Below are 288,358 nucleotides of genomic sequence, written 5' to 3'. Positions count from 1 at the left end.
TGTAAGAATATTTCCAGATTGAGATAGGAAGTAGAACACTGATTGACAAATCACCGGAACCTTTGGGGTATTTAAATGAGCATTTGAGCAGCACACAGTATCTTGATAAAGCCCCAACCTAAAGGGGTGAAACACGTAGAAGGACTGTGCAAAAAAGGAATTGTGAGGTCATTATACCTGGCAAACCCTGCTTTTACAAGTAACCCTGGATCGCCGGTCCTCAGTAAAGGAAAGCCCGAACTCTGCGTACGTTTGCTAACGGACTCTCAAGTGCAAATGCTTTGTTACAAAAGTATCGAATAACAAGCTACAAAGACTCAGTACATATAAAAAATAGAGACACTTGAATATACAGATCGTTATCAATTTCACAAGTGAAACGCTGGGATAAAGATCTTATATAAGATTATAAAATCATATTATCAATTGAAATACAGTGATTATTGGAACAAAAGAAAAATTGTCTGGGCACCAATTGTATTTTCTCAAGAGTGACTGTTATGGCTATAATCTCTGGAAACAGTTAAAATCATAATCTGTTGAAACATTTTAAGAGGCGAGGTCATACAGCTTTGGAAAAGATTGTTTTTGTTTATACCCATAAGGATCGAGTCTGTAAAGACAGCATATAGAGCGATCCATTTTAAAATAGATATTTAGTATTGTAAAATCAAAGCGCAGAGGTTTTATTTAGAAAGTCATTATATACAGATTAGTGTTTTTTTAATGAATTGGCACGGAATGAATGTGAAGAGTATTATTAGATTGTGTATTTTTTAAAGAGAAGTTAGCTCTAAAGATTTTTGAGGTGACTTCATTGTACTATTAGTAATAAAAGATCAAATTGATAGATGAAATTATATTTTTAAGATTTGAGTATTCTGGAATTAATTCTTAAGGAACCCCTTTTAACAGAGATTTAACTAAGATAGATTTGTGGTATAGCATTACAGTTTAAACAGAGACCTACAGCTGGAATAAGGATAAGGTTTTAATTATTCACTTTTTATTTTAGAATCCCACAGCTTTTTAGCGCCATCTGAATTCAATTAACTTAATTTTGTACTAACATTTACTGCTTGGGAAGGAGACACTTACATTAGATTGGCTTGGTGGGGAAAGTCTAGCGCTTCACATCACAGTATTTACAAAATTGTTCCTTTTTTCTTCCAAGAGTGATAGAAGCAAGACTAATAGACAATGGATATCTTCTCTTATAGAGATAAATTACTTTCAGATCTATCTAAAAAAGAGTTTCAAAAACCAAATGAGGGGATAAAGCAAGTAGATATTTTGAAATGGGTATGGGATTTAGAAAATGTTTTGAATAAGGAATTGAGACAAAAGATGGAGTTAATCTTTCTTGATCGATATTTAGATCAAAATATTATACCCTAGAGGTTTAAAATTAAAGAAAAAATGTACATTTGAATTGAGTGACACTCTGCAAATAGAATGGGATGGGATCTTAAGTGAAGCCTCAAAAGGATTAATTAAAATTATTAAGAAATGAGAGTCTGGAACAGATTAATAATGAGATTCTGGAAATTAAAGAAAAGTTAGAGGTTGTAAAAGAGGACCAAGTATTCAAAGATAAACAGAAGGTAATAATTAAGAGATTGGAAAATGTTAAAAAAGATATTATAGATATATCAGGACTTCCGGCTGTAGGCGGAGCACACAGGTAGCTCAGGTGTGCGCTCCCGCTCTAAGCACAGGTTGCTTGGAGATTACCACTTTCAGCGTGTTGCAGCTTTCCTTGGCCGAGAGGACATCCACCGGCCCGGATTCAGGATCTGCGGATCCCGCAACAGAAGTCCCGCAGGTGCAGCATATTTGTGGTTGGTGGCTGAAGCACTGTGCTTATTGTCTGTTCTGGTTCCCCAGACCTACGCTGCTTAAATTCCAGCATGCAGCTCTAAGTTGAGTATACTGACTTTGGCAGCGGTTATTTAAAAACACAATCAAGTATCGGTAATATTCAGGAAAATTTGACCGTACCTACTGCCAATAACAGAAGCCATTCAGATTTTCAGGGCCTGGTCCCTGCAGGAATTACAAGTCGCAGAAGCCCCTTATTACTTACCTCTTTGTTTGGCTGCTGTCTTCCCGGCCCTGGTGCTGGAACGCCGACCCCCAAGAGTGGTCGGGTGCCTTCGGAGGAAATTCTGAGGCGGGTTGGGGTGCCAGCCGGGCTCCTGAGTCGGGGTCTTGGTCGCGAAGAGTGGGAGCGGAGGAGGCAGTAAAGTGTTCACACGTATCTACACCTGGAACCGGCCCTCGGCAGGTAACGCTAGGCTGTGGAAGGGGGGGTGCCTGCAGGGTTTTCTCACACACAGCGGGTTTCGCTGAAATGCCACAGACCTGAATCAACACAGAGGATTCCAGGTGCCCGGTCACTAATCTCACGACTCTCAGCCTGGTTTGTGAAGGATTTCCTGAGCGTAGGTCACGGCTCCTGGTTTTGCTGTCCCGGGCTTCACTGCAAGATCCGCTACTGGAGTTCGACTGGGGCTGAGTGAGCTCATACAGGTACTATCGTTTTTGTGCATAAGTCTAAGATTACCTGCTGGTCCTTGAACAGGGCTGTAGGGGCCCATATAGATATTGCCGCTTTGTTGTACATTTCAAAGGCTAGAGACGGCCAGGCTGGGACTGGGGGCGCTTCTACACAAGCCGGATCAGATAAAGCATTTCTGCTGCTGGACTTGAGAACTGTTCCATGACGATAAATAGAACCTATATGTATATTTAATTTTAGGTCATCAAAAGGCCCAGTACATGATTGACTAAATATAAAAACTGCGGTTCTGGGACTTCATCAAAGAACTTTTGTAAGGGCTCCCGCGGGGGATTCTTACAATATGAAATAATATACTGTTCATTATATTTAAGGGGCTTGTTTCATGTAAACAAGAGTGATAGCATCATAAAGGAAAAGTAAGGGCTTAATGGCCCTGGATATTTTGAATTGTTGCAATGATATGAGATAGAGAATAAGTTGGTGTGGTTTTGTGGTAAAAATACTGTTTTTCTGCTTAGACTAAAATAATATCTGTCTGGATAGTAAACATATAGTGTGGTCTGTCCAGACAATACAGGATACCATACTTTTAGCGTAGTTACCAACATTGCTCTTTACATGCTCTCTTCGGTATTGGAATCCCAGAAATCATTGTGCCCTACAAATATAAGGTATAGGGCATAGACCCTATAGATTTATTGTGGGTATTAATTGAGACAGATAAATGTAAGAGCATGCCACACTTTATATAAAACTTCTGGACTCTGGTTAAATCTTGGGTTAAACTGATTTGTTATTAGATTGAATATAATATACGGCGATCAAGAGCAGAAATAAATGATACTTCGCCTTTATTTAATTTTTGTACACAACACGTTTTAGTAAACTATCTCAGATTTATGGATTAGCTGATAGTTACTACTTCTACATAGACCTGGAACAGGCCAAAATTGAGGTACTATCAGATTAAATTTGGCATAGGGCAATAAAGTTAAAGAATAGGGGTTATTTTGCCCTTGTTCATTTTTTTCCATAATAAGTTATTTAGAGACATACGTGAGTGTTTAGAATAGATATTATATTGTTACCCATAGGTTCTACGAGTTATTGAAAGCTTAGAAAATTGTTGGGCTAAGTAAAAAGCATTGTACCTCAATACCACAGTATTAGACGTAGTATATTTGAACTGTCTTTCTTATAAACTTAAGGTACAGAGCCCATAGATCCCTTGTGCATTATATGGTAGCCGGATAATACAAAGACTAGATAAGACATTCCCTTATTCTATATAGGACTTTAGGAGTTTTTTGTTAATACACAGTGAGTTCCTCTTTTTTTGTTGTTGTTGTTGTTTTTTTTTTTTTTTTTTCTTCTCCACTAGATCCAATATATTTCACGGCGTTTAGGTGAAGGTATAATTGATACTTCGCCCTTGTCTGAATTTTGTGCACAACACACGCTAGAAATCCACACAAGAGCACAGTTCAAGGAAAGAGGCAATATTGATTTAATTTTACACGTAATATATATAAGAAAGGGCGTTCATTTTGAGTTTATTTTGGGAATTAATTGACATACCTTATCTTTGCACAGTTCCTGGTGCAAGTAAAAATTGAGGCCCTAGTATATTAAAGATAATATAGGGCAATCTGTTTAAAGTATATCTGTTACTCAGATTTCTCACACAATAGACTACTCTGATACATATTGAACAGCACAAGTGTGTAAGACAGTTTGAGTTAGGTCTAGGGATCATATATAGATCATTCGGTGAGTACCTAAGGGCACAGGCCAGTATAATTGTAGAGTCTGGTCCAGAATATAATTGCACCACTATTAGATTTAATAAATACAGGGTGACTAAGTTAGACATTAGTTGTTGTTTTTCACCCTAGCTTTTTAATAAAAGTCTTCAGTTGGGAAATTAATCAAAATTTTTTTTTTTTTTTTAAGATAGAAAGTTTATGGATAGATTTATGCACCAAAAAAGCTCCCCCACCACTATGCCTCCTAAATCTAAAGATAAGAAGGGGGGCAGCAGGACATTGGATTCTAGTATTGAAGTGGTTTTAGAAAAAACCGTCCCCCCCTTGCCTGGGAGTAGTCTGGTAGATTTTGCCGCAGAAGTTGCTAAAATATTGACCCCCCCAATTTGAGTCTATCAAAACCGAAATTAAAAGTGAAATCTCAAATCTTACTATGGAAGTCAGACAATTTTCCTCAAGACTTGAGGAAGCCGAAAACAGAATTTCGGATATAGAAGATAGACTGAATATGCAAGAACCTAGTATAGAATCCCACAGTAAATTGATTACATCTCTGCAGGCTAAGATCGAAGACCTTGAGGATCGCTCACGACGAAATAATTTGAAAGTCATAGGTCTTCCAGAAACTCCAGAGTTCCAAGACCTGATGGCTTTTGTTTCTATAACCCTCCCTCAGGCGTTACAGATTCCTGCTCCTGCTGCCCCTTTTCAGATAGAAAGAGTACACAGGATAGGGGTACGCCGTGAGAACAATGAAGGTAATAGACCTAGACCTGTTATTTTCAAGTTTATTAATTTCCAAGATAAGATGTTATATCGTAAGTATTACAGAAAATGTAATCCCTTTGTATTTGACGCGCATAGACTGCTAATCTTTCAGGATTTTTCTGCAGAAACCCTGGCCAAGAGAAGAGACATGTCCTTCTTTTATGGCAGATTGCAGAAGGGGAATTTCAATATTAAACTGATTTATCCTGCAAGACTGGTAGTGATGAGAGATGGCAAATCCCTCACATTAAACAATGTGGTGGAAGCAGAGGCTTTTTGTAGAGATGAGGTAGTGCCATAAAGCTGCGTCCCATTGATGGTGGGCAAATGGGGATGATGCCTTATTGGTTTAGAATGTCATATTCGTGGTTATACAAACAGAATAGTAAGGGGTGGGCGGGTTTTTTTTTTTTTTTTCTTTTTCTCTCTCTTTTTTCTTTTTATTTCTTCTCTTCCCCTCTCTCTTCCCCTCTTCCCCTTCCCCTCTCTCCCTCCCATGTACTTATGCCTCAATCCACTCTTCAACCGATTCATATCTTAAAACCTGATGGGTATTAAGTTAAAGTTACTATCATGGAATGTAGGAGGAATAACTTCCCCAATCAAGCGCAAATCGATAATCAAACATTTGTCACAGGAAAGTCACAGCCAGATATTGTCCTGCTTCAGGAGTTACACCTAAAACCCCACGAGTTTCCTAGACTTAAGTTTAAATGGGTCGGGGATGTGGTGGCAGCGCCATCCCCGTCTAGAAAGAGGGGGGTCGCAATATTATTAAGTAAGAATTTGGATTACCATTTTGGTAATATTGATGTGGACCCAGAGGGTCGATACATAATACTGGAAATTGAAATCAATAAGATACATTACACATTATTTAACATCTATGGACCCAATCAAATAGACAATGAGTTTTGGACAGGTCTAACGGTTAAATTACATAAATTTATAGGCCACAATTTAATTATTGGCGGTGATTTTAAAATGGTGGCAGACGTGACGTTAGATAATCTAAAGAATAGGTCACTTAATGCCAGATGTAGGAAGGTTCGGATCTTTCATAAATTTTGCGCTCAGCTGGGTCTTGTAGATATATGGCGGTCACAGAACCCAGATAGCCGTACGTTTACATGCATGTCACAAGCTCAGCATACACTGTCAAGGATAGATTATTTCCTCATCTCAGACTCGTTGCTTAATTGGAACTGGTCTTCAGATATAGCAGACATTATTATTTCCGATCATGCGGTCATTTCACTGGTCTGCAATCACAAAGAAAACAAGGGGGTAATTATATCCTCTTCCCCAAATTCTTAAGTAACAATCAGAATTTTCAAAACTGGTTACGTCTGAAGTGGACAGACTATTTCACAAATAATAGGAGCTGTTTAGACAAAACCGAGGTGTTTTGGGAGGCTTCTAAGGCTGTGCTTCGGGGGGATATAAAATCTTATATGATCTCCTGGAAAAAGAAATGTACTCAGACCGGCAGGCAGTTGGCTAATCAAGTCAAGAATTCTTACAAAGCCTATATCAGCAATCCCTCCAAACAGCAGTGGGAAGCATATGTAAATGCCAAAACTGTTCGAGACATACACATAAAACAAAACACTGTCCAGGAGGAGATTCGATTAAAATCTATATATGGTGGTCATAAAGGGAGATCGGCAAAGTTTTTGGCTAGATTGACTAAATCTTCCCCACGGTACGCTATTTCGGCAATTAAACAGGGCTCATCTCGATACACAAACCACTCTGATATCGAAAAGGTTTTCTTCGAGTTTTTTCAGGATTTGTATAAACAAGAGTCACCCAATTTAAGTAAGAAAAGAGAATTTTGGCAGCGGATTAAGGTCCCGAAATTATCTGAGGATATGAGAAACTCTATAAATACTACTATATCTGAAGAAGAAATAATACTTGCAATTAAACATGCAAAACCAAATAAGGCAGCTGGACAAGATTCTTTCCCTGTTGAATTTTACAGAATCTTAGAATCTCAGGTGGTACCAGTACTGCATAAACTGTATAATCAATATTTTTCTGGGAGCCTTAAATGTTCCCAATATTTTGCGGTGGCAAACATTTCACTAATCTTGAAAAAGGGGAAGGATCCCGAGCTTCCTAATTCTTATAGACCCATATCAGTCCTGAACACGGACTATAAACTGCTGGCTACCATTTGAGCCAATCGTCTGAAACCATGTATTGGAACCATAATTCATGAGAACCAATCAGGCTTTATGCCAGGCCGAAACCCGGTGCGGAATATGCGGAAACTATTAATAGTAATCGAGTCTCTCTGGAATAAATATGAAATTTCAAATTACCATAGAACTACAGACAAAGCTATACTGTCAGTAGACGCGGAGAAGGCATTCGATCGGGTTAATTGGGATCATCTGTTCTTCTCCCTAGACCAGTTTGGTATATCAGGCCAATTTAAGGACTATATTCAATTAATATATAGTGCTCCCACATCCGCGGTGCTTGTTAATAATGTTTTGTCCCAGCGATTTGTTATGCACAGAGGTACTAGGCAGGGCTGCCCACTCTCTCCTCTTTTATTTAATATCAGCCTAGAGCCTCTGGCTATATTAATGCGTCAGGAGCTTTCGGGTATCTCATTGGCGGGGGAGAAACTGGTTTACTGTTGTATGCGGATGATCTGCTTGTATTCATATCTAACTTCAGGGCCTCATTACCAATCCTACAAGGCATCATTACAGATTTTGGTATGATCTCCGGGTATAAGATAAATAGTTCAAAATCAGAGCTATTGTGGCTACATAAGATACCCTCATTTAGCATGAAGCATCCGTTCTTGGAAGTTCACCAGATTTCATACTTAGGTTTATTATTATCTAGAAATCCGGGCGATTGGTACAAGGTGAACCACGCAGATTGCTTGATACATTGTTGTAAATTATTGAAGGATTGGACAGCTTTGCCTATATCCTTGTCGGCTCGTGTGATGTTGATCAAGACAGTTATTTTCCCCAAAATACTATATATTTTACAGAATATCCCGTTATTTCTGCACAAAAAAGACATTGTCAAATATAATTAAGCCTGTTCGAGATTTCTATGGAAAGACTCTAAACCTAGAATTACATGTCAGCGTCTGATGAATAATAAGTTGGTAGCAGGGCTTGCTTTGCCCAATATTCAGGCTTATAATCTTGCATGTATCTCTCGGCTTGCAATAGACTGGTTATCGGAAAAAGAACAAATGTCTGCGTACCTGTGGGAGTCTAGTTTGGTTGCCCCCTTTGATTTGAAAGCTTTATTGCATTGCCCGTTGACATCTCTGCCTTCAAATATCTTTTATCTAGTTATGATCAAGAACGTCATAGTGGCATGGCAGAAACTGTGTAGTAGCCTAGAGTGTCCAGTACATGTGTCGAAGTATTTACCTATTCGTGGTAACCCTAATTTTACACCAGGTCTGTCAAATAGGATTTTTATGGAGTGGGAAACAAAAGGTTTGAAATATATGGTGCAGATTTTGGGAAATACAGGACACCCAATAACATTTGCAGAATTAGCAGGGAGTTTTGATTTAGGGGCTCGAGAGTTCTACGCCTATCTACAAATTAGACACTATCTTCAGGAGTTATTGAATGGGTATGGGACCAATTGGTTATTAGGGGATATTCAGGACAGGATAACAAGCTACGCATCTGGAATCTATGCTATCTCTTCATTGTACTTACTTATAATGCAAAAATCATCAAATAGTCAGATTACTGATATAGCAGCAAAATGGTTTTTATACTTTCCTGACATAGATGAGCAGATTATTACTTCTAGTTTTAAAATAGTACAACAAAGCGGGTTTCCAACTTTATGGAGAGAATCTCAAATTAAAATAGGTATACAGCGATATCTGACACCGGGCTTGTTATCTAAATGGTATAAAACAGATATCTTCTGCTCCAGATGCTCCGCAATAAAGGCGGATTTACAGTTAGCGCATGAACTTAAACCTATTAAAGTTTTTTTTCTTGTAAAGTACTACGGCACAAGCAAAAATTATAGTCTCATAAATACAATTGTTTTAGTCACTCGTAGTCTTATCTTTCAAATGTGGAAGGCGCGAGACGCCCCCAACATATCTCACTTTAAAAAAGCTTTATTAAACCAATTAACAACAGAACAATTTCATATATCTCACCCACAAGAGGATCAATTACCTACTTTTTTCAAGAAATGGGAAATCTTTATGAGGTCCCTGCCTATGGCATGTCAAATAAAAGTGATAAAACCATTTCGCAAATCAGAATTCATGATGACTAATATATATGCGGGTCACTTTCCTAGGCACTGGAGTGAGGACAGTGAGTGAGGTTGGCAGGAGGACAGGACTTGGGAGGTTGGGTATGAGGGGTAGAGGGGACTGGTGGGGAGAGGATGAGGGGAATATCTTTTTCCCTTTTTATTTATTTTTTTTTCTTCCGGTTTGGTTTGGGTTTTATTGGGTGAACTATGTTTCATTGCGTAATGATTTATTAAGACTCGGGGTTGTATGTTGTTAAGTTAAGGCCAGCAGTAATTAAGTACAGTAGGCCTGTGGAAAATTCACATGTACTTAAGATAGCTTAAGTGAATATTTGGTGCTTTGGACACAATTGGAATGTATAACCTGTAAGATATCAGAAATGTTCAGATGTGGAATTGTTTCATAGAATGTATTTTGAGGTAGTACACAAAAGTACAAACAAGTTTTTTTTTCTGTTTGTCTATTTTGAAATTTTGTATTGTGTCTTTTCTGTTCAATAAAAGAAAAAATTTTAGGAAAAAAAAAAGATATTATAATAACTAAATGCAAGAAATTAGAAAGAGATACTAATGAGTCCTCTAGTGTTCATACAGAGGATGTAGAGGTAAACAACATAAGAAACCCAGATACACAGACTGGGGGAAATAGAGTTTGGGAACGGAAGGATAGGAGACAAAATTTTTACAACATATCATATAGTCATAAAGAAGAGAGGTATGGTAATCACCAAAACAATTACTATGAAAATAGGAACCCAAATAGGGGCTATTACAATCAAGGGAGAGGTTATAATCAAGGGAGAGGATATAATCAAGGGAGAGGTTATTATCAAAATGGTAGAAGAGAGAATTACAATTGGAATGGAAAACAGAATCCTAATTCATATAGAAATGAAGGAAATTTCAGAAGAAATGATAGAGAGGGTGCCTACCAAGAAAGGAGTTATCAACAGAACAACAGGGAGGAGAAGAGGTGGGAAAATAAACAATGGACAGTACCAACTCACAATAAATTTACACCACTAGGGAATGTGAATGAGGAACAGATACAAGGGAGGGACCATCTTTAAAAAATATGAAAGGACAGGGAAAAGAAGTAAAACACCAAGACTGGGAAAAAGACAAATAGAGGAATTAGAGGAGGACGGAGAAAAAATGGAAGCCAAAATACAGAGGTAGAAGGCAGTAAGAAAGGTATTTTCAACTTGAGTACTAAGGAGTTAAGTAAAGAAGAAGAAAGGGTCTTAAAGTTGGGTTTATCCTTTGCCCCATCAAAACCAATGAACAAATTTGAAACGCACATCAATGTAAGGAAGTTTGTGAGAAATTTAACCTTAAAAATATTTTTTCTAAAGAATCCCCTGGAGAGATATGTAAAAATTGATAATGGAAATAAAAGTGAGGATAAGTATGAGCATACTACCATATAATTAAGGTCTAATCTTTACCCAAAGAATGATAAATGAAGTAATCTTGAGACCTTTGAGAAAATGGTTTTAGCAGATCTAAGAAAGAGTGAATGTCAAGGCAAGGGATCTAAGAAAAATTTAACTAAAAAAGAAAGAGACATATTAAAAGAACTTCAAAATAATGAAGATGTAACTATAAAAATGGCTGATAAGGGAGGAGGAGTGGTAATTATGGATAGTGACAAATACAGACTAGAAGCTGAGAGACTATTAAATGATAAGAAGACATATAAAAAAACTAGAACTAGATCCAACAAATAAATATTTGACAAAACTTGTAAGGATACTAGATAAAGGGAAAGATAAAGGTATCCTGACAGAGAAAGAGTATATGTATATAAAGCCACAATTTCCAAAAATACCAATTTTCTACTTGTTAACAAAAGTGCATAAGAATCTGACAAATCCTCCAGGTAGGTCAATAGTCTCAGGGATAGGGTCCCTCACGGCAAACTTGTACGTAGACAAATTTTTGCAAAAATACGTAGTGAAATTTAATTCATATTTGAAAGATTCCACAAGTGTATTAAGGCTTCTAAAGGATATTAAATGGGAAGATGGTTATATGATAGCCACTTGTGACGTTATGTCACTTTATACCAATATAAATCACAATTTGGGGATAGAATCAGTTGAAGGCTTTTTACAAAGAGATAATGATGTACCTAAGGAACAAAAGGATTTCCTAATAGAAAGTATACGCTTTATTCTTGAGCACAATTATTTTTCATTTGATAGCAAGTATTATTTGCAAATTGAGGGGACTGCAATGGGCACGAGATTCGCACCGAGCTATGCAAATCTTTTCATGGGGGACTGGGAACATTGATTCCTTCAGTACGCTGAGCTCGGTGCGAATCTCGTGCTATTTAAAAGATATATAGATGACATCATTATTATCTGGAGGGGAAGTGAGGATGACTTAAAGGGCCACTGTAAGTAAATATTTTCTATGCCTGTTACTAACTAACTACCCCAAATACGCTTTTTATCAATAGCATTTAATTAACATATCTCTACCGTATATAAGAAATCTTGTCTGCAAATTTAATTGTTTTCCAAACCCACTCCGTGGGTATCCTTTGCTCTGCACCAATCCGTTTACAATACCTAGGTTTCAAAATGGCGCTTTAAACACAAAGTTATTGGTTTAAGTATTTTGAACACTCAGTGCTGAAAATAGTGGGCAGGATAACGTGACATCATCGGCGAATAAAATATATAACTTTTAGAACGTTATGAAACTTCGTTTTGGAGAAAATATAGGTCCGTAGGTTTTAATTAATGTTTATTAACTTTAATATGTTAGTTGTTTAGCTTAAAAAATTATAACAGAAAGTAATCCTTTAAAGGAATTATTTTGTATAATGAATAACAATGATAGAGGCCTGACATTCACATATCAGATTAGTAGGGAGAGTATCACATTTTTAGATCTAGATATAAAAACAGAGAGTGGAGGGCTTATTACCAAAACACACTTCAAACCCACACTCTCAAATAACTATATACATGCGACAAGTTGCCATTTTTCTAAATGGAAAAAGAATATACCAATGGGACAATGCCTTAGAATTAGGAAGAATTGCACAAAAATTAGTTACTTTGAAGAACAAATGATTCTGTTGGAAGGAAAATTTAAAGGAAGGGGATATAAGGAAGATAATGTTAGGAATGCGATAATAAAAGCAAGAAATACCGAGAGAGATTCGCTGCTAAACTACAGAATAAAAAATACCCAAACTAAAGATGAATATGATGTGCCTTTTATAACGGAATATAATGATAATCATAATACAATAAGAAAGATTCTAAAGAAGCATTGGCACATTATAAAGAATGATCCCATAATAGGAGATAAACTCCCCCCCCCATCCAAGGATGGTCTACAAAAATACCAACAATTTGAAATCACTGCTGGCACCTAGTGAGTTCAAAAGGAAGAAAGTGAATCATAAAAATAAGGATAAGGATCTATAGGGTAAGGAAGTGAGTGGTTTTTACCCATGCATTACGTGCAAATCCTGCAAATATAGCACAAAAAAGAAAAAAATAATAATTCCAGGCACAAATATAGAATACAAGATAAGGGATACCATTAGGTGTAATAGTAAGGGTGTCGTATATATATATTACAATGTTCTTGCAACCTAATCTATGTAGGAGAAATGACTAGGATGCTCAGGGACAGGATACGTGAGCACATCTGGAATATAGAAAAAGGGAAATTAGAAATTCACCTATATCAGCATTTTAGGGATATCCATAAGAATAATCGAAATGATTTCAAATATTGGGGCCTGTGTAAGGTAAAATGAGATTGGAGAGGGGGATTATGAAAACAAACTTTTAAAGAAAGAAGCCGAGGTAATTTATAATTTTAATACACTTCATCCAAACGGGCTTAACTCGGAGTTGGAAATTGGTCCTTTTTTAATGTGATATGTAGTAACATAAAAACAAAGTAGATAAGGTTGAAAAAAGACTGAAGTTCATCGAGTTCAACCTATACAAAACTAAAATACTTACAAAAAGCTCCAATTAAGCTTAAAAAACCCCATTAAAAGGTGACCCATTTAATACTAGCAATCATATCCATGAATTTTGTTTATATACAGAAATTTATCCAGACTATTTTTAAATGTATCTATGGTATTGGCATTCACTACCTCCTTTGGTAATGAGTGCCACAATGTTATTGCTCTTACAGTGAAAAAACGTTTCCGTTGCAGGAGGTTAAATCTCCTTTCCTCTAACCTTAAATTATGACCTCTTGTCAGAAACAATTTTCTTGGAATAAACAGAGCTTCTGCCATCTCTGTATATGGGCCTTGAATATATTTATATAAAGTAATCATGTCAATTCTCAAGCGCCTATTTTCTAAAGAAAACAGACCCAGTTTGGCTAGCCTCTCCTCATAGGTTAATTTCTCCAAGACTGTCTGTTACCTATACTGCCTGTCTGCATCTATTTTTAATTTTTGGATTTCAATAAAGTGTTATACTGTTTTTACAACACTTGCGGTTGGAGTAGTGCCTGCCAATTATTTTCCTTGTACTAATTTCTCCAATCCCCTTTTTAGCTTTGTGGCCCTTCTCTGAACTTTTTCTAGTTCTGCAATATCTTTTTTAGCAATCGGTCCCCAGAACTGCACTCCAAACTCAAGGTGAGGTCTTACCAGGGCTTTATATAATGACAGAATTATGCTTTCCTCCCTTGAATCAATGCCTCTTTTAATACATGCTAGTATCTTATTAGCCTTTGAAGCCGCTGCCCTGCATTGTACACCCATCTTTAGCTTGTTATCTATTACTACTCCCAAATCCCTTTCCTCCTGTGTTTGGCTAAGTCTTGTCCCATTTAAAAAATACGTAGCCTGCTTATTTTTACTTCCAAAATGTAGAACCTTGCATTTTTCCGTATTAAATCTAATTTTCCATTCACTTGCCCATTGTTCTAATTTTAGCAAATCCCTTTGTAATGAGAGTTCGTCCTGCTCTGACCTAATGACCTTACTTAACTTAGTATCATCTGCAAAAATGATGTCGCTATTTAATCCTTGCTCCAAGTCATTTATAAAAATATTAAAAACAACAGGGCCCAGTACTGATCCCTGGGGGACGCCACTGATTACCTTTGTCCAATCTGAGTATGATCTATTTACTACTACTCGTTGCTTCCTATCTTTTATCCAGTTATTTATCCATGAGCTAACATTTTCAGCTATTCCCAGTCCCTTAATTTTGTGCATTAATCTCTCATGTGGCACTGTATCAAATGCCTTTGCAAAATCTAAGTATATCACATCAACTGATTCCCCTTTATCTATATTTTTACTTACTTCCTCGTAGAATCTAATTAGATTAGTTTGACATGATCTATTTCTCCTAAAGCCATGCTGATTAGAACTCATAATCTTGTTTACACGAATATGTTCATCAATATAATCCCTTATAATCCCTTCAAATATCTTCCCCACTATTGATGTCAGACTAACTTGTCTATAGCTTCCTGGATCATCTCTGCTTCCCTTTTTGAAGAGTGGCACCACATCAGCTTTACGCCAATCCTGGGGTACCATGCCTGAGGATAATGAGTCTTGAAAAATTAAGAGTAGAGGTTTGTCTATAACTGTGCTAAGTTCCCTTAACACCCTTGGGTGTATTCCATCTGGGCCTGGAGTTTTATTTACCTTAATATTTTCCATTTTTTTCCTGATATCCTCTAAACATAACACAGTTAGTGGTATGGACTGGCATGTTCTATTTTGTTCCAAAGTATCATCCAATGGTTCCTCTCTTGTGTATACTGAAGAAAAAAACTGGTTTAGTACCTCAGCCTTCTCCCTGTCATTATTTATCATGCTTCCCTCCACGCATTTTAATGTACCTATATTATCCTTCTTAGATTTTTTGCTATTTATGTACTTAAAGAACCTTTTAGGGTTAGTCTTAGAATCCTTGGCAATTAATTTCAATTTTGGCTAATTTGATTGCTTTTTTGCATGCTTTGTTACATTCCTTATATATATATATATATTGTATGTTGAGTCTGTACTATTTTCTTTTAATAATTTAAATGCCCTACGTTTTTTCCTAATTTCTCTTAACACATTTTTATTTAGCCATAACGGTTTGATTTTTTATTTTGATTTTTATAACCATATGGTATGTGTTGATATGTATATTTATTTAACACATTTTTAAATATTATCCATTTATCCTCAGTATTTTTATTAGAGAATACATTGTCCCAATTTATATTATTTAATGATTTCCTTAAATCGTTAAATTTTGCTTTCATGAAATTAAAAGTCTTAGTTAAACCTTTAAGACACTGCATATGAAAAGAGATTTCAAATGTGACCATGTTATGATCACTGTTACCCAAATGTTCTTTAACTTGTTAAACTATGTTTGATATTATATCTGTATTGTTTGATAGCACTAAATCCAATATAGTTTTACTCCTAGTTGGCTCCTCTATTAATTGTGACAAGAAGTTATCCCTGAGAACATTTAAAAATCTATCCCCCTTAGCTGACTTACTAGTTTCATTGGCCCAGTTTATATCAGGGTAGTTAAAATCTCCCATAATTACAGCACTGTTATTAGCAGCCTTACCTATTTGTATAAGTAGTTGAGTTTCCTCCGGGTCACTAATGTTGGGGGGCTTGTAGCATGGTTCCTAGTAATATATTTTTAGGATTTTTTCTCCCACTCTTTATTTCAACCCACAGGGTCTCTACATTGTCACTTGTATCATAAATATCTTCCCTTATTGTAGGTTTAAGGTTAGGTTTAATATACATGCAGATTTCTCCACCCCTTTTATTATTCCTGTCCCTCCTAAATAAAGTATACCCCTATAAGTTAACTGCCCAGTCATGTGAATCACCCCACCAAGTTTCAGTTATACTGATAACATCATAGTCCTCTTCTGCAACTAAGAGCGTCAGCTCCCCCATTTTACCTGTCATGCTTCTAGTGATAGTAATGAGTTAAGACAGGAACCATTTCAGAAGTATATTATATTATGTATATTCCAATTACGTGGGCAGGATAATAAACTAACTTTTAGAATGTGTAATTTCGTCCTAGACCTCCATGAATTTTTTATGTATGAATTTTTTATATATGAATGCTTTCATATGTGGAGTTTTTATGTATGATTTTTTTGTATATGGACTAATATATATGTTTATCAACTATGACCCCTCTCTAGATTTTTAGATAGTTTTAGATTTTTCAGGAAAGACTTTTAGAAATGTTTTTAGAATTGTTTTAATTTTTTAGAGTGTTTAGATTTGTTGGCTTTATGTTATATTGTGTAATTTCCAAGCACCAATTTATTGTACGATTATCATTGTATTACAATATATGTTCAGATATTGCTTAAAAAAAGGTGCTCTAGATGAATAAACAAGACAATTTTAAGTTTATTGGGAAAGGAGAATAACATGAGGATCCCTCCATTTGTAAGATTATTTCCAGATTGAGATAGGAAGTAGAACACCGATTGACAAATCACCGGAACCTTTGGGGTATTTAAATGAGCATTTGAGCAGCACACAGTATCTTGATAAAGCCCCAACCTAAAGGGGTGAAACGCGTAGAAGGACTGTGCAAAAAAGGAATTGTGAGGTCATTATACCTGGGAATCGCCGGTCCTCAGTAAAGGAAAGCCCGAACTCTGCGTACATAGTACTAAAGTGCAGAGGGAGCGATACCTGGGACGGCAGAAAAAGGTAGTTACCATTTGAATACTTGCGCAAGTAACACGGGTACAACGGATACCCGGTGACGTCAGACACGCAGTGAGTAGCGTGGTTGACCCCGGTGAAACACAGCTCGAAGGAACTTTCAGGAGAAGCAGGTGAGAGTAACACAATACAAGCGAGAGCTCATTACCCCTGTGCGGTTAAGAGAGAGGTAAGAAATCCTCAAGACACTGGAGTTTGCTAACGGACTCTCAAGTGCAAATGCTTTGTTACAAAAGTATCGGATAACACGCTACAAAGACTCAGTACATATAAAAAATAGAGACACTTGAATATACAGATCGTTATCAATTTCACAAGTGAAACGCTGGGATAAGGATCTTATATAAGATTATAAAATCATATCAATTGAAATACAGTGATTATTGGAACGAAAGAAAAATTGTCTTGGCACCAATTGTATTTTCTCAAGAGTGACTGTTATGGCTATAATCTCTGGAAACAGTTAAAATCATAATCTGTTCTTGAAACATTTTAAGAGGCGAGGTCATACAGCTTTGGAAAATATTGTTTTTGTTTATACCCATAAGGATCGAGTCTGTAAAGACAGCATATAGAGCGATCCATGTTAAGATAGATATTTAGTATTGTAAAATCAAAGCGTAGAGGTTTTATTTAGAAAGTCATTATATACAGATGAGTGTTTTTTGAATGAATTGGCACGGAATGAATGTGAAGAGTATTATTAGATTGTGCATTTTTTAAAGAGAAGTTAGCTCTAAAGATTTTTGAGGTGACTTCATTGTACTATTTGTAATAAAAGATCAAATTGATAGATGAAATTATATTTTTAAGATTTGAGTATTCTGGAATTATTTCTTAAGGAACCCCTTTTAACAGAGATTTAACTAAGATAGATTTGTGGTATAGCATTACGGTTTAAACAGAGACCTACAGCTGGAATAAGGATAAGGTTTTAATTATTCACTTTTTATTTTAGAATCCCACAGCTTTTTAGCGCCATCTGAATTCAATTAACTTAATTTTGTACTAACATTTACTGCTTGGGAAGGAGGCAGTTACATTAGATTGGCTAGGTGGGGAAAGTCTAGCGCTTCACATCACAGTATTTACAAAATTGTCTATAGATTCTGCCACTTACAATTACTATTAATACTATCAGTGGTATGCTGAGTAACTGTTTGTTTATGTACCAAACTACATATCCAGCTTCTGGCACCTCTGACACAACTGTGTTCCTGTTAACCATCTCCTGCCAAGCTTTATAAAGTGACTGTAATTACATTTGTGCGTTTATATCTTTGTCTAACAGCAGCTTCTGCATTTACCTACAGTTACCCTATCGCACATCATCCTGAAGTATTTCCTTATTCTGCTAAATGCATATAAACTGTACTTGACTATACTTCTGCTAAAACAATTATCTTACTACTATTGTGTCAAAAAGGCCAAAAAAATAAATAATATATATATTCAAGCAGACTTGAAGTAAAAAGGTGTGTCATTGTGAACCTCATTTGCATATCTTACCCAGAATCATTTGCTGCATTGGAAACAATGTAATTCAGAGGTTTTCTGTGGGAAAAACAAGCCTTCTGGTCTGTCTAGATTTGTTAATGAACTACACAATGAGTTATTTTCTCTCTCTCTCTCTTTCTCTATCTCTCTCTCTCTCTATATATATATATATATAGACAGTCCCCAGGTTACGAAAAAGATAGGTTCTGTAGGTTTGTTCTTAAGTTGAATTTTTATGTAAGTTGGAACAGGCACTTTTTTAGGTGAAACTCTAGCCAAACAGTTTTAAAATTTTGGATAGCATAGGGAAAAGTTTGTTTTGCTATCTGTGCCCCTGTTCAGAAAATTTGCCATCACTTTCTGTCCTTGTGACAATTGGATTTTGAGTATTTTGGGTTATCCTGGAAAGAAGCATTGGCGATAAAGCTCTATTGTCTTCATTTGTAAGTATGAGTTGTACTTAAGTCGGATGTCTGTAACCTGGGGACTGCCTGTAGATATATATATATATATATATATATAAGGAACAAAAGCAAACACTGCTCAGGCGACCAAGGTGCTGGTGTTAACAATTGCGTTTATTCATCCAGAAAGGACATAGTCAGAAAAAAAGAACACCTGACATGTTTCGCGCAGGCATATATGTGTTCCATCTTTTGAAGTTGATGTTTACGTATATGTTAATACCATATACTTTCCTTATACATGCACCCATCCCGGGTTTACCCTCTATGTGGAGTGTCTAGGGGTAATCCATCCTTGGGTCACCAGCGGTACATTACTGTGTATATACAGTGCTTGGTTATCTGGCCTGGATACCTATAACATATGTTTTCCATCAGTTTCTCCCTGTTAGTTGCCACATAGTGTCCTTTTTTTTTATAGACAATACACTCAGGAGCTGGCTGTGGTCTAATTATATCAGCCTGACCTGTATCAGCGTGACCATTTTTTTGAGTTTTTATCTATATTTTTTTTGGAGGTTGTAGCTCTGTAGTTCTGGTCTGTATTTTATGCTATTAGTTGTCTCTTGTATATGATGTAAATGATGTGAGTGTTTGATCCACCCTTCTGAGACTTAGTTTTAGTAACCTTGGGTCTGTGAACCATTGGGCTCAATCTAGATACTTTTATGTACAATGCATATTTGTAGTGGGGCCTGCCCTATTGGGCCAATCAAATTTATCTACTGGGGCTGAGCGCAAACACCACTTACGTAGCAACTGATTTTTTCTTTTCCCTTTTTTTTGGGGTCGTTTAAGTATGACTGCTATACGTTGGATCACCTAGTGATCTGAGCTACAGACCTGCACTTAAGTTTATGGGTCCTTGATTATGACAGTGGGTTATATATAGTGCTGTTTGTGGTTTAACAAGTGGGTGTTCAAATTTCTGGCCGCACACATTAGGCTCACTGTCCCCGCTACGGTTCCGTTATACTAGCCTATTGCCCACACTACTGGTTGCTCTGATATATGCTTGGGTTATGGATACAGGGTCTCTACCGTGTCAATCAACCTGCCTTCCCTTAGACGCTACATCTTGCCCAGTATTTATATTTTTTTCAACACTTTTGTAACAACATCATCGACACCTGTGTAGGGGCTTGTCTCTTACAGCCTATTAGAATCCTCGCTGTGTTCAATGGGGGCGGACAGCTCCGGGCTGATACGCATGCGCACAATCCATGATATTACGCTGTGGACACTGTAAGCTGTAAGCGCAAATGCGGTCCGGGGCCAGACACAAACACACGGTATGACACGGCTTTAGTAGGCTTTTACACTAATGCTCCTGTATTACATACACGTCTTATGGGTCATTTCAGACTTAGCCTGTGGTGTACATATGTATATTGAGGATCCCTACATTAGGGGATTAGGTCCTCAGTTGTTAGGACTATTACAATGTTGTCCCTAATTTGTGTGATTTTTGACAGTAGATATATACATGGATGGTGCGGACGGTATATCACAATGAAATACTTAGATAACATGCTTTGAATTACGATAGTAAGTGCATCTCATAGTAGCTAGCTGCGGAGTTTCACTTGTACTGTTTTTTTTAGGTTTGCTTATTATTTTTTGATGTTTTTCTTTCAATGCTCTGTATATGATACATTGTTACTAGGTATTTGACTGGATGCTCTGATATACAGTATATGAACCAAATATTGTGGTTAAGTGTTTATCTGCTAATTAATCATGAACTAATTAATCATGAATAGATTCTTAATTGGGTTCTTTGATGTGATTGTTGCTTTGTTCACATTATTTACTTTGTATTGTATGTTTGGTTGCCATGGCAACCGATTTTTGGCGGTTTTTGCACAAAGGGGAGGGGTTTATGTATGTTTAAATGTTTGACTCACTTGTATGTTGTTGGTCTGATGAAGGGGAGCATTCCCCGAAACGTTACCGATTAAACTATTTGTTTAAAACTTAAGTCCAGAGAGTGCTGTTTCCTATTTTGCTATATATATATATATATATATATATACTGTATATATATATATATATATATATATATATATAAATATATATATATATATATATATATAGGCAGTGGAGGGACAAGCATGGGACTGAAACAAGCTAAGGCTTAATGCTGGAGGGAGTGCGATAGGAGAAGAGTGCAGTCTTGGGCCTAGCTGCAACAATGTTGCTAGTGTAGGGAGGAGCTCCCTTACCTTAAAAGTAATCAGCACAGCTTCTTGGCCCTCTTCTTCCTGGATCCTGGAGCAGAGACGTTTTCTATAGATCCTGCAGTGAATTTAAACTTCTACATGCAGCGTCCAAGAAGAACCAGACTTCCTCCAAAGCGATTCTAGGCCCTGAATTTCTTAAAACCTGGAAATGAAAAGCAGATAAGTGATATGGATAATATTGAGGAGTTAGATGATTTTGTCCCAGCAACACAATACACATATTTAGTGGATGCAACACATGACACTATTCACCGATCAGATACAACAGTGGCTGATGTCCATGCGGTCAGCGACTGCACTGGTTCGGCCTATGCCACCGAGGCAATGGTCAGGCCTTCTAGTGAGGAGACCTTTAGTGCACATGGGGGCCTAGCGAGTGCATCAGGGGTAGCTCAAGGGCTTCAGGTGGTTGGCCAAATAGAGCCTCAATCCCCGGTATTGTTTGGTAGTATGGCAGATACAGATACCCCATTAGCTAGGCTGCGACCTACTTCAAAAACAGCGTCGGTTGGCGCGGGTTACCCTACCCCCTACATCAGTGCTTTCCAAACTGTGTGTCGGGACACACTAGCGTGTCGGCAGCAGTGTGTAGGTGTGTCCCTGCTTCAGCACTAATTTTTTAAAATTTAATTTTTTTAAACATTTTTTTTTTTGGTTTCTGACTTTCTGTCTGCCTGCTACGCATATCACATGGTTGACACGTGATTGATACCTAGGGGGTCACAGATCATCTTAACCTATTGGCGCAGATCAGTGGGAACTGAAACTATTGCCATTGGTGGCTTTGGCGGCACATTGGCTCCTGACTGCATGTGTAGTCTCCTTAATTGGCTCGTGACTGCATGTGTAGTCAGTGAGTGGGACAGCAGTGTGTTTGCAGCACAGGCAGTAGTCATTCGGACTCACCAAGCTCTGAGGGCGGCAGCTTAAACGCTGAGCTGAAGTCAGTGGGGGTTTTTTTGCAACTAGCTCCCAGTAGTGCATTGCTGCTCCTGCTCTTGATATATGGATAGGAAGGGGAAGCTTAAAAAATGCTTAATGATGAAATGCGAATGTCTTTATCTAATATTCCACCAAATATTCAGAAATTGTGTCCATCCTATCAATCTTATACATCCTATTAAAATAGTAAGTAGCTTTTGGTGATATTAAACTTTTGTTTAATTCTTGAACATACTTACTGTTACTTGTAAATACATTTTGTTATTATATAATTTATGTATGTCTCCGTATCTCTTAAAACAAGTTAGTTTAACTTCCTGTTTGCCAGTACAACTGAATTACTGTGTCGCAAAATGATGTAGGTCTAAAAACTGTGTCACCAACATGAAAAGTTTGGAAAGCTCTGCCCTACATAGTTAATGACTCCCCTGGCCCTTCTTACTCTAGAGGAGATAAGGGCCAAAATATTGGTGGTGCAGTGGGTGCCCCGCAAAATCAAACTCCTCGTCAGCATGGCCCAGTAATTACGGCTGTGATGGTGGCGTCGGGTGTAGGGCCTAGTCATGTGGTGCCTACCTTAGTCCCTGTTAACTTACCTGCGGCGTCAGGTGTAGGGCATAGTCACGTGGTGCCTACCTTAGCCCCCGTTAACTTACCTGCGGAGTCCGTGTTATCACTGTTCTCCGCAATCCCTCCGTCGGCAGCCTCAACGGTTTCCTCCTTCCTCGCGCCAGCCATGGCTCCTCCCAGCATTCCCCTCCAATCGGCGTCCTTGTCGGCATTTCCGGAAGTGGGCGAAGGAAGCTCCGCCCCTTTCGGTGACATCATACGGCCTTATTCGCGCCCCGGATACGGAAGGAGATGGAGGCAATCGACCGGGTCCTCTCATACACACTGCAGGTAAGCACCATGAGAGGACACCGGTAGAGGAACGATTGCCAAACTCCTTGGGGGCAATTAGAGGGGCAAAAAGCTTTCAAAAAAGGGGCAATACAAGAGTTGCGATACGGAGGGGCGGGGCCTCAAGAGGTAGCGCAGCAAATAAGAAAGGTGCTGGGATAAATGTGTCATGGGAAACTGGAGGTGCCACCAGCTATAAGGTGTCAAAAGGGGTACTTTCTAGAGGTGGTTGAGGGGCTTATACTCAGTTATATAAGGCTAGGATTCATCAAAAGGAGAAAGGGAATGAATGTTATGCGCCTAATAAGAGTGACGCAGTTTGCAACTGCGTTGTAGCTGGCGAGTCATATGAATGCAGTTATACTTCGGGGGGCCTTTCTAACCCTGTTTTGTCACATAGTGTGAGGAACGTAAGTGTAACTACTAGGGCATCACCACAGACAGACATAAATGTTCCGGTTATGAATGAGGTGGCGAATGTATCTTTCAACACTGCACCTGATAGTGTGAATGGGCAACACAATATTATCACATTAGCCAGTGCATCAGGGACTAATGGTATTGATGGGATGATTGTCCAGAACCCTCCCATTAACGTTAGGGACAGTATCTCACTATCTACTATGGATAATGTTAGGGAGGGGCAGAATAATCCCATGCCACAGTTGCAGGGTGTGTCAGGGTGCAATACAAGGTCACATACTAGTACAACTGGGAATGAGGCTGTGAGAATAAGGAGCGCTAATCCTTCCACCACTAGAGTTCGTTGTGCTCTCGAAATTGTATCTATTTTGCAGGGTGCGACTCAAGCTGATTCCGTTTCGTCTGCAGTCCCTGGTCCGGCAAGTATTCCGCACCAGGCACCTAACCCAGTAGGAACGCAGGATGATCCAGGACCAGCGGCAGCAACTCACCAGACAGCAGGTAGTGAACCAGGGAGAGACAACCCAGCGGTGGGCACAAGTCAGGCAGCGGCATCATCTGCGGATGTAAGACTGGGGCATTTATACATGACCGACCTGACATGTCAGAATTATCACTAACAGAATCAGACTCTGACAGTGACACTTCATTGGGGCTTAAAACTAAAGGGCAGAAACGTATCTTTTCAATGGTTAAAAGAATGTGGCAGGAATTCCAAGGGGGTACTTGAAAGAGCAGCTCAGCAGCAGCAGCAATTAGCATTAGTGGAACATTCCCCCGGAGGTTTCAGGCCAAATAGTTGAGCGCCCTTTACCTAGCCTCATTCCAGAGCGAAAGGTTGCCTTACACGGTTGATTCATTGCCTGCTTACACCCCTTCCTTGCATGGACACTTGAAACCTAAAACAGTCAAGAAAATTCAGCAAGGAAAATATGTTAATGTCTTCGAGATTTCAGCAGTAGCTTATAGACAGAAAGAGAGGAGTTCTGATGGCACATTTGACGAATGGCTGGTTCGTTTCAGGGTGTACACGTCATGCTACTTAGAAAAATACTCCAATCAGTGCCATGCTATCTTGAAATATACAGATAACATACACTGGATACAGAGGAGGTATGGTGATGGTGCGTGGAGGGATTATAATTCGGAGTTCAAGCAGAAGATGGCTGGTAACCCGGTGCTCACGTTTGACACCACAGATATCTATCTCTGGCAGCGCCTGGGCTCTCATGCTCCCTCCTACACATCCACCAGTGCTCCTGGGCAGTCCTATTGTTTGTTCCCCAAAGGGCAAATGTAAAGGGGGTGTCTGTTGGGCATTTCAAGAGAGCAAATGCGATAGGGGTAGCTCCTGCACCTTTTGTCATTCCTGTAAGTTCTGCGGGGGCTCACACCCCGGCAACGAATGCCCAAAGAAAAAGGACCTTCCAATGGGTAGAGTCACAAACAGATTTGCTCCTGTAACGAAGGGCACCAACTCCAGTGAGGGTTCACGCCCTTGAGCCTTGGCTGCGCCATTACTCAGACCGTCAAGCCGCAAGGTTGTTGTTAGACGGTTTCACCCATGGCTTTCATATTCCCATAATTCAGGGTATTAAGGGGGCCTCTTGCCTTTGAAACTTGAAATCTGCTTATCAGTTTCCACAAGCTGTTAGGTCTAAACTGACGAAAGAAATCAGTTTGGGAAGGATCGTGGGCCCTTTCCCTTCCATCCCCCTGCCAAATTTAGTGGTGTCACCTTTGGGGGTGGTCCCAAAGAATGAAGCCGGTAAATTTTGTTTAATCCAGCATCTTTCGCACCCCAGGGGCAGTTCCGTTAATGATGCCATTAACCCAGATCTAAGCTCAGTGAAGTACCAATAGTTTGATAGTGCTCTTGAGTTGGTAAGGTTGGCTGGTAGAGGGGCCTTGCTTGCAAAATTAGACATTGAGGCTGCCTTCCGTTTGTTGCTGCTAAATCGAGCAGCCTTTCACATTATGGGAATTAAGTTTGAGGGTGGTTACTATGTCGATCGTTGCCTTCCTATGGGTTGTGCCCTTTCATGTGCTCTGTTTAAAACATTCAGTACTTTCCTGCACTGGGCAGTTAACCAGCTGGTGGGTGGTGATTTCATAGAGCACTACCTTGACAACTTTCTCCTAGTTGGAAGAAGGGCTTCATAGGATTGCAAGCTACTCATGCAGACAATGAGAGATCTTATGTCGCAATTTGGGGTCCCCCTTGCCGAAGATAAGTCCGAGGGTCCTTGCACTTGTCTCACATTTTCGGGTATTCAAATTGACATGGAGGCGATGTTGTGCAGGTAACCTCCAGAGAAAGTACAATCCATGTAACTAGCAGTCCGACCAACTTCTGCCAGTTGTTTCATTGCCCTCCGCCAACTTCAATCTTTGCTAGGCCTCCTTAATTTTGCGGGTAGAGTTATTCCCATGGGGAGGGTTTATAACAGAAGGTTGGAAAGTAAATTAAAGGGCCCTTCCACACCTTCAAAGAGAATCGGAATCACTGATGGCATGAGGGCTGATTTGCGGGTATGGGAAAACTTCTTGAAAAATTTTAATGGCATTTGTCTTTGGCGTTCACTCCCTATATCCAGCCAATCTTTACATTTATTTACAGATGCAGCCGGGTCTAGGGAATATGGGGCTTACTTTCAAAGGCTATGGTCTGCAGGTCCTTGGCCTTCAGACTGGAAAGAGAGGGGTTTGACTCGGAACCTCACCCTACTAGAAGGGCATGCTTTGCAAATAGGACGTGGTTTTCTGGACAGACAACCTCAGTGTTGTTCACGCGGTAAACAATCTATCGGCAACATCTGCTGTGGTGGTTTGCCTGCTGAGACACCTGGTGTTGCGCTGTTTGGAACTTAACGTTCATTTTCAAGCTCAGCATGTCCCCGGGGTTAATAATGTCCTAGCTGATGCTTTGTGGCAATTTGATTGGGTGACTTTCAGACGTCTTGCACCTAATGCTGCTCCACAGGGTTTACTGTGGCCTGATTTTCTTTGGCAGCTTCTAATTCATGGATATCCCTGCTCCCTTTAGTCCGAGCTTCTCTAGCCCCATCCACCTGGCGCTCCTATGTTAGCTTGTGGGACGAATGGGAACGATTCTGTCAAGACCGGAATTTGGAGACTGTGGAGGCATCACAGGTCACACTGTGTGACTGGCTGGTGAGTCTTAGACAGTTGGGGGCTCGTCATGGAGCTATTCACTCTCGGCTGGCTGCATTGTCGTTCTTCTTTCGCACAATAGGCATGCCTGACCCGACTAGTTCCTTTTTTGTATGGCAGGTAGTGAAAGGGTGGGGAAGGTCGCAACCCCACATAAAGACCCTAAAGAGCCCATTACCTTAGCCCGGCTTGAGTGGCTGGTCGAGGCATTAAGGTAGGTTTGCACTACGCAATACAAGTTTTTGTTATTTCGTGCAGCTTTCGTCCTTGCTTATTTCACAGCTCTTAGAGTAGGCGAATTAGTATCCCCTTCTAAAACACAGGTTGACAAGGGCTTGCTAGCTGATCATTTAGTTTTCAGCGGATTCTCTGTTGTTGTATCAGCAGGGTAAAGGGGTGTGGATTTCTATGCCCAAGACATCGGGGTCATGTTGCCCAGTCTCTGCCCTTACCCAATTCTGGGAATGTAGGCCCGCAAAACCGGGGTCTCTATTAATGCATGCTAATGGGTACGCGTCAGCCGTCTACCAGTTCCGCAAGGTCTTAGCAAAGGCGGCGGTGGTAGCAGGTTTAGATATAACTAGGATAGCTTCCCACTCCTTTCGCATAGGGGCTGCGACTAATGCTGTGCTGACAGGCTCCTCGGCGGAAGCCATTCGCCATTTGGGTAGATGGTGTTCTAATAGGTACTGGGGTTATGTTCGCCCAGTTGTTTAATGTCAATGCATTTGCTTTTTTTGTGTTTTTACACTGTTTGTCATTGCAGGAGCATCCCAAGGCGCCAAGAGAGTGTGGATCGTGGGGCACTCGTATGTGCATTTGGCCTGCATCCGTTGCTTATCCCTGCCCGGGGGGCAATCCCTGGGGTTCCCTTCCCATAAGGCATCAGTTAGATGGTTGGGGGAAAGGGGTATCTGTTGGCCTAGGTTAGCCCCCCTTATATCTGAGGCCCTAGTATGCTGGGGTAAACCTCACATATCGATTATCCACCTTGGGGGTAACAATGTGGGCGCCATTCCAGTATTAGAATTGATAAAAATCATGCAGGTCGGGATTGGATCGATAAGGACTAGAATCCCGAATGTTAAGATAGGGTGGTCCAATATTATTCCCAGACTGGAATGGCGACACATGGCTAGTTACAGTGCAGCCTATAGGGTTCTGAAAAAATGCCTCAGTAGGCAAGACCGTCACGGGGGTGGGAGGATTCGTTGTCAAGCACGATTCCATCACGGCCGACAAGCTGCAGTACTATAAGAGGGATAGGGTTCACCTAGAGAATGTAGCCCTAGATATCTTTATTACTGATATTAAGAATTCTATAGTAACCCACCTATAAGCAGGTTGTGGTTGGTTAGGATGGCGGCAAGTGTATAATTTTCATGCTATCTTGTGGTGGGAGGTAGCAGCCCTGTTGAGTAGGAAAGGGCGTAAAGGGGTGAGCGATGACCGATCTGAAAGTGAGAGAGGTGGACGTCCCCAAGTGCACATGGGGTGCCCCTCCTTCCCCTTGTGGGTGGTTCACAAGAGCTCGATACCCCTCAGTAGCATTTCCATGAGCAGAGACCCTCTCTGCTGCAGTTTCTGTTTTGGGCCGTTTACCTCCAGCAGTGCTGGGTTATGGTTAGTGATAAGTTCTTGCCGCCATCTTGCCTGTCGGTTCAGTTACAGAAGTTATTCAGTTAATAAATGTTTTGAAACGTGGCGGTCATTTTTTTTTACCCACAATCAGTTTCTGTGTCTTATTTATTTCTTAGAGTTGTTATTTAAAGGTTAATTTATGTTATGTCCCTCTCTGCTGGTAACAACTGATAGGCATTTAATCCCTTAATATAAACAATATTTTCTATGTTTTTTCAATGAATTATTCATGGTGGTTTTATAACACATAGATGTAAAAAAATGTGTCAAATGTATCTGTAAAGCATGGCACCTAATTGATTCAATATTTAAGTGAATGTGATTTAAAGCATGTTTTTTTCAATTATCAAATAACACAAACTTATTACATGTGCTATTAACAATTAACATTTTAAAACATCCATTTTATGATCATAAATAAGCAATCTGATGTCTGTATTTTAATTATGTACACATTGCATTTGTTAAGTTTGATTTGAGCTAAATACATGAAACTTTTATCTTTTATTAACATGTGACCTTAAAATGATTAAAAAGAAAAACTTGCACAAACGCACATGATTGGAATACTGCTGTACATTCTCAGTGCAAAATTCTGTCAGTGTTTGGTGGTGAAAAGCATTATAAAGAAGCTGTACCCAGGTGGTAAATCACAAGTTATTGAGGTGTTTTTTTGTTCCTAGAGTGTGCTTCTCTTTCTGTATATATTTAGTCTTCTTAAGGGGAAAAGGGGAAACCAGACGTGGATTGTTTGCTGTGTTCTTAGAGGAATATGGCTGCACCTCAATGACTAGGCCAAATGAAGGCCGTAACTGTTGTCTGGGGTTACAATGTTCTTTATTCAGAGTGGGATTGCCTGGCATTTCAGGGCTGGACTGACTTTGTTAGGCAGGATCAGAATGATATACTTCAGGAAAGTTCTTCTCTGTGAAAAGCATTATTGGGCTAAAAGAAGCTGCACCCAGGTGGAAAATCGCCATAGAACAACAAGTTATTGAGCTGGTGTTTGCTCATGAGAATTTGCTTCTCTTTCAGTATGTATTTAGTCTTCCTAAGAGTTTGATGGTGCACAGTCACACACTAACTAGGTTTAGCAATAGCTAACTTTCCAATATTCTTCCACAATCAAAACATGCCCTTTATTTTTTATATGCACACTTTCTGAGGCTCCAGCTTCTTCTGAGCATGTGCAAAAGTGCACAGTATATATGTATATATGCATTTTGGAATTAGTTGATGGCTGTCACATGATCCATGGGGAGGAAATATTGCATTAACTTTGAATTTTGCCAGAAAATATTTTACTGCTCATTTCAAATTCAAAGTAAGTACTAATGCATTGTCTTTATATAGTGTATCTGACAATTATTCAATTTCACTGCATTTATTGGTCCTTTAAGGTCTACAACCATCACTGACATCTGAATACGATACACTGATAGCATTATTGTCTTTAGGGAGAAAATTGTAGATGAGTTACAAACAATTTAAAAAAATGAATTTGAACATAAATATATATCTAAAATAAATAGATTTTTAGATTAGAAAGGAATACGATCACACAATGACTATTGATATAAAAAAAATTGTCACAGATTGGGGACCCCAAAGTGCTTGAATGAAGGAAAAATATAACTTCCATGCTGGTGTTTACAATGTGTGCTTTAGAAAATTATACAAATAATTCACCTTTTTTGCTTTCTGGATACTGTCTTTTTGACATTTAGATGAGCTAAAGCTATTTGATATGTCAAAAAACACATAAAAAAACCAATAACATTGATGTTTAAATGCAATGGATGCAAAAGACTTAAATCTGCTTAGGCACAGTTGTGAAATGACTCAGCAGTGGAAGCGTCTCGCTCTATTGTTAGAGTCAGACTGTCATGTTAAATGCAGCATTACCATTCTTAGGGCTAGATTACGAGTGGTGCACTATTTTGCGCTCCCGCTCACAAGTTAACTTCTCTAGAAAGAGGGTTTTGGGCTCACGTCCCGGTTTTGCTTGTATTACAAGTTGAGACTGACCAGCTCCCATTGGTTATATAGAGTAAAAGCAGGAATGATTCAGCCCTCTGAGGCAAAGGACTGTAGTGTTAGGACCAGTCTATATTGGGGCACCTTGTAAGTTGGTGACTGGCTAAGCAGAATATGGCCATGTTTTGTGACTAAGATCCCAATTTTATTTAAAAAGAAAAGTTGTCTCTTGATGATTTTTGCAGGCAATTTTTTTGCAGCAGTTCAAAAAATATGTTGTGCTTTTGAAAATGGATGAGCGCTAATACCTTTTTGTTTGTGTATTGACTAGGTCAGATTGGCAGCACTCCCAAAGATGTGTATATACACTTTTTGTAAGGTGTGCTAAACCAAATTTTGGAATTGTACTAAAACATAATCAGAGAGACTGACCAGCTCCCATTGGTTAAAGCACCCCACCCTAGCTCCGGTGTGCTCATAACAGTGTAAAAGAGTTGTGAATATTAAGCCCGGGAGACTCATTCTATTATGAAGAGTAAAAGCAGGAATGATTCAGCCCTCTGAGGCAAAGGACTGTAGTGTTAGGACCAGTCTATATTGGGGCACCATGTAAGTTGGTGACTGGCTAAGCAGAATATGGCCATATTTTGTGACTAAGATCCCAATTTTATTTAAAAAGAATAGTTGTCTCTTGATGATTTTTGCAGGCAATTTTTTGCAGCAGTTCAAAAAATATGTTGTGCTTTTGAAAATGGATGTGCGCTAATACCTTTTTGTTTGTGTGTGTGTATATACAGTATATATATATATATATATATATATATATATACAAAAATTTATAAGAGATAGGTTCATAAGAACCAGCAAGTCTATTATAGCCAGCACTGATTATAAAGCAAAAATTATAATGACCCAATGCAGGGCTGAGAGACAACTAGGGGCACACATAAATTAAAAAAACTGCACCCCAAGTCATTAAACTAGTGCGTTCATTTATTTAAAATACCATAAACCCCAGTTAAAGTGTAATCGACACTAGGTGACCAGTTATAATAACACAGATACCCCTAAATTATGAACAAAGTACCATCCCGGGAGGTATAAGGATTCCACATTAGTCCAGACAAAAGTGTGCACACTTGTAACAGTCTTTGGAAATATGTTGATTTGGTTATAGTGTAAATTAAAACAAATTAAATGAATGCACTAGTTTAATGACTTGGGGTGCGGTTTTTTGAATTTATGTGTCCCCCTAGGTGTCTCTCAGCCCTGCATTGGGTCATTATAATTTTGGCTATGCTGACTATAATAGACTTGCTGGTTCTTATGAACCTATCTCTTATAATTTTTTGTATTATTATAGACTCTATTGCATGGCACCCCTAGTCTGCTATATACTTAATATTGCAGATTGGGGTTGATTTTTGCTCTACTAACATTTGGTGCTGTGAGTGGCTCCTCTTTATTAATATATTCTCTAATCCTGAATATGATAGGGATTTTTCTTCACCCACGAGCACATTTGATACTCCCAATTGGGGCGTCTGACATTTGGGGAGATACATTGATTTGCAAGTGATGGCGGGTTTCAAAGAAACTGAATGGGAATTTGATATAAATTATACTTTCTCTATTCCTTCAAAAGAGGGTGCGAGTAATGACACCCAGACAGGACGAAATAGTAATTATAATAATATATATACATGCTTTAAAGACTACAAACAAAAATTAATTAATGAACAAAAACTAAAATGGAACATTTCTAGTCTTGAAAAATACTTAGAAAATAAAGTGATCCCTAGGGGCTTGTGGATTAAAAAGAAACCGGGAGTGAATTTAAATGATCCCTTGACAGAAAATTTTAAAACAAAATGGGAGTAGTTTGCCAGTACATGCTCCCTAGGGTGGATGAACTTTATGTTAGATGAAATAAAATTGAGGAACGACAAGATTAAGGAGGAATTAGTTCAGCTAGAGAAAAAATTAAAAATATGGGAAAATAAAGAGGAACATACTAGGTTAATGGATTTAACAAAAATGGTGATTAGGAAGATACATGAGAACATAAAATATAGGAAAAAATGCAAATTTCAGCGTGATTGGGGTGATTACCAAGAGGGTAAAATATATGACTATTCACTAAGATTAAAGGGATATTATGGACTCATATTTTCTTCCATGTATTCGATTCAGCTAATTATGTGTATTTATTCTACCCCTCCTGACCTTTATAAACCTAAAAGGAAAAGAAGATATTAGCATGTCAACCCTATAACATTAGTAATACTTACCAAGCCCAGACCGTAACTTTGAATACGTTCAGCCGCTTCTGGTATGCGCGCTCCTGTGGGGATCTGTTGTACAGCGCATGCGTGCCATTGTCTGTGACGTCACCTTGTCTTCAGCATGGGATCGCGCTCTGATATGCAAGCTTCCGCGACCCCATGCTTCTCATTGGTAGTGATGTCAGTTATTTTTTGAGTAGCGTAATCAAATGCTCCTGACAGTAGAACTGTCAGTAGGAATTTTTTTTTTTATATACGAAGCCTATCGTCAGGATTTCTGCAACAACAGGATCTAGCTTCGATATTTACAAAAGGTTAGTAATGGCTAATTTCTAAAGGTCCTTATTAAGTTTGTTTGGCACTAATTACATAAATGTTTCTTTATTGTGGGTATTGTATCTATATGAAGGTGCCCCATCCCAGGCTCCAATATAAACATTTTGTAGATTCTGTCCCCACCACCTCTTATTTATCAATATATTTCTTACAATGTAGGAATTCTGATCAATACTCCCATTAAAGCCAAAGATTGTCAACCAACATTAACTAGTACACCTCAAAGTAGTGTACCTCTCATTTCAACGTTTCCTAGCCCCATTACAAGGGTAATTGACCATGATTTGGAATTAGATATGAATTGTACTGTTTCTGGAATTTCAATGATTCAAGATAAAACAATGGAAACCATGGTTAATACTTATATTCCACTAGAGTCATCTTTGTCCAAAGCGGATGTCACCATGGAATCTACAGATGGCAGGGAAGATCTTGTGCATGAAAGAAAATTTATTGTTTTTGAATAATGCTTAGATGATTTGCTTCAAAAGTTGAACTGCAATCATAATGGAGGTTGCAAAGCTCCAGTGATACAGATCGAGAAAAAAATTCTCGGTTGCCAACTCATGGTTTACGGAGAATGCCTTAGTGGACACCGTACAAAACTGTGGCAGAGTCAGCCAATGAATGGTAGAGTACCAGTTGGAAATGCAATGGCAAGTGCTGCGATTCTATTCACTGGGAATAACTTCCAAAAAATAAAGGATTTCTGTAATCTATTGGGTGTCCCCTTCATTAATGCCAGTACTTTTTAAAAATACCAAAGAACATTACTTTTTCCTGCTATAGACTACACATATCAAGTTGACAGAAATCGGATGATAACTGCTTTTAAGGATGTACCACTATGTCTGATATGTGACGGTCAATGTGACAGTCCTGGATTCATTGCTAAATATTGCACTTATACTTTGATGGAGGACACCACTAAATGGAAGGTATGGCATTTCGCAGAACTTTAGATAATGTTATTAAAGATGGTTTGCAAGTGATGTATGTTGCTACCGATCAACATGTCTCGATCCGTAAAATATTAACGAGAGGAATACTCACTTATAACCCATCAATTTGATTTATGGCATTATGCAAAGAGCTTGCGTAAGAAACTTGTGGCTCTCTCAAATTATAAGTGTAACAAAGCACTGAATCACTGGGTTAACTCGATCATAAACCATCTGTGGTACTCCAGTGCATTTTGTAAAGGTGATGTTGAACTGTTGACCAAACAGTGGAAATTCACATTGTTTCATATTACTAACCAACACTCCTGGGACAATGGTGTACTTATTTCTGGCTGTCAACATGATGCAATCACAGAAGAGAAGTCAAAGACTTATCCTTGGATTAAAAAAAATTCAGAGACAATGATGCAGTTCTCTGCTTTAGTACTGGACAAAACCCTACTAAAAGACTTATTTCACTTGAAGGAATTTTGTCATACCGGAAAACTGGAAGTGTTCCATAGTATGGCCTTAAAATACAGAACCAAAAGAGTCCACTTCCAAATGGATGCCATGGATGCACGAACCAAATTGGCCATACTCGCACATAATGCTAATGTACAAAGAGTACAAGCAGTGATTCGAAGGCAAACTGGAAGAAGTGGACCAAAGGGAGAACGGCGGCACAAGCCTTTTTTCTCAAAAATGAAAAAAAAAAATGGCAGATGAAAACAATATTCGAAAACATGTGTTATGAACATGTCTTTGAGATGGTGGATGTCGTTCTCAAGTTAATTGCTGATGAAATAAAATATGAATGGCATTCACGTAATACAACTATGCCAAATAACATTGCTAAATGTGAAAGACCCTCCACTTCTTCACTAGTTGATGTTCATCGATCAAAAATGAAGCCTTCTAGAATTTCATTTGATTTGTAAAAAATTGAGTGTACAAAACACAATCATTATACTTTGCAGGCACCATTCTATGTATTGTTAATATTTTTATTTGCTAAATTTTACATGTTATTTGTAGTAAGAAAATTTTTAATTAACTTTTTGGTGTCCTCATTTTTGTACAATTGATGGTGCTTAATGTTTTTCAATTGGTTGACAAATAAGAAACTCAATGACACTTTTATTGGTTACACTTTGCATGTTGTTGGTAGATGTTAAATTTTAAGTTTGCGAATAACACTGCCGGTCGAAATTAAATATTCTAAACAATATTCTAAAAATTTAAATAAATTATTATTTGTACGTAGAAATATTTGAGCAATGGCCCCTTATAGCCAGAAAATGGTGGATAAAAAATTGAAGAAGCAAGTTGAACTTTTGGTGAGTTTTTATAAAAAAAAATTCTCATACATGTTTTCATTTTTATCTTTGGTGTATATATAGACCCTTTTTTCTTTATTTGTTCATAGTTATTTATTCCATTTATTCCATATGTGCATGTTTTAAAGCCCGTAATAGTATATCTTGTTATCTATACCCATAAAACAAATTTGATTGTAGTTTAACATAATGATTGCGCTTTGTAATATATATCTCTTTTATTTAATAGAGAAAAACATTGGATGAACAAAGGCATAATAGGCCGTTGCCCATTCCACCTGGCAGAAGAAACATGTGGGATCCAATTATAATTGAAACTAGTGTTAGCGAAAACCAACTAGATGAAGAAGAATCATTAAACAGAGCAGGAAAATTGGACTGGTGTACATGTCATCAGTGCATTATCATGCCAACGCATGTAGAATCGATATGCTGCCATGAAATTGTCAAAATTTCACCCCTGCGTGAAGGCATACACGAGTGTGCTTGCGACGGAGATTATGTGAAAAATTATCTTCACAATCGTAGAAACCTTAAATACTTACATTTGTACAGCTACGGTTACAAACTGCTGCACTTGAAGAATGTTGAAGATTTAATTGAGAGGTAACGTGTTCTTGATATCATATTTTTTTTGGTCAATAAATGTTAAAATATACAAACAATGGTATTCTGCTTGAAAAGATTTGTAACACTTCTGTATTTTAATTTCCAGAGACTATTGTCGCATTGCGTATCGGGCGTTTACTATGGTGGTACACGGTATTCTGGGACCGAAAAATAGACGACCAATACCGGCTTGTGTAGTAAACACTATACGATGTGCATACCCTGCACCTGATCATATGTACACCGGATTCCACTATGCGGACAATTATGGCCCGGCGTCTGAAATGTTCTATGACTAGCTAATGCTGTTTATTACATTTCTATGTAGTTGTTTACTTATTTTAATTGATGTTTCACACGTTATTGCACTGTTTTTTATTTTTATTTTATGACAAATTGCACGTTATTTAAAATGCACTAAATACTTTGACCATAATTTATCATATATATATATTTATATATATATATAAAATACTATTACGGCATAAGGCCGAAACATGTCAGCCTGTTGCTTACGTGTGTTTTCTTTTGAAGTGCTTATGGTGCTTCCATGTCATTTTACCACAAGTGGATTGTAATAAAGGATTTCAAGATTTTACTTTGCTCTGGATACTTTCATTATTTCAAGCTTACATATTTCCAGGACTTCCGTGAGCGAAGGTAAGCTTGCACAATCTAAACTCTGTGCCCCGCTAAAGAACTTTCTACCCTGGTTTGTAATCGCCCTGTTGTGTTCGAGACGGGCGCTGATTGGCTGCTGGATACCACGTGGGCGGACGCGCCTCCAAGCGTCTTGTGGATTGCCACTGACGGAACGGACGGACAAGTAATCCCAGTGTAATCGAGTCCCTGGAGACACGAAGGTAGCGGTGAGTGGGCGCAGCTAAGGCTGTGTTGGGCACGGGTTGTCCTGCACCGTCCCATTCTGATACCGCATAATCTTTATAAGACACCGGTGACAATGGCTAAGATCTGAGCAAGTCTATCAGTGGTTATCTACCAGCATTTATGGGACTTAGTGGAAATAGCAGGGGCCAGAGGTGTCAAATTTAGAATGTTTTGCTTTATCGTTTAGCTGCTGTGTGAACTTTTCACTTCTTTGACTATATATATATATATATATATATATATATATATATACAAGAGTGCAGAATTATTAGGCAAGTTGTATTTTTGAGGATTAATTTTATTATTGAACAACAACCATGTTCTCAATGAACCCAAAAAACTCATTAATATCAAAGCTGAATAGTTTTGGAAGTAGTTTTTAGTTTGTTTTTAGTTATAGCTATTTTAGGGGGATATCTGTGTGTGCAGGTGACTATTACTGTGCATAATTATTAGGCAACTTAACAAAAAACAAATATATACCCATTTCAATTATTTATTTTTACCAGTGAAACCAATATAACATCTCAACATTCACAAATATACATTTCTGACATTCAAAAACAAAGCAAAAACAAATCGGTGACCAATATAGCCACCTTTCTTTGCAAGGACACTCAAAAGCCTGCCATCCATGGATTCTGTCAGTGTTTTGATCTGTTCACCATCAACATTGCGTGCAGCAGCAACCACAGCCTCCCAGACACTGTTCAGAGAGGTGTACTGTTTTCCCTCCTTGTAAATCTCACATTTGATGATGGACCACAGGTTCTCAATGGGGTTCAGATCAGGTGAACAAGGAGGCCATGTCATTAGATTTTCTTCTTTTATACCCTTTCTTGCCAGCCACGCTGTGGAGTACTTGGACGCGTGTGATGGAGCATTGTCCTGCATGAAAATCATGTTTTTCTTGAAGGATGCAGACATCTTCCTGTACCACTGCTTGAAGAAGGTGTCTTCCAGAAACTGGCAGTAGGACTGGGAGTTGAGCTTGAATCCATCCTCAACCCGAAAAGGCCCCACAAGCTCATCTTTGATGATACCAGCCCAAACCAGTACTCCACCTCCACCTTGCTGGCGTCTGAGTCGGACTGGAGCTCTCTGCCCTTTACCAATCCAGCCACGGGCCCATCCATCTGGCCCATCAAGACTCACTCTCATTTCATCAGTCCATAAAACCTTAGAAAAATCAGTCTTGAGATATTTCTTGGCCCAGTCTTGACGTTTCAGCTTGTGTGTCTTGTTCAGTGGTGGTCGTCTTTCAGCCTTTCTTACCTTGGCCATGTCTCTGAGTATTGCACACCTTGTGCTTTTGGGCACTCCAGTGATGTTGCAGCTCTGAAATATGGCCAAACTGGTGGCAAGTGGCATCTTGGCAGCTGCACGCTTGACTTTTCTCAGTTCATGGGCAGTTATTTTGCGCCTTGGTTTTTCCACACGCTTCTTGCGACCCTGTTGACTATTTTGAATGAAACACTTGATTGTTCGATGATCACGCTTCAGAAACTTTGCAATTTTAAGAGTGCTGCATCCCTCTGCAAGATATCTCACTATTTTTGACTTTTCTGAGCCTGTCAAGTCCTTCTTTTGACCCATTTTGCCAAAGGAAAGGAAGTTGCCTAATAATTATGCACACCTGATATAGGGTGTTGATGTCATTAGACCACACCCCTTCTCATTACAGAGATGCACATCACCTAATATGCTTAATTGGTAGTAGGCTTTCGAGCCTATACAGCTTGGAGTAAGACAACATGCATAAAGAGGATGATGTGGTCAAAATACTCATTTGCCTAATAATTCTGCACTCCCTGTATATATATATAATAATGCATAGGATAAAGCACTCTCTGGACTTCAGACTTCAAGCGTGATAAAATTTATTTAATGTGACGTTTCGGGACTTCAAACGTCCCTTCCACTGACAAATGAAAACTACAAACAGACTTATGAAGGCATACATAACCCTCCCCCAAGTGAAACTCCAATCACTGGAGATCCTGTGCAAAATTCTTGGTCAAAACCAATTAGTGTAAATATGTGCTCATTATATATTTATAATATAAGAATCCTTATTCAAAAGATAATAGTGAAATATAAATGAACTGGTTACCCAGCTTCAATAATAAAAATTGAGTAAATTTATAGTGAATGTTTAAAAAGCTTTAACAATGCCACTTGTCATAATCACAAACCACATAACAAACCGCATTACACCCCTATGCTGAAAAGTGGACTCTCCCGAGTGACACACCACACTCACGTCATAATGGGCAATTCCCCACCAAATAATTAGTAAAAGTAATACACTGTTCAAGGCACTGATGTAACATGTAATAAAGAACTGGCCACTTCACTTCAGATACCCATAACTTATCGCAATTGGATATACCAATATTCTAAATGGATTGCTGCCAGTTACGTTATATACTTTCAGTTCCGAAGTGTACTATTACTACGGCGCTCAAACACGCCCCCTTTGATTCAGCCCTCTCTCTCTCTATTGGACAAACACTCACGTTGCCTCAGCAACATGGAAACATAACAGCACCTTCAAATGTCAGCGTTGTGTATACACAATTACAAGCTGACGGAGGCCCATATACACGCCCCCTCCGGGCGCACCTACTCTCCCATAGGCTAGACGCGTCTGTGGTCATGGCAATGTGTGTAAACACTAGATCATAGACGCCCATCTAAGAGACATCGTAACTGTTAGAAAAAACACAAAAAATGGCAATTTACACAAGACTTGATGTTAATATTCTAGTCGCTCATCATATATTATCATGAGCCCCACAAGTGAGGCTAACAAAGAATATAATTATGACCAACAGCACCGTGTTCAGTCTCGTGGGTCCAGATAACACTATAATATGAAAGACCTCACCTCACTTCTGACTATGTGTGTGGCCAGTAGTGAGACTGTGGACTATTTAGATGTTAGAATATTCAAATCCTCAGGCACCATTGGCACTACGTTGTTCCGAAAAAACACTGATAGGAACACGATTCTTCATTCAAAAAGTTGCCATCAGCCGTCCCTTATCAAGAACATACCTAAGGCCCAATTCCAAAGGGTAATAGATAACAACACCGACCCTGAACGTTGCCGTGAACAATTGGTTGAGATGACTGATAGATTTGTCCAGAGAGGATATAAGAAGAAGGAACTTATGAGAATGTGTAATCAGGTGGTTCATGAGACTGGGAACAACAAGGTTGAGGGTGAAAACAAGAAACAAATAACCTTTGTGACAACTTATTCCCCTGACCAATATCGGATCTCTAGAGCAGTCAAAGACGAATGGAAGCTGATTGAAACAGATGCCGCTTTGCCATTTACACAGTGGGAAGCACCACGTCTGGCATATCGCAGGGGTAGAAGCCTCAGGGATTCTCTTATGAAGACCGACATCTCGCCCTTAACTGACAAGCAAACATGGTTGAGGAAAAAGAATGGGTGCTTCAAATGTCGTGGTTGCGTCACGTGCAACAGCATGCATGCGGGAAACATCTTTCAGCATCCAGAAAAGAAGAGGAAGTATAGGATTAATTACAAGAGAGAGTACAAGATCGCATTTATTTTGAGGCTATATATACTCTTTTAGCCTCACATACTACCGGTTATATGGGTGGTATTCTCCTTTTCTTTTCTTTCCTTCTTTTTTCTTTCTTCTTTTTTCTTTCATTCTTCTCTGGCTTTCAGGCTTTCCTTTTTCCTTCCCTTTCCCTCCCTCTTTCTTCCCCCCCTCCCCCTCCCCTTCCCCCCCCCTCCCCTCCCTTTCCCTCCCTCTTTCTTCCCCCCCTCCCCCTCCCCTTCCCTCCCCTCCTTTGCTGAGCGGATTGTGGAGCAGGACTTTCGGCTCCATTTCTACACTGAAGTCATCGAAAGGCAAGAGGCCGATTTGCCACGGCCATATCTCGAGTGGTGGAGACCATCGGGTCTAACGGCTACTAGCCGTCGACGGGGCCACTGCGTCTTAAAAGGTCATCGAGAGAAGCCACCTCGAGCAGAGCTTATCTATTTGATGTGAGGTACTTGCCTCACTACCAAGCCTTAAAATTTCTCCTAGAACGGAGCCCGGTACTCGATTACCTGAGCGGTGGGCGCAACTTGTTTTTGCTGAAGCGGCTGTTCCGCCGGAGTGTAAAGCCTCCGGGTCAGAAGCGGAGAAAAGTTACTCTTGGTCCCGCCTGTTGATGCAAGTTTTATCCGACCGGTCTCACGGTTGAATCCGCATGCTGTACACCACCGGGCTGAAACAGCTATCTATATCGGCAACAGATTCTGCCCCTGGTGGCAGGTAAAGATCTCAAAATGACCGTCGAGTCAACCGCAGTTTTTTTTCCCTGCCTAATCTCTACAAGGAGTCTGAAAAACTTCTCTTTGAGTGGTCTTATCCAGTGCTTTAGTCAAGTACTTTTTCTTTCTTATTCGTGGGACTTGGCATTGCTGCACGTTTATCACTACTGGTATATCTTTAGTGAAGGAGAAAGGAAAGTCCAGAGGCTGTAGCCTCCGCTGTATGGCTCTGGGGAAATTTTTTGATTGCAAGTAGCAGCAGACCTGTATCTGATTTAAAGCCAGCAGAGCAAGTTGCTTGAATTATTTGATCCATGGACTGACCCCTAAGAATTGCTGGAGAGTTAAATTAAGAGCAATATCCAAAGAAGATGCCTCTTGTATCTCTTTTGGCTGAACGCAAGTATCTGGGCCAATTTGGCTTTTTCTCTTTTTTGCTCATTTGTATTTTTTTTTTGCTGTTTATATCCCAATCTGGTTCCGAATTTCTGGACTATGACCCATTATATGTAGCAAGATCAGGACTGTTTATAATTTTTCTGCTTCCAGCTGGGCTCATTTTTTGTTTATGTATGTTGCAGAGAAAATGTATTTCTATCTATGAAAGGAGTTGCAATGTCTGAAAAAAACAAATTTTTTGCACAAGAATATTTGTAAATAATATGCTGAACAAATTATAATTGAAAGAGTGCTATAGTTAATCAGCTCCTCCACCTCTCTAAAAAGAGAGCTCTACTGCTCTCAGGTGTTTATGGTACATAGTTTCAGAGGAGCACTAAACTCAATCAGATAGAGTCAAGTTAAAGATCATTTGTTTTGGTTTATTCTGGTCATTGTAGGCACTAGTCTCACCACACACACACACACATTAAAAAAAAAAAAAAAAAAAAAAAAACTCACTTTATTCCACAGATTTTTTTTTTTTCTCTCTCTTTTTCTTTGGTTATAAATTGTGCACGCACCCTCCTCACAGGTCCCTACTGGACCATTATTTTGTTTTTTACTTTTCCTACATATTTTCACAATAAATGTGTTTGTAAGATTAAAGCTATTCACAATACTGTACTGGTATAACTATATCCATTTTGATGGAAAGATTCGTCACTCAGGTGAAACAAAATTCACCCATAATGCCTGCTAAATCAAAAGATAGAAAAAGTAAATTAAGTGAAATTAATACTGATTTGTTACCAGAAGTTATGGCTAGCCCCTCTGATACTCAATCATTAATAACACAGATAAGTCAGTTGTTATTACCCCAATTTGAATCTATCAAAAAGGATCTATCAAGCATTACCTCTAGGATCTGATCTCAGCTGAAGTTAAACAGTTTGCCACAAGAATCTCTGAAGCAGAATCTAGAATCTCTGATATAGAGGATCTAATTAATACACAAGAAAACATATCACAAAAACAAGGAGATAAAATGGCCAATTTACAGAGTCGCCTGGAGGATCTGGAAGATCGCTCCAGGCGCAACAATATTAGAATTGTTGGTTTGCCTGATACCCCAGAGTATGAGGATTTAATACAGTTTACGTCCACTGTCCTTCCACAAGCTTTAGGATACCCTGCCCACTTACTTCCTCTCTCAATTGAGAGAGCTCATCGAATAGGCCCTAAGAGGTTTAACCAAGATGGCACTCCTAGAAATAGATTATGTATCTTTAAACTCCTCAGATTTCAAGATAAAACTCAAATACTAAAATTGTTTAAGAAAGCTGATACTTTTACTATAGCAAACAAAAAAATCTTATTATTTCAGGATTTTTCAAACGAAACGGCCCTGAAGAGAAAAAGTATGGCCCCTTTTTGTACACAGATGATCAATAAAGGGGAAAATACCCGCATGCTTTACCCAGCCAGAATAATAATAATGAAGGAAGGCAATAGGATTACACTCAGTTCTGTAGAAGAAGCCCAAAAATATATATCTGATAGCTCCTAAGGTAGAAGGGAATAAGATAATATTTATTTCTTTAGAAAAAGCTCAAAAATACATCTCTGATGGCTCTTAATGTTAGTTTTAATTTTTTTTTTGTTTTTTTTGTTTTTTCTCTCTCTCTCCCTCTCTCTTTTTCTTTCTATTTCCTCATTCTCTCTCTCCCTCTCCCCATCCCTCATATCGTTTTTAAATAGATCTCTTTATCGTAAAATAAATAACCTTGTAAGATTAAGTTAGCAGAAGAGTTTAAACTTGTATCCTGGAATATTGGAGGGATTACTGCAACAATAAAACGTAAATCTGTTATCCAAAGACTGGGAAAATTAAATCCCTCTGTTGTTTTTTTACAGGAAACACATCTTAAAGATTCTGAAATTTCCAAATTACATTCTAAATGGGTAGGAGAAGTAATAGCTACCCCCTGTATCACCAGAAAAAAGGGTGTTGCAATTTTAATTAATAAAAATTTATCTTACAAGATTATAAATGTAGAAAAAGATTTGGAAGCAAGGTTTATATTATTACAAATTCAAATCCAAGACATTAATCTGCTATTATGTAATATATATTCCCCCGAATAAATTTTCTCCTAAATTTTGGAGAATAATCCAGTCTAAAACTTTTCCCTATATTAACCAACACATGATAATTGCCGGTGACTTTAATATGTCCTTGTCCACAGAATTGGATAGATTTGATAGTAGGAACAAGAAAGAATATGACAGACAAGCTAAATTCTTTAAATCTTTTTGTTATGGGATGAAAATTATTGACATTTGGAGAATAAAAAACCCAGAATCCCGGGTGTTTACGTGTGAATCTAAAACTTACAAAACTTTCTCTAGAATCGACAATATATTAATTTCTGAATCATTATCTATCTTTAATGTAGTCCCCCAGATCAATGACATTATTCTATCAGACCATGCTAGCACCTCCATATTGTTGCCTTCCATACAATCGAGAAAGTATAATAATCAGACATTTTATTTTCCTAGATATTTTTATTATAACGTTAAATCTTCTCTTTGGCTGAGACAGGTTTGGAGAAATTATTGTACTAATAATATAGCTCATTTTAATAAAATTGAAATATTTTGGGAAACGGCGAAGGCCGTATTAAGGGGAGAGGTTAAAGCCTACATGTGTGCGTCAAAAAAGAAGGCTACTGAACAAGAGAGAACCTTAGCCAATCAAGTTAAAAGTGCCTATAAAATCTATAATATTGATCGTAACGACCAAAACTGGAATCTATATATAGCAGCTAGACAGGAAAGAGATATAGCAATTAAGCAAAAAATACAAGAGGAAGAAATAAAGAATAATCTCCATTATAAAAGCTTCCATGGCTGTTCAGCTAAATTCTTAGCCAAATTAACAAGCAATAGGAAAACAATTTTTATATCTTATCTTTGAGAGACGGCGATAAAAAATATTCAGACCCCCAAGAAATCAGTAATTTTTTCCATTCCTATTATCAGCAATTTTATTCTACAATTGAACCAGATATAGCACAGGAAGAGCTGTTCTGGTCGAGGATCCAGTCCCCAAAAATGCTTGATACAGATTTAGGCATATTAAATGCTCCCATATCGCGAGATGAAATCCGGAAAGCTATAGAAAAAAACAAATTAAATAAGGCGGCTGGCCCTGATGGTCTTCCCGCAGAATTTTTTAAGATTCTGCTAGAAGAAATTCTAGAGAACCTGGAAAAACTTTTTAATAACTATTATAATAACGGGCAACAGATGTCGAAATATTTTGCAGCAGCCAATATTTCTTTAATTCTTAAAAAAGACAAAGACCCAAAGGATCCTGCGTCTTATAGACCTATTTCTGTTCTTAATACAGATTATAAAATTTTAACCTCTATCTTAGCTTCCAGGCTTTCAACTTCTTTTGATAAGATAATTCATCCGGATCAAACGGGTTTTATGTGCTCTAGAAATTCTTCAAAAATATTCGCAAGGTTCTAACCTGCATAGATTATATCCATAATAATTCTCAAACTTATCAGAGACAATCTTTGCAAGATACAGCTTTGATTAGTTTGGATGCCGAAAAAGCTTTTGATGCAATAATATGGAAGCATCTGTTCAGAGCTCTTGAAGAATTTGGTTTTAGGAATCAATTTACCCGATTTATTCACAATATTTATAGAAACACTATTTCATTTCTTCTAGTTAATTCTAACTTATCTGCGCCGTTGATATTAGGCAGGGGCGCCAGACAGGGTTGTCCCCTGTCTCCCTTTTTATTTAACATCGCTTTAGAACCGTTGGCCATCTGGCTAAGGGACGTAATTAATGGTATTAGCTTTGGAACACAGAATCTAAAACTACTAATATATGCAGATGATTTATTACTATTTTTGGGGAATTTGGGCCAGGAAATTCCTATAGTTTTGGACAGTCTAAAAATGTTTAGTTCTTTCTCCGGCTATAAAATTAACTCCAAGAAAAGCGAATTAATGTGGATAAATAAGGTAAGCTCTTTCAAGTATAACTTTCCTTTTAAATCAACAGAAACATTCAAATACCTAGGTATTTATATGCACCCTAATCCAAAGCAATGGTATAAATTAAATATTCCTCCTCTTATTCAGAAAATTGAAAATTATTTAGAATCCTGGATCTCGCTGCCTTTGTCAATCTCTGCTCGTGTTAGTCTTATTAAAACTATCATATTCCCTCGTTTGTTATATCCCTTACAGAACCTACCACTTTTTATTTCAACTTGGGATCAACGCAAATTATACTCAATTTTTTCCAGATTTATCTGGAAAAACAAAAACCTCCTATCGCGCTGAGAAAATTAATGCATGCTCTCCATTCAGCTGGTCTGGCGTTGCCTAATATTCAATTCTATAATATTGTATGTCTAGCTAAAATTGCTATAGACTGGTTAGCCGATACCAATATTTTCTCTACCTCAGAGATGGAAAATTTTATGGTATCACCATTTTCTTTCAAAGCCAGTCTACATTGTGCTCTTAAGGACTTACCTTATAATATTAAAAGTTTCTTAACTATTCATAATATTATTAAAGCTTGGCAAAAACTCTGCACTTTTATAGGAATTGACTATTCCTTTTCTAATGCTCTTCCTATAATAGGAATAATAGATTTCCCCCAAGGTTACTCTCAGTTAGTCTTTAAGAAATGGGCAGATAAAGGACTTACTAATATACATCAAATTTTTCAGCATAATGGTCATATCTGCTCCTTTGAATCTCTTGTTTCACAATTTGGTCTTCCTAGACAGGATATGTATGCTTATTTTCAGTTAAGACATTATGTTAGTAGCCATAACTGGGAACCCAAGCAAAGCTTAGCATGGTCTGATATTAAAAAATGTATATTGAAGTTTCAAGCAGGACTCTCTTCAATCTCTCTCATGTATGATATAATGCTCAATAAACAGAACTTACTTAATATTTATGATATTTGTATTTCATGGTCTCGGGACTGTCCAAATTTGGAGGATGATGAAATAAAAGCTAGTTGTATTATAGTTAATAAATGTTGAATTCCCTCGAGCTGGAAAGAATCACATTTTAAAATTATAAATAGATCTTATTTAACCCCTTTAAAGTTGTCAAAGATATATAGTTTTCAGTCAGCTGCTTGTCCCCGGTGCTTATATCCCAAAGCAGATCTATTACATATGTATTATTATTGCCCTAAACTAAGACAACTATGGAATAAAGTATCTTTCTGGTTAAAAAAGTTTTACGGCGTTAATATAGCATTTACTCCAGACAATATTTTTTTTTCAATTTTCATTTTATTAACTCTAAATTGCGGTTAAAAACGCTTGTGCCTATCATTTTGTCAATTAGACATCTCATAGCAAAAAATTGGAAATCTAAATCGGTGCCCCCCTTTTCTCTAGTTATCCAGGAAATACAAAATCAAATAATTTTTGAATCCTACCATCTTAAGTCCACTAAAGAAAAAAAAATAAAGAAATTTATCTTAGACTGGTTACCTATTAACAAATCTTATACACTTAATATTCAAAAACATATTTTGTCACCATTCTTAAGTTCAGATAGTTTTGCCGAATTTGTACTCTATGATGAATTTCCAGCAGCCTGGATCTCTTGCTACTGAGAACAAGGTTCTTAATGAATATAGTCTAGATTCTCTTGACATTATAAGGTCGGGACGGGGTTGAGGGCGAGAGGGATTTGTTCCTTTTTTTTTTTTTTTCTTCTTTCTCTTTTCTATTTTCCTCATTTTATTATTAGAAAAGAAAAGTATGAGTCAGCTATAGACATTGCTATATTAATTATATGTAAAAAAAATAAAAATAAAGATAAGAAAAGAATATAATAAATAACACAAAAAACAAATTCTTAAAGAACGCCTAAAAAATGAGTTGATGACTTAATGATTGTCTTAAATCCGTTTTTAGGTTTCAACTGTCAATGTATATAAGATAGCAGGTTTATGATTTTTGTATTCTGCCCTGCGTGGCAGATATTATTTACTATATTAATTTTTCCTTTTTATTGTACTAATCTGTTTATACGGCTACTGCTATTGCCCTGCGCGGCATATACAATTTGAGTTGTGATTGTTTATATATGCTGACTCTATCAAATAAAAAGTTAAAAAAAAATAAAAAAATATTTAAAATAAAAACTTTTTTGACTGTGAATCATCAGCCTGCTAGTGCAATTGAATTGCAGTTGCCTGCCTGCCAGCGTGTGTGCCAGGCTCACTTGCCAACTAGTGCCATCAATCATATTTGTTATAACAGTAGTGTAAATATTAAAAAAAAAAAAATTTGACTGTGAAAGATCAGTCTGCTAGTGTAATCTAATTGCAGTTGCCTGCCTGCCAGCGTGTGTGCCAGGCCCACTTGCTGCCAACTATTGCCACCAATCATATTTGTTATAACAGTATTGTAAATATTTAAAATAAATAATTTTTTGCCTGTGAATCATCAGTCTGCTAGTGCCATTGAATTGCAGTTGCCTGCCTGCCAGCGTGTGTGCCAGGCCACTTGCCAACTAGTTACACCAATCATATTTGTTCTAACAGTATTGTAAATATTTAAAATAAAAAATTCTTAGATTGTGAATCATCAGTCTGCTAGGGCAATTGAATTGCAGTTTCCTGCCTGCCCGCGTGTGTGCCAGGCCCACTAGCCAACTAGTGTGTAACATTATACCCCTTTAAGGGGCGGTTACCTCAGGTGCATATAAATTACACTGGATACATCACACCAATGCTTGGTATTGATGTATCCAGCCTGGATTAACTTCCTGTGAGCTAATCCCTTTTGCACCTGTGAAGCTAGTTTCTCTCCTGTGGATTCTGGGGAAATTTGCCTGCTTCTCTCTCTCCCTGGATCCGGAGTCCTGCTACTCTCACCTGCTCTGTAGTGGACTTTCAGTTCCAGCTGACTACCGGGTGACGTCACTCCCACGAGCCACATCCACTGTGTCTCTCACACGCTGCTCTCAACCTCTGCTGCAGCGTCTCTGCCTTGTGCTCTCTCTCCCACAAGCCTCATCAGCTGTGTCTCACACACCCTGCTTCCAGCAGCTGCTGCAGCGTCTCTGCTTAGTGCTCTCTCTCCCAAGCAGGACTGTGCCTCTCTGACTGTGAGCTTTTTCTTCAATATTCCTCTGCTTGTTACTCAAATCTCGGTAAGCTGAGTATTTATTTTTTCCAGTTCATATTTTCTAAGCTTTAGCTGCTTATTTTGTTTATTCATTGCAATGAAGGTATTTGTTATTTTTAAAGACATGTCTGACTAAATTTGAACTACCATATGTTGCCAGGGGTAAATAGTTCTATATATTTTCATGACAACTGACTAGTATATTAAAATCATAATAAAATATATGTAAAACCCTAAGCCATGAGTTATTACATATATTTAAAAATGAAACACTCACTCAAGTTTTTATTTGGTAACCATACTTTTAATATATTGGAAAATCTATTCATGAATTATGCTCACAAAAGACTTGTTGAAAGCAGTGTTACTAATAAACTGTCACACACCTGTTACAGAATACCAAGCCAAACTTATCCAGCTGACTTAACTACAATGATGAACCCAGGTGACATAAACGCTCACTTCCAGGAATTATCCAACAAAGTTGACCTTTTAAGTCAGGGACTTAGAGAACTTCAGGTAGAAAACCTGACACTTAGGAATATTATTAAAGAAGGGTTAAGTGCAGCTAAACCCCCTGACACTAACACTCCTGACTCCCCAATTCCACCTCCTGAATAATTCTCTGGAGATAGGAAATCATTTAGGCAGTTTCATAATGTCTGTAAATATTTCTCACACTTAAGCCAAAAACATTTCCTAATGACCGTATAAAAGTACTAACTGTCATTTCTTTCCTAAGAGGTGAGCCCAGACAATGGGCAGATTTATTCTTAGAAAATAACGACCCTATTCTAAATTCAATTGATGATTTCTTCAAGGCCATGTCGGATTTATATGAGGACCCCAACAGGCAACTCACAGCATATTTTAAGTTGCGTAACTTAAAGCAACATAAGAGGCCTGTAGAGGAATATATCTCTGAATTTAAGATTTGGCAAAGGGATTCCCAATGGAATCAGGTTTCCCTAAAAAATCAATTTAGAATAGGGTTGTCTGAAAATATTAAGGATGAGCTTGCTAGACTAGATCTCCCAGAAACACTTGACTCACTTATGTCTTTAACTATAAAAATAGACAGAAGAATTAGGGAAAGGAAACAGGAAAGATATTCCCCAGACTCCTATACCAAGGTTACCACCCCTAAAGCTTATACACCCTCTCATAAGAGTCAGGATGAAGCCATGGAGATAGGGTTCATTAGAGGACCCCTGTCCCCTGAGGAAAAGTCACGCAGAAAAGAACTGGGACTCTGCCTCTATTGTGCCGCAAAGGAGCATTCTGTTTCTGACTGTCCTTCTTTAAAGATACAAAGATCAGGTAAGACAAATTTTACCTCAGATCATTTACTATCTTTAACAGTACAAAATCCTGCATATTTCATTATTACTATATCTTTACAGTGGGGACAAAACCAACACAGTCTTAAGGCCGTTTTGGATTCGGGAGCCTACGCTAGTTATATAGATATAAAAGTTGTACAAGAAAATAAAATACCTATTATTGCAAAGAAAAAAACTGTTTCTGTACAATTAATTGATGGAAGACAGTTAGAGTCAGGACCCATCACACACCAAACAATTCCCTTATTAGTCACTACTCATGACATACACCAAGAGTTCATTTCTTTTGACGTTATTCCTTCACCCATTTTTCCTGTTGTATTAGGTCTACACTGGTTGAATAAACATCAGCCCCTCGTACATTGGTCAGAAAAAACACTTGAATTTAATTCACAATATTGTACCACCACATGTTACCCTATACAACCTCTTCTATCTGTCTTGGAAACTAACATCCCTCCTGTTTATTCAGATTTAAAACAAGTATTTGACAAACAGGAGGCAGAAACCTTGCCACCCCATCGGGAGTATGATTGCCCCATAGTTCTAATCCCTGGGTCAAATATGGACACAAATTCCCACTTTCTAAACCTGAGCTTGATATGTTAAAAGAATATATCAATGAGAATCTAAGGAAGGGATTCATTAGACCCTCCACCTCCCCTGCACCTGTGAAGCTAGTTTCTCTCCTGTGGATTCTGGGGAAATTTGCCTGCTTCTCTCTCTCCCTGGATCCGGAGCCCTGCTACTCTCACCTGCTCTGTAGTGGACTTTCAGTTCCAGCTGACTACCGGGTGACGTCACTCCCACGAGCCACATCCAATATGGACACAAATTCCCACTTTCTAAACCTGAGCTTGATACGTTAAAAGAATATATCAATGAGAATCTCAGGAAGGGATTCATTAGACCCTCCACCTCCCCTGCAGGGGCAGGAATATTTTTCGTAACCAATAAAGATAAAACCATACGGCCAATCGTTGACTACCGCAAATTGAATAAAATAACAAAAAAAGATCATTATCCTCTTCCACTCATCCCTGAATTAATTGAAAGATTACATGGCTCATCCATTTACACTAAGCTTGATCTAAGAGGAGCTTATAATTTAATAAGAGTGCGTTCTGGGGATGAGTGGTTGACTGCTTTCCGTACTAGGTACGGGTTATATGAATATACCGTAATGCCCTTTGGATTGTGCAATGCACCCGCCACATTCCAGAGGTTCATCAACGATGTGTTCCGTGATCTCCTTGACACTTTCCTAGTTATCTACTTGGATGACATCCTTATATTTTCAGATAATGAAACAGAACATATAAAACATGTTAGGATAGTCCTCTCAAGGCTGTTAGCTCATCACCTGTATGTGAAACCTGAAAAGTGTACCTTTCATTCCCCTGAAATCACTTTCCTTGGGTATCATATATCATCTAAAGGGATATATATGGAGAAAACAAAGATCCAAACCATTCTTGATTGGCCTATACCAAAGACCAGAAAACATATACAAAAGTTTTTGGGATTTTCTAACTTCTATAGAAAATTTATTAAAAACTTTTCAGCAATAGTTAAACCCCTAACTAACTTGACAAAAGACAATGTTCCTTTTGAATGGAACAAAGACGCAAATCACTCCTTCAATGTTCTAAAAAATTCCTTTACTACAGCACCTATTCTAGCATACCCTGATCCACAAAAACAGTACATACTAGAGGTTGATGCCTCATTCTACGCTATAGGAGCCGTATTGTCCCAAAAGAATCCCAAAACAAATAGGACTCACCCTGTAGCATATTATTCAAGAGTGTTAACAACCTCTGAAATAAATTACCATATCAGTGAAAAAGAGCTCTTGGCTGTTAAAAGCTCTCTTGAAACTTGGAGACACCTTTTAGAAGGTACAATAGAGCCTATAATTATTTTCACTGATCATCGCAACTTAGAGTACCTAAAAACATCTCGCACGTTAACATCTAGACAAGTGAGGTGGAGTTTGTTTTCCTCAAGATTTAATTACATCATAACCTATAGATCGGCTTTGAAGAATACCAAGGCCGACATACTTTCTAGGCTTCCTTCTCCTCCTCCTAAGATTCAGATGTGTAAACCCCTAGTTCCATTAGATAACATAGTGGGGACTTTAGCTATATCAACCACTGAATTAAAAGAGAAGCAACTAACTGATACTACTAAAGTGCTATACAACTTAACACAAGGAGAGAATGGGTTATACTACCATGACACAAAACTCTATGTACCCCCTTCACTAAGGGAACAAGTTCTCTCCTCTTGTCATGAATCTCCCCTTTCAGGTCACCCTGGTATGAACAAAACTTATGACTTAGTTACAAGATCCTACTGGTGGCCCCACATAAACACAGAAATAAGAAACTACATAAAATCATGTTCAGTTTGCACAACCTGTAAAACCGATAGGAATAAACCCACAGGGTTTCTTCTCTCCCTACCAGTTCCAGACAGACCGTGGAAAGACATTGCTATAGATTATATTGTTGATCTACCTGTATCTGAAAAGAATAACACAATAATCGTTATCGTTGATCTCTTCACTAAAATGGCACACTTTGTGCCTTATTATAAGTTACCAACCGCCCTGGAAACTGTAAATATCCTTATAAAACATGTCATCTGCCTACACGGCTTACCGAACACTATAACATCTGACAGAGGTTCACAATTTACCTCTAAGGTTTGGAAACAATTATGTTCATCCCTTAACATTGAACAACGGCTTTCTACCGCATTCCATCCCCAAACCAATGGACAAACGGAGCGCACAAACCATTGGTTGGAGGAATATATAAGATGTTACACCAACCAACAACAAAATAACTGGACAAACTTACTTCCCCTTGCAGAATTCGCACATAATAATACTTACCATTCAACAATAAAAGCTACTCCTTTCTTTGCTAATTATGGCTACCATCCGAGCTTTCATCTACACCCCGAAGTCACCACTGACTGCCCAGTCATTGATGATCTTACTAACACTATGCTTGAAACATTCTCTCAACTTTATGACACTATAAAAATTGCCCAACAGAGGCAAAAGAAATACTACGACCTCAGGCATCGTCCTCCTCCTTCATATGTTCTTGGAGATCTTGTTTGGCTCTCTACGAGGAACTTACGGATCTCCGTGCCCAGCAAGAAGTTTCATAAACTTTTTATTGGTCCTTTCCCCATCATTAAAATAGTAAATGAGAATGCTGTTACTCTCCAATTGCCCCCTCTCTTAAAGTACACCCCACGTTTCACGTCTCACTCCTCAAACCCTACAGTTCACTTCGGAATCCTTTGGACCCTTCTGTTCCTGTGTTGCCTATAGCTCCGGATGTGGAATATGAGGTTGCTGCCATCCTTGACTCCAGGAAGGTTTCTGGTCGTCTTCAGTACCTGGTACATTGGAAGGGGTACCCTTCTGAGGAGGATTCTTGGGAACCTTCGGTTAATCTCTCCGCACCCAGGTTGGTCTCTCTTTTCCACAGAAGATTCCCGGATCGTCCCAGACCTTGACCCACGGAGTGGTTGCTTTTAAGGGGGGGGGGTCCTGTAACATTATACCCCTTTAAGGGGCGGTTACCTCAGGTGCATATAAATTACACTGGATACATCACACCAATGCTTGGTATTGATGTATCCAGCCTGGATTAACTTCCTGTGAGCTAAGACTTGTTGAAAGCAGTGTTACTAATAAACTGTCACACACCTGTTACATAGTGCCACCAATCATATTTGTTGTAACAGTATTGAAAATATTTTAAATCAAAACTTTTTTGACAGTGAATCATCAGTCTGCTACTAGTGCCATTGAATTGCAGTTGCCTGCCTGCCTGCCAGCGTGTGTGCCAGGCCCACTTGCCAACTAGTTACACCAATCATATTTGTTCTAACAGTATTGTAAATATTTAAAATAAAAAATTCTTAGACTGTGAATCATCAGTCTGCTAGTGCAATTGAATTGCAGTTTCCTGCCTGCCAGCGTGTGTGCCAGGCCCACTAGCCAACTAGTGCCACCAATCATATTTGTTGTAACAGTATTGAAAATATTTTAAATCATAATTTTTTTGACTGTGAATCATCTGCCTGCCAGCATGTGTGCCAGGCCCACTAGCCAACTAGTGCCACCAATCATATTTGTTGTAACAGTATTGAAAATATTTTAAATCACAACTTTTTTGACTGTGAATCATCAGTCTCCAAGTGCCATTGAATTGCAGTTGCCTGCCTGCCAGCGTGTGTGCCAGGCCCACTTGCCTTTTACAAATAGTGCCACCAATCATATTTGTTCTAACAGTATTGTCAATTTAAAAAAAAAAAAAAAAATTGGACTGTGAAGCATCACTCAGCTAGTGTAATTTAATTGCAGTTGCCTTCCTCCCAGCGTGTGTGCCAGCCAGGCCCACTTGCCAACTAGTGCCACCAATCATATTTGTTGTCACAGTACTTTTAATATTTAAAAAATAAACATTTTTTACTTTGAAACATCAGTCTTTTTTTTGTTGTCATGCTCACAGTGTATACTGTGCCCACTTGCCCAGTGCCACCATTCATAATTTGTTTAATAGTATTTTAAGTGTACATTTTAAAAAAAATGACAGGAAGAGGCAGGCCACCCCGCAGGTGCCGTCGTGGTCGTGGTGCTGTGATTCCTTTAGACCCTACAAATATGCACATTGTTCAGACGCCAGGTGCCAGGGGGGACGCGAAAATTTTTGAGGAGGACCTAGTTGAATGGCTAACACAGGACACCCAATCTTCTACAGCTTCCGCTTCTAGTCCTCCTAACCTTGACGCACCATCCACGTCCAGCTGTGCTTTGGGCACCTCTCAAGTGACCAGTGCCACTCGCCCGCCTTTCGCCACCACCAACACTAGCACCACAGCCGCTTCACTTGATCTGTCACAGGAGTTATTGACACATCAGTTGGAAGAAATGAGTGATGCGCAACCATCATTGACAGAGGATGTAGATAACAGTGATATGTCTCAGTCAGGCAGCATTACAGACATGGAGGTACGGTGTGATGATGATGATGTTGTACCCGCTGAAGCTTCCTTTCTTGATGTGTCAGATACAAGTGAAGCTGTTGATGTTGATGTGTCGGTGGATGTCACATGGGTGCCTGCTAGAAGAGAAGAAGAAGAGGGGGAAAGTTCAGATGGGGGAGACAGAGAGGAGGAGGAGGAGACTAGTTGGAAGCAGGGGGAGGTCGTCTCAAGGAGCTAGTGGCACAGTCAGACAGCATGCATCGGCACCCGGGGTCAGCCAGACAGCACGCCAATGACCATCAACGCATGCTGTTGTCACCACCAGAATGCCGTCATCGCAGAGCTCAGCAGTGTGGCATTTTTTTGGTGTGTCTGCCTCTGACAACAGTGATACCATTTGCAACCTGTGCCAAAAGAAACTGAGTCGTGGGAAGTCCAACACCCACCTAGGTACAACTGCTTTGCGAAGGAACATGATCTCACATCACAAACGCCGATGGGAAGAACACATGAATCGAAGCAGCACACAAACTCAAAGCCACCCTCCTCCTCCTGCTCCAGCATCTTCAGCCACGTCAACCACTGCTGTCCTCCTTGCCCCCTCTCAACCATCCTCCACTGAGTCTCTCTTACGTAGCAGTTCCTGGTCATCTGCCCACAGTCAGGTGTCTGTCAAGGACATGTTTGAGCATAAGAAGCCAATTTCTCAAAGTCACCCCCTTGCCCGGCGTCTGACAGCTGGCTTGTCTGAACTCTTAGCCCGCCAGCTTTTACCATACAAGCTGGTGGAGTCTGATGACTTAAAAAAATTTGTATCTATTGGGACACCGCAGAGGAAGGTACCTGGCAGAAATTTCTTTTCACAAAAGGCAATCCCAAACCTGTACTCGATTGTGTGAAAGGAAGTAATGGCATGTCTGGCACACAGCGTTGGAGCAAGGGTCCATATGACCACTGATAGCTGGTCTGCAAAGCATGGTCAGGACAGGTATATCACCAACACTGCGCATTGGGAAAACCTGCTGACGTCTGACAAGCATGGAATGCGTGGCTCTGCAGAAGAGTTGGTGACACCGCCACAACTTGCAGGCAGGCTTGCTGCTACCTCCTCTACTCCATCCTCTTCCATAACCTCTTCCTCGGCTGAGTCCTCTTCTGCTTCTGCGTCTTGCTCCACATAAACGGCACCCCCCCTGCTCCCCAGGTACTATTCAACATCCCGGATACGGCAGTGTTACGCCATCTTGGGGTTGACTTGCCTGAAAGCGGAGAGTCACACCGCACCAGCACTCCTGAACGCACAGGTGGATCAGTGTCTGACTCCGCAGCAACTGGAGATTGGCAAGGTTGTTTCTGACAATGGAAGTAATTTGGTGGCGGCATTGAAATTGGGCAAGTTGACACATGTGCCGTGCATGGCACATGTGTGTAATCTGATTGTACAATGTTTTGTGCATAAGTACCCAGGCTTACAGGACGTCCTGAAGCAGGCCAGGAAGGTGTGCGGCCATTTCAGGCGTTCCTACATGGCCATGGCGCACTTGTCCGATATACAGCGTCGAAACAACCTGCCAGTGAGGCGCTTGATTTGCGACAGCCCGACACGGTGGAATTCAACACTCCTAATGTTCGACCGCCTGCTCCAACAAGAAAAAGCTGTTAATGAGTATTTGTATGACCAGGGTGCTAGGACAGCCTCTGGGGAGCTGGGGATTTTTTTGCCAAATTACTGGACGCTCATGCGCAATGCCTGTAGGCTCATGCGTCCTTTTGAGAAGGTGACAAACCTTGTCAGTCGCACCGAAGGCACCATCAGCGACATCATACCATTTGTTTTCTTCCTGAAGCATGCCCTGCAAAGAGTCCTGGATCAGGCCGTAGATGAGCGTGAAGAGGAAGAGTTGTGGTGTCCATCACCACCAGAAACAGCCTTATCAGCATCGCTTGCTGGACCTGCGGCAATACAGGAAGAGGATTGTGAGGAAGAGGAGTCAGAGGAGGAATGTGGCTTTGAGGAGGAGGAGGAGGAGGAGGAAGACCAAGCACAACAGGCATCCCAGGGTGCTCGTTGTTGTCACCTCTCTGGTACCCGTGGTGTTGTACGTGGCTGGGGGGAAGAAGATACCCTCAGTGACATCAGTGAGGACGAGGAACGGGACATGATTAGCTCGGCATCCAACCTTGTGCAAATGGAGTCTTTCATGCTGTCGTGCCTGTTGAGGGACCCTCGTATAAAAAAGCTGAAGGAGAACGACCTGTACTGGGTGTCCACGCTACTAGACCCCCGGTATAAGCATAAAGTGCCTGAAATGTTACCAAATTCCCGCAAGTTGGAAAGGATGGAGCATTTTAAAAATAAATTAAAAACTATGCTTTACACAGCGTATAAGGGTGATGTCACAGCACAACGGGAATCTAACAGGGGAAGAGATGAAAGTAATCCTCCTCCTCCCACGACCACGGCGGCAAGGACAGGACGCTTTTCTGACGTCTTGTTGATGGAGGACATGCGGACCTTTTTAACTCCTATGCATCGCCAGAGCCTTTCGGGATCCAGCCTTAGAGAAAGACTCAACCGACAGGTAGCAGACTACCTAGCATTAACTGCGGATCTCGACACTCTGAGGAGCGATGGACCCCTTGACTACTGGGTGTGCAGGCTTGACCTGTGGCCTGAGCTATCCCAATTTGCAATTGAACTTCTGGCCTGCCCTGCTTCAAGTGTCCTGTCCGAAAGGACCTTCAGTGCAGCAAGAGGTTTTGTCACTGAGAAGAGAAGTCACCTAGGTCAAAAAAGTCTTGACTATATCACCTTTATTAAAATGAATGAGGGATGGATCCCGAAGGGACTGACATTGGGCGATACATTTGAGTAAAAAAAGCCTGATGATGAGATGAGCTGCCTTGGGCTACAAATGGTACACACGCTGGCTTTTTTTTTCTTATAATGCAGGATGACTTGTGTGACTTATCCGCCAACAACTAGTGTTCAAGCCGCACGGTTTTAGGGCACTTTCTAACTGTTTTACAAACACCAATTTTTCTGGCCGCTGCCACAGCAGCGGCTGCAACAATACCGAATTTTTCAGGCATTTGTACATGCCTAATTTTTCTGGCCTCTGCTGCTGCTCTGTGGCTACAAAACTCAAAGCAAAAAAAAAGGCACATAACAGTGATTAAACTGTTAAGAATAGTACTACTTAACACACCACTCATATCTGGTGGCATAGTACATTGCACGCGCAGTGCCCCAAATTTGAAGTAGGAGGACCGACCAATCATCTTTTTCCATCTCTTGGTTCCTCTAAATTATCTCTGGGTTCCATCTATGCCATACCTGTACTCTATTGTGCAAAAGGATGCCATATGTGGTGTTTCATGCTGTTGTGCCTGTTGAGGGTCGTGGCCCATCGTATAAAAAGGCTGAAGGAGAACGACCTGTACTGGGTGTCCAAGCACATTTTTTGTTCAATATTCCCGGTTCCTCTAAATTATCTCCGGGTTCCTCAAATCAATGCCATACCTGTACTCGATTGTGCAAAAGGGTGGCATATGTGGTGTTTCATGCTGTTGTGCCTGTTTTGGGTCGTGGGCCATCGTATAAAAAGGCTGAAGGAGAACGACCTGTACTGGGTGTCCAAGCACGTTTTTTGTTCAATTTCACGGTTCCTCTAAATTATCTCTGGGTTCCTCAAATCAATGCCATACCTGTACTCTATTGTGCAAAAGGATGGCATATGTGGTGTTTCATGCTGTTGTGGCTGTTCAGGGTCATGGGCCATCTTATAAAAAGGCTGAAGGAGAACGACCTGTACTGGGTGTCCAAGCACGTTTTTTGTTCAATATTCCCGGTTCCTCTAAATTATCTCCGGGTTCCTCAAATGAATGCCATACCTGTACTCGATTGTGCAAAAGGGTGGCATATGTGGTGTTTGATGCTGTTGTGCCTGTTGAGGGTTGTGGCCCGTCGTATAAAAAGGTTGAAGGAGAATGACCTGTACTGGGTGTCCAAGCACATTTTTGGTTCAATATTCCCGGTTCCTCTAAATGATCTCCGAGTTCCTCAAATCAATGCCATACCTGTACTCGATTGTGCAAAAGAGTGGCATATGTGGTGTTTCATGCTGTTGTGCCTGTTGAGGGTTGTGGCCCATCGTATAAAAAGGCTGAAGGAGAACGACCTGTACTGGGTGTCCAAGAACGTTTTTTAATCAATATTCCAGGTTCTTCTAAATTATCTCCGGGTTCCTCAAATCAATGCCATATCTGTAATCTATTGTGCAAAAGGATGGCATATGTGGTGTTTCCTGCTGTTGTTTCTGTTGAGGGTCCGGGACCCTCGTCTAAAAAGGCTGAAGGAGAACAAAGTGTACTGGTTGTCCAAGCATCTTTTTCCATCTACCGGTTCCTAAAAATTATCTCCGGGTTTCTAAAATGGATGCCATACCTGTACTCTATTGTGCAAAAGGATGGCATATGTGGTGTTTCCTGCTGTTGTTTCTGTTGAGGGTCCTGGACCCTCTTATAAAAAGGCTGAAGGAGAACGACCTGTACTGTACTGGGTGTCCAAGCATGGTTTTTTGTTCAATTTCCCGGTTCCTAAAAATTATCTCCTGGTTTCTAAAAACAATGCCATACCTGTACTCTATTGTTCTAAAGGATGGCATATGTGGTGTTTCCTGCTGTTGTTTCTGTTGAGGGTCCTGGACCCTCTTATAAAAAGGCTGAAGGAGAACAAAGTGTACTGGGTGTCCAATCATTTTTTTTGTTCAATTTCCCGGTTCCTAAAAATTATCTCCGGGTTTCTAAAATCAATGCCGTACCTGTACTCTATTGTTCAAAAGGATGGCATATGTCCTCTTTCCTGCTGTTGTTTCTGTTGAGGGTCCTGGACCCTCTTATAAAAAGGCTGAAGGAGAACGACGTTTACTGGGTGTCCAATGATTTTTTTTGTTCAATTTCCCGGTTCCTAAAAATAATCTCCGGGTTTCTAAAATCAATGCCATACCTGTATTCTATTGTTCAAAAGGATGGCATATGTGCTCTTTCCTGCTGTTGTTTCTGTTGAGGGTCCTGGACCCTCTTATAAAAAGGCTGAAGGAGAACGATGTGTAATGGGTGTCCAATCATTTTTTTTTGTTCAATTTCCCGGTTCCTAACAATTATCACCGGGTTTCTAAAATCAATGCCATACCTGTACTCTATTGTTCAAAAGGATGGCATATGTGCTCTTTCCTGCTGTTGTTTCTGTTGAGGGTCCGGGACCCTTGCATAAAAAGGCTGAAGGAGAACGAAGTGTACTGGGTGTCCAATCATGTTTCTTTTTAAATATCCCTGTTACTAAAAATTATCTCTGTGTTCCTAAAATCGATGACATACCTGTACTCTATTGTTCAAAAGGATGGCATAGGTGGTGTTTCCTGCTGTTGTGGCTGTTCAGGGTCATGGGCCATCTTATAAAAAGGCTGAAGGAGAACGACCTGTACTGGGTGTCCAAGCACGTTTTTTGTTCAATATTCCCGGTTCCTCTAAATTATCTCCGGGTTCCTCAAATGAATGCCATACCTGTACTCGATTGTGCAAAAGGGTGGCATATGTGGTGTTTGATGCTGTTGTGCCTGTTGAGGGTTGTGGCCCGTCGTATAAAAAGGTTGAAGGAGAATGACCTGTACTGGGTGTCCAAGCACATTTTTGGTTCAATATTCCCGGTTCCTCTAAATGATCTCCGAGTTCCTCAAATCAATGCCATACCTGTACTCGATTGTGCAAAAGAGTGGCATATGTGGTGTTTCATGCTGTTGTGCCTGTTGAGGGTTGTGGCCCATCGTATAAAAAGGCTGAAGGAGAACGACCTGTACTGGGTGTCCAAGAACGTTTTTTAATCAATATTCCAGGTTCTTCTAAATTATCTCCGGGTTCCTCAAATCAATGCCATATCTGTAATCTATTGTGCAAAAGGATGGTATATGTGGTGTTTCCTGCTGTTGTTTCTGTTGAGGGTCCGGGACCCTCGTCTAAAAAGGCTGAAGGAGAACAAAGTGTACTGGTTGTCCAAGCATCTTTTTCCATCTACCGGTTCCTAAAAATTATCTCCGGGTTTCTAAAATGGATGCCATACCTGTACTCTATTGTGCAAAAGGATGGCATATGTGGTGTTTCCTGCTGTTGTTTCTGTTGAGGGTCCTGGACCCTCTTATAAAAAGGCTGAAGGAGAACGACCTGTACTGTACTGGGTGTCCAAGCATGGTTTTTTGTTCAATTTCCCGGTTCCTAAAAATTATCTCCTGGTTTCTAAAAACAATGCCATACCTGTACTCTATTGTTCTAAAGGATGGCATATGTGGTGTTTCCTGCTGTTGTTTCTGTTGAGGGTCCTGGACCCTCTTATAAAAAGGCTGAAGGAGAACAAAGTGTACTGGGTGTCCAATCATTTTTTTTGTTCAATTTCCCGGTTCCTAAAAATTATCTCCGGGTTTCTAAAATCAATGCCGTACCTGTACTCTATTGTTCAAAAGGATGGCATATGTCCTCTTTCCTGCTGTTGTTTCTGTTGAGGGTCCTGGACCCTCTTATAAAAAGGCTGAAGGAGAACGACGTTTACTGGGTGTCCAATGATTTTTTTTGTTCAATTTCCCGGTTCCTAAAAATAATCTCCGGGTTTCTAAAATCAATGCCATACCTGTACTCTATTGTTCAAAAGGATGGCATATGTGCTCTTTCCTGCTGTTGTTTCTGTTGAGGGTCCTGGACCCTCTTATAAAAAGGCTGAAGGAGAACGATGTGTAATGGGTGTCCAATCATTTTTTTTTGTTCAATTTCCCGGTTCCTAACAATTATCACCGGGTTTCTAAAATCAATGCCATACCTGTACTCTATTGTTCAAAAGGATGGCATATGTGCTCTTTCCTGCTGTTGTTTCTGTTGAGGGTCCGGGACCCTTGCATAAAAAGGCTGAAGGAGAACGAAGTGTACTGGGTGTCCAATCATGTTTCTTTTTAAATATCCCTGTTACTAAAAATTATCTCTGTGTTCCTAAAATCGATGACATACCTGTACTCTATTGTTCAAAAGGATGGCATAGGTGGTGTTTCCTGCTGTTGTGTCTGTGGAGGGTCCTGGACCCTCGTCTACAAAGGTGGAAGGAGAACGACCTGTACTGGGTGTCCAAGCACGTTTTTTGTTCAATATTCCCGGTTCCTCTAAATTATCTCCGGGTTCCGCAAATCAATGCCATACCTGTACTCTATTGTGCAAAAGGATGGCATATGTGGTGTTTCATGCTGTTGTGGCTGTTGAGGGTCGTGGGCCATCGTATAAAACGGCTGAAGGAGAACGACCTGTACTGCCTTGCTGCTCCTTTTAGGCAGGCCAGCTCTTTGCATACATGCCCACAGACTCTGTAACAGATGTCTCTTTTAGGGAGAGGTGCAGCCATAATGCAGGGTCAGAACCTCTGTCTGCAACTGGTATACTTAATTATGCAAAAGGAAGTAACCTTACCATGGTTTCCTGACCGCACGTCTTGTTGTTATATTTTGGGGAGGGTAATCATGCAGGCCATATAGACCTCCCCCGATAGGGGGAGTAACAGGGATGAAAGTGCTAATAATAGTACTACTTTACACAACCAAGTTAGCCATGGGTCCCAGTCCAAGACCGCATGTCTTGTTGTTTTATTTGGTGCGGCTAATCATGCAGGCCATATAGACCTCCCACCATTAGGGGTTGTAACAGGTATTAAACTAATAAGAACAGTACTACTAACACAACCTAGTTACCATGGGTCCCAGACCACATGTTTTGTTGTTGCACTTTGTTAGGCTAATCATGATGGCCATGTAGACCTCCGCTGAGAGGTGGCAGTAACAGGGATGAAAGTGCTAAGAATAGTACTACTTTACACAACCTAGTTAGCCATGGGTCCCAGTCCAAGACTGCATGTCTTGTTGTTTTATTTGGTGCGGCTAATCATGCAGGCCATATAGACCTCCCTCCATTAGGGGTTGTAACAGGTATTAAACTAATAAGAACAGTACAACTTAACTTAACACAACCTAGTTACCATGGGTCCCAGACTGCATGTTTTGTTGTTGTACTTTGTTAGGCTAATCATGATGGCCATGATGTAGACCTCCCCCGAGAGGTGGCAGTAACAGGGATGAAAGTGCTAAGAATAGTACTATTTTACACAACTGAGTTAGCCATGGGTCCCAGTCCAAGACCGCATGTCTTGTTGTTTTATTTGGTGCGGCTAATCATGCAGGCCATATAGACCTCCCACCATTAGGGATTGTAACAGGTATTAAACTAATAAGAACAGTACTACTTAACACAACCTAGTTACCATGGGTCCCAGACCGCATGTTTTGTTTTTGTACTTTGTTAGGCTAATCATGATGGCCATGTAGACCTCCCCCGAGAGATGTCAGTAACAGGGATGAAAGTGCTAAGAATAGTACTACTTTACACAACCGAGTTAGCCATGGGTCCCAGTCCGAGACCGCATGTCTTGTTGTTTAATTTGGTGCGGCTAATCATGCAGGCCATATAGACCTCCAACCATTAGGGGTTGTAACAGGTATTAAACTAATAAGAACAGTACTACTTAACACAACCTAGTTACCATGGGTCCCAGACCGCATGTTTTGTGCTTGTACTTTGTTAGGCTAATCATGATGGCCATGATGTAGACCTCCCCCGAGAGGTGGCAGTAACAGGGATGAAAGTGCTAAAAATAGTACTACTTTACACAACCGAGTTAGCCATGGGTCCCAGTCCAAGACCGCATGTCTTGTTGTTTTATTTCATGCGGCTAATCATGCAGGCCATATAGAACTCCCACCATTAGGGGTTGTAACAGGTATTAAACTAATAAGAACAGTACTACTTAAAACAACATAGTTACCATGGGTCCCAGACCGCATGTTTTGTTGTTGTACTTTGTTAGGCTAATCATGATGGCCATGATGTAGACCTCCCCCGAGAGGTGGCAGTAACAGGGATGAAAGTGCTAAGAATAGTACTACTTTACACAACCGAGTTAGCCATGGGTCCCAGTCCAAGACCGCATGTCTTGTTGTTTTATTTGGTGCAGCTAATCATGCAGGCCATATAGACCTCCCTCCATTAGGGGTTGTAACAGGTATTAAACTAATAAGAACAGTACTACTAACACAACCTAGTAACCATGGGTCCCAGACCGCATGTTTTGTTGTTGTACTTTGTTAGGCTAATCATGATGGCCATGTAGACCTCCCCCGAGAGGTGGCAGTAACAGGGATGAAAGTGCTAAGAATAGTACTACTTTACACAACCTAGTTAGCCATGGGTCCCAGTCCAAGACCGCATGTCTTGTTGTTTTATTTGGTGCGGCTAATCATGCAGGCCATATAGACCTCCCACCATTAGGGGTTGTAACAGGTATTAAACTAATAAGAACAGTACTACTTAACACAACCTAGTTACCATGGGTCCCAGACCGCATGTTTTGTTGTTGTACTTTGTTAGGCTAATCATGATGGCCATGATGTAGACCTCCCCCGAGAGGTGGCAGTAACAGGGATGAAAGTGCTAAGAATAGTACTACTTTACACAACCGAGTTAGCCATGGGTCCCAGTCCAAGACCGCATGTCTTGTTGTTTTATTTGGTGCAGCTAATCATGCAGGCCATATAGACCTCCCACCATTAGGGGTTGTAACAGGTATTAAACTAAAAAGAACAGTACTACTTAACACTACCTAGTTACCATGGGTCCCAGACCGCATGTTTTGTTGTTGTACTTTGTTAGGCTAATCATGATGGCCATGATGTAGACCTCCCCCGAGAGGTGGCAGTAACAGGGATGAAAGTGCTAAGAATAGTACTACTTTACACAACCGAGTTAGCCATGGGTCCCAGTCCAAGACCGCATGTCTTGTTGTTTTATTTGGTGCGGCTAATCATGCAGGCCATATAGACCTCCCACCATTAGGGGTTGTAACAGGTATTAAACTAATAAGAACAGTACTACTTAACACAACCTAGTTACCATGGGTCCCAGACCGCATGTTTTGTTTTTGTACTTTGTTAGGCTAATCATGATAGCCATGTAGACCTCCCCCGAGAGGTGGCAGTAACAGGGATGAAAGTGCTAAGAATAGTACTACTTTACAAAACCGAGTTAGCCATGGGTCCCAGTCCGAGACCGCATGTCTTGTTGTTTAATTTGGTGCGACTAATCAAGCAGGCCATATAGACCTCCAACCATTAGGGGTTGTAACAGGTATTAAACTAATAAGAACAGTACTACTTAACACAACCTAGTTACCATGGGTCCCAGACCGCATGTTTTGTGCTTGTACTTTTTAGGCTAATCATGATGGCCATGATGTAGACCTCCCCCGAGAGGTGGCAGTAACAGGGATGAAAGTGCTAAAAATAGTACTACTTTACACAACCGAGTTAGCCATGGGTCCCAGTCCAAGACCGCATGTCTTGTTGTTTTATTTCATGCGGCTAATCATGCAGGCCATATAGAACTCCCACCATTAGGGGTTGTAACAGGTATTAAACTAATAAGAACAGTACTACTTAACACAACATAGTTACCATGGGTCCCAGACCGCATGTTTTGTTGTTGTACTTTGTTAGGCTAATCATGATGGCCATGATGTAGACCTCCCCCGAGAGGTGGCAGTAACAGGGATGAAAGTGCTAAGAATAGTACTACTTTACACAACCGAGTTAGCCATGGGTCCCAGTCCAAGACCGCATGTCTTGTTGTTTTATTTGGTGCAGCTAATCATGCAGGCCATATAGACCTCCAACCATTAGGGGTTGTAACAGGTATTAAACTAATAAGAACAGTACTACTTAACACAACCTAGTTACCATGGGTCCCAGACAGCATGTTTTGTTGTTGTACTTTGTTAGGCTAATCATGATGGCCATGTAGACCTCCCCCGAGAGGTGGCAGTAACAGGGATGAAAGTGCTAAGAATAGTACTACTTTACACAACCGAGTTAGCCATGGGTCCCAGTCCAAGACCACATGTCTTGTTGTTTTATTTGGTGCGGCTAATCATGCAGGCCATATAGACCTTCCACCATTAGGGGTTGTAACAGATATTAAACTAATAAGAACAGTACTACTTAACACAACCTCTTTCCCATGGGTCCCAGTCCGCATGTTTTGTTGTTGTACTTTGTTAGGCTAATCATGATGGCCATGTAGACCTCCCCCGAGAGGTGGCAGTAACAGGGATGAAAGTGCTAAGAATAGTACTACTTTACACAACCTAGTTAGCCATGGGTCCCAGTCCAAGACCGCATGTCTTGTTGTTTTGTTTGGTCCGGCTAATCATGCAGGCCATATAGACCTCCCACCATTAGGGGTTGTAACAGGTATTAAAGTAATAAGAACAGTACTACTTAACACAACCTAGTTACCATGGGTCCCAGACCGCATGTTTTGTTATTATACTTTGTCAGGGTAATCATGCAGGCCATATAGACCTCCCTTGATAGGGGGAGTAACAGGGATTAAAGTGCTAAGAATAGTACAACTTAACACAACCTAGTTAACAGTGGTTCCCAGACCGCATGTCTTGTTGTTATATTTTGTCAGGATAATCAGGCAGGCCATATAGACCTCCCCTGATAGGTGGAGTAACAGGGATTAAAGTGCTAAGAATAGTACTACTTAACACAACCTAGTTACCATGGGTCCCAGGCCACATGTTTTGTTATTATACTTTGTCAGGGTAATCATGTAGGCCATATAGACCTCCCTTGATGGGGGGAGTAACAGGGATTAAAGTTCTAAGAATAGTACTACTTAACACAACCTAGTTACCATGGGTCCCACACCGCATGTTTTGTTGTTATACTTTGTAAGGGTAATCATGCAGGCCATATAGACCTCCCCCGATAGGGGGAGTAACAGAAATTAAAGTGCTAAGAATAGTACTACTTAACACAACCTAGTTACCATGGGTCCCAGACCGCATGTTTTGTTGTTATACTTTGTCAGGGTAATCATGCAGCCTATATAGACCTCCCCCAATAGGAGGAGTAAGAGGGATTAAACTGCTAAGAACAGTACTACTTAACACAACCTAGTTACCATGGGTCCCAGACCGCGTGTCTTGTTGTTATACTTTGTCATGGTAATCATGCAGGCCATATAGACCTCCCCCGATAGGGGGAGTTACAGGGATGAAAGTGCTAAGAATAGTACTACTTAACACAACCTAGTTACTATGGGTCCCAGACAGCATGTTTAATTATTAAACTTTGTCAGGGTAATTATATATCTATCAAATCTATCTATTTATCTTCTATCGATTCTATCTAACTATCAATCTATGCATATCTATCTATCAAGTCTATCTATCTGTTTCCGGACTGTTTTGAGACAGCCACTTGTGTTTTTGACAAATTTGGGACAAGTAGGAGGACAGACCAATCATCTTCTTCCATCTCCCTGTTCCAAAAATGCAGGCCATATAGACCTCCCACCATTAGGGGTTGTAACAGGTATTAAACTAATAAGAACAGTACTACTTAACACAACCTATTTCCCATGGGTCCCAAACCGCATGTTTTGTTGTTGTACTTTGTTAGGCTAATCATAATGGCCATGTAGACCTCCCCTGAGAGGTAGCAGTAACAGGGATGAAAGTGCTAAGAATAGTACTACTTTACACAACCTAGTTAGCCATGGGTCCCAGTCCAAGACCGCATGTCTTGTTGTTTTATTTGGTGCGGCTAATCATGCAGGCCATATAGATCTCTCACCATTAGGGGTTGTAACAGGTATTAAACTAATAAGAACAGTACTACCGAAATAAACCTACTTAACATGGTTTCAAGAGCCCAGGTTTTATTGTTGTACTTTGTTAGGCTAATCATGATGGCCATGTAGACCTCCCCCGATAGGTGGCAGTAACAGGGATGAAAGTGCTAAGAATAGTACTACTTTACACAACCAAGTTAGCCATGGGTCTGAGTCCAAGACCGCATGTCTTGTTGTTTTATTTGGTGCGGCTAATCATGCAGGCCATATAGACCTCCCACCATTAGGAGTTGTAACAGGTATTAAACTAATAAGAACAGTACTACCGAAATAAATATACTTAACATGGTTTCAAGAGCCCAGGTTTTATTGTTGTACTTTGTTAGGCTAATCATGATGGCCATGTAGACCTCCCCGAGAGGTGGCAGTAACAGGGATGAAAGTGCTAAGAATAGTACTACTTTACACAACAGAGTTAGCCATGGGTCCCAGCATGTCTTGTTGTTTTATTTGGTGCGACTAATCATGCAGGCCATATAGACCTCCCACCATTAGGGGTTGTAACAGGTATTAAACTAATAAGAACAGTACTACCGAAATAAACCTACTTACCATGGTTCCAAGAGCGTAGGTTTTATTGTTGTACTTTGTTAGGCTAATCATGATGGCCATGTAGAGCTCCCCCGAGAGGTCTGGAAGTAACAGGGATGAAAGTGCTAAGAATAGTACTACTTTACACAACCTAGTTAGCCATGGGTCCCAGTCCAAGACCGCATGTCTTGTTGTTTTGTTTGGTCCGGCTAATCATGCAGGCCATATAGGCCTCCCACCATTAGGGGTTGTAACAGGTATTAAACTAATAAGAACAGTACTACTTAACACAACCTAGTTACCATGGGTCCCAGACCGCATATTTTGTTATTATACTTTGTCAGGGTAATCATGCAGGCCATAGAGACCTCCCTTGATAGGGGGAGTAACAGGGATAAAAGTGCTAAGAATAGTACAAATTAACACAACCTAGTTAACAGTGGTTCCCAGACCGCATGTCTTGTTGTTATATTTTGTCAGGATAATCAGGCAGGTCATATAGACCTCCCCCGATAGGGGGAGTTACAGGGATGAAAGTGCTAAGAATAGTACTACTTAACACAACCTAGTTACTATGGGTCCCAGACCGCATGTTTAATTATTATACTTTGTCAGGGTAATTATATATCTATCAAATCTATCTATTTATCTTCTATCGATTCTATCTAACTATCAATCTATGTATATCTATCTATCAAGTCTATCTATATCGTGTCCGGACTGTTTTGAGACAGCCACTTGTGTTTTTAACAAATTTGAAGTAGGAGGACAGACTAATCATCTTCTTCCATCTCCTTGTTCCAAAAATGCAGGCCATATAGACCTCCCACCATTAGGGGTTGTAACAGGTATTAAACTAATAAGAACAGTACTACTTAACACAACCTCTTTCCCATGGGTCCCAGTCCGCATGTTTTGTTGTTGTACTTTGTTAGGCTAATCATGATGGCCATGTAGACCTCCCCTGAGAGGTGGCAGTAACAGGGATGAAAGTGCTAAGAATAGTACTACTTTACACAACCTAGTTAGCCATGGGTCCCAGTCCAAGACCGCATGTCTTGTTGTTTTATTTGGTGCGGCTAATCATGCAGGCCATATAGACCTCTCACCATTAGGGGTTGTAACAGGTATTAAACTAATAAGAACAGTACTACCGAAATAAACCTACTTACCATAGTTCCAAGAGCGCAGGTTTTATTGTTGTACTTTGTTAGGCTAATCATGATGGCCATGTAGAGCTCCCCTTAGAGGTCTGGAAGTAACAGGGATGAAAGTGCTAAGAATAGTACTACTTTACACAACCTAGTTAGCCATGGGTCCCACTCCAAGACCGCATGTCTTGTTGTTTTGTTTGGTCCGGCTAATCATGCAGGCCATATAGACCTCCCACCATTAGGGGTTGTAACAGGTATTAATCTAATAAGAACAGTACTACTTAACACAACCTAGTTACCATGGGTCCCAGACCGCATGTTTTGTTATTATACTTTGTCAGGGTAATCATGCAGGCCATATATACCTCCCTTGATAGGGGGAGTAACAGGGATTAAAGTGCTAAGAATAGTACAACTTAACACAACCTAGTTAACAGTGGTTCCCAGACCGCATGTCTTGTTGTTATATTTTGTCAGGATAATCAGGCAGGCCATATAGACCTCCCCCGATAGGGGGAGTAACAGGGATTAAAAAGTTCTAAGAATAGTACTACTTAACACAACCTAGTTACCATGGGTCCCACACCGCATGTTTTGTTGTTATACTTTGTAAGGGTAATCATGCAGGCCATATAGACCTCCCCCGATAGGGGGAGTAACAGAAATTAAAGTGCTAAGAATAGTACTACTTAACACAACCTAGTTACCATGGATCCCAGACCGCATGTTTTGTTGTTATACTTTATCAGGGTAATCATGCAGGCCATATAGACCTCCCCCGATAGGGGGAGTAAGAGGGATTAAACTGCTAAGAACAGTACTACTTAACACAACCTAGTTACCATGGGTCCCAGACCGCATGTCTTGTTGTTATACTTTGTCATGGTAATCATGCAGGCCATATAGACCTCCCCCGATAGGGGGAGTTACAGGGATGAAAGTGCTAAGAATAGTACTACTTAACACAACCTAGTTACTATGGGTCCCAGACCGCATGTTTAATTATTATACTTTGTCAGGGTAATTATATATCTATCAAATGTATCTATTTATGTTGTATCGATTCTATCTAACTATTAATCTATGTATATCTATCTATCAAGTCTATCTATCTCGTGTCCGGACTGTTTTGAGACAGCCACTTGTGTTTTTGACAAATTTGAAGTAGGAGGACAGACCAATCATCTTCTTCCATCTCCCTGTTCCAAAAATGCAGGCCATATAGACCTCCCACCATTAGGGGTTGTAACAGGTATTAAACTAATAAGAACAGTTCTACTTAACACAACCTCTTTCCCATGGGTCCCAGTCCGCATGTTTTGTTGTTGTACTTTGTTAGGCTAATCATGATGGCCATGTAGACCTCCCCTGAGAGGTGGCAGTAACAGGGATGAAAGTGCTAAGAATAGTACTACTTTACACAACCTAGTTAGCCATGGGTCCCAGTCCAAGACCGCATGTCTTGTTGTTTTATTTGGTGCGGCTAATCATGCAGGCCATATAGATCTCTCACCATAAGGGTTGTAACAGGTATTAAACTAATAAGAACAATACTACCGAAATAAACCTACTTAACATGGTTTCAAGAGCCCAGGTTTTATTGTTGTACTTTGTTAGGCTAATCATGATGGCCATGTAGACCTCCTCCGAGAGGTGGCAGTAACAGGGATGAAAGTGCTAAGAATAGTACTACTTAACACAACCTAGTTACCATGGGTCCCAGACCGCATGTTTTGTTATTATACTTTGTCAGGGTAATCATGCAGGCCGTATAGACCTCCCTTGATAGGGGGAGTAACAGGGATTAAAGTTCTAAGAATAGTACTACTTAACACAACCTAGTTACCATGGGTCCCAAACCGCATGTTTTGTTGTTATACTTTGTCAGGGTAATCATGCAGGCCATATAGACCTCCCCCGATAGGGGGAGTAAGAGGGATGAAACTGCTAAGAACAGTACTACTTAACACAACCTAGTTACCATGGGTCCCAGACCGAATGTTTAATTGTTATACTTTGTCAGGGTAATTATATATCTAACAAATCTATCTATCTTCTATCGATTCTATCTAACTATCAATCTATGTATATCTAACTATCCTATCTATCTATCTATCTATCTATCTATCTATCTATCTTGTGTCCGGACTGTTTTGAGACAGCCACTTGTGTTTTTGACAAATTTGAAGTAGGAGGACAGACCAATCACAGGGATTAAACTGCTAAGAATAGTAATACTTAAGAAAACCTAGTTATACCAGTACCACCATGGGTCCCAGACCGCATGTTTTGTTATTATACTTTGTCAGGGTAATCATGCAGGCCATATAGACCTCCCTTGTTAGGGGGAGTAACAGGGATTAAAGTGCTAAGAATAGTACAACTTAACACAACCTAGTTAACAGTGGTTCCCAGACCGCATGTCTTGTTGTTATATTTTGTCAGGATAATCAGGCAGGCAAAATAGAACTCCCCCGATAGGGGGAGTAACAGGGATTAAAGTGCTAAGAATAGTACTACTTAACACAACCTAGTTACCATGGGTCCCAGACCGCATGTTTTGTTATTATACTTTGTCAGGGTAATCATGCAGGCCATATAGACCTCCCTTGATAGGGGGAGTAACAGGTATTAAAGTTCTAAGAATAGTACTACTTAACACAACCTAGTTACCATGGGTCCCACACCGCATGTGTTGTTGTTATACTTTGTAAGGGTAATCATGCAGGCCATATAGACCTCCCCCGATAGGGGGAGTAACAGGGATTAAAGTGCTAAGAATAGTACTACTTAACACAACCTAGTTACCATGGGTCCCAGACCGCATGTTTTGTTATTATACTTTGTCAGGGTAATCATGCAGGCCATATAGACCTCCCCCGATAGGGGGAGTAACAGGGATTAAAGTTCTAAGAATAGTACTACTTAACACAACCTAGTTACCATGGGTCCCACACCGCATGTTTTGTTGTTATACTTTGTCAGGGTAATCATGCAGGCCATATAGACCTCCCCCGATAGGGGGAGTAAGAGGGATTAAACTGCTAAGAACATTACTACTTAACACAACCTAGTTACCATGGGTCCCAGACCACGTGTCTTGTTGTTATACTTTGTCATGGTAATCATGCAGGCAATATAGACCGCCCCCGATAGAAGGGGTTACAGGGATGAAAGTGCTAAGAATAGTACTACTTAACACAACCTAGTTACTATGGGTCCCAGACCGCATGTTTAATTATTATACTTTGTCAGGGTAATTATATATCTATCAAATCTATCTATTTATCTTCTATTGATTCTATCTAACTATCAATCTATGTATATCTATCTATCTCGTGTCCGGACTGTTTTGAGACAGCCACTTGTGTTTTTGAGAAATTTGAAGTAGGAGGACAGACCAATCATCTTCTTCCATCTCCCTGTTCCAAAAATGCAGGCCATATAGACCTCCCCCGATAGGGGGAGTAACAGGTAGTAGTAAACTGCTAAGAATAGTACTACTTAACACACCACGGGTCCCAGACCGCATGTCTTATTGTTGTACTCTGTCAGGGAAATTATATATCTTTCAAATCTATCTATTTATCTATCAAATCTATCTAACTATCAATCGTATCTATCAAATGTATATTGCATCTATTGAACGATGTAATTCGCATCTATCAAATGTATATTGCATCTTTTGATCGATGTAATTCGTATCTATCAAATGTATATTGCATCTTTTGATCGATAACATTCGTATCTATCAAATGGATATTGCATCTATTGATCTATGTAATTCGTATCTATCAAATGTATATTGCATCTATTGATCTATGTAATTTGTATCGATCATATGTATATTGCATCGATTGAGCTATATAATCTATGTATCTATCTATCAAATCTATCTCGTGGTTGTGCAAATGGACTGTTTGCGGTTGTTTGCGGTGCGTTACACTTGGAGTTTGGTCTGTCACTGTGAAGCGGGCGTAACCCTTACACTACCTGATTGATACGACATCATAACTGATGTTTTAAAGCACGTTATTGCAAACAATTTATTAATGTTAGGTGATTTAGGCCCTTTATGGGTTAAAAGCAGACTCTGCATCAACTATGTAACTTTCCATGGGAGTTTTGACATGGATCCCCCTCCAGCATGCCACAGTCCAGGTGTTAGTACCCTTGAAACAACTTTTCCATCACTATTGTGGCCAGAAAGAGTCCTTGTGGGTTTTAAAGTTCGCCTGCCTATTGAAGTCAATGGCGGTTCGCGAACAATAGAGGAAGTTCGAGTCCGCCGTTCGCAAACCAAAATTTTTAAGTTTGCGACATCACTACTTATGACACCAAGAAAAGCCCCAAATATAAAAGATAGATTAGTTTCTAGCCACTACATTAGGCAGGAAGGACAAAATTGGCTTAAAAATTTTTCCCAAAAAGATGGTAATGTGAAATGCAGACGATGTTCAGTCTGCAAAAATATTCAACAAAGTTCATATTTTGCGGACAAAAGGGGTTTAACCCACAATATTATTGGTAAAATGAATTGTAGATCTGAAGGTATAGTGTACATAGTATTCTGCAATTGTTCCATGTATTATATAGGTAAAACCTATAGAGAGTTGAAAGAACATATTAAAGAACACAAGAGAGATATAGATAATGAAATGGCAACTAGCAGTGTGGCACGACATTTCCAAGCCTTTCATCAAAGTAATAAAGATGAATAAAAATCTATGGGTCTGGAAAGGTGGATCTTAAAGGTAGAGGTGGCGACATAGATACATTCTTATTGCAAAAAGAATGCAAGTGGATTTTTCATTTAAAGCATTAACCCCTAGTGGCCTAAATGAGGAGATAAACTATGCTCCTTTTTGCAGACTATACTATTACTATTTAATTTGTTGACAAATGTCAGTATGTTTTAGTTTTTTATTATTAGTTTTTTCCTTACTATATACAGTATATATTTTTATGTTTTGGATTTATCTAATGCTGCTAGATGGAATCCTATATAAGATAAGTTTTTGGAAACTTTTGGTGTATATGATAAAGATAATATATAAATATCATCAGTTTTTTGATTCCAGTAATAAATCCTCTATATCTGCTAGTTTGTGTTGCTTATATGTTTATAGCAATGGAATACAAATATAAACATAAATGAGTTAGTATTAGCTAATATTATGGGATATGTATATTCTTAAATAATTGATTATAACCTATTGGGACCCGCCATCACTATTGTACAAACAAATAAATGTATTGATTAAAATGGTGACTTAATTTTGTTATGGCGTAAAAGTAAGTAAAGTTTGCCATTCACACTTTATGCATATTAATGATTCCTTTTGGTAAATAAATCACAAGTATAATATAGTTAATTAATATTTAGGCAACACATGTTGCAATCCTTAATCTAATATGGATGCCACGGTTACATTGTTACTATTTCACCCCTGACGTCACAGGAGCTGACGTAAATAAAAAGGCATTAACCAATCCTAACAAGAGATACACGGCCTGATGAAGCCTGATTCAAATTCATTAAATGCGGGTGAAACGTGCGTAGCAGAAGTTATATTGCAACAGGGGGTAGCAGCTGAACCCCTTTATTTTGATCTGACGACCTTTGTTTGTGAACCGGTAAAGAGGTTGAGACTATTGTTGACCCCTGTACACCTATTTAATCTACAACGGAATCCGGTGATCGTAAGGGTGAGTGAATGTATGTTTTACAGCAGGACACGCTTAAATGAAACCAGCGATCATTGACAGCACAAAGGGAAAGCAAGGACCATCCAAGGATGGGTGAGGTATGTTAACAAGCCTGATACAAGTATCCGTATACCTTTGTAAATCTAGTTTCTGGGATTTTGTCTACCCCACCCACACAATCTGGATTAATTTATCACTATCAACTACCAGGGTATTATTTTCATACTCGGATGCCAATACTAGACTCTTCTATATACAGGGGTCTTATGAAGATAAATAGCTCCCTCTAAATCACCACATATCCTGTATGCAAGTATATAATATCCATCCCCTAAGGAGGACTTTGTTTCAATTTACACTTTAACCAAATCAACATATTTCCAGAGACTGTTACAAGTGTGCACACTTTTGTCTGAACTAATGTGGAATCCTTATACCTCCCGGGATGGTACTTTGTTCATAATTTAGGGGTATCTGTGTTATTATAACTGGTCACCTAGTGTCGATTACACTTTAACTGTGGTTTATGGTATTTTAAATAAATGAATGCACTAGTTTAATGACTTGGGGTGCAGTTTTTTTAATTTATGTGTACCCCTAGGTGTCTCTCATCCCTGCATTGGGTCTTTATAATTTTGGCTTTATAATCAGTGCTGGCTATAATAGACTCGCTGGTTCTTATGAACCTATCTCTTATACATTTTTGTATTATTATAGACTCTATTGCCTGGCACCCCTAGTCTGCTATACAGTGGGGAAAAAAGTATTTAGTCAGCCACCAATTGTGCAAGTTCTCCCACTTAAGAAGATGAGAGTGGCCTGTAATTTTCATCATAGGTATACCTCAACTATGAGATACAAAATGTGGAAACAAATCCAGGCAATCACATTGTCTGATTTGGAAAGAATGTATTTGCAAATTATGGTGGAAAATAAGTATTTGGTCAATATAAAAAGTTCATCTCAATACTTTGTTATATTTCCTTTGTTGGCAATGACAGAGGTCAAACGTTTTCTGTAAGTCTTCACAAGGTTGTCACACACTGTTGCTGGTATGTTGGCCCATTCCTGCATGCAGATCTCCTCTAGAGCAGTGATGTTTTGGGGCTGTTGCTGGGCAACACAGACTTTCAACTCCCTCCAAAGGTTTTCTATGGGGTTGAGATCTGGAGACTGGCTAGGCCACTCCAGGACCTTGAAATGCTTCTTACGAAGCCCCTCCGTTGCCCAGGCGGTGTGTTTGGGACCATTGTCATGCTGAAAGACCCAGCCACGTTTCATCTTCAATGCCCTTGCTGATGGAAGGAGGTTTACACTCAAAATCTCACGATACATGGCCCCATTCATTCTTTCATGTAGACGGATCAGTTGTCCTGTTCCCTTTGCAGAGAAACAGCCCCAAAGCATGATGTTGCCACCCCCATGCTTCACAGTAAATATGGTGTTCTTTGGTTGCAACTCAGCATTCTCTCTCCTCCAAACACGACAAGTTGTGTTTCTACCAAACAATTCTACTTTGGTTTCATCTGACCATATGGCATTCTCCCAATCCGCTTCTGGATCATCCAAATGCTCTCTAGCATACTTCAGACGGGCCCGGACATGTACTGGCTTAAGCAGGGGGACACATCTGGCACTGCAGGATCTGAGTCCCTGGAGGCGTAGTATGTTACTGATGGTAGCCTTTGTTACGTTGGTACCAGCTCTCTGCAGGTCATTCACTAGGTCCCCTCGTGTGGTTCTTGGATGTTTGCTCACCGTTCTTGAGATCATTTTGACCCCACGGGGTGAGATCTTGCATGGAGCCCGAGATCAAGAGATATTATCAGTGGTCTTGTATGTCTTTCATTTTCTAATTATTGCTCCCACAGTTGATTTCTTCACACCAAGCTGCTTGCCTATTGCAGATTCAGTCTTCCCAGCCTGGTGCAGGTCTACAATTTTGTTTCTGGTGTCCTTCGACAGCTCTTTGGTCTTCACCATAGTGGAGTTTGGAGTGTGACTGTTTGAGGTTGTGGACAGGTGTATTTTATACTGATAACAAGTTCAAACAGGTGCTATTAATACAGGTAATGAGTGGAGGACAGAGGAGCCTGTTAAAGAAGAAGATAAAGGTCTGTGAGAGGCAGAAATATTGCTTGTTAGTAGGTGACCAAATACTTATTTTCCACCATAATTTGCAAATAAATTCTTTCCAAATCAGACAATGTGATTGTCTGGATTTGTTTCCACATTTTGTCTCTCATAGTTGAGGTATACCTATGATGAAAATGACAGGCCTCTCTCATCTTCTTAAGTGGGAGAACTTGCACAATTGGTGGCTGACTAAATACTTTTTTTCCCCACCGTATACTTAAGATTGCAGATTGGGGTTGATTTTTGCTCAACTAACATTTGGTGCTGTGAGTGGTTCCTCTTTATTAATATATTTTTATATATATATATATATATATATATATATATATATATATATATATATATATATACAGGGAGTGCAGAATTATTAGGCAAGTTGTATTTTTGAGGATTAATTTTATTATTGAACAACAACCATGTTCTCAATGAACCCAAAAAACTAATTAATACAAAGCTGAATAGTTTTGGAAGTAGTTTTTAGTTTGTTTTTAGTTATAGCTATTTTAGGGGGATATCTGTGTGTGCAGGTGACTATTACTGTGCATAATTATTAGGCAACTTAACAAAAAACAAATATATACCCATTTCAATTATTTATTTTTACCAGTGAAACCAATATAACATCTCAACATTCACAAATATACATTTCTGACATTCAAAAACAAAACAAAAACAAATCAGTGACCAATATAGCCACCTTTCTTTGCAAGGACACTCAAAAGCCTGCCATCCATGGATTCTGTCAGTGTTTTGATCTGTTCACCATCAACATTGTGTGCAGCAGCAACCGCAGCCTCCCAGACACTGTTCAGAGAGGTGTACTGTTTTCCCTCCTTGTAAATCTCACATTTGATGATGGACCACAGGTTCTCAATGGGGTTCAGATCAGGTGAACAAGGAGGCTATGTCATTAGATTTTCTTCTTTTATACCCTTTCTTGCCAGCCACGCTGTGGAGTACTTGGACGCGTGTGATGGAGCATTGTCCTGCATGAAAATCATATTTTTCTTGAAGGATGCAGACTTCTTCCTGTACCACTGCTTGAAGAAGGTGTCTTCCAGAAACTGGCAGTAGGACTGAGAGTTGAGCTTGACTCCATCCTCAACCCGAAAAAGCCCCACAAGCTAATCTTTGATGATACCAGCCCAAACCAGTACTCCACCTCTACCTTGCTGGTGTCTGAGTCGGACTGGAGCTCTCTGCCCTTTACCAATCCAGCCACGGGCCCATCCATCTGGCCCATCAAGACTCACTCTCATTTCATCAGTCCATAAAACCTTAGAAAAATCAGTCTTGAGATATTTCTTGGCCCAGTCTTGACGTTTCAGCTTGTGTGTCTTGTTCAGTGATGGTCGTCTTTCAGCCTTTCTTACCTTGGCCATGTCTCTGAGTATTGCACACCTTGTGCTTTTGGGCACTCCAGTGATGTTGCAGCTCTGAAATATGGCCAAACTGGTGGCAAGTGGCATCTTGGCAGCTGCACACTTGACTTTTCTCAGTTCATGGGCAGTTATTTTGCGCCTTGGTTTTTCCACACGCTTCTTGCGACCCTGTTGACTATTTTGAATGAAACGCTTGATTGTTCGATGATCACGCTTCAGAAGCTTTGCAATTTTAAGAGTGCTGCATCCCTCTGCAAGATATCTCACTATTTTTTTGACTTTTCTGAGCCTGTCAAGTCCTTCTTTTGACCCATTTTGTCAAAGGAAAGGAAGTTGCCTAATAATTATGCACACCTGATATAGGGTGTTGATGTCATTAGACCACATCCCTTCTCATTACAGAGATGCACATCACCTAATATGCTTAATTGGTAGTAGGCTTTCGAGCCTATACAGCTTGGAGTAAGACAACATGCATAAAGAGGATGATGTGGTCAAAATACTAATTTGCCTAATAATTCTGCACTCCCTGTATATATATATATATATATATATATATATATATATATATACATACACATATTTAGACATGTGTATGTATGCATATACAGTATAAGTTAAAGCCCTTTGCAGCCCTTTTTCCCAAACATCTTATACCATCTATCTTTGAGCCCTTATAACTTTTTAAATAACTTTTTTTTTTTAAATATTTTTTTTTATCAGGCAGAGTTTATATGTATATCTGTAATTGTACATGTATTTATGTTGTGTTTAATGCAACATTTTTCTTCTCCTAACCTTTACGCAAGCTCTGAAGTTGTGCTTACCCAACGAGCGTTAAATTAGATTGCTCTCGATCAAACACATTTACTTTCAACTTGTAATACGCACACTATTTCCGTTGCATGCAAAAATTTAAAAATTAAAAAAACATATTGCTCGCACTCTACAGTTAGCGCACCACTCATAATCTAACCCTTAATCTGTTAAGCGCCAAGCTCTCAAATGGAAAAATATTCTAGCACTAATTATACTGAGGACGTTCAGTGTCAATACCTATGGTTACTGTTGCAGTTAAAAGCAATGCTTTGCAGCTTTCACGGCATTCAAGAGTTAAAGATGAATTTGTACCCCAGTCAGTAATATAGAGATAGGGTTAAGGATAGGGTTAACCAACTGGATACTAGAGAGGTATGCAACTATATTATACTTGGAACATACAGTATCAACCTCAGGAAAAAGATTATAGATTGTAATAAACATTTTATTTTTCAAAAACAGATTTGTTATGAAATCTGCTGCAAATAAAGCTATAGTTTTTGGTGCAACGGTTTTGTCAGACCATAGTCTTATGTTTCTGAACGTTCTAGAATATAATTAAAGGCTGCATATGTCTTGGGGAATTAATTATCTTTAATAGCAGGAAGAAGTACAAAAAGAGTGTTTTAATAAATAATAATTTAATATCAGTATCAAACGTTTGGTGCACATTTGAAGGATTTTATGATGTGATATTTTATCAAACTTGCCTCCAACACAAAGAGACAGAAAGTACACGTGGGTCATATAGATAACACTGTGTTCAGGCACAGGGGGTTATTTAAGATTTAGCACAAAACAATGCTAAATGCAAGATAATAGATAATAAACACAGTCATGTGATCAGGGGGCTGGAAGAAGGTTCCTAGATACAAGGTAATCACAGAGGTAAAAAGTATATTTAATATAACTGTGTTGGTTATGCAAAACTGGGGAATGGGTAATAAAAGGATTATCTATCATTTAAAACAATAACAATTCTATGGTAGACTGTCCCTTTAAATCACTAGCTACTTTTTCTGCGCCAGAAGGCCTTATCTGTCTGGTTTTTCTTTGACAGGTGGCAGATGTTGGATTTCACTTCTTCCATTAGTGAAAGTTTTTCTCGCCACTTCTACTTGACAAGCATACCCAAAATATTGGATGGATTGGTAGTATTTCTGCAACAGGAAATAAGACTTAGTACTCTGCATCACAGATAGCAATTTTGTTATGGTTGTCTCACCTTAGAGACAGAGTGCGTAAGGGAATTTTATTACAAGAACAGAGACTCCTATTTTGCATAACCTTTCAATTTACTACTCAGGCAGCATTTAAAAGTAAAACATTTGAATATTAACAGAAAAAATATGATAACAGAGAGGACATATAAGAGACCAACGAGAACAGTCCTTTAGTGGTCAGGGATAGTAAGGACCAATCATATGCATCATAGTATCCATATAGTGACCAGAAAGCAGCAAAACCTCCTCTTTTCTCTTTGCTGCTCAGGAGTTAAGTACAAACTTATTTATAAACAAATAATTTTTACCTTATATATATATTTATTGTTTGGTCTATTTATCATGTTATTTATTCTATTATTATTATTCATTCTACTGTTTATTTTGTTATCTTTTGTTTGTTTTATTTATTGTTTATTATGTTTTATTTCCGTTTTTTGTATTTATCCCCTTAGTTAATCCTTAACATAGTTCAGTTTTGCTTTCCCCCTCTATCCGTTTTTGCCTAATAAATTGCATTCCTACCCAGTTGTGTTTGCTTAATTTACCTAGTTCACAGTGATATCCTTTGTTTGTTTTTCCCCTGGAGCATCTGAGCTCCGTGCAGTTCTGTCCTCCATCTTGTCTCTGCTGGTCTGTTTTGGCCACGCCTCCATTTTACACCTCACTAAGCAGTCAGTTTCACTTCACACCTCACTAGATACTTAATCTGCTGTGCCTGTTAGACAAGTATCGCTTTGACTGCTCTTTACTTTGCAACACATTTATTGAAACAAAGTTATTGTTATTATAATATATATTAACTTACACTAATTTATATTGTTTAGCTTATTTAAAATTTGCCTAACATTTATTATATCAGCAATCGTTTTGCATTGTTTGGCACCAAGTTTCTCAGATTATATTCACAAATTATATATAATCTTTGCTTGAAAAAACTCTTTGTTTTTGGTTAACTTTTTCCTCATAAGTATATTTAGATTAATTATTTAAATAATTTTTGTATTTTTATTACATTTTAAGAGGTGTTTTACTTCACATATATATTTTAAAATGTCTGAAGATCCTAAACAAATGTCAGAAAAGTTTGTGCAAAATCTCATTAACAATTCTTTTGAACCTTTAAAGTAACAGATGGACCAGCTCCAATCTGTTATCAGTAAATTTAATGAATTACAAGGTCATATTTATAAAAAGGCTTCAAGCAAGTTTAAACACACAAACTCTGAGGGAAAACTTTCATCAGAAAGGAAAGGTAATAGAGATATGTCACGTCAGCTGTGACATTTCCATACCTGCTCATAAATGCAGAAGTGAAAATACATCTGGCTATGATGCGGAATCAGATATAATTATACCGAAAAGAAATAAAATCTCCCGCAAAAGGAAATTTAAAATTGATTCCTCAGACAATAATAATGATGATGATAATTTTAAAATGGATGTTAATAATATGGAATCTGATAATGATTCATTTGAATCATACAAATCTAATACCACTCTATTAAATGCATTTTCTTTTTCCTCTGATGAGTCCCCCAAACCCAAGAAAAGGAAAAAAGTTTTAAAAAATAAAAAACCTTTTCTGGTTGATAATATGGGTCTTCTATATACAGATCCTAATGACCTACATCATCCCAGATCCTCACAATAGAGACCTTCAAAAAGGGTTTCTAAGTTTATTGATTTTTACATCAGAAGACCCTTATCCAAAAAGACTAAAAATACCCTAAAAGCTGAGTGTCCTAGGCCCGAATTACCCAATAACACTCACTTGACCCCAGAGATTGACCAAAATCTTTAAAAATTTATTGGGACAAAGAAGTCCAATCTTAGATCTGGTCCAGACAGGTTCCTCAAATCCTGCCAGGATAAACTTTTAGACACCCTAGGACCTGTAACTAAGTTATTTGAACTATCTGAAAATGCCATTTCAGAAAATTATTTATTAGATCCTATCACGGTAAGAGAGTGGTTACAAAGAACAGTCTATTTTTTAGGAGATGCTAATACCTCCTTAGCCTCCCAACGTAGAAGATTAGTTTTACGTTGTATAGACCCCAAAATAACAGATTTTGCCTCTACAGAAATGGGCCCTGAGGCAGATGGCCTATTGTTTGGTGACTCTGGTCTCAAACAACTCAGTAATTATGTTAATACTTTTAATTCTTTGAACAAAATTAAAAATAATACAAGAATTTTTTTTTACCAAAATCAACCTCAAAGAGTTTTTTCAAGGGCTGGAAAAGGCAGAGACCGCTTTTCCAGCCGCTATTCAGCCTTATCAAGGTCTCATTTCCACAACTCAGCTACACCCTCTACCTCCCACCAAAACTTTTTTCCCTCACGCTCAAGACAGAGATTTACCAGGGGTTTCAGATCCAGGATCAACAGAAGACCCTTCCAAGGTAAGTTCAACCACCTTTTCTTCCATTCCTTTTTTCCAACAAAAAATAGGAGGCAGGTTAGCCTTTTTCCTTTCAGAATGGCAAAAAATATCCTCAGACCAATGGGTTTTACAGACGGTTACAGGTCTTCATTTAGAATTCTTAGAAATTCCCTTCCAAATTTCTTTACCCAATCCAATAAAGTTTTGTCAGAAAGATCTATTACTTCTAGACAAAGAAATCTCAGACCTAATATAAAAAAATGCAGTAGAACCTGCTCACAATACAACAAATTCATTCATATGCAACATGTTTCTAGTACAAAAGAAAGAAGGCAGTTTCCGTCCTGTTATAAATTTAAGAGATCTAAATTATTTTCTGGTTTACAATCACTTCAAAATGGAAGGGATTCATATCCTCAGAGACTGCCTTTACAACAACGACTGGTTGGTAAGATTAGATCTGAAAGATGCTTACCTTACAATTCCAATTCATCTAAATTTCAGAAATTATCTCAGATTCCTTTGGAAAGACACTTTATGGCAATTTACATGTCTTCCTTTTGGCCTTTCCTCTGCCCCTTGGGCTTTCACAAAGATTTTAAAACCTGTAATAGCCTGGCTTCGGAAGAGAGGAATTCGTCTAATCATTTACTTGGACGATATTCTGCTTATCCACCAGTCTCCCTCTATTTTACGAGAACATCTTTCTCTAACTATCTCTCTACTTCAGAATTTAGGTTTCATTATCAATTTCGAGAAATCAGCCTTATCTCCATCTCAGAATCTAATTTTCTTAGGCTTCAACATAGATACCATCTCAGCCTCTTTAAGTCTTCCTTTAGATAAAATAAAAAGGATAAAGAAAGAGATTTCTTATGCATTGAACAAGAAATACTTTCCACTTCGTCTTTTGGCCAGAATTATTGGTCTCCTTTCTTCTTCTATCCAGGCAATCTTTCCAGCTCTTTTACACTACAGAGCTCTACAGAGGTTAAAACATTTTTACCTCAGGAAAGGTTATTCTTATCAACATACAATTCATCTATCAGAAGAAGCTATAGAGGAATTGAACTGGTGGCTTATCAACATAGAAGCTTGGAATGGCAAAGCCATTTTTGGAAGCTCACCAGACATAATTATAGAATCAGACGCAAGCAATTCTGGTTGGGGAGCAATATGTGGTTCCCAAATTTCAGGAGGAAAATGGTCTGCTATGGAGAAAAATCTTCATATAAATTGTCGGGAACTTTTGGCAGGAGCTTTTGCTGTCAGGAGTTTCATCAAACATTTTCATCCTATTACAGTCCTTCTTCGGATGGACAATATATCGGCTGTGCGATATATCAATCGTTTAGGTGGAACCACTTCAAAAATGTTATCGACTCTAACAAAAGATTTTATTCATTTTTTTCTCTCCCAAAACATATCTATTCAAGCAGAATACCTTCCTGGTCTCAACAATCAAATGGCAGACTAGGGTTCGAGATACCTTATGGATTTCAGCGACTGGATGTTGAAACCTTCTCTCTTTCAACAAATTATGCAGATCAGAGGTCCATTTGTAATAGATCTATTTGCCTCTCGACTGAATCGTCAGATTCTTCCTTTTTTCAGTTGGAAACCAGATCCAGAAGCTCTAGCAATAGATGCTTTTCTACAACAATGGCCTCCTCAAGGAGCTTATGCGTTTCCTCAGTTTTCAATGATCCTCCGGACTCTTCTTTTTGTCAAGAGGCATCAGATTTCCCTTCTGATCATGACTCCTTTGTGGCCGAATCAAGTTTGGTACCCATATCTTCTGGAAATGTCCTTCCTTCCTCCAATTCTTCTTCCCAATATTCCAGATCTTCTTACAGATCCAGGAGGAGAATATCACACTTTAGTGCTTCAAGGCAACCTCCAGCTAGTAGCTTGGATGATTTCAGGGGATCCTGGTCTTGCAACGGACTTTCGGAGCACGCTAAACTCCTCCTTCAAGACTCGTGGGCTCCTGGAACCAAAAAGTGTTATATTTCCGCTTGGATTAAGTGGTCTAGCTGGTGCTGTAACAAACACTTGGATCCCGTTTCAGCTCCTTTAAATGAAATGATCAATTATTTATCCTCTCTTTTTATGGAGGGTCTAGCTTATAGATCCATTAATGTTGCTAGATCAGCCATTTCAGCTAGCCATGAATTTTTTGATAATCTACCCGTTGGCCAAAATCCTGTTATTTGCAGATTATTAAAATCTATTCGTCTTAAAAGACCTCCTACCTCTAAATACTCTTCCTTTTGGGATGTAGATTTAGTAATTTCTCTTTTTCAAAAATGGCCAGACAATGATAAACTATCACTAAAACAACTTTATTTCAAACTTGCAACTCTTTTATGTTTATTATCTTGTAAAAGAGTTTCAGATGTTAGGGCCATTGATTATAATTCAAAAATGTCCTCACCTCAAGGTGTAATTTTTACTCTGACTCGTAGAACTAAAACTCTTTCTTCTACTATTTTTTATCCTTATTTCTTTGAACAACCAAAACTATGTATAGCTCTTTGTCTCAAAGAATACGAATCAAGAACTTCTTATCTTAGATCTCCCTCATCTAAGCAACTTTTAATTTCTTTTGTTTCTCCTCATTTACCAGTTTCTTCACCCACTATTAGTAGATGGGTCAAAACTATTATGTCAGAAGCTGGTGTGGATAATGTTTTTTCTTCACATTCCATCCGTGGAGCTTCAGCTTCTAAAGCTTTTTCTAAATCTGTTTCTTTACAGGATATATTGAATGCCGCTGATTGGTCTGATGATAAAACTTTCAGACAATTTTATTTTAAACCAATTAATTCTATTCCTCAACAGTTAGTATTGTAATTTATTTGTTATGTTAGTATTTTGATTATTTTATTATTTTGCTTTAAACTTGCAAAATAGGAGTCTCTGTTCTTGTAATAAAATTCCGATTATCCTATTTTATGACGGAATAATCTAGATTTTATTAAAGAGACAGAGACGAGTATTTTCCCACCTCTGTTTTATGTGTTTCCCTCCCTAGGTATATTTAATCAAGTCCCTTATGTTATTCTAATGACTTTTTATTTGTCTTTCAGTTCCAAATCCTTCCTCTACAGGATTCTAAAAATTCGTCTAGAATATTGAACTCATCGAATTGTTCTCTTCAATCAAATTTGACGGTATCTTCTAGCAAGTTTTCTGCTACTTCATTCCGGAAGAATGTGACAAGTTTCTGCAATCAACTCTTTGGTCCATCAAAATTTCTGTTTCCTCTATGGATGGTTATTTGTGGACTGTTCCTGTTTCTTTACCTGTCTAATGGTTTATGTTTCCTTCGCTTCAGTGAGAAAAGAGGAGATTTTGCTGCTTTCTGGTCACTATATGGATACTACGATGCATATGATTGGTCCTTACTATCCCTGACCACTAAAGGACTGTTCTCATTGGTCTCTTATATGTCCTCTCTGTTATCATATTTTTTATGTTAATATTCAAATGTTTTACTTTTAAATACTGCCTGAGTAGTAAATTGAAAGGTTATGCAAAATACTCGTCTCTGTCTCTTTAATAAAATCTAGATTATTCCGTCATAAAATAGGATAATCGGAATTATTCATTCACGCTTAGCAGAAGTTTCCTTTTTCTGCACATTGTGTAATTTCCCTGATTACATGGTGAGTTTCTGTTTAGTCAAATTGTTAAAGGTTGGGAGTATTTGCAACCCAGATGTAAATATACCATTGATAGGCTTACCTGTTTACCAATGGCATTGGAGACAGTTTGCTACATGAGACAAAGTTATTTCAAGTATTATTTGTGTTAGCCCTCTTTCTTTGATGATCCATGCATTAGTGAATTGCTTCCAGCATCGGAGGATAGGATCTCAGGGGTTATGTTTCATCATATTTCTGTTGACTGTGGTGTCATTATATTGCATGAAAACAAACTAGGCTGGCAATGGCAGTCGAAAGCTTCTTGTTGCCCTCTGTTAGATCTCTCAAACTTCTTCAAAATAAGGTTTGAGGTTGGGGTACACTTTCTTGTTCATACATATGGTACCCCCTTTATCAAGATTCCAATTTAGGCACGTAAGAAACTTGGCAGCATTTTAGCTGCCAATTAGCTCCTCACTTTATTTGCATTGGCGCGGCCACCAGTGCAGCTAAGATTAGTAAATCGGTAGAACATATTCGGCACATGGGTAGATGTCCCTCAGATAGGTATTGCCTATATGTACGGTAGTCTTGATCACGATGAAAGTTTTTATTGAATAACTAAATTGTTAATAATACTTTGTTATCGTGTCCAAGCTTCTCCAGAGATACTTTAGGCTACGCTTTCATTCACTGGGCAGCCATTAGAGCATTATCCAGGCTATGCAGCCAGCAACTTAATTTTCCACCCGACAAAGCATCTATCAGGTGGTTGGGAAGTAGGGGGATGAGCTAGAAGGAGTTGCCTAGTCAAGTGCAGGATGCCCATAGGATGTAAGGTAAACCCAATATTGTCATCTTGCATTTTGGGGTCAATGATCCTCTCTCTCTCAGTGTCAGATCTCATCAAAATTATCCTATCAGCTGGTTACAGGCTTGGGTCCCAGAAGTAGTTTTAGGGTGGTCCAACATAGCGAGGTTCAACTGGAGATACATAGGTCCAGCAAGGACTGCCTATCGCATGCATAAAAAGAATAACAGCGTGTTTAGAAAGGCCATTGCTAGTGCAGGTGGCTTTGTAATCCACCACAATAACATAACAGCTGTCAAGAAACATTTATATAGATAAGGAAGTGTTACCTCACATCCTAAATTATTTTTTTTATCTGTCTTTACCTAAATTTACTGGTTGCAGCAAGTTATTCTTTGCAGAAAGTTATGGCCTTTTTCCAGCATGAAAAAGATGTGGAGTGGGGGCCAGTTAGCAAGGGAGGGGAACGGAATATTGCAGATAATCACCAAAGTGCCCCTCCTTTTTGTGGCAGAGTGAATTGTACAGCTTCCTCTGGGTTGCTGAGTTTCTAGTCATGGCAGGGATATGGTTAACTGAGTTAGTCTGTGTAAGCCCATGGTTTTAATTTACAGCTGCCCTTGTTTATTAGCCGATTTTATGGCCTGGTGACAGAGAGGCTCCTTATAAGGTGGAGATCCCTCTGCACTCTAGCTATGGGAGGCTATGGACTGTTTCCAACATAAAAGTGAGGTTGAGGTGGAGTGAGATCCAGTTAGCAAGGGGGGGGCAGAATGCTTTAGGAATGCTTACCAAAGCACCCCTCTTTTTTGTGTGGTGAGGCCTGCTCCCCTTTACCTCTTGCACCACACCCCTTCAGGGCAAATATGAGTCCATCCAGCCCCTTTCATGGTGCCCCCATAAATAAGACCGGTGGGCCCCAGCCAAAAAAGTCCTTACTTCCATGTTCGCTGTAACGAATCATGTCCGTCCGACATCACTAAATGCCAAAAGCATACGCTGTCGGCATTTAACATTGCACAAGAATTTCGTCCGCCAGCAGGGGGTGTCAATCATCCCGATCGTATTGGGATGATTGCAGTCTGCCACCTAATCTTATGTTTACGGCGAGCCGGGAACTTTCAGGGGTAGAAAGCAGCATCTGCTGCATTTTTAAATCTAGACCTATATCTTATAGAAGTCCTGGTAAAATTGATGAAAAACTTACCTCCTCCAAATGATTAACCATGCCCCACACATTTTAAAGCATTTAATTTATATACACATGGCTTTTCAATGCCATGCTTAATTTCTACTCTTTCTACTCAATGCCATGCTTAATTTCTACCCTTTAATGTTTTGCTTCCATATCTACTTAGGAAAATTAGGTGACTAAGGATCAAATGATATAAAGCTTTCCACTGGTGAAATTATCTAAAAGGTCTCACTTTGCATTCAGGTAAGTTTTTGATCATCAGACCATAAACTGAAAATGATATATTATTCTAAACTTCAAATGCTGAATTTTTTTTTTTTTTTAGATAACAATGTATAGAATATGTATTGATAAATAGTAAATGTATTTATTAATGTGGTGTTAATAATTTTTAGAAAACAATTTGCAAATGCTGAGTGTCAAAGGGCCTAATGATCATAAGATTGTGAAAACCGTGCTATATTCGAAATCAAAAGTAAGAATGATTGAATCTCTGGTTTTGATAGATTATCAGGTACGAGGTCACTTTCAATGTTATGACTTTCCAAGTCAAATAATTCCACAGGCATGTGCTGAACAACTGCAATGGTATGCATTATGCTGCAAACAGTTACAATATCTGCTGCCTTAGATGGAACATACTTTAGAGTTCCTCCAGTCTTGTCTAAGCATCTATATCTACTTTTCAGTATACCAAATGTACGCTCAATGGCCTCTATTTATCAATACTTCAACTAAGAATACGCTTGTATTTCTCGTTAAATTAGACGCAAAGTTGATACACCGTATTTAATAAAGTTTCAACATCGTTAACTGTTGGAATGTTCGACATAATATACACTCCCGTGAGATTAATTCGACGTATCTCGATGCTTGCGGTCTTCGATCGTAATATAGATGATCCGCCTTCTTATTTTCCGAAATCGTAGCGTAATCTGATGATCCGCCTTCACATTCCATCCTATTCGAACCTCTACAAAATGTATCAAATATGTTTTAATTTCCATCGCTAACAGATAATCTACATTATAAATTTGCGCAACATTTTGGTCTGTGAAGGATGATGAATGAACTATCAGAATCATGAATTATACTTAAAAATATTAATGTGCCTTTTATTGTAAAAATATCTTTTGTGATAAATATATATGTATATAAATATATATATAAATGTAGACAAAGTGCACTCCAAACCTCTCTATAAACAGCCTTGGGTGCAGCAAACAATATTGTTTTCCTGTCTGTCTGTCTGTCTGAGGACGAGCTAGTTTAGCTCGAAAACGTTCACGCAATAAAGTGGATCTTCAAGTAAGCCCTTAGGAGTGAGGAGTAAGCCCTTTCTTCCTTTGAACTATATATATATATATATATATATATTAATATATAAAAAATCTCTATACTTTGTCACTTATAACACCCAAATAATTACTCAAATTACATCAATCAATATATAACAGCACATAAAGCTTGGTGTATGCATTGTTATTCTCAAGATGGAGATGGTCAATATATTTTGCTTTGCTATCCAAACAAGACGCAGGAGAAGGAGATTGTTGGAACTAATTCAGCGTCATGGATGACAGAAGAGACCAGGGCTATTTTTACCCAGAATAGGCCTACATGCCTTGAGTGACAGGGAGATTGTCCTTAGGTTCGGTTTGAATAGAGTTTCAATTGAGAGGCTCTTTCTTGAGATCAAAGACTCCCTTGAACCTATAACATACAGGACAAGGGCAATCCCTGGAATGTTAAAACTGCTTGCTGTACTCTATTTCCTGGCCACAGGATTATTTCAAGCAGTAACAAGTTTTGCTGTGGGGATGAACAAGGCTACTTTTTCAAGGCATCTATCTGTTGTTCTAAATGCCTTGCACCAACAGCAAGTGCATTATGTGCATTTTCCACAAACACCAGAGGATTGACATCATGTGAAGGTCCAGTTCTACACGATTGCCGGATGACAAACATCTTGGGTGCAATTGACTGTACCCATGTGTTAGTGCGGCCTCCAAAGGGAATAGAAGAGCCCTATCGTGACCGCAAGCATAATCACTCGTTAAATATACAGGTGATCTCTAATGCCAAATTGAGGATTATGAGAATCCGGTCAGGATTCCCAGGTTCAACACATGATTCCTTTACCCGGAGGAATTCGACCATTTACGACATGTTTCAGGATAGACAAATGCAGGAGGGAATTATTCTAGGTAAATATCTATTACAAGTTTTCAAATATGTATACAGTATTATAATTTTATTTTTTTCATATTTCTAAAATATATTGTCTATTTCTTGCACGCAGGAAATTCAGGCTATTTATGTCTCCCATGGCTTTTCACTCCTGTGCTGAACCCCACAACTCCTGAGTGTGATAGCACATTTAGTGTTTTGAAGAGCAGGTTTTGTTGTTTAGACCTCTCTGGGGGAGTACTTCAATACACCCCAAAGAAAGTATCCCTGACATTTTTTATGTGTTGCATGCTCCACAACATAGCATTACACATGCCAGATGCGGATATATCTATTTTGGAAGTAGAGTATGATGTCAATGTTGAACCTTTAGAGCAAATAGATGCAAGAGGAGTACAAGCCCGATCCAATTACATCCATGCTCTATTTGACCAATGATCATGTAAATATATTGTACATATGTTCATTTATTTTATCATATTTTTATTTTTCCATTCATCCAAAAAAAAAATGATTTTGGGTGTCTTCTTTTTTTAAAAAAAAAATATGTATTAAAATAAATGTTCTTTATTTCACACCTGACTCTTTTTTAATATTTAAACTGAATACTCAATAGATTATAAATGATAGTCCATGTTATCATAGGGCTCTCAGAATATGCTTACATACAAGGTAATGATATTAAAAAAAGTATTTTATAGGTACATGAAACACAAACATCTTCTTTCATGATTTAGTTAGAAGGGAATTTTTTAATTATATTCTCAAATTTTGTCATCATTCTTTTTTTATAATTTGTTGAATGAGCAGCAATGCACTACAGGTTTCACACCTGAACTTGGGTGGTGTACTTTAACCAATGGCAGATGGTCAGCCTCCCAGATTATGTGAAAATAAAAAAATCATATTTTTTAAATAACTAAAAAATATAATAAACCAATTTTGTTAATATTATATGTGTTGATACATAATTAAAATTTCTCAAAAAGAAAATTTGGCCTACATATAGCACATAAATGGCTGCCCTAAAATACGGGAGTTAGTTCCACAAAACACCCAAATAAAGTTGATAAAGGAAAGTTATGGAGCGCTAAAAAGCTGATATATACAAGGTGAAAGGTAAAAGTTAATGTACCTATTACAACTATGTAAAAAAGGCAGTAATAAATATCTTATGAAACTAATGGCAGTGAAAAAACCTGAGTGTACAAATGAATGAACAATATTTAATGATCAAAAAAATATATATAATTGTACATAAAATAGAACCACCGGTGGTTTAATAAATTTATAAAAAACATAAAAATTCAAGAAATAAAATATCCAAAATTAAAGTTCATATAGAATGAGTCCACATGTAAAATGTGCAAAAAGGTATGTATCCTTTATAAATTCATAGACAGTTAATGAAACAGTTCCAATGTTGAAGACGGATGCTTCAAAAATGTAGAGCAATGTAAGAAGGTAATTACGTTGTTGGAGCTGAAAAGAGTTGAATCTAATAGATAAAACAAAGAGGGATGATCCTGTGGCAAAGTAAACGGTCACAGTACTTAGTGTAAAATGCTTATAGCGTGGCTTTTTCAGTTCTGTGGTTTAAAAAGAAAAGTACTTGTTTGTCAGACACTGGCGTAACATACGACTCACCCAGAATATGAAGCTGATGTGAAGAGTGCTTCTCCGTGTTATATTGGAATGAGGATTTGTACCTTTTCAACAGATTACCTTGTCGGTGTGTTTGGAAAACGCCCAAGTGAAACTTCCGCTGGTACTTGTTCCTTGGCGTGTGTATTTGGATTACGCCCAAGTATTAACTTCACTGGCGATCGGTCCTCAGCGTGTGTAGGGTCACGTGGCTAATCTTCAGCCAATCAGAGTCACGGATTGCCGGGTGGTCTGCGCCTCAGACAAAGTATGCAAATCCAGGTTGCAACAATTTAGGCAAAGTAGAAATAGTGATCCGTTACTATGTAAAAGTGAAAAACAGGCTGGTTCACGATCCACAAGTAGCATAACAGAGCGCTCTGTATAAAAAACTTCAATCTGGCCTTCTGCCAACAGCCCATATGTTAGAATCAGTTCTTCAACGCGTTTCAGCTTATACAGGGAGTGCAGAATTATTAGGCAAATTAGTATTTTGACCACATCATCCTCTTTATGCATGTTGTCTTACTCCAAGCTGTATAGGCTCGAAAGCCTACTACCAATTAAGCATATTAGGTGATGTGCATCTCTGTAATGAGAAGGGGTGTGGTCTAATGACATCAACACCCTATATCAGGTGTGCATAATTATTAGGCAACTTCCTTTCCTTTGGCAAAATGGGTCAAAAGAAGGACTTGACAGGCTCAGAAAAGTCAAAAATAGTGAGATATCTTGCAGAGGGATGCAGCACTCTTAAAATTGCAAAGCTTCTGAAGCGTGATCATCGAACAATCAAGCGTTTCATTCAAAATAGTCAACAGGGTCGCAAGAAGCGTGTGGAAAAACCAAGGCGCAAAATAACTGCCCATGAACTGAGAAAAGTCAAGCGTGCAGCTGCCAAGAAGCCACTTGCCACCAGTTTGGCCATATTTCAGAGCTGCAACATCACTGGAGTGCCCAAAAGCACAAGGTGTGCAATACTCAGAGACATGGCCAAGGTAAGAAAGGCTGAAAGACGACCATCACTGAACAAGACACACAAGCTGAAACGTCAAGACTGGGCCAAGAAATATCTCAAGACTGATTTTTCTAAGGTTTTATGGACTGATGAAATGAGAGTGAGTCTTGATGGGCCAGATGGATGGGCCCGTGGCTGGATTGGTAAAGGGCAGAGAGCTCCAGTCCGACTCAGACACCAGCAAGGTGGAGGTGGAGTACTGGTTTGGGCTGGTATCATCAAAGATGAGCTTGTGGGGCCTTTTCGGGTTGAGGATGGAGTCAAGCTCAACTCCCAGTCCTACTGCCAGTTTCTGGAAGACACCTTCTTCAAGCAGTGGTACAGGAAGAAGTCTGCATCCTTCAAGAAAAATATGATTTTCATGCAGGACAATGCTCCATCACACGCGTCCAAGTACTCCACAGCGTGGCTGGCAAGAAAGGGTATAAAAGAAGAAAATCTAATGACATGGCCTCCTTGTTCACCTGATCTGAACCCCATTGAGAACCTGTGGTCCATCATCAAATGTGAGATTTACAAGGAGGGAAAACAGTACACCTCTCTGAACAGTGTCTGGGAGGCTGCGGTTGCTGCTGCACACAATGTTGATGGTGAACAGATCAAAACACTGACAGAATCCATGGATGGCAGGCTTTTGAGTGTCCTTGCAAAGAAAGGTGGCTATATTGGTCACTGATTTGTTTTTGTTTTGTTTTTGAATGTCAGAAATGTATATTTGTGAATGTTGAGATGTTATATTGGATTCACTGGTAAAAATAAATAATTGAAATGGGTATATATTTGTTTTTTGTTAAGTTGCCTAATAATTATGCACAGTAATAGTCACCTGCACACACAGATATCCCCCTAAAATAGCTATAACTAAAAACAAACTAAAAAGTACTTCCAAAACTATTCAGCTTTGTATTAATTAGTTTTTTGGGTTCATTGAGAACATGGTTGTTGTTCAATAATAAAATTAATCCTCAAAAATACAACTTGCCTAATAATTCTGCACTCCCTGTACAGCTTTATAAGCTGAAACGCGTTGAAGAACTGTAGTGTATATAAGATTTTTGTTATGGACAAAATAATTGTCCATAACATTTATGGATAAATAATTGTCCATAACATTGGTTATTACCTGCTCATGAGCTTACATACATACAGCTTTGATCAATGGAGAACAAGAGAATGAATCAAATTATATAATTAAAGTTGATTATAAAAGCTTTTAAAATAACATGCTATTTTATAACCTCGAAATTCATTTTTATTGTATTTATGTCCCTTTAGTATAGTTGTGTTGGTTATGCATAACAGGTCAATGTTTTGTTTATTTGTTTGTTAAAGATAAAATACTCTGGTGTACATTGTCCCTTTAATAAACTAATCAAACTATATATGGCCAATGCATAGTACTTAAAAACCTTGATTTATTTAAATAAAAATAAAAAAAAAGATAAATAATCAACTAAATATATTTATTGATGAAATTAAAATAAGCATTTCTTCATGCATAATACAAACACATTTTTTTATATATACAGTATATAGATCTATCTATATATATACACACACACACACATTTTTTTTAAATATACAAAAAAAAAAACCAATCTCTAGACCGCTTAGAGGCAGTGGGAGATTGTAGAGGTGATCTTTCGCTTCTTGAAGATATTAATTCAGAAAGGGACCCCTGCATCAATAGAAATAGATTTTGATTGAAACTTCTAGTATCTTCATTAGCCCTCTCCCTTCAATCCAACTCCCTCTCCTCTATGGCTACCCTGCAACGATATATCGCTAACCTCTCCCTTTCCAATTCCATAGCCATCTCCACCTGATGTTCCTGTTGCTGTATATAGACCCCCAATGTCCTAATCAACTCCTGTTGATTCTCACTATACTGCCTCCCCAGATTCACCATATCCTGCATTGCTCCATCATCAGCAGGGCCAGGGGTGGCAGCAGGGGCTGCAGGGCCAATGGTAGAAGGAGCTGAAACTTCCAGAGAGCTTTCCATCTTCTCAGCATCCTGAGAAAGGATGCTACAAATCAATTCCTGGGATTCATCAAATAGAGTGTCTTGGATCTACCTAACAACAATTGTTGGCTCCTCCGACAGTTGATGACACCGTTCTGTACCTAATGTAATTGTGAAATAATAATATTATAATCAAAATTAATGAAAGTTGCATGATTCTGCAATTATAATGATTTTAATACACCTTTAGATACAATAATATTTTGAATATAGATTTCTTCTCTTGGTATCTTCTTTTGAATTATAAATATGCACATATCCAACACTAGGGTTAGATATATTATGGTTGTTGCCTGCATAGATTTGCCTGTTGTGATTTTCATCAATATAAGTGCACAGCCATCTGCCAGGAATGCACTCCTTTTCATTCCTCAAAGTATAATAATATATTGCAATTGACATTTCACACACACCTATCTCCTGATAAATGCTTTTTTTTTATTTATTTATCCTTTTTTGAAAAACATAAAGTTATATTCATATATTTAATTAATTTTAAAAAAGATGCCTCGTGTGATTTTATCACACATGTGCATTATTATTTCTAACAAAAATAACTATTAATTCTAAATCAAACAGATAATATAATTAAGTTTTCATGTTTTTATAAATTTTCATCTCCATTAGAAAAATGCAAGAATTTTTTTTTGTGTTACATGCACCTTTAAAGGGAAATTCAACACCAGATTTTGATTTGTTTAAACAGGTAGATAATCCCTTTATGACCCATTCCCCAGTTTTGCATAACTAACACAGTCATATTAATAAATTAACTAACGTCCTCTAGCGTTGATAAAATGTCAAAATGCTTTCAGATTAGAGGCGGCCTTCAAGGTCTAAGAAATTAGCATATGAAACTCCTAGGTTTAGCTTTTAACTAAGAATATCAAAAGAACGAGGGGTGCAGCAGGCCATGAACAGAGATGGCTGCATCAAGTTAGCGCTCTGGTACACACTCTGGGGTAACAAGCCTTAACGGAGTCAATCCTGAAAATAAACCCCTCAACTATTTCTCCATGAGACACGGAATGCCCGTGAATCCGATGATACATCTTGAGTGCTCACCCGCACATCCGGTCTGCCAAACCAAGTTTACTAAGCTGCGGCCTTGAATTGTGATGCATGAACAATTAAGGGACAGAAGCATATGAAGAGAGCATGTCAGCCCCTGCATAAGGTAACGGACCTGTCGATCTGCAGCTCAATTAAATCATCAAATACTGTTCACATGTCACTAATACTTTGTGGGGCATCTCCTTGGGATTAAAATATACTACGCAACAAGCTGAATCCCCTCATTAAAGACTTTTCTTTTCTTCTTTTTTGGCGAATGTTATAAGCAACACAAGCCACGTGAGTACTCATTAACTCACTAACACACAGTTGGTACGCTAACATGCGTGCCCACTACAACAGGGATAAAACGGTTTTAAAAATATGTTGTAATGAAACAACACGTTAAAGTCTAAGCACAAGGCAGCTATATAGGTGGCTGATCGTACATAAATCCACACAAGGGTGGCCTTACTGGCGGTTTGATATATAGTGGGCCAGGGCCCTTAAGCATCACCCATCTAATAAAGGAATAAAGTCACATATATACTCAATAGCCTATACCTCCCTTTTTGTTGTCACATCCTGCTGAATATGTATACTAATCTGCCTACTTAAAGGAGGACATCATAGGGTTCAAGCTATCAGTTTGACACCTGGTCTTTTCTCAGATTGTTGTAGACACTATAAACCTGCTTGGTGACCACGTTATTTGTCTTGCACAGGAATTTTAGAACATACGTTTTCAATACAAAATAGCTATCTGAAGGACACTTAGAGCACAGTTCCAGAATCGAAATCAATCCCTTTAAGATGTCTTCCCGCAGGGTGTCTAAACTAGACAAGACGACTAAAAGCTGTGTCTCTTCATGGGTTAAAATGGACTCATACTTTAAAGCCATTGAAGCATCAATTTCATCACCCCTATCAACAATCTTTATTGATCCAGATGAGGTCAGTGTGGAGGCGACAGCCTAATCAACAGATAGTCCACTTACTAAGGCAGACTTACTGCTACTTCCCTCGAAAGAAGATTTCAAAACATTCATGACACAAGTGAGTCAGATTATAAAAGATAGCCTTTCGGAGGTGAAGAAAGAGATATCAGAACTCGGTCAGAGGGTAATGCAGGTTGAAGAACAGACAGAGGAACTAACCACAGAATCAAACTCAATGGCGGATACCATAAACCAACAAAATGCCGCAATCCTTCAATTGCAGACCCAGATGGAAGATCTGGATAATAGAAATCGGCGGCAGAACTTAAGAGTTAGAGGAGTGCCTGAAACTGTAGCACCTTCCCAAATAAATTCTTATCTCCAAAAACTCTTTGAATACCTACTCAAATCTAATGAATCTGCACCTATCCTGCTTGATAGAGCCCATAGAGCTCTTAGACCACAACTATCTCCAAAAGACCCACCAAGGGACATCATCATTAAATTTCACAAATTCACAGATAAGGAAATGATACTCTCAGCATCCAGGAAACAATCACCAATTAACTTTGAAGTAAACACCATTCATGTTTATGCCGACCTCAGCCAAACCACGCTTTTTAAGAGGAAGGAGGCCAGATATTTAACCTTACACCTTAAGGATCTTGGCATCCCCTATCGTTGGGGCTTTCCCTTCTCCCTAAAAGTGGTTAAAGATAACAAAACTTTTACCATAAGAGACCCTGATGACATAGAAAACTTTTGTTCTGCCCTTGATATTCCTATGCCCTCCTTTTCTTCTCTATCAGAGGGCAAGACCCCAGATGAAACAATAATGCCTAGACCACGTCGCCTGGATTGGATAACCATATCCAAGAAAAGAAAAGGCCACCCACCCAGCAAAGCAAGCGCCGTCTCTAGCAATAGAGACAAGCCACCATGACTGTACCTGAAGTTTGGAAAATGTATACATCTCCATGTATCATTCACCATATAGGGTCTGAAATAACCAATTGAATATATTTTTCTTTTTCTGTCTACAGGCATTAAAGTACTATATGATTCATGCAACTGTTAGCTAGGATTCTCCTAGTTTGAAATTCACTTGTAGCTTGAATTCCCCCCAGAGTAGAAACATCTTTTGATGTTCACCCCCCGCCCCCCCTTACTTAAGCAAGTCAAATTCCCTTCCCTTAGAGGGGAACAATCACTTGTTTGTTGCTGTTCTTTTTGTTACTTGTTATGTTTTAATTTTTACTTGTTCACACAGATTCCACGCAGATGACTATGAGCTATGCTATGAGTATGGTATACTGATAAATTGTTTTCTTTTCCCCCTTTCTCTTGGAGGAGGGAGATCACCACAGTTCCACTCATCAGAACGGCTGGGTAAGAGAACTCATATCACTATACGCTTCCACTTTCCAAGCCACTATGTCACATAGATTGTTGAAATTTCTCTCACATAATGTAAAAGGGCTAAATTCCCCCATGAAACAATCTGTAGCTTTAAAAGAGTTTGATAAACACAAAAACTCTGTGATATTTATTCAGGAAACTTGATTCTGCAGAACCCAAATTTACATCCAAATACCATAATATGGGTTTCTTTAGCTCCGCAAGCAAAAAGAAAAATAACGGAGTAGGTATAATCTTTTATAAAGATATTGCATTCCATTTACTTAACAAAATATCCGACAGAGAGGGCAGGATTCTAATTTTAGTAGGCTTGATATTTCAACCCCTGGTCACTCTGGTGAACGTGTATGCTCCAAATTCGAAACGAGTCCCCTTTTTAAAAAAAATAATATCATTAATAAGCATAGAAAAGGGGCACTGATTGTAGGCGGGGACTGTAATGTCACTCTTGACCCTAAACTGGACTCCACGTCAACTAGAACCCATCTTCTAGACCTCCAAATATTGTTTTCGATTTTCTCAAATGGACAGGGGTGGTAGACATTTGGAGAATACAACATCCCACACAGCGCAATTACACTTTCTATTCTAACCCTTGGTCACAATATACTGTCAGGGTTTTTTCCCTGTTGTGTTTGCCATGTGCTGCTGGCAGCCATTTTACTCACATCTCTTCCTGACTATGGTGCATTGTGGGGGATGCTGCTCACTTCCTGCACTTCCTTTTATGGCCAGACTGGTGTGCATCATCCATGTGAGACAGGATGCAGTCTCAGAATTGTGATGTCATCACTTATTATTTAAAGGGCCTCTGTTCAGTATGCTTTGCCTTTGCGTTGTCTCAGACCTGTTTGTGAGAGTTCCTGTGTATTACCTGGCTGCCTGACGTCCGTCCTGGTTCCTGATCCCTGGCTTGTTCCTGACTCTGCTGTTTTCCTTGTTCCTGATTCCGGCTCGTGTGACTATTCGCTTTGGCTCCTGACTCGGCTTGTCTGACTACCAGCTCTGGTTTTGACTCCTGGCTTGTTATTTGACTTGTGGACTTTTTATTATTTTTTGCTATTAATAAAGGTGTGATTATTTTTGCACTTCTCATCTCAGTCTGATTCCTAGCACCCTGACATTACGCAAAGGCCATGAATCCTGATGGTGCTAATAATCCACCTTTATCTGCCATCATTTCCAGGATGGATGAACAGGATCACAGCTTGTATCAATTTGCACTAGCCCTGCAAACCCTGCTGACTCGCACTGCACATTTGGACCAAAGTGTTCCGCAAGTTATGGCTGCTCCTGTTTCCGCTGCTGCACCTATGCCTACCAGGAGCATGTCCGGTTCTGCACCTCTACCTCAGCGATATGGAGGCGATCCTATTCAGTGTAGAGGGTTTCTGAACCAGGTGGGCATTTACTTTGAGATGTTACCTCAGGTGTTTCCCTCTGACAGAGCTAAGGTGGGATTTCTCATCTCGTTACTCTCTGACACAGCTGTTGCCTGGGCTAATCCCTTGTGGGAGACTAATAAACCTGTGATTTCAAATTACCCTGAACTTATGGCCTACTTTCGAAGGGTATTTGATGTTCCGGCTCGCTCCTTCTCTGCTGCTGCTAAACGACTCATGTCCATTCAGCAAGGTACAAGATCTGTTGCTCAGTATTAAATTGAGTTCCGTACGCTTATGCAGAGGTAGGTTGGAACAATGAAGCCCTTGTTGCCACCTTCTTTCATGGGCTCTATGATGACATTAAAGATGAAGTTGCTGCCAGAGATTTACCAGAGGATCTCGAGGCATTGGTGTCTTTTTCGATCCTAATTGACATCAGACTCAGAGAGAGGCCCTCTTTCAAGGAGCGCTTGCGGAAGCCTCCTGTTCCGTTGTCTCCTACGTGTTCGTTCCTGGTCCCGAGTCACCAGGTACTGCTGAGCCAATGCAGCTGGGATTCACACGTCTCTCCGCGGCGGAGAGGGCCTTTAGGAGGAGGGAGGGGCTCTGCCTCTATTGTGGGTTACAGGGTCACCTTTTGAAGTCTTGTCCTACACGGCCGGGAAACGCTCACACCTAAGGTCCTGTCAGGGGCAGACCTTGGGTGGTTTATCCTCGTCCACGGAACCGCTTAAGGAGAAACCTTTGGTCACGGTTGTCCTTTCCTGGGTGGACTCCTCCATAGTCACTCAGGCTCTTGTTGACTCCGATGCTGCGGGCTATTTCATTGACAGTGCTTTTGTATCAAAGCACTCCATTCCTGTTTTGCCTCGGTCCGTACCGCTTGCTATTGAGGCCATTGATGGCATGCCCCTTCAGCCCACACTCGTTACTCACGAAACTGCTCCGTTGTCCATGGCTGTTGGGGCTCTCCAGTTCCAGGTGATAAACTCTCCGCATTTTCCGGTTGTTCTGGGTTATCCCTGGCTCCAAAAGCACAATCCCAGTCTCAAATGGCGCAGGTCCGAAATTTTGTCGTGGTCCCGCAATGTATTTCCACTTGTCTTCGGAAACCAGTTAAAGTCTTGTGCACTTCTTCGGTATCTCAATTGCCAGAGGAGTACCGAAAATTCCTAGACGTGTCTTACAAGGTGTATGCCGGTACATTGCCTCCTCACCGGTCTTACGATTGTGCCATAGACCTGCAACCCGGAGCCATTCCTCCTCGGGGCCGGGTGTACCCTCTCTCTGTTGCAGAAAATTGTGCTATGCAGGAGTATGTTGCCGATGCTCTGTCGCGGGGGCTCATCGTTCTGATGTTACACGGGTTCTTCAGAGACTACGTGAGAACGGCCTGTTTTGTAAACTCGAGAAATGTGAGTTCCATCAGACTCAAGTAACCTTCCTAGGTTATGTTATCTCCGTTGCAGTGTTCTCCATGGATCCTGACAAGTTATCTGCTGTTCTGCAGTGGCCTCGCCCAGTTGGTCTTCGGTCTATTCAATGTTTTTTGGGGTTCGCCAATTACTATAGAAAGTTTATTAAAAACTTTTCATCCTTGGTCAAATCTATCACAGACATGACCCGTAAAGATAATGATCCACTCCACTGGTCACCTACTGCCATTAAGGCCTTTGATAGTCTTAAGACTGCCTTTGCTGCCGCTCCAGTTCTGGCTCATCCTAACCCTGTCCTGCATTTCATTCTTGAGGTCAATGCGTCTGAGACTGGAGTAGGTGCCCTCTTGTCTCAACGTCCCACGCCTGATGGTTCCTTGCATCCGTGTGGTTTCTTCTCTAAGAAATTGTCTCCAGCGGAGTGCAATTATGAAATTGGCGACAGGGAATTACTGGCCATAATTTTGGCACTTAAGGAATGGAGGCATCTTCTCGAGGGTACTAGAGTGCCAGTGCTCATTCTTACTAACCACAAGAATTTAACTTATCTATCTGAAGCAAAACGTTTGTCGCCCCGACAGGCTAGATGGGCGCTATTTTTGTCTCGGTTTAATTATGTGGTCTCCTACCTGCCTGGTAGTAAGAATGTTAGGGCTGATGCCCTCTCTCGACAATTTTCGCCTCTGTCCAAGGAGGAGTCTGTACCTACTCCTGTTATACCTCCTGACCATATTTTGGCTACCATACGTACTAATTTGACTTCTCCCTTGGGGGAGGAGATCCTGGCTGCACAAACCAATGTACCTCCTGAGAAACCTAGTGGTAAGTGTTTTGTTCCTGAGAATCTTCGAACTAAACTTTTGCACACTTACCACTATCCTAAAGCCGCAGGTCACCCAGGCAAGAACCAAATGATTTGGTCTGTCACTAGGCAATTCTGGTGGCCAGGTCTTCGTTCTGATGTTGCTGCATATGTTGCCTCCTGCTCAGTTTGTGCACAGAATAAGACTCCTCAACGTCTTCCTGTGGGTCTTCTTCAACCTATTGCTAATGCTGAGCGTCCTTGGACACATCTTTCCATGGACTTCATTGTGGATCTCCCTGTTTCCAATGGCAATACTGTTATCCTTATGGTGGTTGACCGTTTTTCTAAAATGTCACATTGCATTCCCTTGATGAAGCTGCCTACAGCTCAGGAGCTTGCTTCAATTTTTGCCCGGGAGGTCTTCCGTTTACATGGGTTACCCAAGGAGATAGTGTCGGACCGGGGTAGCAAGTTTGTCTCCAGATTTTGGCGTTCCTTTTGTGCTCAAATGGGGATCCAGCTTTCCTTCTCCTCGGCATATCACCTTCAATCCACTGGGGCTGTGGAATGGTCTAATCAAGCTCTGGAACAGTTCATCCATTGCTATGTCTCAGATCACCACAATAATTGGTCTGAACTGTTACCTTGGGCAGAGTTTGCTTGTAATAGTGCTATTAATGCTTCCTCCAAGTTATCCCCGTTCATGGCGAATTATGGGTTTCAACCATCCTTGTTGCCTGATTCATTCATGTCTCAGGGTATTCCGGCTTTGGAGGAGCATCTCCGGCAACTCTGTTCCACGTGGGTGCAGATTCAGTATTGCCTTCATCGTTCTATGCAGCTCCAAAAGTTTCAGGCTGATCGTAGGCGTCTGCCCGCACCTTCCTACCAGGTTGGTGAGAGAGTTTGGCTGTCCTCCCGCAACTTGAACCTTCATGTGCTTCCAAATAAATTGGCTCCCCGTTATGTTGGTCCTTTTCGAATACTCCAATGGGTTAATCATGTGGCCTACGCTCTTGACCTTCCTCCTGCTAATCGCATCTCCAATGTTTTTCATGTCTCCCTCTTGAAACCATTGGTTTGTAATCAGTTTACCACTGTGTTGCCTCGTCCCCGTCCTATCTTTCTTGACAACCATAAGGAGTATGAGCTCAGCAGCATTATTGACTCTCGTATGTCCAGGGGCCGTGTACAGTATTTAGTTCACTGGAGGGGCTATGGTCCGGAGGAGCGTTCTTGGGTTCCCTCCTCTGATGTTCATGCTCCCGCCCTCCTCCATGCCTTTAAATGCCTGTTTCCCCAATAAGCCTTTTGTCCTCCCACGGGGGAGAGGTCGTTGAGGGGAGGGTACTGTCAGGGTTTTTTCCCTGTTGTGTTTGCCATGTGCTGCTGGCAGCCATTTTACTCACCTCTCTTCCGGACTATGGTGCATTGTGGGGGATGCTGCTCACTTCCTTTTATGGTGTGCATCATCCATGTGAGACAGGATGCAGTCTCAGAATTGTGATGTCATCACTTATTATTTAAAAGGCCAATGTTCAGTATGCTTTGCCTTTGCATTGTCTCAGACCTGTTTGTGAGAGTTCCTGTGTATTACCTGGCTGCCTGTCGTCCTTCCTGGTTCCTGATTCCTGGCTTGTTCCTGACTCTGCTGTTTTCCTTGTTCCTGATTCCGGCTCATCTGACTATTCGCTTTGGCTCCTGACTCGGCTTGTCTGACTACCAGCTCTGGTTTTGACTCCTGGCTTGTTATTTTACTTGTGGACTTTTTATTATTTTTTGCTATTAATAAAGGTGTGATTATTTTTGCACTTCTCGTCTCAGTCTGATTCCTGGCACCCTGGCATATACACTCATTGACTACCTGTTTGTTGACCAGCTTCATAGGAGTCAGGTGAAGGATTCTGACAGTTCTACAGCATGGTCCGACCACTCACTCATCACCTTATCTACAAACTGGCTAGAAGAACCCTTAACCCAATACATTTGGAAACTAGATGAATCACCTTTGAAACACACTCCCACTCACCTTAAAATCTTTAAAACTCTCCAAGAATATTTTCAACACAATACTTTACCTGAAATGTCACCCCTCACATTGTGGGACGCACACAAAGCTGTAATTAGAGATGAATATATCAAACAGAGGGCAAAAATGAGAAAACACTTTAACCAAACCATGCGACAGAATACAACTAAATTAAAAAACCTCGAACTACAACACAAACTAAATCCTAGAGACCCTGAAAGTCAGATTAAGCTAAACAAAGTCAGAAAATAAATCAATTGCATGCTGACTAGGGAGGCCCAGAGAAAAGCCCTATACCTTAGAAAGGTGTTCTTTCATGAGGGCAACCGTGCGGGCTCGTTCCTGGCAAGGGCCCTCAGAGAAAAGACAATCAAAACCCATATCCATAGAATAAGGACAGGGGAAGGGGGTCTGGAACAAGACAGTAAGAAAATAGCTAACCAATTTAACTCTTACTACAAGCAGCTTTATAATCTTCCTAAGGATAACTCCCCGAATCATATCGCCCATATGGAAGAATACATTAAGGGGGCCCAGTTGAATACACTGAGTCCTGCCCAGAAGGATAAATTGGAAGACCCAATCTCCTTAACAGAGATAACAAATGTCATCAAGGATCTACCACTAAAGAAAACCCTGGTCCAGATGGCCTCACAAATTTGTATTATAAGCAATATAGTGCTATTCTAGCACCCCATTTACTTAAACTCTTACAGTCTATAGATAACATGGCCACATTGTCTGCTACTTTGCAGGAAGCACAAAAAGCAGTAATAGTAAAACACAGGAAGAACCCAGAGGACACTAGCAGTTATAGACCAATCTCGCTCTTAAACTCAGATCTAAAGATATTAGGCAAAATATTATCCAAGAGACTAAGCACCATAATTCAAGACCTGATTCATGCAGATCAGGTCGGGTTTGTTCCGGGCCAAGAGGCACGAGACAATTCCATAAGAGCATTGCAAATGGCCTCATATGCCAAATATCACAAAATCGGGTTGGTCTTTATAACTATTGACGCGGGAAAGGCCTTTGACCGCATAAGTTGGGGCTTTCTCAGAGCCACGTTAGAATCCTTTGGCCTCGGGGAAAAAATGATAGCAAGAATCTTTAGTCTATACACCACTCCCTCTGCCAGAGTCAAAGTAAATAACACCCTATCAGACACCTTCCACAGTAGTAATGGCACCGGCCAGGGATGCCCGTTGTCCCCAATCTTGTTTGTATTATCAATGGAGGTAATGGCCTTCCATATTAGATTGAATCAGAACATTAAGAGAATCCCAATCGGCCCTCATGACCTTAAAATTGCCCTATTCGCGGATGACCTCCTCTTCTCGATCACTTCACCAAACAAAACTATATCAATCTTGTTAGAAGAACTTTGTGTATTCATTAATTTCTCTAATTTTGCAATTAACTTGCAGAAGTCGGAAATTTTGAATATATCAATGCCACCCGGCGACTTCAATTAAATAAAATTAGTCCCCTTAAGTTACAAAGAGACTGGGTTAAATACTTGGGTATTGCCCTATCATCAGACTCATCAATCCTCTTTAAAATGAACTATAAAACCCTTCTTCATAATGTACAAAAAGATTTGTTAAACTGGTCTTCCAAACCGTTGTCTTGGTGGGACAGGATTCAGTCCATCAAAATGACTACCCTTCCTAAAATCCTATACTTGTTACAAGCTGTTCCAATCCACTTACCTAACTGGTATTTGTCCCAGTTACAAGCCACAATAAATACTTTTATATGGGGCAAACACAAACCTTGCACAAACAAACACTCTATAGACATTGTGAGATGGGTGGACTGGGTTTGCCGAACATAAAAGACTACTATGTAGCAGTTACATTGCAGAGAGTACTAGACTGGCACGGTTCCCTGGACAAGAAAGCCTGGGTTTCCTTAGACTCACACCTGTTAAGAATTCAGAATATTGGGGCGATCTGCTGGGTCCCACGAGACCTGAGACCATCCCAGTGTACATTTTTAGATATACATCATCATTTCTTTCACATGTGGGACGTGATAGTTTCTATCAAAAACAATATAACAAACACCCGCTTACCGCTCTTCCCGATACCCCTTAACGCAGAACTGGTGGGAGGGATAGACAATAAATTCCAAAGAGCACAAGAATGGGATCACATCCTACTACTAGCTAAATGTATTGACAATGGGAAGCTGGTAGATATAAACAAATTCATATCCTGCTGTGAAAACAGGCCTGGAAGTTGGCTAAAACATGCCCAACTCTCTCACTACATTGCATCCTGTACCCACAGGTTAGACTTACTTAGACCCCTAACTCCTTTCGAGAAACTATGTTTAAATGGGAAAACAGTCCATCACCTGCTCTCTTTGTCCCATAAACTACTTCAGGCTTTAGAGGTACACTCACTACCAAACTATACAATTAAATGGCACCAGGACTCTTGTTATAGACAAAGCAGGCTGGGAGAAAATCTTTCGCAACACAAGCCAATCCTCCATCTCCCCGCAAATCCTAGAGCTTAATTATAAGGTTCTTATAAGGTAGTATCTGACTCCTGCTCGCTTACACTCCATCTACCAGGAGGCCTTTAGCCTGTGCTGGAGGGGATGTGGGGAGCATGGCTCACTGATACATGTATGGTGGCAGTGTCCTGGACTGGTCCCATTCTGGAAGGCAATCAATTCTCACCTCCAGAAAATCCTATCACCAGATATTACACTTATAGTCTTGATAAAGGCCTAAGGAAGGGCCGAAACGCGTTGACATTTATGGTAAGTTTCATTACGATTATTCTAACAATATTTTAGCATTATTGCACCATGTTATATCTTGTTCATCCACAATCCGGATCTTCTCTCCAACTGTATTTCCCAGCTTATAGGGACCACACTTTGAGGATTTATCACCAAGAAGGAATATCACATTATCAAGTTCACTTTTTTGTTTTCACTGACATATATATCATTTCTAATACAAACATTTTTTTAAAAAAAAATTTGTCATCACTAATTTCACAGTTTTTTACTGAATCTTTTTTTTCACATATTTTTAATTTTTCCATGATTTTTTCTCACAATTTTTTCACAAATGTTTTGTTTATCCCACTAACTCTGGGAAGAAACTCACCATCCCTCAAGAATTCTTTGTCCTCTTATCTATACCTATTCATTGGATTAGGAAGACATTCCCAATTGGTTAATTCAACTTGCAGTTTGCACATTCAGAACTTTATATTTTATTGTTTTAACTTGATATCAACTGACACTGTTATAAGGAATTTCAGATGTTGTTTTAAGGTATTTTAAGAAAATTGAAGGAACTTAAAGTCTTAAGATATTAACTAATATCATAATATCATATTACCGGTAATAATCAAGGTTTATGTACATGGATCCATGCTTTTAACTGTATCTATTTGTTGTTTTTATTGTTGGTAAATAAATGTAAAAAATGTTTACGTATATAGCCTTATACTATAGGCGCTCCTTGGATCTTGATTATTACACTTACCCCCAGGATTGCTTTGCTTAATGATCTCCCAAATATTCAATGTAAAATAAGACTAGGCCTTATACAAATTTGCCTTAATGCAGCCAAATCTCTGATAACCAGGCATTGGAAGTCCCCCATAAGACTCTCCATCACATCATGGTTAGATAGAGTGGAGGATCTTTTGGAGCTTGAGGAACATGGTCACTTGAAGAATAACTCCAATATCTCTTTTACGGAGATTACATTTTTGTGGGAAGAATCTCTCTATTCCCCATAATACTTAAACACTGCCCGGTCAACCAGGCTTCCAAGATGGATCCAGTGGACTGATCACCCTCCTCCACCGCCTTCTTTTCCCCTTCCCCATTAGCTCCTCTCCCTTCCTCCCTCTTCTATTTCTTTCACAATTATGCCTCCTTGTTGTACCAGGGCAGAATGTCCTTGGTTTTGGTCTCCATCTTAATAGGGCACATATATCACAGAACGTAAATGAATGGAGCCTCAGGGCCAACGTAAGGACACCTGTAAGATTCTTCTGCTTTACAAAGAGGAGGTAAAATATGTATCACTTGAACTCATAGTCACTGCACATTTAGCCTTAAATATGTAAACTAAGTTATTGTTTATAGTTTATTGTTATTGTTTACTGAAAACTTAAAACTACAAAATATGGGAATGTAACTAGCCTCTGAGTGTATCAAGCTGACTCTGTCTAATGAATGTTGTTGACATATGACTCTTTCTTATAATTGTTGTATGCTATCTTCCCTCAATATATATAAAAGAATTTCAAAAGAACAAAGCAAAATTGGTAATAATACCAAACTGGAAAGTTGTTGAAAATTACATGCCATATTTAAAACTTTTTTTTTTACTTGACTGTCCCTTTAAAAAAATATTACATCCAAAATAGTAAAGCATATGGATGTATTACATGTTGTAATATAAAAATAGGTTAGTATACATGTATTAGCAACAATGCTTTTAATCAAAAGTAAAGCATTTTATAAAAAGTGTAGTTAAATAAGCACTGTGTAGCAGCATTTTAAACACAGCACTCGTTGCTTGAGCCTGAGGTGCTTGTACCATCTTGTAATGAATTAATTTGTTATTTGTTCACATGATACTATCACCTCTTCTGCACTGAAGAGATGCAGTGTTTAATATGCTGTGGCACTAATAATCTCTAGATAAACTTTTTCATTACATGCTGCTTCACAAGATAAAGTATGTCACATGTTCTATTGTTTTCTCGTTTTCTAAATCTCAACAATGTAATCCACTATGCTATCAGACAATCTTTAAATGAAAAAAATCAAATAATATTCTTTAATACTGTGATTTCATAGTCAGACTAATTAATGATTATGGCATTCAGTGTCTGTTTAAAAGGACATAATACTCATATGCTAAATCACTTGAAACTGATGCAGTATAACTGTAAAAAGCTGACAGAAAAATATCACCTGAGCATCTCTATGTAAAAAAGGAAGATATTTTACCTCACAATCTCCTCAGCAGAGTAAGTTCTGTGTAAAAAGTTATACTCAGCTGCTCCCAGCTGCAGGTAAAAAAAAAAAAAAAAATGAAGAAATGAACAGCAGCCAATCAGCATCAGCAGTGCTGAGGTCATGAACTCTTTTACTGTGATCTCATTAGATTTGACTTAACTCTCATGAGATTTCATAGTAAGCTTCCTTTACCTGATTGTTGAAATAATATGAGAGTTCACGAGGCTCATCCTTTCAGCTGTCCCAGGACAGACACACTAAAATGCTGCTTAGAAATCCTTTACAATGGGATGTGGCTACTGAGGAACTTTTGAGGTAAAATATCTTTCTTTTTTACATAGAGATGCTCAGGTGATATTTTCTAGTCAGCTTTTTACAGCTATACTGCATCACTTTCAAGTGTTTAAACATTTGGGTATTATGGCCCTTTAAGTTAGAACATTTACAACATTCAGGTGTTGGATTAATGTTATTACCTGAGGAGGAGGAGGAGGAGGAGATGGAAGAGGTTGGAGCTGGCCCCATAGCCCTTCTAACATCCACTACAATTAAAAAAAAGTATACTAAATTAAAAGTTAATATTAAATATAAAATATAAATAAAATCTCAAATCAGATTTATATTAAACAACAGCTAACATTAACTGACATACCTGTTATTTGTCAAACACCTGGGTCAGGGGTGCCGCACATAATATCTGACAGTGTTGTCGCTGAGGAGAAACTGTGACTGTAGTCTGTATCAATCAGCACCGGATCAACAACAGGTAATGGCTGAGTGGCAACAGCAGAAGCCGCACTAGTAGATGCTGTAATACATTAATGTTATAATTAAAATCAAGTAATTAGCAGCATTCATTACATCGGCGTCAAGAGTGACACAATAATATAGAACTTTACCTGCCAACGCGTCAGTGTCGTGTTCAAAATCTTCAAGGCCCTGCACCAGATTGTCTCCCAACCTTTCCATGAGCATATTTTCATATGTCGACAGTTCTGCAACATATGCAGTGCCACCGCCTGTTTCTTGTGTCACCTTTTTTTCTCTGGCCAACTTGGATTTCAAAATTCTCTTTATATCTGAAAATCTTTTCTTACAATGCTCTACCATTTTCCTAAGGTTCCCCTCAGCAGAAACATTATCAGCAATTGTTCTCCAGATTTAATTTTTCCTTGAGGAAGTTGTCTTCTGTGCTTTAGCACTATATAAGAAGTCATAATGCTGCAGAACCAGAGTTACAAGAACCTGGTTCTGATGAAAATTAAACTGTATATTACAGCCTGATTTTGTTTTTCCAGACTCCAGATTAAATTATAATAAAACTAAATATATCTCTGTTTCAAGAATCTTTACAAATACCAAGCTCAAAACTACTGCTCAAAAGACAATTCAAGCTCCTGAACAATCCACATTCTTTTTAATTATCTATCAATATTTATGGGGAATTGATGAATCATGATCATTTAAATCAGCCGATCAGGATGCTATTGGAAGCAATTTAATCAATCACCAATTATCAAAATCTTCATATAAGTTCCTATACTTTGTGCGCCATTGGCAACGCAAGTTTTTTCACAGAATGACTTTTTAGGAGCCTGGATTTGAACACACGACAGGTATGTCTGTTTGTTTGTTTTTTTGTTTAAATATTAATAATATTATACATATATTTTCTATTAAATTATTGAAATATGTCATGCAATATACCGTTTATGAATTTGGAAGTCAAAAGGCCTATGGGGCCTCTTTGTTTTTAAATCCCTTTTATTTATTTATTAATCAGCAAAATACTAATAACTAATATACATGTAATATAAATAATAAAAATCATTTTATTTTTTTTAACATAGTTAAAAAATAGGTTATTTTGTGACGCAGATATAAAAATGTATTATTGTTTTCAAATATTCGATAAAATTTGTGACACAGGCATAATTCTGATTTGGATGACGCTTATCATATGATTATTGATTCGCTGCTACATACAACATGATTATTTTCCTCCAATCAAACAGCCAAAGCAAAATTGATATTTTCAAGAACCAATCAGATAGCTCTGTACTTTGTATTTTTTGTGTTGCATGAACAAAAAATTTCAGTGTGTTCTGAGTTTCTGAGGTTAAAGAATGATGCTGCCACCAATTTTTTCATATGGGGAGTTGGTGATACTTTTGTATGCAATGGACAGGTACTTCCCCAGGAGAATAGTGGGAGTGCGAGGAGTAATACACAAACGGAAGGATCAGATAGTGTATGAAATGATGCGCAGGATGAGGCACGTGTCAGGGATCCTGAGAACGAGCCGCCAGTGTCTCCGGAGGTTTAGCGACCTTAGGCGCAGAGAACTGGAGCGCTATAAAGCCATAAGGTCGCTGATTAGGAGATGTAAGTGTAATTTATCCAGTGTATTATACTTAGAAATCTACTGAAGTGGAATCTTGCATTGTCGACAAACATGACGCACCGAAAAAATATATGCAAGCGTTAAACGTGAGAAACTTGAACAGTGATATGCTTCCAAAGGTGAGAATGGAGGAGAAGACCTTGTGCCAATATGCTGTCTCTTCTATGACAGCTGGCAATAATGAATACGCCCAAGCGGCCATGTCTCCAGCAACTCCACCAGAAGAGGAGCTTGCTGATACAGAATGTAAGAATTTATCATATCATCTTTTTTCACTTCTACATTAATTGTGAATTTGGAGACCGTAGTTTGTTTTTCTTTTTAGAACAATGTGGAGTATAATCTAGGCCTTGACACCTATTCAACATCCATAACAATTTTTTTGCTTTGTGCTTCTTCTCTGACAGCTGACAATGAGGAATGTGAATATGCGGCCACAGCGGATGAGGTGGCAGCAACAGAAAGTACGAATTTAGCATATGATGTTTTATAAATGACATCTTTAAAGTGAATTGTTGTTACATATTTTATTTTGTGGTTTTATTACAGCAGTTGATCAGGGAACCCAAAGCGAGCCATTTGTTCCAATTTTATTTCAGCGGCTGACACAGACTAAAATTAGTCATATGAAAAAATGAAATATGAATGTCAATGTTTCCGTATTAAAACATTAATATTTTGAGGAACATGTTAGAAAGTTTAAAAAATGGACATAACAAATATTTTTATATACAAATATACATTTTATATCTAGATAAATATATATATATTGTTAGATATATACATAAATATATATATTTTTAAGATATAGATATATACATATCTATATTTAATATATATATATTTATATAATATATTGCTCTCTCTTTATCAATATATATATATATATATATATATATATATTTATATACATAGATATAGATATTGCTTTATATATATATATATATATATATATATATATATACAGGGCTCAAAAATTGCACTCGCCAACTCGAGTGTGTAGTATTTACATTCACTGACTCACTATCAAACTCTTGCAGCATATAGCAGTGTTGACCAGTGCTGAAGCGGTGAAGCGGTCTCACTATTAAAGTGTTGAAGCAGGTTTTAAAGGGACACTCAATCAAAATTAAACTTTCATTATTCAGATAGAGCATGCAATTTTAAACAACTTTCTAACTTACTTCCATTAGCTAAATGTGCACAGTCTTTTTATATTTAAACTTTTTGTGTCACCAGTTCCTACTGAGCATGTGCAAGAATAAGTGTGTATGATTGCTGTCATATGGTACGTGTATGCATTTGTGATTGGCTGATGGCTATCACATGGTACAGGGGGAGTGGAAAAAGACAACTTTTAAAATTGTCAGAAGAGTATGTGTTTTGTATTGGTGTGTGTGTGGTATGAGAGTATGTGTTTTGTATTAGTGTGTGTGTGTGTGTGTGTGTGTGTGGTATGAGAGTATGTGTTTTGTATGAGTGTGTGTGTGTGTGTGGTATGAGAGTATGTGTTTTATATTAGTGTGTGTGTGGTATGAGAGTATGCGTTTTGTGTTAGTGTGTGTGTGTGGTATGAGAGTATGCGTCTTGTATTAGTGTGTGTGATGTGTGTGTATCACTAACAGCAAAATTAATGCTTCTATACCTTTGATATTTTTAGAATATGTTTCCAGTATTAGGGTATATTGTTCCCATGCAACACACAGATATAGATCCATATTTTTGAAACTAGAAATTAATTGATCTCCTAAGAGAAAAATTACAGATGTCATGTCATCTGATAAATAAAATAAATTTGTGTTCATAAATTAGGCCTAAACAGCTTGAGTAGCTCCAAGAAATCTCCCATTCAGCTGAAAATATTGAACTAATTTCCCTCTCTGTCTTGTTTTACCTAGAAGCACACTTTCAATTTCAATATTTTTAAAAACTCATCAGTATACCATTTAGACGACTATAAAATATATAAATAGTGGAGGCAGAGCTAGCCTAGAAGCCAAGCGGTCGTACTTTTCTACAGCTCCTGAGTTACACATTTATAACCTTCTCTATTCAACCGCTCGGCTCGATATGCTACCAGCACCTAACATATTGAGGTGACAGGGGAGTTCTGCCAACTAACTATGACTTTGGAGAAGCCCCAATGAGGGAACGAGAGCTTCAATATCTTTGCTCTGCTCTTGGCAGTGAGGACACGGTAGCGGCCATCTTTGGAAACGTGTAAACATAGCGGATCCAGAATTAAGGAGCTGACTTAAGGACCTGACTGCCGTACAGAGAGGATAACATTACCCCAGGTAGCTGCATGGAGCCGGCTATTCTGGCAGCACAATCACACCTGAACAGGCTGTAGGTTCGGACACTTGCGCTGGACACTATAAAGTTTTCTGAGTTGGGCCTATATCCTAGATCCTGCCGGAGGGGAGACACTAAAGCTATGGCACATCACTCGTCAGACCACACTTACATTTGGGGACATCCGCTATTCTGCGACACAGTACTTAAACCGCATAGACCTTCTATGGAACTAGGAATTTCCCTCCTGGGAGTCATGTGCGATCGGCTTGATGGATACCAGGCGTACCTAGTATACACGCTACGAAGCACAGCCGCCCCCTCCTCCGCTGCCACTCACATTGCAGTCCCACAAGCTATACGCTCCAATGCCTTGCCTGTAGTTCTAGATGAGCTCTGCTGTGGACCACTTACCGGGAGTTGCATAACCTCAGCTAAGTATACTCCGCAAAGAAGATATGACTCTAATGACACCCTGGAGTACTTGAGGCAAGAAATAATAGAGAGCCAGCAACCTGAGCACATTGTTTTACCCAGCATATGTGAGATGCGGCACCAGATTACAAGACCCTACAACCCTCAAAAACCTCTCATAAATAGCAGCAGAAGCCTATCTTCCAAAAAGAAGAGAGTCAACCGGAAGGTTATACGGCACAAACTACCACATAGAAGACAGCCACTATCCCTCCATGCTCGGAACCCGGCAATTACCGATCTGAAACCATACCTTTTTGGGACACACAGTGAGACATACCACACAAAGAGGAACACTGATTGCTGGTATTCTCAAGTCCCTGTGGAGACACGCACCGATGTCAGGAGGGTAGGAATTGGGTAAAACAGCATGTTCTTACACACGGTTACCGGCAGCTTCTCAAACTTAGTGATGGACTGCAACCCTTTCTCAGAGGACTGGTGACCTGATCATACCACATTATGCTTATTTGAACTGTACCCGGAGGTCTGTTTAATTTAATTTAACAAGTGTTCTGTCTGTTTATATATTTCTGATTGAGTGCATTCGTCCCTCAGAGTTGTGAGAGATATCCCTCCTTTTAAAATCTCCTGCATGAGTGTTAATATTTTGTATTGACGACTATTATGCCTGAAGTTTGAGGTTCTATTTGATATGCTATACCTAGTTAAAACTAAAGTTTGACATAATGCTTAACGTCACTTGTTTTACCACTTGCAACCCCTCTGTCGGCGGCTGAGACGGTGGGGACTATTGTGACTAGCTTATAGCAATCATAGGCAAACGGAAATCCACTTATCCCTAGATATCGGCACATAGTCTATTTAGTAGTGTAAAGGGCTCATTATTGAGGGAAGTTACTATTATAATAGTTTTGAATGCCCGCCATAGGTTTTAATTTTGTATAAATTGCTCAGGGTGTCTTTGCCTCTGAGATCTCCACATATTATATAACACTTTTCTGTACCCAATATAGGGAGTAGTTGCCCATTTCTAGTATACTGAACATCTCAGGAAGATGGAAGATATACAGAGGGCGACTCCTAGTGCAGATCAGTTAGTATTGAATTCTCCCACTAACAACTCCCCTTAGAAGGATACTCACACAGTGGGAAGCACACTATAGTGCTAATGCCGGCTGCTGGGTATATTGCAGTGGCCCAGCGCTCATATACACTCTGGCAATGAACTGTTCCAAGGTATTTTTTGTGATGTTCCAATTAAACAATAGGAGACTTCAGTGGATAAAAAGAACTTTATAAAAATCAATGTATCATATATAAAATAAGTCAGTAAAACACGCTACGCGTTTCTCAGAGTTAACCACTCTGTTTCCTCAGGCAAGTAATACTGATCAATAGCTGAAGTCTCCTATTTATATAACTTAGAACCAATTAGGGTATGAGTTACACCCAGTACACACCCTTTCTCTATTCTCACAGGTGTATTTGTCTTTCTAATCTAGAACAGCATTACTTCACTATAATATGAGAAGTGCATGTACACAAAATTATACAATGTATAAAAAAACAAAAAGATATGTACACATAAGCACGTATAAACATGATACAACATATCAAACAACATTGTTTGTAAACCAAATAATTTATATATGTATACATACATTTTAAACTGATAGTTTCTTAGGTAATAGAAATCCGTTGCCAAAATCCCATTGTCATCTGAAATCATCTTGTATTGCCATTAATCCATATCATGGAGACTGTGTTTGTTGTAAAAAACAACTAACCGAAACCATCATGTGATGTATAATGACTAGTAGCCGTGCATAATTATATATTTGTTTAACGCCAGAACTTATAACTCTATCTTTATCCCTGTTTATTTTAACTTTACTTTTGAAAGCAACAGTCTATTTTTATTTCCCTTGGAATTGGTTGAAAACCGGCATATGCGTTTGTGTATAATGATCTAACCTGTTTTTTTTTGCAAATTTAGATCCGCATCTGTCATTAGCCATGTAGCAAGATGTATAGCCAATCAGATTACTAGATGAGCCTAGGGGTGTGTGGAGCTTGCCCAATAGCTATGTGTATAAAGTTTTTTGAAAACTATCAATGTAAGCCTCCTAACTCTTAGCCGCTGTAGCTACAATAATGCAGAGTGTAGTAAACAAACTGTGCGCGATCCGAACGATACACAGTAGCTGTTCATGCTTACAAAGTTTGTCACACATCATAATATATACTCAGCTCCTCTATGTCTGAACTATAAGTCCTATGATTCTCGTATTGCTAGGATCTTATTTGATTCGATATATAAAGGTGTGTCCGTATTAGCCAATGAAAAATAGGAAGCGCCCTTTCTTCTTGTATCATCTCAGGAAGATACAGTTTGTAGCATTTATAATATAAGGGTTCACTCTACATAATGCTATATTTTATGCAGTACTTAACCAATATACTCTTGACTGTTCCTACCATCCCCCTTTTGAACAACACATTGTCCAGAGATAACTGTACTACCCGCTGGTCTCCCTAAACATGGACATAAACTATATAAGTAAGATCCAATTGATAAATTATGTCCAGCCCATAGCTATAGAGACACCTAAAGTGTGCCTATTTCTGAGCGGAAGGAGACCCCCTATTAGTCCTGATATCGCAACCTTGAGGGAATATATATTATATGGTTTATTGCTCACCACATCACACATTGTGCCAACTGTATCTTGGTCGTTAGGTCCAAGAATGCCACCCTCACATATTACCCCTCCTCCTTCAGTTGACGTAATTCTCTAGGTTAGGTCCAGGAGAGACCTCCCATGTTGATAGAGGGGACTATAGCATACTGTTACACAAACTAGAAGTCACGGAGGTCTATCTATTATAAACCATAGTTTTAACCTATCTGGTGCCTATAGCTAACCTTAAATTCAAACCTTGTGGCTGTGCATTGTGCTCTAAACGTTAATGTAACAAATGTCAGGATACCCAATCTTCAGATCTGTGCTATCATTGCACTTAATAACCTACATTGCTCTCGCTTTGATGGGAAGTATAATACTTATAATGCATCATAAAGGCTTAATATACTTGACTCACAGTCCTCTGCCTTCCCGCAACCACTTAACTTAGGGTGAAACTACTCCTCTATCTCCATCACATGCCCCCCCCCCCCCCCTTCACTACCTTTATTACTGTGTTTGGTTACTCTGGACAGCTCCGCCTCCCCCCTTTCCCCCTCACTAATAAGAGCGGATCTGGCCCGCTGTTTTCCATTTCCCCTCTATATCCTATAGCCAAAGAGTGGCCAAGTCATAAGCTCCCTCCCCACGTAACGTTCCTATTGGATTACATGGGCCCAAGAGTGGCCCCCTGGTATTGTTAGGAGCATCTGGTATGTTGCATAATATTTAAAAAAAAAAAAAAAAGAAGTCCAAATTTACTTAATCTAGACCTGTTTATCATAAGGCAACTAAACTTTGCTTAATGATCTCACTTTTACATGCCTATCTCATTTGGTAGACCTTAATACTCTTTCTCCGATCCGTACTACACTAGATATAGCCCCACATGCTATGGAGTTGGTTCATAACTCATCTAGATAAATCATTTTACTTAATATCGGGAGCTACAGCTTATACTATTGTCTGTAATGTTAATGTGATACCAATGTATATCCTGCTTATATATCATTATAGTCTATGGACGAATCTTGCCTGTAACATTGTTCTATGACTTCAATAAAAATAAAAAAATAAAATCACCATTGTTTTGCCATCACAATCCGTTAGAAAAATGTTTCAATAAAAATCCCCATTGAAGTAAAAAATATAAATAGTAAGGCTTCTATGGTTTAAACAATACTTAGCATCTGGGACAAAATTATTGTAGCTCTTCTTTTGCCTTTTAGATCTAGAGTCATAAATGCCAGTCTAAATAAAATTTTAAAAGCCAAGGAATGTGTACACCTGTTTTTAAAGTACAATGTATTCTAATGCTTGGGTCTGTTTCTGATCCCATTCTGGACTAATTAACTGGATGTCATAAACCGTGCGCTAGTATATATGCCTTAAGCTCACTGATCCCATTCTGGCCCTGCTCATTGCCATAAGTAAAACAATACTGTATGTAACATTATTTAATTTGTTATAGTATAAGATAAAAACAAAAAAAAAATGTTGCAAGAAAGTGTTTTGCAATGGATACACATATGCAAAGATGGGGTCGGTGTGGTGTGGATGGGCAGTGGGTATGGTATGGCTGGATGATGGGTGGGATCAGAAGTGGCGAGTAACATTTTGGCCTGGCTAGTAGCTTAGGACTTGAAATTTTGAGCCCTGATTTATATGTATCTCTATCTATATCAAATCTATCTATATCCAGAAGTATATTATCAGAGATATGTACAATGAATACAGTTGCAATAAGAAGAATAAAAAGTATGCATATGATATACATGCAAGGTTAAAAATGATATAAATAAGGCTATTCACGACATCAAATACTCTTATTTAACAAAAGTCCAATGCTCATTGCGTCTTAACAAAAGTCCGATGCTCATCACGCCGTACTTGACACGCCTGTTTTCAAAATAGTTTATAGTAAATAGGACCATTGTATGTAGATCCGCAACAGCGATGTCTGGCGAGCATATTGACACCGGCGAATGCACTGAGATTGACGCTTTGATAAATAGACCCCAATGACTGATCTAGCTCTTTTTTTTATATATATAATTTTTATTGAGATTTTCAATATAAAACATGACATTCACATATAAAAATGTGCATATCAAGAATACAGAGTGTGATACAATAAGTATCAATACAGTTGTGATTGATAATATGCAGACAATATAAAACATAACATTCATATACAGAAAAGTATATATCAAAATATAATAGAAAAATTATTCTTTATTTAAGAAATAATAAACCTCAAATGTTTCAGTAATTTTGTATTTAATTAAGCCCAAAAATAGAAGAACATATTAATGAAATATTTTACCCGAATGAGAACTAGTGGTCTCTAATGGACCACTAAATACATGGATGAGGAATAAATTAGATATTTAAGGTCAAAATTTATAACCTGAAGCATCTCAATATAAAGTTGGTTACTTTTTTCAAAGGATGACAATACTAAAATGAGATAAAGGTTTAGCTCTAAAATTAAAATTGGGGTCTAGGAAAAAAAAAAACCCACATAAATACCAGATGTTACACTGACATTATACAGATATATAACATTATTTAAACCAGTTAATTATATCACAGTTTCAATTTTCTATATCGTTCAGGGAATGTGATATTAAAACAAAAAATTATCTTATACCTAATTCGAACAAAATATAGCATTTAGATAGGTTGTGTCACCATAATTCCCATTCTTATATATTGCTCTATTTATTATTGAAATTAAAATTACGTCTGTCTTGAAGTATTTTACTATTACACCTGCACCTAAATAGTATGAGCTAGCGGAGCTAAAGTTTGATTTTTTACATGGGGTTCCAGTGTGTTTATAAAGTCCCCCCATTTTTAAAAAAAACTCTTTGTCTGGTTTCTTTATCATATAGTACATCAATTATTTCTATATTCATTTGATCTAAAAGTACAGCATGGAACGCATGCATATTATGTCCTTCCTTCAACAACCATTTTTTAATTATACACTTTCTTGCTACCAAAATTATCATTGTCATCAATCTATCGTTATCATGTTTTATTTGATTTTCAGCGAGCAACATGTTCAAAAAGCTTAAATTCACCTTCATTTTATACACTTTCGAAACCCAATAACTGACTTTTGCCCAGAATTTAATAATTTTAGGGCATTCCCATAGGAGATGCTTCAAATTAGGGTCATAATAATTACATTTAATACATCTCCTCTCACAATTCGACCACCTAGCTGAATTTTTTGGTGTTATGTAGAATTTATGTAACAATTTAATCTGTGATTCCCTAAAATATGAGTCTTGTGTAGTTTTCATAATCTTTATTATACTTTTTTGCGTCTCTTTAGTATCTAATAGCATTGATGCTTCTCGCTGCCATCCATGTATAATTTTACCCATTATCTCACTCGACTTTACTATCAGTAAAGCCCTATAAAGTGCAGAGTAAGAAAATATTCCTTTATAAAAGCCTTCTATCATACCCTGTAATGGATGAGGGTCCCAAAAAGAGGAGGTGGTGACTCTTATAATACTCTTTATATATTGTGATATTTGAATATATGCATAAAAGTGTGATTCAGGTAATTCAAATCTATATTGGAGTTCCGAAAATATAAACAATTTATTCACTGGATCTATCAAATCTCCTATCTTATAAATCCCCAATCTCTCCCATTCTTTAAATATATATGATTCCAAGCTAAACTTTGGATTTCCTCTAATTGGTAAGTAAACTGAGCCATATTTTGGACATTTTAATATCCTGTTAATCTGAAACCATGCTTTCAAAATTCCCTTATACATAATATTATTTTTCCCTGAGAATTGAAACTCATTCATTTCTGTATGTAAGGCAAATTACATTTTCACTCCTTTTAGAGAAATGTTTTCCAAAGAATTCACAAAAAAAGGCTCTGTTCCAGCTGACCAATCTATGGCTATGCTTGTAAATGATGCAAGATTATACAAGTGAATGTTTGGTACCCCAATACCCCCTCCCAATATCGGTTGTTTCATTTTATCTAAATTTATCCTGGTTTTCTTTTTTCCCCCAAAGAAACCTATTAAAAATTATGTTTAATCTCTCAATATCTTTCCTTGGGAAATGTATATTGCATCTATTGATCTATATAATTCGTATCTATCAAATGTATATTGCATCTATTGATCTATGTAATTCGTATCTATCAAATGTACAGGGAGTGCAGAATTATTAGGCAAGTTGTATTTTTGAGGATTAATTTTATTATTGAACAACAACCATGTTCTCAATGAACCCAAAAAACTCATTAATATCAAAGCTGAATAGTTTTGGAAGTAGTTTTTAGTTTGTTTTTAGTTATAGCTATTTTAGGGGGATATCTGTGCGTGCAGGTGACTATTACTGTGCATAATTATTAGGCAACTTAACAAAAAACAAATATATACCCATTTCAATTATTTATTTTTACCAGTGAAACCAATATAACATCTCAACATTCACAAATATACATTTCTGACATTCAAAAACAAAACAAAAACAAATCAGTGACCAATATAGCCACCTTTCTTTGCAAGGACACTCAAAAGCCTGCCATCCATGGATTCTCTCAGTGTTTTGATCTGTTCAACATCAACATTGCGTGCAGCAGCAACCACAGCCTCCCAGACACTGTTCAGAGAGGTGTACTGTTTTCCCTCCTTGTAAATCTCACATTTGATGATGGACCACAGGTTCTCAATGAGGTTCAGATCAGGTGAACAAGGAGGCCATGTCATTAGATTTTCTTCTTTTATACCCTTTCTTGCCAGCCACGCTGTGGAGTACTTGGACGCGTATGATGGAGCATTGTCCTGCATGAAAATCATGTTTTTCTTGAAGGATGCAGACTTCTTCCTGTACCACTGCTTGAAGAAGGTGTCTTCCAGAAACTGGCAGTGGGACTGGGAGTTGAGCTTGACTCCATCCTCAACCCGAAAAGGCCCCACAAGCTCATCTTTGATGATACCAGCCCAAACCAGTACTCCACCTCCACCTTGCTGGCGCCTGAGTCAGACTGGAGCTCTCTGCCCTTTACCAATCCAGCCACGGGCCCATCCATCTGGCCCATCAAGACTCACTCTCATTTCATCAGTCCATAAAACCTTAGAAAAATCAGTCTTGAGATATTTCTTGGCCCAGTCTTGACGTTTCAGCTTGTGTGTCTTGTTCAGTGGTGGTCGTCTTTCAGCCTTTCTTACCTTGGCCATGTCTCTGAGTATTGCACACCTTGTGCTTTTGGGCACTCCAGTGATGTTGCAGCTCTGAAATATGGCCAAACTGGTGGCAAGTGGCATCTTGGCAGCTGCACGCTTGACTTTTCTCAGTTCATGGGCAGTTATTTTGCGCCTTGGTTTTTCCACACGCTTCTTGCGACCCTGTTGACTATTTTGAATGAAACGCTTGATTGTTCGATGATCGCACTTCAGAAGCTTTGCAATTTTAAGAGTGCTGCATCCCTCTGCAAGATATCTCACAATTTTTTTACTTTTCTGAGCCTGTCAAGTCCTTCTTTTGACCCATTTTGCCAAAGGAAAGGAAGTTGCCTAATAATTATGCACACCTGATATAGGGTGTTGATGTCATTAGACCACACCCCTTCTCATTACAGAGATGCACATCACCTAATATGCTTAATTGGTAGTAGGCTTTCGAGCCTATACAGCTTGGAGTAAGACAACATGCATAAAGAGGATGATGTGGTCAAAATACTCATTTGCCTAATAATTCTGCACTCCCTGTATATTGCATCTATTGATCTATGTAATTTGTATCTATCAAATGTATATTGCATCTATTGATCTATGTAATCTATGTATCTATCTATCTATCAAATCTATCTTGTGGTTGTGCAAATGGACTGTTTGTGGTTGTTTGCGGTGCGTTACACAGGGAGTTTGGTCTGTCACTGTGAAGTGGGCGTAACCCTTACACTACCTGATCGATACAACATCATACCTGATGTTTTAAAGCACGTTATTCCAAACAATTTAGGAATGTTAGGTGATTTATGCCCTTTATGGATTAAAACCAGACTCTGCATCAACTATGTAATTTTCCGTGGGAGTTTTGCCATGGATCCCCCTCTGGCATGCCACAGTCCAGGTGTTAGTCCCCTTGAAACAACTTTTCCATCACTATTGTGGCCAGAAAGAGTCCCTGTGGGTTTTAAAGTTCACCTGCCTATTGAAGTCAATGGCGGTTCGCCCGGTTCGCGAACAGTTGCGGAAGATCGAATCCGCCGTTCGCGAACCGAAATTTTTAGAATCACGACATCACTACTGAAAATATTGAACTAATTTCCCTCTCTGTCTTGTTTTACCTAGAAGCACACTTTCAATTTCAATATTTTTAAAAACTCATCAGTATACCATTTAGACGGCTATAAAATATATAAATAGTGGAGGCGGAGCTAGCCTAGAAGCCAAGCGGTCGTACTTTTCTACAGCTCCTGAGTTACACATTTATAACCTTCTCTATTCGACCGCTCGGCTCGATATGCTACCAGCACCTAACATATTGAGGTGACAGGGGAGTTCTGCCAACTAACTATGACTTTGGAGAAGCCCCAATGAGGGAACGAGAGCTTCAATATCTTTGCTCTGCTCTTGGCAGTGAGGACACGGTAGCGGCCATCTTTGGAAATGTGTAAACATAGCGGATCCAGAATTAAGGAGCTGACTTAAGGACCTGACTGCCGTACAGAGAGGATAACATTACCCCAGGTAGCTACATGGAGCCGGTTATTCTGGCAGCACAATCACACCTGAACAGGCTGTAGGTTTGGACACTTGCGCTGGACACTATAAAGTTTTCTGAGTTGGGCCTATATTCTAGATCCTGCCGGAGGGGAGACACTAAAGCTACGGCACCTCACTCGTCAGACCACACTTACATTTGGGGACATCCGCTAATCTGCGACACAGTACTTAAACCGCATAGACCTTCTATGGAACTAGGAATTTCCCTCCTGGGAGTCATGTGCGCTCGGCTTGATGGATACCAGGAGTACCTAGTATACACGCTACGAAGCACAGCCGCCCCCTCCTCCGCTGCCACTCACATTGCAGTCCCACAAGCTATACGCTCCAATGCCTTGCCTGTAGTTCTAGATGAGTTCTGCTATGGACCACTTACCGGGAGTTGCATAACATCAGCTAAGTATACTCTGCAAAGAAGATATGACTCTAATGACACCCTGGAGTACTTGAGGCAAGAAATAATAGAGAGCCAGCAACCTGAGCACATTGTTTTACCCAGCATATGTGAGATGCGGCACCAGATTACAAGACCCTACAACCCTCAAAAACCTCTCATAAATAGCAGCAGAAGCCTATCTTCCAAGAAGAAGAGAGTCAACCGGAAGGTTATACGGCACAAACTAGCACATAGAAGACAGCCACTATCCCTCCATGCTCGGAACCCAGCAATTACAGATCTGAAACCATACCTTTTTGGGACACACAGTGAGACATACCACACAAAGAGGAACACTGATTGCTGGTATTCTCAAGTCCCCGTGGAGACACGCACCGATGTCAGGAGGGTAGGAATTGGGTAAAACAGCATGTTCTTACACACGGTTACCGGCAGCTTCTCAAACTTAGTGATGGACTGCAACCCTTTCTCAGAGGACTGGTGACCTGATCATACCACATTATGCTTATGTGAACTGTACCCGGGGGTCTGTTTAATTTAATTTATCAAGTGTTCTGTCTGTTTATATATTTCTGATTGAGTGCATTCGTCCCTCAGAGTTGTGAGAGATATCCCTCCTTTTAAAATCTCCTGTATGAGTGTTAATATTTTGTATTGACGACTATTATGCCTGAAGCTTGAGGTTCTATTTGATATGCTATACCTAGTTAAAACTAAAGTTTGACATAATGCTTAACGTCACTTGTTTTGCCACTTGCAACCCCTCTGTCGGCGGCTGAGATGGTGGGGACTATTGTGACTAGCTTATAGCAATCATAGGCAAACGGAAATCCACTTATCCCTAGATATCGGCACATAGTCTATTTAGTAGTGTAAAGGGCTCATTATTGAGGGAAGTTACTAGTATAATAGTTTTGAATGCCCGCCATAGGTTTTCATTTTGTATAAATTGCTCAGGGTGTCTTTGCCTCTGAGATCTCCACATATTATATAACACTTTTCTGTACCCAATATAGGGAGTAGTTGCCCATTTCTAGTATACTGAACATCTCAGGAAGATACAGTTTGTAGCATTTATAATATAAGGGTTCACTCTACATAATGCTATATTTTATGCAGTACCCAACCAATATACTCTTGACTGTTCCTACCATCCCCCTTTTGAACAACACATTGTCCAGAGATAACTGTACTACCTGCTGGTCTCCCTAAACATGGACATAAACTATATAAGTAAGATCCGATTGATAAATTATGTCCAGCCCATAGCTATAGAGACACCTAAAGTGTGCCTATTTCTGAGCGGAAGGAGACCCCCTATTAGTCCTGATATCGCAACCTTGAGGGAATATATATTATATGGTGTACTACTCACCACATCACACATTGTGCCAACTGTATCTTGGTCGTTAGGTCCAAGAATGCCACCCTCACATATTATCCCTCCTTCAGTTGACATAATTCTCTAGGTTAGGTCCAGGAGAGACCTCCCATGTTGATAGAGGGGACTATAGCATACTGTTACACAAACTAGAAGTCACGGAGGTCTATCTATTATAAACCATAGTTTTAACCTATCTGGTGCCTATAGCTAACCTTAAATTCAAACCTCGTGGCTGTGTATTGTGCTCTAAACGTTAATGTAACAAATGTCAGGATACCCAATCTTCAGATCTGTGCTATCATTGCACTTAATAACCTGCATTGCTCTCGCTTTGATGGGAAGTATAATACTTATAATGCATCATAAAGGCTTAATATACTCACAGTCCTCTGCCTTCCCGCAACCACTTAACTTAGGGTGAAACTACTCCTCTACCTCCATCACATGCCCCCCCCCTTCACTACCTTTATTACTGTGTTTGGTTACTCTGGACAGCTCCGCCTCCCCCTTTTCCCCCTCACTAATAAGAGCGGATCTGGCCCGCTGTATTTCCCCTCTATATCCTATGGCCAAAGAGTGGCCAAGTCATAAGCTCCCTCCCCACGTAACGTTCCTATTGGATTACATGGGCCCAAGAGTGTTCCCCTGGTATTGGTGGGAGCATCTGGTATGTTGCATAATATTTAAAAAAAAAGAAGTCCAATTTTACTTAGTCTAGACCTGTTTGTCATAAGGCAACTAAACTTTGCTTAATGATCTCACTTTTACATGCCTATCTCATTTGGTAGACCTTAATACTCTTTCTCTGATCCGTACTACACTAGATATAGCCCCACATGCTATGGAGTTGGTTCATAACTCATCTAGATAAATCATTTTACTTAATATCGGGAGCTACAGCTTATACTATTGTCTGTAATGTTAATGTGATACCAATGTATATTCTGCTTATATATCATTATGGTCTATGGACGAATCTTGCCTGTAACATTGTTTTATGACTTCAATAAAATTAAAAAAAATAAATCACCATTGTTTTGCCTCTTAGCTAATTATGGGGTCCATCACAATCCGTTAGAAAAATGTATCTAATGGTTTCAATAAAAATCCCCATTAAAGTAAAAAATATAAATAGTAAGGCTTCTATGGTTTAAACAATACTTAGCATCTGGGACAAAATTATTGTAGCTCTTCATTTGCCTTTTAGATCTAGAGTCATAAATGTCAGTCTAAATAAAATTTTAAAAGCCAAGGAATGTGTACACCTGTTTTTAAAGTACTCTGTATTCTAATGTTTGGGCCTGTTTCTGATCCCATTCTGGACTAATTAACTGGATGTCCTAAACCGTGCGCTAGTATATATGCCTTAAGCTCACTGATCCCATTCTGTAACATTATTTAATTTGTTATAGTATAAGATAAAGACAAAAAAAAATGTTGCACAAGAAAGTATTTTGCAATGGATACACATATGCAAAGATGGGGTCGGCGTGGTGTGGATGGGCAGTGGGTATGGTATGGCTGGGTGATGGGTGGGATCAGAAGTGGCGAGTAACATTTTGGCCTGGCTAGTAGCTTAGGACTTTAAATTGTGAGCCCTGATTTATATCTATCTCTATCTATATCAAATCTATCTATATCCAGAAGTATATTATCAGAGATATGTACAATGGTATGAATACAGTTGCAATAAGAAGAATAAAAAGTATGCATATGATATACATGCAAGGTTAAAAATGATATAAATAAGGCTATTCACGACATCGAATACTCTTATTTAACAAAAGTCCAATGCTCATTGCGTCTTAACAAAAGTCCGATGCTCATCACGTCGTACTTGACGCGCCTGTTTTCGAAATAGTTTATAGTAAATAGGATCATTGTATGTAGATCTGCAACAGTGATGTCTGGCGAGCGTATTGACGCTGGCGAATGCACTGAGATTGACGCTTTGATAAATAGACCCCAATGACTGATCTAGCTCTTTTTTTTTATATATATAATTTTTATTGAGATTTTCAATATAAAATATGACATTCACATATAAAAATTGGCATATCAAGAATACAGAGTGTAATACAATAAGTATCAATACAGTTGTGATTGATAATATGCAGACAATATAAAACATAACATTCATATACAGAAAAGTATATATCAAAATACAATAGAAAAATTATTCTTTATTTAAGAAATAATAAACCTCAAATGTTTCAGTAATTTTGTATTTAATTAAGCCCAAAAATAGAAGAACATATTAATGAAATATTTTACCCGAATGAGAACTAGTGGTCTCTAATGGACCACTAAATACATGGATGAGGAATAAATTAGATATTTAAGGTCAGAATGTATAACCTGAAGCATCTCAATATAAAGTTGGTTACTTTTTTCAAAGGATGACAATACTAAAATGAGATAAAGGTTTAGCTCTAAAATTAAAATTGGGGTCTAGGAAAGAAAAAAAAAAAACCACATAAATACCAGATGTTACACTGACATTATACAGATATATAACATTATTTAAACCAGTTAATTATATCAATTTTCTATATCGTTCAGGGAATGTGATATTAAAACAAAAATTATCTTATGCCTAATTCGAACAAAATATAGCATTTAGATAAGTTGTGTCACCATAATTCCCATTCTTATATATTGCTCTATTTATTATTGAAATTAAAATTACGTCAGTCTTGAGGTATTTTACTATTACACCTGTACCTAAATATGATGAGCTAGCGGAGCTAAAGTTTGATTTTTTACATGGGGTTCCAGTGTGTTTATAAAGTCCCCCCATTTTTATAAAAAACTATTTAAGTCTGGTTTCTTTATCATATAGTACATCAATTATTTCTATATTCATTTGATCTAAAAGTACAGCATTGAAAGCATGCATATTATGTCCTTCCTTCAACAACCATTTTTTAATTATACACTTTCTTGCTACCAAAATTATCATTGTCATCAATCTATCGTTATCATGTTTTATTTGATTTTCAGCGAGCAACATGTTCAAAAAGCTTAAATTCACCTTCATTTTATACACTTTCGAAACCCAATAACTGACTTTTGCCCAGAATTGAATAATTTTAGGGCATTCCCATAGGAGATGCTTCAAATTAGGGTCATAATAATTACATTTAATACATCTCCTCTCACAATTCGACCACCTAGCTGCATTTTTTGGTGTTATGTAGAATTTATGTAATAATTTAATCTGTGATTCCCTAAAATATGAGTCTAGTGTAGTTTCATAATCTTTATTATACTTTTTTGCGTCTCTTTAGTATCTAATAGCATTGATGCTTCTCGCTGCCATCCATCTATAATTTTACCCATTATCTCACTTGACTTTACTATCAGTAAAGCCCTATAAAGTGCAGAGTAAGAAAATATTCCTTTATAAAATCCTTCTATCATACCCTGTAATGGATGAGGGTCCCAAAAAGAGGAGGTGGTGACTCTTATAATACTCTTTATATATTGTGATATTTGAATATATGCATAAAAGTGTGATTCAGGTAATTCAAATCTATATTGGAGTTCCGAAAATATAAATAATTTATTCACTGGATCTATCAAATCTCCTATCTTATAAATCCCCAATCTCTCCCATTCTTTAAATATATATAATTCCAAGCCGGGGCTAAACTTTGGATTTCCTCTAATTGGTAAGTAAACTGAGCCATATTTTGGACATTTTAATATCCTGTTAATCTGAAACCATGCTTTCAAAATTCCCTTATACATAATATTATTTTTCCTTGAGAATTGAAACTCATTCATTTCTGTGTGTAAGGCAAATGACATTTTCACTGCTTTTAGAGAAATGTTTTCCAAAGAATTCACAAAAAAAGGCTCTGTTCCAGCTGACCAATCTATGGCTATTCTTGCTAATGATGCAAGATTATACAAGTGAATGTTTGGTACCCCAATACCCCCTCCCAATATCGGTTGTTTCATTTTATCTAAATTTATCCTGGTTTTCTTTTTTCCCCCAAAGAAACCTATTACAAATTCTGTTTAATCTCTCAATATCTTTCCTTGGGATCAGTAATGGTAGCATATTTAGGGGATATAAGGATTTTAGGCAAAATCATCATTTTAATTAAATGTACTTTCCCCAACAATGATAAGGGAAATGAACCAATCGCCCTGGAGATATCTCTAGCTGTGTACAAAGGCCGCCTAGCCGGCCAAAGGAAGAAGAATTTGGTGGTGTAATGTACAAAGCGCCTAAATGAAAGGCCAAGGTGATCATGAATGAGAATGTACCTAATGAGATGTGTGTAAGAAGTTTAATCCTAACAAAGACACATAAAAGCATACAATAAAAACAGTGATAATAAAATTGTACAGTAAAATTATACAATAAAAATTAGCATGGATCCATGTAAACTGTACAGTGATTACAAATGACAGGTAAATTACAGTAATTGCATATGAGAGGTAAGGTTGATGATGTGTGCAATAATTACAAGTGACAGGTGGAGTACATAAAATTAGGGTAATTACCAAATATGGAGCTAGTGAGCAACTGTAGGTAGCAAAAGCAAAAATTAAAGTCCATCAACAAATGAAATGCAAATGTCCAAAAGTCAATCGTGTCAATTGGTCCTATGTGAAGAAAAAGATCAAATTGATTCCTCAGTGAAGTGAAGCAAGTGGAAAAATCCAAAAAGTGAAAAAAAAAAGTGAAAAAATGTCTACAATCAAAAAATGATGAAAAAATTTGAAATGTGGGGATAAAAATAAAACCAAATGCAATTAGTAAATGTGATGCAGTAATCCTCAATGAGAAAACCAAAGGTGGGGTGCTATATACTTCTTGTATTTCATATATAGTTCTGCAAGTCCCTGTAAAAAAATAAAAATAATAGTGTAGATGGTACAGGTCTATTAAATAATATTGAAATAGCTCTTACCAGTTTTCGACACGTTTCGGCCTTTTTCAAGACAGTAATCAATCACTGTCTTGAAAAAGGCCTTAACAATGAGATAGGCATGATATACAATCTTTTAAGAGTTGTATATAGTGTAAATTTATTATTATTCTGAGCATGACTATTTGCGAATATAGCATGTCATCAGGGTATCATATGTATTTATTTGCAATCAATAGATATTTTAAGAGCTGGGACAGTTTTCTCTCTGTACCTGTGTAACCCCTCCTGATTGCAATCTAGTTTTAAAAACCACACCTACACAGGTGTTATAAAATGGGCTGGCATATAAGATGACATTTCTTACTGAAAAAGAAATTCAAGAGAAGGAAGAGATACACTGAAATTAGCATGACAGTAAAGAGGTGATTTGAATTACTGCTGTAACTGAATAATGACAGTTTAATGTTAGGTGGGCTATCTATTTGAGCTATCATTTTAAGATTATAGTGAATCAAACATCAATCGATTTTTAAAATCATTGTCTAAAATATTACACTATGTGACCTAATGTCAGCATCAATGTTTATCTTTAATACTAATTTCACATATACATACTTTCAAAGTACTGTATAATACACAATGTAACAAATGGCACTTACAAGTTCTGATGAGTGATCAATGACACAAGTATCGAGCAATTTGATTCGTTAGTGATAGTTTAAAATGTATATTTGAATCAGATTGGCTGATGTCATAAATCATGTGATTATGCATATTCCAATCAAAAGTGGTTGAAAAATTCACTAGTGTGTGGGTTGTTTAGGAGTTTGTGTCATAATTTGTACAAAAAGTGTTGCGTCAAAATTGGTGCAAAGTGGAGAGTGAGACTTGAATTACATGGCTTAAAAATGGTGCAAATAGATTTTTCACAAAAAATAAAAAGGAAGTTAGCTATATTATGTTGTGTATTTATTTAATTGTTATCTCTATATCTATTAGTGCGACAAGTTTTTCAACAAATTTGGAGAAATATTGCCCCCTTGCTTTGTAATGAGAGACAAATTTGTAGCAAAATCTATAAGTAGTAATGTATTTTTCATTTTTATCCCTATATCTACTAGTGCACCAAATGTGGAGCAATAATATTGTTTGATTTAAAAAGGGTATACAATTGTAATAGAGTTTCTAATTTACTTTTATTATGTAATATACTTCATTGTCTTGCAGCATCGAATATAAGCTTTCTGTTTTCAGACTCCCATTGTTTTCTATGGCATCCTCGGCCTCAAGGGTGGTGAATTGAAAACTAGGTACTCGGCATCGGAATAGACGCAATGCTAAACATGTTAAATGTTTGATAAATTGGGAAAATGGTCAAATAGAGTCGAATGTGACTTCGAAATATCGGTAATGACGCAAGCATCGATCTGCATTGGATTGAGATCGCGGGAGCGTATATTACGTCACGAATGTAAACATTTGACGATCTTGACGCTTTTATAATTACAGAGGATCAATCTCGAGACAAATACAACGCGGAACTCAAGCGTATTTTCAGTTAACGCTTTGATAAATATGCCTCTTAGTGTAAATTTAGTTTAGTAATATTTTCACTAAACCCTCCCAAAATGCACTATTAGTTTAGTTTGGTCCATATACATTGCACAAAGTCACCAATTCACCATTAATAATTATTTGTACTATAATATATCTGCCTTTAAAATTATATATTGTTTTTTTAATCTCATATTCAAATTTTTTGTTAAATAAGATTGCCAAACCCCTACTAGACTTCTTATATGATAGAAATATAACTTATTTTACCCAATCCCTCTACATGCAATATTTAATATTCTCATAATGTATTAGAAAAGCATCTTAATTTTATTCATTCATTCTCATTAGGTGTGTATATTACTGTTATATAATTCCCCCCTTTATTTTTTTAATTATTATTATCCATTTTTCCCTACCTTTAATGGAAAACAGGTCTCAAAATAAAAATGTTCAATATTACAACATGGAATGTAGGAGGGATTAACTCTCCTTATAAAAGGAAAGCCATACTTAATAATTTAAAGAAAACATGTAAAACAGATATAATTCTTCTGCAAGAAACACGTTTATTAGATAAAGAACATCACAAACTGATCTAGCTCTTAAATGCACTTTGTGCTGAGGTTTCTGGATTTCCAGTGGGTGTAGGCAACCAATTATAACAGGGATATCCTGCATCTCGTGTAAAAATAATAATAAAAAAATAAGAGTAGAAGAAAACACCATGAAAATGTTGATAATTATCTGTTGTGTATACTAAATTTTTCAAAATCACTGAATACTTTTTGAAACCTTTTTAAAATTACATTTAAATAACATTGCCAATAGCTATACTCCAAACATATACATCATTGCCTTTAAAAAATCTTGTCCCTTGCTTCATGCTATTAGTCAGGAGCAATCAATACATATAATACAGATCTAAAAATAGATGATCTTCTAACTAAATGTGCCTTTAAACATTTATAAAATTTTCACAATAGACTTGCATATGTAATCTTAAAAATAAAGAGAAAATCATGCAACAGCAGCTTCTCCTTAGGAACAATTAGTTCCAATGTAGACAGGGCATCCACCAATACCCTCAAAATGCATATGCAAATATATAAGTCCACAGCACATATTCAGTGAAACATATCTTTTCTTTATTGAGCCATAAACATGGCACAGTATGCAACATTTTGAGACAAGCTCTTAATCTTGCAAGATTAAGAGCTTGTCTCGAAACGTTGCATACTGTGCCAGTTTTATGGATCAATAAAGAAAAGATATGTTTCATTGAATATGTGCTGTGGACTTACATATTTGCATAATCTTAAAAATAAATGAGTCATGTGTGCTTCCAGGATATGCAGATAAATGTAATTCTGCTTTTATAATCACAAACCTCTTGAATGTTTATTGAATGCCAACCTTTACAATTGACATACCTTTTTGGATTTTCTTTAGGAGCACAAATAGCCACATGTGTGCAATAAATGCAACCAATTATGGGCTACATTACAAATGGCGTGTTAAAGTTAGCGCTGGTCGCAATAAGCAATATCGCAACTGCGCTAACTTGTGCACATATTACAAATTAAAATTTTGTAGGGCAAGTGTGAGTAAAGAGCTCGCATAAAGTGTAAGGGTTAAAAAAAAGCTGAACTAAGCACAACATGCAGTGCCCCTCCACTTATATTAAACTAAATATAAGCAAAGAAGTCTGTGAAAAATTGTCTGTATTGTTTAACCTTTTGATCTTTTGTTCAAAAAATACACAAAAATACTCTGCTTTCATGAATATCAATTGCAAACATAACACAGGTTTATAAAAAAAAAATAATCTTTGTTAAATATATGAGTGGCACAATTATTGGAACCCTTTTAGTCAATACTTGGAGATGTTATCTTAGCAAAGAGAGACAGCACAGAGTCTTGTCCTGTAATGCCTGATGAGGTTGGAGAATACATGGCAAGGGATCTGAGACCATTCCTCCATACAGAATCTCTCCAAATTCTTCAACTTTTGAGGTTGACGGCGGTGGACTCTCCTCTTCAGTTGACCCCACAGGTTTTCTATGGGGTTCAAGTCAGGGGACTGGGATGGCCATGGCTGGACCTTGATTTTGTGGTCAGAAAACAATTTTTGTGTTACATTTGATGTATGTTTTGGATCATTATCCTGTTGGAAGATCCAACCACGGGCCATTTTAAGCTTTCTGGCAGAGGCAGTCAGGTGTTTATATAAATTAAACTTTCATTATTCAGATAGGACTTTTAATTTTAATCAACTTTCCAATTTGCTTTTTTCATCAAATTTGCTTTTTTCTCTTGGTATTCTTAGTTTAAATTAAACATTGGTAGGCTCATATGCTAATTTCTAAGCCTTTGAGGGCTGCCTCTTATCACATGCTTTTTAAATCTCTTTTCAACACAAAGAGACAGAAAGTACACGTGGGCCATATAGATAACACTGTGTTCAGGCACAGGGGGTTATTTAAGATTTAGCACAAAACAATGCTAAATTTAAGATAATAGATAATAACAGTCACAGTCATGTGATCAGGGGGCTGGAAGAAGGTTCCTAGATACAAGTGTTAATCACAGAGGTAAAAAGTATATTAATAAAACTGTGTTGGTTATGCAAAACTGGAGAATGGGTAATAAAGGGATTATCTATCTTTTAAAACAATAACAATTCTATGGTAGACTGTCCCTTTAATATCTCTTGATATTTGAAAGAGTCTATGATGCCATGTATCCTAACAAAATGTCCAGGTCCTCTGGCAGAAAAACAGCCCCAAAACATTAAAGATCCACCACCATATTTAACCGTGGGCATGAGGAACTTTTCCATATTGCTACCTCTCTGTGAGCACCAAACCCACCTCTGGTGTTTATTGCCAAAAAACTCTATTTTGGTTTCATCTGATCATAGAACCCAATCCTATTTGAAGTTCCAGTAGTATCTGGCAAACTAAAGACGCTTAAGTTTGTCTTTGGATGATAGTAGAGGCTTTTTTCTTGAAACCCTTCCAAATAACTTGTGGGGATGTAGGTGATGTCAGATTGTAGTTTTGGAGACTTTCTGACCCCAAGACGTAGCTAACTTCTGTAGTTCTCCAGCTGTGATCCTTGGAGAATTTTTGGCCACTCAAACCATACTCTTCACAGTGCATTGAGACAATATATACACACATCCTCTTCCAGGTTGATTCATAACATTTCCAGTTGACTAGAACTTCTTATTTATTGCCCTGATGGTAGAAAATGGCATTTTCAATGCTTTTGCTATTTTCTTATAGCTACTTCCCATTTTGTGAAGCTCAGCAACCTTTTGCCGCACATAACAGCTATATTCCTTTGTCTTACCCATTGTGATGGATGACTAAGGGAATTTGGCCTATGTGTTATCTCATATTTTTACCCCTGTGAAATAGGAAGTCGTGGTTGAACAATGCCCCGTTCCTAGTCACCCAGGTGTACTAAGAAATGTAAAATATCAATGGGAATATACTTCAAATATATATTTCTCATATGATATCACAGGGGTGACAATAATTGCAGAAATGGTCAGAGGACATTGGTAAATTAACATCAGACCTTAAAAACAAAAACACCCAAGAAGGGGAAATTGTGGGGGAATGGTTACAGCCACTTAGAGATTTAAAGAAAACTAGGAAGAAACAAATTAGAGGGCAATGGAATCTGGGAATGTATGACTTCTACCAAAAGAATAACGTCATACCCAGGGGCCTTCGCTTAAAAATGTTTCCATCCTTTTATAATCTCAAACCTGAGCTAATGTCTAAATGGGAACAAGCACTTACTGAGTGTTCACTCAAGTTAATTGGTTATCTTATTGAACACGAAACTGACAAACTAAACACAGTAACACAAGAGATTAACAAATTAAGTGAAGAATTAAAGCTCTATGAAACCTTAGAGGATTTTCAAAAATCTTACAATAAAATCAAGAATGAGGTGGAAAGATTTGCTAAGTTTGTGTCAGATAAGAAAGAAAAAAAGATAGATAGGGATCTGAACGATTATGCTCAGGGACAAGTATACAATTGGAAAAAAAGTGTCAATCAATATTCTGATTCTGAGTGTACTGATATAGAATATGATTCAACAGATGCAGAGATATCAGAACCTGAGACACAACCTAGGTCCATACTTGTTTCTACTAATAATCAAAACAAGAAAAAAACTAAACCACACATTAACTTGAGAACTACCCCTTTAGACGTAGGACCAGAAGAGGCAGAGGGCATACAACCTCGAACCAGACGTCAGGTCCGGTTCAACCAAAGACCACAAGCACACAAAACCCAAACCCACAACAAAAACAACAAAAAGAAGTAATTACAAATAATGATGATGTTAAGTTAAATATCATTAACCTATCTGACAGGGTATTAACCCCAGCACATTTCTCCGCCCTTGAAAAAGGTTTATCTTTTGTACCTTCCAACCACATTGATAAATTCGAGGCTATAAAAGACACCCACCTATTTGTTAGGAAGATCTTATTAAGGAAATATTTCATACCCAATGATGACCCTACCCTTGCTTCTCAACCTGACATCATAGCACTGAACAACCTTATAGCATTATTAGATGAGAATGAGGATGTGTCGGACCAATTGAGCAACACGCCAAACACTGATAACTGGCGTAAGATTCTTAAAATACAGTCACAATTCACTCCTCCAGGTCACATCTCCCCCCAAGCAATCACTTTTCTAAATCTAGTATGTAATGACATCATATCTATGCAAAATACTAAATTTTATGGAGCAAACATGACCAAATTAGAATTTGAGGCCATGAAAGAAATGACCACATGGACAGATGTCCAATTTAAAAATAGTGATAAGGGGGGTAATATTGTTATATGGCCTACTTCCATGTATGTAGAAGAAGCAATGAAACAACTTCTTAACACGAAAAACTACAAAAAACTATTGGGTAATCCTACTGATAATTTCCTAGAGAATTACAAAAAATTGATTGATGGGGCTTTCTCTGAGAAAGTCATTGATGCAAAAGAACATAAGTTCCTCACAGTTACCAAACCCAAAATCGCAACGATGTACCTGTTACCCAAAATCCACAAAAATATTGCTTGTCCACCGGGGAGGCCCATAGTCTCGGGCATGGGCTCCCTTACGGAACAAGCTAGTAAATATGTGGATGCCAGACTGAGGTGTTTTGTGGATATGTTACCATCACATACTAAGGATACCATGCATATCCTCAATAAGTTACAAAACACAGAAGTCACAGAACACTCTATACTGGTAACATGCGACGTCGAATCGCTATATACCAGTATAAGCCCAGAATGGGGTATCAAATCGGTTGCCCATTTCCTAAAAAAAGATCAGAACATAGAAGTGAATACCAAAGATTTCATCATCAGACTGTTAAAATTTGTTCTCAAACACAATTATTTCGTCTTTGATGAAAAGTTCTTTTTACAAATATGTGGCACCGCCATGGGCACCTCGTGTGCACCCACTTATGCCAATTTGTACCTGGGCTGGTGGGAAGAGATGATAGTGTTCAATGAGAACATGAACCAATATACCCGCTACATCTCCCACTGGTCCAGGTACATAGATGACATCTTTATTATTTGGGAAGGCACAATTGAAAATTTACAAAAATTCATAGAATGCTTAAACACTAATCCCTTTGGCCTATATCTGACATACAACACAAGTATGGATAAGGTGGAATTTCTAGATTTGACTATTGTAAAACAAAATAACAAACTAGAAACACAATCTTACAGAAAACCCACTGCCACTAACAACATACTTCATGCCAGTAGCCATCATCACCCTTCTACAATTCGTAGCCTCCCATATGGCGAATACTTACGACTTAGAAGGAACAGTTCTAGCATCAATGCTTTCAAACAAGCAGCAGGTGAACTAAGAGAAAGACTTTTGGAACGAGGGTATACCAAAAAGTCACTAGCAAGGGCCTATCGTAAAGCACTATCTAAAGATAGGTCAGACCTGCTTAGACCAAATAATACTACATCATCTGACACAAATACAATAAGGTTTATATCCACCTACAATAGCCAAAGTGATGAAGTATCTAATATTATAAAAAAACACTGGCACATTCTAAAAAGTGACGATAAACTAAATATGGTGTTACCTACTAATCCGTCTTTCACCTTTAGACGTGCAAGTAATCTAAATGACCATCTTACTAACAGTCATTTTAATAGAAATCGACACAAGAAACCAATTCATCAGGGATCGGTACCTTGTGGTCATTGTAATACCTGCCAGTACATGGTGAAAAAAGATACTATGGTAGACAGATTCTGTAAAACCTGGAGAATTAAAAGCCATATCAATTGCCAGAGCGAAAACGTTATTTATTGCCTATCATGCTCATGTGACAAAATCTACACAGGTATGACTACCCGTAAGTTAAACATTAGAATGACAGAACACCTTAGCAACATCCGCAATGCACAGAAAGATTCAGAAAAGGGCAAAAAAATAACGAGTGTGGCAAAACATTTTCTACAGTGTCACTCAGGCAAAACTGCCTCGTTTAAATGTTGGGGTCTGGAACAAATCAAACCTGGAATTAGAGGGGGTAACTGTGAAAATACCCTACTCCAAAAGGAGACAGGTTGTATTTTCAGATTAAATTCAATTATACCCAATGGAATGAACGAGGCCAATAACTATTGGGTATTTCTTTAAAAACCATTTTGAATGTTGATGATATTTTATGAGATAACCCTTAGCCATTAAGCTTTTTCCATCAATCTATTTTATTACATTTTACTTTATTTTATTCGATCTTCGCATTGTTCTATCACAAAAAGTACTAATTATGTATTATATTTACTGAATTATACCCAACTGACTTCAGACTAACAACCTCCACTCCAATATCCTATATTACAAGTCCAAGTTGGATGTAATTAGATATAGGGAAGTTACATAAGAGAGGTAGTAAGTTTCTAAAAAGGAGTATCTACTCGATATATAATATCATATTAGTTTTGTGGAACAACCAACAAATTTGAATGGTGTATAATGGCCGCCCATAGCACTTCGTATACCATTAGCCTATTCTTAAGTATATTCTAATAACTTTATATGCAAATTACATGATCTGCGTTATGCAATGATCACTAGATAAATGTACAATATATAAATGACATCTGCCTAATATTGCATAATACCAATATGTGTTTTCACACTAAGACAGTAAGGTGCTCTCACAGGCAATATGATGTTAGATTAACTGTACACTCTACGTTTGTTCTTTGCTATACCCACTATTAGAAGTCTCTAACACATACACAGCCTTACATTTATATCTGACAAACCTCTCATAACTGCGAACCTAAAGTTTAATAACAAGTATCTGAAGAGCTTACAGATCAACATTATGTGTGAACAAGTACTTTGGAACCCACATAAATTTCCCCTATGGTATTAATCCATCCATGACAACACATAACAATTTTGGAACATGCCATGGCTATGTGTACCGTTTACTGCGGTAAAGGATTTTAAGGAACATACTCTGTTTGAGTAAAATGTCATATGTTTGAGGGTGATCTTTGTTCATATATGTAACAATGTCACAATATGATACGAGCGCATGCGATGCAAATATTGGAGGGTAATCTGCCTCCTATATTTATAATTAATGCATTATTTTGAGTTTTAATATATAGGATACAAATGGTAATCCAATCAGCGACAAGCTCGTACAAACTCCCTAATCCTGCGTTACATTGGAATAGATCCGTACCGCTTTTACATTTTGACATTAGCTTCTGACATCAGCTTTACTTACACAGGGAATAGAATGATACCAATACCCCTGAGTTAAGGTAATCTGCTTGATCAATAACAGAGAAATAGCTTGTTTGGCTGTATTGTGCAGTGATGTTCCGGTGCGGTTATGTTTTGTTTACTCACGGAGGAATGTTTATCCGATTGGATAACGTCAAATAGGGGTAAGTCTGTGTGGACCAATGAAATTGGCTCCCTTACGTGAGTGCTTTTCTCAATTTCAGAGCCGTATGTGGATTAACACCTAACACGAATCGAAAGCACAACAATCGATAATACACAGTGGAGAACACATAATAGAATTTAAACTAAATACATACAACATTGTGTTATGTGCCACTTTTCTAACATGTTAATATCTGTTGGGCTTTTAAGTCATGCTCGTCAGAATACTGAAACTAACAGGGATTGGTTGATGAGTAGGAGTAACATCACAGGAATCAATGATAGGCTGATAGGTTTGAACTTTGTGCTATATAAAGGGGTGGCACCCGGGCCTCGGTTTGTCCATAGCATTGAGAAAGGCTGATAGTACAGCCGAAACTAGTTTGCTGCCAACATTTTGTGCATTCATTTGCACGTGGGTTAATGTTGTTGTTTTTAAATTTGAGTCCAAGTGTCCCTGTCACCTGAAGCCGAGGGAGCTGCTATCGGCCAGGAAACAGGGGGACATTTGAGACTTAGTTTTAATTTGGTACACTTGGTATTTAGGCCGGTATTAAATTTACTTATTAAAAGTTAATTTTTAATTACGTTAGATAGGAATGAGTGCTAGTCTAAACCACCTGCTTTCTTTGAGGTTCTCTTACCTCTTTTTCTTCCCTATGTGACAATGATTGTACCAGATAAACCTGTTGTGATTGCAATTGTTTGACATCCATGAGAGCAGAGTATTTTTTTTTATTTTTTGAACAAAAGATCAAAAGGTTAAAACAATAAAGACAAATTTTCACAGCCTTCTTTGCTCATATTTACCAAGGGTGCCAATATTAGCGGAGGTCATTGTAAGTACATTAAAGGGACATTCTACACCAGAATATTTATTGTTTTAAAAGATAGATAATCCCTTTATTACCCATTCCCTATTTTTGCATAACCAACACACATATATTAATACATTTGTAACCTCTGTGATTATCTTGTATCTAAGCCTCTGCAAACTGCCCCTTATTTCAGTTATTTTGACAGACATGCATTTTAGCCAATCAGTGCTGGCTCCTAGGAACTCCACGTGCATGAGCACAGTGTTATCTATATTAAACACATGAACTAACACCCTCTAATGGTGAAAAACTGTCAAAGTGCCCTGAGATGAGAGGCAGCCTTCAAGGGCTTAGAAATTAGCATATGAACCTCTTAGGTTTAGCTTTCAACTAAGAATACCAAGAGAACAAAGTAAAATTGGTGATAGATGCAAATTTGAAAATTGTTTAAAATGACATGCCCTATCTGAATAATGATATTTTGTTTTGGACTAGACTGTCCCTTTAAAATGTTACGAGAGGCGGAGCTTGGAGCTGAATAGAGACAGACGTGTAATCTCCTAGCTTCGTGCTGCTAGCTGACAAAAAACAGTTTTCACTAGCAATCCATCCTGGACCCTACACATGTAGCCTAAGGGAAGACTCCTGGCCTTGATCTAGCCAAGAATTGCCGGTCTCGGCGCAGTAATGAAGTTGGAAGGGGAACAGTAACACGAACCGACCGCCATCACAACGATGACTTAGCAAAACCAATGCCGAAACGCTCAATGTGTCGATGCTCCTGACAGCTGATGAAGGCTAATTAATATCATCGGACAAAAGGGTGAGGTGCAAGTGAAGCTACTATAGTTTGCTGGTAAGACATCTTGAAAATTTATACACGAAAAACAGAACTTTCAAATTGGGGCCTATCACGAAATAAATCAGCTCTTAGAGCACTTACCCACCGCTAAAGCTGACCTAGGGTACATAATTTATTAAGAGTGTTAACCACCTTGTCCACACAGAATACCAGCAGGCCTCAGCCCTACGCAGGCTCACATATCAGTCCTCTACTACTTTACACTGGGCCAAGGTCACAGCATGGCGCTAACGTTAAGCACCCACCTCTTTCCACTCTATCCCTGACAAAAGATACAACAGGCAGATAAACATTGGGTTTGATGTGAATATACGCAGAAGGTACCTATGGATATTACCCTCAACTGACTTATGAAACTTATTCTCAAGTAAATATATTACAGGGGAACACTAACTACAAAACGCTAAGAGAGCCACACCCATGGCCTGACATTATTTGGTCATCCTTCTGATATCAATCCGCGATTAGAACCACGCATAAGCTGTATACTGGTCAGGGGTGACCAGGATATTTACTATACAAAACTCTGATATATACATCTTGCCTACACTCAAAGTACTTCTGGCTCCAATAAATAACTATGTCAGCTAGGAAACAAAATAAGCCTATAGTGCAGCAAACAAGACCTCAGCAGCCGCATTATTCTTCAAATCTTCAAAAGGCCTCAGATACCCAGAGCACAACACTTGAAGAAGATTAAGAACCTGATACAGATTCTCAGACCGCTATGGAAGATGCAATACCCGCTACAAAAGCAGATCTCAAACTCTTGGTCTCCAAACAGGATATCTCAGTTAACTTCGACAAATTATGGGAGAAATTTGACACTCTACAAAACACAGTCACTAACAGCCTGGCTGATCTCAAACAAGATATGAACGACCTTGGGTCTAGAGTAGCCACTTTAGAGGATGCAGAATCGGCCACAGTAGACGAAATATCCACTCTGTCTCAACAAGTTTCCTCCCAACAACAAATAATCAATGAAATCCAATACAAAATGGAAGACTTGGAGAATTGCGGCCGTAGAAATAATTTGAGACTAAAAGGAATACCAGAATCAGTCACTCATGATGAGCTAAATAATTATCTCTTACAGCTCTTTCAAGCCATATCAGGAGTAGTAGACGAAAAAGTAGACGAAAATGGAAAGGGCTCATTGCGCACTCCATGCGAAACCTAAAGAAAATGCCCCACCACAGGATGTAATAGTCAGGTGTAACACCTTCGCCTTAACTAACTTACAGAATTTCACCTTTTATATTTTTTCCTTCCTGTACCTTTAAGAGATTCATTTCCTTTCCTGGCATAGCTATTTAAGCCTCTCCCCCACCTGCATAATTGCTTGGTATTGTTTTTCATTCCTATATGGAGTAGGTGAAATTCTAAGCTGATCTACACTTGCTACTAAACAACTTTCAAGTTAAAGTTTCTACCTTTCTGTGTCAACTAATTCTAGAGGAGCAGTTTGTCACTTTCAGATCATATTCCTGTGATTCCTGGGACTTTTACAACTAACTGCCTCTGTTCATCTGAGACTGCAGCAGATTCAAACAAGCTGTGTCTTACCGGTAAGGCAATGAACTGTTTCTTGCATGCACATATTAACTTAAATAATATTTCATTCCTATGCATGTTAACAACCACCTGCATGTTTACTTTTTTGCTATAGGTCTAATTTAACTTGCAAAGGGAGACTAAATGCTCAAAGTTACAGTGTTAAAGCAGATATCTTAACACTGCAACTATGTATGGAACTTACATTTCATTCTGAGCTACAATATATAAACTTGATTCATGTTAAATCAAAGCCAATGTTTGATTCATGTGTATACTATTTTGTCAGGTTTATATCAGCAGTTGTGATTCTCTGTTATCTTTTAACACAGATTCCTAAACAGTAATTAAGGTGTAACATAATACCAAGCCTCTGTTATGAATCCAGGTGATATACCAACACATGTAATCAACCTTTCCCAGAGGTTAGATGTGATTACTTCTCATGTAAGGGAATTGCAACAGGAGAATGAGCAACTGAAAAAATATATCAATGAACATTTAAAACCCTCTGCACCAGAACCCACAGTGGGTTTACCTGATAAATTTAACGGAAACAGGTCTCTCTATAGAGATTTCAAGAATTCATGCAATTTATTGTTTGCTTTGAAGCCTAAAACATACGCAACAGATTGCACAAAGGTTCTTACTACAATTTAATTCCTCCAGGGAGAGCCTAGGGTGTGGGCAAATTTATTTTTTGAGACCAACCATACTATTCTCATTTCTTATACACAATTCATGGAAGCCATGTCCCTGTTATATGAAGATCCCAACAAACAGGCAACAGCTAAATCTGCTATAAGATCTTTGAAGCAATGGACAAGACCTGTTGAAGACTACATAGCGGATTTTAAACGCTGGAGCCAAGATACACTTTGGAATGAATCTGCTTTAAAAAATCAATTTTGTATTTGACTGTCAGAGTCTGTCAAGGATGAATTGGCAAGAGTAGAGATGCCTGAAAGCCTAGGAGACCTAATGTCATTCTCTACTTCGGTGGACAGAAGAATCAGGGAACGTTGAAAGGAAATGTTTTCATCTGACACCCCATTAAAAAAATAGGTACCTCCCAAGCTACTTCATTTCTTACCAAAGGACAAGACAAACCTATGGAAATAGGATTTGTTAAGGGACCCATATCCCAAGAGGAAAGGCAAAGAAGAAGATTACTAAAACTATGCATGTACTGTGCAGCTAGCTCACACTCCATAAAAAATTGTCCACTTCAAAAAATGAATAAGGGTAAGAGAGAAAGTATAACCTTTTGAATACCATTAACTCAGCAAAACAACATTCCCCTTATATACTTCTTTCTCTCTCATTACAGTGGCAACAACAAGTGGTGACATGTGACACAGTCATAGATTCCGGTGCCTTCACAAGTTATATTGATTTGTCTTTTGTTCGACTTAATAAAATACCCTGCAAAGAAAAGTTTGACCCTCTTATTGCTAGGGTGATTGATGGAAACGAAATAAGCTCTGTTCCTATAACACACAATATTGTACCTATTAATGTAACCTATTTACAACATAGCGAAAATCTTAAATTTGACATCATAGCGTCTCCTATTTTCCCTATAGTATTTGGGTTAGATTGGCTTAGGAAACACCAACCTGATATTGATTGGCTAAACTCCACAGTCAAATTCAATTCCCAATTTTGTAATACTAATTGTCTGGTACATTCTGCCTTAGTTCATGCCTCTAATAGTCAGCTACCTACAATATATAATGACTTTAAAGACGTGTTTGATCCGAAAGAAGCTACTACTTTACCCCCTCACAGGAAATATGATTGCCCAATAGAATTATTAACAGGCGCTATAGTATTCCGGTAGGGCATGTGTACCCCTTATCTAAAGCAGAATTACGACACTTAAGGCAATATCTAGACAAAAATCTTAACAAGGGATTTATTAAGCATTCTACCTCACCAGCAGGGGCTGGAATGTTTTTTGTCCGAAACAAGGCCTATTATTGACTATAGGGAGTTAAACATCAGAACAAGGAAAAATAGGTATCCACTACCCTTGATACCTGAGCTTATAGAGAGGTTACAAGGTGCTAAAATTTATACAAAATTGGATCTCCGAGGAGTATACAACCTCGTGAGAATCAAAGAAGGGGATAAATGGCTGACAGCCTTCCGTACCCGATACGGGTTGTTTGAATACAACGTGATGCCGTTTGGTCTTTCAAACGCCCCTGCCACCTTCCAATACTTCTTGAATGACATATTTAAGGATTTATTGGATCTTTATGTTGTGATATATTTGTATGATATTTTAATATATTCCACAAATTATTCTGACCACCTATCTCATGTAAAAACCGTATTAACACGTTTAAGGCAACATGCCAAGCTTGAAAAATGTGTTTTTCATACTGACTCCATTACTTTCCTTGGTTATAACATCACTCCTAATGGTATTGAGATGGAATACGAAAAAATCAAAGCAGTCAACAATTGGAAAGTCCCAACTTCCAAAAAGAATGTGCAACAATTCCTAGGGTTTGCTAACTTCTATAGAAAATTTATAAAGAACTTTGCAGAAGTTAGCAAGTCCTTAACAGAATTGACCAAAAACTCAAAACACCCTTTTAAATGGACTGACCAAGCAGATAAAGCTTTTAACATTTTAAAAAGTCGTTTCACATCCGTCCCTATTTTGCAATTTCCTGATCCCAACCTCCAATACATACTGGAGGTGGACGCATCAGATTTCGCTATAGGGGCAGTTCTTTCCCAAAGGAAGAGTTTACTCCAGCCCATTCACCCAGTAGCTTTTTATTCAAGGGTTATGAATTCGGCAGAACTAAATTACCCAATTGGAGAAAAAGAGCTTTTAGCTATCAAGGCCGCCTTCTCCAATTGGAGACATTTACTTGAAGGTACTGAAACTCCTATTTTAATTTACTCCGATCATAAGAACTTACAATATTTGAAATCCTTTAAAACACTGACCTCAAGACAGATTCGTTGGAGTCTGTTCTTTTCACGTTTTAACTTCCTAATCTCTTACAGACCTGGATGTAAAAATGGAAAAGCAGATGCTTTATCCAGATTACCTGATAAACCCCAACAACACCAAACATCCACTAACATCATACCAGCACACCAATTCGTAATATCTTTTATAACATCTATTCCTTCCTTTATTCGCATACAGGAACTAGATTCTGATGTATCCAAACACTTACTATGTAAACTCCCAAACGGCTTATACACATTCCAAGAACACATATACGTTCCAAAGGTGTTACGCCAAGAAGTTTTAGCTACCTTACATGATGCACTTTTAGTTGGGCATGTGGGTAAGCAAAAGACACTTCAATTAGTAAAAAAACAATACTGGTGGCCCACTCTGAAATCATGCTGTGTTTGCACTGTAAATAAAACGGAAAAAGCATCACCTTATAGTATGTTGTTGTCACTGCCAATACCCACTCGACCATGGAGAGAGAGAGTAGAAAATATTGAGGTACTTATTTATCGGTGCTACCCTTAAAATACAATTTAGACTTACATAAGGAAGATAAGGTATTAGGACATATATAAATATGCTAAAAAAGCAAGGGAAAAATTCCAGCACACGAAAAGTATTTATGAAAAAATTCAAATATTTTATTTATCCCTAAACACAATCAAGTGATCCATCCGTCTGTGCTGAACTACAGCAAATAAAGTGAAGACTTAAAACTTTAAAACAAAAAGTATACAAGAAGCTAGAGAACCCACCCAGTCCCTATGCATACGTATGCAGGTCTAAATAGTCCTCAACCTATAGGATAAGACTCATAGCAAAAACAGATGCGGTATTGAACATAGGATAAATACAAATGCAATATTATACACAGCAAATTTAAACTTGCAGATATTCCCAAACAAAAGGGTATATACACTCTCCATATACCCCAGTGTCCGTGCCCAAACTGGTAGTTTATTCTCAGCTATTGATAGCTATTGGTTGTAAGTTACGGATAAGTCATCGGTAGGTAAATATGACCGCAGCAATTCCTGCTGCACACTAGGTCGATCCGGTATAAAACTTTTAATATTAGGGCAAACAAGAGAACCACACTAATCTTAAAACAGTGGATGTGAAGTCTCAGTCAGCCTGTATGCTGTTACAATTCTTCGGCGTGTGACGAATCCCCCAGTGGGAGTGGCAAATCGTTACCACGGCTGTGAATGGCTCCCAGCAAAAAGACCAGTTCCTATAGGTCCGGGAATGTCCACTAGAAACAGTAGGCAGCCACAGTACCGTACACCCTTTGCAAGGGTTATAATAAGGATACTAAGATGTACCGTCTTGTATAGAGTGGATTTCCTTTATGTAAAGTAGAATATCACCACATCTGTTTATCTCACTTGAGCATTACATTTACTCACAGTCTTACGGGATGCGCTATCATGTCAGCGCATATATACACAGTCCACAGGTATATCCTGCTCCGTTAGATTCCCATAATTAGTGAATGCAAGCTGATAGACTGGGATAGAACCTCAGCATCTTGTCATACCATTAGTACCCCAGAAGAATGTTGACTACCTTCTGAGGCAAATTACACATAGTGCCAACACACGTTTCACCCCCACTTCCAACATGTGTCCCAGGGGTTCATCAGGGCATCATAGGATTTCATAGTAGAATTACCTAAGTCTGATAATCATACCACGATATTAGTGGTGGTCGACATCCTCACTAAAATGGCACATTTCATACCCTTTAGTAAGTTACCGTCAGCATCTCTATTTCTGCAAAACATTGTTAAATTACATGGTCTCCCCCAGAGTATTACATCCGATAGGGGAACCCAATTCACATCCAAGTTCTGGAAAGATCTCTGTAGAACTTTGGGCATCCAACAAAGGATGTCTACCTCTTACCATCCTCAGACCAATGGGCAGACGGAACGAAGCAATCAGTGGTTGGAGCAATATCTTAGATGTTTCTGTTCTGTCCAACAAGACAACTGGTCATCGCTCCTAGCCACAGCTGAATTTGCCTATAATAACTCATCCAATTCCTCCTCCAAATATTCTCCATTTTACGCAAATTATGCGTATCATCCGACATTCCATCATTTACCTGTTCCATCATTTACCTGTTCTCTTTACCTGTTTAGTGACTCTTCACTAAAGTATACAACAGCTACAGAGTGTTAACTACCTGAGAATACCTCCTGGAGAGTGATTGACAGTTGTGGGCAGAGTCTGTGAGCGACCGGTTGTGACGTCAGACGCCGGCTTCACAAGACAGATACTAGCCGCGGAACATCGGAGGAGATTGAGTAAGTCTTACGGTCCTGGATACCGAAGCTGAAAGGTATGTTACCACGGGAAGATTAATAATTATTACCTACTAACATTTTAAACGCAGGGCGCATACATAATACCCTGCAACCAAAGACTGTTACTTCTAAAGGCACTATCGAATTAGTAACTGTGTCATCAAACTTTCACAGCACCGATTCAATACTATAACGCTTCAATACTATAACGTAACAACAGCCACAAATATATCCTTAAAGCTGGAAACACATAAGATTGAAGCAAAGTTTAGCATTTATTGTTTTTATTCTAAAAGTATTGTTAAAGTTGTTAAAAGATTGATACATTTTATCTACTATACATTTTTTAGAATGAGATATTGGTTACGTATTTCTGCTTAATGTTGGTCATGTTGGTTGGATCCTCAATATTATAGCTTAATATAGTGACGTCTCTATTAATTGTTTTATATATTTAGAAAAGCCAATTGTAATAATTTTTATCATTAAATAATTTTTTAAATACCCACAAAGAGTGTTTGTGTAGAATTACCCGAAACCAATCCGTTAGCACTTGAATGCACATAAGGTTTTTAAATAATATTGCATATTTATGAGTATCACTATTAAACACATTAACACTTTAGAGATCTTTAGCTTTTAGCGCCCTTACTACCCCCCTTTTTTATTATACCTCTTACCATCCTCAGACCAATGGGCAGACGGAACGAATCAATCAGTGGTTGGAGCAATATCTTAGATGTTTCTGTTCTGCCCAACAAGACAACTGGTCATCACTCCTAGCCACAGCTGAATTTGCCTATAATAACTCATCCAATTCCTCCTCCAAATATTCTCCATTTTACGCAAATTATGCGTATCATCCGACATTCCATCATTTACCTGTTCAAAGCCCATCTACATCTTCTGTTGATGAACTTATAACTACATTAAATCTTAACTTCAATATTCTCAGAGAAAACATCAAATTAGCTCAAGAGAGGCAAAAATCATACTACAATTTAAGGAGGCGACAAGCTCATCAATACCAAATTGGGGACTTGGTGTGGTTATCAGCTAAAAATGTAAAGTTGTCCACACCGGCACGGAAATTAAGTGCGAAATTCATTGGACCTTTTTCAATATCTAGAGTAGTGAACATTAACGCTGTTACGTTGAATTTACCCTCTAAATATTGTTTCCATCCTACCTTCCATGTTTCGTTAGTGAAACCTTACCACCCAGTTAGGAAACCTGCATCATCTCTTCCTGATTGTATAAATTCTTCTCTGAGGGAAACTTAGCGGGCAACTTCAATATCTCGTTAAATGGAAGGGTTATAGCTCTGACGAGGATTCCTGGGAACCAGCTTCACATATATCCGCTCCCAGACTTATCTCACGTTTTCACCAACGTCACCCTGATCGCCCTAGACCATGAACCCCAGGGTGGTTCATTTGGGAGGGGATTCTGTAACACCTTCGCCTTAACTAACTTACAGAATTTCACCTTTTATATTTTTCTTTCCTGTACCTTTAAGAGATTTATTTACTTTCCTGACATAGCTAATTAAGCCTCTCCCCCACCTGCATCATTGCCTGTGTTAACTAATTCTAGAGGAGCAGTTTGTCACTTTCAGATCATATTCCTGTGATTCCTGGGACTTTTACAACTAACTGCCTCTGTTCATCTGAGACTGCAGCAGATTCAAACAAGCTGTGTCTTATCGGTAAGGCAATGAACTGTTTCTTGCATGCGTATATTAACTTAAATAATATTTCATTCCTATGCATGTTAACAACCACCTGCATGTTTACTTGTTTGCTATAGGTCTAATTTAACTTGCAAAGGGCGACTAAATGCTCAAACAAAGTTACAGTGTTAAAGCAGATATCGTAACACTGCAACTATGTATGTAACTTACATTTCATTCTGAGCTACAATATATAAACTTTATTCATGATAAATCAAAGCCAATGTTTGATTCATGTGTATACTATTTTGTCAGGTTTAAATCAGCAGTTGTGATTCTCTGTTATCTTTTAACACAGATTCCTAAACAGTAATTAAGGTGTAACATCAGGATGCTTTGCTTTCCAGACAGAGTAACACTCCTTTCTGCAGCGAGGAAGAACAAACTTTTAAGTTCCAAGGTTCCATCATCCAATTTTATCAAGATCTATGTTTAAGAACGTTACAAAAAAGGAGTACATTGCGCCCACTCGCATCTCTTCTAAGGAAACACCAGATTAATTACAGATGGGGTTTCCCTTTCGCACTCCAAATTTTCCATTAAGGCAGAGTCCTTAGCCTCAGGGACGTAGCGGACATTCCAGAAATCTGCAAATATCTTCAGCTTGATCCACCTACCCTCCCATCTCCAGAACATGCCGGGACAGAAGACCAAACACTAACCCATCCAAACCAACCCCAGAGACAAAGATGGACCAGAATTACAAAGAAAAAGTCTAAGACCTGAAGGATAACATTATTAAAAGATCCTCCTAATATATTGCCATCAAATAAATTCAACCTTTCCCGAATGGTTGGAAAAGGATAAAGATGTTAGAGTCGCCCTAGACCTCTAACAAGAAACAACAGAAGAAAAAGATATTAAGATAAGTTTAACTTTCTCTAATAATGACACTCTTCTCTTTTCCACAGTTGTCCCATAGGTCCCAATCAGTGTTCCCTCTAAGGCCAGTTTTGTGAGCAGCCCAGCAGTGAAACAGTTAATTAAAACAATTAGCAAACACAACACAATGCAGACTGCAAGGTGTGGTTCCCTTATTAACTGTTTCACTGCTGGGTCGCCTCACAAAACTGGCCTTAGAGGGAACACTGGTCCCAATCACTTTAAAGTCTTAAAGGACCAGTCAATACAGTAGATTTGCATAATCAACAAATGCATGATAAGAAGACAATGCAATAGCACTTAGTCTGTACTTCAAATGAGTAGTAGATTTTTTTAAATAAATTGCAAAGTTATGTCTATTTCCACTCCCCCTGTATCATGTGACAGCCATCAGCTAATCACAAATTCATATACGCATATGCTGTGAACTCTTGCACATGCTCAGTAGGAGCTGGTGACTCAAAAGGTGTAAATATTAAAAGACTGTGCACATTTTGTTAATGGAAGTAAATTGGAAAGTTGTTTAAAATCGCATGCTGTATCTGAATCATGAAGTTTAATTTTGACTTGAGTGTCCCTTTAAGCTTAGACTCAGTACAGGACACTTATGTAACTTGTAAAGTCACACTTCAATAACCAACCTTTCATCTGTTAGAAGCTTAGTAGAGACTCATGTTATCATATTACAACCTGTTTAGTTTATCAAAATATAAAAAAAGCTTAACACCAGATACTAGGAACAGAAAAATACATGCTTGTCAAACCACCCTTCTTTTATAGGTGATCACCAACTCTGATTCCTTAAGCAACACACTAGATACCCCTATTTGAAACTTTTATATGTGGACTAAAAGTGTGTTTATAATATTATTGTGTTTTCTTTTTTGTTCAAAGTTGAGGTTTGTATTGTTTGTTTAAACTGTGATGATACGAGAATTGAAACTAATCTGTTGTCTTGGGAAGGCCGGGAAGGCAGAACTTGGATTACCATATGTATAGGTAGTATTAGTGAACTTAAAGAGAGAGATAGCACTGTAATACATAGATAATGGCACCAAACATTAAACTCATCTCCCACAATATTCGTGGCCTTAACTCTGACCTAAAACGAAAAACAGTCTTGACCCAATACTCTATAAGCTTAAAGCTATTATAATATTTCTCCAAGAAACACTTCACACAACATTTGATACCCAAGAGCTGGTCTAGGCAGTTTCCCCATCATTTCTACTCCACCAAAGACAGAAAGAAAAGGGGAGTTTTCCTACTAATACATAATTCGCTTGATTTTGCCTTAGAAGAAGTTATCAAAGACACGGAAGGTAGATATTTGCTAGTTAGGGGTAGACTTCAAGGAATAGATATAACTTTATGCAACGTATATGCCACTAACGAAAAACAAGACTCCTTCTTTAGACAAGTGTCAATGTTACTAACCAACTAGTCACAATCTAGGATTTTCCTAGGTGGAGACTTTAATATTACCATGGTTCCCAACACCGTAATAGGCTCTGCAAAACTAACACATAAACAACAACGACACAATACAGTAATAAAATCAATCAAGGACTCACTACACTCTCATAACATTCTAGACTCCTGGGACACACTATATGGTAGGACGTCAGAATATACCTTTTACTCGCACGCCCACAAATCATACTCAAAACTAGACTATATATATTTAAGCCAACTTCTTATTCCTGATTTAATATCTTCCTCAATACAAACATGTGTATGGTCAGACCACTCCATAGTTCAAATATAAATATCAGATATTCATGGGCACCACAGACTAAGATCTTGGACTTTCGATCCTAAAACCCTCAAAAACCCTGAGACACAGGACTCTATCTTTAAAGTGATGATGGAGTACTGGGAGATTAATGAAGGCACTACTAAGAATCCTTTGCTTACATGGGAAGCTCACAAACCATACATTTTGGGACTCCTCATAAGAGAAAAGGCCATTCACATAAAATTATATCGAGCCAAAACAGATACACTACAAAAAGAAATCGACAAACTAACGAAACAACACCCAACAGACCTTATCCCAAAATACATTTAAATCACTACAACACAGAAGGCAGGAATTAGCAAAACTTTTAAACGAAGACTCCATCAGAGCAACTCAGAGACTCAAAGCCCAATACTTTGTTTTCTCCAACAAGCCAGACACACACCTTGCCCATAAACTCCGAGATCTGAATCCACTCCTTTGCCATCCCCCAGATACAAAAAACAGATGGCTCCTACACCTCCAATCCTCAGGAGATTACAAATAGCTTTGCTGAATACTACGAACAACTCTATGACGGTAAAAAAAAACACTCCTTCCACTCAGACACAAACTCTATTACGACAATTTTTCAAAAAGCCCAACTACAGACTCTAGATTAAGAAGCGGCAGAAGACTTAAGTTCCGAGGTCACTGCAGGGGAGATATTGACTGCCATTAAAGTCTTAAAACCAGGGAAGGCGGTTGGTCCAGACGGGTTCCCAGGGGAATACTACCAACTTTTTAAACAAGTTTTAGTCCCACACCTATTGAAATTTTGTAACCATATATTGCAGGGTCTAGAGAGACCTCCGATATCCTACAAATCAAGATAGCGGTGATCCTCAAAGCAGGAAAAAATCCCAAACTCTGCCAAAGCTACCGACCAATATCCCTGATTAATCAGAATATAAAAATATTTACTAAGATCTTGGCCAATCGACTCAATAAATATCTCCCCTCCCTGATACATCCAGATCAGGTAGGCTTTATAGCGAATCACGAAGCACCTGACAATGTACAGCGAACAATCTCCTTAATCGATTATTTAGGGTCAACGGGAACGCCTTCTCTGCTCCTTTCTCTGGATGCAGAGAAGGCGTTTGACAGTGTGGACTGGACCTATATGTTATAAACACTTATACAGATGGGATTCCAGGGAAAGTTCCTATAAGCGATCAGAAGAATATACTCATGTCCGACGGTGACTATTAAAACTGCAGGGTATCAATCAAGATCTATCCCCATTCTAAATGGTACTCGACAAGGAAGCCCCCTGCTGTTCACCATCTGTATCGAGCCCCTGGCCGCTATAATTAGAAACTCCCCAGACATACACATAATACAGTTAAACCACAAGACATACAAACTGACATTGTTCGCAGACGACCTTCTCCTCACCCTGACAAAACTACTAATTTCCTTACCTAATTTGCATCAGGCCCTGAGAGAATTCTCTGAAATTTCAGGTTATAAAATTAACCCTGACAAGTGCGAGGCCCTTCCGCTAGCCCTCCCATCTCATCCAAAAAAACTTATAGAAACTAATTTCAAATTTATTTGGGCAAAAGACTCAATTAAATATCTAGGAGTAAATCTCTCACATAAATACACTGACCTATATAAACTAAATTATATTCCCCTATATAAAACAATCAGAAGAGATCTACGTAAGTGGAGGGGTGTTAACTTCTCATGGTATGGCCGCCTATCTGCCATTAAGATGAATGTCCTCCCTAGACTACTCTACCTATTTAGAGTGTTACCAATTAAAATACCCCGTATAGACCTTGATAATCTACAAAAGGACCTAATTTGCTTTCTAAGAAGTAACAAAAAGGCAAGAATACAGTCCAGAACACTACTTATACACAGACAACTGGGTGGAGTGGGGATGCCAAATCTGAGGGAATACTACCAAGCAGCTAGATTGGCGCAATGCGCTTTCTTAAGCAAAAATCCCACAGATATCACTTGGATTGAAATAGAAGCTAATATAAGGGGTTACGAGAAACCAGCGGACATACTATGGGGCACAACATCTACATTACACACTAAAACCAATAAATCCCCTATAACATTAGATACTATCCATATCTGGTCTGGTCTGACCAAATCCTTAAGGTTGCTCCCAACCAACTCCAGAGTCAGACCGATTAAAACTATCCTCCCAGCAGACCTACACATACCACTAAGTAAATGGGAAAACAAAGGGCTATACAGAGTAGTTGATGTTTTAGACAAAGGTAAAGTTTCTTCATTCACACAGGTCCAGGACAGAATCTCTCCCATAAAGCTACATTGGTTTTTGTACCTTCAAGTGTCATCAGTGATTTCCAAACATTTCCCCCACCCCAATACTCAACAACTCACCACACCAGAAACAATGTGTGCCTCAGGGGATAGGAATACAAAAATGATTTCCAAAATTTACCTAGCTATACAAAAGGCTAAATATGACTCCAAGTCACTTGGACACTATTAGAAAAATGGGAACAGGATATAGGTAAAGAATATGAGATCATATCTTCCTACACTCTAGTAAGGGACTAATCAGCGCAGACTTTAGGGAGAACTGTATAAAAACCACATAGATGGTACCTAACTCCCATAAAGAACACACACTATGCCACACAAAATAGTAAAAATTGCTACAGGGGGTGCACAACACAAGGTACCTATATTCACATGTGGTGGGAATGTCCTGAGGTACAATATATCTGGACCAAACTCTCCACGTTGATCAGTACAATACTATCAGAAAGTATCACCCTTACAATACGAATATATAAAACCTTACAACTTCTCAATTAATACTTTTATAAGAATTCTATGTACAGCCACAAGAATCTCTATAGCTAGATTTTGGAAAACGGGGCTCCTTTGTGGGATGAGGTTATGACAATCAAGAACACATACATCATGTCAGAACAAGCTTCTTGGGCTCAGGGTACTAGCACTCAATTTAAAAAAAAACTGGTTCTAGTGGATTCTAAAAGAGAGAGATCTAGATAAAATATAAGTGTGTAGTTCCTGCCCAATTCACACCCCTTAGAGAGTGAAAAAGATAGACAGTGCCAACTCCAATCTTATCCTCAGAAAATAGAATTGAAATGCTAAAATTACCCTGACCTCTTCCCTGCTCAGAATAACGCCACACACTCTCACGGTATCAACAGATTTTTATTTATAATTATGTTCAGTTTTATATATGTGTTATCAAGTATATTTTTCATGTTTTATTGACAGTTTTATTTTACAATATGTAAGTGTTAAACAGCCATTTCTAAGCAATACTTTAAATTCGGAACCTAAAAACCCCATGGTTTAGAGGAAGAAATAACTTCCGGCTTCAAGGGTAAAGGCTAAACCAAGTAACAAAATTTCCCTAAAAGACTTTCTTGTTCTTGAATGCCTTTGACCCCTTCTACCCTCTTGTGAAAGGGGACAGACAACAATCTCTCTTGGGACATTGAAATGCCTATCAAGATAAATGGTTTCTATACAATAAGCAGAATGTATAACATATTGTTGTTTGACATGCGCTGTTTATTTTGTGACAAAATAATAAAAATATTTCAAAAAAAATAATATGTGCTGGGGGGGGGGGGGGGTCTAGACAGTGGCCAAGATAGTCTGTAATATCTGAGGCTCCTGATGTGATCTGCTAAATCTGCCAAATATTAAAGCAGGTTTTCAGCATCTATCAAAATAAACCTCAGCTTTAGTTCCAGTAACATCTACTGATCTATTAGATACCAAAGTTGCTGAATTTATGATCGCAGAGCCTGGATGTGGACCGCTAGGAACTCAGGCGGCGGCCTACTATGAGGACTCAGCACCCTTGGGTTACAGTCAAGACTAGACTGTTTTTGCTATTATGCAAAATTACCCAATTACATGTACACAGTCATCAGAAGGGACAGAGTATTTTTTGTGTCAAACATACCTGTACTATCATGGACGCTCTAGATAGAATGGAATTCAAGGTGATCCGACTAATGCGTGGCCACTTCCGGAGCTTGCAGCAAGAAATAAGTAAAATATTGATTGGACTGTAAGCATGAAACAGAGAATGGCAAGAAACCAAAGACAACATAAGATTAAGTACTCTCATGAGCCTGAATCAGCCATGATGAATATTGAGGGATAAAAGTCCTCTTACTCCTACAATATGCAGTGCTGCACAGATCCTACTCAACAACTCAGTCTAACCGCCCTCTTGAGTCACTTTAGCAGCATGCAAGGACTAAGAGGAGTGGTACTGACCGAAAGCATGCTATTAAGTTGAGCCAAAATAATAGGAGGTGCTTAGTTGGTGATGCAGGCCTTAGTTGGTGATGCAGAGCTTCAAGCTAGTCAGAATGGGAGGGTAGATAGAAACAGATATTGATGGCAGATAAGAGCCATAGGCTCAGCAAGTCTCCCCAATATTCCTAATTGTAAAAACGTATCTAGCTCGTAGGATAGCCTTATGCTTATCCCAGGAATTCTAAAAGTCCCCCACAGTGTTTGTCATTACTACCTCTTGTGGAAGTTTATTCCATGAATCAATCACCCTTTCTGTAAAGAAGTGCTTCCTCAAATTACTCCTGAATTACTACCCTTCAGCTTGAGATCATGACCCCTTGTTCTTGATTTTTTCTATTTCTGTAAAATACTCACAGCCTCAGCTTTACTAAGTCCTTTAATATACTTAAAATTTCTATCATATCACCTATTTCCCTTCTCTCCTCTAAGCTATACATATTTAGGTAATTGAGCCTCTCCTGATACGTTTTATTTTTTAGACCTTGTACCATTTTGTTAGCCCTCCTTTGCACAGATTCAAGTTTGTTTATTTCCTTCTGAAGATATGGCCTCCAGAATGGCTCACAATACTCAAGATAAGGCCTAACTATTCTGTTAAGTGGCATAAGAACCTTAGTACTTCTGCCGCAAATTCCTCTACCAATACATCCAAGCGTTCTGCTGCCCTTTCTCACTGCAGTACTACCTTGTTTACTAAATTTTAAATAATCTCAAATAATAATTCCCAAGTCCCGTTTCTCATTTGTAACAGCCAGTAAAGTGTCATTGAGTCTGTAATTAACATTTGGATTTTTCTTCCCTAAATGCATAATTTTACATTTTGCAGTGTTAAACTTTACATCCCAGTCATTTCTCCAATTGTTGTATATCACTTCTCATTTTGTCTACCCCCGTTACATCTTCTCTATTACAAATTGTTGTATCATCTGCAAACAGACAAACTTTCCCCTGTAGCCCTTTGCTGGTATTTCTAATAAATGTTAAACAAAACAGGCCCCAGAACTGACCCCTGTGGAACACCACTAGTAACAGCCCCCTCTGCTGAATGTACTCCAAGACACTCTGTTTTCTATCCTTAAGCCAGCACTCTACCCAGTTCACAATTTTTGAGTCTACACCAAGGAGATACAATTTGTGAATTATTTTGTTGTGTGGGATTGTGTCAAATACTTAGCTGAAATCTAAATATGCTACATCAACTGCTCCACTCTGGTCTAATAATTTGTTACATAATCAAATACATTAATTAATACATCAACCATTAATCTCTTTGTACACCATAACAAAGATAGTATAAATGTTACTAGTGGTATATTTTCCAGTTCCAAATATATATATATGCCCATTCCCAAAATGGACGAAATAGATCTTTCAATGTAGCTCCAAATTATATCAATAACGTTAATCATACTAAAGACACAAAGCAATAGAATTACAAGACAGTTTTTTCAATAATAAGTACATATATGTAGGTTTTTAATTTTTGAGTGTATAAATATGAGATGGATTTTGATTCGCTCTCAAAACACACCTCCCTTCACTGATAGGCTAAGCAGCCTTTAAATAGCTTGTATTGTCCCAGCTGGTATAGTCTTGATAAAGGTCTCGTAGTAGGCTGAAACGCGTTGACCCTCCGCATCTATCCGACATACCAGCCCGAGTGATTCTTTTGTTAACGGTGAGCGCATTACCTCTAGGAGCCATCTTTTTAAAACTGTTTGTGTAGTAGTTTTTTTCTTTCCCACACAGGTTTTTCTCTATCAGGAATTGCTTAGAGCCGACGCCCGGTCTCCGTCTGGATTCACCCTAAAGAACCGGATATCTACCTGAACGGTCTGGAATCTAATTTTACCTAAATACTTTGAGTTCACTATCACCTGGAAATAACTGTGACTATCTTTTTGATATATTTTTTCCTCCTTTTTTTCAGTACTGAATTTTTATCAGATTGTCCAAATCTGTTTTCTGTGCTTATTTTTTCTGATTTTTACATCTGGTTCTCAGCTAGCTGTTGGTCGCTTACTTGTTTTTACTGGTTGCTAATTTGTTTTTATTTGTCGCATTATACAACTTATTAATTGCTATATAATAAATGTACATTTTTAATTGTATTAACTAGAATTTATTTTTCACTCTAATATCCGAATAATTTTTCAAATTTTATATACAAATTTATATCCCTTTGAGCACAATATATTTTCATTGGATATATCACGCTACTTGGTTTCACCCAACACTTTATGAGAGATAGTCTTTTTTCCTACAGACCTTTTCTCATCAGTATACTGATATTTTTCCGCATTTGAACCCAATTCCTTTTCTTACCCATTGTTGTATCATTCACACCCTCATTATATCCTTTTGTTATTCAATAGATCATTTGATGCACAGTCTATTTGAATTTTACACTATATATATATATATATATGAATTAAATAACCTTTATGTTACACCATTGATAACCTCCTCCGTTCTATATACTATACACTTAAACATCACCTTATCACAGGTTATACACTATTATATATACATTAACTTATCTAATTTTATCTTTAAAGATACTCCATATAATATCTATCTCTCACTTTATTACACACAACACCCTTTTTCTTCAGAATTATTCTTAATTTATCCTTCCATTAGGTTGGGATATATATATATATATATATATTCTAATTACTTTTCACCTGTCTTGCTAGTGATACAAACAGCAAGTGTGACATCGTTATTTAGTGTGTCTTTTTTCTATCATTCCTATTTCCTCAGTATATTTAAGCCTCCCCTGGGGCGCTCCTTCAGAATATCATATTTTCTCGTATACCCATCAGTACAATTTTGTTAGGCGACTGTCCAAACAGAAGTGAGCTTATATACATTTCCATAACCTTGGCACTGTCCCCCTATTACTGTATTAATATTTGTATTTAATTAGTGTAACAGTAGAGGGAATAGCTGCCTTATTTAGATATTTAAATACACACCAGTGTACTTAGTGTTTTGGATTTATCCTTTCCTATTGTCAAATACCATGGAAGAGACCACTTCCACTTTAAGAAACTTTAGAAAAGATATACATTTAGATATTTCTTCAGCCTTAAAGCAAGACAACATCGACATTGACTCACAATTATTAGATATCAATATAGTATCGAATTCTCTTGAAAAATTGCTAACAAAAGAAATTAAACTTAATGCTGAAGTTTCTTTTTTAAAGAAATACATTGAAATAAATATTATTCCAAAGGCACTCATGTTACATAAAGAATGTGCCTTTCCTCTCACAGCGTTAGACTTTTCTAACCAATGGGATAATGTTACCCACGAGGCATCTATTAAGTTGATGAAAATAATCATCAAATATAGAGAATATCTTATCTAAGAACTAGATAAGGAAATTGCCTTAGTAGAGTCTAAATTTGAATCCTTTAAGTCATCTAAATCATACAAAGAAAAACTAGATAATCTCTATAGTAAAGTTAATTCCTTCAAAGATGGAATTATGTCCAAAAAAACTAAAATACTGAATAGAGATGTGTCAGCTAAAACAATATAGAAGACACCTCTACCCATATGGGGGCAGTCCCCAATGACAATCAAGAAAGAAATGTACCTAGAACTAACATAGATCGAGATCTGAAAACAAATTATGGCAATAATTATACTAATAATAATTACACACACCCCAGAGATCTCAAGTATTTGTCCAAAAGACCGTACAACCAGAGACACACTAGAACATACCACACCCCCAATCTATGATTTCACCAAAATTATCAAAATGATTACCAATACGACTATCAAAATGAATACCATCATAATCATTACTATGACAAATTTGCTCCCCCCAATCGGGTACGTGAGCATTATAATAGAACTCATGATGCTCGCCAAAATCAAAGGCGAAGACATTATTATAATACATATGAAAATCAGACCTTAGATCACTCTAAGTATCAAAATTCCTTTAATCCCAATGAGAATTGGGATGAATACAATACAATGAATAGCCATACTCCTTTTGATACATATAACACAAATTGGAATAATGAAAGCATTCCTTTGTATAATCCTAATTGGAGACAAGACCAGATATAGATACCCAAACCGAAGGGATAGCTATATACCACAAAATAGACCTAATCCTCCAAAAGTGATTCCTAATAACAACACTTTAAGAATGGACACTATAGATGTCAATATTCCCTCTAGAAATTATTTTTTAGGCGAAGTTCCAAATTTAAATCGTGTTGTACAAACAGCCAAAAGAAAAGGAGTACCGTTGGAAAACACAGACACTCCAAAAAGACGCCTCATAGAGGGAGACGAGGAGGAAGAAGAGTCAATCCATCTAAGATAGATTCTGTAAATACCTCCAACAAAGATAAGTCTATAAATTTTTGTGAGCCTCTAAAGTCAAATCAAGCCTCTAATTCGAAAGACATATGTTCTTATATATCTACTCCTTTTTTTTTTTTTTTTTAAATATTTATTTATAGACCAACATTGAGTACAAAACATAAAGTAGAAAACGCCACACAGGGCTTAATATCGTAATACATATAATACATAGAACAATTATCATAGCAGAATAAATAACAAAAATACATATCTTTGTTGATACGTCAATACAATATGTGCTCAATGATGTTTTTTTTTTTTTTTATACATACATTCTAATCCAAAACTAAAAAAAACAGAAAAAGAAAAGGGGAAAGGAAAAAAAAAAAAAAAAAAAAAAAAGAGATAAGGAATGAAAAATAAAACTCTCCCCCCCAGTCTTGTCCCCGCACAGATGTCTAGCCAAAATTTCCACTATTTATCCCACTTCCCAGGTGCCTATATCTATCTGTTAGAAGTAGCTGCTGGAATAGTAAAGAATCCTGTAGATGCAATACAACCTGTTTTTTAATATTCTCAGATAGATGAGCTATTACCAAGTCCCATTTTGCCAAAAATAACTTAATTTGATTGTCCTTAGGTATCATGGGGTCTTTGCTATCTACTATAAGTTGCGTAACCATATTACCTGAGAACGTGTTAAAACTTGGCGCACTTTTCCCTTTCCAGTTACATAGGATCAGCTGTATAGCAACTAATATGTCAGTATTTATTAAATGTTTATTGGTCCTGTCTTTATCAGATACCAGAAATAAGATGTCCTCTATCTTAAACTTAATGCTGGGTGTTAAAAACCTGTTGATCCAAAACTCCACTTTACACCAATATTGTTTTATCTTTGGACATTCATAGAAAAGGTGTTGCAAATCTGCCTTCACGGCATTACATCTTAAACATTTACCAGTTTCTAGTCTTTTCCATCTAGAGATCCACCAAGGAGTCAAGTAGGCTCTGTTTAATAGTTTTATATGGGACTCTCTAAATGATATCACACGTGTGTACTCCAAAATACGTGAAAAACTTCCTTTAAAGCGATCATATGTTAAGTTTCCCAGATCCCTATTCCATTTAGTAAACAGGCCTGCTATTTTCCCCTGTGCCTCAATAGTGATTAACTTTTGATATAGAAAGGAGATAGAATATTTCCCTGCTTGATATAACTTAATACATGATTCCAGGGAGTCTGAGATAGAAGCTTTTGGATCCAATAATTTATTTGTATCAATAAAATGACGCACTTGCAAGTATGCAAAAAAGTGTGTTCTATTAAGGTTGAATTCACTTACTAAGGAGTTGAAAGTCTTGACAGTTTTAGATTGTCTATTAGTTGAATAATTTTAGTTAGTCCTTTCTTATTCCACTCATTAAAAGCAGATGTCTCTAGTTTGATGGGGGCGGAGCCAGCTGCCTAGAGGAGCAGAGGTGTTAGCTGTCAGCTCTCTGCTACATCAAACATATAAACGGTTATAACTTTGCCAAAACAGGCTTAAATTCGATCTTAAGGAGACTAACTTTGTGGTCAAGGTGCAAGCTTACCTAGGCTAGACACTTGAAACTTGCAGAGTGACCTTAGCCTGCCACCGGACCGGCATCTGCTGCAGGCGGAGAGGGAAGGATAGCCTCGGGAGCCTGTTGTGCCGCGGCTGCGGGGTCTAGGACCTGCCATAAGACCAGCTAAGCTCCGGAGGGTCGGGGATCCGCTCCGGAGCTGAAGACTTCACACCAAGGGCTAGCGGTTGTCGGCGCCAAGTAAGTTTGCGGAGGACCGGCCCTGAGCAGAGGCGCTGAGGCCCGATATACCAAAACCTGAAGAGGACAACGGACTTGCCATTTACCTTTAGGGTCGATGGTCACACAGCACCACTAGAGATCAGCTGGTCCGGAGGCTGCGGCTACTCTTTTTTCTATATACAGAGGCCCCCACACAAGTATCTTGGATATTGCCCTGCATCTCTGCACTTTGTGGCGCGAACGGCCGCCATCTTTACTGGGCCTAACCAGACGGCAGTGACCGCACATCACCCCGCATCAAGAACATTATAAAGGAGGGTAAGAATCTTTACATTGGGGGGCATTTTACCCAGCTCATTATTGTCCCCTGTGCATGGAGGGATAAGGAGGCTGAACACTGTACCCTAGCGCTGCAGATATCAGCTGCAGTGCTATTTACCATACAGCTAAAGAAAGCAGAAATCAGGCCTCATCTGACCGGGCTATTTAGCAAAGACTTCCCAAATCAGTTTATGGTTAAGCTATACTGTTATAGCGGGAGATAGTCTGAGGTGCATAGGACAGGTACAAGCATCATAAGTCACGCTGCTATATACTATCAGAAGCTGAGGCCCCTTAGCTTGCAGTAAAAGACACAGGCCCACAGATATAATACATTTGGGGATAGGAGTGCATCATCTTGTGCTGTGAACGGTAGCAGGGGAGACCCCCTCCTAAAGAACTTTGGGTGTATCCCACAGGTGGAACTAACGATCACCAAGCCCTGAGTAGAACAGAATTGCTTTTGTGAGTCCTAATAATCTGGGCCAAACTTACCAGTTGTATCCACATTATTCTCTGTCATTTTACATTGCTCAACAACCCCCTGTGGATACTCCTAGGAGTCATAGCCCCCTGTGAGAGGGGAAAACATCTCTCCAGCTTAACGTGCTCATAGCACTGTACTGCAAGAGCTGCTGAGGGTCTACAAGCTGAAAGGGGGTACTGGACGCCTAACTATAAGGCCTGTGGCATAGTGTTACATGAGGCTGATCCCCTCATCACTACCTTACAGGGTTTAATGGCTTCACTATATTAATGTAGACTGGTAACTTTTAATTGATCATATTCCATAATACAGGCTGCTGCGTCAGCGCACGTGTCTTTGAGCTCAGAGCCCAAAGTGGAGTGTCATTCTAATGTTATTCTTTTGAAAAGTGTCTGCCTAATACCTTTTGATTTTCCCTACAGGTATAATGTTATTGTAGCATATTTTTGCTCTAGATCTGTGTACAACCCGTAGATACTTGTGTTACCTAACTTACTGCACTCCATCTTGAAAGATCTAAGCCTCTGTCTTTCTGTTTTAAAGGGTACTGAACTGCTCTACGTTAAATCTGCACTCATAACATAATTTTTATTTCAGGTTCTAGGTGCGCCCTCTCCTCCCTTTCCCGCCAGGTCACTACTGGTGGGTCATATCCCCTTTCCTTTTTCCCACATTGTCCTATGGTGACAACTTCCCCAGGAGAGGGTGGCATACTGGCACTCTAGCATTAAGACACAGAAGACTGCCCCTTAAAGGGGCCCAACCCCCAACATCGAACTAGACAAAATTAATACTCCCAAACCTCCTGCAGACCCGGGGACCCCTCCCCTTGGAGGGACCATATACCTACTGCACATATCCTTATGTACCCTAGGTAAATCCGACTACATCATGTCGGTTTAAACAGAGCCCTGAAAGCCCCCCCCCCCCCTCCTTACACAGCATAGAAGGACAACATCTTCATACCAGTTACTGCAGTGATTATACCAACGAAGGATCCGGCCATTATGTCGCAACAAGCAAAGAAAAAGCAGAAGAATAACTTTGGCCCCAAGAAAACTGTGATGGACCACTTTCACCCGAGGGGACAAAGAGAATCCGCCAGATCAGAAGACGAGCAATCTAATACCTCAGATATGCCACTCTGAGAGTAGGCTTCCTACCTCCAATACCCCGGGTAAATATAGGGGAGATGCTCTGACTCTGCCACTGGAATCCATCCAGCGCATGTTCGAAACCCCGAACCAGACCTTCACCAGACGGTTCGACAAGTTGGAAAGATCCTTCGAGGAACTGAGACGAGATATCTCCTCTATCAGTGAAAGAACTGATACTATTGAGAGGAAACAGGAGGATCTTATGGTGGATCATACTAACTGGGTGGGCCAAACGCAAAGCTTGATGGACCAAGTATCCTCTTTGGAAGCGAAGGTGGCGGATTTGGAGGACAGATCCAGGCGAAATAATGTGAGACTCAGAGGAATCCCAGAGTCGGTTCTCCCACAAGACTTGGAAGACTATGCCCACCGCCTTTTCCAGTCAATTCTTGGGCCGGCCGCTGGAGACGTGAGCAGAATAGACAGAATCCATCGGACGGCGAGACCCAGAAACCTCCCTCCTGGTAAACCTAGAGACACTATAGCCCGCTTACATTACTACTCATATAAAGACAAATTGATGAGAGCAATGCTCCGCTCACCACAACTCAACGGTCAGTTCAGAGAGGTCACGCTGTTTCCTGATCTGTCCTCCTACACATTGGCTCAAAGGAGAAGTTTTGCAGAGGTCACCAGGGTCTTAAGGCATAACCAAGTTCGATACAGATGGGGCTTCCCAACCAAACTAATAGCTACCAAAGACGGAACCCAGCATATTATCCTGACCCCCCAACAGGGGCAGGAGCTTATTAGGACATGGCAATTGCCGCGGCAAGCTGGGTCACCGTCAGCCTCCCCAGGGAGACCTCCTTTGGATCAGAACCTACCTGCACGTCCACACAGAAGGAGCCCAGAGTTGAGAGTGAACGCCCAGGAATGGAACCCGGGCAGCCCATAGTCCTGAGACTAACTTTTTGCCCGTCAGGGTCTGCACAGGTTTGGCAAGGATATTTCTGCTTGGAGACATGCTAGTAGGTGCCAAATATGTGGAGTACACAAGTAAAAATACAAATTCCAAATGCCAATAGTGCCACTGAGTGTTTATATGTTGCCTAAGTATTGATGATGAATGTCAAAGTGGATTCAAAACTACTGATGTTGTAGGCCTATCAAGGCTAAGTTAAGTCACTGTTATTTTTGTCTATATACACGTTTATAACTTTGTTGATGTTGTCTGCATTACATATGCTTTTATAGTTACAAGTTAAGGGGGGGGGGGCTGTGGGTCTGTTGCTGGCTCCGCCCCCTCTCTCATCTCTCATCTTTCATTTTTCATCTTTCCTCCACCATTTCCCATACTCCATCTCCCATCCTCCATCCCCCATATTACATCTTCCATTCCACATCCCTTACCCTCCTTATCCCATACCCTATTTCCCACCTTTCATCCTCCATCATCTAACTCTCATCCTTCATTTTCCACTCCTCAGTTTCCATTCTACGCCACCCACTTCATATCTATCAGTTCATTACACTCTCCATTACCTTTCACCCCCCTGTCTCGCCCTCCCCCATCCTCCATTCCTTGCCCTCTGTTTCCCGTCTCTCAACTCCCGTCTCTAGTCTCTAATCCCACAACCCCCTCTCACACCTCCTTCCATCCCATCTTGTCGCACACCGACCCTCTTTGCCAACACCACCCCACCCCGGCTACCTTTATCCTCCGTCTCCCATCCCATTGTACCTCATATTCATTCACTTTCCCCTCCCCAATCTAGGGGACCTAAGATATATGTTTTTGCGGTTAGGGGATCTTTGACCCTCAGCATATCCCTGGCGGAGTAGAGAGCTCTCTGCCATCCCAGGGCGGCGGGGCGTCCGGTCGGGTTAGGCTTTCCAACTACAACCTATACTCCACTACCCCTGTCCTTTCCCCCCTTCCCCCTCTTTTTTTTTTTTTTTTTTCCCCCTCAGGGTCTGGGACCCCCCTCTCAGTCAAGAAACATGAAAATTTGCACTCTAAACACTAGAGGACTGAATTCTCCGACTAAGCGGAGTCTGCTAACTAAATTTTTGAAACAGCACCACATTGATATTGCTCTCCTACAGGAGACCCACTGGACGGAGGATGTAGCCACTAGATTCAAAGCAATACACTACCCAGTTACTATCTCATCCACATTTTACAAGAAGGCAAGGGGGGTGACAATATTGATAGGGGAACAAGTGGCCTACGACCCTATATACACAGAGTGTGATGTAGCGGGGAGGTATGTAATTTGTGTGTGCCGCCTCGACTGTATTCTGTATACGCTGTGGCTATATATGTTCCCAACACTAACCAAGCTAGTTTCCTTAGGAAGATTCTCCGGAAAGTAGACAAAGTGAAGCAGAACCACACCCTCTATGCGGGTGATTTCAATATGATTTGGGACCCTGTAAAAGATAGGAGGGGGACAATTAAATTGACTAGCGATAGGAATAAAGACTTTACCTCTCAAAAATTTAGAGATCTGACTGCTAAAAACGATCTACATGATGTCTGGAGAGCTCTCCACCCTGATTCTTGCGATCACACCTATTACTCAGCGCCTCACTCCTCTTTCTCCAGGCTGGACTACTTCTTTTGTGACCCCTGGGCCTTACAGAAGGTCCAGGGATCTGTCATAATGCCATGCACATGGTCTGACCATGATGCCGTAATGGTTACCTTGGATGCGAGTAGTGTCCGGGAGGGACCCAGGAGATGGCGTATGCCTGATCATCTGTTTCAGGATATCGCCATGCCGGAATGGTCTAGAGAAACCACAGAATTCCTGAGGATCAATGACACGGGAGAAACTACAAAGCCCATAGTCTGGTTGGCGCTAAAAGCGTTCATGAGAGGACTCCTTATAAAAAAGGAATCGCAAAATAGAAAACAGACTAAAGAGTCTCTGGCTCAACTGTACTGTAAGCTGGGAGCACTTCGGAAGAGGGCAGAGACCAGTGCCTCCCCCGTAGCAGTCACTAAGTGGCAAGACATAAAAGCACAGATCCAAAAACTGGAGTTGGAGCAAACACAAAGAAATCTTAAGTATTTGAAGCTGAAATTCTATCACAGCGGGAATAAGGCCGACTGCATGCTTGCGAACAAACTACGTCACAAGGCATTACTGAATAGAATTTCTTACATACAGACAGGGGAGGGGAGGTGCTATTCTCCTAGGGACATAGGTGAGGCCTTTGTCAAATACTACAGCAGGCTTTATCAGATATCTTCCTCGGAGCAGAGACGAAGCCTCCCTAAGGAGGATATAGCACGTTTCTTGCATAGTCTAAACCTAACCAAGGTCTCCAACAAAACGGAGGAGTCTCTATTAGCCCCTATTGCTGTCACTGAGGTGACCCAGGTCATAAAAGGGTTAAAACTAAACAAAGCCCCAGGACCGGACGGTTTTACCTCTATATTTTATAAGAAACTTTTGGCTGAAATTAGTCCCATCCTGACATCGGTGTTCAACTCAGTCTTCCAGACTGGATATTTTCCTAAGGAGTACCTGGAGGCGGAAATTGTGACCATCCCAAAACCAGGTAAAGATCCGACCAGATGCGAAAGCTATAGACCGAGATCCCTAATAAATGTGGATACAAAATTATATTCGAAAATTCTGGCCAATAGGCTAAGCAAAATACTCCCCTCCTTGGTTCATCTGGACCAGGTGGGGTTTGTTAGGGGTCGTCAGGGCTCAGACAATACGCGCCGCCTGCTGGACATTTTTACTGAGTCCAAGTCCCTAGGGCTCCCACTCGTTGCCCTGTCGTTAGACGCGGAAAAAGCTTTTGACAGGGTACGGTGGCAGTACATGGAGGAAGTTTTGAAGGCCTTTGGGTTCCCAGCTCATCTAATTAGAGCCATCATGGCACTCTACTCGGGCCCTTCAGCCAAAATTAGAGGTAAAGGGTTCTGCTCTGACTCCTTTGAGATCAGAAATGGGACCAGACAGGGGTGCCCATTGTCCCCACTGCTCTTTGTATTGACCATTGAGCCTCTGGCAACCATGATCAGGCAGTCTAAAGAGGTACAGGGACTGTTGGTTCACGATACCATGCAGAAGCTCACGCTCTTCGCGGATGATCTCACCTTGTTCATCATAGAACCTGAATCCTCGTTACCGGCGGTCTTTGACTGCCTGCGGAAGTTCGGTGAGATATCATACTATAGACTTAACTATACAAAGACAGAGGCCCTGGCGCTAAATCTCCCGGAGGAGCAGCTCTCTTGGCTTAAAGAGACCTACCCCTTTGCCTGGTCTACAACTAAATCGAAACATTTGAGGGTCGTCCTTTCCCCAGACCCAAAAACAGTAATTCGGGCAAATTATGACCCTTTGCTAAAAGAGTTTGATACCCTTACCGCGAACTGGGCTAAACATGAAATATCCTGGATTGGGAGAATACAGTCGGTAAAGATGTCGCTTTTACCTAAGGTCACGTATCTCTTTAGATGCATACCCCTTATAGTCCCACAATCTATCCTCAACCGCTTTCAAACGATAATAAATAGATTTTTTTGGCAGGGCAAGCCCTCGCGGATAGCTATGCAGCAGCTGCAGAGGCTTATCCTTCATGGAGGGCTGGCGGCTCCCAACCTATGTAAATATTACAAGGCGGCCATGCTCTCCCATGTGACGGCATGGAGTACCCCGCCTGAGGAAACTAGATGGGGTCAACTTGAGCAGGCTATACTCCCCTCAAGCCTGTCGCTGGAAGACCTCATTTGGGTCCCTCAACATGCAGACATACTAGTAGGAATGGACAACCCCATTATTAAAGCAGGCATTAAAATTTGGAGGGAACTTCGTGGCTTGGCCCGAGTTGCACCTCACCCGTCTCCTGCCCATTCAATTAGAGCGCTACTATCCTGCCTACCAGAGTCACACCCACAGATATGGTCTGGCTGGGGTATTAAGCACGTCAGGGACCTATATATGCCTCGGGCTTGGCAATCCATGCTACAGATCTACCTGACATAGATATTCCCAAAAAGTTTCATTTTGAATACTTCAGGCTCATATCTCTGATGGGATCTTGGAAGTTCCAGAAGGGCAAACCTAGAGAATTGACCCAATGGGAAAAGAGTTGGCTCACGGGCAAACCCCTGCGAAAGGCCTTGACAATACACTACCAACTCCTCTTAGACTCAGAAGGCTTTGCAAAAACCTTCCGCATTGGGGAATGGGAGAGAGATATGAGGAGGGAGCGCACGGAACTGGAGTGGCAACAGGCAGTTCAGTGCACTAGAGCAGCAATCCATTGTGTCACGTTATATGAGCTCTACATAAAAGTGGTCCTGCGCTGGCATAGGGTACCAGTTAGCTTGAAAAAGATGTTTCCACAGACCTCAGACAGATGTTGGAGGGGGTGTGGCCAAAGAGGCTCTCACTTCCATATCTGGTGGAGCTGTGCAGGAGTTCAGAGGATTTGGGAACAAGTGGCGACGCTCTTGGATCGCCTAGGTTTGATACGCAGATTGACACCAGATACGGCCCTCTTCCACTTAGGATTAGGGAAGCTAGCCCAACCAGAGAGAATGTTATGTGTAGTCATCCTCTTAGCCACGAAACTAGCAATTGCAAGATGCTGGTTAGGAAAATCACAGGTCTCATTTACGGCGATACATGATATTATTGAATACATTCGATCTATGGAAGAATTTTCCTTAAGATCTGTGGGTAAAGTAGGCTTACACGGACAAATCTGGGCAATATGGGAGGCTGGGGGGTATTAAATAGATAATCAGGAGGGAACAGCCCTCGACATGGAGGAGCCAGGGACAGTGCAAGAGGGACCAGCTGCACATGAAATATAGACTTTTCTACTCAGTGGGGCCCTGGACCTCCCCCCCCCCCTGGCACCCCTTCCCTCCCTTCCCCATTCATTATTTTTTTATTTTATTTTATTTATTTTTTTTCTTTCCTCCTCTTTCTCTCTTCCTCTTCTTCCCGTAGCCCCCCCTCCTCTATATGGCTGTTCTCCTTCCCATCCTCCAACACCCTGTTAAGCCTATTCTCTTCAATTATTAAACATGGTTTAACTTGCCTGGGTTTTTATATAATATAACTCTGCACCACCACACCTCACACCAGCCATAGTTTGGGGAGGTGACCTATCCCAGGTGAGATTTAAGTTTACCCTTAGTTAATCTCCATTAGGTTTATGCTACTATACCTAAAGACATGGTTTCTGACGTGAACATTGACAGGGATAAGCCCTAAGGTACTAAGCGCCATTAGTGGATTATAGGCTCTCAGTAGAAAAATCTGATGTAATCACTGTCCCTGTCTGTTGAGAATGAAACTATGGAAAAAAAAAAGAGAGGTATTATTCATGGCTTTGTAACATCCTCCATGGATGGAACTCAAATTAACTACGTAACTCTAAAGACATGTCTGTTATATTGGTCCTTAAGTTTGCTTAGATGTATTTCATATGGGCGTGTTGCCATGATATCTTTTATGACAATGTACCCTTTTGTATGTTATGTTACCTCAATAAAAAATTTATTAAACAAAAAAAAAAGAGAAAAAAAAAAGCAGATGTCTCCATCCCACTAATAAAATGAGGGTTGCCCTGAATCGGCAGGTATTTAGACATTCTTAAATCTGAAGCTAACGACTGACAGATTTTCTTCCATGCCGTTGTAATATTGTGTACTGTATACTGAAAACTTGTTCTATCAGTTTGTTTTGTCACCGGGAAATGGAGTAGCGCCGTTAGGGATAATGGAGAAATTGCTCTATCCTCATTTCTATAGTTAGTGAAATATTCTTTGCCCACTAACCAGTCTAATGCATTTTTGCTAGACCCACCCAATTATAATATTTCAAATTTGGGAAGGCTAATCCTCCATCTAGTCTCGTATGTGACGGATTTTTCAAAGCTATTCGTGGTTTCCCCTTCTTCCATAAGAATTGTAAACATTGTGAGTTAAACCGTCGCATGTCTTTTGCTGGGATAAACGCAGGGATATTTTGTATCAAGAAAAGGATTTTCGGGAACAACATCATTTTAATAATTGTCACTTTAGCCGACAAAGATAAAGGCAAATTAGCCCAATTTTTAAGCAAATTAGTGCATTTCTGCCATATAGAATCATAGTTTGTACCAGTCTGCTGGATTTTTTGAAAGAAATATTCCAAGGTACCGAATTTTGGAGGAAACCTGTTTAAAAGGATTAACCAATAAGCTATTTCTTCTCTTGCTTATCCATAATATTTCGGATTTATCCACGTTTATTTTGTAGCCTGAAAAACTACTGAAATCCTTAATTATTTCTAAGATACAGGGTATATTTTTCTTCGTATTACTTATATAAAATAAGATATCATCTGCATACATTGACATAGTGATTTTTTTACTTCCTAACATGGTTCCCTCTAACTTCTCTCTGCATAAAATTGCTAAGGGTGCTAGAGAAATGTTGAACAAAAGTGGGGATAGTGGGCAACCCTGTCTAGTTCCTTTCTGTAGATTGAGACCAGGTGATCTCAACCCATTCATCTTGATATAGGAGGTTGGACTCCGGTATATTAATTTAATATAATTTGCAAGGTTTCCCACTATCCCAAACTTCCCCAACGTGTTAAATAGATGGTTCCAGGAGATTGAGTTGAATGCCTTTTCGGCATCGACCGTCAATAGAGCAAAATTGAACAGTTTGAACCTCTTATCTTTCTGATAATGTAACATCAATTCAATGAGGAACATTGCTGTCCGGATATTTTTTTGTATCGTCCTCTTTGGCATAAACCCGCTTTGATCTGGATGTATTAAATCTCCTAATACTACTTTTAGTCTATCCGCTAAGACACTAGCTATTATCTTATAATCTGCATTAAGCAGAGAAATCGGGCGATACACATCTATTGCTTCTATATCCTTCTCTTTCTTATGGATCAAGGTAATATTAGCCTCCGTAAAATATCTTGAAGGTGGTTTATTCTTAATGAAATAACTATTGTATAGACACACTAGTACTTGGCTAATATCCTCCTGTAAAATTTTATAGAATTCCATGGGAATCAAATCTGGACCTGGAGCTTTACCACAAGATGCGGATTTTATAACTTGTATTATTTCTTCTACTGTTATCTCCTTATTTAAGATCTCTAGTTGTTCCGAATTAATCTTTGGTGTTTCGATTTTATTCCAAAATGTAGTCATTATTTCTGTGTCTGTTTTACCCTTAGAGTAAAGTGCCTCATAAAAGGAATGAAATTTAGCTATAATGTCTTTTGGCGCAGTGTACCTTTTACCATTCAGCTTAATAGCGCCAATATAATTGTTGTTCCTTTTGCTTTTGACTACTTTAGCTAATAATTTAGCAGTCTCTGGCGTGAATCTACTATATCTAACTTTATTATTAATATCTCTCTGGAGGATCTGCTGGTTTAGAAAAACTTCCCTCTCTGTTATTGCCTCTTGATACTTTTGCCAATTTGCCCTTGAAGAATTTTCTAGGCATTTGGTATAACTATTTTTTAACTGATTTGATAGCTGATCCTCTCTTAACCTTAAATACTTTTTTCTTGCACACATGTATGCCTTAATTTGTCCTCTGAGAAACGCCTTAGCTGTTTCTCAAAATATTTCAATCTTTGACAAATAACTACTATTGAGGAATACGTATTCTTTCAATTTAGAGAGTAACCAGTTTCTGAATTTAAAATTAGCTAAGAGAAAGGAGGGGAAAGAAAAGCTTGCTTTATTATCTGAAAATGGATTCAATTGACCAATTGAAATAGAGATAACAGCATGGTCCGACACTATAATTTTTGAGATGTCTGATGAAATCTCAGCGCCCAGTAAGGATTCACTTATTAAAATCATATCTATTCTTGAAAAACTCTTGTATGTTTTCGATTCACAAGAGAAGGCTCTCTCATCTGGATGCTGAGTCCTCCATATATCCCTCAGTTTAAGACTTTTAGTAAAACTGCCAAGACTTTTTGCCTCCCTAGAGTACCTAGCGCTCTTTAAATTCTTTAACCTATCTAAATATGGGTTGAATACTCTATTAAAATTGCCTCCTATTATAATTTGAGTGTCTATATATTCTATGAGCTTGACATACAAGTTTTCCCAAAAAATTGGGCAATATTCATTCGGCGCATATACTGAACAAATTGTTAAATTAAGACCTTATATATTCACTCTCAATATTAAAAACCTCCAGCTTGGATATGATTTTATAGTCTAAATTTTTTTAAATAGGCAGGCCACTCCTATTTTTCTGCCTTTTGCTGGGGTGGCTATTATCTCTCCAATCCAGCCCATCTTTAATTTTCCTGCTTCATTCTCATTAAGGTGAGTCTCTTGAATTAGAGCAATATCAGGAAGAAAATTTTTTAGGTGATGTATAATTTTCTTTCTTTTAACTGGAGAGGAAATACCTCCCACATTCCAGGAAGCTTATATTAAGCGCTTGGTTCATCTGATTTCCTCTAATCCTACCATGAACCTAGACATCTCTAGAGTGGGGACACGCTTAATCTGAGATAGAATGAAGGAGAATGAGGGAGAGAGAGAAAGAGAAAAAAAGAAAAAAAAAAGGAAGCAAAATAAAAGAAAACACAAAGAGGAAATAGTCTGTACAGAATAGACATTTCCTTACAGCCCAGTATCTCTTTCTTACACATCAAAAGATTACCACATAAGGTGTAGAATAGGGGAGCACATTCTAACAATGATGGTAAAAAACCCATTATACTTTTTCCCTTTGTGATATAACCTTTTTAATAAATTGTTTAGCCTCTTCAGGATTATCAATGAATAATGTCTCGTTATTATAGACAATTTTCAATTTAGCTGGGTAAATCAGATTGGTTTTAATGCCTAGATCAATCAATTGGGTACATAACGGAGAAATTTCTCTCCTTTTAGTCGATGTTTCTACAGAGAAGTCCTGAAAAATCAGGATTCGTTTATTATTGAATTCAAAGGGATAATGTTTCCAATACAGCATTAAGACTTTAGACTTATCTTGAAAGTCGAGGAACTTTGCTATTATTGGTCTATGTGCATTCGGGGGGCCATCTTTAGACATGGCGGGGCCCAGTCTATGTACTCTCTCGATTTTAATCGGTAGAAGTTCTATAGGGAATCCTAATGCTTTAGGTAACTGAACTGATATTAAATCCATTATATCTGTAGCTTCTTTCAAATCATTAAACCCTATAAATCTTAGATTATTTCTCCTGGACCTGTCTTCCAGGTCCTCAACTCGTAGTTGAAGTGTGTGCAGGAGTTTAGCTTGAGAGTCTATAGACGACTGTTGACTAAATTGCCGGTCATCTATGTCTGATATTCTAGATTCCATCTCAGCCAACCTATGTGAAAATTGCTTAATTTCATTAGACATAACCATTATTTCCTTTTTTAAGTTATCAAATTGCGGCAGAAAAATATCGGAAATTTGTTTAACCAGACTTTCCATGTCAATATGTTGACTCATGATAGGGATTTTCTCTGTTTGATCTACATCTATAAAACCAAAACTGTTTCTAGGTTTCCGATCCTTATTTGGCTTGGGAGGCATTATGTCGTTATTTTTTTTAGAACCAGTCACAAATCTATCCATCTAACGTTTCAACAAGATATGGCAGTATCCACGTGTAAATAAATATAGTGAAGAAAAAAAAAAAAAAAACGTGTAGGTGTATAAAGTGTCTAAGTCCCTAAATAACTGGGAGAAATAATTTAAGTGGACGAATATATAGTGGAAGTGATACTCATGTATACAGAAGGGAGGAGAAAGAAAAAGAAAAGAGAAAAAAAAGAAAAAACAGACCCCCCAAGTGTTATTTAAGGTGAGTCAGCTACTTGTGCTCACATATTCGGTATCTGATGTGGCTAGGACCCTAAGTGTATGTGTATAGTTTTTAAGTTAATAAATGTGTCGCAACTATGTTGCTTAAACGTGAAAAAAAAAAAAAGTGGGCAAAAAAAGAAAAAACCGTGAAAAGTGGTAAGCGTGACACTACCTAGTAAAATGTGTGATGCTGCCTCACTATTCTTAGATTGATTACAAGTCCCAATCCATCACTACTGCTTCCTTAGTCAAATAAAACAAATAGGTGCGATATAATCACCTAATCCGCCACTACTGCTTCCCTAGTCAAGTTTCAGTATATAGTATATCAAGCAGGTGTAATATAATCACAACAGTTGCACACGATTTCTGTTAAACATATAAGACCCCCCTTAACTTATTTAAACAAGCTTTTACCTTAAGGTTAAATCAAGTCAGAGAAGGACAGTGTTATCTCTCCTATCTCACAAATTAAACCCACTGGCCTTCTGACTTTTTAAATATCACATATTATCCAGGATTCACAGGTTCCTACACCCGTTCAGGCATACAGCCATTTTACCTAGAGTGGGTGCAGTTATCTACTAATCTTCAATACAACTACACCGTCTTGTACAGAGCCTACTTGAGAAATGAATAAGTCAATACTAATCAATGTTAATACAATTGTGCAACTCCAATATTGAATTCTGATTTCATTACAAATCCCTATTGAAGAATCTTAAGCTTGACCTTGTTGAGAATATGTCAAATTAACAACTGTGGCATAGGGGAGATAATATAATAAACCTGGTATTATATACTTATGTAGCTACACTTCTTTTATGTTTCAGCAGTTTAAGCTAATCATTGCTTTTACGCCTAGAAACTTTACAGCAGAAATATTTAACATTAGAATTTAGATTGAAGAATCAAATGTAGTGGAGGATCAATGTAAATTCTACAAACAGTGTTAATACAAAACTTCCTTAACACAACTCCCTTAGCACTTCTACTTCGTAATAATTCTTCTCTTTCTTCTCCTTCTCTTCTATCTCTTTCCTTTCTTTCCCTTTTCCCCCCTCTGATCCTTTTCTTCTCCCCCTTTGCTTCTTTCTCTCTCTTTCCTTCCCCTTCTCTCTTTCTTCCCTTTCCACCTTGAAATCCTTCTTATGGCTATACTAAGACTAGTCTCTACCTGAGGGCTAGATAGGGCCAACTCAATCGTATTAGTGCAATTGCGCCAATCTTAGTAGCATACTCTGATTTAACTAGCGAACCTTAATCCTAATTCTACACCTAGCCCTTTTACTGCTATATATATGAAATATGAGCCTTAGGTTTGTTATGCTAATCCTATAGTTATACACTTTTGCAACTGCACTTCTTTTATATTACACCAGATCTAGATGCCTGTTGTTTTTACACTTGCAAATTGTCCATCAAAAAAAACATCTAACATTTAGCAAGAGATCTCAAGTTAGCTGGAAAACAGGAGGAATCAGCATAAATTTATAAGCACACAGTTTATTGCAAGAGTCCAGCAACACTTCTGCCTGAGAAAAAAGAAAAAACAGAAAAAAGAAAATCTTCTTGCACCATGAAATCTTCTATAGTGTTATCAGGACTTATTTGCTCACAAAAGGGAGTTTTAGATAAGCATCATAGTCCAGCAGTGATTCTGGGGTCCCCAATTACCCCTATTTTGAATTTGTGATTTTAGATGACTGTGTCTATGTTTACTTGACACGGAGATATTTTTAGAAGAGGCCCTTGGGTTATTCCACTCTTTTGCAGTTAGCCCCTACCAAAAAAAAAGAATGTTTGCTGGAAAAGTCTGATACAAATATCCCTTTAAGGACAAATTAACAATTGCTTAGCCCTAGATTTTGTAACCAGCTCTGTAACAGTTCAACCAGTATTATGATTATGCTGTAACAACCACTTATTCTCAGCGCCATAGCAATATGTAATAATCTTGTTCTCTGACTTTACTTAATATGGTATATGTTTAACATATCTTCACTGGAAATAACTCCCCTCAACACACATTAGATTACATGTCCAGGCCATAAAATCTGGTGACTTAAATTTTAGTTCTGCATGGATCAGCAAATCACCTTTATCAATTGCTGAGTAGCTTGCCTTTAGTTATAAGCCAATACTATATATACATTAATCATCAGGTAGGTGTTTTAAGAAACAGCAATCATGTCTTCTTTGACCAGCCTTAGTATAGTAAAGTAATACATATCTGAAATCTTGCTTTACTCTGTGTATTTTGTTAGCTCTCTTGAAAGATTTCAGCTCCTCTAAACCAGGCAGAGGATGTAACATAGGCGGTTTCTCCTCTGTTCCTTTTCAAAGCCACTGGGTCTGCCTCTCTCATATGTACCCAATTTGTGAGAATTATTCTTAATTTATCCTTCCATTAGGTTGGGATATATATATATATATTCTAATTACTTTTCACCTGTCTTGCTAGTGATACAAACAGCAAGTGTGACATCGTTATTTAGTGTGTCTTTTTTCTATCATTCCTATTTCCTCAGTATATTTAAGCCTCCCCTGGGGCGCTCCTTCAGAATATCATATTTTCTCGTATACCCATCAGTACAATTTTGTTAGGCGACTGTCCAAACAGAAGTGAGCTTGTATACATTTCCATAACCTTGGCACTATCCCCCTATTTCTGTATTAATATTTGTATTTAATTAGTGTAACAGTAGAGGGAATAGCTGCCTTATTTAGATATTTAAATACACACCAGTGTACTTAGTGTTTTGGATTTATCCTTTCCTATTGTCAAATACCATGGAAGAGACCACTTCCACTTTAAGAAACTTTAGAAAAGATATACATTTAGATATTTCTTCAGCCTTAAAGCAAGACAACATCGACATTGACTCACAATTATTAGATATCAATATAGTATCGAATTCTCTTGAAAAAATGCTAACAAAAGAAATTAAACTTAATGCTGAAGTTTCTTTTTTAAAGAAATACATTGAAATAATTATTATTCCAAAGGCACTCATGTTACATAAAGAATGTGCCTTTCCTCTCACAGTGTTAGACTTTTCTAACCAATGGGATAATGTTACCCACGAGGCATCTATTAAGTTGATGAAAATAATCATCAAATATAGAGAATATCTTATCTAAGAACTAGATAAGGAAATTGCCTTAGTAGAGTCTAAATTCAAATCATTCAAAGAAAAACTAGATAATCTCTATAGTAAAGTTAATTCCTTCAAAGATGGAATTATATCCAAAAAAACTAAAATACTGAATAGAGATGTGTCAGCTAAAACAATATAGAAGACACCTCTACCCATATGGGGGCAGTCCCCAATGACAATCAAGAAAGAAATGTACCTAGAACTAACATAGATCGAGATCTGAAAACAAATTATGGCAATAATTATACTAATAATAATTACACACACCCCAGAGATCTCAAGTATTTGTCCAAAAGATTGTACAACCAGAGACACACTAGAACATACCACACCCCCAATCTATGATTTCACCAAAATTATCAAAATGATTACCAATACGACTATCAAAATGAATACCATCATAATCATTACTATGACAAATTTGCTCCCCCCAATCGGGTACGTGAGCATTACAATAGAACTCATGATGCTCGCCAAAATCAAAGGCGAAGACATTATTATAATACATATGAAAATCAGACCTTAGATCACTCTAAGTATCAAAATTCCTTTAATCCCAATGAGAATTGGGATGAATACAATACAATGAATAGCCATACTCATTTTGATACATATAACACAAATTGGAATAATGAAAGCATTCCTTTGTATAATCCTAATTGGAGACAAGACCAGATATAGATACCCAAACCGAAGGGATAGCTATATACCACAAAATAGACCTAATTCTCCAAAAGTGATTCCTAATAACAACACTTTAAGAATGGACACTATAGATGTCAATATTCCCTCTAGAAATTATTTTTTAGGCGAAGTTCCAAATTTAAATCGTGTTGTACAAACAGCCAAAAGAAAAGGAGTACCGTTGGAAAACACAGACACTCCAAAAAGACGCCTCATAGAGGGAGACGAGGAGGAAGAAGAGTCAATCCATCTAAGATAGATTCTGTAAATACCTCCAACAAAGATAAGTCTATAAATTTATGTGAGCCTCTAAAGTCAAATCAAGCCTCTAATTCGAAAGACATATGTTCTTTTGTATCTACTCCAAGGGCACATAAAGGTATTTTGAATTTAAGTAAGACCATTCTGTCTGAAAAGGATAAAGAAGTTCTCAGTTTGGGACTTTCTTTTGCCCCAACCTCTAAGCTAAACAAGTTTCAAACCTATTTAAGTGCCAAAGACCTAATAAGGAAACTTACACTGAAAAGATAATTATCCATCATCACAGAACACTAGTGCTTTTGTACATATTGATCTATGTACCAAATCTACCTTCTATCCCATTAAAGATAAGGGTATTTCTATAGAAGCATTTGAAAGACTCGCATGTAATGATATAAAAAAGTTGAAACAATTGTAAATATAACCTCTCAAAAAAACAACTTGACTGTATCAGAAATTTAGAATCCAATGAAGAACTAGTAATTAAACCTGCCGACAAGGGAGGAGGGCAAGTAATTATGGACAAGGTTAATTATCTACAAGAATCATTAAGAATTCTACAACACTACATACGAATGCTTGGCTAGTGACCCTACAGTAACATATAAGAAAGATCTAGATAGGCTATTATCGGAAGCCAAAGATTAAGTTATCCTTAATTCTAAGGAATTCAACTACCTTAGCATTCAGTTTCCTAAAATACCTGTCTTTTACCAGCTGCCCAAAATACACAAAAATCTTACAAATGCACCTGGCAGACCAATTATTTAAGGCATTGATTCCTTGACCAGTCATCTATCTGCAAATATTAACATACATTTACAATTGCATGTAAAATCCTTGCCATCTTTCCTCAGAGATTCGACGGAGGTACTAAATATTCTAAATAAAATCACTTGGAATAAAGAGTTAATCTGGGTGACTTGTGACGTAATGTCACTTCACACCTGTATTCCTCACTCTGAAGTTTTAAAAGCAGTTTAGTACTACCTAGACAAAGACCCTAATATGCCTCTGCCACAGAAAGAGTTCATACTCGATGGAATCAACTATATTCTTACCTATAATTATTTTTATTTTAATGGGAAATTTTACAATCAAAAGTGTGGCACCGCTATGGGGACCAAGTTCGCACCTAGCTATGCGAATCTTTATATGGGCAGATGGAAATCCATATTCTGGGATTCCTGCCCAGCTAGTGCAGACTTGGTCCTCTATCAGAGATATATTGATGATATTTTAATTATATGGAAGGGCAGTCTAGATAATTTAAAGCACACTCTAGATGTGATGAATAAAAATACAGTTAATCTAAAATTCACATATCAATATTCCAAATACGAAATATACTTTCTTGATCTCAAGTTAAACTCACATGAAGGTGTCATTAATACCTCTACTTTTTTCAAGACAGTTGACTGCAACAACTACCTTCATCAAAAAAGCTGTCACTGCAAAAACTGGATAAAAAACATACCTAAGGGTCAACTTTTGAGAGTCAAGAAAAATTGTTCCCAATCAGAACAATGGGACATACAGTCCAAAATACTTATGGAACGTTTTAAAGAAAGGTTATAACACAAATGTGGCAAATACAGCATTGGAAGAAGTGAATAATATTGAAACACAATACTTAGTAACAATTCCAGGGAAAAACCTATTCTAGATAAACGTATAGATGTTCTCTTTATAACAGAATATAGCCAAGATAAACATAAAATCGAAAGAATTATCAAAAGACATTGGCATATTCTTAAGGAAGACAATTTAATAGGGGAACATCTGAATGCTAAACCACATTTTATTTACCAAAAAACAAAGAACTTCAAGAGCATTTTGGCACCTACTGTTCAAAAAAGGAAGTCTATTGGGATAAAAGGACTTCAAGGTGATACATTAAAAGGTTTTTTTCCCTGTTATAAGTGCAAAGCCTGCAAACATGGTCAAAAAAAGAACTTTTTTGAGTCACACATTACTAAAGAAAAGTTCAAAGTGAACCAAATGATCCAATGTAACGATAAAGGGGTAATATACCTATTAGAATGTACATGTGGCCTCCAATATGTAGGCCAAACCTGTAGACCTGTAAAAGACCGAATTAGAGAGCACCTTCTGAAAATAGAAGGAAGCGCAGAAGATACACCCTTGTATAAACATTTTAAGGAGAAACACAAGGGAGATCCAACAACTTTGAAATATATGGGCCTACAAAAAAATTCAGAAAGATTGGAGAGGAGACAACTTTGAAAAAAGCTCCTCCATGCCGAATACAAGTGGATATTTGAACTTGATAGCATATATCCCAAAGGCCTTAAGGCTGATTTTGAAATTGCTCATTTACTATAGACTTTTCTTTCTAAACATCATTTACATTCACCAATTTATTATTTATTATTTACTTTTTATATTTATTACATTTGTCATTACTTTTTGTTTTAGCTTATCAGTTGGCTATTACTCTACTACATAGCCATATTTCTTGTAAACTTATATTTATGGCTCCACTGGGTATCTATTTGATATGTACCTATATTATTTAATATGCTTTTTATTGTTAACATGTTTTTACATTTTATCATACTCCTTTATCTATTTTATACCATGTGTTTCTAATATGTTAGTTAAAGTACCATCTTCATATGTAATTTGTTCACTTCCCCACTCCTCGAATGTGTCTCACCGTATCTCGGGCTGTTTATGTATAATATATTTTATATTTTATTTTATTTGTATAAAAATTTTTTTTATTTATTTGTATAATTTCTTTTATAATTCTGCAATAGATATCTTTTGTAATAACCAACCTGCATGGTTTTAATTATATTTTTTTGTTCATACAATGTTAAGTCTATAAAATGTCTTGTTTATATTTTTATAAATACCCGATGTATATAGACTAGTAAGATCTTCTATAAGGTCAATTTTATGTAACACCGTTATGTATTTATTTTAAACAATTCCCCTCTAGTGATTTTAAATAAATCCAGTCACTTATATGTATTGTATATATATTCCTTTTGTACAATATGCATTTAACTTTATTCAGCATAAGCTGTCATAGGTCTACTATTTCGTAATTCACTTTTATATACATTATATAATTCACTGTAGCTGCCTAATTTCAAAGTATATTCCAAAAACATATTATTTACAACTCTTTTAGATCAACAAATTTGCAATTCATTATCGCAATTTTGTTATTAAGATTCACCGCCGTTTGGCCCCCCTTATTTTAACATCAACCATTAATCTCTTTGTACACCATAACAAAGATAGTATAAATGTTATTAGTGGTATATTTTCCAGTTCCATATATATATATATATGCCCATTCCCAAAATGGCCGAAATAGATCTCTCAATGTAGCGCCGAACTATATCAATAGCGTTAATCATACTAAAGACACAAAGCAATAAGAATCACAAGACAGTTTTTTCAATAATAAGTACAAATATTTGTTTATCAAATGAAGGTTTTTAATTTTTGAGTGTATAAATATGAGATAGATTTTGATTCGCTCTCAAAACACACCTCCCTTCACTGATAGGCTAAGCAGCCTTTAAATAGCTTGTATTGTCCCAGCTGGTATAGTCTTGATAAAGGCCTCGTAGTAGGCTGAAACGCGTTGACCCTCCGCATCTATCCGACATACCAGCCCGAGTGATTCTTTTGTTAACGGTGAGTGCATTACCTCTATTACCATCTTTTTAAAACTGTGTAGTAGTTTTTTTCTTTCCCACACAGGTTTTTCTCTATCAGGAATCGCTTAGAGCCGACGCCCGGTCTCCGTCTGGATTCACCCAAAAGAACCGGATATCTACCTGAACGTTCTGGAATTTAATTTCAACTAAATACTTTGAGTTCACTATCACCTGGAAATAACTGCGACTATCTTTTTGATATATTTTTTTCCTCCTTTTTTTCAGTACTGAATTTTTATCAGATTGTCCAAATCTGTTTTCTGTGCTTATTTTTTCTGATTTTGTCATCTGGTTCTCAGCTAGCTGTTGGTCGCTAATCTGTTTTTACTGGTTGCTAATTTGCTTTTATTTGTTGCATTATACAACTTATTAATTGTTATATAATAAATGTACATTTTTAATTGTATTAACTAGAATTTATTTTTCACTCTAATATCCGAACAATGTTTCAAATTTTATATACAAATTTATATCCCTTTGAGCACAATATATTTTCATTGGGTATATCACGCTACTTGGTTTCACCCAACACTTTATCACTACACTGAATTAGCATATTGTTTATGAGAGATAGTCTTTTTTTCCTACAGACCTTATCTCATCAGTATACTGATATTTTTCCACATTTGCACCAAATTCCTTTTCTTACCCATTGCTGTATCATTAACACCCTCATTACATCCTTTAGTTATTCAATAGATTATTTGATGCACAGTTTATTTGGATTTTACACTATATATATGAATGAAATAACATTTATGTTACACCACTGATAACCTCCGCCGTTCTATATACTATACACTTAAACATCACCTTATCACAGGTTATACACTATTATATATACATTAACTTATCTATTTTTATCTTTAAAGATACTCCATATAATATCTATCTCTCACTTTATTACACACAACACCCTTTTTCTTCAGAATTATTCTTATTTTAGCCTTCCATTAGGTTGGGATATATATATATAAATATATATATATATATATATATATATATTCTAATTACTTTTCACCTGTCTTGCTAGTGATACAAACAGCAAGTATGAAATCGTTATTTAGTTTGTCTTTTTTCTATCATTCCTATTTCCTCAGTATACTTAAGCCTCCCCCTGGGGCGCTCCTTCAGAATATCATATTTTCTCATGACATGATCTCCCTGAAGTAAAACCATGTTGATTTTGGTCTTATAAATTGTTAGTCTTTATGTAAGTCAGAAATCTTTCTTTTAAGAGACTTTCCATTAATTTCCCTACTACTGAAGTTAAACTAACTGGTCTGAAGTTACCAGATTCTTTCCTACTGCCATTTTTATGAAGTGGTACTGCCACTCAACTAGAACAGCTCCTGTTAATAGTGACTGATTAAACAGATCAGTTAATGGGGCAGTAAGCACTAATCAAAGTTCTTTTAAAATCCTTGGAGGAATTTTATCAGGACCCACTGACTTTTTTATATTTATTTTTGATAATGCCAACAAAACTTCATCCTCTGTAGAAAGATTAGTGCTAAGCTCATTTCCATTTTTTGTAGCATCCTTTAATGTAGACATTATATCTTCACAATCTTTTGTGAAAACAGAACATAAGTAATTATTCTACTTGTCTACCATCAACTGTTTTCAATTTTATTTATTTCACCAAGATATCTAAAATTCTTTAATTTTAATAACATTCATTTAGTCCCCGTGTTTTACTGACTGTGCTATTTCTTCTGCATGAGCTCTTCTGCATGAGCTTTAATCTTCCTAATTAACTGCTTAGTCTTTTTTTATTGGAGTCTCCAAATTTGCATATCATTATCTCACTGTGTATGTCTGTATTTTTTATAAGCTATTTTTTTTGTCTTTATAGTATGTGCTACTTCTCTGGAAAACCATATTGATTTCCGCTTTCTTTTACTTTTACAGACATGTCTAACACAGTGTGTGGTTGCATCTAAACTGGCACCCTTAGCAAGGATTCAAGAATATACCGTTTCTAGCTGATCTAGCAGATTATTATTATTATCAGCAGCTATTTGTAGAGTGCCAACAGATTCCGCAGTAGAGGGAATCTTCCAGTCTATATCTGGGAAATTAAACTCCCCAATTACTATAACCTTACCCTTTTATGGGCATTTTGGTTATTTCTTCTAATAACAGATTTCCAGTCTTTTATCCTGCAATGAAGGCCTATATACAACCCCTATTCTAAACACATTTTTATCCCCAGTTTCCAAAGTCACCCAAATACTTTCCACCTCATCTTTAGTTACTACAGTTTCAGTAACCTTTATATTTTTTTTACATCCAGAGCAACTCCTCCACTTTTCTTTCCTACTCTGTTCTTTTTAAATAACTTGTATCCAGGTATGAATATGTCGCTTTCATAAGAATCATTGTACCATAATTCTGTTATAGCTACTAAATCCAAATTGTCCCTAGTCATTATTGAAGTGAGTTCAGGTAATTTATTTCCTAAGCTGCGAGCATTTGTGCTCATGGCACAAAGAACTTTTCTACTAGAATTTCTAGAACTGTAACTTGGACTAACAGTTTTGGCATGCTGTGGGGGACAGGTGGATATATTAATGCTACCACCTTTTACTAGTTTAAATTATTTCTAATAAAGCATTTGAACTCCTCCCCCAGATTTTTAAGATGGTATTGCTTTACACACTTTTGCTTCTCCATGTAATATCCCTGCCTGCTGCTTACCCACAGGCCCTGAATCCAAACAGAAGTGGCTGGAGTGTATTTGTCTGGTCTTTTCTCAACTGGCATCTCACCTCAGGATTACAGGGACTTGCTGATCTGTAACCCCCCCCCCTTTCATGGATCTCACAATGTAGGGTTGTGGTATCATTATCCTCACATAACATACTCATGGAGAGGAGTGTGTTAACAAACTTTGTCATGTATTTACATTTCTCCATGTGCAGAGTTCTAAGTATCTGCAGCTGATTATTAAGCCCCACAAGGGAATGTTTCAGTCAGGGGTTCTCTACATATCATGAGGGGACATAAAATTTTTGGCACATATAAAGACTTTCAAGGCTGAATTTCTCTCCTTTTACTTTAATTAGTCTCCTACTTAATTTTTCAGCACATTAAGAACAGACACTACATTTAAGGTTCAGCATTAGCATTGTCTGCTTATTATAAGTCAAGATAAGTTTCATTATTATGCTTTTACTTTAGTGCCTTATCTTTATAATTAGAGTTCAATAAGATATATACAATTTGATTAGAAGTATGCCTAATAGCATTATCCCATATCATCAATCTGGTATAGACATCTCAAGGTTTAGTTTTGTTTCACTTTTAGTACCTTTAAGTGATGTTACATTATAAATCTTAAACTGTTGTACCTGCAAAACACAGAATACCTCTATATACCAATTTTGTTTAGTCTGTTACTGTGATCTATATGTACATATAGATATATATTTACTCCATGAAAATGGATATTGTTTAGCTGCCAAGAGCCGAGGTGGCGAGACATCTTTCATGTTTATAGGCTGTTCTGACAGGCTCAAGATAAGTGCCCTTTGCATACCTTAATACTAGAGATCCTATATCATATGAAGTTCAATTACCTAATATCCCAATTCTTATTATATATTTCCAACTAGAGATATTTCATATGTATGGTATTGCCCTTTCTAGTCCTTCTTATTACTTAATATAAGATAAAAGTATTTATCTGATATATAACAATATTCTAGATATTCATAGAGCTGTCCTCTTTTATTCTAATTTGTTTACCTTGGGTATAAGACTGAATATGATCAGTCAGTCCAGATGCTAATCTGTTTAGATTCAATCATGGACCCAATAGTGGTCCTTCATATTTCATACCCCTTAGTTACCCCTGTTGTCAATTAGCCAAATGAGTAGTGGTCCAAAAGTGGCCTTTATATTTAAGATGAGGATGTTTATTTCTTATAATGTCAAGCTGTACCATTTGAATACTCTTATAACTACTACTGTGTATATCATGATATTGTCCTGGTTACTCTTCTAATGACATAACAAATGTCTTCTGTATCTTTGATCTAAAACCCTCAATAAAAGATTATAAAATAAAAAATAATGTGTTACACTCATATATGCATTATCTAATAAAAAATAAAATTCATATAAAAAAGGGTTAAAAGGTATATGGTATATGACAAGGTGTGCATACCAAAAAGAGAATATTCATGAATTAATGTCTAGATCCTGAAAATATAGAGGGAATTCAGCACTCTTTCGGCTTCTGTACGTATTAGCAAATTTAAATCGAAAACAAAATATCAAATTATCAAAATGTAGGCATATCAAACAACATTATACTTACTCAAAAAACATATACAGATAAAAACCATATATCAGAAGACCTCAGCCTTTTTAGTACATTGTCTTATCAGACATATACCTTATCTTGTGGGATATATACCTAATACAGTATTCACAACTTTCAAAGAGGAAATATTCAAATAAGCAACTATGAATTTATTGCTTTAAAAGTTCCAGCATTGCATATAAACTACAGGGGTAATTACTTGGAGGGCAGGTTTTTAATGGTATATTACGACCACAGGTTTCACTGCACACTAGGTCTACACAGCTACTTATAGCACTGCAGGAATTTCTACTGAAGTGCAAAAATTCAAACCAGAATTGTATCTCCTCCAAAGATCACAACAACTTACAGCATTACAGCATGTACTCAAGGAAAGGCACTCCATCACCACTGGTATGCCAGTCACATGTGTTTAAACAACATTATAAATTATCTTGTATTGAACTCAAGCTGTTGATTTGAATATAACCACAGGAACTTTCAAATATTTAGGGATTAGCCTACATACAGACACCAATCAATTATACCATTTAAATATTGGCACAGATCCTACTCAACAACTCAGTCTAACCGCCCTCTTGAGTCACTTTAGAAGCATGCAAGGACTAAGAGGAGTGGTACTGACCGAAAGCATGCTATTAAGTTGAGCCAAAATAATAGGAGGTGCTTAGTTGGTGATGCAGGCCTTAGTTGGTGATGCAGAGCTTCAAGCTAGTCAGAATGGGAGGGTAGATAGAAACAGATATTGATGGCAGATAAGAGCCATAGGCTCAGCAAGTCTCTCCAATATTCCTAATTGTAAAAACATATCTAGCTCGTAGGATAGCCTTATGCTTATCTCAGGAATTCTAAAAGTCCCCCACAGTGTTTGTCATTACTACCTCTTGTGGAAGTTTATTCCATGAATCAATCACCCTTTCTGTAAAGAAGTGCTTCCTCAAATTACTCCTGAATTACTACCCTTCAGCTTGAGATCATGACCCCTTGTTCTTGATTTTTTCTTTTTCTTTAAAATACTCACAGCCTCAGCTTTACTAAGTCCTTTAATATACTTAAAAGTTTCTATCATATCACCTCTTTCCCTTCTCTCCTCTAAGCTATACATATTTAGGTAATTGAGCCTCTCCTGATACGTTTTATTTTTTAGACCTTGTACCATTTTGTTAGCCCTCCTTTGCACGGATTCAAGTTTGTTTATTTCCTTCTGAAGATATGGCCTCCAGAATGGCTCACAATATTCAAGATGAGGCCTAACTATTCTGTAAAGTGGCATAAGAACCTTAGTACTTCTGCCGCAAATACCTCTACCAATACATCCAAGCGTTCTGCTGCCCTTTCTCACTGCAGTACTACCTTGTTTACTAAATTTTAAATAATCTCAAATAATAATTCCCAAGTCCCGTTTCTCATTTGTAACAGCCAGTAAAGTGTCATTGAGTCTGTAATTAACGTTTGGATTTTTCTTCCCTAAATGCATAATTTTAAATTTTGCAGTGTTAAACTTTACATCCCAGTCATTTCTCCAATTGTTGTATATCACTTCTCATTTTGTCTACCCCCGTTACATCTTCTCTATTACAAATTGTTGTATCATCTGCAAACAGACAAACTTTCCCCTGTAGCCTTTTGCTGGTATTTCTAATAAATGTTAAACAAAACAGGCCCCAGAACTGACCCCTGTGGAACACCACTAGTAACAGCCCCCTCTGCTGAATGTACTCCATTTACTAAGACACTCTGTTTTCTATCCTTAAGCCAGCACTCTACCCAGTTCACAATTTTTGAGTCTACACCAAGGAGATACAATTTGTGAATTAGTTTGTTGTGTGGGATCGTGTCAAATAGCTGAAATCTAGATATGCTACATCAACTGCTCCACTCTGGTCTAATAATTTGTTACATAATCAAATACATTAATTAATACATCAACCATTAATCTTTTTGTACACCATAACAAAGATAGTATAAATGTTACTAGTGGTATATTTTCCAGTTCCAAATATATATGCCCATTCCCAAAATGGCCGAAATAGATCTCTCAATGTAGCTCCAAACTATATCAATAGCGTTAATCATACTAAAGACACAAAGCAATAAGAATCACAAGAGTTTTTTCAATAATAAGTACATATATGTAGGTTTTTAATTTTTGAGTGTATAAATATGAGATGGATTTTGATTTGCTCTCACAACACACCTCCCTTCACTGATAGGCTAAGCAGCCTTTAAATAGCTTGTATTGTCCCAGCTGGTATAGTCTTGATAAAGGCCGCGTAGTAGGCTGAAACGCGATGACCCTCCGCATCTATCCGACATACCAGCCCGAGTGATTCTTTTGTTAACGGTGAGCGCATTACCTCTAGGAGCCATCTTTTTAAAACTGTTTGTGTAGTAGTTTTTTTCTTTCCCACACAGGTTTTTCTCTATCAGGAATTGCTTAGAGCCGACGCCCGGTCTCCGTCTGGATTCACCCTAAAGAACCGGATATCTACCTGAACGGTCTGGAATCTAATTTCACCTAAATACTTTGAGTTCACTATCACCTGGAAATAACTGTGACTATCTTTTTGATATATTTTTTCCTCCTTTTTTTCAGTACTGAATTTTTATCAGATTGTCCAAATCTGTTTTCTGTGCTTATTTTTTCTGATTTTGTCGTCTGATTCTCAGCTAGCTGTTGGTCGCTTATCTGTTTTTACTGGTTGCTAATTTGTTTTTATTTGTCGCATTATACAACTTATTAATTGTTATATAATAAATGTACATTTTTAATTGTATTAACTAGAATTTATTTTTCACTCTAATATCCGAATAATTTTTCACATTTTATATACAAATTTATATCCCTTTGAGCACAATATATTTTCATTGGCTATATCACGCTACTTGGTTTCACCCAACACTTTATCACTACACGGAATTAGCATATTGTTTATGAGAGATAGTCTTTTTTCCTACAGACCTTTTCTCATCAGTATACTGATATTTTTCCGCATTTGAACCCAATTCCTTTTCTTACCCATTGTTGTATCATTCACACCCTCATTATATCCTTTTGTTATTCAATAGATCATTTGATGCACAGTCTATTTGAATTTTACACTATATATATATATGAATTAAATAACCTTTATGTTACACCATTGATAACCTCCACCGTTCTATATACTATACACTTAAACATCACCTTATCACAGGTTATACACTATTATATATACATTAACTTATCTATTTTTATCTTTAAAGATACTCCATATAATATCTATCTCTCACTTTATTACACACAACACCCTTTTTCTTCAGAATTATTCTTCATTTATCCTTCCATTAGGTTGGGATATATATATATATATATATATATATATATATACATACATATATATTCTAATTACTTTTCACTTGTCTTGCTAGTGATACAAACAGCAAGTGTGACATTGTTATTTAGTGTGTCTTTTTTCTATCATTCCTATTTCCTCAGTATATTTAAGCCTCCCCTGGGGCGCTCCTTCAGAATATCATATTTTCTCATATACCTATCAGTACAATTTTGTTAGGCGACTGTCCAAACAGAAGTGAGCTTGTATACATTTCCATAACCTTGGCACTGTCCCCCTATTTCTGTATTAATATTTGTATTTAATTAGTGTAACAGTAGAGGGAATAGCTGCCTTATTTAGATATTTAAATACACACCAGTGTACTTAGTGTTTTGGATTTATCCTTTCCTATTGTCAAATACCATGGAAGAGACCACTTCCACTTTAAGAAACTTTAGAAAAGATATACATTTAGATATTTCTTCAGCCTTAAAGCAAGACAACATCGACATTGACTAACAATTATTAGATATCAATATAGTATCGAATTCTCTTGAAAAATTGCTAACAAAAGAAATTAAACTTAATGCTGAAGTTTCTTTTTTAAAGAAAAACATTGAAATAAATATTATTCCAAAGGGACTCATGTTACATAAAGAATGTGCCTTTCCTCTCACAGCGTTAGACTTTTCTAACCAATGGGATAATGTTACCCACGAGGCATCTATTAAGTTGATGAAAATAATCATCAAATATACTGTAGAGAATATCTTATCCAAGAACTAGATAAGGAAATTGCCTTAGAAGAGTCTAAATTTGAATCCTTTAAGTCATCTAAATCATACAAAGAAAAACTAGATAATCTCTATAGTAAAGTTAATTCCTTCAAAGATGGAATTATGTCCAAAAAAATTAAAATACTGAATAGAGATGTGTCAGCTAAAACAATATAGAAGACACCTGTACCCATATAGGGGCAGTCCCCAATGACAATCAAGAAAATGTACCTAGAACTAACATAGATCGAGATCTGAAAACAAATTATGGTAATAATTATACTAATAATAATAACACACACCCCAAAGATCTCAAGTATTTGTCCAAAAGACCGTACAACCAGTGACACACTAGAACATACCACACCCCCAATCTACGATTTCACCAAAATTATCAAAATGATTACCAATACGACTATAGAAATGAATACCATCATAATCATTACTATGACAAATTTGCTTCCCCCCAATCGGGTACGTGAGCATTATAATAGAACTCATGAATCAAAGGCGAAGATGAAAATCAGAACTTAGATCACTCTAAGTATCAAAATTCCTTTAATACCAATGAGAATTGGTCTGAATACAATACAATGAATAGCCATACTCCTTTTGATACATATAACACAAATTGGAATAATGAAAGCATTCCTTTGTATAATCCTAATTGGAGACAAGACCAGATATAGATACCCAAACCGAAGGGATAGCTATATACCACAAAATAGACCTAATCCTCCAAAAGTGATTCCTAATAACAACACTATAGATGTCACTATTTCCCCTTAGAAATTATTTTTTAGGCGAAGTTCCAAATTTAAATTGTGTTGTACAAACAGCCAAAAGAAAAGGTGTACCGTTGGAAAACACAGACACTCCAAAAAGACGCCTCATAGAGGGAGACGAGGAGGAAGAAGTGTCAATCCATCTAAGATAGATTCTGTAAATACCTCCAACAAAGATAAGTCTATAAATGTTTGTGAGCCTCTAAAGTCAAATCAAGCCTCTAATTCGAAAGACATATGTTCTTATATATCTACTCCAAGGGCACATAAAGGTATTTTGAATTTAAGTAAGACCATTCTGTCTGAAAAGGATAAAGACGTTCTCAGTTTGGGACTTTCTTTTGCCCCAACCTCTAAGCTAAACAAGTTTCAAACCTATTTAAGTGCCAAAGACCTAATAAGGAAACTTACACTGAAAAGATTTTTCATGAAATCTCCGTTGGGTAACATTTCTAATTATTCATCATCACAGAACACTAGTGCTTTTGTACATATTGATCTACGTACCAAATCTACCTTCTATCCCATTAAAGATAAGGGTATTTCTATAGAAGCATTTGAAAGACTCGTATGTAATGATATAAAAAAGCAGAAACAATTGTAAATATAACCTCTCAAAAAAACAGCTTGACTGTATCAGAAATTTAGAATCCAATGAAGAACTAGTAATTAAACCTGCCGACAAGGGAGGAGGGCTAGTAATTATGGACAAGGTTAATTATGTCCAAGAATCATTAAGAATTCTACAACACCACATACGAATGCTTGGCTAGCGACCCTACAGTAACATATAAGAAAGATCTAGATAGGCTATTATCTGAAGCCAAAGATTAAGTTATCCTTAATTCTAAGGAATTCAACTACCTTAGCATTCAGTTTCCTAAAATACCTGTCTTTTACCAGCTGCCCAAAATACACAAAAATCTTACAAATGCACCTGGCAGACCAATTATTTAAGGCATCGATTCCTTGACCAGTCATCTATCTGCATATATTAACATACATTTACAATTGCATGTAAAATCCTTGCCATCTTTCCTCAGAGATTCGACTGAGGTACTAAATATTCTAAATAAAATCACTTGGAATAAATGTTCATCTCTCACTCCTCACTCTGAAGGTTTAAAAGCAGTCAAGTACTACCTAGACAAAGACCCTAATATGCCTCTGCCACAGAAAGAGTTCATACTCGATGGAATCAACTATATTCTTACCTATAATTATTTTTATGTTAATGGAAAATTTTACAATCAAAAGTGTGGCACCGCTATGGGGAGCAAGTTCGCACCTAGCTATGCGAATCTTTATATGGGCAGATGGGAATCCATATTCTAGGATTCCTGCCCAGCTAGTGCAGACGTGGTCCTCTATCAGAGATATATTGATATTTTAATAATATGGAAGGGCAGTCTAGATGATTTAAAGCACACTCTAGATGTGATGAATAAAAATACAGTTAATCTAAAATTCACATATCAATATTCCAAAAACGAAATATACTTTCTTGATCTCATGTTAGACTCACATGAAGGAGTCATTAATACCTCTATTTTTTTCAAGACAGTTGACAGCAACAACTACCTTCATCAAAAAAGCTGTCACCACAAAAACTGGATAAAAAATATACCTAAGGGTCAACTTTTGAGAGTCAAGAAAAATTGTTCCCAATCAGAACAATGGGACATACAGTCCAAAATACTTATGGAACGTTTTAAAGAAAGAGGATATAACACAAACGTTGTAAATACAGCATTGGAAGAAGTGAATAATATTGAAAGAAACACAATACTTAGTAACAATTCCAGGGAAAAACCCATTCTAGATAAACGTATAGATGTTCCCTTTATAACAGAATATAGCCAAGATAAACATAAAATCGAAAGAATTATCAAAAGACATTGGCATATTCTTAAGGAAGACAATTTAATAGGGGAACATCTGAATGCTAAACCACATTTTATTTACCAAAAAACAAAGAACTTCAAGAGCATTTTGGCACCTACTGTTCAAAAAAGGAAGTCCATTGGGATAAAAGGACTTCAAGGTGATACATTAAAAGGGTTTTTTCCCTGTTATAAGTGCAAAGCCTGCAAACATGGTCAAAAAAGAACTTTTTTGAGTCACACATTACTAAAGAAAAGTTCAAAGTGAACCAAATGATCCAATGTAACAATAAAGGGGTAATATACCTATTAGAATGTACATGTGGCCTCCAATATGTAGGCCAAACCTGTAGACCTATAAAAGACCGAATTAGAGAGCACCTTCTGAAAATAGAAGGAAGCGCAGAAGATACACCCTTGTATAAACATTTTAAGGAGAAACACAAGGGAGATCCAACAACTTTGAAATATATGGGCCTACAAAAAATTCAGAAAGATTGGAGAGGAGGCAACTTTGATAAAAGCTCCTCCATGCCGAATACAAGTGGATATTTGAACTTGATAGCATATATCCCAAAGGCCTTAAGGCTGATTTTGAAATTGCTCATTTACTATAGACTTTTCTTTCTAAACATTTGTCATTACTTTTTGCTTTAGCTTATCAGTTGGCTATTACTCTACTACATAGCCATATTTTTTCTAAACTTATATTTATGGCTCCACTGGGTATCTATTTGATATGTACCTATATTATTTAATATGCTTTTTATTGTTAACATGTTTTTGCATTTTATCATACTCCTTTATCTATTTTATACCATGTGTTTCTAATATGTTAGTTAAAGTACCATCTTCATATGTAATTTGTTCACTTCCCCACTCCTCGAATGTGTCTCACCGTATCTCGGGCTGTTTATGTATAATATATTTTATATTTTATTTTATTTGTATAAAACATTTTTTTTATTTATTTGTATAATTTATTTTATAATTCTGCAATAGATATCTTTTGTAATACCCAACCTGCATGGTTTTAATTATATTTTTTTGTTCATACAATGTTAAGTCTATATAATGTCTTGTTTATATTTTTATAATTACCCGATGTATATAGACTAGTAAGATCTTCTATAAGGTCAATTTTATGTAACAACTTTATGTATTTATTTTAAACGATTCCACTCTAGTGATTTTAAATATATCCAGTCACTTATATGTATTGTATATATTCCTTTTGTACAATATGCATTTAACTTTATTCAGCATAAACTGTGGTCTACTATTTCGTAATTCACTTTTATATACATTATATAATTCACTGTAGCTGCCTAATTTCAAAGTATATTCCGAAAACATATTATTTACAACTCTTTTAAATCAACAAATTTGCAATTCATTATCGCAATTTTGTTATTAAGATTCACCGCCATTTGGCCCTCCCTTATTTTAACATCAACCATTAATCTCTTTGTACACCATAACAAAGATAGTATAAATGTTACTAGTGGTATATTTTCCAGTTCCAAATATATATATGCCCATTCTCAAAATGGCTGAAATAGATCTCTCAATGTAGCGCCAAACTATATCAATAGCGTTAATCATACTAAAGACACAAAGCAATAAGAATTACGAGACAGTTTTTTCAATAATAAGTACATATATTTGTTTTTCAAACAAAGGTTTTTAATTTTTGTGTGTATAAATATGAGATAGATTTTGATTCGCTCTCAAAACAAACCTCCCTTCACTGATAGGCTAAGTAGCCTTTAAATAGCTTGTATTGTTCCAGCTGGTATAGTCTTGATAAAGGCCTCGTAGGAGGCTGAAACGCATTGACCCTCCGCATCTATCCGACATACCAGCCCGAGTGATTCTTTTGTTAACGGTGAGCGCATTACCTCTATTGCCATCTTTTTAAAACTGTTTGTGTAGTAGTTTTTTTCTTTCCCACACAGGTTTTTCTCTATCAGGAATCGCTTAGAGCCGACGCCCGGTCTCCGTCTGGATTCACCCTAAAGAACCGGATATCTAACTGAACGTTCTGGAATCTAATTTCACCTAAATACTTTGAGTTCACTATCACCTGGAAATAAATGCGACTATCTTTTTGATATATTTTTTCCTTCTTTTTTTCAGTACTGAATTTTTATCAGATTGTCCAAATCTGTTTTCTGTGCTTATTTTTTCTGATTTTGTCATCTGGTTTTCAGCTAGCTGTTGGTCGCTAATCTGTTTTTACTGGTTGCTAATTTGCTTTTATTTGTCGCATTATACAACTTATTAATTGTTATATAATAAATGTAAATTTTTAATTGTATTAACTAGAATTTAGTTTTCACTCTAATATCCGAATAATGTTTAAAATTTTATATACAGATTTATATCCCTTTGAGCACAATATATTTTCATTGGATATATCACGCTACTTGGTTTCACCCAACACTTTATCACTACACTGAATTAGCATATTGTTTATGAGAGATAGCCTTTTTTCCTACAGACCTTTTCTCATCAGTATACTGATATTTTTCCACATTTGAACCCAATTCCTTTTCTTACCCATTGTTGTATCATTAACACCCTCATTATATCCTTTAGTTATTAAATAGATTATTTGATGCACAGTCTATTTGGATTTTACACTATATATATATGAATGAAATAACCTTTATGTTACACCATTGATAACCTCCGCCGTTCTATATACTATACACTTAAACATCACCTTATCACAGGTTATACACTATTATATATACATTAAGTTATCTATTTTTATCTTTAAAGATACTCCATATAATATCTATCTCTCACTTTATTATTTTTTTCTCTATCACTTTTTATCACACATTTTCCTTGTATATATTTTATATGGTTTAACTCCACCCACCATATGTCTTTTTAGTTCCCAGCCTATCTTTGGCGCTCCTAGGCTTCTTTTCCATTCTTTAGACTCTTAATTAAGGGTTAGCTAGGTACCTTTTTAGCACCCAGGAGCTAGTAGGAACATTGTGTAAGCGCTGTGAGATACCGTAGTATCTAGTTACACCTCTCACTTTATTACACACAACACCCTTTTTCTTCAGAATTATTCTTATTTTATCCTTCCATTAGGTTGGGATATGTATATATATATATATATATATATATATATATATATATATATATATATATATATATATATTTTCTAATAACTTTTCACCTGTCTTGCTAGTGATACAAACAGCAAGTGTGACATCGTTATTTAGTGTGTCTTTTTTCTATCATTCCTATTTCCTCAGTATATTTAAGCCTTCCCTGGGGCGCTCCTTCAGAATATCATATTTTCTCGTATACCCATCAGTACAATTTTGTTAGGCGACTATCCAAACAGAAGTGAGCTTATATATATATATTCCTGGATAAACGGATGCACTCTCAGGTCTTTTTTGAAACAGAAAAAATCTTTAATGGAACGTTTTCAGGGACTTACTCCCTGTCATCAGCATAATTTCAGTGTCAAACATTCAAACATATATACCAATACATGTGATTAGTGATATCAAATACCTGTGTAACAATTCAGTGAGCTGGCGCCAAAACCAGTGTGTGTGGAACGCAATTCCTGCGTTCCATTGTGTGTGTACCGGAACTAGTTAAATCACTTGTACTTCCGGTTTTAGTATCGATATTTTTCTCCAAAATTAAATGTTTATATATATATTTTTTTTTTATCACTTCTTGTGAATAGCCTGATGTGCAAAAAAGTATAACCTAGACTCAAGTGTACCGATCCTGGTAGTAATGTGTAAGAAACTCAATTTAAGTGCCTATGGTCTGTTATAGTGTGTGCACGAAGTGCCCCTCTTATGTATTTGCCAATCCGTTACTTAGCAGTTTTGTGTCGTCTGTCTCCTTGTTTCTTGCCCATGTCTATTGAGGGTGTAAGTCTGATCTTAACTATGCGAATAAGGTTTTAGATTACCTATGATTTTTGCTACCGCGCTGAGAGTCCGTGTCTGTTTACATGTTCTCATGACAACCAGATACTGCCGGATCTACTACGCGCTCAGTGATATTTATCCACACATACATCAATGAGGTATAGTTGGTTAAAGACTACACGTCCACAATAGTGGAACTTAGAATGTAATAGAGGTGTGTATGTGTATTATATTTACATGCATATTCGAGGCAATAACAAAACCTTGTTCCAGACAAAATTAATAAAAAATAAATACATAAAAAATAAAAGTTAGGGACCTTAAAGAAATGAATCAAATAAAATAAAAATAAAAATAAAATAACTTAATTGTAAAACTCTTTCTTTGGTGTACATATTCCATGTACCCAATAGACCAGAGGACTAAATCCAATGTCCTCAGTTAGTGTATGCCTTTGGCAAATGATACTTTCTCTGTACACATGTTGTCCCGTAGTGGTCAATCTGCTTGCTATGCAGCCATACAATGGAATTAGTCACAGTTTAAGTGGCTCTGTTAGTCTGTCCATATGTATATCTAGTGAGTCGGTTTCTCTGGTGGATTTCATCCTTCTCTTCTTAATTGGTCCATCCCGGACATCTATTCCTATTTCTTAATGTATATCCTATTTTTTTAAAAGGTATGATACCCTACTTTTTTCTTCTATTGTCTTCTTCTTGCTGGTATACCATCTGTGTAGGATATTTTATTTCCTTTCTCTGTGTTTTCTTCTTGTAGGTACTACAGGTATATATGACGATAAGGCTACTTAGTAATTTAGAGACTACGGAGTGTATGCTGGGTAAGTCGCTAGAACGGACCGTGAACCATTGATTGGAGGGGATCACCTCCGTGTCCCCCTCCAATTGTAATGTGCCATATATGTTACATTATCTACCCCCAACGGGGCCTGACAGTAACATAAAGCTACAATGAGTTCCAAAGTCACCAGCCGTACCCCTGTATATTTCTCCCCTCTAAATAAGTGCCTTGAAGTCTGGAGGAGAATTTAAACCTCCTGGGGCTATTGTGCCCAACCTGTATATCCATTCTGCCTCTCGCTGCCTCTCGCCTTAAGAGGGCTTTATCGCGATCCCCTCCCCTGTCCAGAGGGGGAATGTGGTCAATTAGGATATACCTAATACTGGATACTTGATGTGCCATACGGGCGCAGTGTCTGGCGACTGGTTGATCAGAGTCTCCTTGTGACAGCGCTACTCGTATGGCTCGCCTGTGATTGGCCATCCTCTCTCGTAATGTGCCACTAGTTTTGCCGACATAGAATCGTGCACACGGGCAAAATAGGAGGTATACCACAAATGTGGTATTGCAGGACATTGAATGTTTGATGGTATATATTTTATTTGTATGCAGATGGTGAAAATTCTTTGTTGCTACTAAGCCATTGCATGTTGTGCACCCTAGGCATTTGTATGATCCTTTGATGTTAGTACAGGTAGTTTGCATATAGCTTTGTTTTGGATCTGTCCGTACTAGAATGTCTCTCACATTAGTGCCCCTCCGATACGCTATCATAGGTGTTAAGTTTTGCGTGAATGTCAGTTTGGGATCTGATGTGACCATTGGCCAATGCTCCTTAAGTATTCTACCAGCATCCGTGGTATTGGGCGAGAAGGTAGTTGCCATAATTAATCTGCTGTCTTGTCCTGTTTTCCTTTGTTTGTGTATGAGGCTAAATTGTGTATGAGGTAGTATTTCTTTAAGAGTGTTGTCCACTACCCGTTTCTTATAGCCCCTCTGCAGGAACTTGTCCCTCATGTATTGCAATTGTGAGACCCCTGTAGCTGTGTTAGAGTTGTTGCGTATAACCCTGGTCATCTGAGATTTGACGATGCCTTTTAATAAAGCTGGTGGATGACAGCTAGTGGCATTCAAGATGGAATTTCTGTCAGTGGGTTTACTATAAATCGTGGTTCCTAGGGAGTTCCCTTGTATAAAGATGCTGAGATCAAGAAATTGTATTTCTGTGTCATGATATGTCATTTTGAATCTCACTGGAGTCGGGGTATTATTCCAGTCCTTAAACCACTCTAGTATCTTCTGTCGCCCCCCTCGCCAGATCATAAATACATCGTCAATGTATCTTACATAGAACCTTATCGGGGATGTGTCTGTATTCCACAGAAATTGATTCTCGAATTGGGACATATAGATATTGGCATACGATGGGGCTATGTTAGACCCCATTGCCGTGCCTGTCAATTGTAAGTAAAACATTTTCTCAAAACGGAAATAATTTCTGGTAAGACAGAATTCCATAAGTGTCATGATATAGTCTATGGGTGGTCCCTCATATTTCTCACTTTCAATGAGGTGTTTTTTAGTAGCTGTAAGACCAGTGTCATGAGGGATAATGGTGTAGAGACTGTTGACATCCAGTGTAACCAGGACGTCACCAGTCTCCACAAACACATCCCCCATTTTCCGGATCAAATCATTAGTGTCAGAGATATAGGAACTCACATTTTTTACAATAGGTTGTAGAAGGATGTCGATGACTTGTGCCACAGGCTGTGTAAGTGACTGTATAGCTGACACTATCGGGCGCCCAGGTGGGTGGTCCAATGTTTTGTGTATTTTGGGAGTCGTGTATAGGATAGGGATCCTAGGATATGTGGTACTGCAATAATCATATAGTTGTTTAGTAAGGTGTCCTTGTTCGTAACCTAGTTTCAAGATCCCATCTAGTTCTTTTTTAAATTTAACTGTGGGGTCATTGTACAGCATTTCATAAGTGTTATTGTCAGCTAGCTGTTTGAGAATGTCTTCTCTATAATCGTCATAGTTCATGAGAACTATGGCCCCACCCTTATCAGCCGGGAGGATGATAAGGGTGTGATCATCCTGTAAAGACTTAATAGCTGTCCTCTCTGTCTGTGCAAGGATGTGTCTCCATACCTTATTGGTTCTTTGATGTTCCATGTCCTGTGCAATTAACCTCATATAGGTTTTAGTGCTTGCACTACTGTTTTGAGGTTCAAAAGTGCTAGGTTTCTTGCACTTTTGTACCGGACTCGTATGTTCAGGTGTCTGTGGGGCATGTTGGAAATGTTCCTTAATTTTCAATGTGCGATTTAGTTTGTACAGATCCAGTTTGAGGTCTATCTCTGAAATGTTATGACTTGGTACAAAGGATAGACCTTTGTTGAGGATTGTGCGTTCTGCCATTGTGAGGACATGTTTACTAAGGTTAACTATTATGTCCTCTGCCTGTTGCGGCGTATGGCTCTGTACCTGCCTCCCTGCCCGCCTGATGTGCGGTCTGTGTGGCCTCCCCCTCCTCTCCTTGATCTCGTAGTAACCCCTAAAAAATGGTCCAGGGTTGATTGTTCCCTGTGTGTATACGGGGCACGGTGTGGGGATTGTGTGCTGTATTCATCAGGTGACATTTGGGTGGTGCGTACTATGCTAGTGTCAGGCTCAGATGACTCTGCTCCACTAGTGTCTATGGTAGTGAATTGGACTCTCCTAGGCCTATATGGTCTTCTGGTCCTGTACTGTGTTGTAGTGTTGAGCCATTTATAAACTCTTCCCTGAGTGTAGTCTGAATTGACTGAGTCTAATTTTCTGTTTTTGAAAACTATGAGATCTGATTTGTATTTGTCAATTTGTTGTTGGAGTTTAGTGAGCCAGTTTTCTTGTTGGTCTCTTATCAGTCTCTCATTGTGTGTTTGCTCAAATGACACTATCTCTATCCTAACCTTGTTGAGAATGTTTGTGACCTCTTCCACTACAAGTAAGATTAAGTCTAAAGAACATTTGTTCAATATACAGGGAGTGCAGAATTATTAGGCAAATGAGTATTTTGACCACATCATCCTCTTTATGCATGTTGTCTTACTCCAAGCTGTATAGGCTCGAAAGCCTACTACCAATTAAGCATATTAGGTGATGTGCATCTCTGTAATGAGAAGGGGTGTGGTCTAATGACATCAACACCCTATATCAGGTGTGCATAATTATTAGGCAACTTCCTTTCCTTTGGCAAAATGGGTCAAAAGAAGGACTTGACAGGCTCAGAAAAGTCAAAAATAGTGAGATATCTTGCAGAGGGATGCAGCACTCTTAAAATTGCAAAGCTTCTGAAGCGTGATCATCGAACAATCAAGCGTTTCATTCAAAATAGTCAACAGGGTCGCAAGAAGCGTGTGGAAAAACCAAGGCGCAAAATAACTGCCCATGAACTGAGAAAAGTCAAGCGTGCAGCTGCCAAGAAGCCACTTGCCACCAGTTTGGCCATATTTCAGAGCTGCAACATCACTGGAGTGCCCAAAAGCACAAGGTGTGCAATACTCAGAGACATGGCCAAGGTAAGAAAGGCTGAAAGACGACCACCACTGAACAAGACACACAAGCTGAAACGTCAAGACTGGGCCAAGAAATATCTCAAGACTGATTTTTCTAAGGTTTTATGGACTGATGAAATGAGAGTGAGTCTTGATGGGCCAGATGGATGGGCCCGTGGCTGGATTGGTAAAGGGCAGAGAGCTCCAGTCCGACTCAGACGCCAGCAAGGTGGAGGTGGAGTACTGGTTTGGGCTGGTATCATCAAAGATGAGCTTGTGGGGCCTTTTCGGGTTGAGGATGGAGTCAAGCTCAACTCCCAGTCCTACTGCCAGTTTCTGGAAGATACCTTCTTCAAGCAGTGGTACAGGAAGAAGTCTGCATCCTTCAAGAAAAACATGATTTTCATGCAGGACAATGCTCCATCACACGCGTCCAAGTACTCCACAGCGTGGCTGGCAAGAAAGGGTATAAAAGAAGAAAATCTAATGACATGGCCTCCTTGTTCACATGATCTGAACCCCATTGAGAACCTGTGGTCCATCATCAAATGTGAGATTTACAAGGAGGGAAAACAGTACACCTCTCTGAACAGTGTCTGGGAGGCTGTGGTTGCTGCTGCACGCAATGTTGATGGTGAACAGATCAAAACACTGACAGAATCCATGGATGGCAGGCTTTTGAGTGTCCTTGCAAAGAAAGGTGGCTATATTGGTCACTGATTTGTTTTTGTTTTGTTTTTGAATGTCAGAAATGTATATTTGTGAAAGTTGAGATGTTATATTGGTTTCACTGGTAAAAATAAATAATTGAAATGGGTATATATTTGTTTTTTGTTAAGTTGCCTAATAATTATGCACAGTAATAGTCACCTGCACACACAGATATCCCCCTAAAATAGCTATAACTAAAAACAAACTAAAAACTACTTCCAAAACTATTCAGCTTTGATATTAATGAGTTTTTTGGGTTCATTGAGAACATGGTTGTTGTTCAATAATAAAATTAATCCTCAAAAATACAACTTGCCTAATAATTCTGCACTCCCTGTATGGCACCATTTTCTCCTAAAGTCTGGATTGTCCCTTCCAATGGTCGGGACATTCCTTACTCTAAAGCCTCTGGGTATGTGGCTTAATCTATGGTATTCGGATAAGTAACTACCATGTAGTGTCAGGTCTATTTCTCGCTTCTTAAGTTTTAACAGGTTATGATAAATGTTTACAGGGGTCTCACCCATAGCTGCTCTGTTGATGGGTGCAAACAGGAGCCTTGCTGCATCATCATGGCTATATGTAACTGTCCCAATCTGTGCTCCCAGTGCCTGTGCTCCTGCATCTATGTCCATTTCTGTAGTAGTAGCACCTGTTGGGGGAAGGTCTGTAACAGAGGGAAATGCAGGATCCATGTTAATGTTAAATGTTAGATAGTTGCTGTAAGGGTTACTCTTCCACAGTATTCACAATGATATGTTGCAGATCCTGGTGTACATTCAATTGTATATTGCAAGGTTGTATAAATGGTACAGAGTTGATCTATTCCTGTGACTCACTGAATGTAATCAATCAGGGCTGTGGGGGTACACATGCATAGAATATCAAATACCGTTCACAATACTGTGTTACCCTCCTTGTGTCATCTGCCTGGGTGCAAACATGCAATGGATACTCCTGGATAAACGGATGCACTCTCAGGTCTTTTTTGAAACAGAAAAAATCTTTAATGGAACGTTTTCAGGGACTTACTCCCTGTCATCAGCATAATTTCAGTGTCAAACATTCAAACATATATACCAATACATGTGATTAGTGATATCAAATACCTGTGTAACAATTCAGTGAGCTGGCGCCAAAACCAGTGTGTGTGGAACGCAATTCCTGCGTTCCATTGTGTGTGTACCGGAACTAGTTAAATCACTTGTACTTCCGGTTTTAGTATCGATATTTTTCTCCAAAATTAAATGTTTATATATAAATATATATATATTTTTATCACTTCTTGTGAATAGCCTGATGTGCAAAAAAGTATAACCTAGACTCAAGTGTACCGATCCTGGTAGTAATGTGTAAGAAACTCAATTTAAGTGCCTATGGTCTGTTATAGTGTGTGCACGAAGTGCCCCTCTTATGTATTTGCCAATCCGTTACTTAGCAGTTTTGTGTCGTCTGTCTCCTTGTTTCTTGCCCATGTCTATTGAGGGTGTAAGTCTGATCTTAACTATGCGAATAAGGTTTTAGATTACCTATGATTTTTGCTACATTTGCTAATTACTTTTCACCTGTCTTGCTAGTGAAACAAACAGAAAGTATGAAATCGTTATTTAGTGTGTCTTTTTTCTATCATTCCTATTTCCTCAGTATACTTAAGCCTCCCCTGGGGCGCTCCTTCAGAATATCATATTTTCTCATGACTTGATCTCCCTGAAGTAAAACCATGTTGATTTTGGTCTTATAAATTGTTTGTCTTTATGTAAGTCAGAAATCTTTCTTTTAAGAGACTTTCCATTAATTTCCCTACTACTGAAGTTAAACTAACTGGTCTGAAGTTACCAGATTCTTTCCTACTGCTATTTTTATGAAGTGGTACTACCACTCAACTAGAACAGCTCCTGTTAATAGTGACTGATTAAACAGATCAGTTAATGGGGCAGTAAGCACTGATCAAAGTTCTTTTAAAATCCTTGGAGGAATTTTATCAGGACCCACTGACTTTTATACATTTATTTTTGATAATGCCAACAAAACTTCATCCTCTGTAAAAAGATTAGTGCTAAGCTCATTTCCATTTTTTGTAGCATCCTTTAATGTAGACATTCTATCTTCACAATCTTTTGTGAAAACAGAACATAAGTAATTATTCTACTTGTCTACCATCAACTGTTTTCAATTTTATTTCTTTCACCAATATATCTAAAATTCTTTAATTTTAATAACATTCGTTTAGTCCCCGTGTTTTACTGACTGTGCTATTTCTTCTGCATGAGCTCTTCTGCATGAGCTTTAATCTTCCTAATTAACTGCTTAGTCTTTTTTATTGGATTCTCCAAATTTGCATATCATTATCTCACTGTGTGTGTCTGTATTTTTTATAAGCTATCTTTTTTGTCTTTACAGTATGTGCTACTTCTCTGGAAAACCATATTGATTTCCACTTTCTTTTACTTTTACAGACATGTCTAACACAGTGTGTGGTTGCATCTAAACTGGCACCCTTCAAAAATTCCCAATGTTCTCGAACCCCCATAATAAGAGTTTGCCCTTTTAAATAGTTGTTTAGGTATTATCGCATGTATTTAAAATCAGCCTTCCTAAAGTCTAAAACTTTTATTTTAGTCTGGGTGGACCGTGTCTTCACATTCATACTAAACCAAACAGATTGATGATCACGGGATCCTAAGCTCTAACCTACAGACACATATTAAACTGTATCATTGATTGTAAGTATTAAATCTAATATAGCTTCCTTTCGAGTTGTTTCCTGAAATAATTGCACAAGTGATTCCCCTAGCAAGGATTCAAGAATATACCGTTTCTAGCTGATCTAGCAGATTATTATTATTATCAGCTATTTGTAGAGCGCCAACAGATTCCGCAGCAGAGGGAATCTTCCAGTCTATATCTGGGAAATTAAACTCCCCAATTACTATAACCTTACCCTTTATGGGCATTTTGGTTATTTCTTCTAATAACAGATTTCCAGTCTTTTATCCTGTAATGAAGGCCTATATCCAACCCCTATTCTAAACACATTTTTATCCCCAGTTTCCAAAGTCACCCAAATACTTTCCACCTCATCTTTAGTTACTACAGTTTCAGTAACCTTTATATTATTTTTACATCCAGAGCAACTCCTCCACTTTTCTTTCCTACTATGTTCTTTTTAAATAACTTGTATCCAGGTATGAATATGTCACAATTATAAAAATCATTGTACCATAATTCTGTTATAGCTACTAAATCCAAATTGTCCCTAGTCATTATTGAAGTGAGTTCAGGTAATTTATTTCCTAAGCTGCGAGCATTTGTGCTCATGGCATGAAGAACTTTTCTACTAGAATTTCTAGAACTGTAACTTGGACTAACAGTTTTGGCATGCTGTGGGGGACAGGTGGATATATTAATGCTACCCCCTTTTACTAGTTTAAATTATTTCTAATAAAGCATTTGAACTCCTCCCCCAGATTTTTAAGATGGTATTGCTTTACACACTTTTGCTTTTCCACGTAATATCCCTGCCTGCTGCTTACCCACAGGCCCTGAATCCAAACAGAAGTGGCTGGAGTGTATGTCTGTAGTGACTGTTCGCCCGCAAACAGTTCACCACGAACATAGCTTGTTCGCGTTCGCCGCTGCGGGCGAACATATGCGATGTTCGATCCGCCCCCTATGTGTCATCATTGAGGAAACTTTGACCCTGTATGTCACAGCCTTCTGACACATTAGAGCCAATCAGTATCAGACCCTCCCAGCTTCTTGGCACCAGCCATTTTAGACTCATTACGATCTTGCTTTCTTAGTGAGAGGAGCTTTTGTGTTGCTGCTGCTGACATTATAGGGAAATAGATAGCTAGGCTAGTGTATTTAGTGTCCACTACAGTCCTGAAGGACTCATCTCTGCTGCAAGGACAGCACCCCAAAAAGCCCTTTTTAGGGCTATAACTTCAGTCGTTTTTTTTTTTTTTCTTTGTATTTTTATTTGCATTTGCCTGGCTTTCAGCCTGTGTGTGAGGCTCACAGCATATACTGTGATTAGTGCCACCACTGATATCTGCTTAACATTAGTTTAAATTTAACCAACAAAAATTTGAAATTATTTTGCTAGTGTAATTTATTTTCATTTTCTATCAGGCCTGTGTCTCCGACTCACACAGCATATACTGTGGTTCATTGCTCTGTGCCAGCCACCACTCATATCATATCTGCTTATAACATTATTTTAAATTAAAAAAAAAAAAACTTTTAAATAATTTTGCTAGTGTAATCTAATTTTATTTTCTATCAGGCCTGTGTGTTTCTGACTTACAGAGCATACTGTGGTTAATAGCTGCCCTACCTAGGCTATCAGCCATGACTCATATGTGCTTAACATTTTTTTAAATTAAAAAAAAAAAAAACTTTAAATCATTTTGCTAGTGTAATCTAATTTTATTTTCTATCAGGCCTGTGTGTTTCTGACTTACAGAGCATACTGTGGTTAATTGCTGCCCTACCAAGGCTAGCAGCCACGACTCATATGTGCTTAACCTTTTTCTTTAAATACAAAAACAAAAAACTTAAAATCATTTTGCTAGTGTAATCTATTTTTATTTTTTATCAGGTCTGTGTGTTTCTGACTTACAGAGCATACTGTAGTTAATTGCTGCCCTACCTAGTGTCAGGATAGGTAAAGTCCAGAGTTAGACCCAAATGCTAGAATGAGGTTAATAACACCCTAGCACAGTGAGTATATACCAGGACCTGACCCTGCGACAGCTGTAGTGTAATATATACTCACAGTAATAGACTGGAAGATGACACAGCAGGGTCAGGAGAAGAAACTTCGTGTAGTAAGGGTTAACCAATAGAATAGTCAGGCAAGCAATATCCAGTAACGTGTAATCAGGCAGATAGGGGTTAACCAATAGAGTAGTCAGGTAAGCAGTGTCCAGCAACATGTTATCAGGCAGGTAGGAGTTAACCAATAGAGTAGTCAGGTAAGCAGTGTCCAGCAACGTGTTATCAGGCAGGTAGGGGTTAACCAATAGAGTAGTCAGGTAAGCAGTGTCCAGCAACGTGTTATCAGGCAGGTAGGGGTTAACCAATAGAGTAGTCAGGTAAACAGTGTCCAGCAACGTGTTATCAGGCAGGTTGGGGTTAACCAATAGAGTAGTCCGGTAAGCAGTGTCCAGCAACGTGTTATTAGGCAGGTAGGGGTTAACCAATAGAGTAGTCCGGTAAGCAGTGTCCAGCAACGTGTTATCAGGCAGGTAGGGGTTAACCAATAGAGTAGTCAGGTAAGCAGTGTCCAGCAACGTGTTATCAGGCAGGTAGGGGTTAACCAATAGAGTAGTCCGGTAAGCAGTGTCCAGCAACGATATCAGGTAGGTAGGGTATTAGGGTTCAGAATAAACAGGCACAGATTCAGGATATCAAAGGAATAAATTTGTACTCACAAAAGCCCACGAGTAAAACAAACAGGCACCGATGAGAGGAGACGCCGGAATAAGAAGGCCTCCTGACGTCATCGGAAGGGCCGACAGGAACAGGGTTGCTAGGCAACCAATGAAAGCGTTACCGCGCTGAGGCAGAAGTAAAAAGAAGCGATCAGCAGCTGAGCGATCGCGACACCTAGGCTCATCAGCCACGACTCATATGTGCTTAACCTTTTTTTTAAATTAAAAAAAACAAACCTTTAAATCATTTTGCTAGTGTAATCTAATTTTATTTTCTATCAGGCCTGTGTGTTTCTGACTTACAGAGCATACTGTGGTTAATTGCTGCCCTACCAAGGCTAGCAGCCACGACTCATATGTGCTTAACCTTTTTTTTAATTAAAAAAAAAACCTTTAAATCATTTTGCTAGTGTAATCTATTTTTATTTTCTATCAGGCCTGTGTGTTTCTGACTTACAGAGCATACTGTGGTTAATTGCTGCCCTACCAAGGCTAGCAGCCACGACTCATATGTGCTTAATCTTTTTCTTTAAATCCAAAAAAAAAACTTTAAATCATTTTGCTAGTGTAATCTATTTTTATTTTCTATCAGGCCTGTGTGTTTCTGACTTACAGAGCATACTGTAGTTAATTGCTGCCCTACCTAGGCTATCAGCCACGACTCATATGTGCTTATCCTTTTTTTAAAATTAAAAAAACAAACCTTTAAATCATTTTGCTAGTGTAATCTAATTTTATTTTCTATCAGGCCTGTGTGTTTCTGACTTACAGAGCATACTGTGGTTAATTGCTGCCCTACCAAGGCTAGCAGCCACGACTCATATGTGCTTAACCTTTTTTTTAATTAAAAAACTTTAAATCATTTTTCTAGTGTAATCTATTTTTATTTTCTATCAGGCCTGTGTGTTTCTGACTTACAGAGCATACTGTGTTTAATTGCTGCCCTACCTAGGCTATCAGCCATGACTCATATGTGCTTAACCTTTTTTTAAATTAAAAAAAAAAACTTTCAATCATTTTGCTAGCGTAATCTAATTTTATTTTCTATCAGGCCTGTGTGTTTCTGACTTACAGAGCATACTGTGGTTAATAGCTGCCCTACCAAGGCTAGCAGCCACGACTCATATGTGCTTAACCTTTTTTTTAAATTAAAAAAAACAAACCTTTAAATAATTTTGCTAGTGTAATCTAATTTTATTTTCTATCAGGCCTGTGTGTTTCTGACTTACAGAGCATACTGTGGTTAATTGCTGCCCTACCAAGGCTAGCAGCCACAACTCATATGTGCTTAACCTTTTTTTTTAATTAAAAAAAAAAACTTTAAATCATTTTTCTAGTGTAATCTATTTTTATTTTCTATCAGGCCTGTGTGTTTCTGACTTACAGAGCATACTGTGTTTAATTGCTGCCCTACCTAGGCTATCAGCCATGACTCATATGTGCTTAACCTTTTTTTAAATTAAAAAAAAAACTTTCAATCATTTTGCTAGTGTAATCTAATTTTATTTTCTATCAGGCCTGTGTGTTTCTGACTTACAGGGTATACTGTGGTTAATAGCTGCCCTACCAAGGCTAGCAGCCACGACTCATATGTGCTTAACCTTTTTTCTAAATTTAAAAAAAAAAACTTTAAATCATTTTGCTAGTTTAATATATTTTTATTTTCTATCAGGCCTGTGTGTTTCTGACTTACAGAGCATACTGTGTTTAATTGCTGCCCTACCTAGGCTATCAGCCACGACTCATATGTGCTTAACCTTTTTTTAAATTAAAAAAAACAACCTTTAAATCATTTTGCTAGTGTAATCTAATTTTATTTTCTATCAGGCCTGTGTGTCTCAGACTTACAGAGCATACTGTGGTTAATTGCTGCCCTACGTAGCAGCCAGCCAGTGCCACCACTCATATCTGCTTAACATTATTTTAAATTTAAAATAAAAACTTTTAAATTATTTTGCTACAGTAATCTAATTTCATTTTCTATCAGGCCTGTGTGTTTCTGACTTACACAGCATACTGTGATTAATTGCTGCCCTACCTACCAGCCACGACTCACATCTGCTTAACATTATTTTAAATTTTTCAAACAAAAAGTTTAAATCATTTTGCTAGTGTAATCTAATTTCATTTTCTATCAGGCCTGTGTGTTTCTGACTTACACAGCATACTGTGGTTAATTGCTGCCCTACCTACCAGCCACGACTCATATCTGCTTAACATTATTTTAAATTTTTCAAACAAAACGTTTAAATCATTTTGCTAGTGTAATCTAATTTCATTTTCTATCAGGCCTGTGTGTTTCTGGCTTACTCAGCATACTGTGGTTAATTGCTGCCCTAGCAGCCACGACTCATATCTGCTTTACATTATTTAAAAGTTAAAAAAAAAATTAAAATCATTTTGCTAGTGTAATCTAATTTCTTTTTCCATCAGGCCTGTGTGTTTCTGGCCCACATCATATAGTGTGACACAGATTAATAGCTCTTTTTTCCACCACTTATATCTGGTGTAACAACATTAGTGTAAATTTTATGTAAAACATTTTTTTACATCAGTCCTCCTCTAGTGTTATTTAATTTTAGTTGCCAGGCCAGCCAGGCTGCCATTAGTGCCAGCCTGTGTGCCTACTTCCATCCTCAGTGCCAGTCCACGACTCCTATCTGGTGTAACATTATACTAAATTTTGTAAAAAAAAACTTTTACATCACTCTTCTAGTGTTATTTAATTTTAGTTTACAGGCCAGCCTGCCACCACTAGTGCCAGCCTGTGTGTCAGGCTGCCAGCACATACTGTGCCTAGTTCTATCCTGAGTGCTATTACTCCTATCTGTTGTAACATTTTTGTAACTTTTTTAAAAACAAACTGTAACATCAGTCTGCTATTGTTATTTAATTGCAGTTGCCTGTCTGCCAGCGTGTGTGCCAGGCCCACTTTCCAACTAGTGCCACGAATCATATTTGTTATAACAGTAGTGTAAATATTTAAAATAAAATCTTTTTTGACTGTGAATCATCAGCCTGCTAGTGCCATTGAATTGCAGTTGCCTGCCTGCCTGCCTGCCAGCGTGTGTGCCAGGCCCACTTGCCAACTGGTGCCACCAATCATATTTGTTATAACAGTAGTTTAAATATTAAAAATAATAATTTTTTGACTCTGAAAGATCAGTCTGCTAGTGTAATCTAATTGCAGTTGCCTGCCTGCCTGCCAGCGTGTGTGCCAGGCCCACTTGCTGCCAACTATTCCCACCAATCATATTTGTTATAACAGTATAGTAAATATTTAAAATAAATAATTTTTTGCCTGTGAATCATCAGTCTGCTAGTGCCTTTGAATTGCAGTTGCCTGCCTGCCTGCCAGCGTGTGTGCCAGGCCACTTGCCAACTAGTTACACCAATCATATTTGTTCTAACAGTATTATAAATATTTAAAATAAAAAATTCTTAGATTGTGAATCATCAGTCTGCTAGTGCCATTGAATTGCAGTTTCCTGCCTGCCAGCGTGTGTGCCAGGCCCACTAGCCAACTAGTGCCACCAATCATATTTGTTGTAACAGTATTGAAAATATTTTAAATCATAACTTTTTTGACTGTGAATCTTCAGTCTCCTAGTGCCATTGAATTGCAGTTGCCTGCCTGCCAGCGTGTGTGCCAGGCCCACTTGCCAACTAGTTACACCAATCATATTAGTTGTAACAGTATTGTGAATATTTAAAATAAAAAATTCTTAGACTGTGAATCATCAGTCTGTTAGTGCCATTCAATTGCAGTTTCCTCCTGCCTGCCAGCGTGTGTGCCAGGCCCACTAGCCAACTAGTGCCACCAATCATATTTGTTGTAACAGTATTGAAAATATTTTAAATCATAACTTTTTTGACTGTGAATCTTCAGTCTCCTAGTGCCATTGAATTGCAGTTGCCAGCGTGTGTGTCAGGCCCACTTGCCAACTAGTTACACCAATCATATTTGTTGTAACAGTATTGTAAATATTTAAAATAAAAAATTCTTAGACTGTGAATCATCAGTCTGCTAGTGCCATTGAATTGCAGTTTCCTCCTGCCTGCCAGTGTGTGTGCCAGGCCCACTAGCCAACTAGTGCCACCAATCATATTTCTTGTAACAGTATTGAAAATATTTTAAATCATAACTTGTTTGACTGTGAATCTTCAGTCTCCTAGTGCCATTGAATTGCAGTTGCCTGCCTGCCAGCGTGTGTGCCAGACCCACTTGCCAACTAGTTACACCAATCATATTTGTTGTAACAGTATTGTAAATGTTTAAAATAAAAATTTCTTAGACTGTGAATCATCAGTTAGCTAGTGCCATTGAATTGCAGTTTCCTCCTCCTGCCTGCCAGTGTGTGTGCCAGGCCCACTAGCCAACTAGTGCCACCAATCATATTTGTTGTAACAGTATTGAATTTTTTTTAAATCATAACTTTTTTGACTGTGAATCATCAGTCTCCTAGTGCCATTGAATTGCAGTTGCCTGACTGCCAGCATGTGTGCCACTCCCACTTGCCAACTAGTTACACCAATCATATTTGTTGTTACAGTATTGTAAATATTTAAAATAAAAATTCTTAGACTGTGAATCATCAGTCTGCGAGTGCCATTGAATTGCAGTTTCCTCCTGCCTGCCAGCGTGTGTGCCAGGCGCACTAGCCAACTACTGCCACCAATCATATTTGTTGTAACAGTATTGAAAATATTTTAAATCATAACTTTTTGGACTGTGAATCATCAGTCTGCTAGTGCCATTGAATTGCAGTTGCCTGCCTGCTAGCGTGTGTGCCAGGCCCACTTGCCAACTAGTTACACCAATCATATTTGTTGTAACAGTATTGTAAATATTTAAAATAAAAAATTCTTAGACTGTGAATCATCAGTTTCCTACTGCCATTGAATTGCAGTTTCCTCCTGCCTGCCAGCGTGTGTGCCAGGCCCACTAGCCAACTAGTGCCACCAATCATATTTGTTGTAACAGTATTGAACAATTTTTAAATCATAACTTTTTGGACTGTGAATCATCAGTCTCCTAGTGCTATTGAATTGCAGTTGCCTGCCTGCCAGAGTGTGTTCCAGGCCCACTTGCCAACTAGTTACACCAATCATATTTGTTGTTACAGTATTGTAAATATTTAAAATAAAAAAATCTTGGACTGTGAATCATCAGTCTGCTAGTGCCATTGAATTGCAGTTTCCTCCTGCCTGCCAGCTTGTGTGCCAGGCCCACTAGCCAACTAGTGCCACCAATCATATTTGTTGTAACAGTATTGAACAATTTTTAAATCATAACTTTTTTGACTGTGAATCTTCAGTCTCCTAGTGCCATTGAATTGCAGTTGCCTGCCAGCGTGTGTGCCAGGCCCACTTGCCGTTTCCAACTAGTGCCACCAATCATATTTGTTCTAACAGTATTGTCAATTTTTTAAAAAAAAAAATTTTGGACTAAGAAGCATGACTCAGCTAGTGTAATCTAATTGCAGTTGCCTTCCACCCAGCGTGTGTGCCAGACAGGCGCATTTGCCAACTAGTGCCAACAATCATATTTGTTGTCACAGTACTTCTAATATTTAAAAAATAAACATTTTTGACTTTGAAACATCAGTCTTTTTTTTGTTGTCAGGCTCACAGCGTATACTGTGCCCACTTGCCCAGTGCCACCACTCATAATTTGTTTAATAGTATTGTAAGTGTACATTTTTAAAAAAATGACAGGGAGAGGCAGGCCACCCCGCAGGTTCCGTCGTGGTCATGGTGCTGTGATTCCTTTAGACCCTACAAATATGCACATTGTTCAGACGCCGGGTGCCAGGGGGGACGCGAAAAGTTCTGAGGAGGACCTAGTTGAATGGCTAACACAGGACACCCAATCTTCTACAGCTTCCGCTCCTAGTCCTCCTAACCTTGACGCACCATCTATGTCCAGCTGTGCTTTGGGCACGTCTCAAGTGACCAGTGCCACTCGCCCGCCTGTCACCACCACCAACACTAGCACCACAGCTGCTTCACTTGATCTGTATCAGGAGTTATTGACACATCAGTTGGAAGAAATGAGTGATGCGCAACCATCATTGACAGAGGATGTAGATAACAGTGATATGTCTCAGTCAGGCAGCATTACATACATGGAAAAACGATGTGATGATGATGATGTTGTACCCGCTGCTGCTTCCTTTCTTGATGTGTCAGATACAAGTGAAGCGGTTGATGATGATGTGTCGGTGGATGTCACGTGGGTGCCTGCTAGAAGAGAAGAAGAATTGGGGGAAAGTTCAGATGGGGAGACAGAGAGGAGGAGGAGGAGACGAGTTGGAAGCAGGGGGAGGTAGTGGCACAGTCAGACAGCATGCATCGGCACCCAGGGTCAGCCAGACAGCACGCCGACGCCCATCAACGCATGCTGTTGCCACCACCAGAATGCCGTCATCGCAGAGCTCAGCAGTGTGGCATTTTTTTTGTGTGTCTGCCTCTGACAACAGCGATGCCATTTGCAACCTGTGCCAAAAGAAACTGAGCCGTGGGAAGTCCAACACCCACCTAGGTACAACTGCTTTGCGAAGGCACATGGTCTCACATCACAAACGCTGATGGGAAGAACACATGAGTAGAAGCAGCACACAAACTGAAAGCCGCCCTCCACCTCCTGCTCCAGCATCTTCATCCATGTCAACCACTGCTGTCCTCCTTGCCCCCTCTCAACCATCCTCCACTGAGTCTCTCTTACATAGCAGTCTTACGTAGGTGTCTGTCAAGGACATGTTTGAGCGTAAGAAGCCAATATCTCAAAGTCACCCCCTTGCCCGGCGTCTGACAGCTGGCTTGTCTGAACTCTTAGCCTGCCAGCTTTTATCATACAAGCTGGTGGAGTCTGATGCTTTCAAAAAATTTGTATCTATTGGGACACCGCAGTGGAAGGTACCTGGCAGAAATTTCTTTTCACAAAAGGCAATCCCAAACCTGTACTCTGTTGTGCGAAAGGAAGTTATGGCATGTCTGGCACACAGCGTTGGGGCAAGGGTCCATATGACCATGGATAGCTGGTCTGCAAAGCATGGTCAGGGCAGGTATATCACCTACACTGTGCATTGGGTAAACCTGCTGACGTCTGACAAGCATGGAATGCGTGGCTCTGCAGAAGAGTTGGTGACACTGCCACGACTTGCAGGCAGGCCTGCTGCTACCTCCTCTACTCCTCCTACTCCATCTTCTTCCATAACCTCTTCCTCGGCTGAGTCCCCTTCTGCTTCTGCGTCTTGCTTCACATCAATGGCAACCCCCCCAGCTCCCCAGGTACTATTCCACATCAAGGATACGGCAGTGTCACGCCGTCTTGGGTTTGACTTGCCTGAAAGCGGAGAGTCACACCGCAGCAGCACTCCTGACCGCCCTGAACGCACAGGTGGATTAGTGGCTGACTCCGCACCAACTTGAGATTGGCAAGGTTGTTTCTGACAATGGAAGTAATTTGGTGGCGGCATTGAAATTGGGCAAGTTGACAAATGTGCTGTGCATGGAACATGTGTGTAATCTGATTGTACAACGATTTGTCCATAAGTACCCAGGCTTACAGGACGTCCTGAAGCAGGCCAGGAAGGTGTGTGGCCATTTCAGGCGTTCCTACACGGCCATGGCGCACTTGTCCGATATCCAGCGTCGAAACAACCTGCCAGTGAGGCGCTTGATTTGCGACAGCCCAACACGGTGGAATTCAACACTCCTAATGTCTGACCGCCTGCTCCAACAAGAAAAAGCTGTTAATGAGTATTTGTATGACCGGGGTGCTAGGAGAGCCTCTGGGGAGCTGGGGATTTTTTTGCCAAATTACTGGACGCTCATGCACAATGCCTGTAGGCTCATGCGTCCTTTTGAGGAGGTGACAAACCTTGTCAGTCGCACCGAAGGCACCATCAGCGACATCATACCATTTGTTTTCTTCCTGGAGCGTGCCCTGTGAAGAGTGCTGGATCAGGCCGTAGATGAGCGTGAAGAGGAAGAGTTGTGGTGTCCATCACCACCACAAACAGCCTTATCAGCATCGCTTGCTGGACCTGCGGCAATGCAGGAAGAGGATTGTGAGGAAGAGGAGTCAGAGGAGGAATGTGGCTTGGAGGAGGAGGAGGAGGAAGACCAAGCACAACAGGCATCCCAGGGTGCTCGTTGTTGTCACCTCTCTGGTACCCGTGGTGTTGTACGTGGCTGGGGGGAAGAAGATACCCTCAGTGAGATCAGTGAGGACGAGGAATGGGACATGATTAGCTCGGCATCCAACCTTGTGCAAATGGGTTCTTTCATGCTGTCGTGCCTGTTGAGGGACCCTCGTATAAAAAAGCTGAAGGAGAACGACCTGTACTGGGTGTCCATGCTACTAGACCCCCGGTATAAGCATAAAGTGCCTGAAATGTTACCAAATTCCCTAAAGTCGAAAAGGATGGAGCATTTTAAAAATAAATTAAAAAATATGCTTTACACAGCATATAAGGGTGATGTCACAGCACAACGGGAATGTAACAGGGGAAGAGATGAAAGTAATCCTCCTCCTCCCACGACCATGGCGGCAAGTACAGGACACTTTCCTGACGTCTTGTTGATGGAGGACATGCGTACCTTTTTAACTCCTATGCATCGCCAGAGCCTTTCGGGATCCAGCCTCAGAGAAAGACTCAACTGACAGGTAGCAGACTACCTAGCATTAACTGTGGATCTCGACACTCTGAGGAGCGATGGACCCCTTGACTACTGGGTGTGCAGGCTTGACGTGTGGCCTGAGCTATCCCAATTTGCAATTGAACTTCTGGCCTCCCCGCTTCAAGTGTCCTGTCTGAAAGGACCTTCAGTGCAGCAGGAGGTTTTGTCACTGAGAAGAGAAGTCGCCTAGGTCAAAAAAGTCTTGACTATCTCACCTTTATTAAAATGAATGAGGGATGGATCCCGAAGGGACTGACATTGGGCGATACATTTGAGTAAAAAAGGCCTGATGATGAGATGAGCTGCCTTGGGCTACAAATGGTACACACACTGGCTTTTTTTTTCTTATAATGCAGGATGACTTGCGTGACTTATCCGCCAACAACTAGTGTTCAAGCCGCAAGGTTTTAGGGCACTTTCTAAATGTTTTACAAACGTAAATTTTTCTGGCCGCTGCTACAGCAGTGGTTGCAACAATACCAAATTTTTCAAGCATTTGTAAATGCCTAATTTTTCTGGACTCTGCTGCTGCACTGTGGCTACAAAACGAAAAGCAAAAAAAACCGCACATAACAGTGATTAAACTGTTAAGAATAGTACTACTTAACACACCACTCATATCTGGTGGCACAGTAGATTGCACGCGCAGTGCCCCAAATTTGAAGGAGGAGGACCGACCAAGAATCTTTATCCGTCTCTTGGTTCCTCTAAATTATCTCCGGGTTCCATCTATGCCATACCTGTAGTCTATTGTGCAAAAGGATGGCATATGTGGTGTTTCATGCTGTTGTGCCTGTTGAGGGTCGAGGCCCATCGTATAAAAAGGCTGAAGGAGAACGACCTGTACTGGGTGTCCAAGCACATTTTTTGTTCAATATTCCCGGTTCCTCTAAATTATCTCCGGGTTCCTCAAATCAATGCCATACCTGTACTCGATTGTGCAAAAGGATGGCATATGTGGTGTTTCATGCTGTTGTGCCTGTTGAGGTTCGTGGGCCATCTTATAAAAAGGCTGAAGGAGAACGACCTGTACTGGGTGTCAAAGCACGTTTTTTGTTCAATATTCCCGGTTCCTCTAAATTATCTCCGGGTTCCTCAAATCAATGCCATACCTGTACTCAATTGTTCAAAAGGATGGCATATGTGGTGTTTCATGCTGTTGTGTCTGTTGAGGTTCGTGGGCCATCTTATAAAAAGGCTGAAGGAGAATGACCTGTACTGGGTGTCCAAGCACATTTTTTGTTCAATATTCCTGGTTCCTCTAAATTATATCTGGGTTCCTCAAATCAATGCCATGCCTGTACTCGATTGTGCAAAATGATGGCATATGTGGTGTTTCATGCTGTTGTGCCTGTTGAGGTTCGTGGGCCATCTTATAAAAAGGCTGAAGGAGTACGACCTGTACTGGGTGTCCAAGCACGTTTTTTGTTCAATATTCCCGGTTCCTCTAAATTATCTCCTGGTTCCTCAAATCAATGCCATACCTGTACTTGATTGTGCAAAAGGGTGGCATATGTGGTGTTTCATGCTGTTGTTTCTGTTTTGGCTCTTGAGCCATCGTATAAAAAGGCTGAAGGAGAACGACCTGTACTGGGTGTCCAAGCATGTTTTTTGTACAATATTCCCGGTTCCTCTAAATTATCTCCGGGTTCATCAAATCAATGTCATACCTGTACTCGATTGTGCAAAAGGGTGGCATATGTGGTGTTTCATGCTGTTGTTTCTGTTGAGGGTCCGGGACCCACAACTAAAAAGGCTGAAGGAGAACAAAGTGTACTGGTTGTCCAAGCATCTTTTTCCATCTCCCGGTTCCTAAAAATTATCTCCGGGTTTCTAAAATGGATGCCATACCTGTTCTCTATTGTGCAAAAGGATGGCATATGTGGTGTTTCCTGCTGTTGTTTCTGTTGAGGGTCCTGGACCCTCTTATAAAAAGGCTGAAGAAGAACGACCTGTACTGGGTGTCCAAGCATGGTTTTTTGGACAATTTAACGGTTCCTAAAAATTATCTCCGGGTTTCTAAAATCAATGCCGTACCTGTACTCTATTGTTCAAAAGGATGCCATATGTCCTCTTTCCTGCTGTTGTTTCTGTTAAGGGTCCTGGACCCTCTTATAAAAAGGCTAATCATTTTTTTCGTTCAATTTCCCGTTTCCTAAAAATGATCTCCGGGTTTCTAAAATCAATGCCGTACCTGTACTCTATTGTTCAAAAGGATGGCATATGTCCTCTTTCGTGCTGTTGTTTCATATGAGGGTCCTGGAGCCTCTTATAAAAAGGCTGAAGAAGAACGACGTGTACTGGGTGTCCAATAATTGTTTTGGTTCAATTTTACGGTTCCTCTAAATTATCTCCGGGTTTCTAAAATCAATGCCGTACCTGTACTCTATTGTTCAAAAGGATGCCATATGTCTTCTTTCGTGCTGTTGTTTCATATGAGGGTCCTGGAGCCTCTTATAAAAAGGCTGAAGGAGAACGACGTGTACTGGGTGTCCAATCATTTTTTTTGTTCAATTTCCCGTTTCCTAAAAATTATCTCTGGGTTTCTAAAATCAATGCCGTACCTGTACTCTATAGTTCTAAAGGATGCCATATGTCCTCTTTCCTGCTGTTGTTTCTGTTGAGGGTCCTGGAGCCTCTTATAAAAAGGCTGAAGGAGAAAGAAGTGTACTGGGTGTCCAATCATTTTTTTGTTCTATTTCCCGGTTCCTAAAAATTATCTCTGGGTTTCTAAAATCAATGCCGTACCTGTACTCTATTGTTCAAAAGGATGCCATATGTCCTCTTTCTTGCTGTTGTTTCTGTTGAGGGTCCTGGAGCCTCTTATAAAAAGGCTGAAGGAGAACGACATGTACTGGGTGGCCAATCATTTTTTTTGTTTAGTTTCCCGGTTACTAAAAATGATCTCCGGGTTTCTAAAATCAATGCCGTACCTGTACTCTATTGTTCTAAAGGATGCCATATGTCCTCTTTCCTGCATTTGTTTCTGTTGAGGGTCCTGGACCCTCTTATATAAAGGCTGAAAGAGAACGACCTGTACTGTACTGGGTGTCCAAGCATGGTTTTTTGTTCAATTTCACGGTTCGTAAAAATTATCTCCGTGTTCCTAAAATCAATGCCATACCTGTACTCTATTGTTCAAAAGGATGGCATATGTGGTGTTTCATGCTGTTGTGGCTGTTGAGGGTCATAGGCCATCGTATAAAATGGCTGAGGGGAGAACGACCTGTACTGCCTTGCTGCTCCTTTTAGGCAGGCCAGCTCTTTGCATACATGCCCAGACTCTGTAACGGATGCCTCTTTTAGGGAGAGGTGCAGTCATAATGCAGGGTCAGAACCTCTGCCTGCAACTGGTATACTCGATTGTGCAAAAGGAAGTAACCTTACCATGGTTCCCTGACCGCACGTCTTGTTGTTATATTTTGGTGAGGGTAATCATGATGGCCATGTAGACCTCCCCCGAGAGGTCTGGAAGTAACAGGGATGAAAAGTGCTAAGAATAGTACTAATTTACACAACCAAGTTAGCCATGGGTCCCAGTCCAAGAACGCATGTCTTGTTTTTTTGTTTGGTGCGGCTAATCATGCAGGCCATATAGACCTCCCACCATTCGGTGTTGTAACAGGTATTAAACTAATAAGAACAGTACTACCGAAATAAACCAAATTCACAGGGTTTCAAGAGCCAAGGTTTTAGTGTTGTACTTTGTTAGGCTAATCATGATGGCCATGTAGACCTCCCCCGAGAGGCCTGGAAGTAACAGGGATGAAAGTGCTAAGAATAGTACTACTTTACACAACCGAGTTAGCCATGGGTCTTAGTCCAAGACCGCATGTCTTGTTTTTTTGTTTCGTGCGGCTAATCATGCAGGCCATATAGACCTCCCACCATTCGGTGTTGTAACAGGTATTAAACTAATAAGAACAGTACTACCGAAATAAACCGAATTCACAGGGTTTCAAGAGCCAAGGTTTTAGTGTTGTACTTTGTTAGGCTAATCGTGATGGCCATGTAGACCTCCCCCAAGAGGCCTGGAAGTAACAGGGATGAAAGTGCTAAGAATAGTCCTACTTTACACAATCGAGTTAGCCATGGGTCTTAGTCCAAGACCGCATGTCTTGTTTTTTTGTTTGGTGCGGCTAATCATGCAGGCCATATAAACCTCCCACCATTCGGTGTTGTAACAGGTATTAAACTAATAAGAACAGTACTACCAAAATAAACCAAATTCACAGGGTTTCAAGAGCCAAAGTTTTAGTGTTGTACTTTGTTAGGCTAATCATGATAGCCATGTAGACCTCCCCCGAGAGGCCTGGAAGTAACAGGGATGAAAGTGCTAAGAATAGTACTACTTTACACAACAGAGTTAGCCATGGGTCTTAGTCCAAGACCGCATGTCTTGTTTTTTTGTTTGGTGCAGCTAATCATGCAGGCCATATAAACCTCCCACCATTCGGTGTTGTAACAGGTATTAAACTAATAAGAACAGTACTACCAAAATAAACCGAATTCACAGGGTCTTGTTATTATATTTTGTAAGGGTAATCATGCAGGACATATAGACCTCCCCCGATAGGGTGAGTAAAAGGTATTAAAATGCTAAGAACAGTACTAGTTAACACAACCTTACCATGGGTCCCAGACCCAGAGCATATGTCTTATTATTATATTTTGTCAGGGTAATCATGCAGGCCATATAGACCTCCCCCGATAGGTGGAGTAACAGGGATTAAAGTGATAAGAAAAGTACTATTTAACACAACCTAGTTACCATGGATCCCAGACCATGTGTCTTGTTGTTATACTTTGTCAGGGTAATCATGCAGGCCATATAGACCTCCCCCGATAGGGGGAGTTACAGGGATGAAAGTGCTAAGAATAGTACTACTTAACACAATCTAGTTACCATGGGTCCCAGACCGCATGTTTAATTATTATACTTTGTCAGGGTAATTATATATCAAACAATTCTATCTATTTATCTTCTATCGATTCTATCTAACTATCAATCTATGTATATCTATCTATCCTATCTATCTATCTTGTGTCCGGACTGTTTTTGGACAGCCACTTGTGTTTTTGACAAATTTGAAGTAGGAAGACAGACCAATCACAGGGATTAAACTGCGAAGAATAGTAATACTTAAGAAAACCTAGTTATACCAGAACCACCATGGGTCCCAGACCCCATGTTTGGTTGTTATACTTTGTCAGGGTATTCATGCAGGCCATATAGACCTCCCTTGATAGGGGGAGTAACAGGGATTAAAGTGCTAAGAATAGTACATCTTCACACAACCTAGTTAACACTAGTTCCCAGACCGCATGTCTTATTGTTATATTTTGGTAAGGTAATCATGCAGGACATATAGCCCAGCCCCGATTGGGGGAGTAACAGGAATTAAAGTGCTTAGAAAAGTACTACTTAACACAACCTAGTTACCATGGGTCCCAGACCGCGTGTCTTGTTGTTATACTTTGTCATGGTAGTCATGCAGGCCATATAGACCTCCCCCGATAGGAGGAGTTACAGGGATGAAAGTGCTAAGAATAGTACTACTTTACACAACCTAGTTACCATGGGTCCCAGACCGCATGTTTAATTATTATACTTTGTCAGGGTAGTTATATATCTAACAAATCTATCTATTTATCTTCTATCGATTCTATCTAACTATCAATCTATGTATATCTATCTATCCTATCTATCTATGAATTAAAGTGCTAAGAATAGTACTACTTAACACAACCTAGTTACCATGGGTCCATGACCGCATGTTTTGTTATTATACTTTGTCAGGGTAATCATGCAGGCCATATAGACTTCCCTTGATAGGGGGAGTAACAGGGATTAAAGTGCTAAGAATAGTACAACTTCACACAACCTAGTTAACACTAGTTCCCAGACCCAATGTCTTATTGTTATATTTTGGTAAGATAATCATGCAGGCCATATAGACCTCCCCCGATAGGGGGAGTAACAGGGATTAAAGTGATTAGAAAAGTACTACTTAACCCAACCTAGTTACCATGGGACAGACCAATCACAGGGATTAAACCGCTAAGAATAGTACTACTTAAGAAAACCTAGTTATACCAGTACCACCATGGCACCCAGACCGCATGTTTTGTTGTTATACTTTGTCATGGTAATCATGCAGGCCATATAGACCTCCCCCAATAGGGGGAGTTACAGGGATGAAAATGCTAAGAATAGTACTACTTAACACAACATAGTTACCATGGGTCCTAGAACGCATGTTTTGTTGTTATACTTTGTCAGGTTAATCATGCAGGCCATATAGACCTCCCTTGATAGGGGGAGTAACAGGGATTAAAGAGCTAAGAATAGTACAATTTAACACAACCTAGTTAACTTTAACAGTGGTTCCCAGACCGCATGTCTTGTTGTTAGATTCTGTCAGGATAATCAGGCAAGCCATATAGACCTCCCCCGATAGGGGGAGTAACAGGGATTAAAGTGCTAAGAATAATACAACTTAACACAACCTAGTTAACAGTGGTTCCCAGACCGCATGTCTTGTTGTTATATTTTGCCAGGATAATCAGGCAGGCCATATAGACCTCCCTTGATAGGGGGAGTAACAGGAATTAAAGTGCTAAGAATAGTACTACTTAACACAACCTAGTTACCATGGGTCCATGACCGCATGTTTTGTTATTATACTTTTTCAGGGTAATCATGCAGGCCATATAGACTTCCCTTGATAGGGGGAGTAACAGGGATTACAGTTCTAAGAATAGTACTACTTAACACAACCTAGTTACCATGGGTCCCACACCGCATGTTTTGTTGTTATACTTTGTCAGGGTAATCATGAAGGCCATATAGACCTCCACCAAAAGGGGGAGTAAGAGGGATTAAACTGCTAAGAAAAGTTTTACTTAACACAACCTAGTTACCATGGGTCCCAGACAGCATGTCTTGTTGTTATATTTTGTCAGGGTAATCATGCAGGCCATATAGACCTCCCCCGATAGGAGGAGTTACAGGGATGAAAGTGCTAAGAATAGTACTACTTAACACAACCTAGTTACCATGGGTCCCAGACGGCATGTTTTGTTATTATACTTTGTCAGGGTAATCATGCAGGCCATATAGACCTCACTTCATAGAGGGAGTAACAGGGATTAAAGTTCTAAGAATAGTACTACTTAACACAACCAAGTTACCATGGGTCCCACACCGCATGTTTTGTTGTTATACTTTGTCAGGGTAATCATGCAGGCCATATAGACCTCCACCGAAAGGGGGAGTAAGAGGGATTAAACTGCTAAGAAAAGTTTTACTTAACACAACCTAGTTACCATGGGTCCCAGACAGCATGTCTTGTTGTTATATTTTGTCAGGGTAATCATGCAGGTCATATAGACCTCCACCGATAGGAGGAGTTACAGGGATGAAAGTGCTAAGAATAGTACTACTTAACACAACCTAGTTACCATGGGTCCCAGACGGCATGTTTTGTTATTATACTTTGTCAGGGTAATCATGCAGGCCATATAGACCTCCCTTCATAGGGGGAGTAACAGGGATTAAAGTTCTAAGAATAGTACTACATAGCACAACCAAGTTACCATGGGTCCCACACCGCATGTTTTGTTGTTATACTTTGTCAGGGTAATCATGCAGGCCATATAGACCTCCACCGAAAGGGGGAGTAAGAGGGATTAAACTGCTAAGAAAAGTTTTACTTAACACAACCTAGTTACCATGGGTCCCAGACCGCGTGTCTTGTTGTTATACTTTGTCATGGTAATCATGCAGGCCATATAGACCTCCACCAATAGGAGGAGTTACAGGGCTGAAAGTGCTAAGAATAGTACTACTTAACACAACCTAGTTACCATGGGTCCCAGACCGCATGTTTAATTATTATACTTTGTCAGGGTAATTATATATCTAACAAATCTATCTATTTATCTTCTATCGATTCTATCTAACTATCAATCTATGTATATCTATCTATCCTATCTATCTATCTTCTGTCCAGACTGTTTTGAGACAGCCACTTGTGTTTTTGACAAATTTGAAGTAGGAGGACAGACCAATCACAGGGATTAAACCGCTAAGAATAGTACTACTTAAGAAAACCTAGTTATACCAGTACCACCATGGCACCCAGACTGCATGTTTTGTTGTTATACTTTGTCATGGTAATCATGCAGGCCATATAGACCTCCCCCGATAGGGGGAGTTACAGGGATGAAAATGCTAAGAATAGTACTACTTAACACAACATAGTTACCATGGGTCCTAGAACGCATGTTTTGTTGTTATACTTTGTCAGGTTAATCATGCAGGCCATATAGACCTCCCTTGATAGGCGGAGTAACAGGGATTAAAGAGCTAAGAATAATACAATTTAACACAACCTAGTTAACATTAACAGTGGTTCCCAGACCGCATGTCTTGTTGTTAGATTCTGTCAGGATAATCAGGCAAGCCATATAGACCTCCCCCGATAGGGGGAGTAACAGGGATTAAAGTGCTAAGAATAATACAACTTAACACAACCTAGTTAACAGTGGTTCCCAGACCGCATGTCTTGTTGTTATATTTTGCCAGGATAATCAGGCAGGCCATATAGACCTCCCTTGATAGGGGGAGTAACAGGAATTAAAGTGCTAAGAATAGTACTACTTAACACAACCTAGTTACCATGGGTCCATGACCGCATGTTTTGTTATTATACTTTGTCAGGGTAATCATGCAGGCCATATAGACTTCCCTTGATAGGGGGAGTAACAGGGATTACAGTTCTAAGAATAGTACTACTTAACACAACCTAGTTACCATGGGTCCCACACTGCATGTTTTGTTGTTATACTTTGTCAGGGTAATCATGAAGGCCATATAGACCTCCACCGAAAGGGGGAGTAAGAGGGATTAAACTGCTAAGAAAAGTTTTACTTAACACAACCTAGTTACCATGGGTCCCAGACAGCATGTCTTGTTGTTATATTTTGTCAGGGTAATCATGCAGGCCATATAGACCTCCCCCGATAGGAGGAGTTACAGGGATGAAAGTGCTAAGAAAAGTACTACTTAACACAACCTAGTTACCATGGGTCCCAGACGGCATGTTTTGTTATTATACTTTGTCAGGGTAATCATGCAGGCCATATAGACCTCCCTTCATAGGGGGAGTAACAGGGATTAAAGTTCTAAGAATAGTACTACTTAACACAACCAAGTTACCATGGGTCCCACACCGCATGTTTTGTTGTTATACTTTGTCAGGGTAATCATGCAGGCCATATAGACCTCCACCGAAAGGGGGAGTAAGAGGGATTAAACTGCTAAGAAAAGTTTTACTTAACACAACCTAGTTACCATGGGTCCCAGACAGCATGTCTTGTTGTTATATTTTGTCAGGGTAATCATGCAGGTCATATAGACCTCCCCCGATAGGAGGAGTTACAGGGTTGAAAGTGCTAAGAATAGTACTACTTAACACAACCTAGTTACCATGGGTCCCAGACCGCATGTTTAATTATTATACTTTGTCAGGGTAATTATATATCTAACAAATCTATCTATTTATCTTCTATCGATTCTATCTAACTATCAATCTATGTATATCTATCTATCCTATCTATCTATCTCGTGTCCGGACTATTTTGAGACAGCCACTTGTGTTTTTGAAAAATTTGAAGTAGGAGGACAGACCAATCATCTTCTTCCATCTCCCTGTTCCAAAAATGCAGGCCATATAGACCACCCCCGATAGGGGGAGTAACAGGTAGTAGTAAACTACTAAGAATAGTACTACTTAACACACCACGGGTCCCAGACCGCATGTCTTATTGTTATACTCTGTCAGGGAAATTATATATCTTTCAAATCTATCTATTTATCTATCAAATCGATCTAACTATCAAACGTACCTATCAAATGTATAATGCATCTATTGATCGATGTAATTCGTATCTATAGAATGTATATTACATCTTTTGATTGATGTAATTCGTATCTATCAAATGTATATTGCATCTGTTGATCTATATAATTCATATCTATCAAATGGATATTGCATCTATTGATCTATGTAATTCGCATCTATCAAATGTATACTGCATCTATTGATCTATGTAATTTGTATTGATCATATGTATATTGCATCGATTGAGCTATGTAATCTATGTATCTATCTATCAAATCTATCTATCTCGTGGTTGTGCAAATGGACTGTTTGCGGTGCGTTACACTTGGAGTTTGGTCTGTCACTGTGAAGTGGGCGTAACCCTTACACTACCTGATCGATACGACATCATAACTGATGTTTTAAAGCACGTTATTGCAAACAATTTAGGAATGTTAGGTGATTTAGGCCCTTTACCGGTTAAAAGCAGACTCTGCATCAACTATGTAATTTTCCATGGGAGTTTTGACATGGATCCCCCTCCAGCATGCCACAGTCCAGGTGTTAGTCCCCTTGAAACAACTTTTCCATCACTATTGTGGGCAGAAAGAGTTCTTGTAGGTTTTAAAGTTCGCCTGCCTATTGAAGTCAATGGCGGTTCGCGAACAATACCGGAAGTTCGAGTCCGCCGTTCGCGAACCAAAATTTTTAAGTTTGTGACATCACTATTTATCTGGTCTTTTCTCAACTGGAATCTCACCTCAGGATTACAGGGACTTGCTGATCTGTAACCCCCCCCCCCCCCTTTCATGGATCTCACAATGTAGGGTTGTGGTATCATTATCCTGACATAACATACTCATGGAGAGGAGTGTGTTAACAAACTTTTTCATGTATTTACATTTCTCCATGTGCAGAGTTCTAAGTATCTGCAGCTGATTATTAAGCCCCACAAGGGAATGTTTCAGTCAGGGGTTCTCTACATATCATGAGGGGACATAAAAGTTGTGGCACATATAAAGACTTTCAAGGCTGAATTTCTCTCCTTTTACTTTAATTAGTCTCCTACATAATTTTTCAGCACATTAAGAACAGACACTACATTTAAGGTTCAGCATTAGCATTGTCTGCTTATTATAAGTCAAGATAAGTTTTATTATTATGCTTTTACTTTAGTGCCTTATCTTTATAATTAGAGTTCAATAAGATATATACAATTTGATTAGAAGTATGCCTAATAGCATTATCCCATATCATCAATCTGGGATAGACATCTCAAGGTTTAGTTTTGTTTCACTTTTAGTACCTTTAAGTGATGTTACATTATAAATCTTAAACTGTTGTACCTGCAAAACACAGAATACCTCTATATACCAATTTTGTTTAGTCTGTTACTGCGATCTATATGTACATATAGATATATATTTAGTCCATGAAAATGGATATTGTTTAGCTGCCAAGAGCCGAGGTGGCGAGACATCTTTCATGTTTATAGGCTGTTCTGACAGGCTCAAGATAAGTGCTCTTTGCATACCTTAATACTAGAGATCCTATATCATATGAAGTTCAATTACCTAATATCCCAATTCTTATTATATATTTCCAACTAGAGATATTTCATATGTATGGTATTGCCCTTTCTAGTCCTTCTTATTACTTAATATAAGATAAAAGTATTTATCTGATATATAACAATATTCTAGATATTCATAGAGCTGTCCTCATTTATTCTAATTTGTTTACCTGGGGTATAAGACTGAATATGATCAGTCAGCCCAGATGCTAATCTGTTTAGATTCAATCATGGACCCAATAGTGGTCCTTCATATTTCATACCCCTTAGTTACCCCTGTTGTCAATTAGCCAAATGAGTAGTGGTCCAAAAATGGCCTTTATATTTAAGATGAGGATGTTTATTTCTTATAATGTCAAGCTGTACCATTTGAATACTCTTATAACTACTACTGTGTATATCATGATATTGTCCTGGTTACTCTTCTAATGACATAACAAATGTCTTCTGTATCTTTTATCTAAAACCCTCAATAAAAGATTATAAAATAAAAAATAATGTGTTACACTCATTTTTGCATTATCTAATAAAAAATAAAATTCATATAAAAAAGGGTTAAAAGGTATATGGTATATGACAAGGTGTGCATACCAAAAAGAGAATATTCATGAATTAATGTCTAGATCCTGAAAATATAGAGGGAATTCAGCACTCTTTCGGCTTCTGTATGTATTAGCAAATTTAAATCGAATTTTTTTTTATCAAATTATCAAAATTTAGGCATATCAAACAACATTATACTTACTCAAAAAAAAACATATACAGATAAAAACCATATATTAGAAGACCTCAGCCTTTTTAGTACATTGTCTTATCAGACATATACCTTATCTTGTGGGATATATACCTAATACAGTATTCACAACTTTCAAAGAGGAAATATTCAAATAAGCAACTATGAATTTATTGCTTTAAAAGTTCCAGCATTGCATATAAACTACAGGGGTAATTACTTGGAGGGCAGGTTTTTAATGGTATATTACGACCACAGGTTTCACTGCACACTAGGTCTACACAGTTCCTTATAGCACTGCAGGAATTTCTACTGAAGTGCAAAAATTCAAACCAGAATTGTATCTCCTCCAAAGATCACAACAACTTACAGCATTACAGCATGTACTCAAGGAAAGGCACTTCATCACCACTGGTATGCCAGTCACATGTGTTTAAACAACATTATAAATTATCTTGTATGGAACTCAAGCTGTTGATTAGAAAATAACCACAGGAACTTTCAAATATTTAGGGATTAGCCTACATACAGACACCAATCAATTATACCATTTAAATATTGGCAAATCCATCACTAACATCCAGAATTTAATTAAGGGGTGGCGAGGCTTGCCTCTCTCACTTACAGGCAGAATACAACTCCTCAAGATGATTATCCTTCCAAAATTATTATACCCTCTCCAAATGCTCCCCATACTACTTACAAAAAGAGACTTGAATAATCTGTCACCCCTATTTGGCACTTTCATTTGGCAACAAATGAAACAAAAAATGAGCAGAAACCACCTAGCAATACCGATTATATCGGGCAGACACAGTCTTCTTAACTTACAGTGGTACAATTGGGCCTCCTTAGCTAAATTGGTAGTGAGGTGGTTAACTCAGTCAGACTACTTTTGGCCACCCATAGAACCCTAAATACTAACGCCTATACATCCTGCATTCCTTCCACATACGACTTTATTATCGCTCCCCCCCCACACACACACACACACACGCATTAAACAGAACATTTAATTCAAAGACCCACTCCAAGCTTTGGCAAAAATTTGCAAATTATGGAAGGTAAAATTCACCCTTAGTAAATACCTACCCCTCCAAGGAAACCCACATTTTATACCTGGATATACCAAAAATGCCTTGGGAACATCAAGGTCTAACATCAGTGTCTCAATTAGTTAACGTTACCTCTAGTCAATTGTGTCCTTTCTCAGATCTTCAAACGCAATATAACCTTCCCAACACCCATAAATGTGCCTACTTCCAAAGTCATCACTATGTCCAAACCCTGTTGACTCAAGGCTTAGCATCCCTTGACTTGACAAACATAGACACTTTGTGTAACCTGGCTGCACATGGCACAAACTCCATTTTGCCCATAAATAAGATGTTAGCAACACAACATGAACTCAGACCATACAACACATTCTCTCTAAATGGCATAACCAACGTATTCCTGACGTCACACAGAATCTCATAATGCAAAGTATAACTGCAACTAGAGAAGCCCCCTTATAGTCATACCTATGCAAAACCCAAATAAAATTCCTGTATCAAGCGTATATAACCCCTAGGCTACGTTCTAAATGGGTCCCAAACGCGGAAAATATCTGCAACAAGTGCTCAGCTCCTGCTCCAGATATGACGTATATGTTATGGGATTGTCCCAAACTGCAGAGATTCTGGGGCAAGGTGTCCTTATGGCTAACAAAAATACTTAATACTAAAATGACTGACAGCAACGTACATATTCTTCTTGAAAGTCAACATGAACCACCCTATAAAAAACTAACCAATGCACTACATCAACAAATTCTAATAGAACAAGCTGACGTTCAAAGCAATCGTGATATCAGAATACGATAATTCATATGTAAATGAGAACCATTTCTACTATACCTACCTGAACGCTTGAGGGTTAAAATCCTCCACCCCTTCCGACATACCCCTTTTATACTTAATGAAAACCTAAATGGCCGATGGTGTACACCAACCCTGACTGACTTTGGAAGATAATCTTGCTACCCAATGGAGAGAATGGAGATATATGATAGCAACCACTCTCCGAGCCTTGATCTAAATAAATCTGAATCACCTGCTCAGGTACCTTCTGTTATTTTATGAAGGCTGCACACACATGATTGATAATATATATGTTACCCCTATGTTCAGTTGATTTTTTCTTTAGTGAAATGGTTTAAAAGTACTGTTAATTTATGTGTAATATGATCTATAGCTTGACCACCACTATATTAATGGTTTCAAACTATGCCTTCTAAGTTCCATTAATGACAATGCCCCCCCCCCCTCAACATCATTGTTGCCTAGAAAAGATGGGTGTTGCCTCTGGAGCACTATATTACCTTCAGGTTTTGTTTTGTTTGTTTGTACTATGTAGTTCTAGTTTAGTTTTTGTATTTGGTTAAATGGAGGAATTTTCCTCTAATAAAAAAATGTGAAGCTCAGATGCATCACAGGATCAACAATTATACCAAAGGACACACAAACTCAGTCTAACTTGTCGAACTTTGATTGACTTATAACACCTGCAATATGTGTAACAATGTTATTAATACTGTGTACAACTTGTGATGTTGTTTGAGCATCAATTTAAAAAATAAAGTAATAAAAAAAATGTCCAGTGGACCATCCCATAGTAACAGAATGTCATCCACATAGCTGACCCAAAGGGAGACATATTTTTCAAAAGTTACTGCAAATTGTTCATACAATCAACCTCACATGCACCTAAGTGGAGACAAGCCAAAGTGGGGGCACAAACTGCCCCATCGATGTTCCCCTTAGTTGTCTGTATACATTTCCATCAAATATGTTGTTTTCCAGCACAAATTTTAGAAGAGATGGAACACAATTTGTGTGTTTCTTAAAATTCAGACCTCTTGACTCCAGAAAATGTCATGCTACCTGTATACCTATGTCATATGGACAACGTCAAGAGAGACCAATAAGGTCCTTTCATTGACACTGATTCCATACAGTTTTCTTAAGCGTTAAGATGTATCTTTTACATAAGATAGAAGGGTAATTAGAAAAGGGCACAGAAAGAAATCTGTGTATTGTCCAATTTTTTTTCCATAATACTTCTGATACCTGAGACAATGGAACACCCAGTAGGGCATCTCATATTTTTTTGTAGTTTAAATATTATATAAAAGACAGATTTGGATCCTTTTTGCTGACAGAATCTTATTATCCTATGAGTACGGATAATTATTTTCTTAACATATTGTGATATTTGCCTAAAAGGGAATTACTTGCTTTTCCGTATCAGTAATTATTGGAACTTATCTGCTTCACACAAGACTGTCCGCTTTGAGCCCTCTGCTGCATACATATGTAGCTTGATATTTAAATTGTATCTAATTTTATGTTTCGTTTGATGTGCACATTGTTTAATTACATTTTTTGATAATTTTTATGAAATGTGTTTTTTTACGTAATATCCCCATTTTATTTATATTGCACTTCGTGTGTTTAGTAAACATTTTTAAATTAATTTTTAGGTAAACTACATTATCAGTATAGTCTTATTGTTCCTTCCCCCTGCACTTTAGCATTTTATTGCAAAATTAGGTATAGTAATTCTGTACCTGTATACCTATGTCATGTGGAATTGAAAAGTAAAGACTCACGTCAAGAGACACCAATAAGAAATGCAAGTGCGGTAGTCTCTAAGGATCACTATCCCCAGTGAGCGCTAAAAGAAAAAAGAGAAAGACAGTATGTAATTAGTTGATCATACTAAAATAGCATAGGATCAAACTAATATCATGAGCGGTACCTTGCGCTTAGCGTGAGTTGAAATGCGGACCCGGTATTGGGGTCGTGTGTTGTAGTCACAGTGTAGCAGTCTTTCCCAAAGGATATCAGCTTGTGTTCTCCCTTCCGATAAGATTTGAGAGGTATCTAGCCGTGGGAGGAGTTGGAATGACGGGGCTGTCAGCAAGTATTTTCTCACTTGTCAGATTTTGATTCAGCCGTTTCAGCGGTAAGTAGTGAGATATGATCTTTTCCGATGGCTGTATTTGGTCTTTTCCGATGGCTGTATTTAGTCACAGACCTCGGTAGGGGGTTACAAGATGTCCTGTGGAGTCTTCAGGCACAGCTCTCTTAGATCTTTGGTGCCTTAGTAGATAGTCCCAAAATATTGAGCAGTTCCGGTCGGTTCGGTTCAGCAGCTGTATTCATTTCACAGACTCTGGGTATGAACAGCTCGACGCGTTTCTCCCCTCACTCTGGGCTTTTTCAAGATGTGTGCTCACAGTCATTGTTGGTTCCTATATAGGGCTCTCACTAGCCCTTATTGGTTGAAGAAGAAAGGGGCATGTAGTCTCTGAGTGTTTTCAAAAGGTGGTATTTCAGTCATTTCCTAAAATGTTAAGGTGGTATCAGGTATTCCTTCCAACAATTCATGCTGAGGTATGAATACACTTAGGAATATATATTCTTGTAGATCATATACCTTCTGATAAAGGTGTTGCAGTGTAACTATATATAGTCTCTGGGGATAGTGATTCCAGTAGTTAATGATAAATAAATATAAACATATATAAACAAAAATATTTTTTATATTGGAAAGGGAGTGTTAAACACATAGGTAAAGTGTGGCAGCGATCACCAATGGTAAAGATTAATATTAATAAATAAGTACATAGTTAAAGCAGAGATCAAATGGGCTCCAATTGGTTGTAAAAAGGGGAGAATGATAGAACTTACAAATATATATATCATTATTAGTCAAACATAAAAGGAATAACGTCAGAACATTACAATCAACAAATAGTGAGCTACAAAAAATAAAAAAATGCAAAGGGATAAGAATGACTACACAGTAAGTATAGAAGAGACTAATAACCTTTCAGATAAAGACACACCAACTACAGATTCTACTAACAACCCCAATAAACCACTGAAATTAATATCACTAACAAACAAAGCTAGACTTGACTCGTATAGACATGATTCATTTAGGACATCTAATAACTATCGACCCTATAAAGACTTCACACCCAGAAAGATTAATAGCCAACATCAACATACTGACTATAAACCTAGAGATCAACATAACAATGTGGCTGATTTTACAGAATCCAACTACTCCAATTACCAACAAAGATGGCAGAATAGATCACCGAATAGACAAGATTACTATCGAAACCAATTTAGAGAACATCCCCCATTTCAGAGAGAATACAGACCCCACCCCACTAGAAATCCACCACCCTATGGATGGAGAGAAGATAGGTATAGAGATGGAGGTTACCCAGAAAGAAATAATTACAACCAATTTAGAAGGGAAGAAAAAAACTGGAGAATCCCCTTTAGAAATAGATTCCAACCACTAACACAAATAAGTGAAAGAGATCACAATAAGGATAGAAATGAAACAAATCAAGGGGCACATTTTTTAGGGGTAAGCCCAAGGGCAGAAACATCAAGAGGACACATAGTAGAAAAAGTACAACTAGCCCCTCTCATGACTCAAAGAAAAAGAGCACTAGAGGAAAGAGAGGAGGAAGGGACAGAAATAATAAAAAAAAACAAGGGACCGGCGAGAGCAGTGGTAGAACCAGAGACCTCAGGAATATTTAACATCAGTAAGACTAAACTAAGTGATGAAGAGACAAAAGTCCTCAGCCGATGTCTATCATTTGCACCCACCTCAAAATTAAATAAATTTGAAACACATATCAATGTATCACAATTTATAAGGAAGCTAACTTTAAAGAGGTATTTTATTAAAAACCCAATTGACCCCTACATACAGAAACAATACACTGAGGACCCCAAATTTATTCATACAGACCTAAAACCTAAGTCCAAATTCTACCCAACCCAAGAGAAAGGAAAGAATGACAAAAACACAAGAGAGGCGCCCAAATGTGTGTATCCGTGGCTAACTGTGATATAAAGATGTGATACGTTTTAACACAAACTACTCACAATTTGAAAGAGCACACTTATGTGCTTGTAGTATCGGGCTGGATATCTGAGCTACCCAGCTGGCTCCCTCCGGTCTCCACTCACTCCCAGTCTGTAAATACAAACACGCCCAAATGTGTGTATCTGTAATAGTATAATCAATTAGCACCAAACATTCTACACAGGGTACTCACAATTTGTTAGAGCACACCTATGTGCTTGTAGACGCAGGCTGGTTATTTAGAGCTAACCAGCTGGCTCCCTCCGGTCTCAGAACTCCTCCACTGCAGGTGTATGGTAATACTGGGCTCACCCAATGAGTATCCAAGCCAATAGATAAAAACAAAGTATTTTATTCTTGTAACAATAATGGCTATGATACAACAGTTTGTATGGGTGGGCATAAAGAGATATGCTACACGTTTCTCGGCTATGACGGCCGTTTCATCAGGCAGAAAGGAAAGAATGTAGAACTTTTTGAAAAACTAGTACAGAGAGACATTGAAAAATATGAGCCCAAAAAATGCTTTTACAATTTGAAAAAATCCGAAAATGATGCTCTTAAAAAGCTTAAAAAGAACAAAGACATCATAATTAAACCTGCAGATAAGGGTGGGGGAGTGGTAATAATGGATAGGGACTACTACCTATTAGAAGCAGAAAGACTATTGAAAGATGACACCACCTATAAGGAACTGAAAAGGGACCCCACGAGAGCGGATCAATTAATATTAAAATTACACTTAGATGCTGCAAAAGACCAAGGTATACTGAATTCCAAAGAATACAATTTCCTTTATCCTGAATTCCCTAGAATTCCAATTTTTTATTTTTTACCAAAGATACATAAAGATTTAAATAACCCACCAGGTCGCCCCATCATTTCGGGAATTAACTCACTAACCGCTAACCTGTCCCAATACATTGACAGATACCTTCAAAAATATGTCAAACACCTACCCTCATATCTGAAAGATTCTACCCAAATGCTACAACTGCTAGAAAATTTAAAAATTGATGGCGATATAATTCTAGCCACTTGCGATGTAACATCGCTATATACGAATATCGCACACGATTTAGGTGTAAAAGCTGTCTCTAATTTCCTAAAAAAGATGAAACTATATCAAAGGACCAACGTAATTTCTTATTAGATAGTATCCATTTCATCCTTAAAAATAATACCTTTTCATTCAATCAAAGAATGTATTTACAAATTAAAGGTACCGCTATGGGCACCAGATTTGCACCAAGCTATGCCAATCTCTTTATGGGAGATTGGGAATCAGAATTTTTGGGCACGAATAGCTTGGTGCAATATCTGGTGACCTATAAGCGGTACATCGATGATATCTTAATTATATGGAAAGGTACTGAAGAAACACTGTTAGAACTTTTTTCCACAATGAATCAGAATGACCGAGGATTACATTTCACTTACGAAATCAATAAACACAAAATCTCCTTCCTAGACCTAGAGATAGAAAACAACACAGATAAGTTTAGTACCAGGACATTTTTAAAAAAAATAGATTCAAACAATTTCATCCACGCTGAGAGCTGCCATCTAGCCAAATGGAAAGAAAATATACCTAAAGCAAAATTCTTACGAAACAGAAAAAATTGCACTAACACTATTGACTATGAAGAACAGTCTAACATTTTAATAAAGAGATTTAATGATAAAGGATATGATGAGAGACGTATCCAAGATAATTTCCACAAAGTCAGAGAAATAGAAAGAAAACACTTATTACAATATAGAAATAAATAATGAAGGTATCAAAGAAATCAAAGATAAAGATGATATCTTAGTACCCTTTATCACAAACTACAATGGGGACTTCAAAACAGTCGAACGTATCTTTAAGAAACATTGGCACATAATTAGAGAGGATCCAATTATTGGAGACAAGATTTCTATTAACCCAAAATTTATATATAAAAAAATCAAGGAACCTCAAGAACACTTTGGCCCCCAGCGAATTTAAAACTAATACCCAATCCAAACTGGTGGTCCTTATGGGGAACATAGTCAAAGGTTTCTTCCCCTGTCACTGCTGCAGGTCTTGTCACTATAGAAATAAAATTAAAGAATATTCATCAACCCAAACAGGGAAAACGTATCAAATAACCGATACAATCAGATGTACAGGCAAAGGTATTATTTACCTAATACAGTGCAGCTGTAAAAAACAATACCTGGGGGAGACCTCTAGAACCCTCCATGAAAGAATAAGAGAACATCTATGTATCATTGAAAAGGGTACTAAGGATACACATCTATATAAACATTTCAGAGTGTCATAACAATAAATTAAAAGATTTTAAGTTCTGGGGGATTGCTAAAGTCAAGCCAGAATGGAGAGGAGGAAATTTTGAAAAGAAACTATTAAAGAAAGAAGCAGAATTAATATATACTATGAAAACATTACATCCTCATGGCTTAAATTCTGAACTTGACGTTATTCCTTTTATGTTTGACTAATAATGATATATATATTTGTAAGTTCTATCTTTCTCCCCTTTTTACAACCAATTGGAGCCCATTTGATCTCTGCTTTAACTATGTACTTATTTATTAATATTAATTTTTACCATTGGTGATCGCTGCCACACTTTACCTATGTGTTTAACACCCCCTTTCCAATATAAAAAATATTTTTGTTTATATATGTTTATATTTATTTATCATTAACTACTGGAATCACTATCCCCAGAGACTATATATAGTTACACTGGAACACCTTTATCAGAAGGTATATGATCTACAAGAATATATATTCGTGTCGATCATGTCTCACATCCTTATCACCCATTATCAAGCTATTTGAATTCAAGCTGTTCATACCCAGAGTCTGTGAAATTAATACAGCTGCTGAACCGAACCGACCGGAACTGCTCAATATTTTGGGACTATCTACTAAGGCACCAAAGATCTAAGAGAGCTGTGCCTGAAGACTCCACAGGACATCTTGTAACCCCCTACCGAGGTCTGTGACTAAATACAGCCATCGGAAAAGACCAAATACAGCCATCGGAAAAGATCATATCTCACTACTTACCGCTGAAACGGCTGAATCGAAATCTGACAAGTGAGAAAATACTTGCTGACAGCCCCGTCATTCCAACTCCTCCCACGGCTAGATACCTCTCAAATCTTATCGGAAGGGAGAACACAAGCTGATATCCTTTGGGAAAGACTGCTACACTGTGACTACCACACACGACCCCAATACCGGGTCCGCATTTCAACTCACGCTAAGCGCAAGGTACCGCTCATGATATTAGTTTGATCCTATGCTCTTTTAGTATGATCAACTAATTACATACTGTCTTTCTCTTTTTTCTTTTAGTGCTCACTGGGGATAGTGATCCTTAGAGACTACCGCACTTGCATTTCTTTGCTGGACGTCCAGTTTCTACCTAAATGTTTTTATCTGCTTATTTATTTAACATTTCCACTTGCTCACTTACCTATATGTTCTAAGAGTTTTATATAAGATTATCTCCAGGACTATCTCTAGGATATTACTGTGTTTTTTATAGGACTATCTCTAGGAATATCATTGTAATTACTTATTCTTATTTCAAGACGTCTGCCCCACCTATTAATCTATTAATTTTTACGCTTTTTATATATTATTTTAAACGCTTGCTGTACACTATTTCATATATCCACTTACGCATTTTTGTATGAACTTTATCCATTAACCCTGCACAGATAATTGCATCACCTATGCAGACCCTTAATTATATATTTTAATCTTGTGGTTAACTACACCCCTTTCTCTATGCTTTCTATGAGCTAATTTAAAGTGCCTCATTAATTACTTGTAAATATATTCTTATGGTTTAAACTATTTCTCATATGATTGTATATGCATTGACTATATCCATGATATTTTAGGTTTATTTTATTTTCTTTATTCTCTATATTTTATTTTATGTATTCTTTACGAATGTTATGTATGAATTTTATTCTGTGATACTTTATGCTGTGATATATTAAAAACATTATATTTTATCTTACCTATATCGGTATTATTACTTTTTTGGGGGTATTTACCTATGTACCAGTTTTAGACATTTGCTCTTGAATTGATTAGTTTAGACTCATTTATATATTTTGGTTTGTTTTCCTCATTTTTACCAAATTATTTCTTTAGTGTCACCCTAGCTTCAGCGCCAGTATCTCTCACACATTTCTATATACTACCTCTTAGGGTTCCTGGGAGAGGGACCCTACATACTTGGCTAAGGGTGGATACCAAGCGCCAATTCTAACCTACTTTTCCACAAAGATATAAAGGACCCTGACCCCACCCGCTAGGGTGCTAACATGAATATGCCCTGACCTAGTAAGTATCCCGGTGATGACAGTTGTACCACAAAACACCACCCAGAAGGGCAAAAATTAAGTGCTGTAGACTTACTCTGAGCTAGCGCAAATGTAAATGCCCCTGCCATGGGAACTACAGTAGACCAAAAGGATTCTGAATTAGCTCAGCGCTGCTCCCAAATAGAACCTTCATCAAACTAAAAGAGAAGGGAGGGGAAAAAAACAGCAGCAGGATCCGACAGGATCCCAAAATACCCTCATGCCTAATTACAAAACCCCCAGCAACCATGACAGCTTTCTTCAGCTCCTTTTTGATTCTCTTCCTGACTCTATAGGCTACAGAATGACAGGCTAGATGCCTCCACACTCTCCTGGCCACTATACAGGACCACCCCATTTGAACCCACGGGATTCTAGCACTCATTCACCTAACATCGACTTCATGATGTTGATCAAGTCTAGGACAGGGGCAGATCCTATATCGTTGCCCTCCTAATGAAGGACCACAACGAGGCCTTCCCCATCTATGGATAGCTCCCTGAAGAACCTCAGGTAAGGCCTTCCATGCCACCTCCTCCTGCCCAGCCAACAAAGCGATGCCCCTGACAGGGTAAAATCTAAGTTCTGGCCACCCGCATGGATAATGCCTGGATGGAGGCCCAATGCACGAAGGAGTGGCCAACTACCCATACTCTCAAAGGTCCTGTGGAAACTTCTGCAAGAAAACGACAATGAGCAAGAAAACTCAACAACACAAGGGGGCGGAGCCAGCAAGCAACGAGAGTAGTCGCACATCACAGTAGCTCCGTAGCAGCCTAACTAATTCAAGTTACTAGCCTATCTAATCTGATGTGAAAAGCCCTTAAAAGAGTGTATAAGCAATATAGACTTAACTTGGTCAACACCAGATACTAAGATCTGAAGTGCAGCTACAATAACAGCTGCTCGTTTGGAGATCCATACCATCAGTAACAGGCCCTACAGATCTTCCCTAGAGCATGCACAGTCCTAGCATCTACCTTAGAACCGGTGGAGGTGGTGATATCGTTTACCAGGAGAAATTTGCCTACAACAACTCCAGTGTCAGAGTTAAGACCCAGCAGCAGAGACGGGCTGCTTCTGTTTGGCGAGAGTCGCCATCTTGCTCAGTAATCACCCAGTGATCCATAGGGGTGCTACTCATATAAGAAGTTAATCTGCAACTCTCCTTCCCACCACTCTCGTTCACAAGAAATAGGTCTACCAAATATGTTGATGGGAGACGAATCTTGCAATCCTAATACCCTGGTACCTACGTACATCTTAGACAGATGGGAATCTCGTATGCAACGGTTGATGATCACTTCAACAGCATGAAAAGGCAGATCACTTTGAGAACCTGATGACTGCATGCAACGCAGAGAAACCCGATACTTGCCCACTATGGTATTACAGCCGCCCAGAAGCTGGTGGAGCTGATTTGCATTGTGCTGACAACGAAAACAGAGACCCTCCCATGACGACCACAATTTCAGGTGAAACCTTTACACCAGATCTCATACATCAGGTGCTCTTGCATATAGTCTCAGCTGTCGAGGAAACAGCCCCTTCTAACCTAATAGCAGGGGAGTTTTTTTGCAATATACACTGCAGACTTCAGACCCACAAATCCCACATGGCGCAGCAACTCTGGGAAGCATTTAGCACAGCCAGAATTGTCAGATATGGTACAGAGGCTACTATCCGGATGGCTTGAACGGGCATTTTCCTCCCACTGCCTTGACTCGTATACTCAGAGGTGAACATTACAGACTTTACAAGTAGGGTAATAGTTTTTCATACACCTTTTTAGGTTCTGACCCTATTCTTTGAGCACCGTAGTCCCATGGCAATGTATCCATCAATATACATGCACAAGTCTAGTGCAGAGAGGGTTAGGGTCAATATCCTTGTAGTTGTTTGGTTACATCACAGCTGACTCTACTTTTACTCTATGCCCCACACAGCCATGGTTCGATCACCTGCAGATAGGGGATACTCAAACACATATAGACGCACAATTTCCAAAGCTGAGGGCAACTGCATTATTTCTACCCATGTAGTTTCTAGTGCTAGGGTTGGTCCTTTTCACTCTTACGTCTACCCCTTGTTTTAACCTCATAAACAGCAACACATTCTGCGTAGTTGCTAGCATCAAAATATATATTTTTTTATCAGTATGCAATATCTTAGCTCTGTTGGTGGGATACACTTTATTCTGCTTGTTAGGGATGTTGTGCCTAATTAATGGAGACAAACGGAGGAACATACTTGTATTTCTCTTTAATAAATACACTTTGTGGTTTACTGAACATGTATACATAAAATAGGTAGTTTAGATTTTGGGCGTCCTCATTTATCAATCACTCCCTAATTGCCTGCCTCTCTCCGATAGTATGTTTCATATGATACAAAAATCTGTCTAAGGGATAGCTTATATGCAATACATACATCTTGAGGTTAGACGTTGAGAGGGTTTTATTTTACTATACCTAACCAGGGGCATTCCTTCACTGCATTATGTATTAGGGTAGTTCTCATTGTACTGATTTACTGGAAAGCTCTACATATTACTAATGCTGTCCACCCTGGCCTCACCTAATATCCCAATGTACTGCCAGTGGCCGAGACAGTACAGTCTAATTCTCTTCATGTTACATAGGGGAGATTGGAATGGCCTGAAAGTTTAGAAAAGACTTAGCTGTGTCAGTAAATTGAACTTCCTAAATGCTCACACTACTACCAACTTTAGCAATGAAGCAATAATACATTTAGGGATAAGCTCCATAAGAGAAATGACCGCAAAAAAACATAATTTATGTAAGAACTTACCTGATAAATTCATTTCTTTCATATTAGCAAGAGTCCATGAGCTAGTGACGTATGGGATATACATTCCTACCAGGAGGGGCAAAGTTTCCCAAACCTCAAAATGCTTATAAATACACCCCTCACCACACCCACAAATCAGTTTAACGAATAGCCAAGAAGTGGGGTGATAAGAAAAAAGTGCGAAAGCATAAAAAATAAGGAATTGGAATAATTGTGCTTTATACAAAAAAATCATAACCACCACAAAAAAGGGTGGGCCTCATGGACTCTTGCTAATATGAAAGAAATGAATTTATCAGGTAAGTTCTTACATAAATTATGTTTTCTTTCATGTAATTAGCAAGAGTCCATGAGCTAGTGACGTATGGGATAATGACTACCCAAGATATGGATCTTTCCACGCAAGAGTCACTAGAGAGGGAGGGATAAAATAAAGACAGCCAATTCCTGCTGAAAATAATCCACACCCAAAATAAAGTTTAAATGAAAACATAAGCAGAAGATTCAAACTGAAACAGCTGCCTGAAGTACTTTTCTACCAAAAACTGCTTCAGAAGAAGAAAACACATAAAAATGGTAGAATTTAGTAAAAGTATGCAAAGAAGACCAAGTTGCTGCTTTGCAAATCTGATCAACCGAAGCTTCATTCCTAAATGCCCAGGAAGTAGAAACTGACCTAGTAGAATGAGCTGTAATCCTCTGAGGCAGAGTTTTACCCGACTCAACATAGGCATGATGAATTAAAGATTTCAACCAAGATGCCAAAGAAATGGCAGAAGCTTTCTGGCCTTTTCTAGAACCGGAAAAGATGGCAAATAGACTAGAAGTCTTTCGGAAAGTCTTAGTAGCTTCAACATAATATTTCAAAGCTCTAACAACATCCAAAGAATGCAATGATTTCTCCTTAGAATTCTTAGGATTAGGGCATAATGAAGGAACTACAATTTCTCTACTAATGTTGTTGGAATTCACAACCTTAGGTAAAAATTTAAAAGAAGTTCGCAACACCGCCATATCCTGATGAAAAATCAGAAAAGGAGACTCACAAGAAAGAGCAGACAATTCAGAGACTCTTCTGGCAGAAGAGATGGCCAAAAGGAACAAAACTTTCCAAGAAAGTAATTTAATGTCCAATGAATGCATAGGTTCAAACGGAGGAGCTTGGAGAGCCCCCAGAACCAAATTCAAACTCCAAGGAGGAGAAATTGACTTAATGACAGGTTTTATACGAACCAAGGCTTGTACAAAACAATGAATATCAGGAAGATTAGCAATCTTTCTGTGAAAAAGAACAGAAAGAGCAGAGATTTGACCTTTCAAGGAACTTGCGGACAAACCTTTATCTAAACCATCCTGAAGAAACTGTTAAATTCTCGGAATTCTAAAAGAATGCCAGGAAAAATGATGAGAAAGACACCAAGAAATATAAGTCTTCCAGACTCTATAATATATCTCTCTAGATACAGATTTACGAGCCTGTAACATAGTATTAATCACAGAGTCAGAGAAACCTCTTTGACCAAGAATCAAGCGTTCAATCTCCATACCTTTAAATTTAAGGATTTGAGATCCTGATGGAAAAAAGGACCTTGCGACAGAAGGTCTGGTCTTAACGGAAGAGTACACGGTTGGCAAGAGGTCATCCGGACAAGATCCGCATACCAAAACCTGTGAGGCCATGCTGGAGCTACCAGCAGAACAAACGAGCATTCCTTCAGAATCTTGGAGATTACTCTTGGAAGAAGAACTAGAGGCGGAAAGATATAGGCAGGATGATACTTCCAAGGAAGTGATAATGCATCCACTGCCTCCGCCTGAGAATCCCGGGATCTGGACAGATACCTGGGAAGTTTCTTGTTTAGATGAGAAGCCATCAGATCTATTTCTGGAAGTTCCCACATTTGAACAATCTGAAGAAATACCTCTGGGTGAAGAGACCATTCGCCCGGATGCAACGTTTGGCGACTGAGATAATCCGCTTCCCAATTGTCTATTCCTGGAATATGAACCGCAGAGATTAGACAGGAGCTGGATTCCGCCCAAACCAGAATTCAAGATACTTCTTTCATAGCCAGAGGACTGTGAGTCCCTCCTTGATGATTGATGTATGCCACAGTTGTGACATTGTCTGTCTGAAAACAAATGAACGATTCTCTCTTCAGAAGAGGCCAAGACTGAGGAGCTCTGAAAATTGCACGGAGTTCCAAAATATTGATCGGTAATCTCACCTCCTGAGATTCCCAAATCCCTTGTGCTGTCAGAGACCCCCACACAGCTCCCCAACCTGTAAGACTTGCATCTGTTGAAATTACAGTCCAGGTCGGAAGAACAAAAGAAGCCCCCTGAACTAAACGATGGTGATCTGTCCACCACGTCAGAGAGTGTCGTACAATCGGTTTTAAAGATATTAATTGAGATATCTTTGTGTAATCCCTGCACCATTGGTTCAGCATACAGAGCTGAAGAGGTCGCATGTGAAAACGAGCAAAGGGGATCGCGTCCGATGCAGCAGTCATAAGACCTAGAATTTCCATTCATAAGGCTACCGAAGGGAATGATTGTGACTGAAGGTTTCGACAAGCTGAAATCAATTTTAGACGTCTCTTGTCTGTCAAAGACAGAGTCATGGACACTGAATCTATCTGGAAACCCAAAAAAGTTACCCTTGTCTGAGGAATCAATGAACTTTTTAGTGAATTGATCCTCCAACCATGATTTTGAAAAAACAACAAAAGTCGATTTGTATGAAATTCTGCTAAATGTGAAGACTGAGCAAGTACCAAGATATTGTCCAAATAAGGAAATACCACAATACCCTGTTCTCTGATTACAGATAGAAGGGCACCGAGAACCTTTGTAAAAATTCTTGGAGCTGTTGCTAGGCCAAACGGCAGAGCCACAAACTGGTAATGCTTGTCTAGGAAAGAGAATCTCAGAAACTGATAGTGAGATGGATGAATCGGAATATGCAGATATGCATCCTGTAATTCTATTGTAGACATATAATGCCCTTGCTGAACAAAAGGCAGGATAGTCCTTACAGTTACCATTTTGAATGTTGATATCCTTACATAACAATTCAATATTTTTAGATCCAGAACTGGTCTGAAGGAATTCTCCTTCTTTGGTACAATGAAGAGATTCGAATAAAACCCCAGCCCCTGTTCCAGAACTGGAACTGGCATAATTACTCCAGCCAACTCTAGATCTGAAACACATTTCAGAAATGCTTGAGCTTTCGCTGGGTTTACTGGGACACGGAAAAGAAAAAATCTCTTTGCAGGAGGTCTTATCTTGAAACCAATTCTGTACCCTTCTGAAATAATGTTCTGAATCCAAAGATTGTGAACAGAATTGATCCAAATTTCTTTGAAAAAACGTAATCTGCCCCCTACCAGCTGAGCTGGAATGAGGGCCGCACCTTCATGTGGACTTAGAAGCTGGCTTTGCTTTTCTAGAAGGCTTGGATTTATTCCAGACTGGAGATGGTTTCCAAACTGAAACTACTCCTGAGGATGAAGGATCAGGCTTTTGTTCTTTGTTGAAACGAAAGGAACGAAAACGATTATTAGCCCTGTTTTTACCCTTAGATTTTTTATCCTGTGGTAAAAAAGTTCCTTTCCCACCAGTAACAGTTGAGATAATAGAATCCAACTGAGAACCAAATAATTTATTACCCTGGAAAGAAAGGGAAAGTAGAGTCGATTTAGAAGACATATCAGCATTCCAAGTTTTAAGCCATAAAGCTCTTCTAGCTAAAATAGCTAGAGTCATAAACCTGACATCAACTCTGATAATATCAAAAATGGCATCACAGATAAAATTATTAGCATGTTGAAGAAGAATAATAATGTTATGAGAATCATGATCTGTTACTTGTTGCGCTAAAGTTTCCAACCAAAAAGTTGAAGCTGCAGCAACATCCGCCAAAGATATAGCAGGTCTAAGAAGATTACCTGAACACAAATAAGCTTTTCTTAGAAAGGATTCAATTTTCCTATCTAAAGGATCCTTAAAGGAAGTACCATCTGCCGTAGGAATAGTAGTACGTTTAGCAAGGGTAGAGATAGCCCCATCAACTTAGGGATTTTGTCCCAAAACTCTAATCTGTCAGACGGGACAGGATATAATTGCTTAAAACGTTTAGAAGGAGTAAATTAATTACCCAAATTATTCCATTCCCTGGAAATTACTTCAGAAATAGCACCAGGAACAGGAAAAACTTCTGGAATAACTACAGGAGATTTAAAGACCTTGTCTAAACGTTTAGATTTAGTATCAAGAGGACCAGAATCCTCAATTTCTAATGCAATTAGGACTTCTTTAAGTAAAGAACGAATAAATTCCATTTTAAAAATTGATCAAATTCCTTAAATGACAGTTTCAGGAATGGGAAAAAATGCCAAAGAACAAGCTTCTAGCAACCAGAAGCAATGAAAAATGAGACTTAAATAATGTGGAGACAAAAGCGACGCCCATATTTTTTTAGCGCCAAATAAGACGCCCACATTATTTGGCGCCTAAATGCTTTTGGCGCCAAAAATGTCGCCACATCCGGAACGCCGACATTTTTGGCGCAAAAGAACGTAAAAAAATGACGCAACTTCCGGCGACACGTATGACGCCGGAAACAGAAAAGATTTTTTGTGCCAAAAAAGTCTGCGCCAAGAATGACGCAATAAAATTAAGCATTTCCAGCCCCCGCGAGCCTAACAGCCCACAGGGAAAAAGTCAAATTTTTTAAGGTAAGAAAAATGATTGATTCAAATGCATTATCCCAAATATGAAACTGACTGTCTGAAAATAAGGAATGTTGAACATCCTGAGTCAAGGCAAATAAATGTTTGAATACATATATTTAGAACTTTATAAAAAAGCGCCCAACCATAGCTTAGAGTGTCACAGAAAATAAGACTTACTTACCCCAGGACACTCGTCTACATGTTGTAGAAAGCCAAACCAGTACTGAAACGAAAATCAGCAGAGGTAATGGTATATATATAAGAGTATATCGTCGATCTGAAAAGGGAGGTAAGAGATGAATCTCTACGACCGATAACAGAGAACCTATGAAATAGACCCCGTAGAAGGAGATCATTGCATTCAAATAGGCAATACTCTCCTCACATCCCTCTGACATTCACTGCACACTGAGAGGAAAACCGGGCTCCAACCTGTTGCGGAGCGCATATCAACGTAGAATCTAGCACAAACTTACTTCACCACCTCCATAGGAGGCAAAGTTTGTAAAACTGATTTGTGGGTGTGGTGAGGGGTGTATTTATAGGCATTTTGAGGTTTGGGAAACTTTGCCCCTCCTGGTAGGAATGTATATCCCATACGTCACTAGCTCATGGACTCTTGCTAATTACATGAAAGAAAACAATTTTATTACTAGACTCTATTGTTTTAACATATACTTATAAGTATCTTTTATACATAAGCTACGTCCCAACTATAACTTCAACACAGTTAATCTATCCAGCAGACAGAGCTTTTGGTTACCTGAAGACTTCACATGGGTCTGCACCGGCTGTAGTTTAAATTCTATTAGATACAGGCCCTACTCATCTTTGACCAACTGGTAGTCACGATACTAGTTCAGAAGCCTCATACCACGACTACCTCAGAGATATGATAGGTATATCACCATATATGTTTTGTAAATTACTATACTCAATTGTTTTAATGTTCAATGTTTTATTACTTTTGTTGTGACTGTGTATTATGTTTAAGGATTGGTATTAAGCAATATATTTTTCTTTACTGTCCTATACTAGTTATTACCTGGACTGAGCACCTAGACTAAGTTATATATTGTGCAACACTGAGTTGCACAGCAGATAGTCTTTATACCCTGCCACCGATGCCTACCACTAAATATAACTACCCCTTTATACATACCATCTAATCTTTTCCCAAACCCCTGGTTCCTTTTCTGTTCTATTATAGAAGGTTCCGCCCCCCTCATCACCCCCTATATTCTGAGCGGCTCTCGCCCACTGACTTCTTTCCCCCTTCCCCTTATACTATGGTCTAAGTATGGCCTTCACAAGAGCCAACTCCCCACATCGTGTTACCTTTGAATTAGAAGGTCATAGAGTACTCTCCCTGTAGATGTGGGGACTATCTTCTAGTTAATATAATCATAGAGCCCAAAAATGGCTGCTCAACTGACTACCATATGACTCTAAGTTTTCGTGACCATTTGGCCCAAAAGTGGCCACCCAATTAGTCAGTCAACTAAGCTATATTATTATAAAATAGAGGTTTAAGGAGCCTATTTGTTGTTATGCATTGTTGTGTTTTTCTTTTTCCTTACAAATGTCAATGTATCTTATGCAATGCTATATATGTCCTTGATGTTACAAGGCGATCATTGTTTTTTATATCCCAAAACCTCAATAAAAAAACAAAATTCAGCTCATTGGCATCAAAAAGTTAAAAAAAAAACCAAAAAAAACTCAACAACACAATAGCAAATAATAGCAAAATGGAACTAACAACCACTGCAGACCAACTATAGTGTTGGCCGAAAATACAGCCTATATCCCTCCAAGCGTCACCTACCTAAGCACTGAATCTGTTCAACAGACCTACCCCTGAGCCGCTGCGCTAGTAGCTGCCGAAATCCTAAAGGAATGGGGGAGCAATCCTCTAAGCATCCAAACCGGCGCCCTTGACAGCACGGTCCAGAACTCTCTGGAACCGGTATCTGGATAAAGAAGACCCGTCCTCATAATTCAAAAACTGCTGGGAGGAAGATGGCCTCATCTTACTAATCTCCCTCACTATCTGGACTGGACATAGAGCACTATCTTGAATGCCTTGGATTGCCACCATCTCACCCTTCGCCATTTGATCTGTCTTGGGCCTAGGCATGAACAGCATTATGGACCCCTCAATGAACTGCACATGCAACACTTGGACCCCTTTACCGACCAGGTGCTTAGCTGGGGCGACCAACTCACCCACCCATAGGGCACCATAAAAAAATAGTGCAAACGCTGCTCCAAAGCCTCAAGCAAGAGCGACAAGCACTGGCAAGTGATGAGCTCCCTAATATCTGCAACCTGAACTTCACATTGTGGCGCATGCAATCGAGCACCAGCTTGCGCAAACACCTGACTACTTGTACTGACACCGCAGACAGCCGGTTGATTGCAAATGTAACAATGTTTCTAACCCATACTCAGCCTAGCTCTTAGGGTAAGTTAACCTTTAAGGTGCTCCAGGTAAAGATCAATATTCAACAAGTCATATAATAAAAAAATAAATACAATAATATATTGCTAAAGTTAAACATATAATAATGGGGACTTCCGGTGGGCGGGCCTAGGAGGAAGCAGCCTGGTGTAAGAGCTCCGGACCTGCAGGCTCTTATTAAGGGTTTTTGACCTATATAACTGCCCTTGTTATGTGGGCATTGTATTCTCCTAGGGACCTGCGTGCACTCTGACCTTGGTACACTGGGTACCCGGCTATTCTAAGCACCGGCATTTGATATCTGCCCCCGCTGCGAGTCCGCGCAGTGCCTAAGACAGAGAGGAGTGGCGGGCCGGAGCACTTCCCCGCTACTTGCGATAAAGAGAGGAGCTCCGGAAAAGGACTGAAGATAGTGAGGCCACAAAAGAGACATCACCCGTCTGCCCCAAGAAAGTGAGATCCGGTTGAGCGACGGGGTGAAGAACCGCTCCCCCCCCCCATTCATACACGCGCCTAACAGTCAAACCACGCGGGAAAGGTGAGATAGGCCTGAACCGGAGGCTGGGGAGAGACTGCCTAGCACTCCCGGAGGGAGCTCTTAAGCGGCGAGCTCCGGAACTCTGTATCTGCAATACCCAGCTCCAGATTCCTACTGCGGCAGCTTCTTTACGGAGCTAGTACGCCCGGACGCCATCTTGTAATACACGTGGGACAGATCCCCTTGCAGCTCCGGCTAGAAGTTTGGGTAAGATTCACTTTTTCTGCTCCTACACTCCTACACAAATCACCCTATCATTGAGAGACATCTCTGGAGATAGTTCTGGGCAATTTAAAACCTGACTAGGGGTGCCAGCATTATATCTGAACTACTGGCGTTAACTGGACTGTGTACAGCTACATATATGCCCTGGCTTTGGTTGAATAGGCAGCTGCTGAAGGCCTTACAGTTATTCATTAAGCATTGGCATTTCAATATTTGCTGCCCAGCGGATACAGCACTAAGAACTCAGGACTCTGCACAACTTAGAGGTGCTGCACTATTAAGATCTTGTGCACGAATAATTTTTAATACCCTTGGTAATAGAGTGTGCTGGGCTGTTAACTGTACTACCTGTATACACACCACACTGCAGCGTTTGTGAAGGCTGGGCTTGACAGAGGCATTTGTGTGTCTTGATATGAGAAATTGAGAACGGCTCCTCAGATTTGTAGTACATGCATAGGATTCTGTGCCGCAACTATTTTTCACACACTACTGTCACTGTTGCACCCCTGTGTCAGGGAGACGGGCCTCTCTTACTATACCTACTGTGCCCTTAAAAATTTCACGCATACAACATAGTAAAGGCTGACGACAGGCCAAGTTTACATGAAAGTGGATAAATACTTCTATAAACTGTCATCCTCCCAAGACGGCGCCATGGCTCATAGAAATAAAGTGGGAGATAAAAAGAATAGGCACCACTCTGAGGTGAGTGCAGAAACATCCCCACACCCAATGGAGCAGTCTAGTAATGTAGATGACAGGGGGCAACTAATGACAGGACTTAAATCTTTCTTTCTGCCTAAAATGGAGAGCCTGCAGGCGGGCCTAGATACTCTCACCAGCGAGGTTAGGCAATATTCCACGCGCCTAACGGCGGCTGAAAATAGAATATCAGACGTAGAGGATAGACAAGTGGAAGCTGGCAATTCTTTACAGCTAATTTTGCGTCAAAATAAGGCTTTACAAGAGAGAGTAGACGATTTAGAAAACCTCAGCCGCCGCAATAACCTGCGCATAGTAGGCCTCCCTGAAAAGGTAAAGGGTAGGGATCTCTTGGCTTTTACTGCATTGGTATTCCCGAAACTCCTGGGGATTTCACAGGATATCCTTCCTATTGATGTAGAAAGGGCTCATAGAGTGGGCCCGGAGCGCAATCTAGAAACCAACAACACCAAGCCAAGACAGGTTATATTTAAATGTCTCAATTTCCAGGAGAAACTAAAAATTCTCAGGGCCTACAGATTAAAGAAGGAAATCATTTATGAGGGCAATAGGCTGCTCTTATTTCAGGACTTCTCTTCTGAAGTTACAAGACAGCGCAAAGAATTTGCGCCCATCTGCTCCCGTCTCTATGATCAGGGAAGATAGGCAGCGCTGCTGTTTCCTGCAAAGCTTAGGCTACAGACCACCCATGGCCCCAAATTCTTCCACTCTCCTCAGCCCATGGAAAGTTATTTGAAGACCAAAAAACAAAGTGGAGCAGACTAAGGGGGTTGGTATTTTGCTGCATTTAAATGCTGCACTGACTCCTGAGTGCAATGAGGGTTCATTTTGGAAGATCCTGGCCCTCCCAAAGAGAACTTCAGTTAAAAGTTATTGAACTGCTTGGGTATGAAATATACTCTACCATTAAACGTCAGGCACACACCCCAGCTACTAATAATGACAATGATAATCAGACAGGGACAAAACTAGGAGAAAGTTATGTTTGTAATGTTGGGAAATTTATTTTCTCAGTTAGAAATGTTTTCAAGTTCTATGTTATGTTTGTTACTGTGATTCTGTTATATGATTATGTATCATTGGTTCAGCGACAGGCTTCTAAGCGACTGCCCCTGCTGGGCTTGTGTGAAGTTAAAATTCACAGGTCTACAGGGTTGGTTAAAACTCATTTTGTACATAAAAACAAAGAATTATTGCATGCTGCTGCTGAGCCGAGGATAACCCTGAAGTACATTTGTTGCCACACCAGGGGTTTTATTTTTATTCGTATTTTACATGTAATGATTATTGTCATGTTGTTTGTTTCATCTGTTCTGTTTGATAACACAGGAGGGTTATTGATAGCCCATAATAGCCTACAGAGACCTGAGGCATACGTTCTAACAGCAGCTTATGCCTTACATGCATGGGTACGCAGTTCTCGCATTTGTTGTGACTCTCTGCCACGAGCACATCTTACGACGTGGCCGACTCTCGGGGACCCAGGTGCAGGCGACAGTGGCGGGTCCTCGGGGCTGGTCACGACTCCTTTCAGACAGGTCAACACTGATTTCACATATGGTAACGCTGTTGGAAATTTTTTCAAGTTATATGTCATGATAGGTACTGTGATACTGTTAAATCCCTAAATATTACTGGCCCAGCGATGGACTCCTAAGCGGCTGTCCCTGATGGTGAAGTTGAAATTCACGGGTCCGCAGGGCTGGCTGAAACCTCCTTCTCTGGGCTGGTCATGACTCTATACGGACAGGTCAGCACTGAATTCACATATGGCAAGGCTGCTAAAACTATTTTTGAATTACATGTTATGTTCGCTAATGTGATCCTGTTGATTGGCTACATACCACTGGCTCAGCGACAGGCTTCTAAGCGACTGCCCCTGACGGGTCTGTGTGAAGTTGGAATTCACGGGTCCACAGGGCTGATTGAAACTTCTTTTTTACATAAAAACATAAAATTATTATACACTGCGGCTAAGTCGCAGATAGCCCTGAAATACATCAATAGCAACAATAGCTATCGTATTCTTATTTTTATTTTATGTGTAATGTTTATTGACATGTTATTTGTTTTATTTGTTATGATGGACAACACAGGAGGGATGTTGATAGTTTACAATGGCCTAAAGGGATTATGGATTGTTGTTAGCCCCAGAAGGCGAACATCATTTATTGAATGCATTCTGAAAGGTTTGCTGATTGCTTCAGGCAAAAAAGTTTCTGCGGTCCCAGTTCTGGAACCTAATACCAGGACTATACTTTTACCCACTTGTGTACTGAACAAAGCACAGTTATCTTATGCGGGTCTGTTCCCTGACTGGGGGGAGAAGGGGGAATTATTTTATTTTTATTTTTTTCTTCTGTCTCTTTCTTTCCCACCTAGACCTTGAATGACACTTAGGATCCATTCATGGAATGTGGGGGGCATCAACTCACCGATAAAGAGAAGTTCGATCCTGACACACCTAAAAAAATTAGATACTGATGTTACATTCCTTCAAGAGACACATTTGGTTGATAAAGAGCATGATAAACTTAAAAGACAATGGGTAGGTACACTGTCATATCTCTCATTTACCAGCTCAAGTAGGGGACTTGCCATACTCTTCGGGAAAAGAAATCCAGTTGATATCCTTCATACATGTAAAGACAGTGAAGGTAGGTTCCTCATACTTAAAGTTAAAATAGGCAATACAGTTTATATCTTCTGTAACCTATATGCACCAAACAATAAAGATTTATCGTTCTGGGACAGACTTGTACAGGCTCTTACCCCATTCACAGGATTCCCATTTATTTTGGGTGGGGATTTTAATCTGACCCCCAATACACAGTTGGATAGATCAAGGCCCCCACCACAAGAGGTTAATCCTAAATCCTTGAAATATAGAGGCAGATATGAACACAAAATATTTCAGAGATTACAGTCCGACCTCGAGGTGTGTGACACATGGAGAAGGAGACACATAACGGATAGAGACTACACATGTCTTTCTAGGGTGGCGGGTTCATTTTCTAGAATAGATCTATTCTTAGTATCTGATTCCATGATCCCGCTGGTTCGCTCTGAAAAAATACATTCAATCATACTATTGGATCACGCACCTATAGAAATTGTGCTTGACTTAAATAAACCCAAACCTAACAGAAACATACTCAGATTCCCAACTTATCTGATGAATTCTGAAAAATTCCTAAAATACCTTACACACTGCTGGAATGATTTTCTAACCGACAATCAGCAACACCTAGATACGCCACAGTTGTTTTGGGACACCGCAAAAGTGGTCCTTACGGGACAGGTTATCTCTTATATGTCGACTTTGAAGAGAACTCTTCAGAGGAAACATGATGAACTACAGAAGAGCCTGGACCTGGCATATCAGACATACTCTGTTACTAACTCCAGAGAGGCTTATGACGCCTTTGTAGGGATTAAGGAACAAATGGACAATTTCTTGAAGCAAAAAGCAGCGTATGGGCTCTTGAGAAGTGCCGGAAAGTTCTACAGGTTTGGGGGTAGGTCGGGCCGAATGCTGGCATCCTTGGTAAATAAAAAGGAGGCGAGGTGGGAAGTGGCCGCTTTGACTTATAAGGGGACCACATACAAAACAACACAGGAGGTGGCACATTGCTTCGCAGAGTACTACCAATCCCTATATACCAAACAACCGGTGGCTGAGGCGGCAAGACTGCATCAAATCTGGGACAATCTGGTACTGCCTACCTTGACAGAGGAGCAGCTAGAGTCCCTGAATATGCCCATCACGGTCAAGGAGATCCAACATACAATAAAATCAATAGCATTGGGCAAGGCGGCTGGCCCAGATGGCCTTCCGATAGAATTCTATCGAATGCTGTTATCCCAGGTATCCCCTACGCTGGGGAAGCTATATAATAATCTTCTTAGTGAGAATAATCCCCCTTCTCCTACATTCTCATCGGCCCACATAACCTTGATTCCCAAACCGGGGAAGGATCACTCTGCCCCAGAATCATACCGCCCAATCTCATTGCTCAACGCGGATTACAAGGTCTATACCAAAATACTGGCAAATCGCTTAAAACCTTTACTCCCTGGCCTCTTACATCCTGACCAGACGGGATTTGTGTTTGGTAGATCGTCTGTCACCAACCTGCGACGGGTTCTTCAGGTGATTAATCACTACCGGGAAAAGACGAGAGGAGACTTTCGGCTTGAAAGAGGCACAAGACAGGGTTGCCCCTTGTCGCCTTTGATTTTTGACCTTGCCCTGGAGCCCCTTGCGATTAAGTTGAGACAGATTTTTCCGGGAGTTAGAGTAGGTAACAGTGTCCAACAATTAGCATTGTATGCAGACGACATGCTGCTGTTTGTGGAGTCTCCCAGGACGCACATTCCAAGGATCTTGAAAACTCTGGAGATATTCGGTAGCTTCTCTGGATACAAGATAAACAATTTGAAATCTGAGATCCTGTGGTTACATAGAAACAGTTGCGGAGGTACGGTCTATCCCTTTGTGGAAGTCGTACACTCCCTCACCTATCTTGGGATCCACTTGAACACTGATCCGAATAAATTATATCGGATGAACCTGGAGTCTCAATGTGCTTCAATATGCTCCCAGATGGAGAGATGGAGAGACCTCCCCCTGGGGCTAACGGGACGTATAAATCTTCTTAAGATGTCCCTGTTGCCAAAAATCCACTATCCACTTTTGATGCTACCCTTTGTGCTGCACAAGAGAGACATTAGAGGCCTGGAGAAAGCAATTCAACACTTTGTGTGGAGGGGAAAGAAGCCGAGAATGGCTGCTCACAAGCTTCACCATGCCTTTCTGGAGGGAGGCTTGGGTCTCCCAAACATTAAGTTTTACAATTGGGCAGCGTTGCTGAGACTGGTTATGGACTGGCAATTAGACACACAACATTTTTGTGATAAATCATTAGAGGAGTCGGTTGTGGCACCTTTGGCATTGAATATGTTGCCTTATCTCTCGTTGGGTGATCTCCCACAGCGGCTAAGAAACAACTTTCTGTATGAAGACTCTCTCAAAGTTTGGACCCAGGCGCATAAACTGCTTGGCTATATCCGGCCATCTCCAAAGTTTATCCCTATTATAGGGAACCCCGACTTCCCAGCGGGCGGCATTCACGCGCCCTTTGCTGAGTGGAGGGAGAGGGGTCTAAATAAAGTTGGTGATGTCCTGGACCCACTGCTACACACCGTCAGAACCTTTCAGGAGTTAAAAACTAAATTTGACTTACCACACAGGCATTTATTTGCTTACCTACAAATCAGACATTATGTGAACGCTCTGATAGACTCGGATAAGAATTTCTGGAATCAATCCCCGTTTGCAATCACACAAACGGCATATAGCCTGGGAAGTTTCTCCATTTCAGCACTGTACAGGGCATTGCTTAGATCTCAACTGGTCAAGACATAGGGCTCCCTATTAGCTAATATGCAGAAAGTACTCACACCCGATATCACTAGCACAAATATCACAGCTAGCATCTTAAAAGTTAAATCAGCTACATTAAGTCTAACACTGAGAGAGGCCCAAATCAGGATGCTACATCTAGATTACATCACACCCAGTAGACGAAGTAAATGGAACCCCCAACTCCCGAATCACTGTATCAAGTGCAGATACCCTAATCCCTCTCTATCCCATTACTTTTTGGACTGCCCTATGGTTCGACGCTTCTGGGGACTCTTACAATACTGGTTTAATAAAATAATGAAAATAGAGATAACATTTACCATAGACAATATATACCTGTTTCTATGGGAGGGGATCAATGCAAGGCTACATTCCTTTTGCACCCTCTGTACTTTGATAGCTAGGAACTGTATTCTGACTCTATGGTGTACTAGACGCCCTCCCACACTGACACAGTTCAAAAAAGCGCTATTTAGACAAATATTTATTGAGCAACAAGACACATTATTGGATACAGGTGGAAGATTATTGTCCTTTTTAAAGAAGTGGAGGACTTTCCTGGGAACACTCCAAATAGAAAAACAAAAACAAATATTCGGGCCCTTCCTCAAGACTGAGATAATGATGGAAGCGACACTAAGGGGGGAGTGGGGAGCTCTGTATGAACCTCTCCCTAATATACCATTAACAGAGCCTGGGAACGACATTGAGGTGACATCTTTCTTCCAAGGAATGTAGGAACTTTCTTCCTTTTCTACTTATAACTTTTTTTTTTCTCCTCTTCCTCCCTCCTCCTCACTCTCTGAAGGAGGATTCAAAAAGGCATATCCCCCAGAGACTGAACTGTTTATGAGTGTTCGGCCAATGTTATTTATTAGAGTATGTTTAATAAGGTTATAAGTTATGTTAAGTTATTGTTTATAAAATATTAAAAATGGAGGGAAACAGCTACTTGGACGAACGTTGGTATATGCAAACACCCTGATGAAGGATCGAAAACTGTCATGTTAAATACGCTAATGAGGATGGAACTGTATATCTTTATTGTCATTATGTGATCCGATTACTAATCAAACTGAATTCCATGTTAAGTAATGTATACTTGATGAGATGTATATCTTCTGACGTCTAATGCTGTAACTCCCTTTCAATAAAGATATATTTTTAAAAAAAACATATAATAATATTTAAAATTTTAAAAAATAACTATATATATATATATATATATATATATATATATAAATATATATCTATATAAAAAATATATCAATATAAAAATATAATATTTAAAATGACCACCCCTTGTCCTACCACCAGAAATAAAATGTTTTTCCCACAATTTGTCGCTCCCTCTGTAGCAGAGCACATGTATACCGTTGTGAGGGTAACATTCGTTTCATATTTTTTTTGTCTATTTTGTGATTTTATTATTTTTCTAAATTCATATTGTATAGTTTCCTTTCTGGCAATCAAGTTGTCATTGATGCTCTTTAGAAGTTGAGTTTGTTTCTCCTTAACATTCTGATGTTCATCTGTTGAAAATAAATAAGATACATAATGGTAACTATATAGTATATATTATTCTATACTTAAGGACTATACATTTTAGATGTAAATTTAATGGAAAACTTGCTTTTACATTGAATAAACGATTATCATTTTGAAATATACATTATATGACAGGGTTTGACAAATCAGTTTTTAAATTTCTAGCTAAAATAATTTTTAGGAGCAACACAAACATTTTGGAGCAAGACAGTAGTATTTCTATATATTTATTGGTATATAAATTATCCCAAAAAGTTATGAGCCAGGGGTAAAATTATTGTAGCCTGTGGCTGGCTCCTGGGTTTACAAAATATGATAAATTAATATAATGAATTTTTGAAAGTAAATATATATTTAAAGTACCATATATCTTCACCTTACAAACCAAATATGAAATCTCTTTCATAACAATTTACTTTAATTTTAGTTATCTGTTTAAATTGTTAGAAAACATCATACAGGGAGTGCAGAATTATTAGGCAAGTTGTATTTTTGAGGATTAATTTTATTATTGAACAACAACCATGTTCACAATAAACCCAAAAAACTCATTAATATCAAAGCTGAATAGTTTTGGAAGTAGTTTTTAGTTTGTTTTTAGTTATAGCTATTTTAGGGGGATATCTGTTTGTGCAGGTGACTATTACTGTGCATAATTATTAGGCAACTTAACAAAAAACAAATATATACCCATTTCAATTATTTATTTTTACCAGTGAAACCAATATAACATCTCAACATTCACAAATATACATTTCTGACATTCAAAAACAAAACAAAAACAAATCAGTGACCAATATAGCCACCTTTCTTTGCAAGGACACTCAAAAGCCTGCCATCCATGGATTCTGTCAGTGTTTTGATCTGTTCACCATCAACATTGCGTGCAGCAGCAACCACAGCCTCCCAGACACTGTTCAGAGAGGTGTACTGTTTTCCCTCCTTGTAAATCTCACATTTGATGATGGACCACAGGTTCTCAATGGGGTTCAGATCAGGTGAACAAGGAGGCCATGTCATTAGATTTTCTTCTTTTATACCCTTTCTTGCCAGCCACGCTGTGGAGTACTTGGACGCGTGTGATGGAGCATTGTCCTGCATGAAAATCATGTTTTTCTTGAACTATGCAGACTTCTTCCTGTACCACTGCTTGAAGAAGGTGTCTTCCAGAAACTGGCAGTAGGACTGGGAGTTGAGCTTGACTCCATCCTCAACCCGAAAAGGCCCCACAAGCTCATCTTTGATGATACCAGCCCAAACCAGTACTCCACCTCCAACTTGCTGTCGTCTGAGTCGGACTGGAGCTCTCTGCCCTTTACCAATCCAGCCACGGGCCCATCCATCTGGCCCATCAAGACTCACTCTCATTTCATCAGTCCATAAAACCTTAGAAAAATCAGTCTTGAGATATTTCTTGGCCCAGTCTTGACGTTTCAGCTTGTGTGTCTTGTTCAGTGGTGGTCGTCTTTCAGCCTTTCTTACCTTGGCCATGTCTCTGAGTATTGCACACCTTGTGCTTTTGGGCACTCCAGTGATGTTGCAGCTCTGAAATATGGCCAAACTAGTGGCAAGTGGCATCTTGGCAGCTGCACGCTTGACTTTTCTCAGTTCATGGGCAGTTATTTTGCGCCTTGGTTTTTCCACACGCTTCTTGCGACCCTGTTGACTATTTTGAATGAAACGCTTGATTGTTCGATGATCACGCTTCAGAAGCTTTGCAATTTTAAGAGTGCTGCATCCCTCTGCAAGATATCTCACTATTTTTTACTTTTCTGAGCCTGTCAAGTCCTTCTTTTGACCCATTTTGCCAAAGGAAAGGAAGTTGCCTAATAATTATGCACACCTGATATAGGGTGTTGATGTCATTAGACCACACCCCTTCTCATTACAGAGATGCACATCACCTAATATGCTTAATTGGTAGTAGGCTTTCGAGCCTATACAGCTTGGAGTAAGACAACATGCATAAAGAGGATGATGTGGTCAAAATACTCATTTGCCTAATAATTCTGCACTCCCTGTATTAATGATGTTTTGAATGTATGTCAAATGATGCCTAGGTTTTTTTATTTTTTTTAAATAAAAAAAAACATATGTTAATATATATATAATGCTAATTAGCACTCATTCATTGTTTTTTGGATTAATTTACATAACATAACCAAGATTTTTAAAAGCATATTTTTAAGGATTTATGCATTATGGCTTGTATAAAAAATGAAACATATAATATGCATATTATATAATTACCTTTTTTTTTCTTGATCATTTAAATTTTATAAAAGGCAATGAGTTTTTTTAACTTATGGTGTTGTTTCTGTAAAAAAAAAATATATATATATATATATATATATATATATATATTAGGTAATTAAAATACATTCTTGTCATGTAAACATAAAAAAACACATTCAAACATGGAGATAAAAAACAATATTAAGTTAGCATGGCAATTAAACATTAGTAAAGAAAAATACATTTAAATACATTTATTTAAATAATTTGTTAAAAATACATTACTTAGTTTGATTGAAAGAGCTAATAGAATTTATCAGCAACATAAGAGACAAGCAGAATTCATGGTAGCTTTGTACCTCTCTATAATATTATAATTCAGGGATGATTTCACTTCAACTGCAGCATCTATTAATTTAATTATTCGCTGAAATCATGTTTTAATAAAAAAACATTTAATAAACCGTATTTATTATCTATTCTACAAAAACTTACTTGGAGATTCTGCAGAAACAAATTCCTCATCTGAAATTTCAGCTACATTAGATTTATCTTTGTTTTCTACATTTAAAAAAAGAAAATAAACATAAATAAACTGTGTATGATTGTCTTCACATGCACATACTGATACATATTTACATTCTAAAAAAGTCTCCCTTCAATCTGTAAGAATTTACACTTAAACAAAGAAGGCTCTTATGTTAAAAGCTGTTCACGTTGCAAAATTAATATATTCATATATTAACAATTGGCCCTGTGCAAACGAATCCATATACAATCTTCTGTATATCTATCATGACTCTCCAGAAACAGACAACAATACTCCCTTCAACTATAAACAATCACACGTTTATTAAAGAAAGATAAATAACAAGATTACCTGTTATTGTTTACAAGGTTAAAACACAGAGAAACAATTTAACAGAGAAATAGTTAATAAAATTATATTACCCCATTTGTTTCCTGTGGGAGGCCGTGAGTTATGGAGTGTAACTTGATGTTTTCCCTTCCAGAGAGGCACTCTGTCTACTCTATCCTCATCCTGATTCTTATACCCTTTAAAACTGCTGACAATATACTTTTGGCCATGTTCCAAATAAGTTGATCTGAACTATTGTAAGCTCTTGCAACTCACAGCAATCCTTTCTACCCATATATGATCTCAACCCTTAGTATGGGTAACTGACCACCTCAGCATTACATCATGCCTGATGTTAAAATAGTCAGAAGGACACACTAGCCACTCTATAATCAAAATGATACCATTTATACATATTAAAATCTTACAGCCCACCCCTTTGCTAGGCCTTATAGTGTAACGGCAAGGTTTAGCACATTACTTTATAAACTATTCTCTTTATACAAAAATTAACATAAACAAAACAATTATACATTTAACAACAATTAACATCTTAAAAGTAAAATCGTACAATCGGTTGTTGTAAAGTTCTTTTGTTCCCAAAATAATGTCATTGTCCTTGACTTTTAAATTTTGCAAAAATAAACTTAGAAATAGATGTTTCTTTGCCACATTTAACCCATTCTGTATAACTTTGTAACATTAGACTGGATCCTTTGTCCAATGCCATGGTAATACGTGCAGGATCATAATGTTTATTTAGATGTTGTTGATTATCCTCATCATCTTCCAAAATATAGTTCAGTTACATACATTGACTTTAATACCACAATCACAATTTCCATCTTGAATTTGTCTTAGTCAAACCCAAAGTACCCATGCATTCCTCTGAAAATGCAAAAGAATTTTGTTCAGCAAAACCCTCCATAATCAGTCATAACAACAATAGGACACGGATTTTCCAAACTTGAAGATAGGTTGTCATCTTTCTGGTATTTCTTCAGATTTTTTCTAAGAAAAATCAAATGCAGTATCTGTTAATTCACATATTTTTAAAATTGTTTAATATAATACCATTTAAAAGTTTTTTTTTTGTTTTCTTGCTTTCTTGTTATTTCAAACGAATAAAACAGCAAGATTAGCTTTATCCATAATACAAAAAGAACAAGCCATTTTAGGAACAAATGAGTGACTTTTTTAGACATAAAATATCATTATCATTACTAAAACTATTACATTCAAAAGGTCTAACATTTTGTCAAAATATTTTTTTATTTGAGCTTTACTCCTTACAATATTTTGAGCTACCAACATATTTACATAGTCAATATGCTGTGATACTCATTTTCTTCATAAATGGAAAGAAAAGTATTAGGTAAGCATAATTTATGTTTTATCCAAATTTCTATTATTGCCCTTTGTAAATTTAGTGTATCAATTGGAAGTAAAGTCCTTCCAGGTGCTTTATTCAGTTTACAAGTACTTATTACTTGATATGGCGTGACACCTGTAGTAGAATGTGGGGATAGATCTTATGGTTATTAAACATAAAGGTAACGTTTTGCCCATGTTGAAATTTTAATACTACAAACTTTAGTTTATAATTATTTATAGTATTTATTACCCATTTCTACCACTCCTGATGATTGCAGTCTATAAGCAATATATAATTTATGCTTAATTCCCAATGATTAATTAATTTCCTTGAAAACAAAATAATAAAATCTATTTATATTTGTAACCAAGGATTGTCAGGGAAGGTAAAAATACCTTAACAATTATTGATTCATATTGGCTGAAGGATTAAACTGCAGACAAGGCAAATATCTAGAACATATTGAGAAAAAAATATACATATTATTGTTCATTAATGGCCATCATTACAAATTTTTCTGTATTTTTGTCAAATGTTCTATCTGCAGAATAATGTCAGCCTATAGGAAGCAAATTAATTTTTTGAAAGAATTAATCTACACATTCTTGAGGAATACAAACAACTGGAAATACAAACAACATATTTTACTTATTTAAACACATTAAAGTTCCATTTTCTTCAGATGTTATAAATTTGCCATTGCCCATGATATTGGCATTGATAAAGGTTTCCCTGCTAAATGCCATTCTTTTAACATTACATAAGGAATATAAGAATTTTGCAATGACACCAAATCTGCTTTATTTTCTTATTTTATTTTTTTAATGTAATTGCAGAAATCTCAGGTACCTCATTGAACTCTCATAATTTTACTCCTTTTGCAACCTTTTTAGCACAAGCATCAGCTAAGCTAGTTTGTTCATTATGTTCATCACCTTTAGTGTGAGCTTTTACTTTAATTATTGCAAATGGCAATTTATGGCGAAAAAAAGAGACAGCGCAACCCCACATCAAGGTAGCAGTTTCCACAAATTTATTAGATATACAAAAATATTGCACTTACAAACAGGTTAAAAGTTAGCGCATTGATCCCTTTATAGGGAAAGAAGAGAAGCGAGTCCCAGTTCACTTAGAAATTCTCCAGGAAATAGCTATTTTACCGCCGCTTCAATGCTTCTTACGGACAGTCTTGGTATATTGGAGCCGTCCTTAGCTCCACCCCCAACGCGTTTCGTCTGCGCTCTCCAGACTTTTTCAAGAGGAAATGATGATGTTTAGCACGCTCCTGTACGTTGCTATAAACATCCGGTCGTCACTTCTGATTGGTTACTCACTGACCTATCCAGTGGCAGGATGCGAACAAACCTCTATTTTCTATAGGCAATATCGTAAGCTGATTCACTTGCTGGAAAATAAATGAGCACTCCTGCTTTTTGTCAGTACACTTCATTAACTATTTATATACGCTTATCTTCTAAACATTAATACATAAATAATAAAACATTTAGAATATAAATTAATGGACGAGGTTAAAACTATATATATATATATATATATATATGTAATTCATTATCTACAAATCTGTATTGGCACTATAATTGATTTCATCAACTTCAAAGATAATTTTTTTATATACCTACTGAAATAAGATATACATACATAGATACAAATAAACAATATATTAAAAAGGACTAAATTAATACTTACATCTAAATTTCATGCTTAATACATAATAAACATTCTTCTTGAAGAAACCTATATACCATTAAAAAGAGTTGATACAAATTCGTTCAGCAGTTCATTTAAAAGTTGATTATATATTCTATACTAAAGGGTAAATTATACTGTATTTACATCATAAAGGCCTGTAAGTCTATATCAACATTTAACCCTTTAGGGGCCATACAATTAAGCAGGTGAATCCATTTGGTTTCACACTTTCTGAGGTGCATTAACCTCTGCTGTTCATTGCCCACTGATTGTGGTATGGTCTCTATAAAGAGGGGATCTATTGCTTAGCACAAATGAAAACCAATATGTCACTAAAACCCATAATGAGGAAAAGAAATGGGGAGCTAAATTTATAACAACATATAATCTAGGTGCTAATTTAATTAAAACCACACTTAAAAAACATTGGAATATCCTTTTGTCTGATCCTGTTTTAGGACCCCATTTGGAGCCCACCCCGGTAACTATTTTTAAGAAAAATGAAAGCATTAAAAATATATTAGCTCCATCTAAATTAAGAGAAATTAAGAATACAAAGAAAGGCACTCTCTCAGATTGGTGCATTAATAAAGGGGGAACTTTCAAATGTGGAAGACTAAACTGTTGTATGCGTAGTCTCATCAGTAAGGGTGATAATGTTTACAACTGGGATCATTCTAAAGAATGTAAAATTAAAGATAGAGCTTCATGTGTGTCCGTGTATGCGGTGTATTACCTCATGTATGAGTGCAATTTGATTTACGTGGGAAGAACAAAAAGGAAATTCAAACGCTGCATATACGAACACATAGAAAATATAACCAAAGGATATGAAAATCATAGTGTATCTGAACACTTTAGGAGGGTGCATAATAAAAATCCAAATAACGGGGGGCGGAGCCAACTACCGCACGGATCGGACGCCATTTCAGAGAGCTCCTGCTTAAAAAGTTTAACTTTTAGCTTTTAAAGTTTATATAGGGGACCCCTTTCACCTTTACTGGTGCCCAGCTATTTTGGTGACAGCCTCCTAACTACTTTGCTGATAGCCGTTGCTTTATTGTGACTTTAATAGGAGGCACCGGACAACTTACACCTGACCGCCTAACACAGCCGTCTCAACCCACGCAAGCGGCATTGTCTGCAGAACCAGACTGACATAGGTACACTACTCTGCTCCGGAGGATCGGGGATCCGCTCCGGAGCTCAACAGGACTCCTTTCAACTCCAGATCGTAGAGCAGACAAGGAGCTCACACGCCGGAACTGTCCGGGGGAAATTTGTAAGTAGCGGTTGGCAACCGCTTGTAGACAGCGCTACACAAGTCCAGCATAGCCAGCATCACCACCTATACACATAGCTGGGGCTAGAGACTCACCCGAGGTGGTTAAAAATTTCAGGGCTCACTATCAGAAAGGACACAGTGGTTTTGGCGAAGCGCCATCTTTCATATCCTCCCCGTTAACAAGGTGCGACACAATATACAGGCCTAACATTGATTCACACTGTGGATGAAGCACTAACAGGGGCTTATTGATAAGGGACTTTATACCTCAAAAAAAGACACACAAGTATACCCTGAACTTTATTTGAAATTATAATACAGCTACACTACAGCTTGTGATTCTGCTTCCCACGTGGAGATTTGCCCTCATAACAGTTTGCCCTTTCACACTGCCGGGGGCTCTGTCACCGTAGCTGCAATTATCAGACTATCAGAGAGGCTTTGCAACTCAGCAGATCTGCCAAGATTAGCCCTTACATAAATGTTTTAATACAGCACGCAGTGCTGATAGCAGGCTTCGGCTACTCCAGACACTCAGCAGGTTTACAAAGGCGTGTGCCATCACAGTAAAGCCAAAGGGCCTACAGACAATATCTAAAATTAAAGTGCGCCATAGCCTCTTAGGCGCGAACCGCCGCCATCTTGTGGCCTGCCTACCCGGACCTAGCAGCGGACCAGACATTGCAGAGGAGACCGGGTAAGAATACTATACACACTTAAGGACATCTATATGTTAAGACCCTACTGTCTACCCAGGCAGGATAACTGAACCTGACATCTAGCTACTAACCTCGGTAGGCCCTGTCAAAGCTTCTAAGACTGTTACCTACACCTGGGGCATACCGTTAGCCACCAGCACATTTATTATTGTCAGATCGCCAGCAATTTACCTCAGTCTCATAGCTGCCCTAAAGGTCACATTTGAAACCTTTTTATCTCAATAATGGAAAGGGCCCACTTCTGACATATCTATACACAAGCCTTTTGTGAATACCTCTACACGCTTTATTCACAACATTATTAGACTGAGGTTGATTCTGACGCACGCTTTCAGTTTAAGTCAACTACAGATTGCAGGGCCAGAGTGGACCACAATAGACTCTCTCTATACCCTCCTGGCGCACACAACACAAGCGCAGTGGCAAAGGGACTTAACTGACATCTGCACCCTAATGAATGCCGTACCATCTATGCTCTGTAGGACATTAAAGAATCAGTCTCCATATGATGTAAAGCAAGACATTCTATTAATATACAATTTACTGTTGCACCTCTCCCTGTTTGATGTTAATATGCTGAATATGGCCGCCTAACTTAAGATTGACGTCAGGGGGACTATGTCACAATTTTCTACAATCTACTCTCTATAGTTGCTACTCTACATTTTGGTGCAATATCTGACTAGATTCCAGCTATCTATTCTCCTGCGGCTGAGGACAGGAAACTGAGCATGTCCCAAAACTCTATAAGAAAATCAAGGCTATCTCAACCACCCAAGAAGACAGTAGCTGACCACTTTAAAGGCCATTCGTCCCAAACATATCGAGACTCTGCTTCTGTCATGGATGACAGCGAATCGGACAACAGTATTAATTCTCAAGCTCCCACATCAGACGCAATGTCTACATCTATTGTTGATGCTCTCACCAAGCGCATGAACCTTCTTCAAGACACGTTAACTAAAGAAATAAAGAGTTCTACAGCTGAGCTGCGCAGAGAAATTGCGTCACTGGGAGAAAGTACGGACACCCTAGAACGCAAACAAGAAGATCTTGTGGTAGATCAGGCCCATCTCCTGGCGTATTCCCAGAGCTTGGCAACCCAGTTATCAGACTTGGAGATAAAATTGGCTGATATGGAGGACAGGTCCAGACGGAATAATTTGAGATTCCGAGGAATATCTGAAGATATTGGCTCACAAGATCTGGAACCCTATGTTTTAGAGTTTTGCAAGGCTATACTGCCTGAAACTGACCCGACAAGTTTTCTACTAGACAGAGTCCACAGGGTGGCAAGACCACGGTCGGTTTCCCAAGATAAGCCGAGAGATGTCCTCGCTAGGATACATTTTTTCACTCATAAGGAGAAGATACTAAAAGAATTGGCCAATAAACCACAACTGCCAGCTAAATTTCAGCAGCTCTCGGTATTTCCAGACATCTCAAGCTTCACTCTACAAAGAAGAAGGACCTTTAGGAACATTACCCAAATCCTAAGAGCAGAAAATATTAGGTATAGATGGGGATACCCGACGAAATTGGTAGTTTCAAATAAAGGCGAAACCCATACCATTCTTACCATCCAGGAGGGATTTGACTTGTTAAAAGAGTGGGGTCTGGTAACGTCTGAACTCAGAACAAGAAGGGACTCAATGCCTAACACTTCTGGCCTAGATACATCCCCTCAGGCCATTCAACCTAAATTACGTGCTGGAGCCCTAGATTTCACACCTGGGCCACAAATACCATCTATAGAAGGACAAATTTCCTCGGCTGCTGCTCTCCTGAGAGCCAAAAAATGATATGATAGCACTTTTTTTCAAATGATTTATATGTCATTATAAGTCCTGTTGTATGTACCTATGTTTCTGTTTAGATGCCTGTTTCAGGTTGTAGAGGAGGAGATTCGTGGCTTCCTGTTGGAAACGGAAAATCTGTTTTGAGGCGTATTGCCTCTGTCCACTAGACATTTCTCTTTCGGACAGCAGGGGTCGCGAATATCTCCCCTTCTCCAATCTACTTATGCTGTAAGAGATTTAATAGACAAATCATAAGTGCTGATTAAAGCCAAATCTAGATCCAGCTGAAGCACATTTGCTGTTCCTCTAGGGGATGGAAAATGCCATGTTTGCGTACACTTAAATGATACATATGTTATCGTTAATTTTGTTGATGTATTTCTATCTTTGTTTAGATATCTACCCCATGTTGAGGAGGAGGAGATTCGAGATTCCCTGTAGATAACAGAAAATCCGTCCTGAGGCGTTTTGCCTCTATATATTATACGTCTCTTTTTTAGAGGATCAGGATCGTAACTATCTCCCCCTCTTCAAATAGGTTATGTTGCAAACTGTTTCACAGGTATAAAGGGAGTATCATTTACAGCTACGTTTAGATCCACCTAGAATTCTTAAAACTTGGTTGCTATTCCTCTGAGGGACGGAGGATGCTCTGTCTTCACTCCCTCAAATGATACATGTATTATCGCAAATCTAGCTAGATATAACTGTGCTTCTATTTAAATCACTTAAAACTACACCTAGATTCACTTAGAATTCTATGCTGCACATTGTTCACCAGGCATATAATAAGAATTGTTTTGAATTAGAACTAGATCTACCTGAAATTGCATATATGGAAATGACATACAACAGACTAATTGCACTGAATGTAGACCCTTGTTACTATGTTAGTCAATTTAAGTTATGATTGTTATCCTGTAGTTCACATTCCCTCATGACTAGTCAATCTATTTATACAGGTTGTTATACTTGTACCGCCCCCCCCCTTATATACGCAAATTATATTTGTGATATCCCCTCCTAAGGGGACAGGAGAAGTTAGTCTAATCTTTAGATAAGCTTCTCTATTTGGTGATCCGACGGGTCATCATACTTGTGAATACACTTTTACCCCGAGCAAATACACCTGAAAAGACTGGGTTCGATGCTACTGATATAGATTGTACTTTCCATACTATATAAAGAATCCCTGACTAACTGTACTTCCTGTTTCAGGTAACAAATATTTTTTCTCTCGAACTTGGTCTCTTGAGACCTTTCTGAACAGTGACCAGCACTTCTGTATCTAGGATCACCGGGAGTCATCTCTGGGTGTGCACCTTCAGGCGGGGTAAGTCTTGTGCTTAACTCTAGCTCTTTTTCCACTACCTTTTCTCTCTCGCCTTCCCAGTTTCCTAAGCCTGCGAAAATGTCGGTCCCCAATAATATCTCTTTTGCAACATTAAATGCCAAGGGTCTCAATTCACAAGATAAACGAAGTATGCTTACAAACACTATGAAGGCTCTCAAAATACATATTGTCTTCTTACAAGAGACACATTGGCTGGCGTCCTCCCAGGCCCCGTACAGAACGCCAGACTATCCCACTGTAATTCTAGCCTCCCACTCTGAGAAATCTAGAGGGGTAGCTATTGCCATACATAAAACCATGCAATATGAACATATTTTTGAGGAGAAAGACTCTGAGGGTAGATATCTCTTACTTACCTGTAAGCTTAATGGTATTCTCTTCACATTGGTAAATATATATGCCCCTAACCAATCCCAACCCAAATTCTTGAAAAAGATACTGTCCAAAATAGAAAAATACAAAGCTGGAACTTTGATTCTAGGGGGTGATTTCAACATGGTGTGGGACCCCTTAGTCGACAAGAAGGTTCAGAGGGGGAAACAAATTGACACATATACTATAACTACTGCCAGCAGATTCCGTCAGCACATAATCCAGCACAATCTATATGACGTTTGGAGGGCATACCACCACAGTGACAGAGATTACACATACTTCTCTAGACCTCATCACTCTTACTCGAGACTAGACCACTTTTTCACAGATTCATGGACACTTGACAGAGTCTTAATGTCGTATATAAAGGTCTGTGCTTGGTCGGACCATGATATTCTCACGCTTACCCTCTCCACTGACCAAACAATTATGTCTAGGCCTAGTTGGAAACTACCTAAGCAGGCCCTGCAAGATAAATCCTTTAGGACTTCTCTTCAAAACTCTATTAGAGAATTCTTACAGCTAAACGAAACACCGGGTATGCCATCTCAAACAGTTTGGGCCGCCCTGAAAGCGTATGTGAGAGGGATCTGTATTCGGAGACAGGCAAAACTTAGACATCAGATGAAAGCCCCTTTGGGCCTTCTTATGACAGAGTTACGACGGACTGAACAAGAAAATAAGACCTCCCCGTCGAGCCCTCTAGCTGATAAAATCAAAACACTTAGGACGCAAATAGCAGATAGGGAGCTGGAGAGGGTGAAGGAAGCCCATACTCGATTCAAAAAGTTGCTATATTGTCAGGGTAATAAAGCCTCAACGCTCTTAGCGCACAAACTAAGAGGTAGAACCGCGGCAGCTAGAATACTTTCACTCAAGCAGGGGACCAAATCGGTCTCCTCGCCCAAAGAAATCGGACAAACCTTTGCGGCCTACTATTCTGATCTGTACCATCTCCACCCTTCAATGGCTGGTGAAGAATCCCCTATTCCAGAAGTGAAAGATTTTTTACAAGGTCTTAATCTACCTGCACTATCAGAGGAAGATAAAGAAACACTTAAGGCCCCATTCTCTCTAACCGAAATTAACTTAGCTATCAAGCATACCCAAAATAATAAAGCCCCGGGCCCTGATGGGTACCCGGCATCCTTCTATAAGCTCTTTAAATCTGACCTGAGTAAGATCCTCCTCAAGGTTTTTGGGGAGGCTCGAGAGTCAGGTCGGTTTACTAATGAATATCTGCAGGCAATTATTCTACCTATCCCCAAGCCAAATAAAGACCCAACACAGTGTACTAGTTACAGACCAATCTCATTGATTAATGGTGATGTGAAACTCTATGCCAAACTTTGGGCTAACCGCCTTAATACCCTACTCCCGAAGGTAGTTCACTCAGACCAGGTTGGATTCACCTTTGGTAGAGAAGGACCGGATAATTCTCGAAAAATGCTTAATATCCTCACAGAGGCGTCTCGTCTAAAAATTCCCATGCTGGCCCTGTCTTTAGACGCAGAAAAAGCGTTTGACAGGGTCAGATGGGATTACTTATGGTGCACATTAGCCCAATTTGGCATGCCAGACGAAGTAATAACAGCCATCCGTGCCTTATACTCCTGCCCATCCGCGGTTGTTAAAGGCTTGGGTTTTGCCTCTCCGGAAATCTATATCACTAACGGTACCAGGCAGGGATGTCCCCTATCGCCCTTAATTTTCACATTAGCCATTGAACCTTTGGCCCAAGCCATTAGAAACTCACGTACAATACGGGGAGTGCAGTTCTCCGGCCGAACAGCAAAAATAGCGTTGTTCGCAGATGACGTGACATTATTCCTCACAAACCCATTAGGCTCCCTACCTGCCCTTCTTGATCTTATATCCAAATTTGGTGCCCATAGTTATTATAAGGTCAACGTCTCAAAGACCGAGGCTTTGCCTGTTGGTCTTCCCACCTTCGAACTAGATGTTCTGCGAACTTCATATTCCTTTCAATGGTCACACTCCACCATCAGACACTTAGGGATTCAACTTGGTGCAGATCGGAGAACAGTACTGTCTATAAACTACTCAGACATTCTTAAAGAAGTTGCTGAACTCACCACCTCATGGAACTTTAAAGAGATCTCTTGGCTGGGCCGCATAGCATCTTTTAAGATGACGATCCTACCTAAAATCTTGTATTATTTTCGCTGCATACCTCTCAATGTTCCTAGTGCCCTTATAGATAAGCTCCAATCTCTTGGACAAAAGTACATCTGGGATAAATCTAAGCCTCGTATAGCAGCAAAGATACTTCAGAAAAAATATGAACAAGGAGGCGTAGCTATGCCTAGTATTCGCGGATACTATGAGGCCGCTAGGCTCTCTCATATCTTAGCCTGGGCAGATAAGGGTGAACCACAAGGATGGAAGACCATAGAGGCCCATGATCTCCCTACAGGTCTGAGTTTAGCTGATTTACCATGGATTCCTACTCACCGGCTAGATACGCTGGGGGTAAAGAATGTCATTATCGGAGACAACTTGAAAATTTGGCACAACCTCAGGAACCTACCAGAGGTTGCCCCGCACCCATCTCCTATCCAGTCCTTGCCTGCCTTACTTGCAGCCCTACAGGACACACACGTACAGCGCTGGGGTGTTTGGGATCTGAAAATAATCTCCCAGCTATATCCCTCGGACACTTTGGTGGGCCCGAGCAATATAGGATCTGTCATTCCAAACCCCCCTATATGGCTTAAATTCGAGTACTCTAGACTATACGCCTTCCTGGTCTCTTGGGGATTCCCTAAAGGCCCTAATAGACCTCTGACTACCTGGGAGAAATTGTGGCAACTCCCTGTCAAGACCCCTAAACTGATCTCATTCCACTATAGCTTAATACATTCGTCCACAAACAAGGACAGACCTTGGCAACTTAGAGCATGGGAGGGAGACTTGTCCAGACCAATCACTGACAAAGATCTACACATGGCTATGACACTAACTAAGAAGACAGTACATTGTGCGAACACCCTAGAATCATATATGAAACTGTTTCTGAAATGGTATTACACCCCCTCTAGACTCTCACAGATGTTTCCTGCAACTTCCTCTCTCTGTTGGAGAGACTGCGAATCAAGAGGGTCCGATACTCATATATGGTGGGAATGTCCTAAATTAAAACATCTGTGGATGCAGGTATCCTCCCTCTGCTCTAACCTTGGGCTGAATAGATCACTTACCCCTGATATGGCTTTGCTGCATGTATTCCCGAGACACATTCAGGCTCCCCTGTCTAAATTGTTAATTTTTGTTCTCGCTGCCACTAAATTGGCGATAGCGAGAGCTTGGAAACAGACACAACCCCCGGACATTGCAGTTATTATCTCCATAATACAGACATATGCCAAAATGGAACAGAGTTTCTACCTCAATATAGATAAAGAAGATCTTTACTGGCAGATCTGGGAACCTTGGTTCTATTACCAGGAAAATTACAGGCAGGCGGATAGACCTTGACTCTTGTAACAAACCCACCCGCCTACTCTCTTTCATCTGCAATCACTGATCTATGCTTTCACATCTCCTTCCTCCATCCCCCTAACCCCCATCCCCTCTCCCTACACTGCGCAACCTATTTCCCCTACCCCTGCTCCTATTTTCTGCTGTCCCTACTTCTAGTGGGGCGATTTGCCCCGCCTGGAGGTGCGTGCTGGAATTGATCTGTCGGATCACTGAGAGAAGCAAGATAACGATTTTCATTAGACTGACTTGCTTTAATTACCATAATGCTGAGTTAATACCTATAATTATTATTTCCTGCCAATCATCATAATTAAGGTCGGTCAAACTGTATTGTCCCTTTTTCTATGTTTGTGTACACTGAAAAACCCTTACGGGTATAAGATATGACCTGTGTTTGCTTATGATGATATTCTTACTGTGATTCCAGAAAAACCTATGTATATGCAAGAAACTGTATAACATGTTGTTGTTATTCACAATTTAAACCTAAAATAAAAATTCTTTTTGAAAAAAAAAAAAAATCCAAATAACCTCAAAGTGAAAATATTACAGACCACACCACAATCAGTGGGCAATGAACAGCAGAGGTTAATGCACCTCAGAAAGTGTGAAACCAAATGGATTCACCTGCTTAATTGTATGGCCCCTAAAGGTTTAAATGTTGATATAGACTTACAGGCCTTTATGATGTAAATACAGTATAATTTACCCTTTAGTATAGAATATATAATCAACTTTTAAATGAACTGCTGAACGAATTTGTATCAAATCTTTTTAATGGTATATAGTTTTCTTCAAGAAGAATGTTTATTATGTATTAAGCATGAAATTTAGATGTAAGTATTAATTTAGTCCTTTTTAATATATTGTTTATTTGTATCTAAGTATGTATATCTTATTTCAGTAGGTATATAAAAAATTCTCTATGAAGTTGATGAAATCAATTATAGTGCCAATACAGATTTGTAGATAATGAATTACATATATATATAGTTTTAACCTCGTCCATTAATTTATATTCTAAATGTTTTATTATTTATGTATTACTGTTTAGAAGATAAGCGTATATAAATAGTTAATGAAGTGTACTGACAAAAAGCAGGAGTGCTCATTTATTTTCCAGCAAGTGAATCAGCTTACGATATTGCCTATAGAAAATAGAGGCTTGTTCGCATCCTGCCACTGGATAGGTCCAATATACCAAGACTGTCCGTAAGAAGCATTGAAGCGGCGGTAAAATAGCTATTTCCTGGAGAATTTCTAAGTGAACTGGGACTCGCTTCTCTTCTTTCCCTATAAAGGGATCAATGCGCTAACTTTTAACCTGTTTGTAAGTGCAATATTTTTGTATATCTAATAAATTTGTGGAAACTGCTACCTTGATGTGGGGTTGCGCTGTCTCTTTTTTTCGCCATAGAATCTACAAGTAAAGAGAGCGTTTGGGAACAAGCCTCTGGAAGTAGCTGCACCTCATTTTCTAAAGACAGTTATCAGGAGCTGGCATTATAAACTACCTCAGCAAGCATTATTCTATTTGAATGCTCCTAAGGACTCTCCCCAGTATTGGGTAATATCTATTCAGCCAGATCAACTGCTTTTTAACCATTTATATTGTATTTATGTTTATATGTATGAATGTATGTTAATTTGCATGTGTATTTCTCACTTTATATTTTATATTGATGTTTAGTTGTTGCAGTATCAATTTAATCTTTTAGTTATTTTAATCAATTTATTTTAAATATCCCTCTTGGTTTAACGCTATCATCACATATCCACTTCTCTACCAAGTTGCGCTGTTAATACTTCCAGGGTGTTTTGCAAATGGCAATTTACATTTATTTAGCAAATTCCAAATATACTTCAACAGATTTGTATGTACCAATGGTTTTCCATCACATGATTCAAAACTATTATACACGTACAAAGGAAGCATTGTCAGTTTGTTAACCACATATGCACTATCACTATAAATGTTAATAGCCATATCTGCACAGTGTTCCAATGTACAACAAACATCAGCCAATTTAGCATATTTGAGAAGAATGTATCTCACATGAATGCATGTCTATTTTTTTTTTTATTTAATATTTTTATTGAGGTTTAAAGGTTAAAGTACATACAAGAAATAAGATACAATACAGAAAACTCTGATCGTAAACACTTAGGCATCAAGGTATAAAAAAGTAAGCTTACAACACATACATCTTGAAATGCTAAGATACAAAAAGTTTCAGAAAAACACTGTATACTCAAATACCCTGATGCGCAATAAACCTCTTTTTCATTTTTCTCTTTGTTTTGTTTGAGAGGAGATTCATAGCAAAGGTAAAAACATATAAACCTAACGTACCCCTATTCACAAATAACATTTGTTATAGGTACTGATTTTATATAATAGCATAGTTAATAAGTAAACATGAAGTAGTGCACTATATGTAACTACTATAAAGAGAGTATACCAGCCAAGTTACCATTCAATGGCAGAGATAAGGAATAAACAAGTTATGCCCATTGTGGTTACCATGGTTAAATACAGGATATAGGCAAACCAAGACTATCCACCACTATAATAGATCCCCTTCGTGCCGATTGCTTAAGATTGCAATATTATCTACCTGTTTACCAACAGTAACCATTGGTAACCACAATGGGCATAAAGCTCCACGCAATCCCGGAAGTCACGTGACTTCCGGCCATATACTTGTGAGTATGAAAATTTTACGAAGGGGCATTAGCGTGGTGGAGACCCGGAAGTGACGATAAAGGATGCAATGTGAAACCCGGTCACTTCCGTTTGCGTATTGCCAACCAGGATAATATTTTTTAAAGGTGGAAGTAAATAACGTTACTATAGTACCCCTTATCACTTCCGGGGTATACCCGATATTCTACGGCACCAAAGGTAAAACGTTTGGCGCGAAATTCCAGCAATTAACATTGGCTGGTAACCCCTATTAAAGGTATGTGAAAATAGTAAGCCGATATCAGTCTTGAGAAAGGTCCCAGGAGAGGACTGAAACGCGTAGACATATTTCTGATATCACGGCTCAGATTATATTGGTAAGCCTAATACTTATCTATCCACTTGGTTTTTAGCTATATTGCACTATATTTTTTATCTTGTTTTAGGGCTTTGAATTCACCTGCGGAATGTACTTGGGAGTCCCCATAAGAAGAGGTTTTTATTTGATTATCTATTTGGATATAAGATATAAGACTTAGGACTTTTTTCCTTTTAGATTTATCTATTCTCCTTTGGAATCATTCTCCTTTGGATAAATACTAAAGGGATTATTCACTCATTTTTGGAAATATACTTTTGAAAATACTGTTATTATCAGCAACCCACTCCAAAATAGGGTGAAATTGCAAAGTAGATTTTTCAATCACTACACCAGGTGTACACCTGTTTTTTTGGCCATTATTCTTTTTTACACATTTTTCACACATTTTTTCACATACCTCTCACATATATTTTTTACTTATTTCACAATTTTGATATTTTTATTTTTTTTAAATTTTTTATTTTTTAACACCCTTTATATATTTTTTACACACACACAGTTTTTACACGTTTTTATCACACAATTTTTTATATATATATTTTTACATAGTTTTTACAAATTTTTATACATTTTTTACTTTTTTCACACATATAAATTTTTTATTCTTTATTTTAACTTCCACTTTTTTCAATTGTTTCTTTTTTTCATTTTTTCATTTTTTATACCGACCCCACCTTGGAGTTATCCCAATTGGACATATTAGGACATCTAACATACTGGATCACATGGGACCCATCTGGACTTAACCTTTAAGACTTTATCTGGGACATTATTTTCTTGAGTAAACCTGCCAATCTGTTCATTTTTATGTTCTTATAATTTTATGTCATTACTTTATGTCTATTTAATTATTACTTGTGTTAATTAAAATAGGTATTACTTTTAAGGGTTCTTAGTTTTTTTTTTTTATTTCTTATTCTATCAGTGCCGTATGTACTAACAATTTTTACTCCTTTGGACCCAACTTTATGCTTCCCTTGCGAAACTTTTCAAGTATATTGTAATTTTAATGTGATTTTTATGGGATTTTATAAGGAGTTTATGAGTTTTTTATATTGATCATATATTTTTTTTATATTGATCTTATTTTTTTCTGATAATTCCACCCCCCTTCTTACCTTTGGATTCCACCTTTAGCTTTTCGACCCTCCATCTGGAGGCTCTTTTAGCGCCCCCCCCCCTGCATATATATCGATATATTATATTTTGAGATCTGGTTGGGAGATCTCGCATTTTCTTTGGGAGGGGCCTGAGTGGTAGCTATTTTGGCGCTGGAGATACCCATTAGCCTACAAATCTACATACTTGCCCCGGTCTGAGAGAGCATCGACATTCTCTAAAATATTAGCGGTGCGCCAATCTTTCACTGGAAGCATGTCATCTCTTACTGCGGTACTTCTACAGCACTCACGCAGTATCGCAGTCAAACTAGTGAAGTGTTCATATAGAAGATGCGTCATTGCCATTTCCCAGCCGATCAAGGCCTCCATGATGATTATCTCACAGACTAGCTTTTAGAGCCAAAAATGTCCAAAACAGTTAGTGCTAATAGCTCCAGCTATTCTGAAAGTCGAGGATGTCTCCTTATAATGTTCATAGAGTTATTAAGGGCCATTAAGCATTCTTTTAAACATATTCAAGCCAGGAGCTCTTTACACACACGTCCATTTCCTTTGACAGTTGGCTCCGCCCCCTCATGCATGTCTATTTTATCAGGTAAAATCAATGAAAAACCTGTAAACACTTTACCATCCTCATGATAAAAAGAACCATCACAGTAAACATCTGTACTTTGCACCAAAAACATTTAAAAGTGGATTGAGAGGAAAAGGAAGTGCATTTTGTATGAGGTTCACCTTCATATAGAAAACATGCAGGCAACAAAGTTGTTTCCTTTAATATAATGTCTATATTTCTTTAAATCAACATCAGCACCCATGTTGATAATCTTCTAGACAAAACAATATTGTTTCTTGGTTTCACAAGTAAGTTCAAAGGAGAATGTAAACTGTGTAACAACATCTTTTGAAATCATGTTGTGTCAAATGTTCTAATGTCCAGAATACTGACAACAAATGTTTCTCACACATGGAATACTTTTCTTCAGATATTTCCAAAGGTTGTGATGCATAGGTCACTGGTCTCAGCTTTCCAAACTTCTCTTGAATTGAATTTTCCAAATTGTATCTAGTTTCAAATTGTTCAGCAGATGTTGCTACAATAGTATTGTGTCTTTGTGCAAACTGGGCATTAATATATCTCCATTTTTTACAAAGATAAAACTTAATCAATTTTACAAATCTTTTCTTGTTAGACATGGTATTAGTACATTGTCTGTTATCTGGGAATGGCTTTTCAACTGCAGACATTTTCTGTTTTATTCCCTTGTTAGTTTCATTACACAACAACTCTGCTCTTTTTAGACATTCAATTAAAAGTGTTACTTGAAGATACAGCCAAACAAATCAATTTCCTAATTTCTGTATTAATGCAGTTTATTATTTCATGCTTATATATTTTATTCTTATGATCTACTTCAGTATTTTCAGGCAAAGTTAGTTTATACATTTCAAATAGTCTATCAGCAAATCCTTGCACTGATCCAATCTTTTCCTGCATGCAATTCCCTTATGATAAATGAACATCCATTTCATCAATACCCAATGTTTTTAGTAACTCATGCACTAATTGTTTAATTCGTGGGCTAAGAATTATATCAGAAGGAATGCTTGTTTTTAAACTATCATCCATGTGTACTACAATTATGTCAACTAATTTACTTAACATAGCAATTTCCATGCTCTACAAAAGCTGGTTAAATTTAATATGAAATCAACACTCTTTCTTTATCAAATGCTTCTTCTAAAACCAAAATGCAATCGTTACAATTTCCACATTCATGTCAAATATATTTTCAACACACTGGTATTCTACATGTGGCGATTCATGCATTGACCTCTCCCATTGTTATTTGCAATTCATTAATATTTTGACACAAAATTATCCTCAGACACACAATTGTCCTGACTTTAAAACTCTGATTGCTCGACCAGCAGTCAGTTACTATTTGTAAAGACACATTCACCACATTTTTTCAACAAAACATCTCTTGTTTCATTGACTTGACAAAAGCATCTGTTGCACTTGCTAGACTCAAACAACATTCCACAGCTCTAATTGCCTATATTCTGTAATTCTCCTTTACCTTATTAATATATTTCTATGTTATATACACTAAAACATTAATGCATATTTATGTGTTTTTCTTTTTCCAGATTTAGAAAATACCTTATTTTCAATAGATTTATTAACATAATCTTGTACACTAAACTACGGAAATTTTTAAAATGTCAGTTTGTTTTTTACTGAAGCGATCTTTCCTAAAAACAGCTCCATAGCCTTTTAACCTTGTGAATGTTATAAACAACTACTCATCTAAAAAATGCTAGCTAATTCCTCAGCATAAGTAATCTATCTCTCTTTAACAAAACCTATAAATAAAGCTATTTGTTGTGAACTCAAATTCTAACATCTCCTACCTGGCTCGCCAAATATGTAAGAATTTACACTTAAACAAAGAAGGATCTTATGTTAAAAGCTGTTCACGTCACAAAATTAATATATACATATATTAACAATGGGCCCTGTGCAAATGAATCCATATACAATCTTCTGTATATCTATCATGACTCTCCAGAAACAGACAACAATACTCCCTTCAACTATAAACAATCACACGTTTATTAAAGAAAGATAAATAACAAGATTACCTGTTATTGTTTACAAGGTTAAAACACAGATAAACAATTTAACAGAGAAATAGTTAATAAAATGATATTACCCCATTTTCTTCCTGTGGGAGGCCATGAGTTATGGAGTGTAACTTGATGTTTTCCCTTCCAGAGAGGCACTCTGTCTACTCTATCCTCATCCTGGTTCTTATACCCTTTAAAACGGCTGACAATATACTTTTGGCCATGTTCCAAATAAGGTGATCTGAACTATTGTAAACTCTTGCAACTCACAGCAATCCTTTCTACCCATATATGATCTCAACCCTTAGTATGCGTAACTGACCACCTCAGCATTACATCATGCCTGATGTTAAAATAGTCAGGACGACACACTAGTCCCTCTATAATCAGAATTATACCTTTTATACATATTAAAATCTTAAAAATCCACAGCAGACTCAGAAGCCAGAGAGGGGGCAACAGGTTTAACATTTAAGGGTGATGATGGGGAGGAAGAGTGTTGCTTAATGTCCACACTCTTAATAATGAAGACTTTTTGCAATGTCTATTCCTTTTGTATGGCCAAATGTACTAATTACATTTTTTTAAAACAATTTGAGTATATTACGTTTTAAGAGCTTTTCCTTTGATGTCTGCAACCCTTTTGTGACATTGGGTCACAGTTTTCTCATTTTCTGCAGTTATATTCACATTTTCTGTGATATCCTCCCAAATCATCTCCCTTTCTGTCAAACTAGTAGAGCTTCTCTATAACCCAAACAAAATGCTATATTGTGGCTCAAGAGCAGACATCAAACTTTCATTCTCACACAATGAAAAATTAATAACTATTTCGCTTAAATGTTCTCCAAAACTCCCACACAATTTAATACATGCTGCTATATATATATACAGGTAGCCCTCAGTTTACGCCGGGGTTAGGTTCAAGAAGGAATGGTTGTAAATTAAAACCGTTGTAAATTGAAACCTAGTTTATAATGTAAGTCAATGGGAAGTGAGGGAGTTAGGTTCCAGGCCCCTCTCAAAATTTGCATGAGTAACACCTAATACATTATTTTTAAAGCTTTGAAATGAAGCCTTTAAATTCTAAACAGCATTTTAAACCTAATGAAACCTAATAAAATAATCACACAACACAGAATATATAATTAAACTAAGTTAAATGAACAAAAACATTTGCTAAACAGCATTATATACCTAATAAAATAATCACACAACACAGACTTTACTTGCATTTTTCTGCAAACAGTTCTTTCTATGCATTCCAATCTGGACTGATTTATAGACAGGAAGATCTTGTTCCTTTGCAAGCTGCTCGATAGCTCAGGTCTGGTTAAACTGAATAATTTCAGCTTCCTTGGCTTGCATATCTTTGCTGCAAGACAAGCGGACAGCTCCACCTACTGGCTATTTTAATCAATGCACTGCTTCTCAATGCTTTTCAATAGCAGTCACAACTGAAAAAAAGGTTGTTATTCTGAAACGGTGCAAATTGAACCGTTGTAAACCGAGGGCCACCTGTATTTATATACATATACAGTATGTACAGACATACAGGCAAATATGAAACATGCAATGTGATTAGTAAAATATAAGGAAGTTATCATTTATTGCAATTAGCATACATGCAAAGAATTATGGTTTCATTAAAAAGAGAAATAATTTTTTATAGAAATGATTTACACATTAATCTAGTTCCTATTATTTATAAGCAAATATAGTAAATTAAATACATCATTAACATTATACTATGTTCGTAAATTTGTTCTTGTTTTTACACAAATAAAGTTTATATTTTTAAAAATGGAATGTTATTTTGCCTGCAACGTCGTTTTGAAAGTATGCCTACTCCCATGTCACACATCTTCGCATTTAACTATGATGGTTTTGAAATGCTCAAAAATAAAGAGGCCTATACTTTAGCATAGACACATCTTCGTGTTTCTCATGGGTGGCGAAGGTATGCCAATTTTTAAACATTTTTTTACCAGGCATGAACAATGCAAGACTGGCGAGACAATATTGGTGAATTCTCGCCGGCAACCACAAGTGTGAATTAATTGATTTACACATTTTCACATGCTGATGAATATTTTGAATTAAAAAACAGGAACACAGCAACATTAGATTTTGATGAAAGAATCAAAAGGCCCATCAAGTCTGCTCAAATCCCTCTTTATATAGTTTAATCATAGTTTCATTCATTTTTAAGGCAGCTTTGTACATTCTTGAATACCCATACAGAGTTATCTCTCTGTAAAAAAAATGCTTCTACAAATTACTCCTAAGCTTAAATCATGTTCCTAAAACACAACAAGAAAGCACTGCACCATGCATTCCATATAAATAAAGAATTCAAAGTGTCAAGAAATGTACTCACAATGAAAATAGCACTCTTCTTTGTTAATAGAAGCAGGCTGGACTATTAAAAGAGGACATTCTCGACACTGGAACAGACAGGCTCTCAACCTCTCCCAGTAGCGGTCATCATGGGGGGACCAAGAAATAACAGCAGAAACTAACTTTGTATACAGTTAAAAATGTATTAAAATAATAATATAAAATAGGGAATAGTCCTTGCAAGCTTATCGAAAGCTGCTCCATATTGTCATCTTTATAAGGGAGACTCCTAAAGTGCACTACAATCCTCAACCAAACTATAGTGTGAATGATACTCCCCATTGTGCACTCTGCCTATCCAATTAAAGCAAACTACTGACGTGCATGGAGTATACAACCATCAAGCGCATATCCATTAAAAATACAAGTTAACCTACATTGTAGCGCATAAGCGCTACTATATAACAACACTGCTGTCACTTGTAGTGTATCCGCCCACTATAGGCGTATCTACTATAACTAATGGAACTAGCATGTAAGGTCACGCCTACATATCTGAACTAGTAGCGCAGAGTGTATAACCACCCTTCTATACCGATTAGATTTTGGACTCTATAGTGCCTCTTTTTTCTTATCTATTTTGGAATACGATTCAATTGTTTCTTTGTTTTGGTGTATTTAGTAAGAAAGCTGCTACAATATGCCATCTATGGCATAGAGAAACCAAAAGAGTGTCCATTGGTTTTAGGTTACATGTTAATACTAGTGATCTTAAAAGTATCCCTTTATTATAATCTTTATTTTATAAGTTGTAAGAATTTATTAAAATTGAGCATAGACACTAGTGGGATTTATATTCATGAAATAAAGAAAAAAAGAAAAAACTAATCCCATGAGGGCTTAGAATATTTAAACATGTTCATTTAAAGATGATACTTTGCTGCTAGAAAATTGGTATGAGATTCTTAATGAATGCTCCTTTAAATTAATTGAGCTTTTGATCAATCATAGACAGCAATTAGTGGATAAAGTTGGTTTAGAAAATGAAAAGATAAAGGGAGATTTGGAAAGATTCACAGATCATACCGAATATAATTCTATACATGAATCAGCATTGGGGAGAACTGATGAATTTCAAAATTAATTAAGAAAAGTAAAGAAGATTAAAAGGGATGATGATTATAGGAAGGGTGAAGTTTATAACTTTTAACATAATAAAGAAAACGATTACAAACAATCAGCAATAGGTAACTGTACAAAGGAAAAAAGAGAAAAGGGGAGTTTTAATGGAAAGATGCTCCCAAGATAGGTATCTACCACCCAAGTTTAATATATAGATTAATTCAAAACTTTGGAAATGGAGGATTTGACTGGATGTACAGATCAGAAAAATATTGTTGGATAAATACTGAATTTAAGCTACCACCCAAGTTTAATATATGGATGTATTCAAAACTTTGGTAATTGAGGATTTCAAAAAATTACCCAAAATAATTTTGGGTCCTTGTAATTTGTGGCCCAATGAACAGAAAGCATTGTCCCATTTGGTTAATAATGATTCTATAGTGGTTTGCCAAGTTGAAAAAATGGGAAGGTATAGTTGCACAAATTTATAAGGATAATATATTAAAGGCTAATAATATATTATATAATGGAGGATTATTACAATCAACTGAAACTTGACCCAATGACTCAATTTACTAAAAAAAATAATAACATCAAATATGGATTTGAGAAAGGCATTTTGACCAAGAATGAAAAATATCTTAGCTGCCGAATCTGTTGGCGCTCTACAAATAACCGATAATAATAATAATTGTAAGACAACCAGGTATTCCATTTTATTATCACTTACCAAAGATTCATAAGAACCTAAATAAACCTCTGGGAATTCCCATAAGTGCTGGAATAAATACAATTACTGTTAAATTATCATCTTACTTTGATTCATCCTTACAAATTCATGTTCGTGTTTTAGATTTGTACATTAGAGATACAACAGATTTATTGGTCAAAATGTCTGTCCTAAAGAAAGAGGATGATTATAGTTAAATGGCATGTGATATCTCTCTTTATATTCTAATATTTTACTTGAGTTAGGAATCACAGCTGTAAATATATGTATATATATATATATATATGATAGAAATAAAAAAGATCAGCGCTAGAAGTTTATGAGTGTGCTGTTGGTCTTAATATATCTTCCCATCCACTACTGGAAAATATATGTATATGCAGGACCCTTGCTAGTTAAGCATCAAACAGTCTCATTCAGTCAAGTATGGCAAGTCTATGGATGTATATTGTTCATTAATATCCACAATGCTAGTTCCTGTGTGCTGTGGAGGAGTAGGCTGCTCGTCTGAGAGAAGAAGAAAGATCCCCCGCAGGGCAAGGTTCCTCTTAGTGATCTAGAAGAGTGTGAGACAAAACAAGCGCCCAGAGGCACACTTCGTGTAGTACGTTTAGATAAATAACTTATACTTTAACAGTTGGAGAAAATCCGCTCTCACCTGATTCAACCTCAGCTTATGAGGTATGTAATAGGCGCTTCTGTTTATATACTCAGGTCTCGTATCGCCCTCCTATAGGTCCTCAGGTCTCCAGTTCCTCCTTTGAGTCTGCAGAGTGTTCCTGGATCTCTGCAGCCTATATCTAGAAGGGGACTAGGGCATAGGAGTACGATAGTGTGTACTGTTTAAAATATACAACTACCAGGTTATAGTGATAAAAACAGGTGTTTATTTATATATGTACACACAAAAAGATATCGTTTTTAACAGTGCAAGATAAAAGCCCCTACAGGTATTTCTTTGTAGGAGAAGCGAGAGAAATATTCCACGTTTAGCAGAAAAAAACACTATAGAGCTGTAGTCATACAGGTGTTACATCCAGCATGCAGGGCTAGAAACACAAGTGACTAAATTGCTCTGATAAATGTATAAACAAGTATGGAGCACCAAAGGATATTCGCAGATCTGCTTATATAAGTAGATATTAAAGCAGTCCAATCCTTTATGCAGCTCCGTGTAGGTGTATAGGCACAGCGTGCAATGTCAGCGTGTGGCGGGGGGCGGAGCCTAACGCGTTTCGTAACCAATGGGTTACTTCATCAGAGGTGTGGGCCGCCCCCCTACCTTGATCTATTTATACGCATTAGTGAGGCTAGTCTGCCTCCTGTGTGCCCCTCTATCGCCATTTTGAATAAGGGCAGACAAATTTGTGCTTATTTCGTATTTACATAAAGTGTGCAATATTACTTAGACACGCAGTAGTATCCCAAACCTATAATCCATTGTGTACATGGACCACATGTTATTTCAGAGAATGCTAAAACATATTAGTCTCCTCACATGTTTAAATCCTATGTCAAATTCCTTCAGCTGCAAAGCATACCAGCTGGTGAATTTACATAAGACAACATAATCTTAGAGGCATAGTTACACGTTTTAAGTTTTACACAGATTAAATAAAAAGTGATTAGATAAATAGAATCTATATATATAACATTTTAAAACTTTATAAAATTATTTAAAACTTTAAAATAGTACATTGTAAAGAAGCATGTTATAAAATAATGTTTCATAGGGTTCCCTGTTTTTATTATTATTACAGGACCACTTGAAACCGCTGTTAGTTTGTAAGTAGATGATGGGTAAATTGTTTTTGTATTTAAAACAATTTTTCTATAACTATCACAGCCTTTGTGTATAAAAGCTGATCATTGTTTATTATATTAGTATGTGTTTCTGTTTTTATTAATACGTATTAAGAATGGACACAGTAAAATACTATCTTGGATTATTACAGAAAGGCTGCAAGGTCAATATCTCTGTTTAGCCCTTTGGGTTCTAGAGTTTCTAGTTTATGAATCCACATCGTCTCCCGTTTGCGTAATTCTAGGAGTCTACTACCCCCTCTTTTACCTGGTAGTATGTGGTCTATTGCTTTAATAAAAAATTCCTTGTTATTTTTTCCATGAACCTGAGAAAAGTGGGTTATTAGTGGGTTTTTTAGTATACCTGCCTCAATATTTTTCATATGCTCAAGGCAGCGAATTTTAAGACCCCGTGTCGTGCGCCCTATATACCTTTTAGGGTTGCTGCATGTGCATTCTAACATGTAAACAACAAAGTCTGATTTGCAGTTTAGTAAGCCTTTAATGGGGTAATTGTCTCCCTTTGTCCCGCTATCAATATATTTGTTATACTTTTTCTCTTTGTGTGTATGTGCACAACAGACGCAGTTCT

The sequence above is a fragment of the Bombina bombina genome, chromosome 8 (genome assembly GCF_027579735.1).
Source record: "Bombina bombina isolate aBomBom1 chromosome 8, aBomBom1.pri, whole genome shotgun sequence".
Taxonomy (NCBI): domain Eukaryota; kingdom Metazoa; phylum Chordata; class Amphibia; order Anura; family Bombinatoridae; genus Bombina; species Bombina bombina.
Note: the sequence above shows the minus strand (reverse complement) of the source record.